Source organism: Cucurbita pepo, chromosome 9, assembly GCF_057944985.1.
Source record: "Cucurbita pepo subsp. pepo isolate OVF chromosome 9, ASM5794498v1, whole genome shotgun sequence".
Taxonomy (NCBI): Eukaryota; Viridiplantae; Streptophyta; class Magnoliopsida; order Cucurbitales; family Cucurbitaceae; genus Cucurbita; species Cucurbita pepo.
This window is the reverse complement of record NC_141806.1, coordinates 12,292,637-12,523,806: the sequence shown is the minus strand read 5'-3', so window position 1 is coordinate 12,523,806 and position 231,170 is coordinate 12,292,637. Positions and strand designations below refer to the sequence as shown.

General features: G+C 36.7%; 32 protein-coding genes, 1 long non-coding RNA gene and 1 pseudogene across 61 annotated transcripts; 20 read left to right on the top strand and 14 right to left on the bottom strand.

Annotated features, from left to right (window-relative positions):
- Positions 1-1,125: 1,125 nt before the first annotated feature.
- LOC111802592 (transcription factor bHLH162) lies at positions 1,126-2,045 on the bottom strand. The gene is made up of 3 exons (XM_023687018.2): positions 1,864-2,045; positions 1,443-1,760; positions 1,126-1,343 (listed from the first exon to the last, which is right to left on the bottom strand). Exons 1-3 carry the CDS (start codon positions 1,975-1,977, stop codon positions 1,248-1,250), a joined length of 528 nt encoding a protein of 175 aa, XP_023542786.1. The 5' UTR covers positions 1,978-2,045; the 3' UTR covers positions 1,126-1,247.
- A 3,510-nt stretch (positions 2,046-5,555) lies between these two features.
- Positions 5,556-7,191, top strand: LOC147791325 (uncharacterized). Its single transcript, XM_087126667.1, has one exon. The coding sequence runs from the start codon at positions 5,560-5,562 to the stop codon at positions 7,189-7,191; it is 1,632 nt and encodes a 543-aa protein (XP_086982793.1). The 5' UTR covers positions 5,556-5,559.
- Positions 7,192-13,447: 6,256 nt separating this feature from the next.
- Positions 13,448-14,236, bottom strand: LOC111802137 (transcription factor bHLH162-like). Its single transcript, XM_087127268.1, has 2 exons — positions 14,049-14,236; positions 13,448-13,984 (listed from the first exon to the last, which is right to left on the bottom strand). The coding sequence occupies exons 1-2, from the start codon at positions 14,220-14,222 to the stop codon at positions 13,643-13,645; spliced, it is 516 nt and encodes a 171-aa protein (XP_086983394.1). The 5' UTR covers positions 14,223-14,236; the 3' UTR covers positions 13,448-13,642.
- Positions 14,237-22,357: 8,121 nt separating this feature from the next.
- Positions 22,358-25,085, bottom strand: LOC111802495 (serine/threonine/tyrosine-protein kinase HT1). Of its 3 annotated transcripts, XM_023686888.2 has the most exons (4): positions 24,838-25,084; positions 23,519-24,673; positions 22,901-23,353; positions 22,358-22,834 (listed from the first exon to the last, which is right to left on the bottom strand). In XM_023686888.2, the coding sequence occupies exons 2-4, from the start codon at positions 24,176-24,178 to the stop codon at positions 22,559-22,561; spliced, it is 1,389 nt and encodes a 462-aa protein (XP_023542656.1). In that variant the 5' UTR covers positions 24,179-24,673; positions 24,838-25,084; the 3' UTR covers positions 22,358-22,558. The 3 variants fall into 3 exon arrangements, with proteins under 3 accessions (XP_023542656.1, XP_023542655.1, XP_086982776.1); XM_023686887.2 differs by having other exon boundaries at positions 22,358-23,353; positions 24,838-25,085; XM_087126650.1 differs by having other exon boundaries at positions 22,358-23,353; positions 23,519-24,243; positions 24,838-25,085.
- A 3,297-nt stretch (positions 25,086-28,382) lies between these two features.
- On the top strand, positions 28,383-29,912 carry LOC111802564 (VQ motif-containing protein 4). 3 transcript variants are annotated; one of them, XM_023686976.2, is made up of 2 exons: positions 28,383-29,128; positions 29,779-29,912. In XM_023686976.2, exons 1-2 carry the CDS (start codon positions 28,399-28,401, stop codon positions 29,781-29,783), a joined length of 735 nt encoding a protein of 244 aa, XP_023542744.1. In that variant the 5' UTR covers positions 28,383-28,398; the 3' UTR covers positions 29,784-29,912. The 3 variants fall into 3 exon arrangements, with proteins under 3 accessions (XP_023542744.1, XP_086982799.1, XP_023542743.2); XM_087126673.1 differs by lacking the exon at positions 29,779-29,912 and adding an exon at positions 29,586-29,768; XM_023686975.2 differs by lacking the exon at positions 29,779-29,912 and having other exon boundaries at positions 28,385-29,390.
- Positions 29,913-34,117: 4,205 nt separating this feature from the next.
- LOC111802443 (nonsense-mediated mRNA decay factor SMG7-like) lies at positions 34,118-41,152 on the top strand. 2 transcript variants are annotated; one of them, XM_087127122.1, is made up of 7 exons: positions 34,118-34,288; positions 34,442-34,553; positions 35,696-35,820; positions 35,881-36,486; positions 37,799-37,921; positions 38,003-38,178; positions 39,177-41,152. In XM_087127122.1, exons 3-7 carry the CDS (start codon positions 35,773-35,775, stop codon positions 40,933-40,935), a joined length of 2,712 nt encoding a protein of 903 aa, XP_086983248.1. In that variant the 5' UTR covers positions 34,118-34,288; positions 34,442-34,553; positions 35,696-35,772; the 3' UTR covers positions 40,936-41,152. The 2 variants fall into 2 exon arrangements, with proteins under 2 accessions (XP_086983248.1, XP_086983247.1); XM_087127121.1 differs by lacking the exon at positions 34,442-34,553.
- A 1,146-nt stretch (positions 41,153-42,298) lies between these two features.
- On the top strand, positions 42,299-44,956 carry LOC111802603 (uncharacterized). Its single transcript, XM_023687038.2, has 3 exons — positions 42,299-42,533; positions 42,629-42,786; positions 44,287-44,956. Exons 1-3 carry the CDS (start codon positions 42,453-42,455, stop codon positions 44,381-44,383), a joined length of 336 nt encoding a protein of 111 aa, XP_023542806.2. The 5' UTR covers positions 42,299-42,452; the 3' UTR covers positions 44,384-44,956.
- Positions 44,957-46,129: 1,173 nt separating this feature from the next.
- LOC111802432 (Late embryogenesis abundant protein (LEA) family protein) lies at positions 46,130-47,142 on the top strand. The gene is made up of 2 exons (XM_023686785.2): positions 46,130-46,378; positions 46,458-47,142. The coding sequence occupies exons 1-2, from the start codon at positions 46,235-46,237 to the stop codon at positions 47,004-47,006; spliced, it is 693 nt and encodes a 230-aa protein (XP_023542553.2). The 5' UTR covers positions 46,130-46,234; the 3' UTR covers positions 47,007-47,142.
- A 15,823-nt stretch (positions 47,143-62,965) lies between these two features.
- Positions 62,966-64,783, bottom strand: LOC111802671 (uncharacterized). Its single transcript, XM_023687116.2, has 2 exons — positions 64,626-64,783; positions 62,966-64,466 (listed from the first exon to the last, which is right to left on the bottom strand). The coding sequence occupies exons 1-2, from the start codon at positions 64,662-64,664 to the stop codon at positions 63,618-63,620; spliced, it is 888 nt and encodes a 295-aa protein (XP_023542884.2). The 5' UTR covers positions 64,665-64,783; the 3' UTR covers positions 62,966-63,617.
- A 12,162-nt stretch (positions 64,784-76,945) lies between these two features.
- On the top strand, positions 76,946-78,878 carry LOC111801379 (squamosa promoter-binding protein 1-like). Of its 3 annotated transcripts, none has more exons than XM_087126712.1 (2): positions 76,946-77,493; positions 78,007-78,489. In XM_087126712.1, exons 1-2 carry the CDS (start codon positions 77,126-77,128, stop codon positions 78,032-78,034), a joined length of 396 nt encoding a protein of 131 aa, XP_086982838.1. In that variant the 5' UTR covers positions 76,946-77,125; the 3' UTR covers positions 78,035-78,489. The 3 variants fall into 3 exon arrangements, with proteins under 3 accessions (XP_086982838.1, XP_086982837.1, XP_023541125.2); XM_087126711.1 differs by lacking the exon at positions 78,007-78,489 and adding an exon at positions 78,533-78,878 and having other exon boundaries at positions 76,948-77,493; XM_023685357.2 differs by lacking the exon at positions 78,007-78,489 and adding an exon at positions 78,497-78,878 and having other exon boundaries at positions 76,958-77,493.
- Positions 78,879-80,825: 1,947 nt separating this feature from the next.
- LOC111802705 (dormancy-associated protein 1-like) lies at positions 80,826-81,607 on the bottom strand. 2 transcript variants are annotated; one of them, XM_023687169.2, is made up of 3 exons: positions 81,448-81,607; positions 81,160-81,361; positions 80,826-81,074 (listed from the first exon to the last, which is right to left on the bottom strand). In XM_023687169.2, the coding sequence occupies exons 1-3, from the start codon at positions 81,536-81,538 to the stop codon at positions 81,038-81,040; spliced, it is 330 nt and encodes a 109-aa protein (XP_023542937.1). In that variant the 5' UTR covers positions 81,539-81,607; the 3' UTR covers positions 80,826-81,037. The 2 variants fall into 2 exon arrangements, with proteins under 2 accessions (XP_023542937.1, XP_086983273.1); XM_087127147.1 differs by having other exon boundaries at positions 81,160-81,355.
- Positions 81,608-88,121: 6,514 nt separating this feature from the next.
- LOC111802309 (receptor-like protein 4) lies at positions 88,122-93,048 on the top strand. 2 transcript variants are annotated; one of them, XR_015422544.1, is made up of 10 exons: positions 88,122-88,382; positions 88,690-89,751; positions 89,831-89,978; positions 90,114-90,185; positions 90,304-90,375; positions 91,326-91,397; positions 91,480-91,557; positions 91,673-91,851; positions 92,139-92,559; positions 92,759-93,048. XR_015422544.1 is itself a non-coding variant. In XM_087127285.1 (9 exons), the coding sequence occupies exons 1-9, from the start codon at positions 88,301-88,303 to the stop codon at positions 92,252-92,254; spliced, it is 1,881 nt and encodes a 626-aa protein (XP_086983411.1). In that variant the 5' UTR covers positions 88,122-88,300; the 3' UTR covers positions 92,255-92,719. The 2 variants fall into 2 exon arrangements, 1 of the variants encoding a protein (XP_086983411.1); XM_087127285.1 differs by lacking the exon at positions 92,759-93,048 and having other exon boundaries at positions 92,139-92,719.
- A 1,104-nt stretch (positions 93,049-94,152) lies between these two features.
- Positions 94,153-95,061, top strand: LOC111802322 (ethylene-responsive transcription factor 12). Its single transcript, XM_023686642.2, has one exon. The coding sequence runs from the start codon at positions 94,320-94,322 to the stop codon at positions 94,800-94,802; it is 483 nt and encodes a 160-aa protein (XP_023542410.2). The 5' UTR covers positions 94,153-94,319; the 3' UTR covers positions 94,803-95,061.
- Positions 95,062-97,549: 2,488 nt separating this feature from the next.
- On the bottom strand, positions 97,550-101,073 carry LOC111802759 (protein yippee-like At5g53940). Of its 4 annotated transcripts, none has more exons than XM_087127280.1 (6): positions 100,824-101,073; positions 100,373-100,416; positions 100,030-100,138; positions 98,438-98,493; positions 98,266-98,370; positions 97,550-97,879 (listed from the first exon to the last, which is right to left on the bottom strand). In XM_087127280.1, coding segments are annotated over exons 1-6 (411 nt in total). In that variant the 5' UTR covers positions 100,920-101,073; the 3' UTR covers positions 97,550-97,878. The 4 variants fall into 4 exon arrangements, with proteins under 4 accessions (XP_086983406.1, XP_023543018.1, XP_086983405.1 ...); XM_023687250.2 differs by having other exon boundaries at positions 98,266-98,343; positions 100,824-101,071; XM_087127279.1 differs by lacking the exon at positions 97,550-97,879 and having other exon boundaries at positions 97,999-98,370; positions 100,824-101,072.
- Positions 101,074-102,277: 1,204 nt separating this feature from the next.
- LOC111802194 (ethylene-responsive transcription factor 11) lies at positions 102,278-103,334 on the bottom strand. Its single transcript, XM_023686466.2, has one exon. The coding sequence runs from the start codon at positions 103,266-103,268 to the stop codon at positions 102,645-102,647; it is 624 nt and encodes a 207-aa protein (XP_023542234.1). The 5' UTR covers positions 103,269-103,334; the 3' UTR covers positions 102,278-102,644.
- A 7,114-nt stretch (positions 103,335-110,448) lies between these two features.
- Positions 110,449-114,681, top strand: NSL1 (MAC/Perforin domain-containing protein). Of its 2 annotated transcripts, XM_023687095.2 has the most exons (7): positions 110,454-111,077; positions 111,218-111,456; positions 112,511-112,709; positions 112,912-112,995; positions 113,082-113,265; positions 113,516-113,682; positions 113,755-114,681. In XM_023687095.2, exons 1-7 carry the CDS (start codon positions 110,808-110,810, stop codon positions 114,442-114,444), a joined length of 1,833 nt encoding a protein of 610 aa, XP_023542863.1. In that variant the 5' UTR covers positions 110,454-110,807; the 3' UTR covers positions 114,445-114,681. The 2 variants fall into 2 exon arrangements, with proteins under 2 accessions (XP_086983259.1, XP_023542863.1); XM_087127133.1 differs by having other exon boundaries at positions 110,449-111,077; positions 113,516-114,681.
- LOC111802657 (uncharacterized) lies at positions 114,180-117,966 on the bottom strand. Of its 4 annotated transcripts, none has more exons than XR_002816284.2 (11): positions 117,770-117,966; positions 117,477-117,604; positions 117,093-117,140; positions 116,869-116,982; positions 115,960-116,028; positions 115,811-115,867; positions 115,455-115,610; positions 115,140-115,220; positions 114,947-115,044; positions 114,335-114,388; positions 114,180-114,265 (listed from the first exon to the last, which is right to left on the bottom strand). XR_002816284.2 is itself a non-coding variant. In XM_023687098.2 (10 exons), the coding sequence occupies exons 1-9, from the start codon at positions 117,918-117,920 to the stop codon at positions 114,976-114,978; spliced, it is 873 nt and encodes a 290-aa protein (XP_023542866.2). In that variant the 5' UTR covers positions 117,921-117,966; the 3' UTR covers positions 114,250-114,388; positions 114,972-114,975. The 4 variants fall into 4 exon arrangements, 2 of the variants coding, with proteins under 2 accessions (XP_023542866.2, XP_023542865.2); XR_002816285.2 differs by having other exon boundaries at positions 114,182-114,265; positions 114,972-115,044; XM_023687098.2 differs by having other exon boundaries at positions 114,250-114,388; positions 114,972-115,044.
- A 1,479-nt stretch (positions 117,967-119,445) lies between these two features.
- On the top strand, positions 119,446-121,687 carry LOC111802135 (uncharacterized; annotated as a pseudogene).
- Positions 121,688-134,024: 12,337 nt separating this feature from the next.
- LOC111801867 (uncharacterized) lies at positions 134,025-138,065 on the top strand. The gene is made up of 2 exons (XM_023686064.2): positions 134,025-136,742; positions 137,448-138,065. Exons 1-2 carry the CDS (start codon positions 134,141-134,143, stop codon positions 137,861-137,863), a joined length of 3,018 nt encoding a protein of 1,005 aa, XP_023541832.2. The 5' UTR covers positions 134,025-134,140; the 3' UTR covers positions 137,864-138,065.
- A 5,706-nt stretch (positions 138,066-143,771) lies between these two features.
- LOC111801974 (NAC domain-containing protein 73) lies at positions 143,772-145,955 on the top strand. Its single transcript, XM_023686226.2, has 3 exons — positions 143,772-144,226; positions 144,306-144,498; positions 145,280-145,955. Exons 1-3 carry the CDS (start codon positions 144,131-144,133, stop codon positions 145,882-145,884), a joined length of 894 nt encoding a protein of 297 aa, XP_023541994.2. The 5' UTR covers positions 143,772-144,130; the 3' UTR covers positions 145,885-145,955.
- A 1,448-nt stretch (positions 145,956-147,403) lies between these two features.
- On the top strand, positions 147,404-152,308 carry LOC111801503 (GDSL esterase/lipase At5g45960). The gene is made up of 4 exons (XM_023685515.2): positions 147,404-147,892; positions 148,686-148,919; positions 151,570-151,843; positions 151,968-152,308. Exons 1-4 carry the CDS (start codon positions 147,497-147,499, stop codon positions 152,165-152,167), a joined length of 1,104 nt encoding a protein of 367 aa, XP_023541283.2. The 5' UTR covers positions 147,404-147,496; the 3' UTR covers positions 152,168-152,308.
- A 1,386-nt stretch (positions 152,309-153,694) lies between these two features.
- LOC111801533 (uncharacterized) lies at positions 153,695-155,175 on the bottom strand. 6 transcript variants are annotated; one of them, XR_002816151.2, is made up of 8 exons: positions 155,034-155,175; positions 154,869-154,960; positions 154,714-154,780; positions 154,521-154,551; positions 154,250-154,390; positions 154,101-154,126; positions 153,901-154,011; positions 153,695-153,794 (listed from the first exon to the last, which is right to left on the bottom strand). XR_002816151.2 is itself a non-coding variant. In XM_023685555.2 (8 exons), exons 1-7 carry the CDS (start codon positions 155,073-155,075, stop codon positions 153,952-153,954), a joined length of 459 nt encoding a protein of 152 aa, XP_023541323.2. In that variant the 5' UTR covers positions 155,076-155,175; the 3' UTR covers positions 153,695-153,864; position 153,951. The 6 variants fall into 6 exon arrangements, 4 of the variants coding, with proteins under 4 accessions (XP_023541323.2, XP_086983060.1, XP_023541324.2 ...); XR_015422462.1 differs by having other exon boundaries at positions 153,901-153,975; XM_023685555.2 differs by having other exon boundaries at positions 153,695-153,864; positions 153,951-154,011.
- A 728-nt stretch (positions 155,176-155,903) lies between these two features.
- On the bottom strand, positions 155,904-158,218 carry LOC111801985 (Peroxidase superfamily protein). Its single transcript, XM_023686239.2, has 3 exons — positions 157,875-158,218; positions 157,546-157,746; positions 155,904-156,634 (listed from the first exon to the last, which is right to left on the bottom strand). Exons 1-3 carry the CDS (start codon positions 158,151-158,153, stop codon positions 156,053-156,055), a joined length of 1,062 nt encoding a protein of 353 aa, XP_023542007.1. The 5' UTR covers positions 158,154-158,218; the 3' UTR covers positions 155,904-156,052.
- On the top strand, positions 156,475-161,793 carry LOC111801986 (uncharacterized). 4 transcript variants are annotated; one of them, XR_015422531.1, is made up of 5 exons: positions 156,475-156,616; positions 157,504-157,790; positions 158,789-158,944; positions 160,398-160,420; positions 161,430-161,793. It is a non-coding gene; the product is annotated as an uncharacterized LOC111801986 (long non-coding RNA). The 4 variants fall into 4 exon arrangements; XR_002816217.2 differs by lacking the exon at positions 160,398-160,420; XR_015422530.1 differs by lacking the exons at positions 160,398-160,420; positions 161,430-161,793 and adding an exon at positions 160,255-160,391.
- A 1,307-nt stretch (positions 161,794-163,100) lies between these two features.
- On the top strand, positions 163,101-173,823 carry LOC111802228 (RNA helicase family protein). 2 transcript variants are annotated; one of them, XM_023686520.2, is made up of 23 exons: positions 163,106-163,334; positions 163,432-163,576; positions 164,205-164,279; positions 165,672-165,761; positions 165,860-165,939; positions 166,235-166,304; positions 166,396-166,481; positions 167,389-167,458; positions 167,633-167,728; positions 168,339-168,441; positions 168,862-168,908; positions 168,996-169,079; positions 169,157-169,210; positions 169,547-169,647; positions 169,925-170,015; positions 170,571-170,735; positions 171,011-171,100; positions 171,710-171,781; positions 171,910-172,008; positions 172,197-172,283; positions 172,458-172,511; positions 173,286-173,365; positions 173,453-173,823. In XM_023686520.2, exons 1-23 carry the CDS (start codon positions 163,234-163,236, stop codon positions 173,598-173,600), a joined length of 2,088 nt encoding a protein of 695 aa, XP_023542288.2. In that variant the 5' UTR covers positions 163,106-163,233; the 3' UTR covers positions 173,601-173,823. The 2 variants fall into 2 exon arrangements, 1 of the variants encoding a protein (XP_023542288.2); XR_002816238.2 differs by lacking the exons at positions 173,286-173,365; positions 173,453-173,823 and having other exon boundaries at positions 163,101-163,334; positions 172,081-172,283; positions 172,458-172,513.
- Positions 173,824-175,368: 1,545 nt separating this feature from the next.
- Positions 175,369-177,247, bottom strand: LOC111802229 (uncharacterized). The gene is made up of 5 exons (XM_023686522.2): positions 176,650-177,247; positions 176,424-176,573; positions 176,193-176,347; positions 176,002-176,092; positions 175,369-175,919 (listed from the first exon to the last, which is right to left on the bottom strand). The coding sequence occupies exons 1-5, from the start codon at positions 177,028-177,030 to the stop codon at positions 175,716-175,718; spliced, it is 981 nt and encodes a 326-aa protein (XP_023542290.2). The 5' UTR covers positions 177,031-177,247; the 3' UTR covers positions 175,369-175,715.
- Positions 177,248-186,792: 9,545 nt separating this feature from the next.
- On the top strand, positions 186,793-188,474 carry LOC111801455 (Tetratricopeptide repeat (TPR)-like superfamily protein). The gene has a single exon (XM_023685457.2). It carries the CDS (start codon positions 186,906-186,908, stop codon positions 188,472-188,474), a length of 1,569 nt encoding a protein of 522 aa, XP_023541225.2. The 5' UTR covers positions 186,793-186,905.
- Positions 188,475-189,386: 912 nt separating this feature from the next.
- On the top strand, positions 189,387-189,785 carry LOC111801456 (signaling peptide TAXIMIN 1-like). The gene is made up of 2 exons (XM_023685459.2): positions 189,387-189,526; positions 189,662-189,785. The coding sequence occupies exons 1-2, from the start codon at positions 189,408-189,410 to the stop codon at positions 189,783-189,785; spliced, it is 243 nt and encodes an 80-aa protein (XP_023541227.1). The 5' UTR covers positions 189,387-189,407.
- A 1,940-nt stretch (positions 189,786-191,725) lies between these two features.
- LOC111802682 (protein trichome birefringence-like 37) lies at positions 191,726-195,692 on the bottom strand. Of its 2 annotated transcripts, none has more exons than XM_023687139.2 (5): positions 195,164-195,692; positions 194,763-194,934; positions 192,649-192,824; positions 192,405-192,563; positions 191,726-192,329 (listed from the first exon to the last, which is right to left on the bottom strand). In XM_023687139.2, exons 1-5 carry the CDS (start codon positions 195,454-195,456, stop codon positions 192,035-192,037), a joined length of 1,095 nt encoding a protein of 364 aa, XP_023542907.2. In that variant the 5' UTR covers positions 195,457-195,692; the 3' UTR covers positions 191,726-192,034. The 2 variants fall into 2 exon arrangements, with proteins under 2 accessions (XP_023542907.2, XP_086983041.1); XM_087126915.1 differs by having other exon boundaries at positions 194,763-195,035; positions 195,164-195,301.
- A 6,362-nt stretch (positions 195,693-202,054) lies between these two features.
- Positions 202,055-204,624, bottom strand: LOC111802170 (U-box domain-containing protein 45). The gene is made up of 2 exons (XM_023686435.2): positions 204,071-204,624; positions 202,055-203,461 (listed from the first exon to the last, which is right to left on the bottom strand). Exons 1-2 carry the CDS (start codon positions 204,460-204,462, stop codon positions 202,585-202,587), a joined length of 1,269 nt encoding a protein of 422 aa, XP_023542203.2. The 5' UTR covers positions 204,463-204,624; the 3' UTR covers positions 202,055-202,584.
- A 2,200-nt stretch (positions 204,625-206,824) lies between these two features.
- On the bottom strand, positions 206,825-209,357 carry LOC111802724 (putative transcription factor bHLH107). Its single transcript, XM_023687193.2, has 2 exons — positions 208,871-209,357; positions 206,825-207,443 (listed from the first exon to the last, which is right to left on the bottom strand). The coding sequence occupies exons 1-2, from the start codon at positions 209,156-209,158 to the stop codon at positions 206,964-206,966; spliced, it is 768 nt and encodes a 255-aa protein (XP_023542961.2). The 5' UTR covers positions 209,159-209,357; the 3' UTR covers positions 206,825-206,963.
- Positions 209,358-214,352: 4,995 nt separating this feature from the next.
- Positions 214,353-217,110, top strand: LOC111802073 (dual specificity protein phosphatase-like protein). The gene is made up of 3 exons (XM_023686318.2): positions 214,353-214,633; positions 216,410-216,671; positions 216,768-217,110. The coding sequence occupies exons 2-3, from the start codon at positions 216,440-216,442 to the stop codon at positions 216,920-216,922; spliced, it is 387 nt and encodes a 128-aa protein (XP_023542086.1). The 5' UTR covers positions 214,353-214,633; positions 216,410-216,439; the 3' UTR covers positions 216,923-217,110.
- Positions 217,111-218,231: 1,121 nt separating this feature from the next.
- Positions 218,232-221,138, top strand: LOC111802674 (POLLEN-EXPRESSED TRANSCRIPTION FACTOR 2). The gene is made up of 2 exons (XM_023687121.2): positions 218,232-220,240; positions 220,322-221,138. The coding sequence occupies exon 1, from the start codon at positions 218,423-218,425 to the stop codon at positions 219,998-220,000; it is 1,578 nt and encodes a 525-aa protein (XP_023542889.2). The 5' UTR covers positions 218,232-218,422; the 3' UTR covers positions 220,001-220,240; positions 220,322-221,138.
- Positions 221,139-221,696: 558 nt separating this feature from the next.
- On the top strand, positions 221,697-230,958 carry LOC111801937 (uncharacterized). 3 transcript variants are annotated; one of them, XM_087126929.1, is made up of 12 exons: positions 221,697-222,062; positions 223,117-223,264; positions 223,561-223,628; positions 224,476-224,571; positions 225,215-225,285; positions 225,402-225,638; positions 229,050-229,213; positions 229,325-229,380; positions 229,482-229,534; positions 230,112-230,280; positions 230,382-230,479; positions 230,564-230,958. In XM_087126929.1, the coding sequence occupies exons 1-12, from the start codon at positions 221,921-221,923 to the stop codon at positions 230,672-230,674; spliced, it is 1,413 nt and encodes a 470-aa protein (XP_086983055.1). In that variant the 5' UTR covers positions 221,697-221,920; the 3' UTR covers positions 230,675-230,958. The 3 variants fall into 3 exon arrangements, with proteins under 3 accessions (XP_086983055.1, XP_023541947.2, XP_023541946.2); XM_023686179.2 differs by lacking the exon at positions 223,561-223,628 and having other exon boundaries at positions 224,492-224,571; XM_023686178.2 differs by lacking the exon at positions 224,476-224,571.
- The last annotated feature ends 212 nt before the right edge of the window (positions 230,959-231,170 follow it).

Below are 231,170 nucleotides of genomic sequence, written 5' to 3'. Positions count from 1 at the left end.
GTAATTTAGTTGGTGTTTCTTTAATGTATTAAGGCCTATTTACATAGTGGCTAACTATGGCTATAAAATATAGTTAATTATGATAATAAAGTAGAAGGTTATAACTTTTTGAAAGCCTCGTGAAAGGTTAAGAGTTTTCATTTTGTGGCTATATAACGCCATGTATGTTATCCTTATCAGACAGACTTGAAAAATGTTGTATATAGTTTAGGTTGCATGTAGAATCATTCAAGCTCGACATGATCAATTTTGCTTTGTGGAGTGATTCGAATCTCAAACAAGTGTTCTTGACTTGAGATATTCGATCAATTTTTATAACGATGAAAGTATGGTAGGATTCAAAGTTAAAACTAGTAAGCCTTTTTTAATATTCGATATCAAATATTTCACTAAAAAATTACTTATTTCAAATTAATTTTTTAAAAAATTGATTGAGCATCACTCCATGAGAATAATGTGCAAACGCACTAATATCAAAAGTGTTTTTAACCCAACCTTTTAAGATTCTTGACCAAACCTATAAAGACAAGGGCTTTAAATCACGTATTGACACGATTGAACTCTAGGAATAAGCTACCAAATGCAAGTAAAAAGTGATGGGTATCGTAGACGATGTGTTTTTGCCGAAGCTTTGTTCAATCGAGTGCACATGGCACGAGACAAGTGTGAGTTTCAGCCTGTAGGTTGTGACCCCCACATATCGACAGATAAGGTGACGACCTTCAAGTGGCGTCCATCCAACTAGGTGAGAGTTAAGACAGACAAGTGTAATGATGCAATCGAATAGGATGATGTATCATCCAACACACCAAGAAGAGTGTGCGTTAATGTCAAACTGAGACATAAACAAGATTAGAGGCAATGAGGCGACATGAGTTTCGACGACAAGCTCGTAAAGGGCCAATTAGGGCCTCGAGCCATAGTCTCAAAAACCGATTAGGACTCTGAAGATGTTAAAGCTCGTTAAATACGAACTCGTTATTTAAGAAACATAAATAATGAACATCTAATGCGAATAATGAGGAAAGTTCATATTTTATTTTAAACAAAACTCAAACTAGTGAGGAAAGTTCATCGTTTAAAGATTATAGATTTGCATTTATACCTGCCCTCCTTCAACCTAAATTAAATGATAATTCTTGATTAAATCAAAATAAAGAGCTAATTTATTGAATAGAGAAAACTAAAAGAGGCTGACATCGAAAATCTTCAAGATCAATCAATATTTTAGACAAACATTAAACGGTCTATTTGCCATTTTTGTACTGTGAAACAAACTTTTTCACAGTCTCACAGATCCTTTCTCCATCAACACCTTCGGAGCTCATCCCTTCTCCCACCATCTAGTTTTCAATTGTCACAAATATTATCAACTTACTTTACTCATTAGATTATATATTGATTCATGTAATTAATCAGTCAAATCAGATGTATTATCTTACCTGAGCTACTATCTTGTGAAAAACTCGATCTATGATCGTTGAGTGATTGATATGGACGATCTGAGTTCCGTTTTCTTGAAGCAGCTGAAGGATTTGACTTAAAACCAAGTGATAATCAGATCCAGTAGTCAAGAGAAACTCCAACGAAGAACCCACTTGATGAGCTTCAACTTGCACCAATAATCTTGCTTTAATTTCACCTTCTCGTGATCCCATTAACTTCTCTCTCTTCTCTTTCAATTTCTCCACGTTCTCCTTCAACTGTTTTATGTAATTTGTAGCGTTTTCTAACTGAACCGGCAGTGTCATTTCACCTTCCTACAAGAAAATCAAAATTTTCTCGGAGTTATTTAAACAAACTTCATCATCTAAACAAGATAAAAATATAGAGAGTAGAAAAAAAAAAAAAAAAAAACGAAACCGCTGAGCTTTGGTTGGGGACAAGAGAATGGAGTGTGGAGAAAAGGGTCTTCATCTCTATGATCTTTCTATCCGTTTTGGTCGATGTTGAATAATGGATGAAGTTGTCCGCCATGGTTGGGAACTTGAGAACCTTAATAAGTTCTGGTTTTTTCAAAGAATAGCTAGTATAATGAAAATAGAGATATAAAAGAAAACAATGTAATATTTAAAAGAAAAAAATGGTTAAATCATATAAATTATTTTCGACACGTTTTTTAATTTGAGGCACATAGGTTCACAAACCAACAAAAAAGTGTTGAGAATCTAGCACAAACATGATAAGGAACATATGGAAGTGCAGGGAAAAGTGAGTATCAATTAAGAACATCCTTGTCCATATTCAAAATGTGGCTTTGTTGGTGCCACCACAACCACAACTTTGGGGATTAGTCTTGATACTCAACTTGCATGACCTTTCCAGGTCATGTTCTTATACATTTGCATAAAACATTGAAAAGTATTTGATGTAAGATAAAATAACACCGAAGAAAATATTAAAAATGATACCCTAGACTAACCTAAGATCTACAAAAGAAAATGCAACTAATCTATCGCAGGTTTCATGGACTTTAACGCGACACCGCCGTCAACCGTACAGAGGGTGTTTTGCCTTTACCAGCACTATAAGAATATAACAAGGCTGAAGTATTTTAAGAAATAATCAGTAAGTGACCCCACTATTGACGTTAGTAAATGCAAACACATGCAATATGAATGAAACCTATCATTTAAAATCATATTCTTCTCCACACACGGTCCACACGTGCGAGTATAGGCCCACCAGGTGAGACTCGCACACCCCCTGAGCCTGTTGGTCGGGCTAGCTCCTCTAGGCTGTAACCGAAGACTTGGAGGTACAGTGATCGTTGTACACCATGCTAACCATGAAGATCATTTCAATCTCACAGGGTATGAATTTGTACTCATCATAAGAGGGAAATATCCCGACGAACGTGACAATAATGCATGAGGTTTCCATATTTTCCATGGTAAATAAGTCATGCTTGACAACCCCATTTCTCACATATTTCACTCGGTAATATGCTTTCATAAATCATTTCGTTCATAACATAACTTTCAAATCATAGTTTTAGGGGTTCTGCATGGTAAAATTCCTCATTTCAATACATATCATAGCATGCCATAACGTGTCATGACCGTATTCATATCATAGTATACCATGACATCTCATAATATAAGATAATTCATCGTAACATAATTTGACGTTTCATTTATATTACAATGTTATTTGGTATGTCTTGATATATCATATAAAAGCACATATCACACATATGACACGTGCAGAGCCACTGGTCACGTGTCATCATACATAAATCAATTTTTCCAACTAACCAACAGTTGAGTCACTTACTTGGTTGCCCTAGGCCAAAGCTACTACGATCCTTTTGATGGTAACTTAACCGTTCTCACTCAAATTTAATTTTACATTCTAATGTGAGAATTCACTCACTACATTTTTCATAAAATAATTTAAATTTACTACTAATCATTTAAATCAACTAAACCTAATTTTTGAGTTTAAACCTAATTTTACATCAAATAATTTAAACTTCATTTCGAAAATTTAAACTAACTAAAAGGTAGTGATTAGACACTTCTAAAAGTTGAAACTAGTAGAAGAGAGTCCACGCATATCAGATCCAAGCCGAATCAGCTGAAATGTCGGCCTGGAGCCAGCAGAAAGTGTGTTCTCTGATTGGTTTCGAACCGTTCAAGTGAGATGAATGGAACTAAGGGACCTCCCTTTTTTACAGTAGAGTTTAACTCCTCACTTTCTCAACATAAGCGATGTGGGACAACTTTCACTTTCCTTTTTTTTTTTTTTTTCTAATTTTCAGTTGTTATATCTTACACGTCTAAAAGGAACTTTCGTTCTTGAAAGTGTCTTAATCTTGGGATTGTTGGCTTTTTGGCCTTGATCTCACTTTAATTAATTTCAATCAATTAATTGATGTTTTGATGATAACAAACCTACTTTTTAATTATTAATTATTTTCAGTATTTTGAACTGTCCACAGTATAAGGTCGGGAATAACAATTTCAACGACTTTTCAATCACTCAAATCAGAGCTAAAACGAAGAAATTACAGTCGAGACAACATACCCGACGTGATGATGTGGCAGCAAAATCAAAATGATGGACAAATCAAAATATATCAAAGTATGACATTTATGATTTTGGGAGAGTAACAAATGGTGGAGTTTTTCTTATTACTATATTTTTAAATAAAGTTATTTTTACAAAATATAAATTTGAATCTAACCGTTACTCACATCGATTTTTATTATTACTATATTATATTATTATATTATTATATTTTAAAATTTTGGTGGTTACTCACATAGTTTTTATTATTATTATATTATTATATTTATAATAAATTTTGAATTTCATTTGACCGTTATTCACATAACTTTTTATTATTATTATATTATATTACTATTATATTAAAATTTTGAAATAAATGAATTTAGAAAAATTTCTTATTTATTTACTTTTAATCTCCACCTTCCATTATTCCTAACACAATCCAGTGGTCAATATTCAATCCTACATTTTGCCACTTTTCTCCTCTATATAAACTCATCTTCCCCACATTTAAAAAAAAACACAACTTACATACATTCTCCAATCCTCATTTGTTCAAAGTCTTCATTGTTTGTTGCTCTCTCCAAGCTTACAAGTTTATTTCTTTTCATCTTATTCTTGAGAGGGATTATTTTTGTATTGTGAGGAAATAGTTGTGAGTATCCCAAATTGTAAATCTACTCTTTGAGAGAGTTGTGGTGTGTTATTATCAAACTCAAATACTTGTATCGGTTTGATCCTGCGCCGTGGAAAGGATTGAGTTTGCTCTTGAACTCGTAAAAAGAGCGGTGTAGCGGTTTGACTCAGATCCGTGGAAAGAGTCGAGAAAGTTCTTTATTCAAATTCCCAAGAGGCGCTTGGGGAGTGGAGTAGGTCGAGTTTGACCGAACCACTATAAAACTACGGTGTCATTTTCTCTGACTCTTTTCTATTTAATTTCAAAATTATTATTGTGATTTATTGCATGTTCTACTTGATTATTGTTTTGACTTGAATTACTTTGTTATAGTAATTATCATCTTTTACTTATTTGTAAAAAGTTTCATCATTAGAAAAATTAATCACGTTTAAACACTTTTATCGTTAAAACCCTATTCACCCCCCCTCTAGGGTTGCCATACCGATCCAACAATTGGTATCAGAGCAGGTTGCTTTATATATTTTTCATATAAGCTTTATTGTTTAAGCATATGGCAAACCTACGTGTTAATAGTTGTTTTAGTGAAGGACAATCAATCTCTAGGCCCCCTTATTTTGATGGAACAAATTATATATATTGGAAAGCTAGGATGAAAATTTATTTGCAACATATTGATTATCAATTGTGGTTAAATGTTAGTAAAGGTCCTTACATACCAATAAAAATTGTTAATAATATTGAGGTGCCTAAAATAGAAGAGGAATTTGATGAGCATGATAAAAAAAAATGTTCTCTTAATGCTAGTGCTATAAATGTTCTCTATTGTGCCCTAAGTAATGATGAGTTTAATAGAATATCTATGTGTTGTTCGGCATATGAAATATGGAAAACTCTTGAAGTAACTCATGAGGGAACAAACCAATCAAGTTAAAGAAACAAAAATTAGCATGTTAGTTCATAATTATGAACTATTTAAAATGGAGGAAAATGAACCTATTGGTGATATGTTTACTAGATTTACTAATATTTTAAATGCTTTGAAAAATCTTGGAAAAGTATATTCTACTTCCGAAAATGTAAGAAAAATTCTTAGGTCTCTACCTAAAAGTTGGGAGGCAAAAGTGACGGCGATTCAAGAAGCAAAGGATCTCACAAAGCTTCCTTTGGATGAACTCGTTGGTTCTCTCATGACACATGAGATTACCATGAACGGCCACATGGAAGAAGAATCCAAAAAGAAGAAAAGTATAGCCCTAAAGTCCATCAAAGTTGACTCTGAAGATGAGGACGTCCTTGATGAAGATGATGTCGCCTACTTCACACGTAAGTATAAAAATTTTATTAAAAGGAAGAAACAATTCAAGAAACATTTCACAAATCAAAAAGAGTCAAAAGGTGAAAAGAGCAAAAACGATGAGGTAATATGTTATGAATGTAAAAAGTCGGGTCATATAAGAACGGATTGTCCTCTCCTCAAATCATCTAAGAAATCCAAGAAGAAAGCAATGAAGGCTACTTGGGATGATAGTGATGAAAGTGCAAGTGGAAGTGATGAAGAAGTAGCAAATATTTGCTTCATGGCTCATAGTGACAAAGATGATGAACAAGAAGATGAACAAGAAGATGAGGTAACTCTTGAATCTCTTTCTTATCATGAATTATTTAAACTTGTTGATGAGATGACAATTGATTTAGAAAAACTTAGTTCAAAGTATGTTGTGCTTAAAAAGAAATATAAGACTTCAATTATTGAAAATAAGTCTTTACTGAATGAAATTTCTTGCTTAAAAGAGAAGGATCATAATATTGTTAAAATTGATGTACCTTGTGAAAAGCATGTATTTGATTGTGATGAGAAAAATGCATTAATTGATAAAGTCAAGTCTCTTGAGCATGATTGTTGTGAAAAAGATAAATCAATTAAATTGCTCAAAGAAAATGAATCAAATAATTTGCAAGAACTTGGTAGGGCTAAGGAGTCTATTAAAATGTTAACGATAGGTGCTCAAAAATTAGATAAAATACTTGAAGGAGGTAAGTCATATGGTGATAAAAGAGGATTAGGCTATATTGATGAATGCTCTACACCTTCAAATTCTAAAACAATATTTGTTAAAGCATCCCCTATCTTGTCTAAATCTAACAGTAAATTTGTATCTAAGTATGATAAATCTAGATTTGTGCCTATATGTCATTATTGTGGTGTTGAAGGTCATATTAGACCTAAGTGCTTTAAATTGAAAAATTCTCAAAACATCCCTTTAGCAAGAAAAGTTTCTCAAAATACAAAATTTAACAATGTTTTAGAAAATAATTTTTCGAATAAAAATAGAATACACAAATTTAGTCTAAGAAATAAATTATTGCATAATGTTGTTTGTTTTTCATGTGGTAAGTTTGGACATAAAGATTATTCTTGTTACTTATCCAAATACAATATCTTTAATATGAATGCAAATATGAAATGGATTCCTAAATTTGTGAACACTAACTTTCTAGGACCCAAACAAGTATGGGTACCAAAATGTCAATTTTGAATATCTTTGTTTTTAGGTTTGTTTGAAAGCCTCCAAGAAAAATAAGTGGTACTTGGATAGTGGTTGCTCAAGACACATGACGGGTAATCCATCCAAGTTTGTGAATTTTTCCAAGAAGGATGGTGGCTTAGTAACTTTTGGTGATAACAAGAAGGGTAAAATAATTGGTAAGGGTACTATAGGTAATGACTCTTGTACTCTCATTGAAAATGTATTATTAGTTGATGGTTTAAAGCATGACTTACTTAGCATTAGTCAATTATGTGATAAAGGTTTTAGAGTTGTATTTGATAAGAATAATTGCATAATTGAAAATGCTAGTGATAGAAAAGTTTTGTTTGTAGGAAATAGAGATGATAACGTGTATACTATTGATTTGAATGATTGTCCTACAAATGATAAATGTCTTTCGGTTTTGCTTGATAACTCTTGGCTATGGCATAGAAGACTAGGACATGCTAGTATGTACTTGATTTCAAATATTTCAAAAAATTCATTAGTTAGAGGTCTTCCTCAACTTAAATTTGAAAAAGATAAAATTTGTGACGCTTGTCAAATGGGTAAGCAAACTAAGTCTTCTTTCAAATCTAAAAATATGATTTCTACTGTTAGACCTCTTCAACTACTCCATATGGACTTATTTGGCCCTTCTAAAATAGCTAGTTATGGAAGGAAATTATTATGCTTTTGTTATAGTGGATGATTTTTCAAGATTTACTTGGGTTTTGATGATAAAACATAAGAATGATGTTTTGAAAAGATTTGCTAGTTTTGTAAAAAGAGTTCAAAATGTAAAAGGATTTTTAATTACTAAAATTAGGAGTGACCATGGAGGAGAATTTGATAGTGTTGCCTTTGAAAAATTTTGTGAAGATAATGGTCTTTCTCATGACTTCTCTTCTCCGAGGACTCCTCAACAAAACGGTGTGGTTGAAAGAAAAAATCGTACTTTACAAGAATTTGCTAGATCAATGTTAAATGAGTATGATTTACCTAAATATTTTTGGGCGGAAGCCGTTAATACCGCTTGTTATATTTTAAATAGAGTTTTAATTAGACCTTCATTAAATAAAACTCCTTATGAACTTTGGCATAACAAAATTCCGAATGTTGGGTATTTCAAAGTTTTTGGTTGTAAATGCTTTATTTTGAACAACAAAGAAAAGCTTGGAAAGTTTGATTCAAAAACGGATATTGGTATTTTTCTTGGCTATTCATCTACTAGTAAAGCTTATAGAATTTTCAATAAGAGAACTCTAGTTATTGAAGAATCTATGCATGTGGTATTTGATGAATCTTGCAATAATATTTCTAATGAGTCTATTTGTAGTGATGATTTAGAAAGAAATTTTGGAGATTTACTCGTTAGTGACAACGGCAAAGAAATGGTTACGAGTAAAGAAGAGGTGAGCTTAAAGGAAGGTTCTTCATCAATGCCAAAAGAATGGAGGTATGCCTTGTCTCATCCCAAAGACTTGATTCTTGGTGATCTCGAACAAGGTGTGAAAACTCGCTCTTCTATTAATTTATTTAATAATCTTGCTTTTGTTTCTCAAATTGAACCAAAAAAGTCTTAAGGATGCCGAAAATGATGAGTTTTGGATTTTAGCCATGCAAGAAGAGCTAAATCAATTTGAAAGAAAAAAAGTTTGGGAATTATTGCCGAGGCCATCTAATACTTCTATTATTGGAACCAAATGGGTTTTTAGAAATAAAATGGATGAAAATGGGAATATCATTAGAAATAAAGCTAGGCTTGTAGCTCAAGGTTATTGTCAAGAGGAAGGCATAGATTATGAAGAAACTTTTGCACCCGTTGCTAGATTAGAAGCTATTAGAATGTTACTTGCTTTTGCTTCTTACAAAAATTTTGTATTATATCAAATGGATGTGAAAAGTGCATTTTTGAATGGTTATATTATGGAGGAAGTTTATGTAGAACAACCTCCCGGATTTGAAAATGTAGAATTTCCTCATCATGTCTATAAGTTGAAAAAGGCTCTTTATGGCTTAAAACAAGCTCCAAGAGCTTGGTATGATAGACTTAGTAATTTTCTTATCGGGAATGATTTTAAAATGGGCAAACTCGACACTACACTCTTTATTAAGATTAAAGAAAATGATATGCTATTAGTGCAAATATATGTGGATGATATCATATTTGGTTCTACTAATCCTTCTTTATGTGAAGAATTTGCTAAATGTATGCATAATGAGTTTGAGATGAGTATGATGGGAGAACTTAGTTTCTTTCTTGGACTTCAAATCAAACAACTCAAGGATGGTATCTTCATCAATCAAGAGAAATACACTAAAGATTTGCTCAAAAGATTCAAGTTCAATGGAGGTAAGATTGCAAGAACTCCCATGAGCACATCCACTAAGCTTGACAAGGATGAAAAAGGTAAAAGTGTGGATATTAAAACTTATCGAGGTATGATTGGATCTTTACTTTACTTGACCGCTAGTAGACCCGATATTATGTTTAGTGTGTGTCTTTGTGCTAGATTTCAATCTTCTCCTAAGGAATCTCATTTACATGCGGTTAAGAGAATATTTAAATATTTGCTTGGAACTATTGATTTAGGATTGTGGTATCCTAGAAATGTTGAATTTAAATTGGTAGGATATTCTGATGCGGATTTTGCCGGAAGCTTACTTGATCGTAAAAGTACTAGTGGAACTTGTCAATTTCTTGGTAGTTCCTTAGTTTCTTGGTTTAGTAAAAAGCAAAATTCGGTTGCCTTATCTACTACCGAAGCGGAATATATTGCGGTTGCTAGTTGTTGTGCTCAAATTCTTTGGATGAAACAAACTCTTTGTGATTTTGGATTAAAGTTTAATAGTGTGCCTATATTTTGTGATAATACAAGTGCTATTAATTTAACTAAAAATCCTATTTATCATTCTAGAACTAAACATATTGACATTAGACATCATTTTATTAGAGAGCATGTGCAAAATGGACATATTATTCTTGATTTTGTAAACTCTAATAATCAACTAGCCGATATTTTCACCAAGCCATTGAATGAAGAAATTTTTTGCAAAAATAGGCTTGAGCTTGGTTTTATTGGTTGTGATATATCTTGAATTTTATAAATTTTTTAATGCATGTTTTTAGGGGGAGCCATTATATCATTCTTAAATGTATTCTCTTTCAATTGTTCTTTTTGATGATTACAAAGGGGGAGAAAATTAAGAAAAATATGCTCTAAGTTTGTTGTTTTATTATTTATGAATCATTTACTTGTTTGATGTTTCATAATTTCTTGAGGCATTAATATAGGGGGAGAATATGCATGTAAAATTTATGATAATATATTAGCATGTATTAGTATTATTACATGGATGGTGTATTACCTTGGTTTTTATGAATTTTTCTTGAAATGGTTTGTCATCATCAAAAAGGGGGAGATTGTTGGCTTTTTGGCCTTGATCTCACTTTAATTAATTTCAATCAATTAATTGATGTTTTGATGATAACAAACCTACTTTTTAATTATTAATTATTTTCAGTATTTTGAACTGTCCACAGTATAAGGTCGGGAATAACAATTTCAACGACTTTTCAATCACTCAAATCAGAGCTAAAACGAAGAAATTACAGTCGAGACAACATACCCGACGTGATGATGTGGCAGCAAAATCAAAATGATGGACAAATCAAAATATATCAAAGTATGACATTTATGATTTTGGGAGAGTAACAAATGGTGGAGTTTTTCTTATTACTATATTTTTAAATAAAGTTATTTTTACAAAATATAAATTTGAATCTAACCGTTACTCACATCGATTTTTATTATTACTATATTATATTATTATATTATTATATTTTAAAATTTTGGTGGTTACTCACATAGTTTTTATTATTATTATATTATTATATTTATAATAAATTTTGAATTTCATTTGACCGTTATTCACATAACTTTTTATTATTATTATATTATATTACTATTATATTAAAATTTTGAAATAAATGAATTTAGAAAAATTTCTTATTTATTTACTTTTAATCTCCACCTTCCATTATTCCTAACACAATCCAGTGGTCAATATTCAATCCTACATTTTGCCACTTTTCTCCTCTATATAAACTCATCTTCCCCACATTTAAAAAAAAACACAACTTACATACATTCTCCAATCCTCATTTGTTCAAAGTCTTCATTGTTTGTTGCTCTCTCCAAGCTTACAAGTTTATTTCTTTTCATCTTATTCTTGAGAGGGATTATTTTTGTATTGTGAGGAAATAGTTGTGAGTATCCCAAATTGTAAATCTACTCTTTGAGAGAGTTGTGGTGTGTTATTATCAAACTCAAATACTTGTATCGGTTTGATCCTGCGCCGTGGAAAGGATTGAGTTTGCTCTTGAACTCGTAAAAAGAGCGGTGTAGCGGTTTGACTCAGATCCGTGGAAAGAGTCGAGAAAGTTCTTTATTCAAATTCCCAAGAGGCGCTTGGGGAGTGGAGTAGGTCGAGTTTGACCGAACCACTATAAAACTACGGTGTCATTTTCTCTGACTCTTTTCTATTTAATTTCAAAATTATTATTGTGATTTATTGCATGTTCTACTTGATTATTGTTTTGACTTGAATTACTTTGTTATAGTAATTATCATCTTTTACTTATTTGTAAAAAGTTTCATCATTAGAAAAATTAATCACGTTTAAACACTTTTATCGTTAAAACCCTATTCACCCCCCCTCTAGGGTTGCCATACCGATCCAACAGGGATTACTCAGGATATTTCTCGCTCATCCCTTCCTTCTGTTCTCACATAGTTTCTTCAACTTCATGGTTCTGTAAATAGTATTTTCCTAGTACAGAAGACCTTCATTTCCTTGGGTAAAATACTTAGTGGTCTTGTCTCGTAACTTAGGCCATCGTCTATCTGTAAGGACTCATAATCTATGATGTGTGTTAGGTCATCCAAGTATTTCTGAAGCACACATACGTGGAATACGGTATGAACCACAAAGAGGGACAGTGATAGGATTAATTTGAATGCCACCAATCCAATCTGATCTATAATGTTGAAGGGTCCGATGAAACATGGGTTCAACTTTCCCTTTCATCCAACCCTTAAGACGTCTTTCATTTCGAATAACTCTATTCATTCACGTGAACATACAATCAGTACAATCTCATTCATTCTTCACCTATTACACCCTGTCACATAAACTTTCATAAATCATTTCATTCTTCACCTATGACGTATCATTAACGTATCAGAATGTTCTTATCGATAGTACAATAATTGTGGTCGGCTGGCTGCAAAAGTGAAGGTAGGGAGAAAGGAAATGATGAAAGAAAATTTTGGTCATTTTTTAAATGATGAAAGTATGGGAGGATTCAAAGTTTAAACACCTTAAAACCCTTTTCTATACTCGATATCAAATATTTCACTAAAAATTTACTTATTTCAAATTAGTTTTTTTTTTTTGTAAATTGATTGAACATCACTCAATTTTGTGAGAATAATGTGCAAACGCACTATTAAATTGGATATGAAAAGTGTTTTTAACCCAACCTTTTCAGATTCTTGACCAAACCAACAAAGACAAGGGCTTTACATCACATCATGACACTGATTTAACTCTAGGAATCAGCTACCAAATGCATGTTAAAAGTGGTGGGGAATCCTAGACGTATGCGCTTTTCCCAAAGCTTTGCACTCTCTAGCCATAATAATAATATACATTATAAGATCTATTAGCTACACAAATCAACGACGTCTAATTTGTGAGGTAAGAACTTTGTGAGAATTCGCTCCGAACGTGGTGTTACAACCTCACTAAGAAGACAGTAGATTGTGACCCCACATGTCGACAGACAAGGTGGTGTCCCTCAAGTGGTGCCCATTTGACTAGGTGAGGGCTGAGATAGATAAGTGTCATGATGTTACCGAAGAGGATGATGTCTCATCCAACACACCAAGAAGAGTGTGCATTAATGTCAAACTGAGACATAAACAAGATGGAGGGAGTGAGGCAACACGAGTTTCGAAGACAAGCTCGAAAAGGATGACTAAAACTTCACATAACTTTTCTCCTCCATCGTATCTTTACATTCACATCGGTGGCATATAAAAAAAATCATTATATTGAGGTCGAGTTAAATCTCGATCTCGATATTTAATCGAAAAACATAAAATAAAATTGTGGCTATAAAACTTTTAAGAATAGTCAAAAGAAAATTTAGTTAATGTTAAACAAAACATTAAACAGTGTATTAGACAATCATTGTTTTAGACAAAACATTAAACAGTGTATTGATCATCTTTGTACTGTGAGACAAACTTCTTCACTGTCTCACAAATCCTTTCACCTTCAGCGCCTTCGGAGGTCGTCCCATCAGTCACAAATATTATCAATTTTTTACTTCTTATAGTTAATTTTTCTAATTAATTATTCATGTAATTAATCACATAAATTTGATTTATTAACTTACCTGAGCTATTATCTTGTGAAAAGCTCGATCTGCGACTGTTGATTGGTTGATATCGACAATCTCAGTTCCATTTTCTTGAAGGAGTTGAATGATTTGTCTTAAAACCAAATGATAAACAGACCCAGTAGTCAAAAGAATTTCCAACGAAGAACCCACTCGATGAGCTTCAACTTGCAAAATTAATCTTGCTTTATTTTCACTAGTAAAGGTACTTTTTTCTCCCAATCCCATTAGTTTCTCTCGCTTCTCTTTCAATTTCTCCACGTTCTCCTTCAATTGTTTTATGTAATTTGTAGCGTTTTCTAGTTGATCCGGCAGTGCCATTTCACCTTCCTACAAACAACTCAAAAAAATTTTCTCCAAGTTATTTAAACAAATTTTCTCATCATTCAAACACTATAAAAATATAGAGAGTAAGAAAAAAGAAATGAAAAGAAACCGTTGAGCTTTGGTTGGGGACGAGAGAATGAAGCTCGGATAAAAGGGCCTTCATCTCTTCTCTTCTATTCCTCTCTATGATCTTTTCGTCGGTTCTTGTCGATGATGGACAATAGATGAAGTTGTCTGCCATTGTTGGAAACTTGAAAACCTTAAAAACTTATGGTTTTATGTCTTCGTTAGCTTAATGAAAATCAACACATAAAAGAAAATATTAATATTTAAAAAGAAAAAAAATGGTTAAATCATATGAATTATTTTCCACACGTGTTTTAACTTGAGGCACATAGGTTCACAAACAAACCAACAAAAAGTATAGAGATTCTAGCACAAACATGATAAGGAAATTATGCAAGTGTAGGGAAAAGTGAGTATCAATGAAGAACATCTTTGTCCATCCTCAAAATGTGGCTTTGTTGTTGTCATCACAACCACAACTTTCAACACGAAAAAGTGAAATCTCATCTCTGAAGAGGGAACAAAACATTCTTTATAACGGTGCAAAAACTTCTCCCTAATAGATGTATTGTAAACCGTGAGGCTGACAGCGATATATAATGAGCCAAAACAGACAATATTTCTTAGCGGTGGGGTAGAGATGTTACAAATGGTATCAGGTCAGACATTGGGCTATGTGCTAGTGAGGACACTGGACCCTCGAGAGGGTGGATTGTGAGATCTCATATTTTTGGAGAGGGAAATGAAATATTTCTTATAAACGGTGTGGAAACCTCTCTCTAGCAGACGCATTGTAAAACCATGAGGCTGACGATGATACTTAACGGGCCAAAACAGACAATATTTGTTAGCAGTGGGGTTGAGATGTTACAAATTGTATCAGAGTCCGATACTAGGTTATGTGCCAGTGAGGACGTTGAGCACTCAAGGGGTGGATTGTGAGATCTCATATCGGTTGAAGAGGGGAACGAAACATCTCCTTGACAGACGTATTGTAAAACCATGAGACTGACTACGATACTTAACGGACCAAAACGGATTTTGATTGTTACACTCGACCACGTTGGTGGTGAAAATTGATAAACAATTAATCAACAATTAATGCACTAAGACGTGGATTTTAACCGATGAACAATTATTAAGCTATCAATTTGAATTCATATGCCAACTAAACCCTAGGGTGCTGACACCGACAATGGGAGTGGTTGCTGCCATGGAAGAAGTAAAGACGATAAGGGCTCTACACCACAGTACGACACGACACTCAGAAACCTATAGAAGTCAGTGAGCATGTACAAGAAGTTTAAAGTGGAGGGGTATCCACTCCACGTGATATGGGGCAAGGGAGAGAGAAGCATATAAATATCAAACCAAATACAATTATTGGGTGGAAGAGAGTGAAACCTCGTAAAAAGACCACGTACCTATGAAACTATTATCTAATAATAATAAAGGTTTAACACTGGTAGATATTGTCTGCTTTGACTCGTTACGTAAAAATGTCAGTTTTACGGTTTTAATACACATCTATTAGGGAGAGTTTTCAACTCCCTTATAAGCAATGTTTCATTCCCCTCTCCAATCGATGTAGGATCTCATGGGAGCCAGCTTCCTCGCTGACACACGGCTCAGTATCTGGCTTACTAACATAGTGTCAGAGTCATGCCCTAAACTTAGTCATGTCAATAGAATTCTCAAATGTCAAACAAAGAATTGTGAGTCTCGAAAGTGTAGTCAAAAGTGACTAAAGTGTCGAACAAATGGTATACTTTGTTCGAAGACTCTAAAGAAGGAGTCAAGCCTCGATTAAGAGGAAGCTGTTTGAGGGTCCTGTAGAGACAAGAACGGCTCTACACTATGACACTGGTAGAACTCTATGAGTTTGCTATCAAATGCAAGAAGTTCATAGTGGTGGGATATTCTAGACGTGAGTGTGTTTGTCGAGGCTTTGTTCAACCCACTTCGCATGGTATGGGGTAGGTGCAAGTTGAAGACACTCTATTTGTTTTAACTAATCATAATAATAATAATTTTCTTATAAGGTAGACATATCTGGTGAGGTTGAGGCTTGGAAAGAATCCATTTTAAATGTAACTGAAAATTTTAGTTTAAGCTACAAATGAAAAAGGGGTGGAGAGAGACTTTTCTTTGTTAGCTAAATGAGGATCGGGATGGAGATTCGGTCTTCGACCTCTGCCTCGTTTTGAGCTCGTCATGCTTCACTTTTATATATAAATATAAATATATGTATATGTAATAATAATAAGAAGTTAATTTTGTTTCTTAGTTTTTATATATATATTTATATTTATTTATTTAGTAAATAAATAAATAAGTGTTGTTTTTTAAATGTTGAAGATGATATTATAGTATTAAAAGTAGAATTTTTAAATGTTAGGTTGAAGTATATTTTTTTCTTCTAAAATATTTTTTAATTTATTATGATGTTTTATATTAGGGTTTAGGGTTTGTGCACGGTACCAATACCAATTAATTCTCTGATTTTTTTACTATGCATGTGAGTCAGGAAAAATTATGCTGAAAGGACTTCGGCTGTTTGTGAGGATAGTTTTCACTAAGCGAGGAGTAAGTAGCATGACCATGTCACAGAGGATAAAGGAAAAGGTCAGAGTCATCAGGTGTTGAATCTAGATTATGCAAATCTCACTTAAGGTCGGACAAAGCTACAAAATTAGGCAAAATATATATATAGGGCTTAAGTTCTCCTTAAGACTTGTCATGAGAGTGTCAAGAACAAGACATTGCACGGTTAAAATGTACAATCGTGATAGTAAGCCACATTTTATGTGTCTAGTTGAACAAGAATGTCAGGAAAAGGGTTGAATGAAGACAACACAAGTGTGTCAAGAGTGTCAGTTTCGACACGGTAGTTGTGTTGTCAAGATTAGATAATGTTGAGCATTGAAGCCAAAACTCCCCCAAGTGCAAGAGTGTCGTGTGGGTTACATCAATGAGGGAGTTTTACCTATAGTGAAACAAGAACCAATCTTATTTGCCAAGGACTTGGGTTTTTGAAATGGACAACAGTAAATTATAAGACAAACCAGGTTGAGTATCTTCCAAATAACCATTCACATTAGAAGAATAGTATCAATGGTTGCAAGTCAAAGAAGCGAGGAGTCATAATACAAATCCTTATGGGGGATGGCGTTGTTGCAGATGAGGCAGCTGTGTTAAATGGGGGAAGCGAATAGGTCACTCATCCCATAGGAGTTTTCCAAGGAACGAGCACATTTGTATTTCGTAAGCCACCACCTTGTCTTAAAATCAAGTGATAATCAGATCTAGTAGTCAAAAGAAACTCCAACGAAGAACCCACTTGATGAGCTTCAACTTGCACCATTGTACTTTCTTCTCCCAATCCCAATAGCTTCTCTTTCTTCTCTTTCAATTTCTCCACGTTCTCTTTGAGTTGTTTTATGTAATTCGTGGCGTTTCCTATCTGATCCGACAACATCGTTTCACCTTCCTGCACCCAACTCGAAATTTTTTTGGAGTTATTTCAACAAACGATAAAAATAGAGTATAAGAAAAAAAAAATCCTTAGGCTTTGGTTTGGGACAAGAGAATGGAGCCTCGAGTAAAGGGCTTTCATTTCCTCTCCTCTATTCTTCTCTATCAGTTTTAGGTCGGATTTCAACGAAGATGGACTATGGATGGAGTTGTTCGCCATCGTTGGGAGCTTGAAAATCTTCGAAAAGTTATGGCTTTTTCTCTTTTGATATATGCAAAGAAAATATGGGGAAGAATAGGAGTAATGAAACCTTGACATGTAATATTTAAAAGGAAAAAAAAGATCATCAAATATGATATATTATTTTGCGCACGTTTTTAACGTAAATTTAGGCACGTGCATAGATACAGAACAAATCGAGATTCGAGCACAAACATGAGGAGGAAATTATGGAAGTATAGTTTAAAGTGAATATCAATTAGGGACATCCTCATCCTTATCCTTATCCTTGTTCAAATGAGGGCTTTGTTGGTGCCACCAAAGTTAGTAGTTTAGTTGTAAGTGTAATCCCAAATGGCCTATGTTGGTTGTGGGCTCATAGGATCATGATCCCAAATGGCCTATGTTGATGATATTCTTGTCTCACGATTATGTTGAGAAAATATCGATACGTTAACGATGGACAAACTCATCAAAGTTATTTTTAAAAGTATACTAATCTCTTATTTTATATACAAGTTTTTATCGTTTTGCTCTATCTTCGAAATTCTTCAAATAATGTCAAATTATTATAAAAGACGCTTATTAAACTTTATAGATTAATAAGTTCAAATTTATTTTGATATCGTCTGATGAACTCATGGAAGATGGGAACGAGTGGTTGCAAGTAAAGGTGTGGAAAGATGGGAGACATCTGAAAAATAAAGTATAAGGGTATTTTAGTCATTTTTATAATAATGAAAAGTCGATTCACATGTAACTCATCCTCACCATGCAACTTGTATGCAGCTCGACAACTCTAAACGTTTTTTTTTTTTTTTTTTTTTATCATTTCAACTCTGGTTCAACCATTTTTAGCTAGTTCGAGGGGTTTTTAGGTGGTTTAGGCCGGTTCAATGAATTTTTTGGCTTTTTGGGTCCATATTTAAGTTGATTTTAGGATAATTTGGTGGGTGTAGTTTTACAAATGAGTTTTAAGATCCATTCTCATATATTAGACTGCGGAAGAATTAGGTTGGATGAATTGTTTGATGCATGAATAACACTTACTATGTTGACTAAAATTATTTGCTAATAATATAATTATGTATATCTTATAGAAAACACCATATTATACATATATATGTTATACGAGATACCATGAATATAATTATGCATATGTTATACGAGAAACCATGAATTAGAAATGTCTAAAAAAAAAAATATGATGGAAAAACCATGATTATAAAGGTGAGATCTCACGTAGGGTGGGAAGAAGAAAAAAGCGTTCTTTATAAGGGTGTGAAAATCTCTCCCTAACATACACGTTTTAAAACCTTAAGGTTGACCGCGATATGTAACAGGCTAAAGCGGACAATAGTTGCTAGCGGTGAGCTTGGCCTGTTACCAATGGTATCAGAACTAGACACAGTGCAGTGTGTTAATCAGTACACTAGGCCTCACATCGGTTGGAAAGGAGAATAATGTGGAAACCTCTCCCTAGCATACGCGTTCTAAAATCGTGAGGCTGATAACAATACATAACGAGATAAAACGGGCAATATCTTATTTTAAATGCATCATAATTTAATTATTGGAATTCGTGTTAGTGTTTGCATATATAAAAGCTATTATAACACTTGGAATGAGTATCCTAGACGATGAAGCTTTGTTAAGTCCACTTCACATGGGATTGAAAAAGGCCAGACCATAAAGAAAAAAGAAAGAAGGGAAAGAGAAAGAAGGGAGAGGAAAAGAAAAGGAGAAAGAATACAGAGGAGCGCAGCTGTGGTAGGTGCGAGACGCTAAAGCTTTGTTTAATACGATGGGGTTGGTGCGAGTTGAAGCACATGGTACGAGGTAGGTGCGAGTTGAAGGCACTCTATTTAGTTAAATAACGGACCTCCACAATGGAATCATATTATTCACTTTGAGTATAAGCTCTCGTAGTTTTGTTTTTGATTTTTTCAAGTGGCATCGTATCAATAGAGATCATGTTTCTTGCTTATAAACCTATGATCTTTCTTTTATCAGCCAATTTGGGGTTACACTTTCCAATAATTCTCAGTAATTCTTTGTTCGAACGAAGTAAATCATAGAGCCTCTCCTTCTCTGAAGCCCTCGAACAGTCTCCCCTTAATTGAGACTAGACTCCTTCTCTAGAGCCCTCCAACAAAGTACACCTTTTGTTTGATATTTGGGTCACTTTAATTACACATTTGAGACTCGCAATTTTTTTGTTCGACATTTGAAAATTCTATTGACATTGATAAGTTAAAAGGTCTGAACACAACTATTTTGTGGGAAATACTCGAGCTTTTATTAAGACCAATCAAGAGAAGATTACAAGAGAGTCTATAAAGGGTACTATACTACTATTTGTTTGAGATTGCTTAGGCTCGAAAAATTAATAGGGTGGAGGCGTATTTATAGTAAGGCTAGACTATTTATTTCTAAAACATATATATATATATATATATCTTTATTCCTAAAATATATAGACAATAGATTCGTACCGTTATTAGGTTTGACCCTATTGGATTAGGGATGATATTTTAACACTCTCCCTCAGCACTAGTTCTCATTTGTCGTACCACATTGAGCTGACAGCAAAAGCCCTCGTATTTACTAGTATTCAGCTCTTTTGTAAACAAGTTCGCCACCTTCGGGATTTTCTCTCTAATAAAATGGTAGTACACCCCCACATGTTTTGTTCTAGCATGAAATATTTAATTTTCTACTAGGAAAACTGCAGATTAGTTGTACCGACTTGTGATACCAATTGTAAATTTCTAGTCCAACTCTTCGGGCAAGAAAGCATTCTTCATATTTATCTGCCATAATTTCTAATTTTTACTTGCCGCAAGCAGTAGTGGGACCGGTATGGTAGTGATTTTCGCCACTGGATTAAGGGTTTTATCATAGTCATACTATATTGTTGAGAAAACCCTCGAGCAACCATCAAGTTTTGTATCTCTTGATTGATTCATTCAGGTGAATTCTCGAGCAACTAACCAATCAAGCCTTGTATTTCTTGATTGATCCATCGGGGCGACGCTTTATTTGTATGCCCGCTTGCAAGAGATGACTAACCAATTAAGCCTTATAACTCTAGTTCCCATATTTGATTTTGCTTCAATGCTATAATTTCTTTCTCCTCTGACAATTCGAACTTTGTGGTGCTTCTTCATACGTCTCTTCAAAAGCACCCATTTGACGAAATGTGTGTAGTTTTGATGATGATCCTCTTCCCACATAGCATACTAAGAATTTCAAGAGATTAAACAATTTACACCAACCTTACTCTAATACCATATTAGGAGAACAGCATGAATTTAAGGCAAATAAGTGACACCATGAACATGAGGTGTGCGACATCTTGACTTTTTAAGGGAGTGAACAAAGGACGGATACTTAGTCATCAATTATAATTTATCATATATATCATATTTGATATTTTATTATATGCAAATCTCTAGATATTTTACTTTCATTAAAGCTTACCATAGCTATTATATTTGCCCTTTTAATTTAGACAAATATTTGTATCAATTTATCATTTATTGTTCTTTTCATATTCTTGTAATTTATTTTATGATTATAAACAGAGAATTTCACCCCAACAACGAGTTGTAGACCGACAATGGAGCCTCCTAAATTGGAGATTGAGCGATGACAAAGCCTCGGGACGATGAAGATAGAGAAACAACAAGACCTCTAGGAAATGGGCCACGATGAAACTCCCAACTTAGAGATGGAGCAACAATGAAGTCTCCAAACTTAGGATTGAGTGACAAAGAAAATGAGACCACAAAATACCATAGTATGTTGATCGCTTATTATTTCGAGACGATCAAAAAGTAAATGTTGAATGTCAGTTTCTCGATGTGGAGATACTTATCCTTTAAAAAACAAAAGTCAAATATTTGCTAAAACAAAAGTCAAATATTTGCTAAAACCATCCCTGGTGAAAGTTGTTTGTTTATAATCATTTAAAAAACTACCGGCAAATATTTGTTATTGATACAACCATCACACATAAATGTTGGTGAAAGTTCTTTGCTTATAATCATTTACAAAATCAAGAGCTGATTCCTACGGTAAACCGTAATAAAAGGCTAAATATCCGTAATCATACAAAATTTTGCCTGTAAACCGTAAATTTATCTCTAATCATACAAGCCGTACTGAGAGGCTAAATATCATCAACCATACAAAATTTTGCCTGTAAACCGTACCGAGAGGCTAAATATCATCAACCATACAAAATTTTGCATGTAATAGAGTGTAACCCTACAAAATTTTGTCTATAATAAAGTATCAAAATATGATATATATGTCAAACCATAATTCACGACTAAATACCTTGGTTTTTACTTCTTCCGATGAATACTTCCTTTCAAACAATAAACTTAATTATCAAATATTTTATGTTCAAACGAAACAAATTTGTAAATTACAAGTCTCATGGATAATTTGACCAACGTACCTCGGTTTTGGTCCATTAGTGCTAAAACTCGAACACTTAGAACCCATCTGGAATGACTAAAGTCCCTAACCAGTTTGGAACATGACTTTTTTTTCAATCTTTTCAAACACAAAATTAAAATTTAGCTTTGTTGACAACATGTCATAGGTGAAGCCGAACTAATAATGGCCATATCAAAATCAAATGGATTAACAGATAAGGACAGAATTCCAAGCATTCAAGCCTTTGATAGTCTTCAATTCAGTCACGAGAATGCTAGAAACAAGAACAAATGAAGAACCAAAAAATCTGCAAAAGTTCTCTTTTAATCTTACATTGAACCTAAAAGGGAAAAAAGGCAGAGAAAGAATCATATGAATTTAGATTTGGAGGATAGAGAAGTGTGGGAATGATGAGTACCAAGCTTTTGTATCCAATGCTTTAAACCTTTCTTGTGAACTTCCCAACTTGGCTTCTGCTCTACATTCATCAATGTCCCATCTCCCCCAACTGAACTCTCAACTTGCTCTAGCACTTTCACCACCTCCCAAAACTCCGGCCGGTTCGCTGGTTGCACCGACAAACATTGCTCGATCAATCCCCGCATCACCGGAGGACACTCGCTCGGGACGACTGGTCGGATATTCTGAAACAAACAACAAGAACAGTGTTTCAGTTGTGAAGAAACAAGATGGTACAAAACAACTATTACCTTGTTAACAACTGCATAAGCTGCTTGGATTGGAGTCATATTCTCATATGGGATTCTTCCTGCCACCAATTCCCACAGGATAAGTCCAAAGCTGTAGAGATCGACCTTCCGTCCGTAATGTTTACGTTTGATCATCTCGGGAGCCATCCAACGGTAAGTTCCGAGATCGTCGGCCAGTGTATCACAATGTGCTTCCTCACAAGCAATGCCGAAATCAGCAATCTTAAGACAAAAGTCTTGATCGATAAGAACATTTTCGGGTTTGAGATCTCGATGAATGATGCGTTGCGAATGAATGTATTCCATTCCACGAGCAATGTCCAATGCAATGGCAATCAGTTTTTGAAGTGGTAGAGATTTGTTTTCAAGTTTGTGTAGATATGCCCTTAACGAACCTTGAGATAGATACTCTGTTATGATCCAATAACCAGGCTTTCTGCAAGCTGCTACCAACTGCAAAACAATGTGAATACAATACTTTCAATCCATAACTGATTATACAGATTCTTTCCTTTGCGACCAGAAACCAGGAACTCGGGAACTCATATCGAACGTTAAAGACAGCCTAAGAACTATAATTCAGATGAACTTGTCATGAACCAGTAGCAAGTAGTTTACCTTAATAACATTGGGATGATGAAGACGAGATAAAAGAATTACTTCCCGACCAAACTGCTTCGTTATGCGACCTGCAAGATCGCCATTTTCGTCGTGTTTTGGTAGATTGATGACCTTAATAGCAACAACTTTGTCGAAGTAAAGTCCGTGGTAAAGGCAACTATGAGCTCCATAAGCAAATTTAAATCCAAAATACAACTTAGACAAGTCAACAGAGAATTCATCAACAGCATCAACAGCAGTGACCTTCCCTCTTTTGTGTTCAAACAATTTGGTCCAAGAACCCTCCTTCATGAACGTGGATCTCTCATTGCCTTTAAATGATGCAAGATGCCTTACAGGGCTTCTTAACTTCTCTTCCTCTGAGGAATTATGCACCTTAGCTTCTTTATTGAATACACTTTTACCCTTCTCTTCTCTCGGCTCTCGTCTACAAGGTTGCGGAGTTGAAAATCGCTTCGAATCATTACGTGCATCCTTAAATGTGCTTAAGAGTGTAGTTTGTGAAGGTGGAGATAGAGACCTCTGCTTGTTAAGGGTAGATTTAGGACGAGAAGGAGATGTGATAGGAAAGGAAGGCAATCGTAAGGACTCTAAACGGTAGCAAATTGTGTGGGAAAATTTGGTTCTTCTTAACCAAGAATTAGGATCTTCCTCCATGGTTTCCCAAACACTGAAAACTTAAGAAACTATTTGCTGTTCTTCTTCTTGTTCTTCTTCTCCAGCTGAGAAGAAGGCTTGAATTGATCAAAAGGGAAGTTTAGAAACAAACTAGTTCGAATCATACAGCTCTCCAGAACCCGAATTCAATAAATCCCATGAATAATTAAGAAAATAGGAAGCAAAACATCCACAGAAACAGAATTTCTTCGTGTTTTTAGCAGCAGAACATTGAAATGGCTAATCAAAGCCATGAAGATCAATCAAGAACAAGATCGTTTCAACCAATAATCTCATATCCATCAGTACCAAAATCCCTTGAAACCCAATATATCCCATCAAACACCAAGAGAAAGTCCAAATCTAGGAGCTCCCAAATCGCAGTTTTCCCCCCCTCTAACCCTCCTCCTTATCTAAAAATCAACAAATTTGACCTGTTCTTCTAAACCCTAAACTTTTACCATCAAAAAGTCAAACGTTCTTAGTCTCCTTCGTCTACAAAATCCAACAGCAGAATTTCAATAAACAAACAAAGAAACGTAACAAAATAAAATAAAATAAAATAAAAGTCACCGCTCAATCGCATTCATACTACAGATAAACCTAGTATCACATTAATCGTTGTTTCACAGAAACAAGAAGAATCAATAGAAGCTGACCAGGAGATGAGCAAAAGGATGGATCCTCCGAGCAGCATTGGAGCCATATTTGAATCAAAAACAGTACAGAATCGCCGGGAAATCGGTGATTTCAGAATCGTTTGTTTCGTTTCCCTCTCCGCTTGTGGATTACAGATATTACAATTTGAAATGGGAAAGAAACGAAGAAATATAGAGAAAAAGAAGGAAGTGTGGGACGCACGCAGACGAGAGGAGGTTGGTTCTCCGGTCATCCCGTGGAGCCTACGATTTTATTAGAAAGGGGTGCTATATTGGGAGGTGGGTCCCAGTGCGGCGCGGCAAAATGGGAGTGGGGCCCAAGGGCTAGCAAAAGTGAAGGAGAAAGTCCACGTGTCATAATCAGAGGGAATTATAAAATATCAAATCCAGCGTGGCACGTTGGTGATTGGTGGGGTCGGCCCCTACCATCTCGCCTACTCAATCAACGCTGCCAACAAGTGGGACCCAACTTGGTTTTTTTTTATATATATATTACGTCATTATTGAATTAATACTACTATCTATTTAACCAAATTCAATTTTAAAAAATTAAATTAGCGGATCCAGAGATATCTATTTAACTCGTTAAACTCCTATCTAAAAGGGATCAGAGATGATAATTATATTTTTCATTTTCCATCTGGAACGACTCCTTTGAATTTCCGTTCCACTATCAAAATTTGAGCCTTTAAAAATTATATTTAACTTTATATTATATTTTTGTTTATGAAATATTATTGAATTTATTATATGATCACATTTTATTTCGTTGGTATTTTAGATCTTTATTTTCTTTTATCGAATGGTATTTTATCGAATGGTATTAATTTGGTTGCAATTATTTATGTCGGGGTCAGTGTGCTTTTGTGGGCCACTGATGAGCTTGTATCACTTGGTCGTGGTTGGGTTAACTAGAGAAGCTTTCTTCTTGGGCTGCACTTTGATGCTCAAGGATGGGCCTTTTTGTTTGACTTGGACATTGGGTGAAAGGCTGAATGTGGACGATGAGCCAAGGGAATGAGTCGGATGGATGGGTCCATACTCGCACGTGTAGACCGTAGGTAGAGAAATTAAGTACACGTCTAATTACCCACTTAGAATAGCGGTAGAAAAATAGATTGCTATGATAGGCCTCACTCTTGTACGGCCGACGACAGCATCGTACTTCGAGATCATGACGCATGTATAGGGTAATTACATTTATTTTCTTAGACTTAGATTAGAATACGATGTATTTAATTTAAATGTTTATTTACTTCATTTAATATTTCGTTGTGTCATTTTAAAGATGTTTTCAAATACGTAAGTCCATGATAATGTTTTAACACAAAGTTTATGTCTTACGTAATAAGAATATTTTTTAATATTAAAAATATTTATATTATTTTTATTTTTATTTTTAAAGTTGAAGTGCATTTTATTTAAGAAAAAATATTTATATAAACTTTTGTGGAAGGATATTTAGCGGGGTGTGAGACGGTGGACTGAAATCCGGGCACTCAAAATAATAATCCTCTACAGATGTCACATTCTTACAACAGTGGTCCTTCTCCATTTTGTTATTACTTTCAACTTCAATTTCAATTTTTCAAACATTGAAAAATGCAAATTAATATTGTTATTATTTGTATTTCGGGCTCGACTATACGAACTCTAAAGTTAAGTGTGTTTGGCTTAGAGTAATCTCGTATTTGGTAAATTCATAATTTTTATAGAAAACATATAGGTAAGGACAAAACGTACTAAAAAAGACACTTGTGAGGACAATTTTTACTTTTATAAGTAATTTACGAAAAGCATATAGTTTCTTGAAAATCCCGAGAGTAAGTACAATACATGTTGGTATGTGGGTATAGCCTATATGTTTATAAGCCGTTTAAGAAAAGTAACTGGTTTTCTAGAAAACATGTCATAGAAGATAAAACATGCTAAAATGACTCGTGCTAATATATACGAATAGCCTTCACTTCTATTAAAAAAAATAATAACAAAACATATTAAAATAACTCGGGCCTGATCGTATCAGCTTTTTTTACTTCTTATTGTCGGCCATAACTTTGGGTAAAAAATACTCAAATATACCCTTATTTATTTTATTTTATTTTATTTTATTTTGTTAAAATTAATGGTAATTTTGGAGATAATTAAGGGGTATTAATAAATGACCTTTGGAGTTGGTGATATTACGGAATCTGCCACGAGACTGGAGAGAAGTCAAAGTCGGGAAAACTCTGCATAGCTGTCTTTCTGATGATACCCAGCCAATTGAATACCGGATACCATTCCCACTCTCATCTCACGCGAGTGTTCTTCACATGCGGCCTTTTGCTTTTTATTTATTTTATTTAAAATAAATTAATAAAAATACTCTTAAATTTTACCTAATAATAAAACTAAAAAAAATATAAATAAATTATTTTGAAAAATGGTTGAAAAATAGTTTTAAAATTTTCATTAATAATTTATTTATTTTTTAAAGTTAATATTGCTACGTTTTGTATATATAGATGAAACGGTTAATATCACATTTTAAAAATATTATTTACTTTCAAAATTAATATTAATCCTCTGAACTTTTAGAAAAAAAATTAAATTTTTAAAAACGATTTATGAGATGTAAATAGACAATTTTCGTTCCTATATTGATCCTAATAATTGTTTTTGAACTTTTATTTATTTATATATATATTTTAAACAAAATACTAATAATTTTTATTCAGAACTAAGTCAAAATTAATATATTATTGAAGTGTTTGAAAATTTAAGGTACCAACTACAAAAAATCATTCAACCGCTCAACTTAAAGAAGGTCGAAGGTAAGAAAAATGAATTTGAGAGTTATGTTCCCGATACCTACACTTAGAAATGTAACCATTTATTTGTCCTAAATTGATAGATTCAAGCTAACTTTATCAATCAATAGTCGACACTAAACCAATAAATGGTAACAAGATTCCTCGAGCTTTTGGAGTCTTAGTTATTTTTTACTATGTTGCCAAGCTCACAAGGATTCTATTGGCATGGCTGAGCTTAGAGGGCATGACTCTAATACCATGTTAGGAATCACAAATCTCCACAATGGTATGATATTGTCCACTTTGAGCATAAGCTCTCGTGGCTTTGCTTTGAGCTTCCCCAGAAACCCCATACCAATGGAGGAGATAGTATTATTTGATTATAAACCACTGATCATTTCTTAAACTAGCAGACGTGTAATTTTCATCTAGTATTATGTTTAAAAAATATTCATAATATTTTAAATATAGCATTAACCCCTCGATTTTTGTAAAAAAACATGTTCAAAAAAGTTTTTACTATCAATATATGAACGAAACAAGTTCATAAATATTTTTAAGATGCACGTATATTATTACTATTTTTTTTAAAAGTTTTTAAAGGATATTGTTCTAAACATTGAGAGATTTAAGGGGAAAGAAAAAAAAAAGTGGATGCTTTGCTTAATGGTTGGTTAATTAGGGAAGGGAGCGTGTTTGGCAGGTGCGATGTTGATGATGAATCTTCAAAAAATTTCAAACTGTACAGTAAAACAAAAAATGACAAATGACCAACAAAATCAATCCAACCCTCCCTCAACCCCACGCCTCTGATTCTCAACACCTTCCCCTGTTATCTCTCTCTCTTCCCATCTCTGTAACCTCTCCACTGATCACAACCCCATCAATGGAAACCTCTTCAATTCACCAACAAAACCCTTCTCCGCCGCCTCCAAAACCCATCACTCGATCCGAATCTGTAAACCCATATCCCACTACCTTCGTCCAAGCCGATTCCTCCTCTTTCAAACAAGTAGTTCAAATGCTCACCGGATCTCCTCAAACTGCTAAGCAAGCTTCTGCTAAGCCGGTTTCTGGTGGTTCCAACGCTGATTCTGTGTCGAAAACGCACATTCCGCCTATTAAATCGTTGCCCAAAAGGCAGCAATCTGGGTTTAAGCTCTATGAGCGGAGAAACTCCTTGAATAAACTTAAAATTAACCCGTTGATTCCGGGGTTTGGTTCGAGTTGTAATTCTGGGTTTTCTCCGAGAAACCCTGAGATTCTTTCTCCTAGCATTTTGGATTTTCCGGCGCTTGCTCTTAGTCCGGTCACGCCGCTTATTCCTGACCCGTTTGATCGATCTGGGTTGGCGAATGCGAAATCGGAAGCTGAGGCGGAAGATAAAGCGATTAAAGAAAAGGGGTTTTACTTACATCCATCACCGACCACTACACCTCGAGAATCTGAGCCTCGGCTGTTGCCTCTGTTCCCATTGACATCGCCTAGAGTTCCAGGTTCTTCTTCCACTTCTTGAATTCCTCTTCTTTTTTTTTTTTTTTTTTTTTTGGATTTTGATTTTATATGTTGCTGCTGAGTGATAATGTTTGTAATGATGTATTTCCCGAGAATGATAGATGATTACTGCTTCAATTGTAAAATTTGGTGTTCTGAATCTGTTCTTCTCATGAAAAAAGAATAAGAACTAGCCTCATTTTCTCCCTTGTTTGTTCCAAGAGCTGAAGATTAATGATTGTTCTATGGATTTTTCTTCAAACCCATTACAGTTTACATACAATTTTCTGTTTCTATAATAGGAGGGATCTTGATTTAGTGCAAATCCTGATAAATCTTTGTTCGTAAATTTGATCTGTCTATCATTATTACTGCTCAGCTCATCTTGTAGTCAACACTCACCACTCAATAAATGTAACATAAATGCGAAGACTAATTCGGTTTTGGGTCATTTTTAAGGCAATTAGTGTTAGTAGAGGTGAATAAAGAAAAAGGAAGGTCTTGTGCGTGTGGAATCTTGACATTTTGTTACCTTTTGTGTTGTATCTTGTAAGCTTTTGTCGTTTCTAGCTTTCTTTCTTTCTTCCTCTTTCCCTTTTCCTTTCCCCTCCTTTCAAAGCCTGAAGTAACTTGTGATCATTTGACATGATAGGATAGAAAATTCACCCTCGAATGTCGGGAGAGAGTCCCACGTCGGCTAATTAAGGAGATGATCATGGGTTTATAAGTAGGAATACATCTCTATTGGTACAAGGCCTTTTGGGTAACCAAAAGCAAAGCCACGAGAGCTCGGCTCAAAGTGGACAATGTCATACTATTGACCCTCCACAATAGTATGATATTGTCCACTTTGAGTATGAACTCTCGTGGCTTTGCTTTTGGTTACCTCAAAAGATCTCGTACAAATAGAGATGGTATTCTTTACTTATAAACCCATGATCATTTGACATGATAGGATAGAAAATTCACCCTCGAATGTCGGGAGAGAGTCCCACGTCGGCTAATTAAGGAGATGATCATGGGTTTATAAGTAAGGGATACATCTCCATTGGTACAAGGTCTTTTGGGGTAATCAAAAGCAAAGCTACGAGAGCTATGCTCAAAGTGGACAATATCATACCATTGTGGGACTCCCTCCTAGCCATCCTCAACAGGTTCGTGATTCCTAACCGTGACCCTATTTGAATCCGGTGGAGTTTATTAGTTGGGCAATACAAATCTTATCATCATAGTGTTGTTGAGGAACCCATCCCCATGGGTCAACCCAAGTCTGATAAGTTACTCTCAAGAACAGGTCATTACAACTGTTTATAAATGAGGAGTTTCCCTGTCAGATAAGGTAGTCAAATGGGGACATTGGACTTAGATGCATAGCTTTGAATTTGAACTTGGGTCCGGTGGATCATTAAATGGGTAGACTTGGTTGGGGCCCTTGAAGGCGAAGGGCCTTGTGGGTGTGCTAAAGTGAAGCGATCATGGGGAAAGGTAGTGGTGCTTTTAATATCTTTTCTGGAGTCTTAACACTTACGCTGGCCTACTTGGCTTGACTCTGAACAGTCCTCTCAAAGTAAATGGGGACACGGGAAAGTGAAGGAAGGAAGGAAGGAGGGAGAGAGAGGTAAGGCAGAAAACATGGGTGTCTTTGTCAGTGCTGTTGGTTTGTTTGTTTCTTTGACTCGTTGTTTTTATATGTTTAGTAGTAGTAGTGGTGTTTCTTGTTGGTCTGCTTTGCTTTTGTAGACTTTTCGACACTCCCATGGTGGGGTGTCATTAATTGCAATCTTGAATCTTTCTTCAAACGCGCTAAAGTTGATTATTAGTGTAAGTTTACCTTTAGTAGATATTGTCTTTTTTAGGTTTTTTCTTTCGGGTATTCTCTTATAGTTTTAAAACGCATCTTACAACCGTGAAGTTGACAGAGATGCGTAACGGGCCAAAAGCGGACAATATCTGCTAGTAGTGGGCTTGAGCTGTTACAAATGGTATCAAAGTCGGTCACTAAATGATGCGAGACATTGGTTGGAGTAGGGCTAGATGCGTCTTAAAACCATGAGGTTGACAAGGATACGTAATGGGCTAAATTGGACAATATCTGGTAGTGGTGGGCTTGAGCTGTTACAAATGGTTTCAAAGCTAGTCACTGGATGGTGCGAGACACTAGTCGGAGTAGGGCTAAACCCTCTCCATCGTGATAGCGATGCGTAACGAGACAAAACGGACAATATCTACTAGTGGTGGGCTTGAGCTGTTACAAATGGTATCAGAGCTAGTCACTGGATGGTGTGAAGCACTGGTCGGAGTTGGGCTAGACCCTCTCCATAATAGACGTGTTTTAAAATTGTGAGGCTAACAATGATACGTAACGGGCCAAAGTGGACAATATCTGCTAGCGGTAACCTTGAGCGATTACAAATATTATCAGAGCTAGTTACCGGATGGTGCGAGACACTAGTCGAAGTAGGGCTAAACCCTCTCCATTGTGACAGCGATGCATAACGAGGCTAAGCGGATAATATCTGCTAGTGGTGTGCTTGAGCTGTTACGAAATTGTATCAGAGCCAGTCACTAGCCGTGCGAGACACATTTTAAAACCGTGAGACTAACAGTGATACGTAATGGGACAAAAGTGGACAATATTTACTAGCGGTTTCCTTTTTATGGTTTCTACCCTTCAACCCCATCATAATTCTTTTCTTTACAAATTTATGCCCAAATATCTGCTGACACCATATATTCTCTCTCTCTCTCTCTCCCCCTGTTTTTGTTTTTTCTTTGATCTTTATTCCCATTTTATGGACTTTTTATCATATAAATGAAAGCAACGGATGCTCGATGATTCAAAAAATCTGATCGTCCCAATTCAGTTCGTACGGTTTGGGTTGAATTATGACTTATTTTGGTTGAATTGAATTCACGTAAATGAAAATTTTATGGATTGAATTGGATTGGTTCACGAATTCTTTTGAAACTAAATTAGGTTTAACGGAGCGACTCGAATTTATTTTTAATTTTAAAATATACATGTAGAGATATTTTATGGATTGGATTGGTCTGATTCATATGTAGAGATATTTTTCATTCGATCTTTGCATTCAATCTTTTCATCGTAATGTTTACAGCGACATATATCATTTTCCTACTAATTGGATTGATTTTTCAAAGGAGTTTGTCTAATAAATATAAAACCTTGGTCTATGTCTTTGTTTAAATTTATTGCTTACTTTGAATGGTCAATAATGTAAGTAGTCATTTTCGGACATGTGGCATCATTCAAAAATGTAATCGGAGTCTTGTATGATAGCAACAGTGACACCTCATTGACTTTTGAATTGCTATCACATTAACTGGTATGAAAATTTAAACGTTCGGTATGAAAAAGAACGAGAGTATATGTCAATTATCACTAATCTATGCTCATTATGACTATCAGTCTCTATACGTAATCTAACGAGCAGATACGTAATTCAAATATCTTGTGCACTTTTTGATACAGTTTAACTGGCTTAGACATACCTATAATCAAGAGGTTAGAGATTCGAATCTTTCTATCTTCACATGATGAATTTGTATTAACACAATAGAATAACTCCGAGTAAAGAATTTTGTTGTGACCTAGTTCTTGTCCAATTAAATTGAATGGAGAAGTCGTCATAGTTCCTGTCCCACTCGTGGACATCTCTAGTGGTCGATATGAGAGACGCCAAACGCATGGCCTGATCCTCATCTACATTTGTAAGATAATTGGGCCCCTGAGAGAAAATGCTATAATAATTCAACTATTGAGTCAACTTGACCAACTGAATTATTTTGACGATTGTAACTGATACAGTGATGTGATGCGTTCTGACTTGTAAATGTTTGATATTTGATTTTTTTTTAAATAATTAAAAAAACAAGCCGACAATTCAATCCTAAAGTTGAGGGTTGGATGAGGTTAGATCGTGAACTATAATCAAATTGTTCGGGTCACTAATCCAACTAACCCTAAATTTTAGATTGATCCAAAATATTTCTCTAACCCAACTCGTGTAAACCTTAATGCATTACAACGTCGTTGTTGAGTGTTTCTCATCTTTTCAACATCGATGATAAGTGGGCCCTCGTGACGGTAATCAGATTTAGACTATCCATAGACCAGAAGAAATTAGGGTTTGAAAATCTACACCTTTCTAGGGTTCAGATTCTTCAACCTTCCATCTTCTGGGCCCCATTTCTGATCAACGGTTAGTAACCTTAACAAAGTGTCATCATGGAATCCAACGGCTGTGAATGTAGAGCTCACCATGAACACTCTTTATCACTCCGTAGACAATTGCAGCCCAATGATCATTGTACCCGTAACCACCTTACCAAATACCATCCATGCGGCGTTTTTATTTTCCTTTTTTTTTAAATAAATGTTGAAAACTTTATAAAACAATATTTAAATTAACAAATAATTACTTTATTATCCTTAAACAAATTATTTAGCATTTAAATAACCATATGAAAATTTCGAACATAAATTCAAAATTATTATAAAAAATTAAATAATTAATAATAATTAATGTCTTATTCACTCAATTACGCTAACAGAGTTAAAATTCTAAAACGTCCACCTTTATTTATTTTAATCTATGTATTATGAAAGCCGAGAAGGGTTAGCTTGGAATACAAGTAATCTTGTGTAACTAGTCAATCAACATGGCTACTACTTATTCTTCATTTTTTTTAGTTTTCTTTTGGAATTTTTCTATGAACAATTAAAAAAATAATCCTACTTGGTATATAAAATTGCTTATAATAATTACATTTTCATAAATTTAGATTTTCGTTTAGGAACCATGGCTTAACACAATTATACTATATATTATCTACTTTAAGCATATATTCTCGTGACTTTGCTTCCCTATTTATGAATGAATGATCAGGTCTCTGCCTTTTTTTTATTTTATGTAAGTTTTGATCTTTTTCTTTTTTTTATCGACACCCTTTTGCTCTATCTGTTTTTTTTTACTGCGTAGAGGTGTCGTGGTCTTCTTACATAGCTTTCGATTCTCGTCTCTGTGTACCCTCCAAGTGTGCGCTTTTGGCTGGAGAATCTGTTTTGGCCTCCTCTGCTTCAAATATGTTTGCTCTGATTCTTTAATGGCGATGATCGATTTTTGCCTAATTTCTACGAGGTTTGTTTATTGCTACTATCCATTTTTTTTACTTTGTTTTTTTGCCCTTTTGCTTTGTGATCTTCTTGGGACGGCTGTTCTTTACTTTACTTCATGTGGGGTTTCGTAAAATCTGTTTCTGGTGTTTGATTCAGTGTTCTTCTTCTTCTACAGAATTCCTGTGAGTTTTTGGGAATACCCTTGAAACGAACCACACCCAGTAGTCATAGTTTGTTGATTTTCATCTGGACTTCAATTTTGGCTTCTGGGAATGGATTTTTTATGTGTAGGGTTCTGTAGTTGGAGTTTAGTTCTTTGTTTTCGGTTGAATTTTGGGATGTTTCTTCATTATGTTCACGAATTGTTCTTTGAGATCTTACTTGCTCACAAACTAAATGAAAATGAGAGGATTGTTTGAATGTTGCTGCGCATCAGAATGCTTCTTCCACTACTTCAAGTATGGTTTGAAGTAATTGAAACTAGGAGTGGAGCTAGAAATTTTTGTAATGAGTGTAGTGTTGACCTTCCTTTGTTTTTGGCTTCACCCTTGCTTGATATGATGTCTTTGTATATGTGAGATCCCACGTTGGTTGGAGAGGGGAATGAAGCATTCCTTATGAGGGTGTGGAAACCTCTCCCTAGTAGACGCGTTTTAAAACCGTTAGCGATGCATAACGGGCTAAAACGGACGATATTTGCTTGCAGTGGGCTTGAGTTGTTAGAAATGGTATTAGAGCTAGAAATTGGGTGGTGTGTCAATGAGGACGTTGGGCCCTCAAATGGGTGGATTGTGAGATCCCACGTTCGTTGGAGAGGGGAATGAAGCATTTTTATAAGAGTGTAGAAACTTCTCCCTAGCAGACATGTTTTAAAATCATGAGGCTGACAGTGATACGTAATGGGCTAAAGTGTACAATATCTGCTAGCGGTGAGCTTGGGTTGTTACAAATGATATCAGAGCCAGACACAAGGCGGTGTGTTAGCAAGGACACTAGTCCCCAAGAGGGGTGGATTATGAGATCCCACATCGCTTGGAGAGGGGAACGAAACATTCTTTATAAGGGCTAGTAGACGCGTTTTAAAGTCGTGAGGCCGACGACGATACATAATGGGCCAAAACGAATAATATCTGTTAGCCATGGGCTTGGGCTGTTACAAATGGTATCAAAGCTAGACATTAGGTGGTGTGCCAGTGAGGATGTTAGGCCCCCAAAGGGGTGGATTGTGAGATCCCACATCGGTTGGAGAGGGGAACGAAGCGTTCCTTATAAGGGTGTAGAAACCTCTCCCTAGCAGACGTGTTTTAAAATCGTGAGGTTGATGACGATACATAATGGGCTAAAGCAGTTATATATGCTAGTAGTGGGCTTGGGTGGTTAGATATCTTTTTCCTTCCTTTCTTTCCTCTCATTGTTTCACTTCTCACAGGTTAACTTACATGAGAATATAATACACTTGATGTTCCAAAGGTAGTGTACCTTGAAATCAGCTGCTCAATTTTAACCATGGCTACCTCTGCAAATCAAAGCAAAAAGGAGAGCTTGCTTAATGAGGTAATTTGTTGCATTACATTTCATGTTGTTATGGTTGCTTCATGATGTGAGTCATTGCAGGTTGTGAGCTTGGAAAAGCAGTTAACAGCATCAATCCTTTCCAAAGGGATATTACATTCAGATGTCAAAGATCTATACTACAAAGTTTGTTCAATTTACGAGAGAATTTTCCTTAATGAACATGAACAATTAGAGCTTCAAGATGTTGAATATTCTCTATGGAAGCTTCATTACAAGCTAATCGACGAGTTTCGGAAGCGGATAAAGAGAAGCTCTGCAAATGTAGAGAGCCCAAAGTTGGGGACAGGACAACATTCTAATGATGCACAGCGAAGTAGTAGCAATCATATTGCAGAATTTAGGTTGTTTCTCATGGAAGCAACAAAGTTCTATCAGAAACTGATATTGAAAATCAGGGAGTATAATGGTGTTCAAAAAGAAGGCTTGTTATATAAGGCTTTTGGTGTCTCTAAAGGCATTGATCCAAAGAGAAAGAAGACATGTCAATTCTTATGTCACCGTCTCTTAGTTTGCCTTGGGGATCTTTCTAGGTACATGGAACAACATGAAAAACCAGATGTCCATTCCCATAAGTGGTTAGCTGCTGCTACTCATTACTTAGAAGCAACAATGGTTTGGCCTGATAGTGGAAACCCCCATAATCAGGTGACCTTTTTTATTACTGCAAAAAGGAAATCTATGTGATCCCATATAAGTTGGAGAAGGGATTGAAGCATTCCTTATAAGGGTGTGGAAACCTTTCACTAGTAGATATGTTTTAAAACTGTGAGGCTGACGGTGATATACAGGGGTGGATTGTGGATCCCACATTGGTTGGAGAGGAGAATGAAGCATTCCTTATAAGGGGTGTGGAAACCTTTCCCTAGTAGATGTGTTTTAAAACCGTGAGGCTGATGGCGATACGTAACGGGCCGAAGTTGACAATATCTACTAGCGGTGGGTTTAGGCTGTTACAAATGGTTTTAGAGCCAGACACCGTGTGGTGTGCCAGAGAGGACGCTAGGTCCCCAAGGGGGGTGGATTGTGAGATCCCACATCGGTTGGAGAGGGGAACAAAGCATTCCTTATAAGGTGTGGAAACCTTTCCCTAGTAGACGCGTTTTAAACCTGTGAGGCTGATGATGATAGTAACGGGCCAAAACGGATAATAACTACTAGTGGTGGGCTTGGGCTGTTACAAATGGTATCAGAGCCAGATACTGGATGGTGTGCCAGCGAGGATGCTGGATCCTCAAGGGGGGTGGATTGTGAGATTCCACGTTGGTTGGAGAGGGGAACGAAGCATTCCTTATAAAGGTGTGGAAACCTTTCCCTAGTAGACATGTTTTAAAACTGTGGGGCTAACGACGTGCATAATGAGCCAAAACGAACAATATCTACTAGCGGTGGGCTTAGGCTGTTACAAATGGTATCAGAGCCAGACACCGGGCGGTGTGCCAACGAAGACGTTAGGCCCCAAGGGGGAGATTCCACGTCGGTTGGAGAGGGGAACGAAGCATTCCTTATAAGGGTGTGAACCTTTCGCATTCCTTATACGGGTGTGAAAACCTTTCCCTAGTAGACATGTTTTAAAACTGTGAGGTTGACGACGATGCATAACGAGCCAAAATGAACAATATCTACTAGTGGTGGGCTTAGGTTGTTACAAATGGTATCAGAGCGAAACATCGGGCGGTGTGTCAGCAAAGACGTTAGGCCCCCAAGGGGGTGGATTGTGAGATCCCACATCAGTTGGAGAGGGGAACAAAACATTCCTTATAAGGGTGTGGAAACCTTTTCCTAGTAGACGCATTTTAGAACCGTGAGGCTGACGACGATACATAACGCGCCAAAGCGGACAATATCTACTAACAGTGAGCTTGGGCTGTTACAGAATCATCTTATGAACTCTTTTTTCCAATCATGATATGAGATAGTATAGTATGTTTTACTCAAACTGTTCATAGTTTCTTTCCAGTTGGCTGTATTGGCAACGTATGTTAATGATCAGTTTCTCGCCATGTACCACTGTGTGAGAAGTTCTGCAGTCAAAGAGCCTTTTCCAGATGCTTGGGACAACCTTTTGTTACTATTTGAAAGAGTAAGACTCATTTAGTTTCTATCTTACCCTCTACACCTTTTCTGGTTGTTTTTACCACATTTTAACTATGTGACCTTACAGAATAGGTCATCTCTTATGCCTTCCCTATCTAGGGACGCCGAGTTCGATTTCTTGAGACCGTCCGAGAAGTGCTGTTTAGAAATCAAATCACAAACCAAAGATGATCGCAAGTCTCTAGAGACCGACTTGTTTTCTCTGCTCATCAGAACATTGGCTTTCTTTTTCATAAATTCGAGGTATTTTAGTCGCTCAACGTTCGGTATATATATACATTCATATTGTTTTTAGTCTAAGAAACTCCTAATTCATGTATACATGACTTTGTGCAACATTTAGGAATGCTTTGCTTATAAAGTTGTTTAGCTTGTTAGAGTCAACTTGAGACCGATGATACTTGTGAGACTGGGTATAGATATATAGTAGATGACTATATCTGGTAAAGTTATATATACTGAAATCATATATATATATATATATATATATTTAGACAGTGCTTTCTGCATTTTCTGTATTCTCTCTTACTTAGTGTACATACCTGAAATCTCTCTCCTGTTCTTTGTGTTCATCTGGATCGAGTGTGTGCGTTGTTGTACGATTCTTACTGTAAAAAAGTGACTAAAGTGTCGAACGAAGGGTGTACTTTGTTCGAGGGCTCCAGAGAAAGGAGTCGAGTCTCGATCAAGGGGAGGCTATTCGAGAGCTCCATAAGCCTCAGGAGAGGCTTATAGTGTACTTTGTTCGAGGGGAGGATTGTTGAGGATTATTGGGAGCGAGTCCCACATTGGTTAATTTAGTGGAAGATCATGGGTTTATAAGTGAGGAATACTATCTTCATTGGTGTGAGGCCTTTTGGGAATCCCAAAGCAAAGCCATGAGAGCTTATGCTCAAAGTAGACGATATCAAACCATTGTGGAGAGTCATGATTCCCAATAGTGTTTATCTAGATCGAGTGTGTGCGTTGTTGTACGATCCTTACTGTAACAGCCCAAGCCCGCCGCTAATAAATATTGACCAATTTAGGCTTTCCCTTTTCGGTTTTCCCTCAAGGTTTTTAAAACGCGTGTGTTGGGGAGAGGTTTCCACACTCTTATAAAGAATGTTTCGTTATCCTCTCCAAGTGATGTAGGATATCATAATTAAGAGTCACTTAACGTTTTCTTTGATTTGCCAATTCCATGTCCACCATTTTTTTCTGAGTTCTAACATTTCTTGATGGATTTCAATACATTACAGTTTGGAGCAATTCACAAGCACATTTTCATCTATGATGAGATCGCTGGATGAACTCTTGTCTCTAGATGATTCTGAATTAAACGTTTCATTAGAGTCGTACGAACTTTTGGATTCAGTGCGAACCGGCCCTTTCCGAGCCATCCAAATTGCTTCCATATTCATCTTCATGGTACAGAATCTTCTCAGTAAAGCTAACCTGAATGATCTGCAGCAACTTGAGCTAACCCACTTGGCATTGGTTGCTACCTTTATTGTCATGGGACGTCTAGTCGAGAGATCGCTGAAGACGAGCCAATGGGAATCATCCCCTCTTTTACCTGCAGTGCTCGTTTTCGTGGAATGGTTACCAAGCGTTCTTGATGAAGTAGTAAGATATGGTTCTGATGCAAAAACTAGAAGCTCCATGTCATACTTTTTTGGTGCTTTTGTTGAGCTTGTACAGAAGCTGAATGTTCATACAGCTGAGGCACATTGTTCTCTTGCTATCCCTCTGTGGGAAGATTATGAGCTAAGAGGCTTCACTCCTTTAGCTTTTGCACATGAACCATTGGATTTCTCATCGCACTGGGAACACATCGACAACTTCGAATGCGGAGCTGAACACCGTGCTTATCGCATAACGGTTGCTGCTACTAAAATTTCGAATATCGCCAAGGATTATCCCGAGTGGATCATTCATGACAAAGTAGAACAAAATGAACTTCCAGATAAGAAAGAACTGGAAGATGAAGAAGTCATTCTTTTCAAGCCCCTCACGAGATACAATTCGGCACCAATCTCTATTGCAGGGAGCGATGAAGCGTCACCGAAAAGCACAGAGGCTCAGACTATATCTTCCGATGAATGTTTGAGGCGTGCCACGTCACTACTTATACAACAGACGCAGGGCCAGACCGATCCCTTTGCTTTTCATAATCTCAGCAGAAACAAGCCATTTGAGCAGCAGCATGATGTTTCAGAAGGCACCATATCAACTGGCCCTCCTTCACTTAGTGCCTGGGTGATCAATAAAGGTTTTACTTTTAACCCTGTTACAGAGAAAGGGCCTGGTTTGCAGCCCATTGATGAGTTAACTCTGGCATTCGTGAACAGTCTTAAACTCGACGATACTGAGAATTCTGCGTCGATTCCGAGCTCGAAATCTGGAAAATCCGACCTTTTTCCACCTCCTCCCTATTCCACCCCAGTACCTTCAGCTCCTTATTTACCTGATGATGCTGTTTGGACTAATGCTACCAATGCTAACATCTCTAGAAACATTGACCAAAATGATACATTTTCAGGAAGTGCTTATTCAAATTGGACTGCCCCTCAAGCTACATATGAACATGGTCCCATGATTGGTGGTCTTACGAATATGTATCCGTCGTCGCATCGAATGAGTTCTTCGGAATGGCTTCGTCAATATCGGGAGAATCAAGTACGGGCACCTCCCTACAATGCTTCTGGAAACGTTATGAACTTGCAAAGAAATGATACTTCAAGGTATGAACATTTGTATCCAACAATGAATATGGAGAGTCCATTGCGTTATCCAGCTTTCCCTGCAGCTTTCCCTGCAGCTTTCCCTGCAGCTTACAGCACGAATGAGAACCAAAAAAACATGTTTTTCCATGGTTATGAAAGGCCAAACCTGTATGGCTGCGGTGTTATTGATTTGAGAAGTGAGCAGCCACCGGTTCTGATGTATCTAAAAGATAAAGAGTGGCAGCTGCAAAAGGATGCTGCTAATAGAAGTGCTGCCTATATGGGGAATTGAGGATTTTCGTAGTTTTGTCTATATTCATCGTTTACTCGAACCGAAAACTCGAAACTGTCTAATGAAAGCGTTTGCGTTTGTATATACGTGTATAGAAAGTCGAAAAAATTATCTCAAGTAAACGTGTATTAAGGAATTGTCTCGCCTCGACATTGTAGAAGATCGTTTCCTTTTCTTAAAGATGTGTGAAAGCGGACCTTCATGTTTGGTGATATAATGTGTCCTTGAGTTTCATTTACGACTGGCCTAAAGTTAAGTCACGTTCAATGAAATCTAGTTTCATTAAAGTTGAACTCGAGTGCAACTCATGCTAGTGGAGTATTGTTTTTTTTTTTTTTTTAAATTTATTTAAGTAAGCATCTCAATTACCGTCACATTATTCTAAGTTACGATCATGAGTTTATAAGTAAGGAACACTATCTCGGTTGGTATGAAGTTTTTTAGGAAAATCAAACGCAAAATCATGAGAGTTTATACTCAAAGTGGACAAATATCATACCATTGTGGAGGGTCGTGGTTTTTAACCAGGTATCAGAGTCATGCCCTTAACTTAGTCATGTCACTAGAATGCTCAGGTGTCGAACAAAAAAGTTGTGAGCCTTGAAGGTGTAGTCCAAGGTGACTCAATATCATACCATTATGGAGTATCGTGGTTTTTAACCTAATATCAGAGCCATGCCCTTAACTTAGTCATATCAATAGAATGCTCAGATGTCGAACAAAGAAGTTGTGAGCCTTGAAGGTGTAATCCAAGGTGACTCAATATCATACCATTATGGAGCATCGTGGTTTTAACCTAATATCAGAGCCATGCCCTTAACTTAGTCATATCAATAGAATGCTCAGGTGTCGAACAAAGAAGTTGTGAGCCTTGAAGGTGTAATTCAAGGTGACTCAATATCATACCATTGTGGAGGGTCCGTAGTTTTAAACCTGGTATCAGAGTCATGCCCTTAACTTAGTCATGTCAATAGAATGCTCAGGTGTCAAAGTTGTGAGCCTTGAAGGTGTAGTCCAAGGTGACTCAAGTGTAAAAAAAAAATGTATACTTTGTTCAAAGGCTACAGAGAAAGAGTCGAGTCTGAATTAAGGGGAGATTGTTCGAGAGCTCCAAAGAAGGAGATATCAGGAGAAGCTCTATCGTGTACTTTGATCAAATGGGAGAATTGTTAAGGATTACTAGACAATATCATATCATTATGGATGGTCTGGTTTCTAATATGTTATTCATGGTCGCATGTTAATTTATAATTTAATATTTTAAATTATTTTTACTTCGAAAATAATTAAAAAAAAATATTATAATTTTTGAAACCATTAGAGGGATAGTGCCCTAATCATGGGCCAGAATGCTGTGTTCTTAGGAGGGAAGGCGGACCAAGTCGATCCACAGAGCCCATTAACACAGAAGGGAAGGGTTCGAAATCGATCCTCGAAGAACAAATCCAGCCTCTGATGAATCTTCCAAAGCAGCCGCAGCCAGTTTGATCTCGTTCTGGCCGTTCCATATTTCCGCAATGGCAGGACACGATTCAGGCGATGGAGAAGTATCTTCAGCCCAAGCAGTTTTGCTCGGAGCCTTAGCCCCTGGGGTCAACGTTAGTTCAATTTCATCTTTTATTTTCCAGTTCCCCTCCCCTTTGCAAATCCATTCTCCAATTGAATTCCTGTTTTCTTTACCTTATGAAATCAGGGTCCTACATGGACTACGCTCAAGTCGGCGTTTCTGATGCTGGGGCTGTGTCTTGTCCTGATGCTTAGCCTTGCATTCTCTGCCAGTGATTCTTGGTTGATTCTTCATGTTACGTTCCTAGTGGTTATAACTGCGACCCTTTTCTTGCTTCTTAACTGGTATGTTCAACTTTTTCATTCTTACTTACATGTCGTTCTGGTTCTTCTTTGACACGTCTCTCTACTGTGCTGTTCGTGCTGATAAATTTGGATGTGGGGTTTGTTTTTATTTAAGTAACTACTCTTACAAGATCTAGTGTCGATACATTCAATTTTATTAGTGCCATTACTTCCATTTTTGTTACAATTAATTTTGTAAATTTCTAACAATTTGATCCAGATATGAAGAACATTGTTAAGATTTAATGAAATTTTGTGGGTATATAGATCTAAAAACTATTAGGGAGCAAAGTAGTTTCCAAACTAAGAATAAGTTCTTACATAACAAGAATCAGATGGAATTGTTCAGGGTAGTTGATAAGGAGTCGGTAAAGATTAAGATTACCTTGTTAGATCAAATATTTCAAGGTAATAACACTTGTTTGAGATTCAAATTACTCCACAAGAAAGATTGATCATATTGAACTTGAATGATTCTAAACATGCAACCTAAACTACATACAATTGTAAAAAAATTTATCCCTAATGATAAAGAATCACTCTAATGAAAAGTAAGATTCAAATTACCTGGTTGATCGAATGTCTCAAGGCATGAACACTTATTTGAGATTCCAATCACTCCACAAGTAAGATTGATCATGTCAAACTTGAATGATTGTAAACATGCAATCTAAACTATATAGAATTACAGAGAAACTTAATCATTTACTGAAGGAAGGCAGAAACGCTCTTTTTATTGCATTTTTCAAGTCTCCTTTACAAATATAACATACATGGTTTTATATAGCCTCAACATGAAAATCCTCAATCTTCCCTAAGATATTAACCTTTTTACTTTATGACTATAATTATCCACTCTGTAAATGTAACCTTAAAGTAAATAAAAGTCTTAAAATACATTAAACAAACATCATAACTCTAGATTATCATCCACCCAAAATTTGTAACCATCCAAGAATAAATGAAGTTTGATTCTTCTTCAACGTAATATGAATTGCAACATCTTGAGATAATTTGAACAATATTTTCTTCACATCTTTCTTGAAGTTTATATTGCATAATTGATGCCTTGGTTCATATCCGTACTCATTAAATGGTTACAAATTTGAACTGTGAGGAGGGAGTGAGTTCTGTGGCATACGCTGTGTTGCACATAGAATGAGAATTAAATCAAGAGATGTGTGGAGCACCAACTTTCTTGAACCACCATACTATTTTAGTCAAGAGCTGGTATTGTACCCGCTGATTCAATGTCTGCATTGAGTTTGGCATTTGGCATAAACGATTATAGTCAAGAGCTGGCATTTTGCATAAACTGTGAGAAGTTTAAATTGAGTTTTGGACCTCAATGGTGGGTTGTTTTGAAGGCTTTGAGTGGTGGGTTTGGCATTTGTAACCTGAAATTATGTAATGAAACATTGTTGGCTTGTGGTGTTTCTTTAGGGATCATAATATTTTTATCATTCAGACGCTTATGAATGAGTTTTGATTTCTATACAGGTTTCTTTCCGAGACTGGCTTGGTTTCAGTAAAGAATCAAATGGAAGAACTACAGATGTCCCCGAAGAGTCGAGATAAAAGCGAAAAGAACGAATGATCATTACGAACTTTATAACACAATAAACCAAGACATCAAATGGGTATGCCTTAGGAGACTCAAACAAACAGATAAAGACAGCAACCACGGTACGTCGTCATGATCGATAGGTATTATAAATCCTCCATTATTCGAAGAGGGGAGAAAACCCCGAACTTATTTTCAGAAGAAACACTTGCAATGGTAACTTCATTCATGCTTTGGTTCATCCTCCTTGTGCTTTCCTTTCTTCTGCTTGATGGAACAGAAGCATGAACAGCATGGTAACTGTAAAAAGAACTTCATTGCTTGTTGTGTTTGATGTGGAAGTTAGGAGAGCAAGACTTGATTTATATATGCAGAGACGTATAGAGCCTTTTCTTTTGGTGTGTTTATTCCTTATTTCTTTGGGGATGCTATTCTTGTTTCTTACAGATAAGAAGATGCTTAGCCTTGCTGAGCCACTTTCCTGAAACTTGTGGAATCTGAGATTATTTTGTTGATGGGTTATTTCCAGGTTTTGTCTCAAAGTTTTGTATTATGTATTCTTAAGGCTGTCACATTTATATTTTAATGAATTCATCTTTATGCCTATTTTTTTTTAAAAAATAATTATTTAGTTGATTTTTCTCGAGTGTTTATATGACCTGATAACTTGAACAACTTGAACGGGATTGGGTTGGGTTGATTTAGAATTTTTTCTTTTAGTTTGGGTTATGTTGTACTTTTTGGAAAATCGAAATTTTGTTTAGTTGACAGGTTGAAACTTTTTTGGTCGGGTGTGAAAATATAGTTCACAATTCAACCCTGTCCTACTTTTAAGATTGTTAGGAAAATTAAGGATGTTTAATGTTTGTAGTAGATGTTAGTAATGTCTGGTTATTGTAGATAAATAGAATATTTTTAAATAATAAAAAAATTAATGATCGACTCAATCCAACTCAAAAATAGAGATATGAGTTGGGTTGAGATGCAAACTTTATTTGGGTCTTTCAGGTTACAACCGGACTAGCCTAAAATTTTGACCGAAAATAAAAATTTGAGTTAAGATGTAAACTTTATTTGGGTCTTTTCCGTCAAACACCGATGCAAAGTCCAAAACCAAGAATTACCCATTCCTTTGAAGCTATTATCACTACCAAAACAAGCTTGCTCTTTACCTGTTCTTCCTCCCGAGTTGAGACCGATCATTCAGATAGATGGGGGTAAACTAATGAGCTCGGATATTAATGAACTCTATAGAAGAGTTATTTATCGGAACAATACTCTTATTGATCTATTAACAACAAGTAGATCTACGCCATGGCGTAGAATTAGTAATGTGTCAGGAGAAATTAGTACAAGAAGTCGTGGATACACTTCTTGATAATGAAATCCGTGGACAACCAATGAGGGACGACCATAGCAAGGTTTACAAGTCGTTTTCCGATGTAATTGAAGGCAAAGAGGGAACCTTTATGGGAGAGAAGAGAAGCAGTGACACCGAGTTCGAGTTCAAAAGAAGAGATGCAATACTTCACTTCTTTTTATTTTGAGAGTAAATTCATTAAATTGAACCTAAAATTTTATGTAAAAAAAAAAAAAAAAAAAAAAAAAAAAAAAAATTAGTTGGTGCAAAAATTGCAATGAATTTTCATCTTATCTTAACGTGTTGACTGTGCAGGCAATTGAACAACGAGGCAAACAAACACATCACCACGTGGCAAAAAACCCCACGTGTCACATGCTAAACTCTGCCACTTCTTCCTATAAACTTCACCTTACAAACCCCTTCAAATCAACACGTTCAGATTCACAATAAAAAACACATTCAGAGAAAGAGAGAACTCCGGTCGGTGTCGGCTGTTGGTGTCGGTGTTTGAAACTGAAACAATGGCAGTAAGCATATCCTTAGCCAAAAATGTCATCTTCAACCTCTGCAAGGCCTTTCCCAATGCCTCTCCTTCTCCAACTCTCAGATATTCCTCCAAGATTTCAAGGGTCTCTTTCACTACTTCCGCCTCTAAGCAACCATGGGTATCATTCCTTACACCAATTTCATGATTTAAATTTGTTATTTTAGTGATTTGTTTCATGGGTTTTGTTCGTCGTATAGAATGGACATGGCGCGGATGCGAACCGAGACCCGAGACTGGATTTGGCGTACGAAGATGCAAAGGAAAGAGCGAAAGGAGGAGCCTATGACATGAAGGAGAAGGCGAAAGACTACGCCGAGGGGACGAAAGACATGGCGAAGGAAGAAACCAACAAGGCTGCGGAGACGGCGCGAGCTGCGAAGGAGAAGGTGAAAGACTACGCCGACGATGCGAGGGAGAAGGCTAAGGAAGGGACGAACCGGGTAGCGGAGACGGCGGAGGATGCGAGCGAGAGAGCGAAGGAAAGTGCAAAGAGAATGAAGGAGAAGACGGAAGATATGGCGAAGGAGGGGACGAAGAAGGCGACGGAGACGGTGCAAAATATTGGGGAGAGGGCGAAGAAAACGGTGGAAGGGGCGTGGGAGGCGGCAAAGGATACAACGCAGAAGATAAAGGAGAGGGTTGTAGGGTCAGATGAAGATGAGGGCGAAGAAGAGAGAGGGGGGAAGGTGATGGATGAAGATGTTGTGGATGTTAGGAGAAAAAGTGGGAGAAAGTTGGATGATTGAAATAATGGGTGGAGTTTCTTTTCGTTGTATCAATGAAATTTCATGTTGTTTTAGGTTTTAATCTAAAGATGTTCAATGTGTTGTGTGGGAACTGTGGAATAAGGTAGATATTTGAAGAAGGAAGTTTGTTTTCTTATCCTCTTTTAAGTGTCTATGTCTATGAATTTAAACACACAAAGGAATTTATTCGACATTTGGGTATATACATTTGGAAATTTCTAATGGGTATATAGCTAATGGATATATAGTTTCGGTTTATCGACGAATATAATCTATCAACATAGATAGATATAAGGTTTCTGGATTCTTTACACCCTCTTTCTTCGTTTTTATTCGTCGAACACATCACCATCTGCGAGTGAAATGGTATCATCTGCGAGTGAAATGGTATCACATATTATGTGGTGTGTTTCGTATCGGTATAAAAAATCTTCTTGTAATGTTTCTTGTCTCATTTTTCTTAATAGTCTATTATTTATACCATCTCCTTTATCACAAAGCAATGCATTTCGGAAGTCTAAACATCCCATTTTCCGCGCTTGTCAGAGTCTAAACATCCCATTTTCCGCGCTTGTCACAAAGCAATGCATTTCTGAAGTCTAAATTCCAAGACTTTCCATCATAGGATTACTACTAACAGTAGTAGTACATACTAGGTTAAAGGTTGACTTGCTCCCACTTGGTTGTATCTTCGAATGGTAGGATAAAATGTTGTATCGTCTAATGGTAAAGTAAAAGGTTGACTTGCTCTAACTTAGTCCTATCCTTTAAAGATAGGATATCAAAGATAGGATATCATTAAGGGTTAGTTTGGTTCCTCCTCACTAATTAGCTTTGGTTAGTTTGGTTCCTCCTCACTAAGTAGCAACAGATGGTGGGAAGAAGAATAGTGGGAAGAAGAATATATATTCTTAGTAGCTTTGGTTAGTTTGGTTCCTCCTCACTAAGTAGCAACAGATGGTGGGAAGAAGAATAGTGGGAAGAAGAATATATATTCTTAGCAAGAGATAGTGTGAAGAAGAATATATATCTAGTGAAGAATATATATCTAGTGATAGTTCTGGATAATTTCTCAATACCAGCTCAGAATATATCAATTTTCTTTTCTTTACTGTAAAGTTCAGGTTAGGTCATATCGGTTCCGGAGCAAACAGACCGAGTTCAATCAAACACCTATTTACCTTGAGAAAGGCAAGATTGAACTTGTAGATCTAGTGAAAGAAGTAGCGCAAAAATCTGAATTCGTACGTGATTTAGCCATCAGCTCCCACAAGGGATGGAAGGCTTCCTATGGTCCAAGTCCTAGGGTCAAACCACGAGGTCTATCGCTCATAGATTGGGAATTCTTAACTACATGGGAGGACTAGCTCCGTTGTGCCAATTCCAGCCGGGCATACTTGATTAATCCCCTTTAGGATAAACCAGATGCAGCTAATTCATTTACTCGACTGTAAACACTCCTTTCCTTATTCCTTCTCCTGATTGAACAAGATAAACTGGCGGATTCTTCTTTCACTGGAGTTGAGGTAAATGGGCTGACTGTATGAAAGGTCATGCCGTATATCAGGCTCTAACCACTGAGTTAAGTAGGTCAATGAGAGTTTCTATTCGATTCATTTCTTTTTTCTTCAATGGATCAGAGCTAGTTCTGGATAATCTTCTCAACATCTGCTCAGGTGTCGCTTCGCTGGTTTCTGGTTTCTCAGCAGCAGTTTCAAGAGTTTCCTGAGTATTTGCTACAACATCACTAGGTGAATCTTTCAACAACTCAACCTTAACTCCCACTTGCTTCGTTGTCTTGGAGCATTTCTTCTCTTTGTCCTTATATAGGACATTTCATCAAAATTCACGTCAAAGTGTCTTAGAACTTTTCGGTTCTTGTCATCCCAAAACTTGTACTCGAACATGTCAAAACCATAGCCTATGAAATAGCACTTCACAAGCTCAGCGTCAAGCTTGTCACTCTTCTCTAAATCAAAACACGATCAAAACACGAACATACGCAGTACAACCAAAAGTTCCCGTGAGAGTACTTGAGTTCTTTTTCTGCCCATACTTCTTATGACAGCTTGAACTCTAAGGGTACTGACAACCCTCTATTGATCAAGTAGACTGCTGTATTTACAGCATCGACCTAGAATTTCTTTGGCAATCCATAATGAATCCTCATGCTCTTTATAAGCTCCTTCATAAGTCCATGACAATGTTTTAAGATGAAGTTTATGTTTTATGTTGAAGTTTTCAAATGATTATTTTCGCACAAATGAGTACGGTACGTATACATTAGCAACTTTAGACTATCAAAAATCTAGGGTCGTTACAGAAGTATTACACATGAGGCATTGTGGCCACATAAATAGTTTGATTGTGAATGAGGTGCTTAAAAAAAAAAATACATGACTCTATTCCTAGTGTTCGTAATGAGGCGAGTTATGTTAGATCATCCCAAAGAGATGGAAAAAATACGTCTCTTTCAAGGTAAATAAAATATTTTAGCAGTAATTTTTATTTTTTGTTATAATTAATTTATTTAAACTAAACATTTTTATTGTTTTTATGTAATAGGAAGGTTCAAGTTTGTGCTCAAGTTTGTAAAGCTTGACTACTTGCCTCTGAAACCTCGTGTTTTTAGGTGTTTTGTTGAATGATTATATATTGTGAAGGTGGATAATTAATTATATGGAGTGCAGTTGAAATTGATTCATTGTATACCTTTTGCATTTGTATAGCTGATAATATCCATACAACCGAGGTTTCGGTACTTTTAAACTAAAAGTTTATAGGTGACAATTCTTTTATGTGATAATTTCACAACTTTTACTCCAAAAGTTTTGAATCCATTACCCAAAACCCTAAATAACCCTAAATCAACCCGAGAATAGAGAGTTGGGTTGGGTTACCAATCCAACAAACCTGAAATTTTGGGTTGGTTCAAAAAATTACTCCAGTCCAACCCAACCCGATCCTTGTATACTCCATAAGGAAAAATAGTCTCACGTCGGTTGGAACGAAAAACTAAGGAGTTTCTCTACTATAAAATATGGTAGCCTGATCGGAATAATTGAGATGTTTTATCTCACTTAGTCAAATCGAATCCGGTCGAAAAATATATTTTTTGACGGCTCAAGCTTGCCTTTAAGATAATCCAGCTTGGGTTTAATATACTCAAACGCTTTCCTACCATTTTCGACTCTTTGGGGCCATTTCTGACATTTTCGGAGGTGTTCGAGCCAATGTAAATAATTTTAAGCTGAATTTAAATTATTTGATACAATTAGATGAGTCAATTTCGAGAGTAGAATTCTAAATTATAATGGTAGGAATATTCCATAGATAGAATTAGATTTCAAATTGCTTGGATGAATTTTTTGAAGTATGAACGTTGCATGCCCTAGGAACCCTACACACATCGTGTTTTGTGATTCTTCGACATGTATTTTGTTATAAGACTGATTGTGCTATATTATGCATCTTGTTATGAACTCAATATAGTATGATGCATGAAACCTCTAAATGTTATGTCATGCACATGTGTTAGCATGTTATTCATGAAAGTTATGTTTACAAAAACCGATGGTATGACTCGTATCATACATATATGTCGTGATATAAACCTATGGAGACCTCATGTATTTTGTGTGTCACGTGCATCAAGATACTTTCCCGTTATGATTAGTACAAATGTATAGACTACGATATTATGTCCACCAAGATATTTTGTGTGCTTCTTTCCGTCCACGACCTTTCCACTAATATACTTGTATGCTAACTAAAGGCTAGGTTTGAGGGTACGTATACGAGTTTGCCTGGAGCACCATGTGCGCGTGCGTGAGCCATGATGTTTTAAGTAAGGATATGCCCCTTCATGATTGCATGTGTTAGTATTTTTAAATATTCAAGCTACGTGCAACTTTCTTTTTCAGGTAAAGGTAAGACACCTTTATACTGATGACGGTGTCACTGTAAAGGCCATAAAAATGAAATTGGGATAGTTACGTTCATATTTGGATTAGTAGCCCTTAACTTGGACAAGGACTATTGTTTTATTTTATTAAAATTCATACTATCTATTCTCCGTTATATGGTTGATTACAATATTGTTTTAAATGAACTTATTATAAACTTTTAAGTGTATAAATTATTATTTTATTATAAAAAATAAAGCCATTAAAGATTATCGCACGTAACCTTTTCTATTTCCACCTTCGGAAATATTTTTTTCCTTTAATTTGTTGAACGTAAACTATACCCAAATTCTTAAATTTATATTTTAAATTAAATATAAAAATCTAATTAAGAAATTTGTTGAATTCATATATGGAAGATGTGTTTGGTTCTTTATTTTAGAATCCAACTTTAGATGAAATCCAATTAAATTGACGAGATACCTCTTCTAAATAAGACTATTCAATTTTTACTCAATTATACAGTATACTCTCCATTTGGACCGTTTTTCAGATTCACTTTGAACCTTTATATATGAGATTTCAAAGTAAGAACTTCATTCAAAGTTAGAAGTTCATATCATATTCAAATGGCTTTTCTTAGGACAATTGTTTGTGTGCTTGTGTTTCTTTTCTATTGTAGTTTCAATGTCTTCGAAGCCACCGAATCTCATGGAAGTCTTGCTCCTACGCCAACTCACCACGACGGCCACCACAAAGCAGCCGCTCCAAGCCCACATCATCGTCATCGTCGTCATCACCACCACCCTCCACTAAGCGAATCCAACTTCAATGTCTTTGAAGCTGTCGAAGACCACAGAAGCCCTGCTACTACACCAACTCACCATGACCATCACCACCACGAAGCCACCCCAAGCCCCCACCACCATCACCATAGCGCTGCCCCAAGACACCATCACCATGCCCATCACAAAGTAGCTGCCCCGAGCCCGAGCCCGAGCCCTCACCACCACCACCACCTCCATAGCCAACACAAAGTAGCTGCTCCAAGCCACTCCCACCATGCCCACCACAAAGTAGCTGCCCCAACCCCTCACCACCACCACCATCATAGCGAACACAAAGTAGCTGCCCCAAGGCACCCCCATCATGCCCACCACAAAGTTGTTGGCCCAAGCCACCACCACCATGCCCACCCAAAAGTAGCTGTCCCAAGCTCTCACCACCCCCTGCCACCATCTCCATAGCCAACACAAAGTAGCTGACTCAAGCCACACACCACAAAGTAGGTGCCACCATATAGTCCATTGGAACCCCCTTCAACATCAATTGTAATGGACTTACTTTTTCATTTAAAATAAACCTATTATTATATGCATGTCATGAATTGTTCAAACGAAAAATATCTAAAGTTCGTGTTAATTTTAAATTTGTCGTGGACTTCATTATTCATAAATAATGCAAATATGGGGAAAACACACTTAAAAATAAGGTTTATACATCTTCTAGCAAAGAAATCAAACATGCAATTTCATCGAATGTGGACAAAAATATTCTCAATCAAAGTAAGAATGCTTCTTGATTCTTATCATTTTCAGACTTGAAACCAAAATCGACCTTCAAGTATGAACAAATTTTGGAAGTAAGCAATCACCTAAAAGTTATAATTTAAACAGAAACACTATCCTTAAATTCATAAATCATACCTTCGGTTCTTTCTCGATTCTCGATTTTGGTAATTCAAAATCTAAACCTATGAAGAATCATGTTTTGAGCCATTTTCGTGAAGGATTCTCGACCAAAAACCGTCCTGAATTCCCGACTTTGAGTTTGAATCTCACATTTCAACTTCCTCTTTCAAAAATCCTAGCCCCTCTTTTCTTTTCCTTTTTCTAGGAAGGCTCATACCTTCAGGGGCTATAGAATGGTTAAATTTGTATTGAGTTATAAATCTATTGCTAATAGGTTTCTTTGGAGTTTTTGTCTCCATATACCAAGTTTGGACATAGGACATCTGCACCTCGGATACCCCGTATGTTGAGATCTTGGAGACTAACATTTTGCCTTCCTTTTTAACATTCTCACCTACTTGTCCCTTTCTTAACTATTGAGAGATGTGGGAACTGACTGGTGGGTTCGTACTCATACGTGTGGATCGTGTACGGTGAAATTAAGTACACATCTAAACTGGTTGTTAGGATAGCCGGTGTAAGAAAATAGACTGTTATGATAGGTCCTTTTAACGAATCGAAAAAAATTTATAAAACTTTCGTGGTCTCCAACGAGATTCGAAAACTCCGACGAACGCAGGAGTTTTCGTTCCAACACCCATGACGCACCCCGCCACTTTCCACAGATTACCAGAGCTAGGTATCATATATATTTTCTTTTCATCTAAATTGTTACTCTTTCCGGTTTAAACTCACAAATATTCCTCAATAATGAAAGGGTTTTGAGTAGTGTGATACCTGAATAAAAGAGAGTACATGAATGAATCATTCGAATGAAAGCAATCGAGAGTATAGATGACAAAGAAAAGCTAAAAAAGAACTGAAAATTACTACCCATATCAACTAGATGCACTTTCTTTTCTCGTAGCTCAACAATAGCAACTCTCAATTCAACTAGAGCAATTTTATGTTGGGTGACCTTTTGAGAATTCTTGTAGCAAACATGTGAGTGAGGACAAAACATGTTAGAAAAACTCATGTTGGTTTGTGCGGATAGTTTTCACTCTTAGAAGCAAGGAGTAAGTAACCTGATCATATCGTCACGGGAATGCTAGGGCCATTGAGTACCAAATTTAGATTTCAAATCTTGGGTATGAGCCGTTACAAGTAAAAACACGAAACCTAAGCAAATTATAACATTAAAAAATTCTAAAATCCCAAAAGATTCCTCCCACTTTTATTGACTTCAAATGTAAGACATCTTAGGTCCATAAAGAAACCCAACAACTCTCTATTGAATTATTACATGTGTAAGCAATCAAACATACCAGGAAGAGAAGAAAAAAGAGAGAAGGTTTTGTGGGAGCAAATTGAGTGATTATTTCATTTTTTCCAATGGTGTATCAATTCAAACTTCTCCACACGAATATCTTTCAAGTATAATCCATCATCAAAAGCTGCCCAAATGCAGTGTTTATTGTCACACCGTGGAGAAAGCCAATACGTGTTCTCGGGCCAAAAAACCTCAAATGAAGCATGTCCATTCAAACTATTAAAATTGCACCAAAATAAAGTCGTACGCCAAAAGTTCATTCTGAATCTCCAGTTGAATTGGGCTTGCTTCTCCAAAACGTGTTCGCCCAAATCGTCATTTTTTGACTTGCAATGAACATTTAAAACTGAGTTTGTTTGATAATTGTAAATACTAACTTGCCATTTGCCCCCTGGTTCTTGTCCTTTACTCCCTATAACGTTTATTTTGGATCCTGCAAAACATGCGTTAATAATAATGCTTGATTCTAAAGCAAATAATAAAATATAACATAAACTAGTTAGAGGCTTCATTTTTTTTAGATACTCGAGGCTCTTTTGTTGATGCTTACCCATTTGAGTTTTGGTTTATTATATAGTAAAAAAAAAAACGTGTTAGAACAAGCTCTTAATCGTGTTTGGAAAGGTAATTTAAAGTTAATATCCATACAAAATATTAAATGCTATGATTGTTTTGAGGTTGGATATCTATATATGTTGCATGGTTATAAATATCAATTCTTTTTAATTTGCTACTTTTTGATTGAGATGGAAAAACACAGCTGTGTTATTTTTAATTAAACAATAAAGGAAAACACAAACCAGACCATTACATTTTCTATATTTTCTTCTTAATTAGCATCAATTATCTCAAGCCAATCGAGACATATTTATAAATGGTTTTCTTAACAATATTTATCATTTTTTCTTTCACATTAAACCAGAACAAAAATATATAAGATTAACAAGAATGTGAAATCAAAATTTAAAATTGTGGTCATAGGTTCAAATCTTCTCTGAAAGTATCACAAAGTTTTGGTGTGTGCATGGAAGATATGAGAAATGATATGAAAAACGATATGATATGTCCGAAACGCTAGTGAAGTTGTATTAAATGATAATGAAATGGAAAAATGTTAGGACCTCATGGATTATTGTGTGTTCATGCATTGGGGGATACCCCTTTTTACGATGGTATAGACACGTGTTACGAGGCAGAAAAACAATGATCATTGTGGTAGTTGTATTAAATGATAATGAAAATGGAAAAATGTTAGAACCTCATGGATTATTGTGTGTATGCATTGGGGGATACCCCTTTTTATGATGGTACAGCACGTGTTACGAGGCAGGAAAACGATCATTATGGATATCATAATGCTGCAACGGCCAGTCGAAAAAATGATCATTGTGGGAGTTGTATTAAATGATAATAAAAATGGAAATATGTTGGGACCTCATGGATTATTGTGTGTTCATGCATTGCGGGATACCCCTTTTTATGGTGGTATGGATGCGTGTTACGAGACAGAAAAACGATCATTATGGATATCATAATGCTGCAATAGCCCGACAAAAAAAGGATCATTGTGTTTATCATAATGTTGCAATAGTAAGGCAGGAAAACGATCATTATGTTTATCCTGATGTTGCGACGGTTGCTATTCCTAAACAGGTGTTAGACATCAACAGCTACTAGAGAATGCTCGCACGACAAAAAAAGGACCTAAGAAGTGAGCGAACCGACTGGTGGATCCATACTCGCACGTGTGGACCGTGTGTAAAACATGAAGGTTGATGAAAAGCACATGACACTATAATTCCAAGGTAGAGTGTCACATTCTTATTCACGTAACTTGAAAGCCTACCATCCCGATATAGATGATATAAGACACAATGAAATGACACGACATCCTGTCATGGTGAACAATACTTTTGAAAAAGAAGTAATAGAGATCATCTCCTAAAGAACATGACAAGCGGATAAGCCATGATGTAACATTCAAGAGCTCTTTGTGGGTAGAAATGGCTCCCTAATGCAAAGATTATCTATGAGTAAGTCGAAGTGGGCAACATTATTATTATCATGCTTACCCAACGCGTGTTGTTCATAGCCGCATGCCTATAACAACCTATTTATTCATATTTTCATTACATGTCTATTGTCGTATGGTTAGTTTATTTCCTTCTTGATTTTATAAGCATACAACATTTTGCCATTTTTGATGTTCAAACTTGTCCGAGACAATTTATTTCGTAATGTACTATAGGGAGATACAAGTAGTCGTCAAATCTTTTTATCCGAATTATATGCTATAAATAGTTGATGCCGTCTTTTTATTACTCACTAGCATATAACATTTGTTTTCGTAGAATTTTCTTCGAAGTATTTTTTAAAAACTTTTTCTACGCGTTCCCTGGATTCTTTCCAATCTTATTTTCTGATCTGCTCCAAAATTGGCTTGGTTCCAAGATATAGAATCGATGTTAAATCACCATTTAGCGGGTCTATTAGGACTTGGGTCTCTTTCTTGGACGAGACATATCCGCTAATTCTTCAACGTTAGGCTACCATGAGACAAACAAAAGATCTCCTCTCTAAAGAGATTCGATTCACAACTATTAGATGTCCAAGGTCCAATATTGAATAATTTCAGAGGCTTTCCTTGACATTGTCCGTGTCAACAAACAATTCGAAACACGGACTAGCTGTACCTACCGTTTCATTTTTAGGGTTCAAGAGGAGGGGTAGTATTGTGTAAGCATAGCATTTTTGGTCGAACCTGCTCAAAATCAACTTATTGACATCCGAAGAGCTAAAAAATTCTTCCAATGTATCATTTCAGGGTCCAATGAAATCCTTGAACCGATAACCATTTTTCGACTAACCCTTTCATTGTAGTCGATCTAGAGACTGTACCAGTGAATAGTGTGAATGTTTTTTATGCATCCACTCGATCATCAGATTCCAGATTCCTTTGTGGCACCAACGATTCGAGTTTCAATTGATTGACGTACGAATGACTACGATTGTGACACACTCCAAACTTCCAAAGTCAACACCTTCCCTTCAAATCTACGCAACACAATAGCTACAATATAATAAAACCCACACACCAAAAAATGAAGAGCTAGATATCATCTGGAAGCTCTCAAAATAATGCAAGGAGCTGCAACACCAAACGAAGAAATGAAACCCACACTAGCTCGCCCACAAAGCACTGAAAAGTGCCCTCGCTGTGAGTCTCTCAACACCAAATTTTGTTATTACAATAACTACAGCCTTTCCCAACCTCGTTACTTTTGTAAGTCTTGCCGGAGGTACTGGACTAAAGGTGGCACTCTACGTAACGTCCCCGTCGGCGGCGGCTGTAGAAAGGCCAAGCGCCAAAAACCAGTGCCCTCTTTTTCTTCTTCTTCCGCCGCCGCCATTCAGTCTTCACCGGAGACCCAAAACGCGCCGCCGTCTTTGGAGGTGGAAACTGTCGGAGTTTTCGAGAATTCTTGTTATTTGGGTGGTGGGTATTTTCCGTCGTCGGAAGCGATTCATCAGTCGGCTATGGATCCGCGGGTTTACTCGTTTGGATTACCGGAGCAAAGTTGGGTTCATCGGAGTTTCAGTGGTGATGATCATAACAAAGAATCAAGCACCCATCCTCCTTGAACGCAGTTAGAAATCACGACTCTTCAATGGTATGATATTGTTCAATTTAAGTAATAGCCCTCGTGGCTTTGCTTTGAGCTTCTCCAAAATGACTTGGATGAATGTAGATGTATTCCTTACCTATAAACCCATAATTATTTCCTAAATTCATAGTCACCCCCGAGGTCTTTGGAGTCCTCAAATAGTCTCCCCTTCATTAAGGCTCGACTCTTAATCTGGAGCCCTTGAACAAAGTACGCCCTTTCTTTGATACTTGAGTCACTTTTAACTACACCGAAGCTCACAACTTCTTTATTCGACGTGGCTAATTAAGGGCATGACTTTAATACCATGTTATGAATACATCTCCATTGGTATGAAGCCTTTTGAGAAAGCACAAAGCAAAACCACGAGAGCCTATGTTCAAAGTAGACAATATCATACTATTATGGAGATCCGTGATTCCTAACAAACGCTTAATCTAACATAATATATGTCAATTATTATAAACTACCTTTTTTTTTTTCGGGTTTGAAAATTTTGTGTTGATCACGTCAAGTCCAATTTCGATCCATTCATATATAATAAATTTATAATGAACCAAATCAACTTTTTGAGTGAGAGAATCTTATCGTTAAAAATCAACTAGTTCATATGAAGTGGGTTTGTGAGTAAGCTAAAAATATTCTTGCTGTGGGTCTGCCACCACCTTGAAAGATCCCTTTCAAAATTGGCTCTTGGTGAATGATCTTTGATCTGTCAATAATTCCCAGTTCAGTCGATTCAAAATGAAATGAAATCAGATTCTTATTGAGAATTGTAATTTATGAAAGAATAAAATTTTAATTTTTGTAGACATATCTTATCACAACTTTGACGAATGTCACGTAAATTTGGAAAATTGTTGATTGGATCACAGTATTTGGATTTGGCCAAACTTCTACTCTAATATGAAATGTTATAATAATCAATCATTTCGAATAAATAAACTTTTATCATATGATTTTTATAATGTCTATTGATTGAGTATATATTAGTGACATCAACCATAGAGATCGAGAAAGATGTTGGGCGTATAACGAACGTTGGACCACTAATATGAAATGATTAATTTCAATACTAATGTTTATCATTATCCTTAAGGAGTATGTGAATTAAATCAGTAATACGAAAAACAAAAGATAAAAAATAAAACGCATGTATAGTTTGTAGCACTGAGATGGTAAACGCGACGCAAGCTAGTGGTTTATATCGATGATTTCAAGTTACAAAGAATCCATCTTAAAATCTACGTAGAATAATAGGTGTTACACCTCCTTATATTTTTTAATGTTAAAATAATTCATGTTGATTTGCAGTAATGATCTTCATGGTTAGAAGTAATTTAAGAGGTAGCATGGTCATGTCGTAAAGATTGTAAAGGAATGTCGAGGTTGTCAGATGTCCAATCTAGTACGTTACATAAACGCAAAAAGGGATGAGAGGTTAGATCACCAAAGGAATGTTGGGGACATCGGGTGCTTGATAATTGCATAAACACAAAGAGTAACCCACCCATGCGAAATTTATTGAGTTAGGATATTTGAACAAAAAGTTCATTCTTTTGAATACCAACTAGGTACCAAAACACCAAACTTTTTGGCTTCCCAGTGGCTACGGGGATTACCCATATACCAGCTCACCAAGCTGGAACGGTGAGCTAGTTCGGGTCTAGTACAAACCATGCTTGTAGCAATAGAGTAAGGAATTTTGTGAGATTTCACATTGGTCAGAGAGGAAAACGAAACATTCTCTATAAAGGGAAAACCTTAAAGGGAAAACCCAAATAGGACAATATCTACTAGCGGTGACTTTGGGCTGTTACAAATAATATCAGAGCCAGACACCAGGTAGTGTGCCAGCGAGAACGCTGGACTTCTTGGTCAGAGAGGGGAACGAGGCATTCCTTATAAGGGTATAGAAACCTCTTTCTAGTAGAAGCATTTTAAAATCTTGAGGGAAAGCTCTAGTAGGAAAAGCCCAAATAAGACAATAACTAGTAGCGGTGGGCTTAGTCTGTTACAAATTTTCTCCATTAAAGAGAGTCTTTTACTGTGAGCTTGAAGTGCTGGAAAGTCATCAAAACATTTAAGTGATTGTTTTGAAGTTGATTCGAGTTAGAAAATCATCCAAACGTTTGTACCAACGTCTACGTGTTTGTTTAAGCCCATATAGAGACTTATTCAATCGAAAAACTAAGCTTCCATTCTTTTTCTTCTGTTCATATCCTTCACATAAAGGCAGTGGTAACTGTTGAGGATTATTGGGAGGGAGTCCCACATTATCTAATTAGGGAATGATCATGAGCTTATAAGTAATACATCTCCATTGGTACGAGATCTTAGGGGGAAACCCAAAGCAAAGCCATGAGAGCTTCCTAACATAATATTAGAGTCGTACTCTTGACTTAGCCATGTCAATAGAATCCTCAAATGTCAAACAAAGAAGTCGTGAGCCTCGAAGATGTAGTCAAAAGTGACTCAAATGTCGAACAAATTGTGTATTTTGTTCAAGGGCTCTATAGGCTTAATCATACTATCGTGGAGAGTCGTGATTCCTAACGTTAACATCCATATGAAAAACAAAAGATCAAACTAGACAACAAATTGCAGCAAAACACGAAAAGGGATGCGAAGGAAGACAACGAATATTGTGGTTCAACAAATTGACCTACATCCACTTTCCAAGGTACCCGGTATTTCATTCAAGTACGAAGAATACACGAACTTTTACGAAGCGTAGATCATCAGTGTTATCATTCTTCTCCTTATGCATATACAATCAAAGATAGAATTTCATCACAAATATTTAACGTCTTATCTAAATATAATGTCACAGTCCTAGAATTTGGATAAGAATTTGAAATTTAGATTCGGCACCAGATGATCCCAACATTTCTCTGCACCCCTACAACATGGTCACGTTATTTATATTTCACTTCTAAGATTCAAGATAATTCCACAAACCATGTAGGTTCTTTCACCGTATTTTGTTTTCACTCATATGTTCCTTAAGAAGACTCTCATAAGGTCACCCAAAGTAGATTACTCTAAGAAAAACACACTTAATTTGAAATTTCTATAATTGATCCTTGTTGATATAGGTGGTAATTTTAAATTCTTTTAAATTTTTCTTAATCATTCTACATTTAAGATTATTCTTATTCAGATGTGGTCTGAGTTTATTCGTATACTCATCCTTTACTCCCATGTTACATTAAACTTCACATGCTCTACAATAATATGATATTGTTCGTACCATAAAAAGAAAAGGGTGGGAATCTAAAAGTGAGGCACTCGTATTAGAATGCTGTAGCTGAAGAACAATAATCCACATCAATATGGTCCATCGATTTGACTTTGATTTGATTGATGTTGTGACTTTTCAATTCTTATAACCACACAAACAAGTGGTCGGCTCCCAATTTCCCTCAAAACACACCAACCCATTTTATTTTACGATCTACCCCTATAATTTGTAGATTATTGCAATTAAGCCCTCAAATCTTTTAATTTGATCGATCAATCTTTTTTTTAGTTTGTTCTTTTCTTTTTCAAACTTATCAATAATATATTTGTTTTTTTCTACTAATGTTGTGATATCCAACGTCAATTTGGAGAAGGAAACAAAACACTTCTTATAAGGGTGTGAAAACATTTCCCTACTAGGCGTGTTTAAATCTGTGAGACTCACAAAGATATGTAGTGGGCCAAAATGGACAATTTCTGCTAGTGGTGGACTTGGGTTGTTACAAGTGATATCAAAGTCAGACACACGCGGTGGTATGTCAGTGAGGACGCTGACCACTAAGATAGGTGGATTGTGAGATCTCACATTGATTGGAGAGGGGATCGAAACATTCTTTATAAGAATGTGAAAACTTCTCCCTAGTTGATGCGTTTTAAAATCATGAGGCTGATGATCATATGTAACCAAAAGTTAACAATATTTGTTAGCGGTAGCACCGGACTATTACAGAGTCCCTCAAGTAAAATTTGATTACCATACTAGACAAGGTTCAAGAGGCTGATTTATAATATAAAAATGATAAGGACATGATGGTAAGAAATACTATAATTCAAATGTGCTTTCTGCAATTTTAAGGAAGTGGGTCCATTTTTTTTACAGTGTATTTATTCATTTTGATACGACATGACATATTATCAGAGGTTCATAACAAGCTATTGAATGAAATCGAAATGAATTGAAATGCATCCATATTTGGACGTAATACTTGTACAAAAAACGACACATTGTGTCTGTCTTTTTGTTTATACGAATGAAGCTAAGGTTGATTCGATTAGGTTAAGATTTAAAATTGTTGTAAAAGATGTCCTAATGTGTAAAAGACAAGGACCCTTCATGCATGCTTGCTTGCGTGCCTTACTCGTTTTGCTGATTAGACAGATTCCATGTGTCCATTGCCTATGTCGGCTGTGCCTGCTCTTATTTATAGTTCTTTTATTTGTTACTTCTATTTGGATTTTTATTTTAATAGTTTTTGAAAGGTTGTTTAAAACTTTCACTAATATTTTTAAAAATAACATTAATCATCTCTGTGATACGACCACGACTCTCCACAATGGTATAATATTGTCATGGTTTTATCTTGGGCTTCCCCAAAATGTCTCGTACCAATGAAGAGAGTATTATTTGATTATGAATCCATGATCATTCTCTAAATTAGTCATCCAACTCTCTCTACGATTTTAAGAGTACTAACGATAAAAATTTGATTAAATTTTTTAAATTTTTTCTTAACGTTAAAGGGTATTTATATTACTTTTGAAAGTTCATGAATATTCTTGAAAGATTGAACTACACTAATGATAGGGATATTTTTGAACGTTTTAAAAATCTAAGGGTATTAATGAAACTTTTAAACGTTCCGGTATTTTTCAAATAAAATTGTAACGATTTCCTTTTGACAATGGCATTTTTTTAACTTTTTAAAATATTTTAAGGGTATTAATGAAAATTTTGAAAGTTATTTTTTGAAACAAACGGCAAAGTTCAAGAGTATTTTTATTAATTTAGCTTGTTTGAAAACTTATTTTTGTTTTCAAAATTTGGCAAGTAAAAACCGTGTGAAACCAAGTACAATTTTCGAAAACAAAAATCGAATTCCAAATCGTTATAAAAGAGACCAACTAAACAATAAACAAAACAAGAAAGTTCACTACAAGAAATAATAGATACACAGCTTACAAAAAAATGTTATCTAACATTTTTATACGTCAAGACAGCCCATGTTATTAAAAGTCCGAGACTGTTTATAGCGTTTTTTTTATAGCTATAATAAATATTATAATATAGTATGAAACTATAGCTTATATACGTTGCTATAAAAACATTTTATAGCGTTTTATTGAAGCTATAATATATTTAATATAGCTAAAATACGATGCTATCATTATGAATTTCATATCAAACCATATGATGAGCTGAATTAAGTGATCAATACAAAGGTTTTCCAAAGACCCAAATCTCCCCTTTCCTCTCTATACCATGACACCATTATACCCAGCCCCACCAAGAACACAAAAGTTGAAAAAAAACACCAAAAAAAGTCAAATTCCTTACTCAGCTGATCTTTGACTGAGGAAGAGCAACATATACCATCCCCCACTAAACCCCACAAACCTGCTCAAAATAGTGTAAAATCAACTACATTTCTCCCCCAATATGTACAATGCAACATAACAATACCCAAACTCACTGAAATTAAACCAAAAATTACAACTTTCTTGACAGCTTCAATTGATCCCTTCCATGGCGGATCATATTCATCATAAAGGGATCCGAGGTTCCTCTCAGCGCAAAACCCATATGGGAAATGGAAATAAAATTGAAAATTTTCAAACTTTTTGCCATTTTGCTGCTGACATGAACACTCCGATCCCCAAATTTGGTCGTTTTTTGGCCTTTTTTTTAAGAACTAAACGAAACCCATTAAATTTCACAAGAGAAAAGAAGGGGAAAATGAAGAAATTCTAAAATCTAGTGAAGAAATCAAGGTGGGGTTTGATTAATTTCTCTTTCTCTAAATGAGAGAAGAAGTAATTGATGAACCAAGATTTGTTGGATCATGCCAAATTTGAGAGCTCCAATTGGCATAAAGACAATTTGGATCATTTGATTGAGCAATAATTTCATCTCTCTGATTTTGCTGATTCCAATCCAATCTCTTCATCTCATCTTTGAGTTGATCTCCACCGTTGGATCCCATCACATGATACTGATCAAACGGTGGAGAATCTAGGTTATCAAAAACACTCGAACCACTCAAACCACTCGAACCAACTCCATTCATGAACTTAGAACTCCAAGATGGGTTACCAAATAAATAACTCGAAAAAACCGAACTTGAATTGAACCCATTAACATGAAGATCCCTATGATCCATATTAGTAGAAGAAAACCCTAATCCAAGAGCATTTAACTGAGGTTGAAGATGATCATACCCGGAAAACGGAACGTTCAGATCCGAGCCATAAAAGATATTATTAGCACAAGAAGTCGAAGACGAAGAAGTGGAATCCGGTGCCGGGGACGATGAAGAATGAGTGGTAGTGGTGGCAGTGGCGGTGGCGGTAGATCGTTTGAGACGCTTGTTTTTCCTGCAGCCGCCGCCGACGGGGACGTTTCTCAAAGTGCCACCACGTGTCCAGTAGCGCTTGCACGCCTTACAAAAGTAACGAGGCTGAGACAAGCTGTAATTGTTGTAATAACAAAATTTGGTATTGGAAGAATCACAACGAGGGCATCTAAGAGGCTCTTGTGGTGGTTGTTGTTGTTTAACCATTGTTGATCTAGAAGAAGATCCCATAAGATTCAAACCCTTTTGATGATGTTCATCATTATGATCTAAATTGGATTGATGATTCTTCATCTATATGGAAAACAAAGAACAAAAACAACACGGATTTGATTAGAAACACAAATTTTATTCCATTCCAAGAGGAAAGGAACAAAAATCAAATGACGAATGGTCAATTTTGGAGCTAATAATTTGAGAGAGAGAGACAAAAAAGGAGGAAACTTTACTTACTTGTGGGTATTGGGTAGCTGATGAAGAGATGAGGGCCATTTTCTTAGAGCTTGTGAGAGGAATTCAAAGGGATTAATTTGATGATTATATAGAATATAATAACAACTTATAATCTCTCTCTCTCTCTCTCTCTCTCTCTTGATGAACAGGGAGAGAATGAAGAGAGAGAAACATTTAGAAATCCAATAAAAAAGAAAGGGAAATAAAGTTGGAAGAATATTACAGATGAGATGCTCTTTTTTATTTTTTTATTTTTTATCTTTCTTACATTTTACTGCGTAACATTTTACTTTATGATGAAGGTAAAACAAAGATATACAGAGGGGAATCCCAAGAGCTCAATGTCCAATGCAAAGCATCTAAACCATAATCCCACCGCTTCACGGCTTCTATGTTCGGTTGTTTTTAGATATTATACTCTTTGAGTTTTTCTTTTTGAGTTTTTAAAACGTGTCTGTTAGAGAGAGGTTTACGCACTGTTATAAAGAATGTTTCGTTTTTCTATCTAATCAAGGTGGGATCCTACGTCTAGTATCTTTGTAAACTAAACTATCTACTTAGGAACCCTTCGAGCATATTAATATATGTTATTTGGACCAACCCGTATGATGTTGAAGTTTCACGTATCGTTCTCGAGGAACCTATTTGATCTCTGAAGTTTATAAGGTATTGTGAGATCCCACGTGGGTTGGAGAGGAGAACTAAGCATACTTTATAAGGGTGTGAAAATCTCTCTTAGAAGAAAGTCTAAGAAAAAGCTTAAAAAGAATCAAATATCCACGAAAATAAATCTAAGGGTTAAAATTCACTCATAGATTAATCAAATAGGATTACGGCTAATAATGAAGAGGAAAACTAAAATAATAATAAAGAAAAATTATTAGGCTTTAAATACAAAATAAAAAAGAAATCATATCAATCAATGAATTCACCTAGACACACGAACATTAAAGTAAATGTGATAAAACTAGACCTAAACAAACTAGATACTGCCGGAAATTAAATATTAAATTGGATTATTGGTATAATTGCTATGTGTTTAGATTTGAGTTAGGGTTAGTGGGTATGGGTATGCATCAAATTTAGAAATTTGTACGCTGAAGCCAATCACCAGCCGATATTGTCTTTTTTAGGCTTTATCGAGAAGTTTCCATACCCATATAAAAATTGTTCCGTTCTCCTCTACAACCAACGTGGGATCTCACATTTTATCCATCTATGTTTCGTCTCCCATTTTAGAAAAATTTTCATTTATTTTTACAGTACTCAGGAAATAACCTACTCCAACTCGAGGGCGAAGAATTGAAGGATGATAATATATATATATGGGGTATGTCTATGTGGGTTTGGTAAGGAATGCACAAGGGGGATGGGCCAATATGCAAAGGAGGGGAGGGGGTTAGTGAGTATTAAATAGTGAATGCATTATTGATGGGTATAATTTAGAAGACTTTTGTGGGCATCTAAAGACCCTATTTTGAATAGGGGAAAAGCAAAAAGGAAATGAATTAAGGGTTGTACAATAACAATTCTATCTCTCTTTCTTTTCTGGTGGGAAGAAACTATTCCTTTTAGACATGAAATTGGTGATAGTTCCAAGAGCTAAGGGACAAAAGAGAGTAACATGTGGGGGTCCCTAGAAGAACAGAAAAGAAAAGAAAAAAAAGACCCTAAAAAAGAAGGGCACAAGGGGTTTGGGGGCCATGTGGAGGGCAGCTCGGCTAGCAAAGGGCAAGGAATTATTGTATAGGGTGAAGAACAAATGGATTTTGTAGTAAACCAAGGGATTTTCTCGTTTCCCCTAACATTCCATCATTATTCCCTCACCACTTTGCTTCCTTCATCTTATGTAGTAATATTAAACTTGTTTTGGGTTTCGGGAAATCATTCGTTTTAATATTTCTTACTGTTAGTAGATATCGTTCGTTTTGACACGTTAAGTATTGTCATTAGTCTCATGGTTTTGAAACGCGTCTACTAAGGAGAGATTTTCACGCACTCGTAAGAAATGGTTTGCTTTCCTCTGTAACAGATATGAGATCTCACAGAAAGAGAAAGTAAGATTCGGATTATCTTGTTGATCAATATCTGAAGACAAGAACACTTGTTTGAGATTTGAATCATTACACAAGCAAGATCAATCATGTCGAGTTTGAATAATTAGTCTCATGGTTTTAAACTTAGTATTTGGCTAAAAAGAAGACAAATGTTCTTCTTTAGTCTACTTTACAAATATAACATACATGTCTATATATAGCTTCAAAATGAAAACACGTAACCTTTCATGGATATTTCAAGAGTTGTAACGTTCGTAGTTTTTTAGAATCGGATCAAACAACAATACATTAAATTTATTTAAAAGGAATAGAAAACTTCAAAATCGGTTTGAGTTTGCAAAACAAAATGACAAAAAGTCCTACGAAACTTTAGAATAAATAATGAAGATGTGCGGAAATACAAATAAAACAGGTTGACAATCTTTCAAGCAACTAGCAATTCCTCTCGTTCTGTCCTTGCACGCCCTTCCTCTTACTTGAATAAGTTACTACCCTCAAAGTCACATCACACAGTCCAAAGTAATTCCCGACCGCACAAATGGACTATAACTATCATTCTCATGCACATAGACAATTGTCCTACGCTCTAATGTAGTTCTCATGCACACAAATAGGTAATTACTACGACTCTCATGTATGCATATAAGGAATTACTACAGCTTTCATGCTCATAGATGGATATTATAGAGAATCGTCTCATGTTTATATACATCCAAAAAAAAAATTGAGGAACCGAAGGATAAATTTAAGAAATTACCAACTGATTCATTGTCAATCACTCTTGGATATGGATGTAGATATGAGATGAACCACCACAATGGTACACCTAATTTTAAACAAAATGTTACAACGATATTCAAATCCTCGGGGATGCTATGAACCTAACTCAATTCTTCAGCCAAATAAGAGAAGGAATAAGAACGGAGTTGATGGAAAGTTGAGACCACGTGATTTTTGGTGATTTTCGGTAACTCGCTGGAAATCTGACAAGTCTACCAACGAGTTGAAGAATGGATCCAACCCGACCTGCCAATTGTTACCTCATGAACTTTTTCAATACTTACGTTTAGTAGGTACCCTATACATTTTTTCTTGAATTGAACGAGAAGGAGTGTGAAAAGATCAAAACCTTCTATTATCGAAAATGTAACTCCATCCTCCACTATTTAAAATGCAAAGTGACTTAGTTGTAAGTTTAAAGATCAAACTTACCATTAAAATGTAGGTACATTTTGAGACATGGGTCCTACAAACCCACCAAATGGCATGGCCTACTACCCAAGAGGGCACTATGAGTTAAGGGTATCTGAGGACAAGAGAATCCAAACTGGCTAATATGAAAGCAACTCAACATGCACGCTTTTGAAGCTAAAGTTCGTGGAATTTTGAAGTTCAATGAAGAAGAAACAGATAAGAGGAGACCTCATACCATCAACTCAACAACTCATCACATATCCCTCGTGTTCAGACAATGATCTTAATCCCATTTTGGTCGGCCGCTTATTTCGACATCCACTTTTCACAAACAAACATGTTGTATTAGTATGCTAACAAACATTTTCATTTAGCATCTGATGCCCCGACATTCTTTTACATCTTTTGCAATATGATCACGTTATCTGTTAGGTTAAAAAGGGTGTTGGAAAAGCTGGGTCAGAATCAAGACAAGTCAACTATTATTCGCTGTGATAGTAGCTCTGCTATCAAGCTTTCAAAAAACCCAGTAATGCACAGTCGGAGTAAACACATAGATGTGCGTTTCCATTTCCTTCGAGAGCTCACAAAAGCTGGCACTGTGGAATTGGTGCATTGTGGCACACCGGAACAGTTAGCTGATATGATAACTAAACCACTAAAATTGGATGCTTTCTTGAAGTTGAGAAAATTATTGAGAATTACGTAGATATAAACGGATTACTATGTTGAATCTGAATCGTTAAATTTGAATTAGATTTGATTTAGTTATTTGAATTACATTGGATTTAGATTTTCTTGTTTTCGGATTTAGTCATTCTCATTCTATCGAGATTTCTCTCAATTCTACTGATTTTTTTAATATTCTCCAGAATTAATCTATGTACTTCTTTTCCTTGCATTCTAAACTCGTGCACCGATATCAAACAAATTCTAAGATATCCATTTCTCAATCTATTTGTCTCATATAATAGATATGTGTATAGATAAATAGATTTATAGATATATATAGTGAGAGGGAATTCATAGTTAAAGGTCTTTGTGGTTTGATGAGAAAGAGAAATGGATGAGTTTCTTTCACAAAGTTTGAAAACTTTGATCAAATTGAACATTAATATAAACACAAGTGGGGAACCCAACATGTCTAGTGGTCATGACAAGACTCATCACTATTCCCTCATTCCTCTTCATTATTTCTGTCTTTTTCTAATCAAAATTATTTTTAAAGTTTGAATTTTGAATTTGTGGATTGAAATGGATACATCGATCTGTGTGCCAGCGAGGGGGCCTGTGAGATCTCACGTTAGTTGAAGAAGAGAACGAAACATTCCTCATAAAGGTATAGAAATCTCTCCCTAACCGATGCGTTTTAAAATCGAAACAATATCTGCTAGCAATAGGCTTAGATTATTATAGCACCCGTCATAATGTAAATCGCGCAAGTGATGCCAGGAAACAGACCGCTACATCATAAGTCCCGAAGTATCATTATTGTACCTTAAACTTTATACTATTATATTGGAATAATTTGTAGAGTATTTTATATTATAAGTATAAAAGTGTGAGGAAGATGGGTGATATTCTCTCCTAAGTTGGCAAGAAAGATATATTAATCTAAGAGAATTTAAAATTGTAAAATATCAAATTGTCATCATTATGTCGATCTTAACAAGGATTTGCTTACGTTAAATTGAAATTCTATGCACTTGTAACCTTGTTGTCGTCCATTATCCACATTGTATTTAATTATTTATCCCTTTAGGATTTGTTTAATCAATTTATTAAATATCTCCTACCTAATTTAGGTGCTCCTCCTCGTCCACCGATGTCGAAAATATTTTTTTTAATATATAACTGTACCATGTCAAAAGTTCATACCAAGATTTGGAATAGAGAATTCTGACAATTTTTATCCCCGAAAGACTAATACGGTCCTTTCAGCCAAAAATTACTCCAAACTAAACATGCTTAAGTTTGAAGCTCGTGAAAAGAAGTAACAACTTAAGCCCACCATTAGCAGATATTGTCTTCGTTGGATTTTCCCTTTCGGGCTTCCCCTCAATATTTTTAAAACGCGTATGATAGGGAGAGGTTTTCACACCCTTATAAAAAATGTTTCGTTTCCCTTTCCAACCGATGTGGGATCTCACAATCCACCCCCTTTAGGACCCATCGTCGTCACTACAGTCGTTCCCATCTCTAATCGATGTAAGATTTCACAATTCACCCCTCTTCGGGCCCAACGTCATCGCTGACACTCGTTTCTTTCTACCATCGATGTGGGATCTCACAAAAGGTGCATAGCATTGGTATAAATAGTAACTATGAAGTCTTTTAAGTATTTCTTAACCATTATATAGATCACTATCATTCAAATGTTGTCTCGGTTCATTGATGTACTATCTCATAACTCGAGCATCACACCACAAAAAAAAAAAAAAAAAAAAAAAAAAAAAAAAAAAAGAACATAACAACAATAATTTAATTAATAAAAGAGATAAGAATTGTTAAATAATAATAATAATAATATAGCCATCATTTTCGTTGTTAATAACTTAGCATAGGAGGCGGTGTAGGGTTTGATTTTCTTAATCACAAGTGAGATTCGTCAACTTCTTTGGATTTACTTAATCTAATCTTGAAATTTTATAACCAATTCTTAAGTTGTCATTATGAGCTTGATTTTAATCTTAAACGTGTTTTATTATAGTTAAAGTTAATTTGTAAATTTAGTTAATAAAAAAATTAAAATTTAGTTCGTTATAAAAAATTATGAAAATTTTATCCAATTATAAAAATTATTTATAAATCATAAACGCACAAATTTACGAGATTTCACGTCAGTTGGAGAGGGGAGGAAAGCATTCTTTGCAAGGACGTGGAAACCTTTTCTTAGTAGACGTGAATTAAAACTGTGAGAGTGACGGTGACATGTAGCGGGCTAAAGTGGACAATATCTACTAGCGGTAGCCTCGAACTATTACAAATGATATCAAAGCCAGATACCGAGTAGTGTATTAGCAAGGACGTTTGGTCCCCACGAGAGGTGGATTGTGAGATCCCATATAAATTGTGAGGCTGATGCGGTGGATTGTGAGATCACATATCAGTTGGAGAGTGGAACGAAGCATTCTTTATATAACAAGGATGTGGAAACCTCTCTCTAGTAAACGCATATTAAAACTGTGAGGCTAACGGCGATACGTAACGAACTAAGCAAACAATATATGTTAGCATTAGCCTCAAATTTTACTGGTTAAGGGCTGGGTTTAAATTTTTTTTGAAAGTATTTTTATTAATTTGAAAATTATAGAAAATTATAGAAAATAAATTAAATAAAGTTCAACCCATTAAAATTAAATTTATAATTTAATCAAAATATAGAGATGTAATTATTTTTTTATTTATGCATTTAATTAAATGAGACCTAATAAAGAAAGATTTTTGTATTTAAATTATGAATATAAATAATAATGATTTAAATATAGCGTTAATTACGAATAATTATTATAAATAAGCATTAATTACTCTCATAAAAAGCCACTCATCATGCCCACTTTACCCCTAATTTTATGGGACCCTGCTTCGTAATTTTACCCCATTATGTGGTCGGCTGAGATTGGTTGTACGGCGGACGCCCACCGCCACCGCCAATCTTTCCTTTCAGCCCCTCCCAATAAAATAATTGCAATTTGGTACATTTTATTTTGCCGACACTTGGATGTGGGCCTGGTTGTGGGCCTTATTGGGCCGTTGCCTAAATGCTGACCTCGAGCTAATGGGCCTGGTCCAACCTAGTTCGACCCAATTCCCCAAGGATAGTACTCGCATACAACTTTTAATAAATAGACATTTTAATTATTTATTATTATTTTTTGTTTACAATAATGGCCCATTAAACAGTTGTATTATAATTTCTATATTTATTAATGTAAAATATTACTTTATTGATAAACTAAAATAATTATTAATCTCGCCGAACTTTTTTATTTTTTATTTTTTTTTTTTTGTAAATATTAGGAGCATGGTTGGGTGTGTGCGTGGGAGTGAGAGTAACGTGTGATTGTGAGAAGCAACGAGCAACGAGCGGGATCGAGAGACATGCGAGATGTGGTGGCTGCAAGCGAGAGTGAGTAGCGTGGTGCATGCGGTTGCAAGGGGCGGTGCAACATGGGCGTGAGAGTGCGATGTGATGGTTGCGACCAAGAATGAGAATGGTGCAAATGCATGGGAGCGCGATGGTGTGGTTAGAAATTGCACATTAGTATAATGCTTACCACACTAGCTTCGACTCGGTGCCCCGAAGTTTAGGGTTTAAGGAAGACTATTCCCTCTTTAGGTTGAATAGGGAATCCTTTGGAGTTTTCTCCTTTTTTGTGTAAATTAGATTAGAAATAAGTCAAACCAGATCGAGCAGAGATCGGATTGGAGAGTGTGTCGTTCACACGTCCACATGTTGGTCGAGGAGGGAACTTGGACCTTGGCCCAATTTCTCTCTTCACCTTTACTTTCTAGCTTGGGTTGAGCCGTGTGAGCTTCTTTATGTTTTAGTACCGTCAAATCGTATAGGACTGACTCTAGGTTTCCATTGTGTCTTGCATTCAAGTAGAACTATAGCCTTTTTTAGGCTTAAGTGCTCCAAGACCAAGTCTCGAGTTATTCTTAAGATCAATTGTCGAACTCCATTAAGACATTTTTAGGTTTTTATAAATTTCGAGATAATTTGGTAACTCACATTCCACTTCTGTGTTTTCCTTGTGGCTTTCAATAAGTTAAGAATGGATGAAAACCTACTCTTAACACACTTGGTAAGCTGAAAAGAGGGGAAGGAGTGTGTCAAGTATATGCCAGACACCAACAGCACGCGCCCACAATGGTGCACATGGCTACTCAAAGATAGCCTCCGCAAAGCAATGTAGAGGCATTCCTGATGCTTCTACCTCCCATGCTAGCTACACAATTGCACACTTGCATCGCCTCGACCTCGACTTCAACACGTCACTTTATTATAAAATTTTATTCTATCATAGTCTTTCTTTGGTTTCGGCTCAACTCGTTTTTAGTTTCGGCTCAACTCGTGTTTAGTACTCTTTGACACAATTTGTATCACAAATTTGAATCAGTCTATTTCATTGTTCATACCATGATTCTCTCGCAACTTTACTATTTGATTTCCACGGAGGATCAACTAGTAAAATGAGGACTCTTCACAATAGTATGATATTGTCCACTTTGAGTATAAGCTCTCATGATTTTGTTTTGGCTTTCCCAAAACACCTCATGCCAATGAAGATAGTATTCCTTAATTATAAACCCTTGATCATTCCCTACATTAGCTGAGGTGAGATTTTCATCATCCAACAGTGAGTACATGACTTGCAAAATAATAAGAAACTACATATTAGTGCGGTGGCACCACCTCTACTGCTTAAGGTAGCTCGGAGGCCATGAGAATTTGGTTGTAGCAAGGTTTGGAGTACGAAGAAATATATATATTTTCATTTTCTTTATAAATTAGGCTAGAAGCGATCCGAACTGAACCCAAAATAATGTACATAAAATTAAGATCGATAATTTTACGATAGAAATAATTTATATTGATTCACTTTAATGAAAAATTAAAATCTCAGCTAATATAATTATTAGTTTTAAGTCTTAAGTAGCACAGCTCGTAAAGTTGAGTAGCATAAATGATTTTTTTTCCTTAAAATTGTTGGATAAAAGTCCCAAATCCGTTAATTTATGGAATAATCATAGGTTTATAATCAACAAATACTATCTCCATCAATACGAAGCCTTCTAGGTAAGCCCAAAGCAAAGCCATGTGAATAGAATTCTCAAGTCAAAAACAAAGGACTCCAAAAGAAAAAAGAGTCAAAGGCTCCTCGAAGGCATAGTAAAAAATGACTAAGCTTTTAATTACGTCTCAACATAAAGATGATTCGTAGAATCATCAGAATTTATGATATCAATATCTTGATCTTCATAGTTTAGATTGTCGGTAAAAATCGACACGTTTGGCTTTTCTTGAACGAATTTGATGATCTTGCGCTGCCTTTTTTTTTTTCTTCTTCGTCTTCTTTTTCTTCTTCTTCTTCTTTCTCCCGGCATTCTAACTCGTCGATTAATTTGTATGACCATCGAGGAACTTCTTTATGGATCTTCTTAGTCCAATCGAGTTAGACTCCAAAAGAAAATGAGTCGAGCCTCGATTAAGGGGAGGCGTACTTTGTTCGAGGGGAGGTGTTGGATGAAAGTCCCACATCGACTAACTTAAGGACATTTCCGAACGAGTTAGACTCCAAAAGAAAAGGAGTCGAGCCTCGATTAAGGCGAGGCGTACTTTGTTCGAGGGGAGGTGTTAGATGAAAGTCCCACATCGACTAACTTAAGGACATTTCCGAACGAGTTAGACTCCAAAAGAAAAGGAGTCGAGCCTCGATTAAGGGGAGGCGTACTTTGTTCGAGGGGAGGTGTTGGATGAAAGTCCCACATCGACTAACTTAAGGACATTTCCGAACGAGTTAGACTCCAAAAGAAAAGGAGTCGAGCCTCGATTAAGGGGAGGCGTACTTTGTTCGAGGGGAGGTGTTGGATGAAAGTCCCACATCGACTAACTTAAGGACATTTCCGAACGAGTTAGACTCCAAAAGAAAAGGAATCGAGCCTCGATTAAGGGGAGGCGTACTTTGTTCGAGGGGAGGTGTTAGATGAAAGTCCCACATCGACTAACTTAAGGACATTTCCGAACGAGTTAGACTCCAAAAGAAAAGGAGTCGAGCCTCGATTAAGGGGAGGCGTACTTTGTTCGAGGGGAGGTGTTGGATGAAAGTCCCACATCGACTAACTTAAGGACATTTCCGAACGAGTTAGACTCCAAAAGAAAAGGAGTCGAGCCTCGATTAAGGTGAGGCGTACTTTGTTCGAGGGGAGGTGTTAGATGAAAGTCCCACATCGACTAACTTAAGGACATTTCCGAACGAGTTAGACTCCAAAAGAAAAGGAGTCGAGCCTCGATTAAGGGGAGGCGTACTTTGTTCGAGGGAATGTGTTGGATGAAAGTCCCACATCGGCTAATTTAAGGACATTTCCGAATTCGCTTCCGACTAGTACTAGCATTAGTATAAGTTCATTAACCACGTAAGATCAATTCATCCCGATGAAGAATTCCCGATTACAAACGAAGAAATATATCGTAACTTAGAAGGGATATTATATATAATAATGGAGATGAGATCGTGATCCAGTACAGTTTGGGTAAGATTTGAGTGAATGAATGCTTCCGAAAATGTAAATAAGTACAGACTCTGAGATGAACTTAAAGCCATTTGGACCCACTCAGCATAAAGCTCTAATGTGCTGCACTGTGAGCTATCCCTCTAGCCAGTACAAATGGGTCCAATTTTATATCTCTTTTTCTTCATTATTGCTGTTCTTAGGGTTTTCATCATACTCTTTTTCATTTTAAATACACATTCAACCCATTATCGTGGTATTATTAACCCATGTTTGATACCTATTTTTATGAACATAACAATATTTTGAATCTATTTGGCTCGTATATGGTTCGGTTAAACCTCGTAAATAGTTTTTAGTATCGTTTTTTTTACTATTATAAACTCGAAAGATTATCTTAGAATTAGAACTAGGGTTCACTCCATAATTGACACAGTACAGAAAATGAACAGAAAGAACCATTCCCTAGAGCAGCTTCATTTTAAATTACTGTCATAAAGAATGATAGATAAAGATAGAGATGGGATGCAAAATGGGTCCAATTCATGCATCTCATTTATATTATATACAATATCTCTACTCCCTCCTCCCTACTCCCACTACTCCCTTACTACGGTAACGGTTCAAGCTCACCGCTAGCAGATATTGTCTTCTCTGAAATTTCCTTTTCGAGCTTTCTTTCAAAGTTTTTAAAACCAGTATGCTAGGGAGAGGTTTCTACACCCTTATAAAAAAAATGTTTTATTCTCCTCTCCAACCGTTGTGGGATCTCACCATCCACCCCCTTCGAGGCCCAGCGTCCTCACTGTCACTCGTTTCTTTCTCCAATCGATGTGGGACTCCCCAATCCACCCCCTTTGGGATTCAGCGTCCTTGTTGATACACCACCTCGTGTCTACCTCCCTTTGGGGCTTAGCCTCCTCGCTGGCACATCGCCCGATGTCTGACTCTGATACCATTTGTAACAGCCCAAGTCCACCGCTAGCAGACATTGTCTTCTCTGGGATTTCCTTTTCGAGCTTTCTCTCAAGGTTTTTAAAACGTGTATGCTAGGGAGAGGTTTTCACACCCTTATAAAAAAGAAAATGTTTCATTCCCCTCTCCAACCGATATGGGATCTCACTATTCATCCCCCCCCCCCCCCTCCTTCGAGGCCCAGTGTCCTCACTGTCACTCCTTTCCTTCTCCAATTAATGTAGGACTCCCCAATCCAGCCCCTTTGGGATCCCAGCGTCCTTGCTAGTACACCACCTCGTGTCCACCTCCCTCCAGGGCTTCGCCTCCTCGCTAGCACATCACTCAATGTCCGACTCTGATACCATTTGCAACAATTCAAGCCCACTGCTAGCAGATATTGTCCTCTTTAGAATTTCCTTTCTAGCTTCATCTCAAGGTTTTTAAAACAACTAGGGAGAGGTTTCCACACTCTTATAAAAAATGTGTCTTTACCCAGTTCCCCTCTTCAACCGAGTTCCCCTCTTCAACCGATGTGGGATCTCACAACTACTCTCCCCTAAATTTTCACCCTAAAAACCACCAAATCCTCAAAAGATTCGAACTTTTGAGTCTTTTAACTAAATGGTAGGTTTAAACTCGTTGAGTTATGTACACGTTAACACACTAAGTTCGAGTTGAACTACTCCAAACATGAGAAGACAAATTTTGCAAAGATTAATAAGTGAGTGGGGGATAGGTCTCTAAGATATATTTTAAAGTAATTGTGTACTCCAACTTGGCTGCTCAAGGTATGTGGAGAACATTATTGGTTCAAAAACCTTATATTATAAAAGAAAAAGGGAAAAAGATGATTTTTTTAGCAACCCCGTTTGCCCTTATTGTTTATATATAAATGTTTATGGCTAAAGATGGGAAAAATGACTCAAAAAATGGAGTTTGTGGTCCTTAGCCTCTGGTAGTAATATTACTACTCCTAATCTCCTCTCTTCTTTTCTTACCAACACCAACCAATTCTTTCTCTTCTTACTCTCTGTGCCTCTGTCTTTCTCTTCTGAAATGGTCACCGGAAAAGCCGATGGAAAACGGAGACTAAATTACTACGACGCGGAGGAGGACGAGGACGAGGAAGAGGAGGACGAGGAGGAAGACGGTGATGGAGAATTAGGGTTTGGTGAGGATTTCAATAAGAAGAAGAAAATTGTGGGTGGTGATGGTTCTTCTAATAAAGGATCAGGATCTGGGTACGGTGGAGCTGCGGCGGCGGTGGTAGCTGTAGCACCGTCGTGTCAAGCGGATAATTGTAATGCCGATCTGTCGGGTTCGAAGCGCTACCATCGCCGCCATAAGGTCTGTGAGTTTCATGCCAAAGCTCCGGCGGTTGTGGTTGCCGGAATCCACCAACGGTTCTGTCAACAATGCAGCAGGTACTTTTGGATCAAAACCCTAATCTTAGATCTGGTTCTAATTCTATGGTTTAAGCTATGTTTTAAGCTAACATGAAATTTAATTAATCATATGAGGAAATAACATGATTAATTTTTTTCATATCTATCATGAAATTGAGGATTTAAGATTAATAGTGTCATATATCTGACAAAGTTCAGGGATAATAATAGATAGTTAGGAATGACGTACGAATAATAGATGGTCGAGAACAATATTTTCACAATGGTATATGATATAGTCTACTTTGGACACAAACCCTCGATTTTTCTTTCAGTTTCATTCAAAAAAGTCCTGATACCAATGGGACGTTGGTTATATACTGTGCTCTTATCTAGCTTAGTTCTTCCTTTAGGGACAGTAAGCATACTGTCTTTCTATCTCCCTACCAATAGTTATATACTGTGAGCCGTTGTTGTTACTTTCTTGCATATATAACACCTCTTTAAATCTCTGCACTCGTTTTCTAAAACCTTTTCTTAAACCGAGACCAGGGCTCGAGCATATATCGCTTGGCCGTAGGCAACGTAAGAACGAATTGGCTTAGCTCACTTGTTGCTGGACAGTGAGTGCTGCACAATCGCAAGTCATCTGTCATTAAAAGTGTGATTGTGACAAGTGGTGTTAGTCTAAGGCATGAGTCAGATACTAATTGACAGGAACAACAAATCCGATGCAACTCTTACTTATACATCTGTGATCATTTTCGTTCCTAATGTAGAGCTCCAGTCGTAGTCTCGACATAGATTGCTTTCCATCTAAGGACTTTGGTTAACCCTCATCATCAATCTCTTTGGGTAATTGAGTATTAGACAAAATTGTATGTAGGATTTGATAAATTTAAGATTTTATGAGGTGCATTTAGGTTTTAATGGTGTTTAAAGCCATATTAGTTGTGAATTGTTCTATAAAAAAGGATAGTATCAAACATTTGATCACGTGATAACTAAAGATACATCATTTGTGTTCCTCTATGAAATGGAGATTTCATGGGCTTATGGAGTTTGATCTAACAAAAAGGAGTTGTCGAAAGCGGTTGGCGGGACATAACCAGCGGCGGAGGAAGAGCTCATCCGACGTCCATGGCGAAAGCTGAAGCTAGGTAGCAATGACCAGAATGATGAACATTGATGTAGTTTATAGGGTCTTCCTTCCCCCAAGCAATTTTTTGTTGGTTTTGTTGTTGGTCAATGCTTACATTATTTTCACCTCTGCTTGCTCTCTCTCTTCTGTCAATCCCCAGCTTTTGCCTTTGTACTGGAAGACCAATTTATTGCTTTTGTAGGGAAGGCAGTCTTATTATTTTCTTCAACAATTGCATTCATAACCATTTGGAATAATTATGAGCTGCACCTTTGTTTTGTTACTATTCTCCCCCTTTTGTTTTCCATATATATCACAGTAGTAGTTATTCGTGTTGGCATCTAAGATGATAGCAGTTCTTCGTGTGTTGGCATCTAAGATGATAGCAGTTCTTCGTGTTCATAAGACGAGGCGTCTAAAATGATAACAATTCTTCGTGTTCATAAGACGAGGCGTCTAAGATGATAGCAATTTTTCGTGTTCATAAGACGAGGCGTCTAAGATGATAGCAATTTTTCGTGTTCATAAGACGAGGCGTCTAAGATGATAGCAATTTTTCGTGTTCATAAGACGAGGCGTCTAAGATGATAGCAGTTCTTCGTGTTCAAGACATGATAGCAATTCAAAATACCAATTCCCATGTCCATTAGGTTGCCGGAATATTTGAAGTAGTGTGCAATCATGAAGGCATGTAATAGCAAACGTGTCATTTCTTAATTATGCTAATATGGTCATTAAGCAAAATACCAACCAGAAATGATTGAATAGCTCACCGCTAGCAGATATTGTACTCTTTGGGTAATCAGGCTTCCCCTCAAGATTTCCACACCGATGCTTCGTTTTCGCTGGTATAACACCCAGTGTCTAGCTCTTAAACCATTTGTAACACGTTTCCCTCTCTAATTGAGGTGGGATCTCACAATCCACCCCCCTTGGAGGGAGGCCCAGGGTCTTCGCTGGCACACTACCCAATGTCTAACTCTAATACTATTTGTAACACATTCTTCTCTCTAATTGATGTAGGATCTCCACTCCCCTTGAGGCCCAACGTCCTTATAAGAATACCATTTGTAATAGAACAAACATTTTTTATAAGAATAATGTTTACATACCGCCCGGTGTTTAGCTTTGTTACCATTTGTAACCGCCGCCCGGTGTTTAGCTTTGTTACCATTTGTAACCGCTTAAACTCACCGCGATTGGAGAGGGGAATGAAACATTTCTTATAAGGGCGTGAAATCTTCTCCCTAGTAGAAGGGCAATGTTACAAGATTGAGGTTTGCACACCGCCCAATGCAGCACTCTGTTACCATTTATAACAGCAACAAACCAAGCTCAAGCCCACCGCTATTGGGAGAGGTTTCAGTAGGGTGGTAAAAGCAATATTGAAGCAATGCTTGCAACATACGAGGAATCAAAGAGCATTACAAAAAAAGCCAACAGGACACCACTTTTCAAGGATATCCAGGTAGACGTAGTTGGACGATGAAGATGACAAGCATTCAATTCACAACATCTATTTCAAGCATGATATATGGTAATTATTGCTCCACAAAACATTAATACTCAGCAGCTATAACTATTGTTCATTTCAGTCCGTAGGATTAACCTTCAACTCGAAGTAATTGAGGTTACCTTCATGCTGTCAAAAGGGTGGCCGGGTTTCCATGGGTCTTCGATGGAGACACTTTCACATTTTCTTAACCAGAAATGGCAAATGGCTCTGAAGAGGAAAGGTTCTTTTTTTTAGAGTACCCTTCATAAAAGATCCAGTGGAGACAGGGTGGACTCAGTAGCTCAGAGGATTAGAGCATGTGAGGGTGGACTCGGTAGCTCAGAGGATTAGAGCATGTGACTACGAACCACGGTGTTAGGGGTTCGAATCCCTCACTAACTAACTAATGGTATAGCTTCCTTACACCAAAGGATGCAGAATCGGAAGTTTTTTAAATCAGATACACGTAAAATTGATCATCATTAAAACCATCATACTTACCATAAAATTGATCATCATTAAAACCATCATACTTACCAACTATCTATGAACGGATCGACGAGAGTTATAAACTAAATAAACCAAATAAATGTCACTACATGCATAAGAGTTGCATGAGGCAGAAAGAGCTTGACTTGCCTCCAAGACCCATCAGTCCAACAGGGACTAAAATCGGCCTTAGTGATTCGACGGTGCTAAGCGAAAGGGTTGTCGCTCAACGGATAAAAGATTAGGTAGTTTGAATGAGCTATGTTATTAATAAAAAAAATACCAAAATTTTGTGATTATGAGGAAATGCCACCATGAATGAGTTAACATGGCAAAGGCAAAACTTGCATAAGGAGAGTTTGGGGCAACTCACTCTCTCACACAGAAAGGGTTGCTACAAATCATAAAACAGAACATAAATTTCAGCCGGAAAGGTGGCGACGACAGTCGCCGGAGCTTCAACGGTGCTGGCTCCTGGTACCTTTACTATAAAGCCTGTAAAAAAAAAAAATGAACCCCATTTCATTTCGGATAATCGGGGTGAAAAGAACGATGAACATTGATTGATTGATTGATTTACCAGTCATAAACGGTGGGGGAGTTGGGCTGAGGCTTGTCGAACACATCGGAGCCGATGGACTTGGTGGCCAGATTGCTACCTGGGTTGAACACACTCCTCCACACATTGTCCGACGCCCGCGGCGACGCCGGCGACATCGGCGTCTCTGGACTCGCCGGCATCGACAGCGATCTCTGATACTTTCGCCCTTCTCCCTCTGTATCTACACCGCAAAAACAGAGCATCAAAATTGAAATCAAGTAGTCCCCTGTTTTTCCTCTGTTTTTAGTGATAATCAGAAAAAGTTACCGGTGATGCTGGTGGCGATTCTCCTTAGCCTTCCAAGGCCGCGATCGGGCTGAGGGCCAGCCAAGACATCATCCCAAAGCTTCTCGAGCATATTTATCTGTTTTTGTTTTAGAAGATTTTGATTCTTGAAGTGTTTCAGCTTCCCCTGTTTTTGGTTATATTTATATATATATATATCTCTTCCTTACAGGCAGGCGAGGAGGAAGACTCGGTCTAACAGGCTTTCAGAGATGCAATACGAAATGGGCTTTGTCCGATTCTTCGGATTACACTACATTTTCCTAAAATATCTTTACCTTATTTTACCAAGAATGAACCTGACAACTATCCAATCCAAAATATAGGGTTGGATTGAAATAGATAGCATTTAAATATAAAAAAATTGTCCAAAATCACGGATTTTCTTTGGGCTTCTACAAAATGGAGATAGTATTACTCACTCCCAATAATCCTTAGCAAGGCCAGCATACTCACTCGCAATCTCACTCGCAATCGATATAGGATCTTACGATCCTTAATTTTTCACTCGAGACTGCAAAATGAACCCTCAACTTTCCGCTTCATTTTTCCAATGGTGTTCCAATGATTCCAATGCCATTTTCGCACGATTCTAATACAGTTCATGCACTCCTCATTTTTACAACAACTTCATAGTACTCCTATGCTCCTAAATTCCAAACATAATGGTTGGAATCTCGAATTTCCATGGACAAATTCTTTTAGTTTCTTTCTCAAATCACTCTCTCAATTGGGTATGTAAACTACAAAATGGAAAGACTGTATACCAGGCGGTGTGTCAGCGAGAACGCTGGGCCTCAAGGGGGTGGATTGTGAAATCTCCCGCTGGGCCTCAAGGAGAGGGGGTGGATTGTGCAATCTCGAGCTGGGCCTCAAAGGGGGGTGGATTGTGCAATCCCGAGCTGGGCCTCAAAGGGGGGTGGATTGTGCAATCCCGAGCTGGGCCTCAAAGGGGGGGTGGATTGTGAAATCCCGAGCTAGGCCTCGGGGGGGTGGATTGTGAAATCCCGAGCTAGGCCTCAAAGGGGGTGGATTGTGAAATCCCGACCTAGGCCTCAAAGGGGGTGGATTGTGAGATCCCACCTCGATTGGAGAGGGAAACGAAGCATTCTTTATAAGTGTTGGATTGTGAGATCCCACCTCGATTGGAGAGGGAAACGAAGCATTTTTATAAGTGTTGGATTGTGAGATCCCACCTCGATTGGACGATTGGAGAGGGAAACGAAGCATTCTTTATGAGTGTTGGATTGTGAGATCCCACCTCGATTGGAGAGGGAAACGAAGCATTCTTTGTAAGTGTTGGATTGTGAGATCCCACCTCGTTTGGAGAGGGAAACGAAGCATTCTTTGTAAGTGTTGGATTGTGAGATCCCACCTCGATTGGAGAGGGAAACGAAGCATTCTTTGTAAGTGTTGGATTGTGAGATCCCACCTCGATTGGAGAGGGAAACGAAGCATTCTTTGTAAGTGTTGGATTGTGAGATCCCACCTCGATTGGAGAGGGAAACGAAGCATTCTTTGTAAGTGTTGATTGTGAGATCTCACCTCGATTGGAGAGGGAAACAAAGCATTCTTTGTAAGTGTTGGATTGTGAGATCCCACCTCGATTGGAGAGGGAAACGAAGCATTCTTTGTAAGTGTTGATTGTGAGATCCCACCTCGATTGGAGAGGGAAACGAAGCATTCTTTGTAAGTGTTGATTGTGAGATCTCACCTCGATTGGAGAGGGAAACAAAGCATTCTTTGTAAGTGTTGGATTGTGAGATCCCACCTCGATTGGAGAGGGAAACGAAGCATTCTTTGTAAGTGTTGATTGTGAGATCTCACCTCGATTGGAGAGGGAAACAAAGCATTCTTTGTAAGTGTTGGATTGTGAGATCCCACCTCGATTGGAGAGGGAAACGAAGCATTCTTTGTAAGTGTTGATTGTGAGATCTCACCTCGATTGGAGAGGGAAACAAAGCATTCTTTGTAAGTGTTGGATTGTGAGATCCCACCTCGATTGGAGAGGGAAACGAAGCATTCTTTGTAAGTGTTGGATTGTGAGATCCCACCTCGATTGGAGAGGGAAACGAAGCATTCTTTGTAAGTGTTGATTGTGAGATCTCACCTCGATTGGAGAGGGAAACAAAGCATTCTTTGTAAGTGTTGGATTGTGAGATCCCACCTCGATTGGAGAGGGAAACGAAGCATTCTTTGTAAGTGTTGATTGTGAGATCCCACCTCGATTGGAGAGGGAAACGAAGCATTCTTTGTAAGTGTTGGATTGTGAGATCCCACCTCGATTGGAGAGGGAAACGAAGCATTCTTTATAAGTGTTGGATTGTGAGATCCCACCTCGATTGGACGATTGGAGAGGGAAACGAAGCATTCTTTATAAGTGTTGGATTGTGAGATCCCACCTCGATTGGAGAGGGAAACGAAGCATTCTTTGTAAGTGTTGGATTGTGAGATCCCACCTCGATTGGAGAGGGAAACGAAGCATTCTTTGTAAGTGTTGGATTGTGAGATCCCACCTCGATTGGAGAGGGAAACGAAGCATTCTTTGTAAGTGTTGATTGTGAGATCTCACCTCGATTGGAGAGGGAAACAAAGCATTCTTTGTAAGTGTTGGATTGTGAGATCCCACCTCGATTGGAGAGGGAAACGAAGCATTCTTTGTAAGTGTTGATTGTGAGATCCCACCTCGATTGGAGAGGGAAACGAAGCATTCTTTGTAAGTGTTGGATTGTGAGATCCCACCTCGATTGGAGAGGGAAACGAAGCATTCTTTATAAGTGTTGGATTGTGAGATCCCACCTCGATTGGACGATTGGAGAGGGAAACGAAGCATTCTTTATAAGTGTTGGATTGTGAGATCCCACCTCGATTGGAGAGGGAAACGAAGCATTCTTTGTAAGTGTTGGATTGTGAGATCCCACCTCGTTTGGAGAGGGAAACGAAGCATTCTTTGTAAGTGTTGGATTGTGAGATCCCACCTCGATTGGAGAGGGAAACGAAGCATTCTTTGTAAGTGTTGGATTGTGAGATCCCACCTCGATTGGAGAGGGAAACGAAGCATTCTTTGTAAGTGTTGGATTGTGAGATCCCACCTCGATTGGAGAGGGAAACGAAGCATTCTTTGTAAGTGTTGATTGTGAGATCTCACCTCGATTGGAGAGGGAAACAAAGCATTCTTTGTAAGTGTTGGATTGTGAGATCCCACCTCGATTGGAGAGGGAAACGAAGCATTCTTTGTAAGTGTTGATTGTGAGATCTCACCTCGATTGGAGAGGGAAACAAAGCATTCTTTGTAAGTGTTGGATTGTGAGATCCCACCTCGATTGGAGAGGGAAACGAAGCATTCTTTGTAAGTGTTGGATTGTGAGATCCCACCTCGATTGGAGAGGGAAACGAAGCATTCTTTGTAAGTGTTGATTGTGAGATCTCACCTCGATTGGAGAGGGAAACAAAGCATTCTTTGTAAGTGTTGGATTGTGAGATCCCACCTCGATTGGAGAGGGAAACGAAGCATTTTTTGTAAGTGTTGGATTGTGAGATCCCACCTCGATTGGAGAAGGAAACGAAGCATTCTTTGTAAGTGTTGATTGTGAGATCTCACCTCGATTGGAGAGGGAAACAAAGCATTCTTTGTAAGTGTTGGATTGTGAGATCCCACCTCGATTGGAGAGGGAAACGAAGCATTCTTTGTAAGTGTTGATTGTGAGATCCCACCTCGATTGGAGAGGGAAACGAAGCATTCTTTGTAAGTGTTGGATTGTGAGATCCCACCTCGATTGGAGAGGGAAACGAAGCATTCTTTGTAAGTGTTGATTGTGAGATCTCACCTCGATTGGAATGGGAAACAAAGCATTCTTTGTAAGTGTTGATTATGAGATCTCACCTCGATTGGAGAGGGAAACAAAGCATTCTTTAAAAGCAGCGAAGCGCAATAGTAAAAGCAGCGAAGCGCAATAGTAAAAGCAGCGCAATAGTAAAAGCAGCGAAGCGCAATAGTAAAAGCAGCGATCCATGTAACACGAGTATATACATGTGATTTCTTCCTTAAATAGCTTATATTAATATCATATTATATAGTTTTGAGTGAAGAAAGACGGCATTTGCAGTCCCAGTACAGCATACAGCGACTTCAAATACCAAACCCATCCAATTAGATTAAACCAACATTAATTAATATTACCCTAAACTCTTTGATATTTCCACCATCAACAATATGATATAAACTAAACATCTATTGCAAATAAGAACACAACAACCAAGAAACTATTTTTAAGGCTTAGTTTCAGACACTCAGATCTTCAACTCACCCATGGCAGTCCACTCAAAGCCCAACCCCGATATCAGCAGCAGCAGTACCAGCTCCAATTATTCACTCTCCTTTTCCGGGTTCATAACTTCTAAACATCACCAACCCGACAAGATGATCAGAACACCAGACCAAGGCTTCGAGTTCGGTTCGAGTGTAGCTAACCATTATGGTGGCCAGAGAATTGTTTTGCCTAGGCCGAGGCCAGAACAAGCCCACCAGGTTGAGAATATTGACTAAAACTACTCTGAAATTCTCTATTTATAATCATTAGATAAAAATTTTTAAAAAATAATAAATGAATACAAAATATTTGTCTTTAATAAAATGTAAATATACTTAACAGGTTTCTTGTAAGCGGCAACCCGAGAGGAATGGACTGATGGTGAGAAACCACAGTATTAGATGAGGTGGGCGAAGGATAAGGGAGGAGGAAGAGGAGTCGACGTGGTCGGGGTGGAGTGTTTTCCGGTCGTTTGTTTCGCCGTGCAGGGAGTGCCGAGCTAGCAAGCCTGCTGTCGTTGAAGCTCGCCCGGTTCAAAGGGCTTGATCTTCATCTTCATCTCATGGTCTTGTTCAAAGGACATTAATTTTTTGAGCAAAAATGTGTTTGGGCAATGTATTTTGTTTATTAATGGGATGTGAATTTAATTTATTTAAAAATATTCTTAAACTTTATAATTTATTTTTAAAATTTTAAAATTTTTAATAATATTCTTAAATTTTTATAATAGTTATAAAAAAAGATATTTATAATTTGGAGAGAAACCATGAGTATTTATTTCAAAATCACTCTTAAATTTTTAATAATCATTCAAAAATACCCTTATTTTAAAAAAATTTAATTAGTATCTTTAATATTTTTAAGGTTAAAAAATACACTTACATGAAATTTTAAGAGTAGCATTAATACCATTTATCTTTATAAGAGAAAAAAAATCTTACTGACGATACTGACGAAAGCAATCTATTGACACCTCATAAATTTATCTCTAAACTTTCTAATATTACTTTTGAAATCTTGTGAGTATTTTTGAAACGTACTACTAACGAGAAGGGAATTTTGAAGTTTTTTTTAAAAAAATTTAAGAGTATTAATGAAACTTTTGAAAACTCAAAAATATTTTTTAACCACAAAGATAAAAAGGGTAACTTTTACACAATTTTGAAAGTTCAGTGTTATTTTGGACACAAATTATTAACGTTTCCATCCAAAATTAACAGTAAAAGTATTTTTTAAACTTATTTTAAAAATTAAAAATATTTTTTTTAGACTTTTTCAAAACTTTAGACATTATTAAAACTTTTGAAAGTTTATATATATATTTTATTACGCACATCAAGAATATTTTTATTAATTTAATCAAATATTCACTGAATATATTCTTTCCTTAAAAAAAAATAGCTTCTAAATTTGGGATGAAGCAAAGTATAGGAATTAAATCTACCCGATGATTATGCGGTAATTGGGGGTCAAAAGCTAAAGTCAAACCCAACTAGCATTCTCCACCGTCCGATCAAAGACTGCGACTCAGATCAATTCCAGGGCATTTTGGTCATTTTGTATTTGCCCACCACACTACTAAGTTATCTGCCTCGCCTTCTCCGCGTCTCTTGGCCTTTGGTTTCTTCCAATCGAAGGAATATATCTACGTGGAATTACAAATATCCAGTTTCTGTCCGGGATTCACTCCTCTGCGGCGCTGCACACTGTAGTTCCCATGATCACGCCATCTATTGCACATCACCACCGTACGTTACCCATACATTTGAACTCGATCATCTGTTTGGACGGTGAGATGATATATAAAATAATGTTAAAAAACACGTTTGACTTTTCAATTTAGTTTCTATTTGATTTTTAAATTTTAAAATATTACATTTTTACAGTTGAGTTTTGAGTTTAGTTTTCATTTAGTTCCTACTATTTACAGCTAGTGGAGACATTTCTTTCATCCCTAAAAAAAAAAACGTGGGCTGGGTGAAACTCGAGAGAGTTCGAGAATAGGTAACTTCAAATCATTCTCTTTAAGCTCGTCTTCTTCATTAGAAATGATCCGTTTGCCTTAAAATGACCTAACCCAATAAGGAAATATGTCTATAACTACTATAAGCTCGAGAAACAAAGAGAAAAATGTATACGAACCATATATAACTATATTTCCTAACCTTCTTTCTCAACCTAAGTATAAAAAGTAAAATTTAAAGGTAAATGTGAAAAATAAATAAATAAATAATTAAATGAAAGTCAAAGTCAAAGTCAAAGTCAAAATAAGCATTGGGATAGTGAAGCTGCATGAGCGGTGATAAGGTCGAGCAGCAATTATTAGAGCCTCAGTTCACGGGTCAACCAACACAAATGCATAATCAATTCTCACCTGCAAAGCTAAGCTGCGTACGTCCCAGAACACTCTCTCCTCAAAGCTAAGGAAGAACACAAGAACACGAGAACAAGAACAAGAACTGTAGATCGGAATGTGAAGTGAGGATTTCATTTGGCTGAGTTAATTCGATCATAACTATTCATTGATGCTACTAAAGATGCTCAGATTTCTACTCCTCTGGCTTCTGATTAACTGCTTCCATGTCTCTCTTTCCTCCGCTCGCCCTCGTAAGCTTCCGCTACTCTTTTTCATTGCTAGTTTCTTGTTTGAATCTGCTTTTTCTTGTTTCTGTAGTGAATTAGGATTGAATCACTCTCTTTCTCACTAGTTCTCGTTAGCGTTATGTTAATTCAATTGCTGGAACGATTTGGACTGGATTCATCGGCGGATATTGTACTTAGGTTTTGTTGATTTCCGTGCGGTTTAGTTGAATGTTGATTGAAATAGCGTCTTGAATTTCTTGATTTAGTTACTTTTTGGCCTCTGGTAAGGCGATGTGATGATATGCTCATTGTTTGATTGATATTATTGAAGAACCATTTGCTATGCGCATAAGTTGTGGAGCTCGCAATGACGTTCACACATCTCCAACGAATACGCGATGGCACAAGGACTTTGCATATACAGGAGGGATACCGGCGAATGCCACGCTTCCGAGTTACATTTCTCCTCCGCTGAAAACCCTACGCTATTTCCCGATGTATACGGGTCCGGAAAATTGCTACATCATCAACAGAGTGCCGAAAGGACACTACTCTGTGAGGATCTTCTTTGGGCTTGTTAACCAAACTAATTTTGACCATGACACTGAACCTCTATTCGACGTCTCTGTTGAAGGCACACAAATCTGTTCTCTTAAATCAGGGTGGACTAACCTTGATGAACAAACATTTGCTGAAGCCCTTGTGTTTTTAATGGATGGCTCTGCCTCTCTCTGCTTCCATAGCACAGGTCATGGAGATCCTGCTATCCTTGCAATTGAAATCCTTCAAATTGATGAGAAAGCGTATTATTTCGGTCCTGATTGGGGTCAAGGAGTGATCCTTCGGACGGCGAGAAGAGTTAGCTGTGGTGCTGGGAAGCCCAAGTTTGATGCAGATTTTAATGGGAACAACTGGGGTGGGGATAGATTTTGGAGTCCCATTAAAACTTTTGGTCAGCAGTCTGATCATATCATCTCTGTTGAAACCAGCATAAAACAGGCTTCGATTTTGCCTAACTTTTATCCAGAAGCTCTATATCGGTCTGCGCTTGTAAGCACTGATAGTCAACCTGATTTGACATATTTAATGGATGTGGATCCCAATAGAAACTACTCAATATGGTTTCACTTTGCTGAGATTGATGCTTCAATCAAAAATGTTGGACAAAGAATTTTTAACATCTTGATAAATGGCAACGTTGAATTCGAAGATGTGGATATTTTGAAACTTAGTGGTGGTCACTATACTGCTCTTGTGCTTAACACTACTGTTGCTGTCAATGGGAGGACTTTGACAATCACCTTTCAGCCTAGAGAAGGTAGTCATGCCATAATCAATGCCATTGAGGTGTTTGAAATTGTTTCAGCTGAAGTAAAAACATCCCCAGATGAAGGTAGGCGTAGATCATACTGCATTTCAGTCTTTAAATTCTGGAGACGTATTTCTGACTGATTTTTGTCACATTATTGTAGTTAGAGCTTTGCGGAGCTTGAAGAAGGCATTAGCACTTCCTGTTCGTTTCGGGTGGAATGGTGATCCATGTGTTCCTCAACAACATCCTTGGAGTGGAGCAGACTGCCAATATGATAGAGCTGGAAACAAATGGGTCATCGATGGACTGTACTTTCCTTATCTTCTTCTTCCTTCTTAAGAATATGAAAACTTTATAGTTATCTGAGATGATATCATGCAATCTTATGGCATTGTGTTCAATCAATTTGTTTACAAGCATTAACTTCTACTTTGCATGGCCAGGGGTCTGGACAACCAAGGTCTGATGGGATTCTTGCCAAATGAAACATCTCACCTGCGTCATCTACAGAGCATGTAAGTTATTGTTTGAAGCACTTTCACCTTTGGAGTAAATAGTGAGAAAATTTTGTATTGGTTTTTTGATTGATTTTGATTGCTTCATACACTAATCCATTCATATATGTTTTTCCAGAAATTTAAGTGGAAACAGCATTCACGGGCCCATTCCAGCCTCACTCGGATCAATAACCAAGTTAGAAGTTTTGTGAGTGTTGCCTATAAACTTCTCTTGAATTTTTTTTTTTTTTTTTTGTAGATTTCCAACTTTTGTAGTCTAATCTACATTCTTGATACGTTTTTCAAAGAAATGTCATTAAATTGAACTAGTGCAATTTTAGAATTACAGCTTGGTATGATGACTTAGATGATTAGCTAGAATCCATGACATTTGAGTTCCTTAAGTCACATAATGTGAGTTTTTATCTCAAACTGTGAGATCCCACGTCGGTTGAGGAGGAGAACAAAATATTCTTTATAAGGGTGTGGAAACCTCTCTCTAGCAGATGCGTTTTAAAAACCTTGAGGGGAAGCCTAGAAAGGAAAGCCCAAAGAGGACACTATTTGCTAGCGGTGGACTTGGGCCGTTACAAATGGTATCAGAGTGAGACACCTGGTGAGGTGCCAGCGAGAAGGTTGAGCCCCGAAGGGGGTGGACATGAGGCGGTGTGCCAGCAAGGACGCTGGGCCCCAAAGGGGGGTAGATTGAGGGGGTCCCACATTGATCGGAGAAAGGAACGAGTGCCAACAAGGATGCTAGACTCCAAAGGGGGATGGATTGTGAGATCCCACATCGGTTGGGGAGGAGAATGAGACACCCTTTATAAAGGTGTGGAAACCTCTCCCTAGCAGACGTGTTTTAAAAACCTTGAAGGAAAGCCCGGAAGAAAAAACCCAAAAAAGACAATATCTGCTAGCCGTGGGCTTAGGCTCTAACTGTGTTTTTGAGAGAGTGGGTGACTGCATGTATCAAGTTGTGTGAGAAATACTGAGAACAATATCACAACACGAGATCTAATGGTTGGTTTGGAGCCACACCTCATCAAGTGCAACAGTTGCAATAGATTTGGATGGATGTTTCATTTTATATTTGGATTGATGTCTCTTAATCTACACAACTTTGGTAGTGCAATGCTTGAAATATGTTTCCTCTAATAGGGATCTCTCCTACAATTTCTTCAATGGATCAATTCCTGAAAGTCTTGGACAGTTGACATCACTACGAACACTGTAAGATTCTTCTGACTATCTCCAAAACAATTAAACTTAATGATCATCAAATCAAGACTTTGTCTTATCCCTTGATTCACAGGAATCTCAATGGGAATTCTTTGTCCGGAAGAGTGCCTGCTGGTTTAGGTGCAAGGCTATTGCACAGGGCTAGCTTCAAGTAAGTACTTACTTTATTATTGATTACATATGGCAGATGAACATAGTACAGTTCATATTCTTTTTTTTTTTTTTTTTTGTAAAACAACTTAATATGCTATCCATGGATGGTACAGTTTTACTGAGAATGCCGGTCTCTGTGGTATACCTGGGCTACCTGCATGTGAGCCACACCTTTCTCCTGGTGCTAAAATTGGGATTGCATTTGGAACTTTAATCATATTCTTGTTCATAATTACTTTTGCGGTTTGTTGCTGGAAAAGGCGGCAGAATATCCTCCGAGCACAGAATGCTGGTAAGAGCATTGTTGATGAACTTGTAGTTCTAAAAGTAACACCACGGCTTTACGTATCTTCCTTTAAGAGAGAGGGATAATGTGAGATCCCACATCGGTTGGGGAGGAGAACGAAGCATTCTTTATAAGGGTGTGGAAACCTCCCCTAGCAGACGCGTTTTAAAAACCTTGAGGGAAAGCCCGAAACGGAAAGCCCAAGGAGGACAATATCTGCTAGCGATAAGCTTGAGCTAGCTAACCTCTTGGTATCATAGGATCCCTAATACATTAATGGATGTCTGTTGCAGCAAGAGATGCTCCATATGCAAAAGCTAGGATTCCTTCATCCCGTGATATCCAGATGTCAAAACACAATCAAGGCCATACAAGGACTCCCACTGAAAACGGACGCTTGATTCCATGATTAAACAATCAAAACTGTATCATTGAGCTAGCTCCTTGGTATGGCTGCTTCAAATTTGATCGAAGATCGAGTAATGGATCCAAGTGCTTCGACAACGGTACAGATCGTTGCACCGTTCGTGAGAAAAGCCAATTCTTGTACATTGGTACCATTCTATACTCCTTATTACTTGAACCAGGAGATGGGAAGAATTTTGCAGAACAATAGAGAGAAGTGGTAGCATACAGAAATGATGAATATAGTTATTAAAGGTTTCTGTAGGATTCAGTGGCGGACTACTCTCAGACCCACCACCAAAGGTTGAGGTAGAGAACCCATTTTCTTTATATTCCCCTGTCCCTAATTGTAACTTCATCCCATTTTTTTGCATTTTACATGCTGAATCTATACAATTGCATACCTTTCTGGCTTATATGAATACAAGAATGTGTATCTAAATAATTACATTAGAAAGGTTTCTGGTTATCTTTGTTTGACTGGTAGCTTCTATAACTACTAAAGCAGGTAAATGGAAGGGTGGGAAGGCACATGGAGTGGACAAAACATTTTACCATTTAACCTCCATGTAAGTTCATTTCATTTACTGAACAACAAAGGCCTTAAAAAGGGCATCCAGACGTCAGTAAGTGCTGAAATGGCCTTACTTCCTTGTCTTGAAAGACATAAAAGCTACCAAAAAAAAACAGTACAGTGAACCCCCATGGGGAGTAACTACATTATTAAAAAAGTTTCGTATTATGGAGATAGTATTTCTTACTTATAAATCTATGAGAGCCTTTCTTGAGGTCTTGGAGCTCTCAAGCAACCTCCACTTAATCGAGGCATAACTCTTTTTTGGAGCCTTCAAACAATGTACACCTCACATTTGAAAATTCTATTGGCAAGACTGTGATATCACAGTAGTAACCACAACCTCCAATAATAGTATTGATATTTGTTAGTAGTAATCATAACCTCCTATAATAGTACTGATATTTGTTAGGTTATGGAGACACAACCTCCGATAATAGTATTGATATTTGTTAGTAGTAACCACAACCTCCTATAATAGTACTGATATTTGTTAGGTTATGGAGACTGAGACCGCATATATTTATTATTAGTAACCACAACCTCCTATGTATTAATATTTGTTAGGTTATAGAGCCTGCTACTTATTTATAGCTTAGTTTGAGGTTATAAAGTAAAGTTATATTTGGTAAATGACATATAAATTAAATTGTGTAAATATGTATGTATAGTAAAAAGCTATATATATATATATATATATATATGATAGATAGTTATATCTGGTAAAGCTATATATAGTAAGCTAAACTATATATATATATATATATCCCAACTTTGAAGATGTACTCTCGTCTTTTTTATATTTTGTTACTGTATATACCTGAAGTCATTAATACAAAACCTTTAGCCAGAGTTTTCCTGCATTTACTACCTGAAGTCATCAAATACAAAACCTTTAGCTAGAGTTCTCACTGCATTTTCTACCTAAAGTCATTAATACAGAACTTTTAGCTAGAATTCTCCTTGCATTTTCTCTATCCTGTTCTTTTTGTTCATCTAGATCGAGTGTGTGCTAATAATATTATCCACTTTGAGCATAAACTTTCGTAACTTTTCACTTGATTTCTAGAGAATGGAGATAGTGTTAGTTACTTATGGAAGATAAATATAAATAGGGGTAAAAATGTAAGAAAGAAAGAAGGCCCAGTCCGGCCCAATTAGAAGGTGTCCCCTACGACTGAGACACCAGTTTAAAAAGGGTCCACGTGTGGCGATTTGTCTGACAGTTCAGACCCCCAGTTTCCCACATAGTTTGTCAGGCGCCGCTCAGCCCCCCATTCGTAGGGCTTACGTCATCCTCCTTCACGTCTAATCACCCGGCGGCTCCCCTCCTTATCAAATCTCTCTCATCCGACGGCTCACATTTCACACGCTTCTAATTCCCAATATTTCTGCGTATTTATCCCGTCGTCTACCCGCCGATCACGGGTGACTTCCTGCCTCCTCCTTCTTTTTACCCTCTAAATTCCGTTTCCTCGTCGATTCCTCCTCCGCCATGGCTTCCGCTCGCGACGGCCACTACAGAGGCGTCCGGAAGCGCCCATGGGGTCGCTACGCCGCCGAGATACGCGACCCATGGAAAAAGACCCGTGTCTGGTTGGGTACTTTCGACACCCCTGAAGAAGCCGCCCTTGCTTACGACGGCGCTGCTCGCTCCCTCCGTGGTTCCAAGGCTAAAACTAACTTTCCTCTGCCTCTCTCCGCCGCCGGCCTCTGTTTCGACCTCAACGTTTCTCGACCCACTGCTTCACCCTCCTCCACCTCCTCCTCCTCCTCCTCCTCTGCTCGTCTTCTCCTCGGCGATTTCCTCCGCCATAACGCTCCTCGCCACGAGATGTGTAATGTGGATGTCGAGGTGTCTCCGGTGCTTGTCGATTCCAGTGCTCCGACGCCGCCGTCCAATACGGCGTCGTTTATTGGGCATGTGCGGCGTGTTCTACCCTTTGATCTCAATGAGCCTCCGCCGGTGTGGCTGTGATTCATTGAACGGAATATCTTCCACGGCGTCCACCGGCGTTTTTTACGGACTTCTCGCTGGTCTTTTTTACCGGTCCTCTGTATCCATTTTCACCGCTACATTTCAAGAAAAAAAAAAAACCCCATTAAACCAAAAACTAAGATTTGTAAATACAAGTTCTAGGTGGACATTGATTCATTGTCTCCATGTAATAGATAAATTAGAAATGTCTATTTAATCTATTAAATCCCAGAATCATAGAGATGCTACGTTGATTGCACTTTTTCGTTTTCTTGTAATTAGAGGATTTTATTGACATGGTCTGGTCAAGTTTAAGCACGACTCAAATACTATGTTTAGAATCACGATCCTTCATAATATATAAGCATTCATAGCTTTGCTTTGTCCCCTTTGAACATAACCTCTCATGGCTTTACTTTGTACTTATTCATAAGGGCTTGTATGGCTTTGCTTTGGGCTTATCCAAAAGGGCTCGTACGGCTTTGCTTTGAGCTTATCCAAAGGGACTCGTACCAATGGATTTGTTTTGAGATTATCGAAAGGGGCTTGTGGCAATGGAGATAGTAATCCTCACTAACCATGATCTTCTACTAAATTTAGAACCATGATCTCCTGGTAAATTAATCAATGTGAAATTTACTCTCAATAATCTTCCACGTAGAGACAAAAATGGAATTCCTTCTTCTTTTATAATAAAATAATATAATAACACTAAATAATATGAAATATCTAATAGAATATGGATGTTTTCAGTAGAAATGTTTATTTAATCTGTAGCGATTTTATTGGATAAGAAATAGAGAGAATTTTCTCTATTAACTAAAAAGAAACACGTTCCTATAAATTCATATAAAAAAAATTATTTCAATTTTATAAAAAATAATTTGTACATTTCTAAGAAATAGAGAATGAAAAAGGGAGCAGATAAGATTGAATTATATTTTTTTTAGTATAATTACAAACTTATTCTGAATAATCATTTGGTATTTTATTTAATTTACCCTCTCTCCCCCCCCCCCCACGCGCTCCCCATCGCGCGTGTAACCCACTTCTCTTAATTTAATCAGCTCACTAAATTTTTAATTTTCTCCCATATATTTCTTATTAATTAAGTTTAGGCCAATTAACTAATTCCTTACTTAAATATGTTTTGGTGTATTGTTTTTAATTATTTTCTATATTTAATTCAATATTAATGTGTAATTAAATTTTTTAATAAAAATAAATTATTTATTTATCAAAATGTAATTAAAATTTTCGAATAATGGGCCCACTGGATATGATTAGACAAGAAAATGAAGGCAATTTTCATGAAAAAAACGAGACCAAAATGAAAATTCATTAAATATATATTTTTAAATAATAATAATAATAATAAGTCAACAAAATTTGCAATGGGCAGTTGGACGGCGGCTTTAAACATTTATTATTATTATTATTTATTTATTTATTTATTTTAAATATGGATAAACGTTGTTCACGTTCATTAAATAATGAACCGGGGGGAGAAGGTGAATAATGAAAGGAGTTGGGGGGAATGTAGAAATAGGAAGAAGTTAGAGGACTGAAATGAAAATTAGAAAAATAAAAAAATGGCGTCATCATAAATACTGCGACCACCGCACCACCTGCACTTTGCCCAGCCGTCATTTCAACCGGGGCCCAGTAGGGGAACAGGTTGGTCCCATGCCTACTCACCACGGAGCCTGTCGGTAGCAGTGAGGTCACGGCGGCGTAAGCGTGGCCAAACAACCAAACACGGCGTCGCCGCCGTAAGTGGCAAGATTTGTTTTTGTTTATGGGACAGTTCCGGCTTAAACTCCGTCGTCTTGTCGCCAATTCCAATTCTATTTCTTTATATTTTATTTTCCCTTAAAATATGTTTGTTTTCGATATAATAACAATAGGGTCTGTGTTCCAGGTTTGACTAAACCATAAACTCGATCCATCAGTGCGTAGTGTCACAATCTCACTCTTGCAGCAATGGAATAACGATAGTACGACACTTGTTCTAACCCAACAAACAAGTCAACAGTGTAACGATAGTACGACACTTGTTCTAACCCAACAAACAAGTCAACAGTGAGAATTTCAGACTTCGCGTCAACAGTGTAACGATAGTACGACACTTGTTCTAACCCAACAAACAAGTCAACAGTGAGAATTTCAGACTTCGCAGACAACGTCAACACATGCTCGAGTCTCAAGTCACATTCACAAAAAATGTTTTTAGAAAATGTGATTCTAAAAGGAAGCAATGTTATAAGCCAAAAGTGATTAGACAACAGCTTTGATAGTATATAACCCAGGTAGAAAGAAGTGACAACTAGTCATATCTTCTATAGTATATTTTGGTGGAGCATTTCAACCATGGCAGGTGTAGACGTGATTTTGGTGATCGATTATACACTGTATTGACACAACATAAAATAGTAAAGGCCTTATCCAAAATGAAAGCAGGTAAAAAGGGGTTTGGAACAAGAGTGTGGTCATGGATAACATGTTCTAGACAACCATGATTAGGACATCCAACATGCGACCATAAACAACATGCCTTGAACAAGCATAACCGTGACAGAAAAGGGGAGTACTCAGTGACTCCTCAAGGCTAGGCCATGGTTTTAATGGCTAAAGCCGACCCTTTTATTAAACCATTGACATTCTTGGCTACAACAAGTTAAAGCCCATGTCATTTCACTTTGAAGTGGTCTAACATAATTAAGAACTTGCTTTTGACACAGTCAAAGTAAACAACAACATCATTCATTCATTCATATCATAATTCATATTTGATCATTCATTCCCCCTTTTACTGATTCATAACATTTTAAATGAGCTCGCCGCAGTCTCACTCGTCGTGTACGGCGGGGTTAGCCGAGCAGCAGCAGCAGCAACAGCAGCAAGCAATACGCCTCAATGAGGCCCCTTTGCTGCTTTGCTTTATCCTCTATTAGTCAATACGGTGGGCCATCTCCTGTCCTTCCAAAAAGCTAATCACGAGCTTCTACTGCACTGCAAACAACTTACTTCCCTGCCTTTTCCTTTTCCAGTGGCTGCTTTGGTTTCCCACTGGTCCTCTAACCACCACATAATCAACAAAGTATTATAACCAAACCCAAATCATTCATTTTTTTTCCTTTTCTTCCCATCAACTTCACAGAAGACATGAATAAGTTCAGACCGAATTAATACAGAGTTCACATAAAACTGTTACGAACGAGATTGTGAAACTCGTTTCTCAGCATAGACGATACCTTTTAATAAACTTGCAATTCAACTTTACAAATATATCAGAACCAGAAGGCTTTTACCATGTAAAAAGAGGTTAAAAGAGGGGAGAATCGAGCATTCAAGACACCACGACTCCACATAAAAAGCTTATGATATCATAGATTATGGTCATACAACACTTTGACATGTATGCTTCAATTTCCTTATTCTGAGAAATATGGCAGAAACTCACTAAGGATTATCCATATCGCTTGAACTAGGATAAGCCTCTCCATTTAAGTCTTCCATCATCTCCTCAACTATTCTCCATCTGTCAAAGGAATGAATAAACCCAGGACTAATACCACATTTATAGCAAACCTTATGTTATTTGGAAAGTTGAAAGAATGAAAATGTCCGACTACCTCTCAAGAACAAACTTCCCTTCCTTGTACTTTTGATATTTGTCGTGTGTAGTTACCTAAGTGCAGCAACATCAGTTAAACAAATCTAAGACTGCAAATCAACAAAATTTAAGAGAAAAACTTTTCATATAAACACACAAACCATCAAATGATTTTAGACACAATACATAAATTACACTATTATCAACTCTAGTTTAATGTAGTTTCAGGATTTCAAGCATATTTTTTATTGTACGTGAGTGTCCAAACTAGCTTGCGCACCTCAGCTATTTTCACAAGATAACCACTTCACCCTACTACATTTAGCTATCTTTCTTATGGTTAAAATTAAACTCGGTTCTATTCCTATATTGTAATAGCTCGAGCCCACTGCTAGTAGATATTGTCCTTATGGGCTTTCCCTTCCGGGTTTACCCTCAAGGTTTTAAAACGCGTCTACAAGGGAGAGGTTTTCACACACTTATAAGGCATGCTTTGTTCCCTCTCCAAGCAATGTGGGATCTCACAATCCACTCCCCTTAGGGGCCAGTGTCTTTGCTGGCACACCGCTCGGTGTCTGGCTGTGATACCATTTGTAACAGTAAAGTAAACCGCTGGCAGATATTGCGCCATGCCCCCTTGGCTACCTTGCCCTGATCCAGAGATACTATGTTCTCATCCTAGCGTCCCCTGTGAGGGCAATCAACCTTCCTGTGATCACTCTTGTCGTAGTGGAAGCATGCGTCAGTGCCTGTAAAGTGGGGCAAATAGGTCTCTCTGCGCTGGGGGCCTCAATTCTAACGCCCTAATGTCTCTCTGTTGGAGGTGGCCTATGCGATCAACTTTTACTCCCGTACCGCGATGATCTGTCTGACCACTCATTCCATTCTCTCTTACCCTGGAAATTCCTCTGATCCCCAGATTTTCTAGATGCTTTCTGCCATTGAGCATCCATCATGGTGGCTGCATGGAGAGCTGCTGCAAAAGTGGCAGGTGCAATAGCCCCCACGGTGCCCTATATCTCAAGTCTGAGCCCTAATATGAACTTTTGAACCATCTTCTCCTCTGTGTCCACGTACTCTGGGCAAAAACGTGACAATCATGGAAGAAGACCCATGTCTGGTTGGGTACTTTAAATTCCCACCACAACATGACCCATGTCTGAAGACCCGTGTCATGAAAAATTGTAGGTCACAGGCTAACAACTCAAAACATAACATAACCCACTCGAAACACAAAAACTATTTAAATTCCCACGACAACTAACTGCTGGACCTGTGAGTTACTTTCTTTGCCCCTTCTAACATATGTATGCAATATTGAGGGTCTCATAGAATCCATGTCCACTCTTAATAGATCATTACTACTGATGATACATTTGATACTTGAGGGCATCAAACGAACGTTTTCTCACCTAAACTAGTTTCAGGAGATTATCTTCATATTATAAGTTCGAAAGTTGAAATATGCAAAGGATAGGTAGCTGATAACAGAACCACACGCTGAAATATACAAGTTATAACTAGCTCCTTTGACCGTTCAGCCAGTTCATCATGATTCCTATTGAACAGTTTTCAGTTCTATTGCATAGATAGTCAGAGAAGAAAGCTTACATATTTCCATCCAAGAAGTTCCCCGCAACAGCAACAAAAGATATCCTCCACGGTGTGCATACCAGAAAGCATCAACCTCTCCTCCTTGGGTCCAGATGTTACATTCACTCTGGAAAAAGGTAAAAGTATTTCAATTCATGTAAAATCTAGATGCGAGATCAGAAACAGATCAAAATAAGGTCATTTCATCTCAATGTGTAGAACAGAAATGCCAATGAGGAGGAATAAGAAAAAATTGAGGATAACTAACAATTGTACAATGCAAATTTAAAATAACAACAATCTAAACATTTGGATTTGAAGCTCGAAACGAAAATTTTAAAATAACAACAATGCCACTTACACACTGTTGAAAAGGAACGCCCTCCCTTGGCTGCAATTGAAAGTCTGGGACAATAATAGAACAATAAAAATTCATCAAAATTGAACAATATTAACTTCATGGCCGATTAAACAAAAAAGAGCGAAATACATGCACAATATTATGATAATAATCAACACAATGATTAACCGGTATATAATAACTTCGAAAATAGATATCACTGGAGCAATTAAACCAGCAACCTATTATACAAAAAGAAAGCACAACGATTATACAAGCCAAAACAATCCATCGTCATGCAAAACTACAATTCAAGGACTAAATAAACTCCCGATTTCACTCCAATTTGTTCAGAAATCCAATTCCACAATCTCAACTAGCATAGCAGGGCGAAATTAATCGCTGAGGAATCAGAAACAAGATCGAGGATTCGGAGAGCAAATAAAAGGGATTAGATATAGAGTGAAAGTACCCGAGAGAGGATGTCATCGGCAAGAGCAACGTTGTTATTGCAGTAGCGGCAGCTATAAGACCTGCCTTCCAATTCAACGAGAAAAACCCTACCCATTTAAACCCTAAAATCCCAAATTCAAGACCTAACCTCTCACAATCTCATACTCGATTATTCCTTCCCCCTTTCATCCACCGAAAATCCAAGTTTCGAACTCCAAAACATCGCCCTGCCTGCTCGGTTTGCCAAATGTCAGTAGCCGTTTCCTTCCAACTACGGGAACCGGTTAATACCGGTTCCTCCTTTCTTCTCCTTCTGTGTCTAATTATGGGCTTGAGCCCAGTAACCTCTCAGCCCACTGAAAATCGGCCCAAACTCTTCCTCTTATTTTATTTATTTTTTTTTTTTTTCAGAATTTGTGATTAAAATCTTAATTTATGTGTATTTCTTTCAAATTTATTATTTATTATCATCGTAAAAATTAATGGTTCAATCTTGCTCTCGTGTCTTAAACAAATGTGTACAGTTTGCTTCCCTATCTTCTGTAGAAAAATTTCATCAATGTTGTCTATGAATCCAAGTCCAGTAATGCTTCTTTGTCTAAGGATCACCCTGCTTCCATTACACCACTTTAATAGTCAATCATATGATTTAAGCATCCTGAATCAATAATACAGTCATCCTCGTAGTCAGTATACTTTCTCATCATCGCCATGATCGCTAGCTCATCTTCGAGACATTGTTGTATAAATGTTAGAACTCTTAAAATATTTTAAGCTATATAAAGTCATGTAGTTGTCATTGTCTGATATCACTTGTCAAAATCGCACTTTTGATGACAACAAACTTGCGATTGTGCGACACTCACTTCCCAACAACAAGTGAGTTAAGTCAATTCGTTCTTGCATCATCTACGCCCAAGTGACATATGCTTGAGTCTCTGGCCCCAGTTCAGGAAAAAAAATTTAGAGAACAATGGCATAGAGATTTTGAAAAAGAGTTTTGAAAGATTGAACACTCACTTCCCAACAACAAAGTGAGTTAAGTCAATTCGTTCTTACATCGTCTTCGGCCAAGTGACGTATGCTCGAGTCTCTGGCCCCAGTTCAAGGAGAAAAATTTAGAGAACAGTGGCATAAATATTTCGAAAGAGAGTTTTGAAAGATTGAAATTGGTGTTATATGTGATGCAAGCAAAAAAACAACAACAACAGCTTACAGCATATAACTATCGGACTATCGGGGCACGGGATAGGAAACATAGAAAAATAGAGTAAAAAAACATTTTTGCTTTTTTCAACTCACATACCGAGTTTCTTTACAATTCTGTGTAATTTAGGTTCATACTTAAAATCACTCAAATTTCATGCTCGTAAACTAAATCAAATCTCAAACAAATTTTCATGTCTTCAGATATTTCATCAATAAGATAATCTTTAATCCCGAACATGAGCACACACAAATGAAACTAGAAAACAGTAAAATCAAAATCGTTTGGCATTGGCTATCCATATAAACATAAATCCGCCATTTCCGAAGCTGTGAGTGAAGAAGAACAGAACACAGAGATCGGAAAGAACAGAGTACTACGTTAAACCACACCCCAAATTCGTGTTTTTCTCCTCTTCCCCACCATTTCACTAGATCCCACCACTCCCCTCCGCCGTGTCCTTTTTCCGGCGCCGGCGATCTGGGCTGCCTGAGCTTTTCTCGACCAATTACGGGGAAAGCAATGAGACATTTTCAAATTAAGAACCTATATTATATTCCTCTGCTACACGTGTATTAATTTACATGGAGATTAAAAAAAGGCCGTTCCGATAATTCATCGCCGTCGTAAAGCCTAAGCGGATTCCGGTGGTGGGAAATTGAGATCGAGATCTAGAACTACCGGTCTTGATTTGTGGTGGTCGTTTTGGTTCAGATCAATAACAGAGGATGAATCAGAGTCACTCTGAACTCCGCCACTCGCCACTACCTTCTGCCGGTGGCGATCAAAAACCACACCCGATTGATGATTTTGAATACTAAAAATGGGATGATCAAAGAACAGGAGATGATTCGGCGGCGGAAAAATCCCACCTCCAAATTGAGGATGATTGAACGGAAACGCCGGTCTAGATCCAACAGCGTCATGATTCAGGTCAAGAATTGGGTCACGGCTAGAGGATTCAACGGTACTACTCCGGCTAGGACTGAGATTAAGATCATTAACAGCAACGGGAAAGGGGAAATTAGTTTTAGCCTTAGCGCCACGGAATTGACGAGCGGCGGCGTCGTAAGCCCTCGCCGCCTCCTCCGCCGTGTCGAATGTGCCTAACCAAACACGGGTTTTTTTTGCTGGATCTCTAATTTCTGCGGCGTATCTTCCCCACGGCCTCTTCCTGACGCCTCTAAAATGCACCTCCTTGTCCTTGCCGCCGGCAACCACCACCGCAGCCGCCTTAAGCTTGTCCCTTGGCGCCATAGATTACGTAGTTGATGGAGAAAATGGCGATGGGATTGATTTGCTTTGTTGAAAGATGAAATTGGGAAGGGAAGGATTTGGGTATTTATAGAAGCGGAAATCGGAGTGATGGATTGGAGAGAGTGAAAAGGGAAAAGGAGAGATTTTGACTGCTGGGAATGGTGTCCACATGCTACGTGGCATGTAGTAAGCCGACCACGTCATTCAGATCAAACATCATCTGGTTTATTTTGTCGCGTTATCCAACGGTTGAGATTCAACAGCGGAATCCCATGCAAACCATGGAGGCGATGGGAGGGGTAATTTGGGGATTAAGATGAAAAACGTAGGACGAAATTGTAAATATGACACGTTTTTTTTTTATTTTTTTGTATTAAAAAAATAATTTATGTAAAAGGAAGTGGCGTTTTGTTTCGTTGCGTTGTAATTGAGGCCCCCGCGTTTTGGATGGAATTTGAGGCGCTTGGTGGGTCCCACACAAGGGAGTTACCGACCAAGCATTGACGCGTGTTTCTGTTTCCTTATTCGTCGCTAATGGACATCCTCGTAACCTCACGCCACATCACCCTACCCTGGGTTCTGCTACTCTCACCCCATCACTCTACCATCCACCTTCTACATCACCGCACCCTTCCCACTCTTTAACAAAAACATCTCAATTTCTCCTCAATTATGTCCACATAAATAAATATCACGAGTATATAAGTAAGAGATACTATCTCCATCGGTACATGTAATGTCCCATATTAGTTGGGGAGGAGAACAAATCACCATTTATAAGCGTGTGAAAATTTTTCCCTAGCAGACGCGTTTTAAAACCTTGAGGGCAAGCCCAAAGAGGACAATATCTGCTAGCGGTGGGCCTGAGTTGTTACAAATGGTATCAGAGCCAGACATCGAACGATGTTCCAGGCTTCTCGCTGTTCCCCGAAGGGAGGTAGACACGAGGCAGTGTGCCAGTAAGGATGTTGGGCCCCAAAGGGGAATGGATTTGGGGGCGGTCCCACATCGATTGGAGGAAGGAAAGAGTGCCAACGAGGACGCTGGCCCCGAAGGGGGGTGGATTGTGATGTCCCACATTGGTTGCGGAGGAGAACAAACCACCATTTATAAGAATGTGGAGAGGAGACAAACTACCATTTATAAGGGTGTGGAAGCCTTCCCCTAATAGACCCGTTTTAAAGCCTTGAGGGAAAGCCTAAAAGTGAAAGCCCAAAGAGGACAATATCTGTTAGCAGTGGGCCTGGGTCGTTACAGCATATATGTATATATATATTCACTTATCTTATATTCACTTAGTAATGTCAATAGAATCCTCAAATGTCAAACAAATAAGTAGTGAGTTTCGAAAGTGTAGTCACAGTGAAGATTAATGGTGCTACGGAGAAGAGGAGTCGTCTAAATAGTGCTAGACAGATGAATCGTTGATATACAGTCTTTTGGAAACCCAAAAGTAAAGCCAGGAGAGCTCATACTCAAAGAAGACAATATCATACCATTGCAGAGGTTTTTAGTCATGATCTTATCTTAATTTAATCATGTCAATAGAATCCTCAACTGTCAAACAAATAAGTACTAAGCCTCTAAAGCGCATATGGTCTCTAAAGATTAGAAATGAAATATAATTTTAGTAAAAAATAAAATAAATTAAGGTAGAAAAAAGAATAATCCAATTTTAGGAATAAAAAGTAGGGACAAGACGTTAATTAATCAAATTGATTATTATATTAATTATTGTTAAACACGTTTATGGGTTTAGGCGTCAATAATTGAGTGGCGGCAACCATTAAATTATTGGTAACTAAATTCTTTAGACAGTCAATCACAAGATTTTCGTGATTTCAGTTATATTTTTGTTATTATAAAATGTATTATTCTCTGTCTTATTTGGATTTTATGATTATTTTTAATACTTACTATTTGTGAAATTAGTTATAAATAAATTGCTTTACGAAATCAATTAACAATATTATTTTATTTACTTCAATTCCTTAAATTATACTTTTTATATTCTTATAAGAAAACAAAAAACAAAAAATAGATATGAAAATAACAATATTAATTAACTAACTTTAATACTAGAATTGTAAAATTGTTCCTGTTTTATTATATATATATATATATATATATATAATATTTTGAATTTTCACACGTTTTCATGCCCAGCTTTTGTTTAGATTATCTTGTCACTTTCTCATAATATTTTGTTTTTTACTATATATATATATACACATATATATATACACACATATATATATATATACACGAGAGAGTGTAAGTTAAAACATTTTTTTTACGATCCAATTTTTTTATTGGATATTTTTTCAATTCAAACAATTATTATTAAATAATTAATTCAATCTAATTTAAGCGTGGATTAATTGAAAATATTATTTTTAAATTTTAATATGAAAGCATTTATTGAGATATAAAAAATAGGAGGGACCACGCGAGGACCTTTGATGGGTCTTCAATTTTTGTCGTGTTTACATAGTAAAGAAGGCACCATGAACCATTGTCGTATTAAAACAATGTTACCGTATAGTCTATGTGCCTAATTCACGATTTTAACAAGTTTGTGGTTACTGAATTTAAAGCTTTTTTTTTTTTTTTTTTTTTTTTTAATGATATTAAAGATATGATAATTAAGAAATACTTAAATGAAAGCTATTATCTATACTAATAAGGAGCACATTTCTTTTTCTGTCGGTGAGTAGTGTTAGATGAACACGACTCTCCACGATGGTATAATATTGTCACTTTGAACATAAGCTCTCATGGCTTCAAAATGTCTCACACCAATAGAGGGAGTATTTTTTGTTTAATAACTCATGATCATTCCTTAAATTAGCCGATGTGGGACTTTCATTATCCAACAAGTAGCACAGTGGAACGACGTAAGCCACAGCGAGACTTACCGTTTTGTGTGCTCGGGATAGTTTACGATTTTATTATTATTATTATTATAAAATAAAATAAAAATGAGAAAAGGCGTATTAATAAGAAAAAGGTGTGTCGGAGGAAGATGCATAATGGCCACACGTTTAGAAAATGGAAACAAAGCAGCCAGACAGAGCCGCCCCATTAATGTCTCACATTTCAGTTTTCACACGTACCAATTTATTTATTTATTATTATTATTTTTTAATTTATCTTTTTAAAACCTTGAAATAACCCTTCATGTCCTTTGTACTTCATTATTATTTTGGTTTTATTTTTCAATTATCAATTTTTAATTTATAATAATTCTACTAAAATACTCGTAATTGTTCGTGAGAATAATTTTCATTCTTAAAAATAAGAAGTAAATAACGTAACCATATCACAAGAGATGTTAAAAATGTCGAGAATATCAAGTCTAAAATCTAGATTACGATCATATAATTTTAATAATGAATTAAAAAATAATAATAATAATTTTAACGTGGGTTAATTAAATTTAAAAAATTAAAATTGAATATTTAAAAATAATATTTTTATAATATTGGCTGTTGACGGCGACATTGACTTTTATGCAACCTAAAACCTTTAATCATACACGCTTCATATTTCCTAATCATCGCTCTATCTTTTATTATTATTAATTTTCTCTTTAAAATTTTTAATTCATAACATTTTTTTCTTAATATTAATTTTGATATCTATTGGTTTTTTTAATACTTCAAATCTAATTTAAATTTATTTTCTAACCAATAAAAATATTTAACACGTATAATTCAATAAATAAGATGCGAATTAATTAAAATTATCGTCTAAAGAACATTGGTTTTAAAATATAATTTTTTAAACTTAAATGAGATTAAATATTTATAATTTTATTAAAAGGATAATTATTAAGATTTATTACCAAATAAATTAAAAAAATCTAAAATTTAAGTTACATGAATAAAAATTAAATTAAAATAGAATTATGAGTAAAATTATTTTCTGGTAATATCTATAAAGACATTTGATTTTTAAATATTATTTCTTTAGATAATTTTTTTTATTTAAATTGTGATAAAAGGGTTTGAATCTCTAAATTAGGAAAGGAAGCTTAATTTTTTTTTTTTTTGTCCATTTAATAATTTTATTGTATTTTTTTCGGCGGCCGCAAGTACAGATATTTGGAGACAAAAAAAAACAAAATAATTTTAAATTATATTTTATATTCTGAAATGAAAATAAAATTAATTGGGCGTTCACATTTGCATGAGAGCAAATAGTCAAACACGTGAAAGAGGCCGTTGACTACCAGAAAATTAGACATAAAAAAAAAAGAAAGCGAGTGAAATAAATAAATAAATAGACCAAATTAATTAATTAATTTAAATTTATGAAACAACCAAGAAAGACATAATATTGTGTGTGAAACTTTGAATAAAATCTTTTTTTTCTTTTTTAATTATAATAAATAATTAATTCTTTGATGTGACTAAAAATAATAATTTTTGTAAATATTAATTTCTATTTTATTACGAGGGTGTTAAAAAAAAAAAAAACCTAATCAATCTAACCCAACCCATATCGTTTGAGTTGGATTGGATTGGTTCGGTTCATAAGTTCATCTGAAAGTAAATTGGGTTAACCGAACAATGCGAATTTATTTTAAAAATTTTAATTTATATATATATATATATATATTTGCTTGCAATACAAATTTATATACATATATTTATTTTATATTTATTTAATTTTATAATTATTTTTTTATTACTTATTCTCTAATATTCTTAAAAATAATTTTTAACTATTTTGAAGCTAATTTTAAAAAATATTTATTGAAATTTAGTGTAAATCTTAATTAAATATTTAAAAAATAACTAAATGGATGTTTTAAGAACTAATAGAAAAAAAAAAACAAAATTTTGAATAAATTACCGGACATGGACTAACCATTTGAGTTTTGTGTGGGCCTTTTTGATGGGTTATTGTGGCTAGCCCAATGGGGCCTCTTTTGATTGTGATGCACCATCACTCGGATCACTCGGCTCATCTCAGTTTATCTTGTCGGTACTAGGTATTCATATGGTCACTTGCTCATCCTGTCGGTTGGTTTACAACTTAGGGGGTTTGTTGGAGAACCTCTTGTTTGTTTTCATGCTCGATGCTTGCATAATCAGATCTAGTCAAGTTCTATTCTCGAGATACTACCATGTCGAGAGCAACCTAGGTCAAATTCTCAGTGCACGTGAGAATCCTATCAATCAAGACAAATTAGATTCACTACTAGGATTAGTTAGTTACCCCTAATAGTCCTCATCATGCATCGACAAGGATAGAGAAGTGACACCAAATCTTATCATGTTTGGAAAATCATATTAGATGACTTGGTTTGACTCAAACATGCTCGAAATTCAATTACGTCCCATCGAGTTATATCAACCAAACAAAGTTCATGCATCATGTTTCAAAGTTCATTGTATCGAACTACCTGAGTTTTGTAGTCGAGGTATGGTCATGGCGTTGTCTTCATCTCTCGTCAAGAATCCTTGGATCTGACTCTACCAATTTTGCTTGTCACACTTTAGTTGACCTCCGATTTTCTATTAGGCCAAAGAGCTAGTCTTCCTCACTGTTTATTATTTTATCATGGGGTTCTTTTAGTTCGAGCTATCTTGCAGCTAATTTAGCTTGGTTGGCCTCGAAAAACACGTATTGGTCAACCTCGACCAATAGGTGTTAGGTGGGTTCAAATCCGTCTAAGAAAGAGTTTACCGTCTTAGATTTAAAGAAGAGTAGTATATAACCATTTTAGGGTTTCGTTGACTCTTTTTTGGAACTACATTCAAAAGGGGCCCAACCCGAGATCGTATAGGATCATATAACATATAATATAACCTAAGATTCTTAAATTAATGTTTTTGTCACATCAAATTTTATGTTTCTCAAAATGAATTTTAAATTAGAGGACACTTAGATTCCTTTGCGTGCACTCTTCCTTTGATAATTTCCACCTAATTCTTATTTATTTTAAATTATTAAATTAATTTTGTTGTCATTAATATAGGTCAAAGACTATGATATATATATCTATAGTGCCCATTCCACCAAGCTATACTAATTTTTTTTTTTTTTTAAAAAAATTAATTTTAATTTTAAGGTTTCTTAAAAAGAAATTAAAAATAATAAGGATAAATTTGTTCCAAACATTATAATAAAAATTAAAACGTTAACTATTTACGAAAGAAATATTCTCAAAAGAGAACCCGACTAGGATTTAGTCCTCTCTCTTTGGGTTTTCCCTCAGTTTCCACACTTTTATAAATGGTGTTTCCTTCTCCTCCCGAATCAACGTGGGATTGTGGGATCTCACAATCCACCCCCTCCACCCCGTTCAAGGCCCAACGTCCTCACTAGCACTTGTTTCTTTCTCAAATCGATGTGGGACCCCACTAAATCCACCCTCATCCGGGGCCCAGTGTCCTTACTAGCACACCACCTCAGTTTTTTAAAACGCGTCTGCTAGAGAAAGGTTTCCACACCCTTATAAAGGGTGTTTCGTTCTCCTCTCCAACTAATGTGAAATTGTAGAATCTCACAATCCATCCCCTTCTGGACCCAACATTCTCGCTAGAACTCGTTCCTTTCTCTAATCGATGTGGGACCCCACCAAATCCACCCCCTTCTGGGCCAACGTCCTTACTGGCACACCACCTCCGGGGGAACAACATCCTCGATAGCACATCGCTCGACGTCTGGCTCTGATACCATTTATAACGGCCCAAGCCCCGCCACTAGTAGATATTGTCCTCTTTGGGCTTCCTCTTTTGAGTTTTCCTTCAAGGTTTTTAAAACATGTCTGCCAGGGGAAAAATTTACACACTCTTATAAACGTGCTTCGTTTTCACACCCTTATAAAGGTGTTCCGTTCTCCTCTTAATCCAACTTGAGATTGTGGGATCTAACATAAACAAGCTCGACAAATTGTCCCCTCAATATAAACAAATTTACTTGGTCGGAAAAAGATTTCTCCCCTCAACAAAAATGATAAACTTATTCTAATTTGTTGACCGTTACTTAGAAAATGAAAGATGAAATGCAGCACACCGAAGATGAACAATGAACAACCATCTAAGTTTCAAGATCAGATATGAAGTGGGATTGGTAAAGATTTCCCGATTTTTACCGATTTTTTACCGATTTTTGCCGATTTATCGGATTGGGGTTTGACTTGTAAATGGTGAAGAAATTTACAGAGAAGCCGAACAGTCAAAGTCCTTCGAAAACATGGTGGAGGCCGTACGCGTATTGACAGCAACCGCCGCCATGTTCAGCCACCCACTCTGTTTCTTCCTCTGTCCCAATAATTACTGTCGGAAGTCAATGTTTGGTTATAACTCAGACTTCTTCTTCTTCTTCTTCTTCTTCTTCCAATTAAACAATTCATTAGTGCCTCTCCCACCGCTTCTCTTTCTTTTCTTTTCTAATTTTTCGGTCAAAACTTGGAATTCTAAACTCTGCAAAAGCCTTTGAAAACATCAACCCCCAAAACCCACCAAACATTTTCAGTTTTTCTCCGTCGGACCCTTTTGGATCGCCTTCTTCTTCATCGGAGCAATGTCTTTCAACGTCAACCGGTTCGATCCTCAGTCGGCGGCGGAGAAAGCGGTTTCCGTCATCGGATTTGGGTTCGATCTCTGTAACGACTTGCGATTATCGTCTTGCAAGCCGGGTCCATCCGGGTCGAAATTGATCGACATCGATTTGACACGAACCAAAGACCTCGTACTCCCTGCCGGTGTTGTCGTCCCTAATGTCTCGAATTCGATCAAGTGCGATAAAGGCGAGCGTACTAGATTCCGGTCGGATGTCATCTCCTTCAATCAGGTCAAGTTCAAAACCGATTTTTAGCGTTTTTAGCTCAGAATTCTCGATTTTTTTTCATCTGGGTCAGTTTAATTTCAGTTAAATTTGCTATCTTGGCTTGATAATCGAACTGGGTTTATGTTTTTTTGGGTGGAAAACAGATGTCGGAGCTGTTTAATCAGCAATTGTCCTTGTCGGGGAAAATTCCGTCGGCGTTTTTCAACAGTATGTTTGGATTAAAGGGTTGCTGGCAGAACGATGCAGGTTCCTCCAAAAGTCTTGGATTTGATGGCTGTTTCATTACTCTGTATAACATTGAATTGGAAAGATCTCATATAACTCTCTCTGAGCAAGTCAAACGGGAGGTGCCTTCTTCATGGGACCCTGCTGCGCTTGCTAAGTATGTTCCTTTTTTGGTTTTTTTTTTCTTTGTTTGTTTGTCTGAAGTGGAATATCTGCACTGATTTTTTTCTGAAGTTCTTTGTGGTAATCTTTTGTCGTTGATAGAGTGATAATTGTTGATACCTCAGAATGATTTAAGGACAAAATGATCACGTTTGGGACACCATTTCAAAAATATACTTCTTAGGGAGAATCAACTTTGACATATTTGAGTAATGATATGATCTTGTTAGTTAGGCATAAGGTGTGAGATCTTACATCGGTTGGAGAGGAGAACGAAACATTTCTTATAATGGTGTGGAAACCTTTTCCTAGTAGAAGTGTTTTAAAGCCGTGAGGTTGAGGGCGATACGTAACGGGCCTAAGCGGATAATATCGGTTAGCGGTGGGCTTGGACCGTCACTAATGGTATGAGAGTCAAACACTGGGGGGTGTGTACCCTCAAGGGGGTTGGATTGTGAGATCTCACGTCAGTTGGAGAGGGGAACAAAACACTTCTTATAAGGGTGTGGAAACCTCTCCCTAGCAAACGCGTTTTAAAAACCGTAAGGCTGACGATGATACGTAAACGGCCAAAGTGGACAGTATCTGCTAGCAGTGAGCTTGAACCGTTAGAAATGGTATCAAAGACAAACACAGGGCGGTGTGCCAGTGAGGACGCTGGGTCCCCAAGGGGGTGAATTGTAAGATCCCACTTTAGTTGGGGAGGGGAACGAAACATTCCTTATAAGGGTGTGGAAACCTCTCCCTAGCAAACGTGTTTTAAAAATCGTGAGGCTGACAACGATACATAATGAGCCAAAGCGGAGGTTATCTGCTAGCAATGCACCACTTGAGCTGTTACATAAGCCTTTGTGGTTTTGCTTTTGGTTCCCCAGAAAAGATTTCATAGCAATGGGGAAGGTTGATCACGCTTATGTACCCTTGATCTTCCCCTTGTTTAGCCCGTGCGAGACTTAGTTTGTATTTCCAACGTCATTAGACAAACGTTAGCGCATTTGACACGTTACATCTGATTTTGTTTCTGCCAACTGATACTAACTTGATTTTAGGTTCATTGAGAACTATGGTACTCATGTGGTTGTGGGTGTAAAAATGGGAGGAAAAGATGTCATTTTTATGAGGCAATTACGAGAATCCCACATAGAACAAGCTGAAGTGCAGAAGAAGTTGAAGCAATTAGCAGATGAAAGATTTTCTGAAGATGCAAATGGAGGCTTCATGTCAAATTCTGCTGCTGCAAAAATTAAGGTACATACTCAACAACATTAATCGCTATCACCATTCCGTAGATTCGTGTTCTTTCCTTGAAACTTGTTATATTTTGTTCGTATCGGCAAGGTTTGAGGTTAGTGATGCAAATCTCCAGTTTGTTACGAGATATACCAATTGTCTTTGAACATGTTTGGAAGTATTTATATCGATAATTAGGATCTTACGTTTCAATTTTCAGGATGAATATTCTATGCCATGGCAGCTTCGTCATGCATTTGCTGCCTCTATCAAACCGCCAATTATCACTCACTCAAAGGGTGATGTAAGTGTCTCGAGATCTAGTTATTCATCGTTCTGAGTAGAATACTACCTAATAGAGAACTGACTTATTTAATCGAATGGATGCAGGAGTTGATGACAATTTATGTTAGGAGGGGAGGCGTTGATGTTGGTCAAAGTCATAATCAATGGCTCTCGACCGTATCTCAATCGCCTAATGTTATTTCGATGTCGTTCGTGCCCATAACATCGCTCCTGAATGGCGTCCGAGGCAATGGATTTCTAAGCCATGCAGTAAACCTGTACCTAAGATGCAAGTATCCCAGTCTTGCTGTTAACTTTTGTCTATCTATGGCCAGTGGCCTATTTTTCAATGGTGTTGGGTAATTTTTGTCCTAAAAACTTTGCCTGTACCTGTAATAAGAAACTGAAATATGGAGATCAGCATTGCCTTAGTACATGAGAAGCCATTAAAATATTGACACCAGATTCAAGCCTGCAAGTTCTAATTCACATTGAATTTACCATTAGTGATAGATTTTGATCATTGAAAATTTGTGCAGATAAACCTCCAATTGAGGAGCTTCAGCAGTTTCTGGAATTTCAGCTGCCTCGACAATGGGCACCGGTGTACGCCGATCTTCCTCTCGCTACTCGGCATAGGAAACAAGCCTCTCCATCTCTGAAGTTCACTTTGATGGGCCCCAAGCTGTATGTAAATACTACTAAGGTAATCTTCCGACTTGAAGACGGGTTTGTCAAAATGACGATGCCGAGATTGAACACGATTTTGCAACTGCAGGTTGATTCGAACAGTCGTCCAGTAACGGGAGTTCGGTTGTTTCTGGAAGGAAAGAAAAGTGACCATCTTGCAATTCATCTTCAGCATCTATCAACTCTTCCCAAGACTATCCAACTCTCAGATGATCTGAGTTATGGACCCATTGACGAGCCAGAGGAGAAGGGCTACTTCCAACCAGTTAAATGGAGCATATTTTCACACGTCTGCACTGCTCCAGTGCAGTACAATGGTTCACTAATTGATGACGACACTGCTTCTATCGTCACAAAGGCTTGGTTTGAAGTTAAGGTTATTGGAATGAGAAAGGTATTGTTCCTGAGGCTTGGGTTTTCGACGGTGGCATCAGCAATGATTCGTCGATCAGAATGGGAAGGACCTTCAACGTCATCCCGAAAATCTGGACTCATATCCACCTTTATCAGCACAAGGTTTAGTACAGGGCTGCAGCAGCCAGAAGCGCAACCAAAAATTGAATTGAACTCGGCTGTTTATCCCGATGGTCCGCCTTTGACTGTGAGAGCAATGAAAATGTTGAACGTCATCGATACGAAAGAAATGGTGCGTGGCCCTGAGAACTCACCTGGATACTGGGTGGTCACTGGAGCCAAGCTTTGTGTTGAAGGTGCCCGGATCTCTATCAAAGTGAAATACTCATTGTTAACCATATTGACGGAGGATTCTATGATCTGATAAAGAGAAAACTAGGCAGTGAGTAGATACAACTATTTTTCTGCTGTAAATGTGTTTTGTATATTATTCCTATATAGTCAGCCACAAAACACCATTCTTATTTCATAGTGAAACAAACAGTATTTTTAGAATGTAAATCTCTGCTGTATTAAGCATGTTTTGGAACAATTTTTTGGGAGTGAGAATTTCTGGTGCCACAACTATATAGTCAACCAAAAAAAAGTTACATTTACCCCATTGTAAATCGTATGCATTTTGTGGAATTTATACTCATCAGTTTTGTAATCCAGCATTTTCTTTTTCATGTAAATTTATATGAAGTGTAATGCAACAAAAAAACATGACCTTTAACACAAACTATGAATATTTCATTTGAATGCTAAAAGTTGCTACTATATATAGACTTGTTCATGAAGGAATTCACATCTAATATTGGAAAATTGATCTCCAGGCTAAGCAAAACTATCAGGATAGTCATGAAAAAAAGGTTCTCGAGTATAACCTAGCCCTCTTTTCTCACGGATTACCCTTTCACCTGGAAAACCATGAAGAGAGGAACATCCAAGCACCAAAAATTGGGAAGGTAACTATAGCAGACGCCTAAAAATCCATAAAAAAACATGATTAGATTATGCAAGTACGCAGAAAAACAGGCAAGAGATTCAAGATGAAGCATCGAGATTTTTGCAGCTTACCAGAAAGAAAATAACTTCCCTGTTTACAAGATATGCTGCATAGTCCCTTCTTTCCATTTCTTGTTTAATCAGTCTTTGTAACTGCAGATATCAATATTCAAACTTTATAGTCATTACGATGAAGGGATATAGCTGAGATTGGCAATGCATATTCAGCTGAAACAATTATATTCCCGTATGATATACAAATGTCAAAGATCAAGGGATGGAGGTAGAAAATTCTAAAAGAATTATACGGTGGGCCATTGGTTTCGTTCCCATGTCTTTGCAGAAGTTATTAGATTGACTTTAATCTTTCCGTTCACAAACACATACCTCATGGTGATACTTTTTGGCTTCTTCATAGACTCCTTGGAAGTATTGGATGACTCCTGTAACCATGGAACTCAAGGTAGGCACTTTGCTGAACAGATGATAGTTCAATGTCTGTAGGGCCTTCTGAAGTTGATTGATAAAACGTGTGTTGACCAACTATAAACAAAATTAAACATTTGATAAAGCTTACAAGTGAAATTATTTGAAAAAAATCTGAAATGGTTAACGTTATTTGATTCTAACATTGGCTATAACTTGTAGTGCAGCACTCAATGAAGGTGCGGCCAACAAATAATGCACGGGTGAGCCAGAGTGAATGACAAGAAAATGTTGGACCAGGCTTGTCAAAAAATTACCTTTAAAAAGGTGCATCTGGTTAGGGCAACTTGCTGGCGGACCTTCAAAGCATTTATCTAGTCACACGCCAATAAAGTTAGTTTATACATCAGCACAACAGCTCAACAATAAAATTTTCAATCATTGATCCCACTGCCGTAACACATACTTTTGTTATTTCAAGGGCCTGCTCTAGATGCCGAATATGAATCCACTGTTCAGATACTATGTTAGACATCTGGAAAATAAAATGGTCACAAAGTAAGAACACTAACAAAGGAATGTTTGCATAAAGAGACATTTTATCCATGGATAAAGTTGGTTGAGGAGAAGATATGTTAATGATAAAGAGAAATGAACTCATTCTCAATCAGAGTCCAGAACATGAACAAGTGCATCCCCCGCATTTCTTCCGATAGGTAAATCATGAACAATAAATGGAAGGAAAACATGAAAAACTTCAAAAATGTAGGATGTCGAAGGATTTCTCATTTCTTATTGAGAAGCATGCATACAAATTGGCACGTTATTTTTTAAAAATTTAGCACACGGACATGGCAAGGACAAATCATTTCTACACAAGGAAATTCAAAGTCCACAAATTTATATGCTGAAAAATATGAGTTTGATGTATTTCACTCTCAAACTAAATAGTATAGTTAACCAGAGTCTGATACGTGTCTAATAAATGTTGACCTATATTGGCTTTGTATAACTAGTGTCTAATACATCTTTTGTGCTAATAAGTGTCTAAGATGTATCCAAAAAAGTGTTGGAGTGTCCAAGTGCCAACTCGTATCAGACAAGGACACGCTAGCCAAACGAAAGTGTCTGGCTAAATCTATAATTATCATTACATGACAGAGAACTACTAGATACCACAGTGTACAGGCCAAAAAAAAAAAAAAAACGATATACATTGTGTCACATAAACATGAAAAGCAATAATAAAATATTCGTCTTAGTTTTATACATTTTCCATAACAAATATGTGAGCATGTTGCACGAAACATTCAAACGATGTCTGCTATGAAAATTAAAAAAACCCCTAGTCTTTTATCAAGTCAGAAATTTATACCTTCTCAACTTGTGAGGTAACCTCTTCAAGTTTTTCCTCAGCTTCATGTGCCTTGACTTTCAAAAGATGAATATCAAAGTTGTTCTTTCTTAATACAGCCCAGAGAAGTCGTACCTAACATGCCCAAGCCAACTATACGGATCAATCGACTGTTTCCTGGACCAGAAAATCTACCGATGCAACTATTCAAATAAAAAATTAAACAGGAAAAAGTAGACAGAAACCTCATCCTCCAGAGCAGCAATCCTTTCATCATGACTTAATGTCTTCCTCTGCCAATCAACTAAACTAATATCAGTTTCAATACTAAATTTCGACATTTCCTCAAAGAATTAAAGCATTCAGGTGATGTCCGACTGTAAATTTTCTCCCTATTGACAAGCAATTATTGAAATAGAAAACTTAACCTATAATCAGACAATATTTTGCAATCATTCAGTAAATTCGGACGTATGAATGGCTAATAGCCCACTCCAAAGTCTGTAAATGAACACATCAATCATATTCTGATGTACGAAAAATATCAAAAAGCAAGAGACGGAATGAATCTCTGAAAATGCACACAAAGGTGAAGCAACATGTTCTTGATTATAATACACGAATCAAACCTTCATATCAAATAGAGCAGACTCCAAGTATTGAATCTTATGAGACATAGCCTCAATTAACCTTTCCTGCGCCACAATTTCATTGCCTTTCTCGGTTAAATTTTGCTTGCTTCCCTCCAGAACGGATTCTGCATTCGATTTTATTAAGTACAAGATAGCGACACCACAGAAAACTTACGTAATAAATGCAACGCCTGAAGTCTAGATTGACAGACACTAGAATTAGCTAAATCATATGAAGAATTAAAAACCTCTCAATGTCATGTGAAATGAAAACAGTAAACAATATGCACCTAAGCGAGAGATCCTGAGCTTGATTTCCAGCAAATCATCGATCAACCCATCGTTACTTGAACGAGCGAACGAAGCGATTTCGCAAACGGCGAAGAGAGGTAAGAATAAGGCGGGAAAGAGATACAAGATCTTAATGGGATGAGCCGCCATTTTTGCAGAGCTTTCACACAAAAACTCTTCTGCAACGTCGAGCCACCCTGCAGATCATTTCCTCTATAAATAATAATAATAATAATAATAATCAATAATAATTATTTTTTTTAATATAAATGTTATTAAAATTATAATTTCTTATGTAATATTATTTTGAAAATTTGATGTTTTTTTTTAATAATCTTTGTTTAATAAAATTATTGATAAATAAAGTTTAATAAAATTTTATTTTATTTTTATAAAAATATGTGATTAATTAAAAATTATGAAATTTAAATTATAAAAATATTAAATTTTATTAAATGTTGCCTTTTGGGATTATTGAATGTACCTCTGTTGTTGGATGATGAAAGTCACACATCCGCTAATTTAGGGAATGATCATGTGTGTATAATCAAATAATACTTTCTCCATTCATATGAGGCCCAAAGCAAAGCCATGAGAGCTTATACTCAAAGTGGACAATATCATATCGTTGTGGAGAGTAGTGATTTCTAACATGGTATTAGAGGCATGCTCTAAACTTAGCCATGCCAATAGATTGGTAAATCCTCAAATGTCGAACAAGGAATTCAAAAGAGAAAGAAGTCGAGCCTCGATTAAGGGAAGTCCCATATCGGCTAATTTAGAGAATGATTATGGGTGTATAAGAGGCTTTTTAGAAAGCCGAAAGTTACGAGAGCTTAGCTCAAAGTAAACAATATCATACCAATGTGCCTGAACCTATCAATCTCTCACTTCACTTGAACCAAACTCCGTTCAAGGGTTCAAATCCGTGCCGGCCTCGTCTGCGTCGACAGGTACGCCCCATTCTTTATTGGAAATTGGTATATGGAATGTACAAAGTAGTAGATGAAATCTGGGGGAGGATTCTTTTTCAGATTGTTCACTAGGTACTGTGGATGAAGAAAATAGATTCTGATTCTAGTTTCTGTGTGGCCGATTTGGACCATTCCTTTCTCCGATTGTTATGTGGGGCTTATGCTGTAATGGGAAAGTGTGCGAGGATTGAACAATACATTAAACTAAGTTGTCAAAATCTTGCAGAATACTGTTAAGAATATATGTAATTATCTACCTGGCTTAAGTTTTCTGTGTAGAATAGTGGTTGATGACCAATAGAATAGCTAAGCAAAGCCAGAAGCAAACAACCCTAGGGCAAAATACATCAGTTGAGGCCAAGGACAAAAGTAGAGGCATGTGATTGTATTTGAAGGTATTAATCCTCCCAAGTGCAGCAAATCAAGAAAAGAACCAATTTGCGCGGGTTGAAAGTGTAACAACCCGATCCCACCGCTAGAAGATATTGTCCTCTTTTAGCTTTCCCTTCTAGGCTTCCTCTCAAGAACGCATAAACTAGGGAGAGGTTTCCACATCCTTATAAGAAATGCTTCGTTCTTGCAGGATCTCACAATCCACCCCCTTCGGGCCCAGCATCCTCGCTGGCCCACCACCTGGTGTTTGGCTCTACTACTATTTGTAACAGCCCAATCTCACTGCTAGCCGAAAGACTTCTAATGCTTGGAGAAAAATGGGGAGATGGAAATTGGGACAAAATCAATTGAGGCTTACCTGAGAAAATACTAGAAGGCTGAAATGCTTCACTTAGACCATTGCTATGCCAAGATAAAGTCCGACCCTTTGAATTATGTAAAGAAGTGAAGCTAACATATCAATGTATGTATTAGAAAACGTTCTTTAGAAGTGAAAAACCAAAACAGGTAGACTCACTCCACAGTGAAATGATCGGTTAGTCTTTGGCAGGCTAATATGACTCCTGAGATATTGGCTGTAGAAAGACACTCCTGTGGTTTTTAATTCAATAGAACATTCATATCTAGTGTCAAAAAGTGCGAGTTTCCATCCAGTTACTCTGAGAACTAAAGAAATTTATCCCTATTATGTTTAACTATTTATAATCTTTTCCCATTTATTTTAGTGCTTTTAGTAGCAAATGTTTTCTTCATTAATTGTCTAGAAACTTGATCTGTTGTGAAATGCTAATGAACCATCTACGATTCTTCAGTGTTGTAACAATGCATGTTGTTTTCTCTAAGACACTACGAGGGCGGTGATATGAATCGTTGGTTTGTTGTATTTGTTGGTATCTTTTATTGAATTTCAAACTTTCCAAGCGTTCTTATGCTCTATGATTATATTTTTTTTCATATGATTGAAAAATATTGATTAAAAATTCATATGCTTTAGGTTCAATAGGAAGTTAGAAAGTCTGATGCTTGAAGGAAGAGAGGAAGAATGGTCTGTAAAGCTTATGTTTAAATGGGCAAAAACAGTCACACCTTCTCATGGTGAACAGCTAATAAGAGTGGAACGAGACATAAACAAGGCGCTTCTCATATTTGACTCGGCAACAGCCGAGTATACAAATGGTTTTAAGCACAATCTCAATACTTTTAGGTTCGTGATTAGTAAGATGGTTTCTACCAACCAGTTCAGGTTAGCAGACACACTTCTTGACAGGATGAAGGAAGATAATTTTGATGTCATTGAGGATATATTTCTCTCTATTTGTCGGGCTTATGGTTGTATCCATAAGCCATTGGATTCCACTAGAGTTTTCCACAAAATGCAGGATTTCCATTGCAAGCGTGTTTGCCATTCTTGTTGAAGAAAATCAATTAAAATTGGCTTTTCGATTTTATAGGTATATGAGAAAAATGGGCATTTCCTACACTGTAAGCCTCTATTAATGTTCTAATCAAAGCCCTTTGCAAGAATAGTGGAACCATGGATAGCGCAATGTACATATTTCATGAAAGGTCTAATCATGGGTGTGAATCTGATTCATATACATATGGAACTCTGATCAATGGGTTATGTTGATTGGGAAACATTGTTAAAGCAAAGGAATTATTGCGAGAGACGGAGACTAAAGGTTTCTCACCTTCTGTTGTTACCTATACATCAATGATACATGGTTTGTGTCGGTGGAACGGATGAAGCGATGCAAGTACTTAAAGATATGATGGTCAAGGGTATTGCACCTAATGTATTTACTTACAGTACCCTAATGGATGGATTTTGCAAGGCTGGCCATTCTTTGCAAGCTAGAGACCTCTTGGAGCTGATGGTACAAAAACTCTTGACGCCCACATGATCAGTTATATGTGAAAGTAATGAGTGGCCTCTGTGATATTAGTAGATTTCAAGAAGCTGCAAACTTCTTGGATGAGATGGTCATTTGTGGAATCACACCTAATAGAGTAACATGAAGCTTTCATGTCAGGACTCATAACAGAGTAATTCATGGTCTTTGCACTATCAACGATTCGCATCGAGCATTTCAGCTGTATCTTAGTGTCCAGACACGTGGTATTAATGTCACTGTTTATACTTCTTATTCTTTATTCAAATGCTTCTGTAACAAAAGAGATCTTCATAAAACTTCTAGATTTCTGGATAGTACCATGGCTGATTGCTTTTTACTGCTTGAAAATATCATTAGCCATCTCAACAACATTATCAGTCTTCTTAATGGTAGTTTCTGTATAATCATGGTGTCTATGGGAAGCGAAACAGAACATTGGCATACCAATTGGGATGATTTGCCTTGCTCATATCCTTACACCCAGACATTTTTGTAGGTAGCTTTTGGAGTAAAGCCATGCGAATTGCCACTTGCATGGTACGTATTATTAGCCTTGTTTTGAACTATTCTCGTTGCCTTTACATCTTTCTTATGCACGTCTTGAGTTGTTTGTAACTTTGTAGTAGTAGTAGAAACATTACGTGACAGATAATGCAAGAGCTTATCATTTGATTTCTATTTACTTTTTTCATGGTTTTGAAGAGCTTTGTTCATGTAATGGAACTTTTATGCTTTCATATTCTCTTTTAGCGTAGATGGGCTGACTTTGCATGCATACATAAATGCTCATTAGAATGATTGATGTGCTATACTTTCTAGAAGTGGCTAACATTAGAATGATTGATGCTACTCTAGATTTGGTCTTTAATCAGTTGGCTTTGCACAAAACAAAGACAACCTATTCATATAGAAATCTATTGCTAGCCCTTCATAGATGAGTTTTGTGAACTCTGAATATGAATCCCATCCATGAAATCTTCCCACTCGAGTTTTTTGGTTCTACAATTGTGTTTCTGAGTTCTGATTAGCATCTTCCAAAAGAAGTAATGGTTCAGTTTTTTTTTTTATAGAATAAGCTTTCATTATGTCACCACCACATGATTAAATTTCTGTGTGATCTATGAACTCCTCTGCATTCTGATCCATACCAAATGAGATATAGTGCTCAAGGAGAAAGAAGTTAAAGCCGTACTGGATAATTGTGAGCTTTTTGAGCTAGATATGTGCCTTTTCACTAACTCTATTAGCAATAGGACCATATTTTGAATATTTTAGCCTATGCTTATTATGATTTGAACCTATAACGTGTACCAGGATCATAAAACTATTAAGATGATTAATCTGCTCTCTTTTTAGTAGGGGTCGGAGGGGGGGGGGGGGGGGGGGGGGAGGGGGGTCGGGGGTGTTGTGTTGGGGTTGGGGAATAATTAATGACAAGCACATTAAGGAACTTGGTCCCAATGGTTAGGTAGCTCTAATTTATCCATTCTAGGAGGAAGAAGTTATGGGCCATCTATCTGTTTGTCAAATTATTACCCAAATGGAATAATTGATATCTAAAACATGAGGCGTGGATTTAATTGGCCATTCTTATAACATGCTTTAAACCTTACCAAGTTGACCACCACAAGCTAGCCATTAGTGTTTGGTGGTTGCAACAGGGACTCAATGGTAGTGGGAGTTGGAGGCCCTCATTATGCAGTCATGTGCCTCTCCCTCCCTTACAAGGAACTCTAAGGACTCTCAAGATCTTTGTAACGGCCCAAGCCTACCTCTAGCAAATATTATTATTTTAGGGCTTTCTCTTTCGGATTTCCCTTCAAGGTTTTGAAAACGTGTCTACTAAGGAGAGGTTTTCACACTCTTATAAAGGGTGTTTCATTCTCCTCAACCAACGTGGGATCTCACAATCCACCCTCTTTCAGGGTCTAGCGTCCTTGCTGGCACTCGTTCCTCTCTCCAATCGCTATGGGATCTCACAATCTTTCTAAAAGGGTGTTTCGTTCTCCTCCTCAACCGATGTGGGATCTCACAATCCACCCTCCTTCAGGGCTCAACGTCCTCAATCGCACTCGTTCCTCTCTCCAACCGTTATAGAATCTCTTTTGTTCTTTTTTTTTTTTTCCTCCCCTTTTTTGATGAAGATTTTGACAATATTACCACTTGCAATTATTAACTGTGTTGGTTGGTTTGTGGCTTTCCTGTTTTGAGTGATTATGTACAAAGCTTTCAACTCACAACATCCTTATAGATATCTGGTGTGAGAAATGTGATGATGAGTTGTCTCAATTGCATCTGGAATGTGACCATCCTTTTTTTGGCACACACAAAAGCATGTTGAAATATTCATCTGGACAATTCTTCCTTTTTCTCTCTTTCTCTCTCTTTGAATGCTAATAATTGATAGCCTCCAAACTTTATTTTGATGTCAGGTTGCCCTTTCTGATTTAGGCTTCATTAGCAATGAGTTTGTTTGTTGCATTTAGCACTTTTCCCTCAATTTAAGGACTAGTTGGCAAGCTCAAAAGTGGTCATCATCACCTACTCTTTATATGCTTTCATTTTCATACAATCATGTGTTAGATCCCTCATCCGTAGGAGAAGTGAACGACGCTAGTACTGAAGGAGAGTGAATTATGAGATTCTACATCGGTCGGAGAGTGGAACGAAACATTCTTTGTAATAGTGTGGAAACCTCTTTAAAAACTTTAAGCAAAAGTCCAAAAGAGAAAGCACAAAAAGAACAATATCTGCCAGCGATGAAAAGAGAGGATACTACTTGATTCTCGTGCTTCTCGTGCTGTCGTAGTAGAGCCATCCATCAGTCAGTCACTTACCCATCAGCGTTTTTGGATTCTTTTAAGGCTCAAAATCTTTCGTTTTTTTCTTTGGTCAAAATTACTTTTTTTTTTTTTTTTGTACCCAATTTTTGAATTGCCCTTTGATTTTGACACTTCATTAGTATCAATAAAACATATGGTTAAGGCTAACCAAATCTCATATTTTGTCACTTCTTTAGTACTTTTCATAATTTATTTGCCCATTTATATGATTTTAATCTAACTTATCTAATTTATTCAAATTTTAATTTTTTTTTAAAAGTTTTTGATGTGGGTCCCACATATTTATAAACAATAAAGTGTATTTAATCATGAATATTAAAATAATTTTAGTATAAGATATGGAACATTTAATAAAATGGAGGAATTAAAATGGTACAACAACATCCCATGTTTAATAATAACATTACCTCAATATCCAATATTCATATCATAGTATGATGATTACTTTTGAAAAATTTAAATAAATAAATGTACAATTCACATGTGCTTTTTAAAAGATAAATTTAATTTAAAAAAAAAAATATTTATATAAAAAATTATAACTCACCTTTTTTGTATTAAAAAGAGAGAAAAAATCTCTTGGAATCTCCTAGGTCTATCCTCAATAATAATATATGATAGTAGGAGAGATGAGAGGATAAACCCTTTATCGAGTTTATTTTAATTTTTCAATTTAAAATTTTTTACGACATTGAATTTAAGGTAGCAAAAGCAGTAACAAACTGTAACGGCCCAGATCTACTACTAGCATATATTGTCCTCTTCGGGTTTCCCCTCAAGAGATCTACTGCGAGAGGATATTGTCCTCTCTGGGCTTTCTCTTTCGGGCTTCCCCTCAAGGCTTTAAAACAAGGTATCCTTATAAATGGTGGTTTGTTCTCCTACGTCACAATCCACTCTCCTTCGGGGCCCAGCGTCCTTGCTGGCACTCTTTTCTTCCTCCAATCAATGTGGGACCGCCCCCAAATCCACCCTCTTTGGGGCCAGCGTCCTTACTGGCACACTGCCTCGTGTCTTCGGGGCCTAGCGTCCTTGCTGGCACTCTTTCCTTCCTCCAATCGATATGGGACCGCCCCCAAATCCACCCCTTTTGGGGCCCAGCGTTCTTACTGGCACACCACCTCGTGTCTACCTCCCTTCCGGGAACAGCGAGAAGGCTGGCACATCGTCCGGTGTCTGGTGTTGATACCATTTGTGACGGCCCAGATCCACCGCTAGCAGATATTATCCTCTTTGGGCTTTCCCTTTCGAGCTTCCCCTCAAGTCTTTAAAACGCGTCTTCTGAAGGAAGGTTTCCACACCCTTATAAATGGTGGTTTGTTCTTCTCTCCACCAACGTGGGACATCACACAAACACTTCTTTAAACTACTTCTTAACATTCCTATTCTCAAGATCATTTGACCCATAATAATAAAATACCAATACGAACAGACATTCCTATAAAACAAAAAACACGAAAATTTATGATTAAAATTACTTTTTTCCCGTCCCCTCCTGTAAGTACGTAACGGAGCCAAGACGCAGCTTATCGAGCTAAAACATTATACGATAATTGTGGGAAGGAACAGGGTGAAATGGGTTGGAGCCACCATTGGCTAACACTGTTCCCTTTTTCAAAATAATCAAAGTTATTATAATGAAATTTGGTCCCATTTTTGTGCCTCAAAGTTTGAAAACATAAACTCCCCATTGGCATTGGCCCCACACATTTTCATGCCTCTAAGATCTAACAAAAATTTAAATTCCCTTTTATTTTTTATTTTTGTCGCATATTTAAATAATATAAAGTACTTCGATGCACATCATTAAAGAAATTAAAAGAAGTCCTTCGAGTTACCCTTTCTTTCTGTTTGGACCACTCTTAGTCACATCTATATCACAAATTAATATAAATCGACTTTTTTTTTTATTTTTTTATAAAAAAATATAAATATAACTTTTCCGTTAATGGGTTAGTGTAAATTTAATTATATCAACATTTTAACGATCGATCTTTAAAAAGTAAATAAAGAGTTTTGAAGGGGTAAAAAGGTAAATAAAGAGTTTTGAAGGGTGGAAATGACAAGATTTGAATCTAAGTTGTACAAACAAATCCAATGTCCATGTCTCATGTTTGGTAGCCTATCAAAATCAAGTTTACATAATTTACTTAAATGCCCCTACATTTGTCTATATTGTTTTTTTTTTTCTTTTCATTAATGGTCACAAAACACTAAATCGTCTCCACTTAAGCCCATGCACACGTTCGAGTGATCGTGAGTTAGAGTTTGCACGATAAATTGGTTTATAAAGTTGTGATTGATGGGACTTGTTATAAAGCGTATGCTCGTTTTAAATAGTTAGGTATGTTGATTGGAGAATTTATTTAATGTCTAGTGAAAAATAAATTTTTTAATTTCTCTCATGTATTCGATAGTGTATAATTGTTAGTTACGTTTACCAGCCTCCTTAAATTATTGCTCTGTTGTTTGCTGTATTTTAGAAAGATCGTCCTTCAAATAAGTCATCACCAAAAAGTTTTTTTTTTTTCTAGAAAGATCCAAACCTCGAGGCCAATCGAACGAACTAAATTCTAGAACCATAGCTTTGGAACGAAAACTACATCATCACTCGTACATTAGCAACCTAGCTTGATTGGTGCATGGTCTAGTAACTTGTAGCTCAGTCGCCTAGCCTAGAGTGTAAGCCTACACATTCGGCTGCAACTGACCCGCTTACACACCCTCTAGCCTCGACTTGCTTGTGACTCTCTTTAACCGCCTCCCTCAAGCCAACCACCAGTCGTTTCCTGCACAACTACTAGCCGAATTTTAACCCCAGTTCAGCTTATTCAGCTTAAACGCCTCGATTTAAAATTATAGACACCCTAAACCATTTTAGATCATCTTAGAGCCCTTTTTGACATATCTGGAAGTCTTTGAGGTCAATAAAGCCACTGTTTAACTAATTTAACATACTCAGAGCCTTTTTGGATCAATTACGAGATTTTAGAAAGTTAATTCTTGAATATGCTCTAATTGTGATATCATGGAACATCATAGATGGAACCAGACCTAAACGAGCAGGATCAAACTAACAATAACTCAAGAAATTTAGTGATTTTTGCTGAAGAGTAGATCACACCATGAACCATACAACCATGTTGCACGTAATTGCATTACCTATCTACTAAAGATAACTGATTGAATGATTGAGAGACCATTAAAGGCAAAGAAAGAAAGAAAGCATGGATTACACAGAATTACATGAAGAAAGTGACAAAGAATGATATGAATGGTTGGGGCGTTGAGGGAAGAAGCAAGGCAAGGGCATGCCTTTTGGCATTGTATTGCATGAGGATCATCACTACACATGGCTGAAAAGGCCAACACATTGCTCATCATGCCCTATGTAGATATCAATTGAACCCTCCTCCGCCTGCCTTCACGCTGCTCACTCTCTTTACTTTCCCTCACCTTTTCTCTTTTAAACCCTACCTTTTTCTAATTTCGATAATCCCGCTCACTTATTGGCTTGAAAGTTTAGCATAAGATCCAACGACTCGTTGTCAATATTATTAAAATTGTAACCGTTCAAACCCACCGTTAGTAGATATTGTTTGCTTTAGCTAGTTACGTGTCACCGTCAGCCTCACGGTTTAGAGGTTTCCACACCCTTATAAGTAATGTTTCGTTCCCCTCTCCAACTAATGTGGGATCTCACAATCCACCCTTTTAGTGGTCTCCAACGTCCTCGCTGGCACATCGCCTCGTGTCTAACTCTGATACCATTTGTAACAACTCAAGCTCACCGTTAATAGATATTTTTCGCTTTATCCCATTAGGTATCGTCATTAGCCTTATGGTTTTAAAATGCGTTTAGGTTTCAACACCATTATAAGGAATACTTCTTTCCCCTACTTACTAATGTGGGATCTCATAATCCACTCCCCTTGGGGACCCAACGTCCTCGCTGGCACACCACTTGGTGTGATCCTGATACCATTTGTAGCCGCTCAAGTCTACCGCTAGTAGATATTGTCCGCTTTGGCCCGTTACATATGACTATCAGCCCCATAGTTTTAAAACATGTCTATTAGGGAGAGATTTCCGCACCCTTATAAGAAATGTTTCGTTTTCATCTCTAACCAACGTGAGATCTCACAAAAATGTTTAAAACCTAAATTGAAACCTTTTAGACTGTTGGAATAAAATTGAAAAAATACCCACAACATTAGAGACTCAAACATATCATTATGGTCATATACTTCGATACTTGTTTTATTTCAGTCATTATACTTTCAAGTATTCAAATTCAGTCCTCGTAATTTTTTAAAATCTTAAAATTAGTCTTTTCTATTAGTTTAATAGATAAAAACTAACTTCAAATTAGCAATAGTAATTATTAATTAAACTAAATTTGGTGAGCTAACATAAAATACGGAACGTAAGGTATCATAGATCAAAACGATACGTTAAGCGACGCATATTTAACTTTTAATAAATCAAAGTATTCCAAAATGCTTTTTGAAAAAAAAAAAAAAAAAAAAAGAAACAATGGTTCTAAACTCATTAGAAATGACATGGTCAACATTTAAACATTAAAAAATAATAAAATAATAAAATAATAAAAATAGCGGATATATATTTAAATTATAAATATGGTCGAGAAAAGTTAGAATTTAGTCTCTATAAATTTAAAATTTAGAATTCTGTCCTTATGATCTGATAAAATTTCATTCTGTCCCTACTTAACTGAATTTTAGTAAATTCTAAAGACTCGTTCTAACGTTAAAAAAATTATAGGGACTAATTTGTAACGACTCAGATCCACTACTAGCAGATATTGTCCTCTATGGGCTTTTCCTTTCGGGCTTCCCCTCAGCGCGTTTAAATGGTATCAGAGCAGACAATATCTGCTAGCGGTAGGCCTAGGTCGTTACAAATAGTAACAGAGCCAGACACCAGACGATGTGCCAGCCTTCTCACTATTCCCCAAAGGTGGGTAGACACGAGGCGGTGTGCCAGTAAGAACGCTGGCCCCCAAAAAGGGTGGATTTGGTGGTGGTTCCACATCGATTGGAGAAATAAACGAATGCCAGCGAGGACGTTGGGCCCCGAAGGGAGTGGATTGTGATGTCCCACATCAATTGGGGAGGAGAACAAAACACCCTTTATAAAAAAGGGTGTGGATACCTTCCCGTAACAGACACGTTTTAAAGTCTTGAAGGAAAGCCTAAAGAAGACAATATCAGCTAGCGGTGGATCTGGGTAGTTACAAAATTCTAAATTTCTTCCAACGACAAGGACCAATTTACGATATAACCTCTCTATACATATATAATTATAAAAACTATGGGTTAGGTTGAGATTCTTGAAAAGCAACATCATCCCATTGGCATCAAATCTCTCAACTTCAATCTTTTCATTAGCATTTAGGATGCTTACATATCCTTTAAACTCAAACATCTTGAAGTAATATGGAATCATTATATGATAAATACTACTTGTTCTTCCCTATGAGTATCAAAAATCTTGGGTTATATGTGAACGTTTCTTCCTCTTGTGGGTCTCGCTCGTTCGAGTTTCTAAAAAACAACAATCTCACATGGGTTTGTTTCTTTAATTAATGTGAATTTTATTTTAGTAATTGACGTATCATAGTTGAACGATGCAAGAACAGAAAAGTCTTCTCCTCATCTGTTCTTGTCAAATATTCATCTCACAAAATTTTCTTTTATTTTTGTGGGAATTTCTCAAAGGAATTTATTTTTGTCTTATTTAATGAAAAATTATAAATTCTTCTACTTAAAAAATAATATTATATAAGTAAAAACATAGATACGATGTTACACACGGTCTCTAGTAACTTATTGTCGTCGTTATAGTAGTAATAATTAGAGTGGGGATAGAGATGAAAAACGTAATCCCGTCTCTATCCTCACTTAGCCAACAATGAGAAAACTATGACGCATCAGTAAATGAGGAATACATGAACGAACTGAAATCAGATTTAAATAACTAAGAAATGCTTTAAAACAATTAAAAATTATTATCTATAACAACAAGGTGCACTTTACTTCTCGGTGGCTCAATCGTAATAATTACCAATAGGGAGTCAATTTGGTAATTTTATTAAATTATTTATTTCAAAACATTTTCTCTTTGGAAAATGTGTCCAAAATAATAATAATAATAATATATATAATATATTTTTCTCCATCCTATTTTTCCGTAGCTTCTCCAAATCTTTTCTCTCAGATTCTTTTCTGATTTTCTATATTTATCCCAAATAGGTAATATTCTTCTCCTCTAAAAAAAATAATTAAATTTTAATTTATATTAAATTATTAACTTGAATTAAAATAAGTTTTTTTTTATATATTTTTTTTCCATGAATCATAGAATATAAACTTTAATATAAATGAATGATTCCTTATAAGGGTGTCGTAGCTTTTATGGCAGAGAGGATAGTATCTAGATGAGTACCAGTTTCGCTGCTTAATGCTAAAAGACGCATTACAAAATGATATCAGATCTAGTCAGGGGACAGTGTGAAGTACTGGTTAGAGTAGGGCTAAACCTTCTTCAGTAGACGTGCTTTAAAAGCTTGAGGGGAATTCTAGAAGAGAAAGTCCAAAAATGACAATATCAGTTAGAGGCTGAGTTCTTACAAAAAAAAAGGTGCATTCTTTTAAATTTTCATCAAAATCATTATGTTTGAACGTGGTATCTGTTCATTCATGTACCTCTCTTTTACTTTGGTGTCACACAACTAATATGTACAATTAATTTTTTTTTTCTTTAAGCATTAAATAAATTTAAATTTAGAAATTACATTATTTAAGGAAATTGAAGTTGAATTAGATAAAATTTGAAAATTCCCAATAAATTACATTTTCTTAACTTTTTTTTTTCTTCAAAATTATTCTCTGAAATTAGTAGAAAAAAAAAACATTTATTTGGTTTTAAAATAAAATGAATCCATATGTCTGGTGACGACAATTAGACAAACATTATATTAATTTTATGTTTTATTATTTTTTTATGTTTTGAAATTGATGATAATGTTTTATGTTCCCTTTTGTCTTTATATTAATTTTAAATAATTTTAAATAATCCCACAAACTCACATTCCAAGGGACCAACATCATATTACTATTAATATTATAATTACTAAAATGTATACTTTTTTTTTTTATTCAAAATTCAAATTTCGCTAGCAGATATTATCTGTTTTAGTCCGTTACGTATCCTCGTCAGCCTCACGATTCTAAAACGCGTTCGGGAGAGGTTTCCACACCTTTATAACGAGTATTTCATTCCCCTCTCCAACTGATGTGGGATCTCACGATACCGACTGAGGGACTGAGTATTTCTTGTTTTCTTGATTTGATTAAACGAACTTTAATGAATTTGATCGGTGGACTATTCCTACGAACCAACTCAAATTCTTTTAGCATTTTTATTTTTACTTACATGTCTCACAATTTCAAACACGCTTAACTTTGGAGTTTCTATGATTAAGTCATCAAAGAAAAAAATACGTTTAGTTTTTATATGTAGAAACTATCAATTTTTAAAAAAAATATTTTCTAGTCATTATATGTTCAGATTCACTTTCGTTGAGATTTGGTCTCGATCATTCATGTACTCCTCTTTTACTCGAGTGACGCATGTTCGCTTTTAATTATAAAGTTCCTATAATTCAGTCACGGAAAAGAAATATAATCACGTTCATTTGGGTGTGGTCTCAATTCATTCATACTCGAACCATTATTACTAACAGTAAAACTATTACAATGACGATAAAAAATATTTATCGGAAGAGTAAAGATAAAGACGTTGAAAAAGGTAGTTATTCATCATGAAATTTACCAATATAATGAGTAATTATGTGTTTTTTTTTTTTCTCTTCTTCAAAATAGCTTTAACTCCAAGCATGCTTATGACATAAAAGAAAATAAAATTTCATTAATGTTTGTACAATATGGTCATAATGGAAATACAACCATCGTCTCTCACCTAACCCTAAAATCTATCCCGACTCTAATTTTCACTTAAAAAAATGACGATTCGAGTCAAATATACCAAAAGTACTGATCAATGGCTTTTTGACCCTCTTAATACCGCTTGCTGAATACGACAGATAATATTTTTACTTAGGGTTAGAAATTTTTGATCGGGCATCTTCAAAAGTTTGAAGCAGACAGAATGTTCTTCCTTCAATTTGAACACGATCAGATAGAGTTAAAAATAAAGTGAGAGTTCGAGAATTTTCGCTCGCCCTAAATTTCAATAATTAGAAAAATATTTATTTAGTTAGCTAAATTATTTAATAAATGGATTTTTTTTTTCTTTTAATAAAAGAAATGAAACATATAAAAGACAATATTAAAGATTTAAAAAGGAAAAAAAGTAGAGAGGAAAAGGACGCATGGGAAGGGAGAATAAATAGAGGGACGGATAGACTTTAATCGGTCAAAATATTAATTGAGTGCAATATCAGCCGTCCGATCATTACCGAGCACCCTCATGATCCTACGGTCAGATTTAATTATTTCCTGATGTGAACGACATCCACGCGCTGGTCTCCTTTCCACATCCTACGTGTCCCACCTCTTTCATTCCCCTTTTAATACACAAATTTATAAACATTTAATTTTTTGTTTTTTAAATTTCATTTTTTTCTTTACAAATATATATTTAATTTTTAGTCAATTTTAAAATTTTAAAATTTATAGTACTTTTTCTTTAATTACAAGTAAATAAAAAAATATGAGTAATATATATATATATATATATATATATATATATATATATATAATATTTTTATAACATAATAGTTGAAAGACACGTGGGATGCACATTGTGTTAAAATATTTTAAAATATAAAATTTGATGGTAAAATTTAAATGGTAAATGATTTTTATGATATCACAGGTGGATGGTAAAGTGAAAGGAAACATTTTTTTTTTTTTTTTTTTTGTAAGGGTGGAGAAATTTCTCCTGAGAAGACGTGTTTTAAAATTTTGAGAGTAATTAGCTTTGTCTACGAACAAGGAAGCTATAAGTAATGCAACTATGAATCTCATGAAGAGTTCGATCCTGGCTCAGGATGAACGCTAGCGGCATGCTTAACACATGCAAGTCGGACGGGAAGTGGTGTTTCCAGTGGCGGACGGGTGAGTAACACGTAAGAACCTGCCCTTGGGAGGGGAACAACAGTTGGAAACGACTGCTAATACCCTGTACGCTGAAGAGCAAAAGGAGGAATCCGTCTGAGGAGGGGCTCGCGTCTGATTAGCTAATTGGTGAGGCAATAGATTACCAAGGCAATGATCAGTAGCTGGTCCGAGAGAATGATCAGCAACACTGGGACTGAGACATGACCCAAACTCCTACGGGAGGCAGCAGTGGGGAATGAAAGATCGGTTTTAAAACACGTCTGTTAGCAGTGGGCTTGGATTGTTAGAAATGATATCAGATATAGACACCAAGCCGTGTGCCAGTGAGGACGGCAGGCGCCGAAGGAGGTGGACATCAGGTAGTGTGCCAGCGAGAACGTTGGGCCCCAAAAAGGGTGGATTGTGAGATCCCACATCGATTGGAGACTAGAACAAATGACTGAGACTTGTTTGCTGGGATCTGAAGGAGGTGGATACCGAGCGGTGTGCCAGCGAAGACACTAGCCCCTGAAAGGGATAGATAGTAAGTTGAACACGAGTAGAGTGCCAGTAAAGATGCTCGACCTGTTACATTTTTTATTTAGTTCAAAATAATAAATACTTAACTAACAGCTATAAATATTTCTTTTATTTTAGGTTAATTTATAACAATATGAAATGTATTAGGCGTGAAGTCGAATTTTTTTCAAATATATTCTTTTTATGGTGAAATATAAATATTAAATAAATATACTTTTCGTTAAATTTAAAATTATAAATATTGGACCATAAATTTAAAAATAACGAAACAATTAATATATAAAAAAATATTTTAAATTTAAATATATATATCTTTTTTTACTGTGTACTTTCTTTTTTTATCTTTTTTTTTTTTAACTAAATTTTTGTCACTTTTCAAATTTACCCATTAAAAAATAATAATTAAACTTTTAATTTTTAATTTTTTTTCTTTTCTGGGAAGGTCCTTAAAATTAAATTGTTCTTCTTGAAGCTCTCTTCCATGGCAGCTGTCTCTGTGTCTGAGCAGGAGGCGCTCTGAATCTCTGCAACTCTGCTACAACACGCCCATTTCACACACCCACCGGAGAACCTCCGACCATGCTTCTCCTTGTCTTCCTCTCCGCCTTCCTCTCAAACCCTTCTCTCCTCTCCCTCTCCCTCTCCCAAGAAGGCCTCTATCTCCACACCGTCAAGCTCTCCCTCGACGACCCTGATTCCGCCCTCCGCTCATGGAACGACCGCGACGACACTCCCTGCTCCTGGTTCGGCGTTTCTTGCGACCCCATAACCAACTCCGTCCACTCCCTCGACCTCTCCAACACCAACATCGCCGGCCCATTTCCTTCGCTTCTTTGCCGTCTCCAGAATCTCTCTTCCATTTCTCTCTACAATAATTCCATCAATATGACACTTCCCTCTACTATTTCCGAGTGTTCTAGTCTCCAGCATCTCGACCTCTCTCAGAATCTCCTCACCGGCGAGCTACCCACTTCCATTTCTGATCTCCCCAACCTCCGGTATTTGGATTTAACTGGGAATAACTTCTCTGGTGACATTCCGGCGAGTTTTGCTCTGTTTCGAAAGTTGGAGGTTCTGTCTCTGGTTTATAATCTTCTCGATGGGCCGATGCCGGCGTTTCTCGGTAACATTACAACGTTGAAGATGTTGAATCTGTCGTACAACCCATTTGCGCCGAGCAGGATCCCGCCGGAGTTTGGGAATTTGACGAATCTTGAAGTGCTTTGGCTGACTCAATGTCATTTAATTGGGGAAATTCCGTCGTCTCTTGGTCGGTTGAAACGGCTGACCGATTTGGACTTGGCGATGAATAATCTTTATGGTCCGATTCCAAAATCGTTGACGGAGTTGAGTAGTGTGGTTCAGATTGAGCTGTATAACAACTCGTTAACAGGGGAATTGCCTTCTGGGTTTTCGAATCTGACCTCATTACGGCTGTTTGATGCATCGATGAACGGTTTAAATGGAGTGATTCCGGATGAGTTGTGTCGGTTGCCGCTTGAGAGTCTCAATCTCTATGAGAATAAGTTCGAGGGTACGTTACCGGAAAGCATTGCGAACTCGCCGGGCTTGTATGAACTCAGACTGTTCAGTAACCGGCTCACCGGCGAGTTACCGCGAAATCTTGGGAAGAACTCGCCGTTGAGATGGATTGATGTTTCCGACAACCAGTTTTCCGGGGAACTCCCAGGGGATTTGTGTGAGAAAGGCGAGTTAGAGGAGCTTCTAATGATCAACAACAACTTTTCCGGGGAGCTTCCGGCGAGTTTAGGTGGATGCGAGAGTTTAACAAGGATCCGATTGGGTTACAATCGGTTTTCCGGCGAGGTTCCGCCGCGATTTTGGGGGCTCCCACATGTTTATCTATTCGAACTAGTGAGCAACTCGTTTTCCGGGGGAATTTCCGATGACATTGCTACTGCAAAGAACCTTTCGATTTTCATTATCTCGAAGAACAACTTCACCGGCACGATTCCGGCGGAGATTGGGGAGCTGGAGAATCTTGTGAAATTGTTAGCGACTGATAACAAACTCAATGGATCTTTACCAGAAAATCTTGCGAATCTCAGGAAGCTTTCGAGTTTGGATCTTCAAAATAATGATCTCTCTGGAGAACTTCCCAATGGAATCAAATCCTTGAGGAATCTCAACGAACTCAATTTAGCAAACAATGAATTTTCCGGCGAAATCCCTGAAGAAATCGGCGGTTTGCTGGTTCTTAATTACCTCGATCTATCTGGGAATCAATTTTCCGGCAACATCCCAAATGGGTTACAGAATTTGAATCTAAATCTCCTGAATCTTTCAAACAATCAGTTGTCCGGTGAGCTTCCGCCGTTCTTAGCCAAAGGAAACTACGGAAACAGCTTTCTGGGGAACCCAGATCTGTGTGGACATTTGGAAAGATTATGCAATAACAAAGATGAATCGAAGAGCGAAGGCTATCTCTGGTTGCTGCGTTCGATCTTCTTCCTCGCGAGTATCGTGTTCGTCGTCGGTGTCGTCTGGTTTTACCTTAGATACCGAAAGTTCAAGCTGGCTAAGAGAGAAATGGAGAAGGGGAAATGGACATTGATGTCGTTTCACAAGCTGGATTTCAGTGAATATGAGATATTAGATTGTCTTGATGAAGATAACATTATAGGTAGTGGCTCTTCTGGTAAAGTTTATAAGGTTGTGCTCAACAATGGCGAGGCAGTCGCCGTGAAGAAACTGTTCGGAGGGATGAAGAAAGAAGGCGGCGGTGGCGGTGGCGACGTCGAGAAGGGTCAAGTTCAAGACAATGGTTTCGAAGCCGAAATCGAAACGTTGGGGAAGATAAGGCATAAGAACATTGTGAAGTTATGGTGTTGTTGCATTACTAGAGATTACAAGCTTTTGATCTATGAGTATATGGTTAATGGAAGCTTGGGAGATTTGCTTCATAGTAGTAAAAAGGGATTGTTGGATTGGCCTACTAGGTTTAAGATTGCTTTGGATGCTGCTGAAGGGCTTTCTTATCTTCACCACGATTGCGTCCCTCCGATCGTACATCGAGACGTTAAGTCTAACAATATCTTGTTGGATGGTGATTTCGGAGCTAGGTTGGCGGATTTCGGTGTAGCTAAGGTCATTGATTCAACTCCGATGGGACCGAAATCCATGTCGGTCATCGCGGGATCTTGCGGTTACATTGCACCAGGTTAGTTCAAAGCTTTAAATTGTCCATAGTTAGTTTGAGATCCCATGTCGGTTGGAGATGGAAACCTCTCCTTAACAGAAACATTTTAAAATCGTGAGGCCGACGGCAATACGTAACAAATGGTATCAGAGCCAGACACTGGGCGGCATGCCAGCGAGAACGTTGGGCCCTAAGGAGGGTGGGTTATGATATCCCAGCATTCCTTGCAAGGGTGTAGAAACCTCTCTCTAATAGATGTGTTTTAAAATCGTGAGGCCAACAGGACAATATCGGCTAGTTGTGAGCTTAGGTTGTTACAAATGGTATCATAGATACTCGGTAGTATGCTAGGGAGGGCGATGTACACATCGGTTGGAGAGGGAAACAAAGCATTCCTTATAAGGGTGTGGAAATCTCTCTCTGATAGATGCGTTTTAATATCGTGAGGCCGTCGGGACAATAGGGCTATATCTACTAGTTGTGGATTTGAGTTGTTATAAATGATATCAAAACTAGACACCGGGCGGTATGCTAGCGAGGGCAATGTACACATCGGTTGGAGAGGAAAACAAAACATTCTTTATAAGGGTGTGGAAACCTCTCTCTAACAAAAGCGTTTTAAAACCGCAAGGCCGATGGTGATAAGTAACAGACCGAAACGGACAATATTTGTTATTACATTTAGACATCATATATTCTAAATGTGGTATGTTAATATTGTTGCAGAGTACGCATATACACTCCGAGTGAACGAGAAGAGCGACATATACAGTTTCGGTGTAGTGATCCTAGAGCTGGTAACGGGGAGGCTCCCGATCGATCCAGAGTTCGGGGAGAAGGATTTAGTGAAATGGGTATGTTTCAAATTAGACCAAGAAGGGATTGAGGAAGTAATGGACGCCAAACTAGAGAGTTGTTTCAAGGAAGAGATATGCAGAGTGCTAAACATAGGGCTGCTGTGCACCAGCCCTCTGCCCATCAACCGCCCATCAATGAGGAAAGTGGTGAAAATGCTGCAAGAAGTAGGCGCGGCGGACAACCAAATGAAAGGCAGCAACAACAACAAGGATGGGAAATTAACGCCATATTATTACGAAGAAGATGCTTCAGATCAGGGAAGTGTAGCAGCAGCAGCATCATAGAAAGAACACGAGTTGAAATTCACTGTGGTTTGAATGTAAATGTGTTTGCTTTGCTGAATCTGTGGGAAGAACAGCATGATGGTAGTGAAAATGGTGTTTTTTTAATTGGAAAATTACAGTTTTACAGCACAAAAGTTTGGATTTTTATGAACTATTTATGAAGGAAGAGAGATTCTGAAGAGAATCTGTGGCAATTAATTTCCATGTGACTGTTTTTTCTCTTGTGGGGCTGTTTTGATGACATTAAAAATATCAAAATCATGGATTCCTTATGGTTCCGACAAAGGTAGATAACTTAATTTAATCCCAATTGAACTCAAACCATAATATGTAACGACCCATGCTCTAAGTTCACTGTCAGTAGATGTTGTCCTCTTTAAGCGAAAATTGTGGGTCCTCTTTAAGCGAAAATTGTGGGTCCTCTTTAAGCGAAAATTGTGGGTCCTACATTGGTTGGGAAGCGAACAAGTGTCAGTGAGGACATTGGACCTTGAAGGGATGGATGGTGAGATTTCACATCGATTGAAGAGATGAGCGAGTGCTAGCGAGGACGCTGGACCCAAAGGAGGGTAGATTGGGTGTCCCACATTGGTTAGAGAGGGGAATGAGTACCAATTAGGACGTTAGGCCCTAAAGGGGGGTAGATTGTGGATCTCACATCGATTGGAGATGGGAACGAGTACCAGCGAGGACGTTACGCCCGAAGAGGGGTACATTGGGGGGGTCCCACATCGATTGGAGAGGAGAACAAGTGACAGCAAGAACGCAAGTCCCGAAGGAGGGTGGATTGTGAGATCCCACATCTGTAATCTTCTTTATAAGAGTGTGAAAATCTCCCTTTACCACAAGTGTTTTAAAACTTTGAGAGAAAGCCGAGGAGGGAAAGTCCAAAAAGGACAATATTTGTTCGTGGTCGGCTTGTGGTGTTACACTAATGATCCCGGTATTCTCCTGCGATATTGACACGTACGTCTTACTTCTAAGAGTAGTAAAAAATTCCTAGAGATCATCTAACAAAGAATTGTTTCAAACAAAAACACGTTTAACAATCAAGTACTTGATATCAAACAAGACTAACTTGAACGATGATGGTAAACTCCTCCGAAAAATAAAAATAAATACCATTTTTGTTCTTTTAAGTTTGGAATATATTCTTTCATTAATATTATATTTTTTTAAAGATAAATAAAAACTAAATATTAAAAAAAAAAAAAGAATTAAAAGTACAAATAAATTATTATATATATTTATTTTGGTGGGGCAGTTAGTTATGGTTGTGGGCAGAATTTAAAGTTATTAAAAATTAAAATTTATATTTTAAAAATAAAATAGTAATATTTTTTATTTTTTTAAAATTTAAAGTTGTTATTGAAATTTTTAATTTTTAATTTTTTTTAATAGATATTTTGTTGGATAAAATAAAAAGTTAATGGATAATTTTATTTAATTTATGTAATATTTATTATTTAAAAACATTTATGAATATTTAAAGAGAGAAAATTAGAAATCTATAAGTGGTGAGGATTTAAGCTGAGGGTGAGGGTGCAATCCAACCGTACAACACCGCCGCCTGCACCGTCTGCCATTGCGCCGCTGTCCGCCTGCTGCTCTATTAATGCCCCCGTTTTTTTTTATTTTTCTTTTTTAATTTTAATTTTATATATGAAATTTCAATTTATTTATTTTATTTTCATTAATATTTTTTTACCGTCCAAGCTCATCACTAGAAGATATTGTCTGTTTTGACTCGATAATTTCATAGTTTTAGAACACGTCTACTAGGAAGATGTTTATCCTATCATATATATTATTCGAATTTTTCAAATTTTAAATCACTTTAAAATTTAAAAATGTATATTTATTTATTTATTTTACAGTTTGGTATTTTTAAGAATAAAAAATGAAAAAAAAAAAAAAACAAAAATACCATTTTTCATTCATGTGTCACTTTCCATAATTTAATTTACTGAGAAAGGAATTATATGTCTTTATTTTAAAATATGGGACCATACCCTTATTTAATATAATATTATACTTCCATCCAATTCATTTATGGGAATTTAATTTTTTTTTTTTTCAAAATTTGAATTACCCTATTTTATCTTCTATCTTCATTTTTTTAAAAAACAAAAATAAAAATTGGAATAATCATATGGCAGAAGAAATTAATTCATAGTATGAAAGCACTTTTTTTAATTAAATTAATAAACATTTTAATATATATATATATATATATATATATATATATATATGTGTATGTATATATATACACACACTTACATATCGTATTATAGGTGCTTTTGGCGTGATCTCGTCATAGTTTTATTCCATATTTCTCATCATATCGTTGAGGACATTCTCTAGTATGGCTTAGTCGGCATCTCTCTAGTATGCCTTATAAGGTCGATATCATTAAAGAGACAGTGACTCTCGTATCTCCCAACGCTCGTCTACCTATGTCATCAGTTGCCCTAACCTAAACAACATCACAACTAAGGAATAGTTAGAGATCCTTTAATCACAACCACAAGTCACTCAGGCTGAACCCTATAAATCATATCGGCACGATGCAAACCCCTACTAATCCGGACAAATTCACTATTAGAGATTGACTGACGATTGTACCATCATAGTAAGATGCGACTCCAAAGTCAATATTGGCTACTAAAATACTATGCTGATCCACGTCAATCGAGTCGAGTTCATGAGTTTATACAAATAAAATAAATGGGTCAACTTCCATAAGTTGACTAAAGTCACCCTCTACCGTCACAATCAAGAAATTTTGGCTACAATTTCAAATTAAATTTCTTTTTTCACACACATATATATATATACACACCATCTAGATATTTCTCTTTTGAGATGAGTACGAACGCGTGCACTATGAGATTGAAATGACCATCATACTTGACATGATGCATGATGGTCGTTGTAGCTCTAGGCGTCCGGCTACAGCCCAGAGGAGCTAGCCCAACTAGTAGGTCTAGGGGGTGTACAAGCCCGCCTGTAGGGCCCATGCTCATACATGTAAATCATGGGTAGAGAAGTACTACACATCCAACTTGTCTCAATTAGTAGGCCACCTAGGACAATAAGCTTTTAAATGATAGGTCTCATTCGTGTTGCATGTGTTTGCATTCCCTAACCCCAACAGTAGAGCCACTTACTAAATATTTCTTAAAATACACCAGCCTTATGTTATTCCGTAAAGTCAAGAGACCCATGTACGTTTGACAGCAGCGTCGCATTAAAATCATGAAACCTACCTTAGGGTAGTTGCATTTTATTTTGTAGATTTTAGTTTAGTCTAAAGTATCGTTTTAATCATTTTCTTTGGTTTTATTTTATTTTACATTAAATATTTCTCGTTATTTTAGGTTAAGATTGATTTCAGTAGAAAATCAAAGGTCGTTCATTTTAGAATATATTTTTTATATTATGTAATGCATAATTTATTACTAAATATCCTTAACACCCCACCGCAGGTTGAGCGTCGGATTTGAACGAACGTGAATTTTGGATCTGAAAAATTCAAAGAAGTTGAGAAACACTTTTCGTGAAGATGTCAACAACCTCGTTCAGAGGAGGCGTACAGAAACACTTTCTTGGCCATCGAAAACTGCAGAGGGATTGTCGCTCAGCGGCAATGCTGCCTTGGCTTCGGCGAGAATATGTCTAACCCATGAAAAGTGATTGTCGCTTAGCGACGATGCTGCCTTGGCTCTAGTGAGAATATGTCTAACCCCAAGAAATAGAAGGGGAAACCAAGAGCAAGGGACAACGACAATGTTAAAGCTAGAAGAGTCACCACAGTGGGCGAAGGAGCCAATTTTGGCAAGAAGGGTGGCGGCAACTTGGTTGGCGAAGAGGCTAGTGTGGCGCCCAAATTCTAAAGGTAAATCTTTGCATAAGATCGATGGGCTTATTGAGATTCTGTATATTTCCGAAGAGAATGCTAACGAAGATCCTAAGATTAGGGTTTCTATGAAGAATAAAGGATAAAGGAAAAATTGGAAAGAAAATGAAAGAGGAAAAGGTGAGGTTGTATGTACAGAGTATGGCGAAGGATGATTTGGAGGTCAAAAGGGTGGAGTCGAACAGTAATCAATCGGCTTTGCATGTGGCAGCCATGACGACTGCCCCTGCGGCGTCAAAGACAGCAATGGTGGTGGAGAAGAACAGTAGAAGATTTCAAAAGCCATTGAAAAGAAAGGATCCCGATTGCTAAATCAAAATGGCTCTGATAACATGTGAATGTTTGATTAATCCACCACCTCTAAATGGTGTGAAAGTTATCTCATTTATAATCAAATAAATTACAAGGATATAGAAATAGTAATAAATGGAAATAAGGAAAGATACCTATGGTAATAAGACAAATATCTAAATATTAGATATTTGTCTTATAATAAAATATCAAATATAATATATATGGTAAACTATAATTTATTACTAAATATACTTAACAATTATATTGAATATATTAAAAAAAGTAGCATATGGAAAATAAAAATAATGATTCATTATTTATTTAATTTATGTATTATAATAAATAATTGAGGTTAATTAGTTAAAATTAGCTCAATAAAAACAATTTATATCCATATTTGAACTAATTAAGCTAAATTCTAGAATCATCGTCATAAGAAACTCAATTTCAAAGATTAATTAAGCCTTCAATTAAAAGCTCCATAATGTTTCTAAATTATTAAGTCAACCGTCTTTTATATCATCCAACCTTTATTCAAGACGATGACGAACTCAATTTAATTTATAATTAAAATTAATTTTGAACCGATCCGAACATTCAATTTAATTTTTTTTTCTTTTTTAGATTAAAAAACGTGTTAGAATAAAATATATATGTTTTTACTGATTGAACTATATTTAAATTCTCAAATAGATTTCGAAATTATATTAAATAATATTGTGGAATATAAATAAATAATAAAATTTATTAAAAAAAGAAAATAATTATTGGAAACTTTCTTTATTTTAATTTAGATGAAAATTAAAAAAGAAATTAAATCTCTAAATTTGAATAACCTATAATTAGGTTTAAGTTGACATTAAAATACGGAAAAAAGAAAATAAATAAATAAATAAATAATAATAATAATAATATTTTGTAAATTTCGTGAAGCTTAATACCTAAGCTTCTGGTTGCTTTGGCTTGTCGAAGAAGATTACGGACGTTGACGGCCAGGGTAAATTTTCACATACGGCCAAGTCCACGGTAGTATCGGTTTTAGCAATTTCATCTACTCCTTACATTCAGTTGACTCGCCAAATTCCACATTTGACTTTGACCCAGTCTTCCACATTTTCTAGATCTTGTAGTTTTATTTTTTTAAGTTTTAAAATGTTTATTTAAAAAATTCAAAAGAAATTTTCACTTCTCAATATAATTCTTATTAAAAAAATATTAACATATCATAATAAATTCAATAATATTTCTAAACGACCCCATTAAAGTTTCCAAATAAAGATTTGCGTTCCAACCCTGTAACGGCACAAACCCAGCAGATATTATCCTCTCTCGGTTTTCTCTTTCAAGCATCTCGGGTAAAATAATACTTCAGGGTCTAGCGTACTCGTGAGCACTACATCCATTGTCCACTCCTTTCAGGGCTTAGAATCTTCACTGACACACCGTCCAGTATCGAGATGTGATATCTTGTAAACGGCTCAAGCCCACCTCAAGATTTTGAAAACCCATCTACTAAAAAGATGATTTTTCATAATACGATTGTCGGGTATTTGAGTATTGACGGGAAAAGAGGAAGAGGTGCATGTAAGCAAGAGCACATAGAGCAAAATCCCAAAGAGATAAGATATATGTATATATATGCCAAAATCTCACCAATCGTGTAGGTTAAGCTAAGGCAATAGTTTAGGCATCTTATTAATCATAATAATAACAATACCCTCTTCTTCCTTCTCTCTCTCTCTCTCCCTGCAACATTCTTATGATTACTCCATTTTTAAGACCTCCATGAAAAAAGAAGGATTCCTTGCTTGAGCTGAGAAGTAGAGTCAAAGGAAGGGTTTTTAAGTTGGAATATACAAATTTCAATCTTCTATACCTTTAATCTCACTCCAACTTTGACGCTCGAGCTACCCGAACAACAAGAACAAGAACAAGAACAAGAACGAGAACAGATTCAAACTTGACGTCCAAGCAAGCTTTTTTATGTGATCTTTTCTCCAATCATAACCTCCTTTTTGTTGTTATGTCCGAGTGTTCCCAAGCTGGTCCCAATAATGACTTGGTGTAGTGGCTCCGATGATGATGAGTCCTCTACTGCCCCGGCCCTGCGCTGCCCCTCATGTGGCCTTCATATTGAGTTACAAGACCAGGTTAGTGTTCTAATGATTATGGCTTCTATTGTGTTGTGTTGGATTGGTTCATGGATGATTGGTGTTGGAATTTATGAAGGCTGGGATTCATGATCTGCCTGGACTACCTGCTGGGGTGAAGTTTGACCCCACGGATCAGGAAATTCTTGAGCATTTGCAGGCTAAGGCGGCTGTGTCTGATGCTCATAAGCTTCATCCTCTTATTGATGAGTTCATTCCTACTCTTGAAGGCGAGAACGGGATTTGTTATACTCATCCCCAAAAGCTTCCGGGTAATCGTTTCATAAATGTTTCAAAACTTTTTTGAAATCGAAAATTGTGTCTTGGGAATTTGATTTGGATGGTGTGTTTTATGTTCGATAGAAATGTCTATTTAATCGGTAAGATATAGATCTTGAGAGGATTCATTTTGTAACAGCTCAAATCTACCGTTAGTAGATATTGTCTTTTTTGGGTTTCCCTTGCACACTCTTCCTACAAGTTTGGTTCCTCCCTCCAACCGATGTTGGATCTCACAATTATCCCCTTTGGGCCCAGTGTCCACCCGTTACGTAGCTCAGCATCCTCTCATTAGCACACTGTCTGGTGTAGTGTGAGATCTCAAATCGGTTGAAGAGGAGAACGAAACATTTTTTTATAAATGTGTGGAAATCTCTCTCTAACAGCCTCATTTGGTAAGTAGACTCGAAAGGGAAAACCCGAAAAAAACAATGTTTGTTAGCGGTAGACTTTGCTGTGAAATGGGAGAGGGAACATAGAGTTGTTCTTGATAGCTAAACGGAGTAGAGACCGGGAATTATGCTCCTTGTTCTCGTCCCCGCTTCTTATATATATCAAAATTGAGACGTAAAACCAAATATGTTGTTGAGGATTATTGGGAGTGAGTCCCATATTCGTTAATTTAGTAGAAGATCATGGGTTTATAATTGAGGAATACTATTGGGTTGAGGCCTTTTGGGAAGCCCGAAGCAATGCCATAAGAGCTTATACTCAAAGTGAACAATGTCGTACTATTGTGCAGAATCGTGATTTCTAACACTTATTTGATGGCAGGAGTGAGCAAAGACGGGCAAATCCGGCACTTCTTCCACCGACCGTCAAAGGCCTACACGACCGGGACAAGAAAACGCCGCAAAGTCCACACCGACGAGGAAGGCAACGAAACCCGTTGGCACAAAACCGGCAAAACCCGACCCGTATTCGTCGGAGGCGTAGTCAAAGGCTTCAAGAAAATCCTCGTCCTCTACACAAACTACGGCCGGCAAAGAAAGCCGGAAAAAACCAACTGGGTCATGCACCAATACCACCTCGGCACCAACGAGGAAGAGAAAGACGGCGAACTAGTCGTCTCTAAAGTTTTCTACCAAACTCAGCCCCGACAGTGCAACTCCACCGCCACCGCCGCCGCCAACGCCGCCGCAGCCCTTCTCCAATCAGAAATAAAATACAAAAACGCCGCCGCCGCCGCCGCCAACCACCACTCCGATTCCACTACCCATGTGGATTATTACAACGCTTCCAATTTCATTAGCTTCGACCACAACTCCGACAACCCACCTCAGTTATTGCCGAATTTAGTGCTTTCCGGCGACGCGTCGTCCTTCATCCGGTTCCCGCCGGCCGACACTACCAAAAGAAAGCTCGACATGAAACTCTGACATGTCCGTATAACAAATTTCACACAAAACAGATATTTTCTGAGCTCCAAGATTTGGTGGTTTGTTCTTTTCTTCCCATTTTTTTTTCTTTTGGGTAATAATTATACTAATAATAATAATAATAATTATTATTATTATTATATAACAATGGAATAAGTTATTAGATACATGTAGATTTGATGAAGAAAAAGAAAAGAACAATAAATAAATAAGCAATAATATAAAAGGTGGTTTACATTAATTTTCCATGAAAAAAGGGAAAATAAAAAAAGGATTAATTTTTTATTATTATTCATATTCTAATTTTGCTCTATTTTTATTTTTTTTATTTACTTGCAATTTTAAATATTTGAGAATAAACAAATTAAATTATTTAAAAAATAAATAAATCTGATGTTTTGATTAAGTTTATACCTAAATAAGTTTTTTTTATCCATTTAAAAATGATTTTAATAATTAACATAATAGTATTTAAAAATATTAGGTTAAATTGTAATTTCTTTTTACAATATTTAAGGGTTTAATTATACTTTATATATATATTTATTGGATCAAATTATATTATTGTGAAAATGATGAAAGAAAAAATTAAAAATAATTTGGTCATGTGAACTTTAATAATAATAATAATAATAATTATTATTATTATTATTTATTGTTATTATTATTGAAAGGAATAATTTATATGGGTTTTTTATAAAAATTAATCATTCAATTAAAGACCCATAAGTTACTTAAAATAATGTAAAAAGTGGACCGAAAACGTAGGAATAGCTTACTGGCAGACAGCCTTTTACAATGGGTTCATATCAATTTTAATTAATAAATACCTGAAAAATACTGTTTCATCTCCAATATTATTTTATTTAAATCCCTCTTAAATAAATCAGCTTTTTAATTTTTTTTTTTTATATTAAATGAAGTTCGGCAGATAATATAATCTCGTCCTCTATCTTATTTATGTAACGGGTAAAAAATATTTTTTTACTCTGTTCCCAGATAGAGGGGAATCCTCCAAACCCTCCCTACGGATAAAATAGATATTTTGAAATTTAAAAGGTATAGTCGGATTAAGTGATGAAACATGTCAAAATTGATCTGACATGTGACTTCAAATGATTTTCATGTAGGATAGTGACTCAAAATGTTGTTCGAGACTCACAAGATCTTATATTTATTTATACGGCAAAATCATAACATTTTTTGTTTTCAATTATGTCATTTTTGTATTTTTTTTTTCTTTTTTTCTAAAGCTAAAAAAAACACAATTTTTCATCCAAAATTGGAGTTTTAAAATTTAAAGATATTATTAAAATTAAAATTATATATTAAAATTAAAATTTAATATATATTATTATTACAAATCTCGTATAAAGAAAACCCAAGTCGAAGGGAAAGGTTATTTACATTTATACCCTCCATAACTCCAACCAACAGGATTCTCAACCACTTTCAATAAAAGCAGCCCACAAGGGCAATTTCGTCATCTAAATATCCCATTAGCGATAAAAACTGCCAGTCCAGTTCCTGATTCGGCCGCGCTTGATTCCTCCATTTCCGCCGCTTCCGCCGTCGCCCTCCGCCAATTCAATTCCGCCCACCCTGAACTGACATGAATCAGCGCAACCCATACCCTCCTATTTCCCATTTTGCCCTCATCTTCCTCCTCCACCTCCCCCTCTCCTTCTCCAAATCGCCGCCGATCAACTCGTCGGTGTCGGCGCTTTTAGTGTTCGGCGACTCCACCGTCGACCCCGGCAACAATAACTTCGTCCCCACCATTTTCCGAAGCAACTTCCCTCCCTACGGCAGAGACTTCCCCTTCCATATCCCCACCGGAAGATTCTCCAATGGCCGCCTTAGCACAGATTTCATCGCTTCTTACTTCGGTGTCAAGGATTATGTTCCGCCGTATCTTGACCCGTCGCTTACCGTCGACGATTTAATCACCGGCGTCAGTTTTGCCTCCGCCGGCTCCGGCTTCGACCCGCTCACTCCCAAAGTTGGGGTACGTACTACCCATATTTAGTACTCTTAAAAATTACTACTCTCTACAATGGTATAATATTGTCCAAACATAAGCTCTTCCGCCTTTGTTTTGGGCTCCCTAAAATGGCTCGTACCAATGCAAATGACTCTTGACAATAGTATGATATTGTCCACATTTGAGCATAAACTCTTGTAATTTTGCTTTGGGCTCGACCCTTCGTAATGGTTTGATATGCTCCACTTTGAGCATAAGTTCTCCTGACTTTGTTGTGGGCTTCCCCAAAAGGCTCGTACTAATAGAAATGGATGGGTTCCCCTCCCAACAATTTTCCCCTGGAACAAAGCATACGGTAAGGCCCCTATGGAGCTCTCGAACCGCCTTCCTTAAATCGAGGCTCGACTCCTTTCTTTAGAGCCCTCGAACAAAGTACATCCTTTGTTCAACAGTGCCCATGAGCTCCCTACCTTCCCTAATTTAGGGAATGAAATAAACATAGGTTTATAAATAAGGAATACATCTCCTGATCTGAGGTTTTTTTGAGAAGTCCAAAACAAAGTCACGAGAGCTTATACTGAAAGTGGAACATATCATACTATTAACACGTACTCCACCAATTTGTTGTGATGTCCCACATTAGTTGGGGAGGAGAACAAACCACCATTTATAACGGTGTGGAAACTTCCCCTAGTAGACGCGTTTTAAAGCTTTGAGGGGAAACTCGAATAGGAAAGCCCAAAGAGGACAATATTTACTAGTGATGGATCTGGGTCGTTACATTTGTGTTCGATAATAATGAATTGTTTTTGTTCAGAACGTGGTGCCGATCGAAGCTCAAGTGGAGTATTTCAGAGAATATAAAGAGAGATTGGAGGGAGTAATGGGGAAGCAAAGAACAAAAAAGCATATAAAGAATACAGTGTTTTTTATCAGTGCAGGAACCAATGATTTCGTTATCACTTACTTCAATTTACCACTTCGAAGAAAGACATTCACTCTCTCAGCTTACCAACACTTCATCATTCAACAAATCTCCCAATTTTTCCAGGTTCTTCTTCTTCTTCTCTTCTCATTTATATCTCTCTTTTTCGTCGTTCTTATTGTTCTTGCTCGTGTCGAGGAACTAGAGATGTATATAAATTGGGTTGGGTTGTTCTTGCTCGTGTTGAGGAACTAGAGATGTATATGAGTTAGGTTGGGTTTGGGTTGGAAAAATCTTTTGGATTAAAGTGAAATTTCGAAGGGTTGAATTGATAACACGGGTAACTGGAATAACGTTCACAATTCAACCCAACCCAACTCCAATTTGGTGACCCGAGTAACCCGGGTTGTTAGATGAACACGACTCTCCACAATGGTATGATATTGTCCACTTTGAGCATAACCTCTCATGGGTTTGCTTTATGCTTCTCCAAAAGGCCTCTACCAATGGAGATACTATTCCTTGATTATAAATCTATGATCATTCTCTAACTTAGCTGATGTGGGACTTTCATCCAACATGGGTAACTCGAATAATGTTCACAATCTAACCTAACCCAACCCAACCCTAACTTGGTGATCCTTTATTCACAACTCAACCCAATCCAATGCTCAACCGAGTTTACAGAATAGGTTCGAGAATAAATAGGTTTAGGATGAGTTGACAATCCAACCCAACCCGACCCGAAAAAAAAAAAAAAATTAGATGTGCTTGCATAAATCTCAAATGTCAACATCACTAAATCTGTTATAAACGTCAAATATTCTTAATCTTTGTAATAATTTTAAAGTGTTGATTGGATTGACCAAACCAAAAAAAAGTCAACTTACAAACCGACCCGAAATTTTTAACCTCTACAAATTATGAAATCGTATGAATTAAAATGAAATTTAATAGGAAAACTTTATAAAATAATAATAACAACAATAATTTTCAAGAAGTAATAGAGTAATAATAGTGTGGTCATGAGAGGGTAAAGTAAAGGGTCCTTTTTGTTGTCCACTTTAACATGAAATATTGATAATTTTAAACCAATAAATAGTATATAATAATGAAAAAGGGACAAAATAAATAAAAAGGTCGGTTAAATTAATGTATCCGAGTCATATGAATAGATCTGAACGACCAAATTGTTATATACTAAAATTTAGGGACTAAATCGTCATTTTCATATAAGTTCAAAGGTCGAGAGTGTTTCTTGCTCATATTTTTCATTAAATTGTGATAGTACTACATGAGTTGTCTTATACACTGATTTGAAATTAATCACGTGAATTAGGTCGTCACGAAAATTTATTACAGGATTACCATTCCGAGTATTTCCTTGGAATATAGGGAATATTAAGTAGTCTATTTTGTTCTTGGACATTGAATATGATCTTCGTCCTCGTCCTCGATCCATGTTAGGAATCACGAGCCTCCACAATGATATGATATTGTCCACTTTGAGTATAAACTCTCATGAGTTTACTTTTGGCTCGATGTATTCTTTGTTTATTAACACACGATCAACCCCTTAATTAGTCGATGTAGGACTCCTCTTCAAACAATCCTCAACATTCCACCCTATTCAAGGTGAGTCCTCGGGAATTTAAGTAAACGTTTTTACTAATGAGCTGAATTGTTATAAAGGAGGTAGTTGGAGTAAGTCATTATCAATAGAATCTCCGTCTTTGACCTCGTTTAGCTAATAGGGAGATATCTCGTACCACTTCTTGTTCTATTCTCTGTTTGAACGAGAATTTGCCACTATGGTCAAAATGGAACCTTACGGACTCGATTTTATAAGTTAAATAGATATTTGTAGCAACCGAGCCGCTCGAGTAGGTATGCATAAATGTTAGGGTGGATGAAAATTTGAATATGATTGACCAACCAATACCAAGCCACTTTCAATTCGACCTGCTGGCTCGAACCACAATAACTACACCTTCCCTCTTTCTCATTTATTACCATTTATTATTGACATTAAATTGTAGGGTCCAGTCTTTTACATATTTAATATAAGGGTACTTCTGTAAATAACCCAGCATCTAAATTTACCTTTTACCTTCTCCATCACTTTTACCCATTCCATATTTAACCATTATAGTTAAATTTTGGCTGAATTAATAAAATCTATTCATAAATTTTGTACCTTTTTTTTCTCAAAATATTATATATATATATATATATATATATATAAACTCTAAACTTTTAAATGCTTGAATGGTATTTTAAATTAAAAAAAAAATTATCATTAATTTTAAAGGAAAATTATTAATATTTTATTTAAAAAATATCCTCAAAAATTTTAAAAATATCATTAATATTTTTTTACTTTTTTAAAAAAAATTAGATATTTAGTATCATCCGTAATTAATAAATTATTTTCAAAATTTTAACCATGTTTATTTTCGGATACTAACGGTTTCGCCTATATACTAACAAAAAGAATTTTGTGTACATTTTTACAATACTAACGGTTTGAGTATTTAACTTTTTAAAAACATTAAAGATGTTCTTAAAGTTTTTATTTTTTATTTTTATAAATTTAAATATATTTTAAAGTTTAAAAATATTTTAAAAATGTATATAAGTTAAAAAGGGTATTTTTGAAACTTTTAAATGTAAGATTATTATTTTTTTTAAAATTTTTTAAAATTTTTTAATTTTTTTAATTGAAGAATATTATTTTTTTAAGTTAAATGTTTTTTTTTTTTTAATGTTTTCTTAGGCCTTGTGGGCCGAAGGAGCAAGAAGATTCGTGATGCCGGGGTTAGCGCCGCTGGGTTGCTTGCCGGTGGTGATAACACTATACTCCAGCAACGCCTTCCTCCATCGCGGCTGCATCGACCGCTACTCCGCCGCCGCCAGAGACTTCAACGCTCTTCTCCAAGCCGAACTCCTCTCTTTACAGACTCATCTCTCTAAGAAATCCCCCACTTTCATCGGCTACATCAACACCTACGATTTCGTCGTCGACATTATCCAAAACGTCGGAAAATCAGGTCAGCCTTCTTCCTTTACACATACATCTCTTCTCTTCATAAAATTGAACCGATAGATCAACCAGTAAATGCGACGGAGTTCTGAAGGTCGATTGAAATCGATGCGGCGGTTTTTGATTTCTAGGGTTTGAAAAAGTGGACGTCGGGTGCTGCGGGAGTGGGTTACTGGAGATGTCGCTGTTTTGTAATTACAAATCGCCGGTGTGCCTCGACGCCAGTCGGTACCTGTTTTTTGACGCGATTCATCCGACGGAGAAGGCGTATTACAACCTCTTCCGGGCCGGCATCCCGGTGTTTGATTATATCACCAGAGACTTGCGTTGAATTTTCTTATAGTATTTACCATTCTATATATTTTTTTTTTTTTTTTTTTATATTATAAAAAACATATTATATTACAGATAACTAATAGAAAATCAATAAATGAATAATTGACTTATATATAACATTTATTCATTTAAGAGTTTAATTAATTAATTTTATTATTTGTAGCTCAATAAATAATCAATTTTGAACATTTTGGGTATCATATATATATATTAAATCGAGCGAAAACAAAGCCAATTGTTCTGTTCGATTGAATTGATTAAGTTGTCTAAGTGATCGGATATGGTAAAGGGAGTGAATCACCATACAACCCCAGAGCCAATGCTCAAAATCCACCATCCAGTATTGAGGATATAAGCATCTCCGCAGCTTGTAAGCCGAACTGACAGCCAGATCTTAAATTGTCCAACAAAAAAGAATGGCTCACTCAATGGAATCTATCTCCACGGTTGTTGTCTATCACCACTGTCTTTCATGAGCCCGAGCCCACGTCCAAAGCTAGTAGATGTTGTACTCTTTAGACTTTTACTTTCAAGTTTCTTCGTAAGGTTTTTAGGTTTTTAAAGTACCTTGTAAAGAGAGTTTTTCCCACCCTTATAAAAAAGAAGGTTTCATTTCATTCCCTATTTGGGGCCTTTGTAAAGCTCCTCTCCAATTGATGTGAGATCTCATAATCCACTCCCTTCAAGGCCCAGCGTTCTCACTGACACTCGTTCCTCTATCCAAATCGATATGGGATCTTCGGGGTCCAGCGTCCTCGCTGGCACTCGTTCCTCTCTTCAATCGATGTGGGATCTCACAATCCACCCCCATCAAGGTCCAACGTTCTCACTGGCACTCGTTCCTCAATCCAATCGATGTGGGATCTTTGGGGCCTAGCGTCCTCGCTGGCACTCGTTCCTCTCTTCAATCGATGTGGGATCTCACAATCCACCCCCTTCAGGGTCAGCATCCTCGCTGGCACTCGTTCCTCTCTTCAATCGATATGGGATCTCACAATTCACCCCCCTTTGAGGCCTAGCGTCCTCACTGACACTCGTTCCTCTCTTCAATTGATGTGGGATCTCACAATCCACCCCCCTTCGGGGCTTAGCGTCCCCACTGACACACTACCCGGTGTTTGGCTCTGATATCATTTGTAACAGCCCAAGTCCACCGCTAGCAGATATTGTCCTCTTGGAGATTTCCTTTTGGGGCTTCCTCTCCAAGTTTTTAAAATGTGTCTGTTAGGGAGATGTTTCCGCACCCTTCTAAAGAATGCTTCGTCCCCCTGTTTGGTGGGGAGAGGTTGTTACGGAGATGTTTCCACACCCTTCTAAAGAATGCTTCGTTCCCCTGTTTAGTGGGGGAGAGGTTTTCACATCTTTATAAAAAAATATTTTGTTCCCCTCTCCAACCGACGTAGAATCTCACAAAGCATCTATGGAGAAATGTATAAGAGCATTTTGCCTTGGCAAGAAAGGAATAGAATAGTTTCAAAGGAATACTCTAGTAGTTTTTTTTTTATGCTAACATGGATGTAACTTGGTGTAAATGTTCATCTTTATTCATCACTATAGCTTAACCTCCCTCCTTTTCCTTTTCAAATGGAGAGCTCTTTTGCAATCCCCCTACAGCCCTCCGCCTAATATCATACATCAATCAAATTGTTTCTTATGAAATGCTAATTCATCATGAGTCTTCTAGAGCTTCAACTGTATTCCAGAAATGAAAGTTAATGAAAATCATACCTCCCTAACACCCTGCAGCAGGCAAGAGAGCTCCTAAGTTAGTTGATTACCTTACTTGGACGGTTTGGAGTCAATCTGCATTGTGACTGGCCCATCATTCACCAAATTGACCTTCTCAAGCATCAGTGACAAAAATATAAGAACTGATTAATCTAATAACTATCATAATCACTTGGGAATACTGAGCATATTGAGATTACCTTCATCTTTGCTCCAAACACTCCATCTGCCCACAAGAAAAGGGAACAAAGACAAGATTCAGTATACTCATTGTTCTATTCATTGAACCCATTCCAATTCTGAAGAGAAATCAAAGCTGGAAGTAGGGAAAGAATGAAGCATAGATTACCTTTAATGGCATCTGGTTTATAGGATTTTCCAAACCTCTCAACTACAGAAGCATAGAAGGGCTTAGCAGTTTGTGGAGGCATTGCCACATGAAAGTCCGGCTTATTGCCCTTTAATATTCCATAGAGTGTAAACTGACTAACTGGTTTCAATCCACCAAGAGCAATTTCATTAGTGGATTGAATCTAATTCACTTTCTAGCTACAATTTATCAGCAGAAAACTAAACCACTAAACTTCTCTGTAATTCAAGGGGAACTCCCCTGCTCTTACCTAGTAGAACCTCGTAGTTCTTCTGCATTACCTGCAAAAATTTATCATGGAAAATGGTAAAACCTAATCCCAAAAGCCGTATTCTTACAATTTCTTTAAAGATTCAAACAATCAAACGAAACAACAGTGGTAGATCACTCCTAGTCAGTATTAATCGGATTGAAATGGAAGAAAAGAGAGTATATATGATCACATTCAAGTCCCAAGCCTTGGAGGTACTCTCATTTGGGAACAATCTCATATTCAGGACCTTACGGCATCTGAAACCAAATTAAAAAAGAAGTAGGTTCGTGATAAGAACAAGTTTTAATTGAGCATAGAATGAGTATTATAGGCACAGAAGAGTACATGTATTCGGCGTCGGAATCGGTGTCGGAGTCATGAACGCCGACGAGCACGAGAAGTCCCGGCCCAATCTCCGAAACGATGCGCCCATCGACCTGCGAAAAGCAGTATCTCACGCTGGCGATTTAGACAATCAACGAGAGATAGAGAGAGAAGGAGAAGGTTGACCTCGACGCTTGCAGAGGCGACTCTCTGAACCACAGCTCTCATGGATCTGAGCGGCTGCGTTCTGGTGCTGCTGAACTGTGTGGTTCGCTTGGCGACTACGCCGGCTGCGAACAATAGCTGGTTCGCTACGCTTTTTTATTTATTTATTTATTTATTTTATTTATTATAATTTATTTATTTATATTATTCTTTTTTTTTTCTTCGAAATTTTGTTAAATAGTTAAAAATATAGTAAATTAATAAAAAAAAAATATCCATAAAATTACATTTAAATTTGTTAATAAATAAATCTAAATATTTAAAATTTCAATAATATCAAAATTGAATTTTAAACGAAACTGTCATTAATATCCTTCAAATATCTAAAAAATTAAAAAATACTCTTATTATTATTTTTAAAAATATCTACGTAGCAAAAACTCTTAATTTTTTTTAAAAAATTATTAAATTTTTTTTTATTTGAAACCGTCTATTTACACCTCATAAATTATCTTCAAACTTTTCAAATTTTTAATTTTTTTTTGCTCATTTAAAATAATTTAAAATAATTTTTTTGTAAAGTATTTTTTTTTTTCAAATATCTTTTAAAAATTAAAAGTGTATTCTTCAAATAAAATATTAACCTATTTATTTATTAGTGTAAGAGTATTTTAAAACATTTTTTAATTTTTTTTAAACAATGTATTATTAGAGGAATTATTGAGATTAATAATTATTTTATATTAATTTAGTATTTAAAATATTATTTTAGCTCCATTTTTTTCGAATATTATGTGAATATATTTAAATTTTATATAGGAAAAAGTCTAAATAATTTCATTGAAAATTTTAAATTATGGCTAATAAAATAGATTTTTTTTAAAGTTGAAATGAGCTGAAAATTAATTTCTGAAAATTACTATAAAGCTGAGCTGGAAAACAGAAATTTCTCCCATGTATTGCTAAAATTAAAATAATAATTAAAAAAAAAAACCAATAAAAAGGGATTATTTTCAAAGATGCCATCGTCAAGTCGTCAATCAACTCTGATGAACGCTACAATCCGTCCTTCGCTCTCCATGTCGTCGCCCCCTCTTCACTCCGATCGACCCCATTTTCTCCATCGCCGCCGCGAAAGCTTGAAAAAACTTCTGCTTATCTTTCGCCAAGCTCTGCACCATCGTCTTCATCCTCGCATCCGACACCAGAGCTTGATCTGTAGCCAACAGCCCTAGTTTACTTTCCAAATTCCCGTAGTACGCGTGATCGAACACAAACGGTGTTGTGACATCGAACGGCGCCACTATATCCGTATTTCCACCGTACCTAGGGCACGACATTTTAAGCTCCTTGAGTAGTCTCCCGTCGATCGCCGGATCCGGTTTTTTCGTGCCTCTGTAGTCGTAGAGACGGTTTGTGAAATGCTCGCAGTGCGCAAATCCGATCGTGTGCGCACCGGAGAGCACAACGAGGTCATCGCTTGATAGACCTTTGGAGTTGAAGAGTTTGAGAAGCTGATCAACGGTGGAGTTTGCTTGCGGCAGATTGGAACCTACTCTGGCCGCCATTGATATCTTCCCGTCCCATCGTCCCTTCTTCACCTGGTAATACGGTCCTCCTGCCTGCAATTTTCAATAATTCAGAAATTATTTTATTACATGAAAATGTTAGGACTGAAATTACTTTTTCACCCCTAGGCAACAGATGCTGACAGGCCTCATAAATGGAGATAAATTAACAGAAACTAATTTAAATTCGTTCATGCTGTCTTCCATGTACAACGCAAACACATCGATGATTATTAACTAAAGCATCATAGAAAAGAGGAATACAAGATTAAATAATGGAGGTTAGCAAAGGACAAATTAGTAGTAAACCGATATTGTAGATGAAAATTTAAAAAGTTAATCACATGGAACTTTGATCCATTGCTTTGGTTTTTGCTTATTTTGATTTGGATCTATTGTTCGCCAATTTCCATAACAGTAGCCAATTTTATTTCTATTGATGTTCTATTGAATATAATTATATAACCATCTGAGTTTTGATTTTATGTATGATTTTCATAAACTGGGGCTGTGTCAGAATCTGACTATAGAGAAATGGATTTCATATGAGCTGGAAAATGGGGAAGCTGAAAAGACAAACTTTTATCTACATTTTGAGGCTGTGGACAAGTATTGGATCCCCATTAATAAACATTTACAGGCCAATAATAAACAGAAGCATCTCCTTGTCATTTTGGATTCTTCTATGCCCAGGTTTTCTAATCAAACAATGGAGAAAATGGCAAAAGTGGAAGGAAAATTTTCTAGGATTTTGGGAATTCATTATGATACTGTTGAATATGTATTTTCTTTTCCCTTGATGTAACCCATCTTTCACTTTTTTTAAGCAGAATGGTTACAATGCAAATCCAATGTCAAATTATTGTTCCAACTTTCAAACACCATTTATTGGCTTTTGCTTAAAATTTTCTATGTTTATGCAGAAAAATGACCAGATTTCTTTGAATCAAGAGAAGGGCTCTAACCAAATGGACAAAATCTCTGGCTGCAATTGCGAGGATGTCAGCACAAGACACAACGCCAGGGCACTTGCTCTCAACCAACGCCTTGGCCTTCTTGATGCTTTCAAACCCCTCCGGTCTCAGCCCCTTGTTGTCCGCTGCATCCTTCTCCGCTGCCACTTTGCTGCCAGGCTTCGTCGATATCAGAATCGACCCATCACAGCCCTGCCATTTTCAAGAGCTTTTCAACATTTTTCAAACACAACCAGGTAATTGAAATTGATTGCAGAATGCATGCAGTATAAAAGTGTATGATTCTATATGTGGGGTAATGGGGTTCCAATTTTTCTTACTTCTACAAAGCAATCGTGAAAGAACAGGCGGAGTGTTGCTGGAGCTGAGACTGGTGCGTCTCTGAACTGTTGGGTGGTGATTGAGGAGACGAGTTGCTCGAGGTGAGGGCATGTTTTGGTGTAGTAGTCGACAGAGAGGAGGCGGTGGCGGCGGGCGGGGGCCTTTTTAGGTGCTGGTGTTGCAGCACATTCTGATGGTGTGATGAAAATGAGAAGCAGAGTGAGAAAACAGAGGGGAGAGAGAGGGGAAGAAGAAGAAGATAAAGAAGAGACAGGCATGACTGAGTGTGAGAGTGAAGGAAGGGGCACCTTAGGACAAAGAAGGAATAGTGGAAAGAAGAATATAAAAGGGGAAGACCCCAGGAGTTGAAGTTGTTGGAGGACAGATTGCTGTGAAGAAAAAAGGGGAGAATCAAGACCCGTGAAACCCAATTCTTATGGCAAAAAGCTAGAGAGAGAAACGACCAACAGGCCAATAAAAAAGCTGGTGAGAGAGAGAGAGAAAAAAAAAATATTTTAATATAATTATATGATATTATATTGTTTCTTGGTACTGGGGAGTACTGGTACCAAAAATTATATTTTGTGTTTGATTATGATATTGTAGGTGGGTCTGGGGGTCAAATGAAGACCATTCAGTAGCATCTAGAGGGCACCAATTTGGTACCAAAATCTCATTTTCACCTCTCATTTATAGGCATAAAATATATAGCAAATAATCAATTATAGGAACAAGAACAGGGGATTGGCTTATTGTCTAATTTAATAGAAGGAAATTGCTAAATCTTGCCAATATTTATCCTTATTTCATTACTGCAGTTACTACCTGTTCTGTGTTTGTAATTTTTTTCTGATGAATACCTTTTATTACTAAAATCTGTATGTACTTTAAATCGTTGCATTTATCTTTGCAGTTTGGTATAAAATTTGGCAGCCACTGAAAACAATGAAATAAATTGAAGGCTGATAAAAGCTGATAGAGAGAGAGCGTGGTGGACAGAAGGGCGTGTAATAAGCCAAGCCAAGCATGAGTAATGAACTTCATAAATGCAAGGCATGTGCTACCACAGGTGCCTCACTCACTTCTCTTTACCCCATTTTTCCTACTCATATCAATGTCACCCACCATTTTTCATCCCCCACTTTAGTGTCAAATTGAAACAACCGTCCATCATATTTCTATGCTGATACGGTCATATTTACTTTATTCCATGTGCATAAAGATGACATTTCTATTTGTATATTCAGTATTTTCTCTACTTTTAACTGACTTGAGGCCATACCTGATATGAACTAAGTATGAAGTGAAGGAGACGCAAATATATTTCGATGTTGGTTAGAATGTGGAGTAAATATTGGGTGAAAACAATATGTTTATTGGTTTCATTGAGACTTTCTTAAGTGGAGATCGAGTTTGAGTTCAGCCCTAAAATTAACAACTAATTCATCGGTCTAAGAACTTGTGAGATCTATCGATTAAAGAGAGTAACAAGTGTCGGCAAGGATGATGGGCCCCAAAGAGGGGTGGATTGTGAGATCCCACATTAGTTGGGAGGAGAACGAAGCATTCTTTATGAGGGTGTAGAAACCTCTTCCTAGTAGATACATTTTAAAAACTTTGAGGGGAAGTCCGAAAGGAAAAGCTCAATTGGATCGAAATAAATCACTTTGAGGGAAGGACAATATCTACTAACGATGAGCTTGAGCCGTTATAGAACTCCTTAATAACCTTATGATGTTGGTGCTAACTCGATAAGTGTAGAAGGAGAAAAATTACTTGAAATTCACTGGCATCCATTCAATTGGATTGAAATAGATCACTACAGATAATCGCAGCCTGGTGGGTGGAGAATATTTTTTCTTGTTTTACATTTGTGGAAAAGGCTGAAGAGGTGATGCTAGTGAAACTTAATAGCTGAAAGGACCATTTGTCTCTCTCACTCCCTCATTCCTCGTGGCCTTTTGAATTGGTACCACAAAATTTATGGATCTGTAAAAGCAGTAATGAAAGCAACCCAGAACAAAAGGTCAGTGTTTTTTCCCAGTGGCAAAGCACTTGATATAATAATGTTACAATAAATAACCTTTTGGATTATTAATTGGTTGATGAGGGGCCACTATGGCTTGGCTTGCCAGTCATCACTAAACATCGAGTCCCTGGAAACATATCAGAACCATCAGTACAATCTAATAATTATTTCATACCTAACAAAATTCGAACTTTTAAAACTAATTTTAACTTCTTTTGCATTTTATATTTCTAAGTTTTAAATTCCGTGTATTTTTTATTTATTTTCAACCATTAAGTTTATTGACAATTTATTTTGTGACTCATTCGTTCGATTGAGCATTTTTTCAGACTTTGATCAATTTATTATAGGTACTCTCTAGTTGTAACGCATTCCTTCGGTTGAGCATTTTTTCAGACTTTGATCAATTTATTATAGGAACTCTCTAGTTGTAATGCAGGGAAAAATTAGCTTCTGGAGGATTGTATTAACTTGCCACCGGTGACTTTCTCAGGACTCCATATGAGAAGAAAGAAGGTATTGGGAAATTTTCTAATGAGGCGAAATCCCTCGTTGTCCGTCCCCTTCTTCATTCGTCCATTTAGGTTCTTCATATCTTGGTATAACTGTAACGACCCAGATCTACTGCTAGTTGATATTGTCTTCTTTGGACTTTTCCTTTCGGACTTCCCCTCAAGACTTTAAAACGCATATGCTAGTGGAAGGTTTCCACATAAATGATGTTTTGTTCTCATCCCCAACTAACGTGGGACATCACAATCCACCCCCCTTTTGGGGCCAGAGTTCTCGCGGGCACTCTTTCCTTTCTCCAATTGATGTGGGACCCCGCCAAATCCACTCCCCTTTGGGGCCAGCGTCCTTATTGGCACACCGCCTCGTGTCTACTCCCCTTTGGGGAACAGCGAGAAGGCTGACACATCATCCGGTGTCTGGCTCTGATACCATTTGTAACGGCCCAGATCTACCGCTAGCAGATCAGCCCTCTTTGGGCTTTCCCTTAAGGCTTTAAAACGCGTCTGCTAGGGGAAGGTTTCCACACACTTATAAATGGTGTTTTGTTATCTTCCCCAACCAATCTGGGACATCACAATAACTATCCCAACAAAGTAATCTTACGTAGTATCAGCAAGAGCCCTTCGACTCGGCTTCTGCATTGGAACAAACAAATAATGTCTCTCTTTTTAAGAGACATCGAAAAAAAGCAAAAGCCAATAGTAAAGCACCTTCATCGATATTAGTTGGATACTAATTATCATTTCAAGAGTTAATGGTCCAATATTAGGTAGGATGATTTAGGGAGAAAATAGTTTGAATAGGAAATGGTAGCATTTGTGAGTGGCAGACATATTCAGCCTCAGCTTTCCATAGTGACAACAGAATTGAGGACAAAATGTGAAACAAAGAATCCAGTACTTGCAGAAGGGATAAATCCAACATTTGCATATTTCAGAAAAGGATTTAATTACATTATACTATGATTATTCATTAAACAACATTAAATTCTGCTGTTATGTTTTTTTGTCAGTCTCTGTGTTTTTAGCCTGCAGTCATTCCACTGAAAACCGTTCGAGTACTTTGATGCTTCAAAAGTCAGAATTGCTTAGTTTCAAAGATTTGAAGTTTGGAAGAACATGGTGAAGAGTGGCACAGCCGTTCATGAGATTCCCCACCCCAATTAAAATATTTCCCCTCAAAGTTAGAGGACTCAGCTTCATCTACTTCAATGTAAAGCTACAAAGTAAAGTAAAAAAGTTTGTAGGGTTGGTTTTTCTTAAAGAAGTTTATTGAGGATAATAATTAATAGTTGTAATTATCATAGTTCATCGGTTTGAAACTATGACTTTTTTTTTATCAACAATATATATTTAGTTAAGCTCATTTTCACATAACATTAATGGTTTAAATCCACGTTTAAATGTTATTAAATATGAAATAAATTTCAATTCCTCTCCTTTGTGAAAAAAATCTAGTTATTAATTCCAGGACTCGAATTTTGCACCTTTTATTGATCTAAGAGATTTGTTAAAATACCTATTTATGGATTAGATCCTGGAGTGATATGTGTAGTTGCATATTTAAGTCGTTTCACAATTTTTTTTTGTACAAAATCAACCAAACATGACACTACTCTTTTGACATCAAAATATGAGCAAAAACTTATTTTTTTTAGTCAAATTTACTCGAAAACCACAAAAAAAAAAAAAAAAAAAAAAAAAAAAAAAAAAAAAAAAACGTTTTCTAAATAATAAGTTTAGTTTTTTTATGAACATTATTACCACTCTAAATTCAATTCATTACTTTGTTATTGATCTCGAGTAAAAACAAGAAGGAAATAAATAGTAAAAGGCTCTCCCATAAAAGATACTTTTTGAAAATAAGGTTATAAAAGGTTTCATACTCTTGGTACTTTAAACATCTTTGAAAGTTTCTCCCATAAAACCTTTACTCTTATTTTTCTACACGAACTATTCTCATTTAAACTCTCCTATTATTGAGGACGGATCTTATCGAACCCATTAAGACCCCAAATGCTTGAGTAAGCAAGTAGTATGTCTTTCTACGAAGTTTCTTTGACTACAGAACTATGCCTGTTTCTTGAAACGAATAGGATGATCGGGTCAAGGACAGCGATTTCATTTGTCTAACAAACTAAGCTTAACCCCCTTTTTTAAACTTGTACAAATACAATTTCTTCCAAACTTGTTCAACGCTATGCTACACCCTTTTTTCTTGAAAAAGTGTGACACCCGAATATAAGAGGAATATATAAATAAAATGATACTAAATTTGAATAAAAATACTTTAAAAATTTGAAAGTTGCTATGTATACCAACAATATGCATATTCTTTTTCGATAGCTCAATCGTAAGAGCTCTATGTTAGGTCGTGGAACCTAATATTTTCGTATAGAATTTTATATATTCTCATCCTATTTAGTTTTTAAAATAGAATTTTATATATTTTCTACATTTATTTCTTCTTGTATCTTCTCTCTTTTATCTCTATGTTCTTCGTCTAGATCGAGTATGTGAGTTGTATGATCCTGACACTTTAAACTTAAACCGTTTAACTTAGAGTAACCCATCTTCCGAATTTTTCTAGAAAACGTGAGAATAAATAAATAAATAAATAAATAAATAAATAAATAAAATCCTAATATCGGGGAGCCCATTCCATGACCCAAAACCGCCGAAGTTGCTCGATTCGGTTCTCGATGGGCTTTTCTCCATCAGATTCAACCGCCCATTTGAGTCCAACTGCTCAAGCATTCAGTTCAACTTCCGTAGTTTGGACGGAGAGGCTGTACTGAGCACCGGCAAGCGAAAAGAATGGCGCAATTCTGGAAACCGGGCGCCGAGAAGCCCCGTCTGCTCGACGACGGAGAGGGCGGCGTTCTGTTCTTTTCTTCTTCTTACTCTTCTTCATCTGGGTATGTTCATGTTCTTCTTTCTCTTTCAGTGACAATAGCTTAAGCATCAGATTTCTATTCATTTCCCCTTTTACAAGTTTTTGACTCCGTGGAATAGATTTGGGTTTTCGAGCATTGAAAAGCAGCGGCAGAGGCTTCCTGTTTATAAATATCGCTCCGCCATTCTGTATTTAGTGGAAACTCATGCCACTACTATCATTGTTGGCGAGACGGGTAGCGGCAAAACCACTCAAATTCCTCAGGTGAGCTCTATATCCCTTCATGTTTTGAGGAAAAGATCGCTAGGAATCATAGATCTCCATATACAATATTGTCTACTTTGAGCACGAACTCGGATGACTTTGCTTTTGATTTTCTCAAATGGCCTCGTATTAATGGAGATGTATTGCGATCATTCCCTAAATTAGCCCATGTAGGACTCCCTCCTAACAATCCTTCCCTCGAACAAAGTACACCATAGAGCTTTCTCTGGAGCTCTCGAACAAAGTACACCCTTTGTTCGACACATAAGTCGCTTTTGACTGCATCTTCGAGGTTAGCAATGTCTTTGTTCGACACTTGAGGATTCTATTGACATGGCTAAATTAAGGGTACGACTCTGATACCACGTTAGGAATCATGACTCTCCACAATGATATGATTTTGTCTATTTTGAGTATAAGCTCTCGTGGCTTTGCTTTTGGATTCTCCAAAAGGCCTTATACCAATAAAGATGTATTTCTTACTTGTAAACCTACGATCAATCCCTTAATTAGCCAATAGCCAATGTGGGACTCTCTCCCAACAAATATTTCAGGGTTCAATTGAATTTTGGAATCTTCACTGTTTATTTTGTTAATTTTGTTATATAACGTTTTGTGCGAGGAACAGTACCTCAAAGAAGCAGGTTGGGCTGATGGTGGTCGAGTAATTGCCTGCACCCAACCAAGACGACTGGCTGTTCAGGTGCATTACTAGCTTTCCTATGCAATTTTTGCTCTATATTGCTAACAGTTGCAATAATGTTGTTCTTGTGGTTGCTATAGCTCGTAGCTTACTGCAATCGTCTTTGGTCGAGGAAAATCTTGGTCGTCTTGTTTTTAAGCATATTATAAACTTGTGGTGTGAATTATGACAAGGTTCATTTTGATGGACTAGGCTTCTTGTGCTATTGATGTAGTTTCTGACAAAATATTTAATATGGAGAGTATATTGTATGATCCATGTGGATCATGGAATGCTTGGTATGAGTTTACCCTTTAAGTTCACGCAAGAATGTCATTTGAAAATATAAAATGTTTTTATTCATTTCATGACAGGGAATAGGAGTCACTAGAGATGTTACGTAAATTAATTGGATTGCTTCTAATATTTTCCACTTTTGAATTTTTTTTTTCCATCTCATTTTCTTCTTGGATTGTAATCTTCATAACCAATGAATAACATTAAATGTAACATTCTGAGGATGTATCGTGTTATAATTTGCCCCTTTGGTGGAGAAGAATCAAATATAACAAGCTAACCAATTTAAAGTTTGATATGAATTTTGTCCTTTCTACTATAATTATACTCGAACATGCTACTGTTTTCTTGGGGTTGCAGTTTTTCGTTTTATACAAGTGTGCTTAAAAGGACATTGATCATGTATTATGGAGTACCGGAGTTGTTATTTTGTGTACTCGAATTAGGATAGTTTTTGTTTGTAGCTGTACCTACACTTTTGGGACAAGTGAGGGAACCTTTGACGTGCAATTATCTTTTGTTATCTTTTGGAACATTTGACTTGAGAGACATGTGAGAATTTTTAGAGGGCTAATTTCGCATGTGAGAGGTTATTTCTTGATTTCGTCCACTCATTAATAACTTGATTATTTTGAATCCGCTGCTTTGATTTTGGTACCAACAATTAAGAATTGCTATAATTGGACGTGAAAGACATCTAGTGTTCAAAACAAATTGTCAGGCCAGGCTCTTCGCTTTGCATCGAATTAAACCACATGCTTCATCGCTTGTGTGGGCCTTTGAGTTTCATTCTTGTGAACATACTCCCCAGACTTGGGCTATGGCTATGTTCCATTCCTTTTTGGGGGTTGGATTTTAGAACTTTTTGTTGTTCACTTTGTTTTTTATTCTCATCAACTGAACCTCTGTTTGTAATTTATTGGTTGTTTCCTGTACAATCTCCTTCTTGTAGTATGTATTTTTATATAACTCATTTTTGCTTTCTCATCTATCTTAATGAAATCAAGATTTCATTATACGCGTGCGCGCGCACACACACACACACACATATATATATATATATATATATATATATAACAGATGATCATTGAGCTTTTTTTTTTCTTAATTGCACAGGCAGTTGCTTCTAGGGTGGCTGAAGAGATGGGTGTTAAGCTTGGTGAAGAAGTTGGTTATACAATTCGATTTGAAGATCTTACAAACCCAGTGAGGCCTTTTCTTCTTTACAGCACAATCTCTCTAATCTTATCTTCTCAATGCAAAATAAATATTTGCAGATGTAATTTTCTATTTTGGCAGCACAGGATGTGACGAGGGTGAAATTTCTGACAGATGGTGTGTTACTCAGAGAGATGATGGACGATCCACTTTTGACTAAGTATAGGTATTGAATGTTGAAACTTTTATAGTATAGTCTCACTGTTGAATATATTTTTTTTAATATCTCGTTTCTCTAATATATTATTTTATTGGTTTCTCTAGCTTCCAATTACAATTGGATAGTCTTTTTTCCATGTCTGTTAAATATTTCTCTTGGTCATTCACATGAATTTTTAAGTTTGCAAAAGAGAGGTTGTTGTTGATCTGTTTTTTTTTGTGGGAGCAGTTCGTATCATATCATGCTATGCTTGCAATTTTTAATAAAAAAAAATTAAAATAATTTCATTTGACCATTTTAGTGTAATAATGGTGGATGAAGCACACGAAAGGTCTATCTCGACTGACATGTTACTTGGTCTCTTGAAAAAGGTACAAAAATCCTTGATCCGGACCAAGTATGTCCTTTCAATAACTTGACAGCTTATGCATTCTCTAATGTGGCTGATTGGTTGAAATTCAGATCCAACGTCGGCGACCAGATCTACGATTAATTATCTCTTCTGCTACAATTGAGGCTAAAACGATGTCAACTTTCTTCCAAACCAGGTTTTACTTGGTTGTTTTAACATTTGAATCTCGTAGCTGCTCATTGTTGTTTCAGTTAGGCCTTTTCCTTCTAAGGCCTAGTGTCATGTATCAACTATTGTGTTATTACATTAACTGGATGGAACCTGAGTACCTTTAATTCTTTGGCAAAATGGATGGAGCTTGAATAACTGAATACCATGAATACCTTTAATGGCAGTCTTTTGAATTTTTCATTGTAATGATACATGTAATCCACAATCATCTAAATCACATATTTCACCTTCTTCAGGCTGGAGTGTTGCATCCTCCAAACATGAATGTCTAGTTTGTTTCTTTTTGGGATATAGATTGTTTGACAATTTAAATTCCACTTCGTATAATCCTTGGAGGTTTCTTGGTTTTAATCACATTATTTTTTGTGGTTTTCCTTTGAAATAGCTTAAAACTTTGTTGCTCAATGCTACGTAGTGTTGTTAGGAATAGGAAGATCTCAAGGTGTCAATTGAAGTTTGAATAAGTGATGGTACTTCAGATTTTTTAGCCTTTTCATGGAGCTGTTGGTCAAAAGAAGTTCTGTCTTTTGTGTTCCCCGCTTTTGATCGATCATCCCCCTTTTGTGGGTTGTTTTTTGTTATTTCATTTATCTTAATGAAATCTATTTTTTCATTATGTTTTTAAATGTTTACTCTTGCTCTTACAGTACCTTTGATTGGAGAGCTTTTCTAATTCATTCGTAGTGGGATGGCGGATTTGCTTTCTTGTTTGTATAGCATCTAACCAAACGAAATGTTGTTTAATTGTTTCTTGTAAATAAAACTTAAACTAGAAGTGGAAGACACCTTATGCACTTTTTTGAACTACCAGTCAATGAGATGGCTACTGAAGCCAATATTGATTCAGATATCTTCTATTTTTTATAAATTAGCAAAAGACGTCGAGGACTTGAAGGTGAGGCGCTTGAGCCAAAGGTGGAACCTGCTATCCTATCAGTCGAGGTATAAAAATTGGCAAAGATTTCATAATGTCAGGCCATCTTTCTCTACTTTAGAAATTGGGAGATGCACGTTCTCCTTTCCATTTTTTTCTGATGTTATGTTGTCAGGAATTTGTTGACGTTCGTATCAAATGGAAATTCTAACCGAAGCATGTTATATCTTGTCGACTATTAGGGAAGAGGGTTTAATGTACAAATCTTTTACCTTGAGGAGCCTGTTTCAAACTATGTCCAGTCTGCCGTTTCAACTGTATTGTCAATTCATGAACAGGTGACCTCTTAGATTGTGTATATCATTAGTGACTTGCCAGTTGCTACATATTTACATGTGGTACAAGAACTAATTGGTACATTTATAGCTGATGCATACATTTTTGAATTTGATGCATTTAATTTTGAAGATGAAGTTCAAAAAGTAGTATCAAAAGAGTAGTGGACGATTACAACTTAACCATCAAACTTCATTACTATTAATTGGTGCTTTGCTCAGCACATGAAGGACCTATTCAAGCAGGCATATAAAGGTTTTTGCACGAGCAAGTAGATATAGACAATGTACACGTGGACTCATTTGTCTACAATTTAGTCAAAAGCTGAATTGATTTTCAAGAAACGACTTTGAATGGAGAGAGGTGACTGGTGAGAGTGGAGTTCAATATTTTTAGAACGTCTGTTCTAGTATATGAACCATGCAATTGCATTAACTACCTCAAACCATTATTGTGGCTGATTTGTAAAATATGGTTTTTAAGAAGCTAAATTGGCCTTTCTTTGAAGCTTCTTCAGATAGGCTGGAAATTGTGTTCCTTAACCATAGCATACCATAATGTAATGTTTCTCACTAAACAATATTTTTGTTAAATTTTATGTTTGTTCCTTAGGAACCTCCAGGTGATATACTTGTATTTCTCACTGGCCAAGATGATATTGATACTGCTGTTCAATTGCTTACAGAAAATGACCGAAATGATAGAAAAAAGTCAGGTCTGTTCATGCAAACTTCTATTTAAATTTGAGTTATGGACACTTGTTGATCATGCAACATCTAGAACTTGAAATAGTGTGAGAGGTTTGATATGTACTTGTAAGCATTGGATGGGCCCGATCGATTCTGTTTCAGGGTTCATCATCCCTATAAATTGTTTTTTGTTAATTTTGAAAAAATAAAAACTTTGCATTTTCTTTCTTATGAATTTCTTTTCCTAGAACCCCAAGAATCTAAGCTTGTACCAGAGAGTCATAGACTAATTTCTTATAGTTTGCTTATTTTGTTTGGTTGTTGGCCCAAAAATAAATCATGAAAACACTTTGTGCTCTGCCAAACTACTCATAACGTCACATCGAGTTGATGCATATGTTGCAGATTTTGGTTCATCAGGACTAATTTACATGCTTCTTTTCCAGAATTGATCGTCTTGCCTCTGTACTCTGGGCTTTCACGTGCAGAGCAGGTTAGTGACAAGTTATCTTGTACCTTAGTCGGACAATTTGGAGTACTCATTTTATTTGGCTATACACATTCTGCATAAATACTGTAGGAGCTCATCTTCTCACCGACACCCAGGGGGAAGAGGAAAGTAGTGATTTCCACAAATATAGCAGAGACCTCATTAACTCTAGAGGTTAGATTTGTGTTTTATAAGAAGATTTTCCTACTGATTGGCATTCCTTTCACTCTTAATTCTTCTGTTCTGTGTAGGGCATCGTCTATGTTGTTGACAGTGGGTTCTCCAAGCAGCGGTTCTACAATCCAGTAATTTCATTTTTCTTTTAATAATGAGTATAAAGATTCACTGTTTGTTTCTTCTGCAAATATTGAGCTTCCTACCATTTCTTTGATTGTTTTTTTTTTTTTTTTTTTTTTTTTTGTAACCGGAATCAATCCATTTTTCTATTGACTGATAAAGTATTTTGGTCATTACTAATGCTGTATATTCTTTATGTGTTTTAACACTTGTGTCATGTGTGTTGAAGACTTGGATAGTAAAGACTATCTTAACCATTTTATTTGTGAAGTTTCTTTGCTGTGGATCATATAGGTGACGATGATCTAGAAATGTATTGTTAACTTACCTCTTCTTTTTTTTAGATATCAGATATTGAAAACCTTATTATTACACCAATATCTAAGGCCTCAGCTAGACAAAGGACTGGTCGGGCTGGAAGAATTCGGCCAGGGAAGTGTTACAGGTCTTCATCTTTACATTTACTTATCTTCTAAAAATGTTCAAATAGAAAGTGGCACGTCGAATTGTTTCAACTGATCTTTATGCCTTTCATTATTTTTTTTTTCAATTTCCCGTCTTTACTTAAATTTGTTACTGACAGAGTTGAACACATTATGGTTGTAATCCTTTTGATCAAGTTTTTTATGCCCAATGCATGAAATAGATTATTATAGTACTTTCTTTCGCATACTTGTCTTGTCGTTACAACTTATTCATTCAACTTTCCCGGCTTCATGCAGACTGTATACAGAAGAGTATTTCATCAATGAAATGCCTGCTGAGGGTATTCCTGAAATGCAAAGATCAAATCTTGTTACCTGTGTCATTCAGGTAATTGTTTTTGTTATTGTACCTATTGCTGTAACGACATATGGTGTTTCTTCTTGCTAAAAGATGAAGATATATATGCAGCTATTCATCACAAGAAAAATGATAAATATCAGAAATTATAAAATGATATGAATGTTGTTAATGGTTGCTAAATAAACCTCTAATTGGAATGAGTAACTAGAATACAACATGTTTGCATCCTTGCCAAAAAGTTCTCCATCCATCATCTTATATTTGTGCATTTCAGGCTCTAATTTCAATAATGTCATTTTTCCTATAAGATTTCCATCCATCATTTAGTTATTATCTAATTTTCACGATCTGTTCGGTTTTCTGTTGTAGTTACTAACTAATCTTGTTGTTAGTTCAAGGTAGTGTGGATAGTTCACATTATTTTTGTTTGGTTACAATGTACTAATTGCGAACATGCTCTGTTTATACCTGATGTTACTGTACATAAAGCTCATACAAATGCAGAGATTTTTTTCCACTTAGTTCTACTTAAATATTGTTTTTCTGCTCTGTTAAGATGCTAATCTTGAATTATTATTACAGTTGAAAGCCTTGGGAATTGATAATATTCTAGGCTTTGATTGGCCATCACCTCCATCTCCTGAAGTAATGATTCGGTCATTAGAAGTTCTTTATTCACTTGGAGTCTTGGATGATGATGCAAAGCTTACTTCGCCAGTTGGGTTTCAAGTTGCTGAAATTCCACTTGTACGTTGCTGCAGTCATGTACATTAATAATATAGCTCGAAATTTCAATCATTAATGGCAATCTATTACGTATTTTTTATGGTTCTTTTGTCTGCTCATGTGTTCATTAAAGTTCGTTAAAGTATGTTTGTATGTATCTATTTATCTATTTATCTATCTATCTGTTGATATTGCTAAGAAAACCATTTTCATTAAGAGGGATGAAATTATTAAATGTGATAGTACGGGTATACTATATTATTTAATATATGTTCCCATTTCAAAACAAATTTCAGGAGCCAATGATCTCAAAAATGATCTTAGCTTCTGGTGACCTTGGGTGCTCGGAGGAGATCATTACAATTGCTGCTGTTCTGTCAATCCAGGCAAGTCCTTATATCTTAGCATGCCCCAAAAATGATCTTCAAGCTCATGCCGAGAAATTAGGCAATAAAGGTGTTTAGCTGTTAAGGGCCTCAAAATTTATCATTTCTTGAAGCTCACCTAATATAAAATGTAACCACATAATCAGTGATTGATTCTGGTTCTGCTTGATATTTTATGTTTGTTGGAATAAATGGTTTGCGACTCTTCCGTGAGTTGCATCCTTTCATAACCATGGGTTGCGATCCTTCATCAAAGTGATAGCCAATATGTAGAAGAGTCATGGCTATTCGAATGGAAAGATGCCTTTTCTCACATAAAACTTTTCGTTGAAGTTTTGTTTGGTCTATAAAGTAATGTTCACTCGAACTTGTGGAATGAAGTGTTGAATCCCTAAGAAGATAATCTGATCTATCTTGGGACAGAATCACTCATTAAACTCGGGCACTAGAGAGAGTAGAATCGTAAAATTGTTTTAAGGAGACAACACGAATTCGTCGGGTTCAGATTTTTCTCTTGCTTACCATTTATTGTTTGCATTACTATTTTTCTGTTTTATGTGATGTTCTTATGGCATAGCGTTGTTTTACAATTAAAATGTCATTTGGCAGTCTATTTGGGCTTCTAGTAGGGGAGCGCAGAAGGAACTTGATGAAGCAAGGTTGCAATTTGCTGCAGCTGAGGTACTCGTCTAAGTCTACCCTGATCATGATGTATTCATCAATTCATATCAGCTAGATTAGCATTTCATAGACCAGTCCTAGCTTGAAAAGTGAGTCGATGTCGTGTTTAATTATCTTGATGTATGCAGGGCGATCATGTGACCTTTCTTAATGTGTACAAAGGATTTCTTCAGTCTAATAAATCTTCACAGTGGTGTCACAAGAATTTTATCAATTACCAAGCTATGGTATGCATTTAAATTCATACGTGTAAGCATACAAAATATTTCCTTTTGCATATCATCGTCTTCAATGTGCAGTGTATTCCCCGGCTATCCCCAACCCAAAATAGAGGGAGCGTGAGATCTATAGTTCGACACGTACGTATTGCCACAAATATTTGTCATAGTAGTTATAAACTTCAATTTGTATGCAGAAAAAAGTAATGGAAGTTAGAGAACAACTGAGAAGAATAGCACAGAGATTAGGCATCGTCTTGAAATCATGTGAAAGAGATACTACGGTAAATCTTTGGCCTACATTTATCATCCCCTTTATATTGATTTGTTCATTTTGGAAGGTATTAGCTCAAGCTCATCTGTTGAGCATGTTGCTCCCCAATCCTGTCTTTTGTACTTAAAATTCCATCAGAACTCCTAATTTCTGTTTGAAATATACCCTTTTTTCCTTCCAACAGGTTATACGCAAGGCAGTTACTGCTGGATTTTTCGCCAATGCGTGTCAATTAGAGGTTAGCAATTTCCCGTTCTAATTTGCTACTCATTTATAGAGTTCATGTTGGGTTATGGAGCCGGCAACTTATTTATAACTTATTTAATTGTTATAATCAGTAAAACTATATATATATATATATGGGGTAGATAGTGAGATATACTAGGTGGTTATATCTAGTAAAACTATATATACTAAACTGAAACCATATATATACTTCTTCGGCCGTGCTTTGAAAGATGCTCTCTGTACATACCTGAAAGTTGTACTTTCTGCCTTCTATGTATTTTCTCTGCACATACCTGAGCATTCTCTGTATTTTCTCTGCACATACTCGAAAGATGTATTTTCTGCCTTCCCTGTAGTCTCTTTGTACATACTTGAAAGATGTACTTTCCTGTACATACCCGAAAGATATATTTGATGTACTTTCCTGCACATACCCGAAAGATGTATTGTGATGTCCCATATTGGTTGGGGAGGAGAACAAACCACCATTTATAAGGGTGTGGAAACCTTCTCCTAGCAGACGCGTTTTAAAGCCTTGAGGGGAAGTCCGAAAGGGAAAGCCCAAAGAGGACAGTATCTACTAGCGGTGAATCTGGGGCGTTACATGTATTTTCTACATTCTCTGTATTTCTCTTTGTATATACCTAAAAGATGTACTGTTTGCATTCTCTGTACATACATGAAGTTATCAATATAAACCTTTAGCCAATCTTTCTCTTGAATTTTCTCTCTCCGATTCTTTGTGTTCATCAATATAAAAGCTGATAAATTTGGTGGTGTGTAGGCATACAGTCACAATGGTATGTACAAGAGTATCAGAGGTTCTCAAGAAGTTTATATTCATCCCTCTTCAGTGTTATTCAGGTTAGTTTGAACAAAGTCTAAGCGTAGGCTGTTAGGCTTGAGGGGTATATATTATTGATCGAAGAACTCGTGTTGGTTGTGTTGCAGAGTTAATCCAAAGTGGGTGATATATCATTCGCTTGTGTCGACTGACCGACAATATATGCGTAATATCATCACCATTGATCCGGGATGGTTAACCGAGGCTGCTCCCCATTTTTACCAGTACAGGCAGCTCACTCATATGCCTCACTGATCCTGTATTTATCTTCTACACTTACTACAAGAGGATGGCAATGTCAACAGCCACCAATATTTTGGCAGATTTGAAGTCTTCTAAGAGTAGTCATCAAAAATTTTAAAACAAATTTTGATTAAATTGCAAATTGGTCCCTATAGTTTTAAGAAAATTAGAATCTAGTTTCTAGAATATTCTCTATTGTAGTTTTTATAAATTCGAATGAAATTTTAATTTTTAAAATTATAAGAATTAAATTCTAATTTTTTTTAGTGATACAATTCTAATATAACCTAATAATAAATAAATAAATTTTACTAATTGACATTTTAATACTAGAGATGTTTAAGGGGTGGTACAGAGAAGTCTTTCTTTTATACTTGGTCTTGAAGTAGAAAACGTTCCATCGGTTCTTGAATAGTTTCTTTCAAAAGGGTTTCTGCTTCAGGGAGCTATTATTTCTTGGTGGAAGATATTATTTCTTGAAACTCAGGTTTATTCATTTTTACGAAAGTACGTAGCTCGACAAGAAATTTTCTTACTTGTTCAATTTCTAATGTATGCATTGCACGATGAATGTGAAGAAGTAGATCATTATCTCGGCAATAATGACCCAAGCTAGTATTTGCAGCGAATCCACTTGTTAAGTAGTTATGCATTATGATAGGAACTCCCAATTCTCAAGTAATGTCCCTTGATTTCACCTGTTTCAGCCTGTAATTTATAAATGGCTTCCGCACAAAATAGGCAAAATTTTTGTGGAATTACCGGGGAGATTTTTCTTGAAGAATTTGTGGGGAGTTTCCTACTGTGTTTATTATTTAAAAAAATAGATATTTTAAATTTTTTTATTTTTCAATATAATATTTAATAAATAATTGTAAAAAGTCCTAAAAAAAACCCATATATTTCAAAAGCAAATATAATGTCTACAAGTATAATTTTATAAATTCAAATTTTAATATTAGAATAAGTTTTTAATGTTTATAGAATAAATTTAGTTTAAATATTAATTAGAGTCTCAAAATTAAATAATTTATTTTTTATTTTTATTAATGGAGTGAAATATATATATATTAATATTAATTTTTAAACTGTCCTCATTTGTCGGTACATGATAGGCTAAAATTAGAGAATTTGTTAGTTTCAAGAAAATTAAAGAATTAAAATTAATTTTTAACCCTAATAAAATTTTACAAAATTATTAGTAAAAAATGTAAATATATAGTAAAAATTATAACATAAATCAATGGATAATATTATATTGTAAGATAATTTTAGTTTAATTAGTTATTCAATAATTACAAAATAAAAATAATTAAATAAAAGATATTGGAATAATTACATCGAATTGAATTGTTGATTGTGCAAATTAATTATTAAAGAGGATCATAAATGACTTTTTTTTTTTTTAAATTTATATTCGTAAATATCTTTTTTTTTTTTAAAAAAATTACTTTTACAAAAATAAATATTTTTAAAATAGTTTCAAATTTATATTTTTGGTCGAATTATTAGTAGTAATTTAATACAAATTTTAATTTATGTGAATTTTCTTTCTCTTTATTTTTATATTTATATATATATATATATATATATATATATATATATATATATATAAAAGAAAAGATTGAACCATTGACTTTAAAAATTGTAACGGATCTTTTAATTTAATGTCGGTAATGTAATTTTAATTTAAAATATTATCCGAACTTACCTACTTACTTAAAGTAATACGGAACAATTCTTTGAATGGAGTTCTCCAAAGCTAAAAGTAAAACGGAAATTGAGTACTGAACAACTTTCTATCTGTGCATATTCTTCGTTACAAAAAGCTTGACAACTAGAGCTCAAAATCAGGGCCGATGTCAACTCATGCATCCTCATTTTCGGGTTCAGGTTTTGGATTTACCTTGGGAGCCAATTACAATTACTACAAGAACAACTTTCTATGTGTGCATACTTTTTCGTTACAAAAAACGTGACGAGTAGAGCTTCAAATCAAGGTAGATGTCAGCTCATTCGTCCGCATTTTCGGGTTCAGGTTTTGGATTTACCTTGGGAGCCAATCGCAGTTACTACTAGAACAACTTGCTATGTGTGCATATTTTTTTTTCACGAAAAACGTGACGACTAGAGCTTCAAATCCAGGTCGATATCATCTCTTTCGTCCTCATTTTCAGGTTCAGGTTTGGGCTCAGCTCGGGAACCAATCACATTTACTTCTTTGCCCTTTGACTTTGACTTCATCTTCGATCCATTGGAGGTGTCAAATGTAATTTTGTTGTAATTTGATGCACTTCCTCCATCTCTATGCATTGAAGCCTCCATAGTTTCCTTCAAAAAAACATGAACAAAAACATGAACATTATCATTTTTCTTAAACAAAAAAACATGAACATGGTCGGATCATTCTTACTTGGAAATGAAATGGTGCAAATTGATTTGGAGTTGATGAACTTCTCAATGCCAATAAACTGCTGCTATCTTCACCCAATTGATAGCTTCCACTGAAATTCATTTCATTTAAAACATTTCAAAAACTAAAAAATTATGAACAACAAGAACACATTAAAAAAAAAAAATAAAAAAAAATAATAATAATGGAACCTCAAATTTGAATCCAAAAACATTGCAGAGCGATTCATTTCGGACGACGACGACGATGACGACGACGAACAACCCTTTTTCTTTGCAATATTGAACAGATTTGGATCCCAATGGGCTTCATCAAGAAAGGGTCTCGTCCTTTTCCCACTTACAATCTGTCAAGATTATGAATTTTTAATATTATTATTCAATTTTGCATGCATATATATATATGAACGGAGAAGAAATTGCCTGTTCTTGTTCCTCCGGCGTCGTCCATGGGTGGTTTAAATCAGGAGATTTTTGGCTTGAAGGTTGCTCTATTTGATTAAAGCAATTGGGCGGCGGTGGCGTTGCCGGCGGACAGGATGAGGATGAGGCGGAGGCAGGAGTGAAATTTTCCTGAAAATTTTTAATATATTTACACTAATTTTTTGAAGAAAAAATTAAAAGGGTTTGGAGTTTAATATTGTCTTACCATTGGGTTGTTGTAAAATTGGCGATTGAGTGATGGAGGTGAGAATTGGAAATTGGGTAAAAACTGCGGCGGAATATTCATTTGGGTGTCGGATTTTGGTGGCGGAGGGCGGGGACGGAGAGTAGTGAACGGCGAGAGATTTGGCCGAGAAGGGAACTCACGGGGTGGTAGGAATGGAATTGGGGTTAAGGGTAGCGGTGGTGATGGAGATAGGAATTGCTGTGACGGCGGGGGAGGTGGCGGCGGCGGTGGCGGCGGGGACATGGGTGGGAATTGGGTGTTGGAGTCTTGGGCTTGTTGCTCCTTGAGAATCTTCTCGAGCTCCGCCACGCCTGGTCCTCTCCGGGGAGTACGCTGTCGTTTGGCCGGAGTTTTCTTCATCTCAGGGGGGTTTGTATGTTTTGGTGGTCGGGAACTTAGTGGTGTATGGGGTTTATATAAAGAAAGGTTTAAAAGGAAAGGGAATTAGGAGGCTGAGGAGGGGGCGGAGGAGGAGGAGGAGGAAGAGGAGGCATCAGTTTCTTGGCGAGTGAGGGGGTTCGAATCTGAGAAAATCTTTGCCATTTTTATTATGGACAGCTTTTTGTACTGTTTCAATGCCTGTTTTCTGCATGGAATAGTCAAGGAATAGGTCTCTTGGTCCCCTTTTGCCATATAAATATGTTCATCTATTACCTGCCCATTACACTATTTTCATTGCTCTTCCTTATATATTTCCCCATTTCATTCATAAATATTGTCTTCTTTGGACTTAGTTCTATTCCTCGAGATCTCACAATTCATCCCTTCCTTTTAGGGCCCACGGTCTTCCTCCCCAACTTATGTGAGATCTCACAGTTCACCCCCTTCAGGTCCAACGTCTTCACTGACATTCGTTCCCTTCTCCAATCTATGTGGGACCCACCAATCCATTCATGACTGATGTGTCACAATTCACTCCCTTCAAGGCCTAGCGTCCTCATTGACATTCGTTCTCTTTCCCAATCTATGTGGGACCCACCAATCCGTCCCTAACTGATGTGTCACAATTCACCCACTTCAAGGCCTAGCGTCCTCACTAACATTTGTTCCTTTCTCCAATTTATGTGGGACCCACCAATCCATTCGTAACGGGTGTGTCACAATTCACTCCCTTCAGACTCAGGGTCCTCACTAGCATTTGTTTCCTTCTCCAATCTATGTGGGACCCACCAATCCATCTCTAATTGATGTGTCAAAATTCACTCCTTCTGTGCCAGTGTTCTCACTAACATTCGTTCCCTTCTCCAATCTATGTGGGACCCACCAATCCATCCGGTGAGATCTCACAATTCACTTCTTTGGCCCAACGTACACGGGTTCCCTTCTCCAATCTATATAGGACCCACTAATCCATTCTGAACTGATGTGAGATCTCACAATTCACCTCTTCAAGGTCCAGCTTCCTCACTCTATTCGTTCCCTTCTCCAATCTATGTGGGACCCACCAATCCATCCCTAACTGATGTGTCACAATTCACCCCTTTGGGGCCCAGCGTCCTCACTGACATTCGTTCTCTTCTCCATTCTATGTGGGACCCACCAATCCATCATGTGAGATCTCACAATTCACCCCTTCAGGGCCCAACATCCTCACTCACTGACATTGGTTCCCTTCTCTAATCTAGTGGGACCCACTCATCCATCCCTAAGTGAGATCTCACAATTCACCCCTTCGGGGCCTAGCGACATTTGTTCCTTTCTCCAATCTATGTGGGACCCACCAATCCATCTCTTTTAGGGCCAGCATCCTTGTTCGCATACCACCTCATGTCCACCCCCTTTGAGGCTTAGCTAACAAATATTGTCATCTTTGAGTTTTCCCCTTTAAGCTCCCTCTCAAGATTTTTAAAACACGTGGAAGATATTTCGACGCAATGTTTCATTGTGGGATTTCACAATAGTTCAATAGGTTAAAATCATCGAAATTCTATTCAATCTGTCGATTTTTTTTTAAAAAAAAAATCAAAAGTCGAAATGTCCATTTAACTCGAGTACCCAAGCCCTGAATGGAGCAAGGAATCCCATCTTTAGATGGAGGAGAGAGTTGGGAAATATTTTTGCTCTTAGCTCAGTAGAACTAGGGATGTGGATAATATTCATCGTCCCTACCTACCCCCAACTATACCCTAATTTTTTTAAAAATTATGTTCAATATTATATTACCATAATGGAATACAAAATTGATCCATTAATTTTTTAAAATAAATATATTTTTATAGAAAATTCTCGAATTTTGCAAGAATGAAAATTGAAATAAGAGGCGGGAATTCTCTGTCCCCACATTCCGGCATGGATAGAACTGATTTTTTAAATTAATTATTATATTTAAACTCATAATTTTTGCAATAAAATATTAAATTTGAAAAATAAAAAATGTTTTTATATATGGAAGTATTTTGTTTTTTTGAGAAAAAGTATAAGGAAGTTATGAGCAGGTAGCTTGGCCAGCTCAAAAATTGAGAGAGTCAGTAATGGTTGTTTCATATATAGACAAATAAAATATTCTTAACATAAATTCATATTATTACAAATTAAATTAATTTTATAATAATTAAAATATAGTTCTCCTTTAAATTATATTTTAATTAATTAAAAAACAATAACAAACAAAAACATTCTTAAATAACCGACAAAAATACATATTTTTAACACATTTTGTCTGTGTTCCATCCACAATTTGACAAATAAAACAATTCATATAAATAATATTTTTTTAATAATAATAATAATAATAACCAAAAACTAAAAAAAAAAATTCAATTTAGTCTCAAAATTTCTACCATTTTTTATTAAAAAAAAATTATAACTCGACCGGGGAATAGATTCAAGCATCTGGTCTAGTAAATCTCGAGCAAATACGCAAGACTTTGTTGTTTTGGCAACGGGTTTTAATCCAAATGTTGATCTGACATACTTATTGATTATAGTCGTCCTCACGTTCAAAATTTCATTATCGAGTGCATCCCGAGAACTTTCTTGATTGGATAGAACGTGACGAGAGAGTCAAAAATGAAATTTCTGAGTTGGGAAAGTTGTGGGAGGTATGGATCGGTTTCAGGTTGGAATATTGTTGTTATAGTGGTACCTCTAGGGTTAGTAACTCTCGACCCCTAATAAGAGCTAAACATGCTCTTCTAATTGGTATCTTAATGACAAACAACTCAATCTACCCTTGTTCTGGTTCTATATCAAATAAGATCTCTTATTGTAAGTAATGAAGAGTCATCGACTATTTGTATATTTGATGTGCTCATGTCAGATACCGTGAGATCTGGAACGAAACATTTCTTACAAGGGTGTGGAAACTTCTCCTTAGCAAATGTGTTTTAAAATCGTGAGACTGACGACGATACGTAACGGGTCAAAACGAACAATATTTACTAGTGATCGGTCTCGATCATAGACGCATTTTAAAGGTGTGAGTATATACTAGCGGTGGACGAGTAAGGGAAGCAAACTTCATAAGGCAACCAATCTACAAGTTGAAATCCTTCCAAAGAAGAAAGAGATTGGAAGAAATTCAAAGCTTCATACCCTTTCTCTAACACCAAATCTTTCTATAAAAATCAATGTCAGATTCTTTAGGTGTGAGTAGGTGGGGCTTACCAATTAGCAACAAAATGCCTTCACATGGCCTTCCCACAACTCATGCAATCTTATCTAATCATCAACGCAATCACAAACTCAACCAAAACCAAACCTATGTTCTTTTTTTTTTTGTTGACCCGATTCAAATCTTCGTCTCGAAAGTTTTAAGATTGTGTTTTTTGAACGTTTATAAAGACGGGTTATGTAGCAACAAGAATGTAACAGTTCAAGTTCACTACTAGTAGATATGGTCTGCTTTGATTCGTTACGTATTGTCATTAGTTTCATGATTTTAAAACGCGTTTACTAAGGAGAGGTTTCTATACCCTTATAAGGAATGTTTCGCCCTTCTCAAACTGATGTGGGATCTCACAATCCACCCCCTTAGAGGCCCAACGAGCGTCTACTAAGGAGAGGTTTCCACACCCTTATAAGTAGTGTTCGTCCTTCTCCAACTGATGTGGGATCTCACAATCCACCCCCTTGGAGGCGCCCAACGAGCGTCTACTAGGGAGATGTTTTCACATTCTTATAAGAAATTATTCGCCCCTCCAACCAACGTGAGTTCTCATAATCTACCTCCTTTAGAGGCCCAACGTCCTTCCTAGCGTACCAATTCTACACCCTTGTAAGGAATGTTTCGCCTCTCTTCAACTGATGTGGGATCTCACAATCCACCTCCTCCCTCCCTTGGAGGCCCAACGTTCTTGCTAACACACCGACCAGTGTCTTGCTCTGATACTATATATAATAGTCCAAGCCCACTGGTAGTAGATATTGCATGTTTTAGCCCGTTACATATCGTCATCAATCTCACAATTTTCAAATGCATCTATTGGGGAGAGGTTTCTACACCCTTATAAGGAATGTCTCATTCCCTTCTCCAATCGATATAAGATCTCACAAAAGATGTCTTTTTTAATCCACCAACCTCAAGACCTGCAACATAGTCCTATCGCCTTAAAGGAGAGAATCCAACTTACTAGTTAACAAGTGAGGAAAAATAGGAGTCTAAGATGGAAAGGTTTAGCAAGTTAGCTCAGAAATCCCACATCCGCTCGAGAGGAAATATTTCCTCAATCGACCCGTTTTAAAATCTTAAGGGGAAAGTCCAAAGAAGACAATATCCACGGGCCGTGAGCTTGAGCTGTTACAAGTGTTACATTCGTGTAAAAACTTGTCCTTAGTAGACACGTTTTAAAACTTTTAAGCTTAGACTGACACTAAAATTAAAATTAAAATTTTTTTTTAATGATATGATACAATTTCAATAAAGACAAGATTTTAATATTTTACTTAAAAAAGTTTGATTAAATCATAATCTTTAAGTTTTCATAACAAAATTAAATTCATGTTATGAAACCACAGCTGTTTGCAGTCTAAATTTGGATTATTTTATGGTTTTTTTTTTGTTATAGAGAATCATAGAAAATCAAAATTCTATATTAATTCTCAACCGATTTTCTTAAATTTACTTCAAATTAAAAGATTTTATTAGATTCAGAGATTTAATACAACTGGTTTGTGACGAGTTTGATTACACCCGATAACTTGAATAACTCGACCAACCTAGCCCAACACGTACAATTTGGGTTGGGTTATCAATTTATTTATGTGAGGTTAGGTTCAAGTAAATAAAAACCTACGGATTGGGCTGATCCAGTATTTTATAGTTGAGTGAGTGAATACCTGACTCGACCAATTTAGTAGGATATAGAAGATATCTAACTCGACCCAGTGAATACCCTTTATTAGTCAACTCATTAAAATTATGGAGACCGGAAAAAAAAAATATTAATAGCTTAAACGTCGTGATTTTTTTTACTATATTTTATAGAATTTAGTTTATTTTTAAATGGGAAAATTAATATATTTAGAATTAACAAAATATAGACATGCCTTTTTAATTTAATTAAAAACTTCATTGTTAGTCATTAGCCTTATAAAAGAAATTATATTGGAAAATTATTTTCTTATTATTTTCTACCTATTTTTCCCCTGTTCTTCACAGCAATTGGTATAATAATATCTAAATATGGAAATATATTCCATTATTTGCTATTATGAAACTTTATTTTTTTTTTAAATTATATATAAATAAAAAGCTTTAGAAAGTGACTTGTAATTTTTATTTTATAGCACATTTTTTTCTTCAATAAATGTTTATTTTTATTTTCGTCAAATTAATAAACTTTTTGAAAATTTTTATATTATTTTTGGGTGAATTAAAATAATTTAAAATAAAAATTCACTAATTATTACTCTTATTAAATAAAATAATTAACCCAGTCTAATCCAACTCAACCATAAATTTTACTGCGTACGGCATGACTCTGATACCAGGTTAGAAATTTTTTGTTCATTCCCTAAATTAGGGAATGTGACTTAGGGCATGACTCTGATACCATGTTAAGAATTTATTTGTTCGGACATTTGAGTTGAATCATTCCTTAAATTAGAAATTCGTTATTTATTGGAATTCAACTCGATCCAAATAAATTTATTTATAATCCAATATGGGTGTAACGACCCAGATCCACCGCTAGTCGATATTGTCCTCTTTGGGCTTCCTCTCAGGGCTTTAAAACGAGTGTGCTAGAGAAAGGTTTCCACACCCGTGTTTTGTTCTCCTTCCCAACCAATGTGGGACATCACAATGACTTTAGTGGGTCGCTCACAGCCAAGCTGCTCGATGGTTGGAGCTTGAACGGTGTCTCCGGTCAAGCTCGGACGAAATCTCATGATCCACATCATTAAGGGGAAGGGTTTTGAGAACCCATTCTGAATCTCTGTGGCTTAGCGGATTGTTCCAAAAATGGCAATTGTAATGAAGATTTGGGGTTTTTTGTTGGAGTTGAATTGAATAAAGATGGTATTAACTATCAGTGTCCAACAGTCTCTGCATTGATCAGAACAGAAACAAATGACCTCCATTATTGGCCTGCTCTTTTCACCTTCATTATTCATTATTATTCTTATTCGACGTAATTTTGATTTGTTCATCTACTATCCGTTTTGGTCCGTTACGTATCACCGTCAGTCTCATAATTTTAAAATACGTCTACTAGGGAGATGTTTCCACACCCTACTGATATCGATGTGAGATCTCACAAGGGGGCTAGCATCCTTGCTTGCACATCACTTAGTGTCTGGCTTTGATACCATTTGTAACAACATAAACCCACCATTATCGGTCTCACGGTTTTAAAAAGGTGTTGGATGATGAAAGTCTCACATCGGCTAATTTAGAGAATGATCATGAGTTTATAAACAAAAAATACTCTCTCCAATGGTATGAGGCCTTTTGGGAAACCCAAAGCAAAGCCATGAGAGGTTATGCTCAAAGTGGGCAATATCATACCATTGTGAAGAGTCGTGTTCGTCTAACTTGGTATTAGAGTCATGCCCTAAACTTAGTCGTGCCAATAGATTGGTAAATCCTCAAATATTGAACAAAGTACTCCAAAAGAAAATGAGTCAAGCCTCTTCAAAGGCAGTAAAAAAGGACTAAGACTCCAAAGGAATCGAGTCTCGATTAAGGGGAGGTGTTGGATGATGAAAGTCCCACATCGGCTAATTTAGGGAATGATCATGGGTTTATAATCAAGGAATACTCTCTCCATTGGTATGAGACCTTTTGAAGAAGCCTAAGCAAAACCATGAGAGCTTATGCTCGCAATATCATATCATTGTGGAGAGTCGTGTTCGTCTAACATACCTCTATTAGGGAGAGGTTTCCACACACTTATGAAGAACGTTCTTCTCTCCAACCGATATGAGATTTACACATGAAAGGGCCTCACTTCCTCTAATTTCGAACCATGAAAACAAGACGTTACAAGTTGGATGCATACAAGACGACTTCACTCCCTCCAACCTCAAGCTTTGTTCACCTCAAATTTAGTTCGTCCCGTTGAATTTTGTTTGCTTCAAGTTCGAGTTCGAGTTTTGCTCGTTCCAAGTTCGGATAGTGCATTAGCTATTTCAAGTTCTAAGTTTAATCAGCCAACAAAACCACCATTCATGCAATTCAGCACTTTCACAAGGACATTCCGCCGCCTTCACAAAGGACAGCCGCCGCCGCCGCCGCCACGATATTCATTTATCTCACATTTATCTTCACAAAAAGGCAACAACATCTTATCATGACTCAAATTTAAACTTGAAACTAAAGTACAATTCTTTCCAACTTTACTACCAAACTAAAACGTGCTTTACTCTTAATTCAACCTTTAATATTTTATCTAATCTTAATCTATTCATGTTTTTCTTTGTCCATTAAATTAAGACTAATGCATCTCTCTTTATCTATTAACAGTGTAATTGTTTAAGTCCACCGCTATCAAATATTGTTCACCCCTTCGAAATCTAGCGTCCTTGTTGGCAAAACGTTCGGTGTCTGTCTCTGGTACAATTTGTAACAACTCAAACCCAAGCCCACCGCTAGCCGATATTGTTCTCTTTAGACTTTCCTATACCCCCTTCGGAACCCATCATCTTAGTTGGCACAACGCTCGGTGTTTGGATCTAATACAATTTGTAACAACTCAAGCCCACCATTAGCAGATATTGTCCTCTCTCAGCTTTCCCTTACCCCCTTCGGGACCTAGCATCTTCGCTAGCACAACACCCGGTGTCTGGCTCTGATACAATTTGTAACTGCTCATGTTCACCGCTAGTAGATATTGTCTTTTTTGGGCTTTCTCTTACCTCTTTTGGGACCCAACGTCCTCCCTAGTACAAGACCCGATGTCTGGCTCTGATACAATTTGTAACAACCCAAGCCCACCACGACTTAGATATTGTCGTGTTTGGGCTTTCCTTCTTGAACTTCCCCTCAATATTTTTAAAATGCTTCTTATAAATATAATCATTCTTTGTCTATTAAAAGTGTAGCAACTCAAGCCCACGGCCAGCAAATATTGTCCACTCCTTCAAGGCCCAGCATCCTCGTTGACACATCTCGGTGTCTGGCTTTGATACCATTTGTAACCACCTAAGCCCACTGCAAATAGATATTGTTCTTTTTGGGTTTTCTCTTTGATGTTTACCTTCAAAGTTTTTAAAACGCATTTGCTCGGTAGAGGTTTCCAAACCATTGTAAACAATGTTTCGTTTCCTTTCTAACCCGGCGTGGGATCTTACAAAAAGCTCGTTGCTTTATATATACAACGAATCCAAACCAAAATTTGCAGACAACAGAAAACACATGGCTAATCTTTGGTTCTATGTGGTGATTATCCTCGTACTTGTTTCATTTTCTTCAACCCCGACGAAGCTAAACCCAGAAATGACCCGAATTGCGACCGAAATAGCTCGACAGGCGAATGAATACGCTAAGAACTTTGCTTACAAGCCCACCCGGCTCAGCCCCGGAGGACCTGACCCGCGGCACCATCAGGATGTGGGTTGTTGTTGGATGCTAATGGATAGCCATTGCCGAAGCTTGGCTATCCACTAACCTTTACAAACTTCCCACTCATATAGTTTCAATAAGGCATCCTTAATTATATGTATACCAATGGTATATTTATGTGCATATGATGCTATGCTTATTACTAGAGATGTCATCGAGTAAAAACGTGGTCCATTGTAATCTATTTTGGTTCGTGTTAACTAAATGGGGACGCATCCCCACCCCACTCGTTCCAATTGTATACATATATACATATATATTTTGTGAGATCTCACATCAATTGAAGAGATAAATAAACATTATTTTATAGTAAAGACATTTTAAAATTGTGAGACTGACGACGATAAGTAACGAGCTAAAACAGATAATATTTGCTAGCGGTGAGCTTGAACTGTTACAAATGATATCAAAGCGGAATATCGAGTTGTGTGTCAGCTTTCACATCAGTTGGAGAAGGAAACAAATGTTGGGTTACATAGACTACTGCCTATCTAGGGTAAGAAGCTCGTACACATGTATAATAGATAGTTATATATAGTAGATGATTATATTAAAGATAAACTAAACCATATATACTATTAGTGAAAACTCGTAGTTTCTTTGTATTTTGTTGGTGTACATATTTGAAGTTATTAATATAAACCTTTCTCCAATATTTTCTATTGTGGAAAGTCGTGTTCGTCTTAACATGGTATCAGAGTTATGCCCTAAACTTAGTCATGCCAATAGATTGGTAAATCTTCAAATGTCGAACAAAGGACTCTAGAAGAAAAAGAGTCAATCCTCCTCTAAGGCATAGTAAAAAATGACTAAACTCCAAAAAGAAAAAGAAGTCGAGCCTCGATTAAGGGGAGACGTATTTTGTTCGAGGGGAGATGTTGGATGATGAAATTCCCACATCGACTAATTTAGGGAATGATTATAGGTTTATAAGTGAGCCCTTTTGAGGAAGCTCATAGCAAAGTCGTTGTTATGCTACAAAACATATTTTATAAATATATAGAAACCTCGAGCATTATTTTAGGCTCTACACATATTATGAAGTGTTAAATTATATTTATAATTTTGAAAGTATTAAAAGGTTAGGGTTTTTTTTAGTGATAATTTAGCCTTTTTATCCTTTTTATTATAACATATCATATAAACCGAGTTCCTCTTAGATTAGCCATCCCGAATTTCCTCGGCAAATCCAAGACCATAACCAAATAATTCAATCGGCTGCCATGAGAAGATGAAAAATGGCAGATTTCAAGCTATTACGCGCCGGATTTTCTCATCACTCAGCGATTCTCTTCCCTCCGCCGCCGCAACCCAAACTTCGAACCAAACATCCACCATTTTAGCATCAGCCCTGCAACATTACATCAATTCCGACGACCCTTCTCCCGGTCAGAAGCTCCATTCCCATATTCTCAAATCCGGGTTCATACCCAATACAAGTATCTCCATTAAACTACTCATACTCCACCTGAAATGTAACTCATTGAAGTATGCACGCCAGGTGTTCGACGAATTGCCTCAAAAGACACTTTCTGCATACAATTATATGATAAGTGGGTATATAAAGGTGGGAAAAGTTGCTGAATCGTTTTCTTTGGTTCGTGAGCTCATAATTTCCGGTGAAAGGCTCGATGGGTATACATTTTCAATGATTTTAAAAGCGTCTACTTGTGCACGTAATGACTCTGTTCTGCGTTGTTTAGGAAGGGTGGTTCATGCCCAGATATTGAAGTCGGATGTATCACCAGATGATGTGCTTTACACTGCGCTTATTGACTCGTACGTTAAAAATGGCGACGTTTATTTTGCTAGGATTGTGTTTGATATGATGTTGCAAAATAATGTGATATGTTCGACATCGATGATTTCGGGATATATGAATCAGGGGTTGGTTCAAGATGCTGAAGAGATTTTTATGAAGACTGTTGAAAAGGATATAGTTGTATTCAATGTAATGATTGAAGGTTATAGTAAAACGCTTGAACATGCCAAGAAATCGCTCGAGGTTTACATTGACATGCAACGTTTGTGTTTTTCACCGAATATTTCGACGTTTTCGAGTGTGATCGGTGCTTGTTCGGTGTTGGCAGCATTTGAAGCAGGCCAACAAATTCAATGTCAACTTATGAAGACTAAATTCTTCACAGATATCAGAATGGGAAGTGCTCTTATAGACATGCACTCCAAATGTGGAAGAACGGAGGACGCTCGTCGAGTTTTCGACCAAATGCCGGAGAGAAATGTCTTCTCATGGACGTCTATGATAGATGGATATGGAAAAAATGGATATCCAAATGAAGCACTAGAGCTCTTTTGCATTATGCAAGAGAAACACCAGATTCAGCCAAACTTCGTTACCTTTCTGAGCGCTCTCTCGGCTTGTGCACACGGAGGGCTAGTAGAGAAGGGGCAGGAGATTTTTGAAAGCATGGAGAGAGACTACTCATTGAAACCAAAATTGGAGCATTATGCATGTATGGTTGATCTACTGGGACGTGCAGGAAGTTTGCATCAAGCATGGGAATTCATTATGCAAATGCCTGAGCCTCCTAATTCTGATGTATGGGCAGCTCTACTGAGCTCAGCTAAGCTTCATGGCAACATTGAAATGGCCTGCATAGCTGCTAATGAACTATTTAAGCTGAATGCTGACAGTCGGCCAGGAGCTTATGTTGCCTTGTCTAATACCTTTGCAGAAGCTGGGAAATGGGACAATGTTAGTGAACTGAGAGAGGTTATGAAGATGAGAAGAGTTAAATGCAAAGGCAGCAGTTGGGTGGGGGCTGATGGCAGCTTATAAGTGTTGGCATTCAACCGATAACGCGGGATTGCTTGTTCGGTCAGAGAAGTGTTTATGCCTAATATAAATTGCTGAATCTTGATGTTGGAATGCTCTTCAAAAATAACTTTTTGTGTTTCTGTCGCACTCCATATCACTCCAACAGTTACCAAGAGGGCGGTTTTGGTGCTTCTAAGTTGATGTTATCATTTTACAGTTTGGGATTTTGTAATCACAGAGCTCTTATATATATCACCAAAACAACATAAGGGCTTGCTGAGAACACTGTCCATGAACATTTCTAATGCTGATGCTCATCAACGACATAGTAGGCACTACATCACGGAAGTAAACATGGTGAAATTTGCAGACTGCTGCGGCTGCTGTAATTTAATGGATCGCTCGTTGTAACTCCGGCGTCTGCAGTTAAATTTTCTGTGATTGCATATCATTCGAGTGATCGGAACTAAAATTTGGATGAATTATTCATCAGAGGGACAGAAATGCCACAAGTTAACTTATCTTTGCTTCATGGACTTCTTTCAGCTATGGCCAGCAAGATTTGACAATGCCAATATCTATCCATTCATGTTTGAACTTGTCATTCTTAGTTTAGATCTCTAGAAGTTTTCAAAATGATCGAATGTCATAGTATTATATTGTTGAATTTTGTACTGTCTTTTAATGATCCAATTGACCTGAACAAAAAGGATTCAACTCTTTCAATGCAAAAGGGCCGGCACAGATTCATTGAGGAAACAATGTGGGATCATGTTTGTAGCTGTCTATAATGGCGTTCATTCCAATGGAAAGCATTAGAATAGCTAGCTATGGTATAGTTATAAGTAACAGGTAATAACATTAGGCATCGCAGTCTGCAGGCTGCATCTGAATTCTTCTTTGTCAACCTCCCAGGTACAGTCTGAAAGAAGAGTAACAAATTAGAACATAACCATGTGCTGCTGCTGTTGTGAGGACTGTAACTGCAGGCCTCTCGGCTTTCTTCTCGGCCTGCCATTCGCCTTCCTCGCCCTCTTTGTTGGATTTGTCGGTATTATTATTTGGATCTTTGGGTTCGTGGCATACAATATGTTCATCGAGCATCTCTTTCTCTCGTTTTATAACTGTTTTGTTTCTAGTCTTAAAAGCTTTTGCCAAATCTTCTAAGAATAGTCCTTTCTCAAGCCTGTTTTAATTTGGTTTTGCAGATCGGTGCTCAGTTGCATATGTCCTTGCTGCTTGTGTGTGACTGTGGCAGTTGAATTTGCATTGGCTTTGATCAATGTTCCAATTCTTGTCATGAAATGGTTCACCTCCAAAATCCCATGTTAGGATGCCTTGCTTGAAGATTATACAAGAAATATTTATCAAATCTGTATCAGATATTAATAACTTGATTGGCCAACTAGCATGTTCAGTCAATCAAGGTATTACTAGCCTTCTTTGTTGGTTGATATGTTTTAGTTCTCATATTGCAATGCTTCAAATCTAAGAAACAATAATAGAAACATATCTAGTTCTGGATAATTGGTTGATTTTTCCTTTCCTAAGTTCAACTATTCTAGATTTGGGAGATTAAACTATCGACATTTGAGATCAAATCTAATCAGTCATTTGAAGGAGAAAGACGAGTGCATAAATATTGTCAAGAACGAAAAAGATCAAGAACTTAAGGACCGGATTACTCGGTGTGCAATCTACTATACGACCGTTCTATGAATCCGAAATCCCTGAAAATACAACAGTTCACTTGGTTGATCACTTCTAAACTCCAATCGTCCCCTGCTCCACTGCCAGAAGTTCAGCTGAAGCCTGTATTGCAGCTTCCTCCTCCTCCTCTGCTGTCTAAGTCAGTTCTGCCACCGCTGCCATCCAAAGAAAAGAGGTTGATCTGGCCGAGAGTTGGCGGAATTCTACCACTCTTTGAGGCGGAGAGACTCCCGGTAAGACTGCAGCTCCGCCACGATCGTGACACGATCAGGTAGATTGAAACATTTGTTTGCTCCATTCATGTTTTATTTAAACGATTAGTTACCATTTAGTTTAGTTATAATTAATCTGTCATTGTGGTGTGTCTTCTAGTGGTCAAATCCAGTAAGATATAATAGTACAGATGGGTTAAGATGATTCTCTCTAGTCTATCCATATTCTGATTTTTCTGCTCTTGATGAATTGAGAACATCAAATTGTATGTTGAAGATCATCTATGCAAACTCTGTGTTCAGAGATTAATATGGTGATAGAACTTGCAGATAAAAATGGACGCAGAAACCAAAGGAGATTACATAAAGCATCTGATCAAAGAAGTTGGGCATGCAGAATTTACTGAGGATGCTGCGACTTCTGTTATATGGCTGGATGATGAGCTATCTTACCTGGTATCATTGTACCTTTCTTTCTTCTTCATTACTGTCCCCAACTCACCATATGTATATTGTTGTTAGGAGTGGAAACAAAATTCCACATTGGCTAGGGAAGAAACCGATCACGGATATAGAATGAAGACAATTATTTCCATCTATATGAGACCTTTGGGAGAAACCAAAATAAAAGTCACGAGGACTTCTATGAAAAATGGAGTTAGAAAGGCTCTTAAGTTCAGGAATATATTGTAAGATCCCACGTCGTTTGGAGAGGGGAACGAAGCATTCTTATAAAGGTGTGGAAACCTCTTCCCAGCAGATGTGTTTTAAAACTGTGAGGTTGACGGCAATACGTAACAGGCCAAAGCAAACAATATCTGCTAGCGGTAGGCTTGAACTGTTACAAATGGTATTAGAGATAGACACCGGGTGGTGTGCCAGCGAGGATGTTGAGTTCCCAAGGGTGGTGGGTTGGGAGAACTCACATCGGTTGGAGAGGGGAACAAAACATTTCTTATAAGGGTGTGGAAACCTCTCCCCAGTTGATGCGTTTTAAAACCTTGATGCTGATGACAATATAACATGCCAAAACAGACAATATCTGCTAGTGGTGGGCTTATGCTATTACAAATGGTATCAGAGCTAGACACTAAGCGGTGTGCCAACGAGGACGTTAGGCCCTCAAGGGGAGGTGGATCGTGAGATCCCACATCGGTTAGAGAGAGGAACGATTCTTTCCTTATAAGGGTGTGGAAACCTCTCCCCAGTAGACACGTTTTGAAATCGTGAGGCAGACGGCAATACATGACGGACCAAAGCCAACAATATCTACTAGCGGTGGGCCTGACCTGTTTCATATATCTTGTGAATCCAAGTAAATGCAAGTCAACGTGGAAGACTACAACAAAATAATCCAAACGAGACAGCTGATTTCTGTGATAAATTTAAGAAAACCATTACATTGACAAGTTTCATCACTGTGAAAAGATTAGAAAACTCAGGTGTAAAGCTCAATGGTACAAGAATACAAGATAAACTGAACAAACCAGAAGTTCATTCCTAGTCCTGTAAGATTTCATCCTCTTTTACAGTATCTTATCCATTCTGCTCCTATTCTCTTTACCTGTCTTATGAATACTATACTTTTGTTACCTGTTCCTTATTAGAGTTGTCTCCAAATTCTTGGCGGAGATCTCATAATATTAACCTTATTGATCTTCACATGGTTAGGATAGCAGCATACATGAGCTGGTTCCATGTATCTGGCAATCCCGGAAGGCACCAATGGCTGCAGTCTGTGCCTGCATGCTCACCACTATAACCAGCCGGATGGGCATCTTTCCTCAGTTGAGAGAGCGTTGTGATGTCCAGCAAGTAAACAGGTACTTTTATCTTACTCAACACTCTATTTACAACATCTGCAGACGGTGGTGCGCCGGCTGGATACGTTGATCCGGTTAATGGCTCACTCTGTCCAACGCAGTTATTTTTGGGCTGATTCCATTCCTTCCCCCTGGTTCATTGCAGTTCAATTCTTAGTGTTAAATTCCCTGAAATTGTTTGAAAGGTTGTTAAGTTGTACACTTACAAATAGTGGGTAGGCGAAATTCCCTGGAAGAACACTTTTGTTTTTGTAGGGTCGACATTGTGGTCGACCCATGTGGCCCATGTCGTCAATCCTGTGAAAAATGCTGTCAACCGGTCCATGTCTTTCAACCGTGTCGTGCCATTCTGTATGAAATCCCACCTGCAAATTACACACACTCTTGTTCATTCCTCCAAGCTCAAAGAAACCATCAAGGTCCCTAAGAATGTTTGATGTTTGAACTTACGGCTGAGATTTTCCTGTGTGGACCCACCAATGCCAGGAGTTGAAAATCAAGACGTCCATTCCTAGCCATGCTTTTCCAGTCTCGATGGAATCTAGTTTTAGCACTCGCCCAACATCCTCTCGCACTATGTCCACTAGGTACGGCGTCCGATATAGAAGTAATGTTACTCCATAATCCTGTCCACATATGAACTCTTAGTGTCCTGATATCACTTTCTTCACAAAATTCTTAATAATGATGTTGTTTGGAGCATTAGAGTAAGTAAGGGAAGTAAGAAAATTTCCATTCAATTGTCCGCTAACAGATATTGTCTACTAGGGTGGTGTGCTAGCAGAAAATCTCATAAGGAATGTTTCATTCCCCTTTCCAACCGATGTGGGATCTCACAATCCACCCCCTTAGGAGCCAGCGTCCTCGCTGGCACACTGCCTAGTGTCTAGCTTTGATGTCATTTGTAACAGTTCAAGCCCACCACTAGTAGATATTGTCTGTTTTGGCGCATTACGTATTGTCATCAGCCTCACGGTTTTAAAACGTCTCTATTGGGGAGAGGTTTCCACACTCTTACAAGGAACGATTCGTTCTCCTCTCCAACCAATGTGGGATTTCACAATCCACCCCCTTGGGGGCCAGCGTCCTCACTAGCACACCGCCCGATGTCTGGCTCTACTACCATTGTAACAACACAAACTCACCACTAGTAGATACTATCTGCTTTGGCCCGTTACGTATAACCGTCAACGTCATCGTTTTAAAATGCGTTTATTAGGGAAAGGTTTCCACACGGTCATAGGGAATGCTTCTTTTACCCTCTCCAATCAATATAGGATATCACAATCCACTCTCCTTGAATCCCAACGTCCTCGCTGACACGTCACCTGGTGTCTGGCTTTGTTACCATTGTAACAACTCAAATCCACTACTAACAGATATTGTCCATTTTAGCCCGTTGCGTATAGTCGTCAACCTCATGGTTTTAAAACGCGTCTATTAGGAAGAGGTATCCACACCCTCGTAAGGAATGTTTTGTTCCCCTCTCCAACCGAGATAGGATCTCACAATCCACCCCCTTTAGGGATCCAGCGTCTTCACTGGCACACCGCCCCTGCTACCATTGTAATAACTCAAACCCACCGGAGCCTGAGGAGTCAAATAATTTTGATGGGTAAGAAGAAAAAGTTTCAGATTTTAATTCTTAAGTACTTTTTTATGATTGGAAACAGATTCCGAATCTCACCAAATCTTATCTACCAGAAAATTTAGTATCTTGGATAGTGAAATTTATTATCATTCTATTTCTTATTTACAAAACTATTATATTTCTAATTATTTCTATTTTTATTACTATTTTTAGCTACAATTTATGAATTTTAAAAAATAAGGCTATAAAGGATAGTTTTTTTTTTTTTTTTTTTTTTTTTTTTTTTTACTTTATTTGTGTTATTTCTTAATTAAGACAAAAGAAAAATGCCCAAACCTTTGAGAGCTTTTTAGAAAGTAAGATCAAAATAAAGAAAATCATTACTTTTGATAATAAAAACCCAATTTTTTTTTTTTTAAATGGTTATACAAAGAACTTTAATTTTTTTATTTTTATTATCATACAATACATTTGAAGAATTTAATAATATTTTATTACTCTTCTTTAGACTTTTTTTTTTCTTTATTAAATTAGAAAATTCCCATAGTTTTTAATATTTATAAAAAACTTCTAAAATTTTTCAATTGATATAAATGGAAATCATTTATTTACCTTTCATAAATCATATTTCTATTGGATTATAAATAAAAAAATCTAAAAGTTTTAAAAGTATTATTATTACTCAGATAAGTTTATTGGTATTTTTGAGATGTGGTACTCATGATTTCATTCGTGTATTTTTTAATTTTTAAAAATATTTTAAAATATTTTTGTGTGAGATTCTTAGTTACAAAGGGGAGCGAACCCTTCTTTATAGGAGACACATTTTAAAACCGTGAGGCTGACAACGATACATTAGGGGTCAAAGTGGACATTATCTGCTAACGGGAACTCGAGCCGTTACATTTTAAGTTTAAAAAAATGTTTGAGAGAGAGAGAGAGGGAGAGAGAGAGAGAAAAGTAGAAGCAAAACCTGGAAGACGACAGAGGAGATAGAGTCCCTCCTGGTGAAGGTAGTTTTGACATTCGGCACCGACGCATGTAGCATACAAGACAACGATTCCCACATGTTCAAACTCAGTGAGTCGCCCACAAACATTATCTTCTTCCCACTCCATCTCTTCAGAAGATCCACCCCATCAAATCTGAAATCCCCATTACCAAATTCATCAACTTTGAAGAACACCAAGAAAGTTATGGAGAGAATCATGAGCAAGCGAGCTGCAGAGCACTGCCCGAAGGAGGCCTGCAGCTCCTCGTTAAAAAGATAGACAAAGAGGTGTTAAGAACGAAGCTCTGGTACCATGTTAAGAATTAGAAATGTCTAGTTTTAATTCATGTTCCTTTACGGCTATATAAAATATATTCCAATACCTTGAAAGGCTACATGAGTCGGGATGCCAAGAGTATTTGAGGTAAACAGAGTCGGGTCTGCCATATTTTTGGCAATCGAACTCGGCGTCTATGAAAGGACAACCAGAAGAATTGTAGAGAGGGAAAGAAGGGTCAATAACCCATTTTCCCTGGAACAAATTGCACCCATTGGCTTGCTTTCTTCCTTTCAATGCCCCTTTTTTGTTGGTTCCTGCTGCGTTTGCTTGTTGCAGGAACAGCAACCAAGATGCTTGAAGAAGAAGGGCTAGAACCACTCTGACTTGATAACCCATTTTGGATTTCTTGGGCTCCTAAATACTAAACAATGAGTTTGATTGAGCTATGAATGTGAAGATTCTTGCATCCCCTGGTGAGTTTATATACGGAAGTGGGAAAAAAAGTCACATGATTTGGTAAGATGGGTTGGGACAAAAGTGATTGAAGGTTATAAAACAGTGTGTAAAAATAGGGTGCATGTCACGGGGTGTATTGCCCTGCTCACCAATGCAAGTGGACACATGATTTTGAGGATGGCGCAAGGGAAGTAAACAAAAAGGAGAGGAATAGTGTGAAAGGAATGGTCAGAAGAAGCAGAGAAGAGCGGCTGGGTGTGAGCCATTGGAGTGAGTGATTGGGGCCCTCTTCATTGGAAAACATTCTAGCAGAGAGGAGTGGGCAACACAGAAACATTCTTTTTATATGGGTGTTGAAACCTTTCCTTAAGATACGTGTTTTAAAATTATGAGGGGAAGCTCAAAGATGATAATATCTGTTAGCGGTGAGTTTGAGTCGTTACAAATGGTATCAGAGCCAGACATTGGATGATGTGCCAGCGAGGAGGCTAAACCCCGAAGAGTGGTGGACATGAGGCGGTATGCTAGTAAGGATGCTGGCCGCAAAAAGGGGTGGTGTGGGGGTCCCACATCAATTGGAGAAGGGAACAAATGCAACGAGGATGTTGGGCGCCGAAGGGGTGGATTGTGAGATCCCACATTGGTTGGGGAGGAAAATGAAACGTTTTTTTATAAGGGTGTGGAATGGAAACCTCTCTGAGGACGCTAGGCCCTGAAGGGGGTGGATTGTGAGATCCCACATTGGTTGGGGAGGAGAACGAAACGTTTTCTTTTATAAGGGTGTGAAATGGAAACCTCTCTAAGGACGCGAGGCCCTGAAGGGGGTGGATTGTAAGATCTCACATCAGTTAAGGAGGAGAACGAAACATTCTTTATAAAGGTGTGGAAATCTCTCCCTAGAAAACACGTTTTAAAACCTCGAGGGAACCTCGAAAAGGAAAATCCAAAGAAGACAATATTTGCTAGCGGTGATCATGTCAAGGTGGGGTTTGAGTTTGCCTTCAAAAACGTCTTTCATTCACCAAACACATGAGCTGTTTGTTTCCATTTTTGTTTTCTTTTCTTTCAAGTTTCAATTCCCATCATTTCTCTAAAAATAATTGGAAAGAAAGGGAAAGTATAGCTTTTGGGGTTTGTTAAAGAAAATAATTCATGTAATAATGATTTAGGTTGCAAATTGTGTAGAAAAGGGACCCAATTTGGCTAAACATTGAACCTTTTTGAATGATTATACTATAATTTGTTCGATGTTGTTATGAATGGCTGAAACAAAGTGGAAAGGGATGTTTACTTTGGAATTTAATATATCTAAACTAAATTCTTCTGTTATCTATGTTTGGATTGTTTACGGTGTGCTCGAGCTTGAGCTCGAGCTGTTACTAAAATTAGTCATCGACCCGTACATAACGAATATACCTTTTAAGACAACCCTTTGTAACTATGTCTCGACTAGCATTGATTCTATCACAAGATCTTGAGTTTTTGGTTCGTTCGTCACTTTTTCTACCATCAATCTAAAATTTATCTATAATCTTATTTACACTTTAATGGTTTCTAGCCATGTAGCCACCAAAATATTAGAAAATTAAATAAATAAAAAGTTGTCCCACATCGAGTTAGACTCTCGTATAAAAAAGGTCTTTTTGGCTTACTAAATCAGAACAATTGCTCCATTTCATCTCACTTGGGTTGATAGGAGCCAGTCAGAGAATACACTTTTTTATTGTTCCCGCTCGACTTTTTGGCTGATCTGCCTTAAGCTAGAGGGAGCATAGTGCCTCTTGGCTTAGCCCAAGTTAGAGGGAGCATAGTGACTTTTGCTCAGCCAACTAGATAAGTGACTTTAGGCCAACTAAGTGACTTGATTACTATATCTTGCCCAATGGCCCCTGTACATGTCGTGATTTTATGATGGTTCGACATATGTAATGCTATGATGTCAAATATAATGTAATACAAGTTATGCTAGGTTATCAAGTATGTCATGAAATGATTATGATATATTATCGATTATACAGTCATGACATGCAAGCTATGTAATACGTTCACTCATTCCAATGAGACACTAGAAAGCCATGAACTTTAATTACGGAAGAAGTATGCATGTCTCATAGAACACTACATCATAAAAATAATAGAGGTATGACTTGCATAATACATATATGTCATGAATTGATACTATGGGACCTTATGCATATTGTATGTCATATGCATCAAAATAGTTCCCCGTTACAATGAGTGCAAATGCATACATTACGATATCTATGTTTTATCATGATATTACGTGGGTTCCTTTCCCTATGTGGTTTCAACAGCATGGACGTGCGATAGCTGAAAGGTAGGTTCAGGGGTACATATACACCTGTCAGGTGGGTTCATGCGCGTGTGTGCGTGTTGTCGTATGTAGAGGAGTACTATACATCCACCATAGAAACTTAAGAACGAGTCACATCAATACCTACTCTTAGGTTATGGCTAAGATGTCACATAGCATTACAAATGTATAATAGTCCTATACACCATCATACATACCATTTTGAAAAAGCATAAAGAAAGTGGAGTATTGAAGAAATGTCAACCTTCCCAACAAGGAGCACTAGGGTTAGAAATGGTGGAGGCTCACTAACCAAACATGGACCACTTTTTAATGTTGTTTTTATCATCATTTGGATTCTTCCCTTCAAATTTGGCTTCTCATGTGGGTCGCCTTAATAGGAGACCCCTTCATTTTCAGTGCTAGCTTTTTCTTTTTGTTTGGGAGCAAATTGGTGAACAGATTCATTGGTTTTTGTTTGGATTATCAGATTGTGGGTATGAACATCAACAGATATTCACATTGTACTCGTTTCTTATTCAAGAAATTGATTCTTTAGGCTTTTCGGATGAGTTAAATTTGGGTTATCGGAGGAAAAATGTGATATTTTATGTTACAGGGGTGTAGAAATCTCTTTAGAGGCGTTTAAAAATAGTGAGGCTGACTACTATACGTAATGGGCGAAGCTTTATAAGGGTGTAGAAACTTCTATTCTCCCTAGAGGCTGAAGGCGTAACAGGTCTAACAATATTTGCTAGCGGTGGGTTTGGGTTCTTACAACGTAACGGGCCTGACAATATTTGCTAGCAGTTGGCTTGCACTCGTACAATGTAATGGGCCTGACAATATCTACTAGCAGTTGGTTTGGGCTCTTACAGTATAACGGGCCTGACAATATCTGCTAGTAGTGGGCTTGGACTCTTACCGCATAACGGGCTCGACAATATCTACTAGCGGTGGGCTTGGACTCTTACAGCATAACGGCCCCGACAATATCTACTAGCAGTGGGCTTGGGCTCTTGCAACGGGTCTAACAATATCTGCTAGCAGTAGGTTTAGGCTCTTACAACGTAACGGGCCTGAGGCTTGAGCTCTTATATCGTAACGGACCTGACAATATATGCTAGCAGTGGACTTGGGCTCTTACTAGCAAATAATCTAGGCTCTTATAGTGTAACGAGTTTGACAATACAGTGAGTTTGGACTCGCAGTGATGGTGGGTTTAGGCTCTAAGAGACAAAGGTAAGAAGGAGGAAACAGGCATTCAGATTTTTTTCTGAACAATCTGTGGCTATTAAATAAGCCTTTTGCATAACAAACAAAAATGACAGAGACTGAATTGGCCACTAAAAGGGCCTATTGTCATGGGATTCTTTTTTCTAATAACAGCAAAATCTGAATGCCACTAAGCTGTATAAATCTTGAACTCAGCTGCTTGTATCAACGTCAAATGGATGTAATGCCCATAACTTAGTTAAAATAAAGGGGAGACTAAATTGGGAGCAATTCATGCAACTTGGAATGGAACGTTGAAGCCGACTCAAATAGAGAAGAGGAACTTGTTAAGAATCGACTCTACACTATGGTATGATATGCTCTACTTTGAGCATAAAGCTACTCTACACTATGGTATGATATGCTCTACTTTGAGCATAAAGCTTTCATGGCTTTACGACTTCCTATAGGGCCTCAGCTCAAAGGAGATAGTGTTCCTCCCTAAGACCCAAAGGAATAGGGTCTCATATCTCCCTAAGACCCAAAGGAATAGGGTCTCATATCAATGGAGATAGTGTTCCCGGCTATAAACTCATGACCATCCCCTTAAGGTGGAACTCCCTCCCAACAATCCTCAACAGGAGACCACCGGTGGCTGGTCGGAGAGATTATCTGATAAGATAAGGAATCAGTACAAGGGGAGTAAGATTCGGATTACCTTGTTGATCAAATATCTCAACGCAAGAACACTTGATTGAGATTCGAATCACTCCACAAGCAAGATTGATCATGTCGAGCTTGAATGATTCTACATGCAACCTAAACTACATAGAATTGCAAAGAAAGTTAGTCATTGGCTAAAGAAGAGCACAAATGCTTCTTTTACTTTACTATATTTTCCAAGTCTGCTTACAAATACAACATACAAGTCTGCTTACAAATACAACATACAAGTCTGCTTACAAATACAACATACAAGTCTGCTTACAAATACAACATACAAGTCTGCTTACAAATACAACATACAAGTCTGCTTACAAATACAACATACAAGTCTGCTTACAAATACAACATACAAGTCTGCTTACAAATACAACATACAAGTCTGCTTACAAATACAACATACAAGTCTGCTTACAAATACAACATACAAGTCTGCTTACAAATACAACATACAAGTCTGCTTACAAATACAACATACAAGTCTGCTTACAAATACAACATACAAGTCTGCTTACAAATACAACATACAAGTCTGCTTACAAATACAACATACAAGTCTGCTTACAAATACAACATACAAGTCTGCTTACAAATACAACATACAAGTCTGCTTACAAATACAACATACAAGTCTGCTTACAAATACAACATACAAGTCTGCTTACAAATACAACATACAAGTCTGCTTACAAATACAACATACAAGTCTGCTTACAAATACAACATACAAGTCTGCTTACAAATACAACATACAAGTCTGCTTACAAATACAACATACAAGTCTTTTATATAGACTCAAAAATGAAACTGCTTACAAATACAACATACAAGTCTTTTATATAGACTCAAAAATGAAACTATTAAAGGCCTTCCAAGAGTTGTAACATTCATACTTTATGACCATAATTAGCCATGAGGTAAATGTAACCGAAATTAAATAAAAAGTCTTAAAATGCAATAACTCTAAATTACTCTAAATTGTAACCCACCCAAAATATTTTTTTCACATCTTCATTGAAGCATATTGTATAATTGATGTCTCTTGGTTCATATCATTACCTCCCAACAATCCTCAACAGGAGACCACGGGTGGCTGGTTGGAGAGATTATCTCCCAACAATCCTCAACAGGAGACCACGGGTGGCTGGTTGGAGAGATTATCTCCCAACAATCCTCAACAGGAGACCATTGGTGGCTGGTCGAAGAGATTATCTCCCAACAATCCTCAACAGGAGACCACTGGTGGCTGGTCGGAGAGATTTATCTCCCAACAATCCTCAACAGGAGACCACTGGTGGCTGGTCGGAGAGATTTATCTCCCAACAATCCTCAACAGGAGACCACTGGTGGCTGGTCGGAGAGATTATCTCCCAACAATCCTCAACAGGAGATCACTGGTGGCTGGTCGGAGAGATTATCAGTAGGTTTGAGCTATAAACTCATGACCATCCCCTTAACGTGGAACTCCCTCCCAACAAGCCCATCCCCTTAATGTGGAACTCCCTCCCAACAATCCTCAACAGGAGACCACTGGTGGCAGGTCGGAGAGATTATCAGTAGGTTGGCCGATTATCAGTAGGTTTGAAACGTGTGTCTGTGGATCGTGCTTTTGCTGAGAAATGAGAAGAAGCATTACTGTGATCTTGCTGGAAAGCCCTTTTTCAATGAAGGGATTCAGTGCTCTGAGGCTCTTGGAAGGCCCTGTTAGCTGCCAGAACACCCTTCAATCATCCTATCCAGTCTGGCCCTTCGGTTTTGTTTGGACGATTCTATGTTTAAATCAATGGCTGGCTACGAGCAAAAATAGTAATAAGAACTGTTAGCAACTAAAGGAGGCTATGATCATGGGATTTCATTTGACTAATAACAGTTAAAACAGTAGAACATCTCAATATTAATCTTCATCTTTTCGCATCATTACGATCACATGTTCATGGCTTCAACTATATTAAACTTAACAATGGACGATAATTCCAGCAACCAATAATGTTATATATCAAAATCTAAAACATTGCCATTGTCATTGGATAATTGTAATAAAGATACGAGTTCAAACCTGAAGCAATAAGGGGCTTGATTGTAGCTGTTCGGTCCCATGTGAGTGAATCCTGTATGAAGTCAATTGAAGCCTTTCTATGATATGTGAATCTTATATATCTTACATTACATTGCATGTGTAACAATCTATATCTAGGTTTCGAACTAACTATATCTAGGATTCGGACCAAAATTTGAAACCCGAATTGGGTGAAAATTATCTCCACAAACCAACATGAATCCTTCCAATACTTTTAAAGGTGAAGATTATCTCCCCAAACCAACATGAACCCTTCCAATTATCTCCACAAACCAACATAAATCCTTCTAACATGTTTTGTCCTCACTCACGTGCATTTTAGGAAAATTTCCAAATGGTCACTCAACTTAGTACCAAAGCAAAGCACGTTTATCTATAGAGTTCCTACGATTGAGCCACGGTTTATATATGGAGTTCCTACGAAAGGAAGAAGCACATTGTTGGTATAGGGAGTAACTTTCATTTTCACTCTCATACGGATATGGTATCAATTCATTCGTGTATCTCTCCTTTATTCAGTGCCACAGTAGCTCGTGCTTTATTTAGTTTAGCATTACTTGCTTTCTTAGCTCTGTTCATCAGGGCCAAAAAAAATACTTCGGCAATGGACAAAGTGGTTTAAGCCCTCAATGCAGTTTCAACTGTGAGGTTCAGTTTTTCCATTTTCTGGATTTGGTGACCTGCAGAAGATGACAATAAATTACAGACCGGGCAGATAATACTTCATAAATGTATTTCTTCAAAAGGGCAAACTCTTGGAACTATTGCTGGAAACCAAGGTTCTCCTAATGGTTGGACTGGAACATTCCCCACCATTGGCTCGTCGAGTTATTATCTCCATATTCTTATCCAGACTCTGTTTCACCAGGCTTCTCATCATTCTCTTCCCTTTCTCAATCTCTTTTTTATTAAATGCTGAGCCTGCTGCAACTCTTCCTGTCTGAGGCCCTGAATGCGGCCCCACTCTCGCCTGTCTCTCGTCTTTAAACCATTGCAGCAATTTCAAAGCTCGCTTTTGAGCCAATGGGGTCCCTAAAAGGGCTAATTCTAGCAGTGCAGGGACGATCCTAGACTTGGCCAATCTCTCTCTTAACGCCCAGCTTTGATGGGCAAGAATCATTATGATGTAAGCTGAGAGTTCTTGGCATTTGGGCTTCTCTTCCCATGTCATGACCTCTATCAAAATCTCTGGGAACGTTGAGTTGCTTTCCAGAGCTTGCTTTCCTCTTGAGCTCACTGCCAAGTTTGCTAGTGTTGGTAGGGCTTTCTCGGAATGTTCTTTGAGAGAAGAGAATCTGAGTAGCGTTGGAATAACACCATTGGAGATTAAGGTTTCTGCATTCTCTAGGACGGTGGAAATGTTGAATAAAGCTGCCAAACAAAATGTTTTGGTTTTGGGGCTGGGGTTCGTGTTTGGGTTGGATTCTGAATTGAGTATGGTTAAGAGATATAAAATAGCTGGTTCTGTTGAAGCAATGAACACCCGAGTGTTGGCCAGAGAAGAAAGTGAACATAAAAGTTCTGCGAATTCATGGCTGGTTGAGTCCATTGCTGCAAATTTGGCGTTCTTTGGTAGCTTTGATAAGATCCCTTCCTCCACCATTATTGTCCTGTGCCTGAAGAAATGCAGAGATAGAAAGAAAATCATAACCAATCAATCACAGAATTGGTCAAACGGAACAGAGTGAGTAAAGTCAAGATTCCAAGACTTGGTTAGCTACTTGTGAACAACTTCCTGGCTAATAATTCAGAGTTGTTAGATCGGAGCAACTGTTCTAAATCTTGCAAGCAATAATTGGAGTTGATTTTTCAGCACAAATATAATATCACTTTAATAGTGAAGGCTGCTGGTTCGTCTTCTACCTCTTTTCAACTCTCTTCACCAGACAATTTCAAATTTCAAATTGAATTTCATCGGTACCAAATGTATCGATTCAATAATTGATGGTAATTTCCTCCATAATTTTCATAATCATCTTAAACAGCAACTATTATACGAACAAATTTGATTTATTTGAAACATGTCTTTCATCATTCAAAATTGATTTACTATTTGATTCTACAGTTCTAAACACAATTTTCCTTCTCTAAAATTTAATTTAAATGACGAAAAACTCAGACTCGTCGCGCGCAAAGGAGAATGAATGAATAGCAAGTTAACCTTGTAGAACAGAAAATCAAATTAGAAGAACCAAAAGTTCGGATGAGAGATCAAATAAACTTACACGAAACTACCATTAGCAAGCTCAATCAACGCTCTAACCGCCAACTGATCAGAATCCGCCATCGCCACCAAAGCAGGTACGACTCCAAGATCCACCATCAGCTTTCTAATCTTCACGCTCTCTTTAATCAACCTCTCAATTTCCTTCGCTGCTCTCTCTTTCTCCTCTCCGTCGCCGAAGTGGAGACTCTTCACTGTCCTCTGCAACACGGAGGCGCGATCATACTCCCGGATAAAACTCTCATCTCTTTGCCTAACTCCGGGACTCGAAACATCCGATGGATCAGACGACGTACGGAATCGCTTTCGCGATGATTTTGAGCGCAGGAATCGCCGAACGCGACGGACGAACCGTACCTTCACGTACGAATAAAGCGGGAGAGAAAGAGGCATGTATGGATGATGGATCGAGCGGAAATGAATGAAAACGAGAGCAAGAGCAAACACCGGTGTGTGCTTTCCGTGGGAGTACGGAGCATGAATGTTGACACGAGAGTGAATAGCAGAGAAGAGCTGTCACTTTAATTTCATTAGCTTCACGACACCCGAGCCGTGGAGGTTAATCATATTCTTGGCAGGACGTTGTCTTGACATGTTGAACCTAACCGTCATAGATAATAAACTAAAAGAGATAATATCAATTTGCTGTAGACTTAAACAGTTAAAAATGGTATCAGAGCTTGATATTAAGTGGTGTGCCAACAAAGAAGTTGTGCCGCCAAGGAGGTGAATTATGAGATCTTACGACTAGTAGCGATACGTAATGAGCTAAAACAGACAATATTTCCTAACGGTAGACTTGAATTAGTTTATTATTGAAGTCTCACGTGGAGGTTAGTCATATTCTTGGCAGGACGTTGTCTTGACATTTTGAGGCTGACTGGCATAGGTAACGAACCGAAGGGGACAATATCGATTAGTTGTGGACTTGGACGGTTAGAAATAGTATCAGAGGCAGACACTGAGTAGTGTTCCAATAAATAAGTTGTGCCGCCGAAGAGGTGGATTATGAGATCTCACATCGATGTTTTAAAGTTGTTAGGCTGACAGGGATAGGTTAGAACAGACAATATTTACTAGTGATGGGCTTGAATTATTACATTCGTGAAGTCCCACGGGGAGGTTAATCATATTCTTGGCAGGACGTTGTCTTGACATGTTGAGGCTGACCGCCATAGGTAACGGACCAAATGGGACAATATGGATTAGTCGTGTGTTTGGACGGTTAACTTGTACCCCTAAGAGGGTGGATTATGAGATCCCACATTGGTGTTTAAAATGGTGAAGCTGACGGCGATACACAACATGATAAAGTCGACTCCTTAATCACAATAATTTAACAATATTTTATCAAATATTTGTGAATAATAATTTTAAAAACAATGTCACAACAATTTAGTATTATTTTACTAATTACAATAAAAAAAATCAAATTCAAATTAAAATTACAATAATTGGACAGTAGCAATTTTCATTAATATTTTTTTAAATAATTAATAATATTTTTAGGACAAAATATTTTATTTAGATGACTTTGAATTTCTTTTAATTGACATCAAGGAAAAATAGTTATAAATTGGTCTAAAATTAGTTCTCCTATTTTCAATTGATATAATTATTAATTAAAGTTTTAATAATATAAATTAATTTTTGTTATTTATTAATTTTTTAGTTAATAATGAGAATGGATTTTAATATAATCGATAATATATTAAGCGAATTAGGGTAATTTTAGCCCTTACAAAATTTTAAATTATTCAACAGCACTATATAAGCATAGGCGACATTATTTTAAAAATAAAAAAATAAAAAAAATAAAAAACGTGATATTATCTTCAACTACAAAATAAAGTGCGCATGACATTATTTTAAAAATAAAAAAATAAAAAACGTGATATTATCTTCAACTACAAAATGAAGTGGCATGCGCACCAAAAAAAAATAGTGTCATTTAATTGAATAAACGGAAGAGATTTAAAAAAATAGTGTCATTTAATTGAATAAACGGGAGAGGTTTAGTTGAATTGCATCATAGTCCACATTTTATATATTTACGTATATAAAAGAACCAAAACCACATCGGAATGAAAGCGATGAATAAAAGTGTTATGTTAGTCATTTTTTATTGCTAAAATTCATAATAAATATCTACAAATAAATGTAATATATAGTTTGTATTTAGTATCAATTTTTTTATTATATATTACATTTTTAATATAAAATTTCAAAGAACAAAAAAATAATGATAATAATAATAATTTAGCAAATAAATTATTATCTCGTCCCACGACACTAAAAAAAATCGGTTTTAGTTAGTAAAGCTTGAATGTGGCAGTGACATATTGGAAGTTTAAATTTATGTAAGAATAGTATTTCTCTTTTAATCGATCTATGAAAATTCTTATATTGATGACCACTAAAAGTTTGAAACTTCTATATTTTTAAAACTGTAGACCCTCTGTAGCTATGCAAAGGAAAACACGAGTATGTAATAGTCCAAACTTACTGCTAGCAGATATTGTTCTCTTTCGATTCTCCCTTTCGAGATTTCCCTCAAGGTTTCTAAAACGCGTCGGTTAGGAGGAGGTTTTCACACCCTAATAAAGAATGTTTCATTATCCTCTCCCACAGAGATCTCACAATCCACCCCCTTCGAAGTCCAACGTCCTTGCTAACACTCGTTCCACAAAGTAATTGATTATACAATAACTAAAAAAAAAAAAAAAAAAAACCGAATACAATATATGCCCAATCATAGTCGAAAAGCATTCCAACTTCTTAAGCTGATTGAGCCAAACATACAGAGTAAGACATGCTTATCACAGCTGAATATATCACACAACTGCAAGTTTGAGATGAAAATGAGTGGTATTACCTGTTGACACAAACAGAATTTATGATCCAGAGGAGGAGCTTGATGTATAGGAGCTACACAGCCTTTGCCTTTTCGTTGGGAGTGTCGTTCTAGGCGAATATTCTTGGGATGAAGCTTTCTCGAGTACAAAGCTTATTGCCTGATGAACCGATGACACGAGACGTCGGGAAGCCTCGGAAGGCTCACCGTTCTCTGCAATGGAACTGGTGAAAAAGAAAACGTTCTTCACCCGGTTTCCCAAAGTTGATATTTCTGCCTTTGCCAACTTCAGGTGAAGGGCATCAAGAGCTTGTTTAAGATCAGATAGAAGCTCGGGTCGGTATTCGCAACAAAGGGTTGCCTTGAAGGTCATGTATGCATTCGCTTCGATTCCACAAGGTTCGACTTTGACTTCGTCGGTATCCATTGGAACAAAAACACCATTGATGGCTTCTGCAGCCTTCTTCTTCAATTCTTTCACTTGGCTAACAACTTCAGCTAGCAGTGTGGCTTTGTCCCTCTGGTTACAGTAATTCATCACAATGTTATTACAGGAAAAGATCAATAAAAGTTCTTCAGGAACGTCAAACAATCGCCACTAGACTACCAAGAAAAGTGAACGATTAGTGATATATCAACTTAGAACCAAGCTCATTATCCATGAATCCAAACCAGTGGATTTCGGAACGTTATGACGCATGTTTCTGCACGAGATCGAGAATTAACAAACAACTTATAGATTTCAAAATCTTTTAGGAGTAAATTATGTTTCTTGTGAGATCCCACGTTGGTTGGAGAGGGGAACGAAGTGTTCTTTATAAGGATGTTTGGAGAGGGGAACAAAGTATTCTTCATAAGGGTGTGGAAACCTTTCTCTAACACGTTTTAAAATCGTGAGGCTGACGGCAATATGTAACGGGCCAAAGTGGACAATATTTGTTAGCAATGGGCTTGGGCTGTTACAAATGGTATTAGAGTAAGACATCGGGTGGTGTGCTAGCAAGGATGCTGGCCCCCAAGGAGGGTGAATTGTGAGATCCCACGTTAGTTGGAGAGGGGAACGAAACATTCTTTATATACGTGTGTGGAAACTTCTCCCTACCAGACGCATTTTAAAACCATGAGACTAACGGCGATACATAACGGGCCAAAACGAACAATATCTATTAGCAATAGGCTTGGGTATTACAAATGGTATCAGAGCCGAATACCGGGCGGTGTGCTAGCGAGAACGCTCGGCCACCAAGGAGGGCGGAGAGGGGAACGAAACATTTTTTACAAGGGTGTGAAAACCTCTCCCTAACAGACACATTTTAAATCCGTGAACGGTGTGTGTGAACGGTGTGTGTGAACGGTAGACTTGGGTTATTACAAATGGTATCAGAGCGAGACACAGTGCCAGCAAGGATACTGGACCCCCAAGGAGAGTGGATTGTGAGATCCCACCTTGGTGGAGAGGGGAACGAATCATTCTTTATAAGGGTGTGGAAACCTCTCCCTAACAGACGTGTTCTAAAACTGTGAGGCTGACGGCGAAAACAGACAATATTTGTTAGCGGGGCCTGTTACATTTCTAGTCATGATAAACCATCAAAAAAAAGCTCTAAATTTTTCTAGATTGTCAAGACAGACAAAAGCCACCAGCTGTTTCAAAATTCTAATACCACAAGGAAAATGAAAGGAGACATGATTCAATAGTTGTCTTCAACATAACACAGAACAACAATAAGAACCACACCATCAGCTGCTCAATCCCATATTAAAAAGCTTCAGTTTCCATCACATAAAACTAGCTAGACAATCCAATTAGACTCTTGAAATGATGATATTAAACAAATTGTACCGTTGGATAATCATTCAACCAAATACTTTCAATTCTCTCAGAAAACTCATCCAATCACATATCAAAACTGAGTATCAATTCCAACAAATTAACATGAAACTAACCTTTGCAGGGCAAGGAACAAGGCCACGCAGAGTCGAGAGATGTGAATTGATTCTCTCCCTCCTCCGCCTCTCCGCCTCGCTATGATTCTTCAACGCCGCAAGTACTTTCTCTTCCGACCCCCTTTTCTTCGCCGGCAGAATTGGGGCTTTTGCAACCCCTCCCTTCTCACCATTCAACACTAAAGACTGAGATAATATTGATCCACCACGTACAAATCCACAATTAAAATTCTCTAAACTATGTAAAAACGAGTCGATTGAAGCAGTCGCATCGTATGAATACGCCATAGATTGCAAAATCCAAAAACCCCAATAGAGAAATCGTTACTAGGAAATCACTTACGAACCGAAAGTCGAAGACAATAGTCCAGGAGGGCGATTCGTTGGGGCAAACCAAAAGGAGAGTTTATGGAGAGGGAAGCTTTGTTGTACAAAGACTCTGTTGCTGAAAATCTTGCTGGTAACTCTTCTCGCGATGATCGTGACTTTGATTGATCGTTTCTTCCTACCTTCCATAACGATTTCTGCAAATAGATGGTTAACCGGGGAGAATCACAGAGAGAAAATCCACATCTTCTTCTTGATCGTCTTGAATTTGAGCATTTCCAAGTCTGGAAGTGAAATCAAGACTGTATTTCTAAGAATTTGATGCTTGGAAATCGGAAAGAATTCGAGAATACAATGAACTCAGGTGGATTTTCCGATCAATTCACGGATGAAACTGAACAACGAGTGATTTGGAGGTATAGGATCGAGCAGAGTGCCGCCGAAAATGAGAGAATTGAAGAGAGGCGATTCCAGTTTGTTGACTGAAGCTTCGTAATATAGCTTAGTGGAAGTCCATTTTAAGAAGGATTTCCTAATCATGCGAGTGAAAAGACTAAATTAGCCCTTAAATTTATTGGATATTTTATTAAATTTTAGTTAATAATTATAAATTTAAATAGATTTACTCGACAATGTAATCCAACTCAACTCGATAGATTGCTTCTAGAGTTATTTTAATTTTTTAATAACAAAAAAAATTTAGTTCGTAAAATATACATTTATTTATTTATTTTTAAATATTTATTAAAATTTTCGACTTATTTTTAATATATATTATAGTTATAATCTATTTTAAAGATTACTAATAAATAATTTATGAAATTATATATATATATATATATATTAAAGTTGTCTACAAAATGCATATTAAAAACTAATAATAAAATCAAATTATTTTAAATTTGCCCATTTTTAATTCATTAAAATTATTGAAAATAAGAATTTATTAAATTTGACTTTGATAATAGTCCAAATTCATTGAAACTTTAACAACTTTCAACTAATCTTATCGTTGAAAATGTGAGATACAACAAAATAATTGAATTTTTTTTAATCAAATTAATATATTTTAAGACACAATTTTTCTAAAAAAAGCAATAGATAATATATTATACTACGTTACTACTAAAAGAAATATTTTTGACAATAACCTTACAATAATAAATAAATATATATATATATATATATAATATGACGTCGAGGACTTCATTTGAAAAATGAAAAATTAATTTAAAAGAGTGACTAAGCTAATTTTATTTATTATAATAATAAGACAATTCGGTAGGTGTGCACGTGGTTACGTTCTTTATTTTCATATTAGGTTCGGTTGTCGGTTTTTTTTTTTTACTATTTAAAAAATCATATTTATTTATAATACATGTTAAATAACTAAAATCTTATAAAGTTAAATTATTAAGCATTCACACATATGATAACTATCAGTTATAAATGTTAAATATTCTTAATCTTGACTAATCTTAGAAGTAGGGTAGGGTTGGATTAGTCAGGTTGACTCGACCAAAAAATGTCAACTCGCAATACGACCTAGCTCAATTAATTTAAGTATGCAGAAATAAAATTTATTTGATAGAATCAGAGTTAAAATTATTATATTTAAATATTTGTGTGGTTATTCATACCCTTTTTATTTGTTATGTTTTTTTAATTAAAAAAGAAATATAAATTTTATCTGTTATTTAACTCAATTATTTAGATATATTGTTTAAAAAATTACTAAGGCATTTTTTTGGTATACTTTTTTCTTAAATTATTATTGTTATATTTCTCATTCATATTTAACAAATGTTTTTTTATTTTATTTTAAAGAAAGTGTAATTAGTTATAGTTTCCGTGTTTGATTTGTTCTTCTTAAATTTTAATTAATAATAATAATAATATATAAAGTTCTTATGTGATTTTTAGTCTATTGTAGATGCGTTTTAAAATCATGAGGCTGACGACGATATGTAATCGACCAAAACAGACAATATCTAAAATATAGACTTAGGTTGTTACAAATGGTATTAGAGACAAACACCAATCGTTGTGCCAACGAGGATGCTAAATTTTTCCCTAAAAAACACATTTTCTATCGACGGTGGACTTGAGTTGTTATATTTTTAATTTCAGTATATAATTTTCAAAATGTTATCAAGCATGACCCTTTCTTAAATTTTGAAAAAAAAATACAGATTACGTTGTGAGCCACGTGTACAACATTTTTATAATTAATTAATTTGGTAACGACTCTACCGTCATAATGAAAAAATATATATATATATATACTTATATTGACGTTTTTATATTTTATTTATAAAATAAATTTACATAAATAATGATCGAGAATTCAAATTTACTCTGAACCACATAAATAATATTTTTTAATATAAAGTCTTCGAATAAGTTACTAAATTTGGGTGATGTTACAAATTTATAATATATAGCCTTTGATATTATTAAATGTGCAAATAGGAAATTATAAATAATTGGGAATATTTTTTAATTAATTTCATTTGGTTTATCTGACACGTCAACAAATGTAGAGTTTTTATTTATTTATTTCATTATTTGTGGAAAAGACAGGTGGAATTAAATACATTAAAAAAAAATAAATCTTTTTGGTTTTCGACACCAAGAAAGGGGAATTTAAAGGCACAAAATAAAATGATTAAAATTATTTTTGTAATGTTTAAAATTGATTCAATATATTTTATATTTCAAACTATGATTTCTATATAATAAAAATTAATTTTGAATAATTAAAAACTTATTTTTGGAGAAATTTTAAATAAGACAAAACATGTTTTTTTTTTTTTTTTTTTTTTTTTTTTTTTTTCATTCAAACTTTAATTTAATAGTAGTGTTTGTTTGGTTCTTTCCTTTCTCTTTATTGGACTTCTTGAACTCAGTTTTTCTTGTCTCTTTCTCGTAAAGATTTGCTTCTATTCAATTAGTCTCGAATTCGAGATTTCTGATTATCTGATTGAACAAGGTAAAGCTATTTGAAGAATCCTTACAAGATAACTTCGGAATCGTGTTGAGGATCCACCTTTGCACCTTCATCTTCTTTACAGTCGAGCTACTTCGCTCCTCTCCCTATCGGTCGAGTGACTTTGTCCCTTCACCTAATTACGAGGATAGTGAAAATGTTTGCTTAATCCACCATACCTAAATGGTGTGAAAATTATCTATTTATAATCAAATAAATTACAAGGATATGTAAAGAGTAATAAATGGAAATAATGATAAATGAAAAGATACCTATAGTCAGAAGGCAAATATCTAGATATTTTGTCTTATAATAAAATATCAAATATGATATATATGATAAACTACAATTTGGTACTAAATATCCTTAACACCCCCGCAAGCTAAGCGTCAGATTTGAACGAACGCGAAGCTTGAATCTGAAAAATTCAAAGAGAGGTCGAAAAACACTTTTCGTGAAGATGCCAATAACCTGGTTCAGAGCGCGTAGAGAAACACTTTCTTGCCCATCGAAAACTGTAGAGGGATCGTCGCTTAGCAACAATGCTACCTTGGCTTCGACGAGAATATGTCTAACCCATGAAGAGGGATCGTCGTTTAACGACGATGCTGCCTTGACTCCGACGAGAATATGTCTAACCCAAGAAGTAGGGAAACCTAGAGCAAGAGACAAAGACAATGTTGAAGTCGGAAGAGTCGCCACAGTGGGTGAAGGAGCCAATTTTGGCGAAAGGGCGGCGACAACTTGGTTGGCGAAGAGGCTAGTGCGGCGCTCATATTCCAAAGGTAAATATTTGCAGAAGGTCGATGGGCTTATCGAGATTCTGTATATTTCTGAAGAGAACGCTGATGAGGATCCTGAGATTAGGGTTTCTGTGAAGGAAGAAGAGTTGATTGGGAAGAAAATGAGAGAGGCTAAACGTTGTTCCTTGACAGATACCCTTAACAGATATTTGCCTTATAATAAAATATCAAATATGATATATATGGTAAACTATAATTTAATACTAAATATCCTTAACAGATATCATGTCGGGTAGTAGAGTCAGAAGGAATGATGATTCATCCAACTTCGTACATTCGACTCTAAACTGCTACAGTGCTTATTTGGTCTATCTTCTCCTTAACAAAACGATAATAATTCTTGCACGTGACCATTTCATATCTAAACCATACATGATTCACGCTTACGTTAATAATCTTGAGTTTTTCATACGATAGACAATGTTATATTTCAAATAAAATAATAAAAATAACTCTTAATGTTTAAACATAAATTATTAATTACGAGACTTTAGGGTGTAAGTCCTAATAATACAGTATTTTACAACCATCGTAAAATGCGATGCTCATTACGATGACATAAACTCTTAGCATTTGCGATCTAAATAATCATCATAGTATATGATAATAAGATGGTCAATACGAAGATATCGGTTTGCGATCCTATTAACCATTGTTATATATGATCATGCGATGGTCACTACTATAGCATCATTCCATAAGGTTTGTGATAGTAAAGCTTACTGTACTATTGCACGACGATACCTTAGGGTAATAGCATAAATGCGATCGAGTCAAATTTTAAGCACACAAGATAGTTTGGAGAAGTCGCAAATACAAACAAGAATGCAGCGGTTTAATCGAACATTCAACTACTTTATTGTGGTTATAAAAAAAAATGTGATTTCAAGAATGAAGAATATAAAAAATGGTGAAATGAGAAACTATTGCTAGAACTTTGAGTGCCTAGATGGGTTGGAGAGAGGAACGAAACATTTATTATAATGGTGTGGAAACCTCTCCGTAGTAGACGCATTTTAAAACCGTGAGTCTGAAGACGATACGTAATGTGCCAAAGCGGACAATATCTATTAGTAGTGGGCTTGAGCTGTTATACATGGTATCAGAGCCAAACACCGTGCAATGTGTCAGCTAGGATGTTAGGCTCCAAGGGGTGAATTGTGAGGTCCCACATCGATTATGACGTTTTAAAACCGTGAAGCTACAACAATACCTAACAGGCCAAAGCAGATAATATCTGTTAGCACTGAGCTTGAACTGTCACAAAAACGTCCACAGTGAATGTTGGAAAAATGTTAGATTGTTTTATAATTTCCTTTTTTAAAAATCAAATAATTTTTTAGAGTTCTTTTTCTTTTTCAAATTAATTAGGCAATTTCCCTATCTACAAAGGGCAAGCAATAGGCAGGGCACCGTAGTAGCTTGGGCGCTTCGCCGTGCAGTGGTCGGCTATTCATCGGACCAGAGATCCGCTTCAGTTCGGTCTCCGATTCCCGACAACTCCGCAAAGTTTATAACACACAGTCTCCGCCTTCCATACCGATTTGTTTTCTTGTTTCGACATTTTCCTTCTTCTTCTCCTCCTCGTTGCCGGCAGTAGGGCGAAGATTTGATTGTAACGGCGACGCAGCAAACTTTTCTCAGGTGTGTCAAGTTTCTAAAGCTAGCTAACATGTAATTTCATTCTCGTGTTTTATCGTAACCGGAGTTGTTTCAATCCCACTACTTAAAACGAATGGATGGTTCGAATTTCGGCCCGGAAATATTTTTCTCCGTCCCGTCATTTGTGAATTTGAATGTAGCGTAGTGAATGTTGACATTGTTTGGGTGTTTTGTGGTTGTGATTCTAGAAATTCATTGAAGAATCGAATAAGGGGAGGAGTAGTTCAAATGATTTAATGTAGGAATTAGGAAGCCGAGACTCTCTTTTAACCTATAATATTTCAACCTGGAAGAGGAATATACTGTGGCTGTTCTTTATCATTAGGAGCTTATTTAATCTGCATTGTGGTAGAATTGGAGGAGGAATTGTTTGGGTCTTTTGTGGTTGTGGTTCTCGAAATTCACCGAAGAATCGAAAATGGGGAGGAGTAGATCAAATGGTTTTATGTAGGAATTAAGCCTATGAGAAAGGAATCTAACTGTATAAAATCATTCTTTTCCTGGATTTGATGGATTGGGATTGGCGGATTGCACAATTGAATGAGCATAACGATTAAGATTCATGAATCAAAATGGAGCGTTACTCTGTCTAAAGGAGGCAGTACAGACCATATCTTGTATCATGCCAATTTGTTCTTAGCATTTCTTGATATGGGGCATTTGTTTGAAGATTACTTCCTTTTGCCAAACCTTGAATTTTATTATATTGATAATTCTTACCTGTTTTTTGGGACAAGGGGACGTGGGCATGGCTGGTTTTCTTTGAAGTTGTATTTGCTGTGGGTGCTTAATACTGATAGGTATTTAGATTTTTGGAGGGCAGTAGCACTTGTAGATGATAAAATGAATAAAAATTAGCTATCAACATCCGAAAATTTACTTCATTTTCCAACCTCAATTTCATCGTCAAAAGTTTCAACAAGCTTGAATTCATGTTTTCACATCTTGTGCTCCATGAATGTTTTGAGGGTGGAGGACAATCTTTTATATGGTCCATGATTATGAGAATGTTTTGCAATTACGACGTTATTGTGAGGTCCTATATTGATTGGGGAGGAGAACGAAACATTCTTTATAAGGGTGCGGAAACCTCTCCCTAGCAAACGGGTTTTAAAAACCTTGAAGGGAAGCCCGAAAGGGAAAGCCCAAAGAGGACAATATCTGCTGAATCAGAGCCAGACACTGGGGGGTGTGCCAGCGAAGACGCTGGACCTCGAAGGGGGTGGATTGTGAGATCCCACATCGATTGGAGATGGGAACAAGTGCCAGCAAGGACTTGGGCCCTGAAGGGGGGTGGATTGTGAGATGCCACATCGGTTGGGGAGGAGAACGAAACATTCTTTAGAAGGGTGTGGAAACCTCTCCCTAGCAAACGCGTTTCAAAAACCTTCAGGGAAACCCAAAATGAAAAGTCCAAAGAGGACAATATAAGCTAGCGGTGGGCTTGAGCTGTTACACTTACGATTCTAACGATTCTAAATGATTGGATGACATTACTTTTGCAGTCATTTGGGGGGATGTCTCTCCCCAGCCTCTAGACTGCCTTGTTCTCTCTTTTTGTTCAATCCGCTTCTTATAGAAAAACAGAAAAGAAGAAAGAGGGACAGACAACTTAATACTGTCCCAGTTTCAATCTTTCTTGTTGGAGTGCTCTTTAATCTGTTGTCTGGCCAAGTTGCTGAAGTTTCTTCCCCTATGTTGCCTTATTTTCCTTTTTTTTTTTGTCTGTTCATTTAACAAAATCCAATTATTTCCCAGTGTATCAGGCAACGTTGTAAAGATACATAAATGGCTGAAGCAAATAACTCAAGTTCAGAGTCCTTCAATTCTCAAGTTGTATATCGTTGTAAGAAGTGTCGTAGAATTGTTGCTACACAAGAGAGTATAGTGACCCATGAAAGAGGTAAAGGTGAACTAAGCTTCAAGTGGAGTAAGAGAAGTAGTAATCAACTCGGACTGGAGAACAAACCAGCTGATTGCACCTCTATATTTGTTGAACCAATGAAATGGATGGAAACCTGTAAGATTAAGCAAAACAAACCCCATTCTCCCTCTGTTTCGACTCACTCGTATGCAAAATCGACTAACTTTTTCGTTTTTGTTCTTGATCGAACAGTACAAGACGGCCACGTGGAAGAGAAACTCGTGTGTATTGGCTGCAAAGCTCGCTTGGGTTCCTTCAACTGGGCTGGCATGCAGTGCAGCTGCGGAGCTTGGGTTAATCCTGCTTTTCAACTTCACAAAAGCAGATTAGACGAATGCCTGATGTGAATATATTAGCAAGAAACTAAAGGTCAGTTTCTATCAGTTTATCAAGCATGGCTATAGGTTTTCTTTTCATAGAACTAGAAATCTAGCAAACTTGTTGGTTTAGCAGAGTATTGGAAACTTCAATCTTTGGATACTGATTATGGGAAAGGAAATTTTGAATACAATATAGAGTTCTATGTTCTGAACAATTACTACCTCCATTGTCGTCTACTTTTTCTGTACATTCCTTTTTTCTATCTCTTGTTGATGATCGTCATACTATCTCTATACCTTAACTTAAAGTCTCATATCATTGGATTTGAAGAAAATGTTGAGGGGATACAACCCTTTTGAATCCATGAATTCGGCGAGCAATTCGATTAGGGGGAAGGTCGAGCAATTCGATTAGGGGGGAAGGTCGAGAAATGGTATAATATATTGGCTAAATTAATAAAAATACCTCTGAACTTTACGTTTTAACTCAAAAGATACCTCTAAACTTTCAAAAGTTTCAATAATATTTTTAACCTTAAAAAACAAAAAATCTAAAAAAATACCCTAAACTTTCTAAAGAGTTTAAAAGTATTATCAGGATGGAAACGGAATCTTTAACGGTTTCAAAAATACTTTGAACTTCCAAAATGGTTGGAAAATACCTTTTCTATTTAATTTTCAAAAGTTTCATTAATACCAAAAACACCCTTCAAACTTTTATTTTTAAAATACCAAAAACACCCTTTAAACTTTTTTTTTTTAATTAAGAATTAAAAAGTACTTGTAAACTTTCCAAAATAACATTAAAACGTTTGTAAATAATTTATAAGGTAGTTTGTAAATAATTTATAAGGTATAGATAGATGGTTTTCGTCCATATATTGACGGTAAAAAAAATTTTAAATTTTGTGAGTATTTTTTTTTTTTTTTTTTTTTTTTTTTTTTGACATAGTACCGACGGTAAATGCCTTTTTTAAATTTTAAATTTTTTAAGAATTTGCAATATATTATTATTGAATATTTCTAAATATTTTGAAATACTTTAAAATTTTAAGATTATTTTTTAAACATAATAGATTTCCATCCAAAAATAGTATGTGTTTTATAAATTTCTTTAAAAATTTAAAGAATATTATTTAAAGATGAAATTTCAAAAATATTTTTATTAGTTTAGCCTACGTGGCAGTCATCGGCGGCCTTTTATATTCAACAAGCCCAATAAAGTCACTAGAAGGCCCAATATGGCTTTGTTTGGGCCCACGTGCAGTTCAGTTGAGACATGCGGCCCATTTTCGAAATTCAGCTCTTTCCCGCTGATCTTCCGCATAGTCACACGACACTCCCCAACTCCGTAATGCCGCTGGAAGAGGGATGTTTCTTAGGGTTCGCACTTCGCTCAAATCGCTGAAATTTTCTTCACCACCGTATCGTTCTTCGGTGAAATCACCGCAGCGGTTTATAATTTTCATCTTCAGGAAACGCTCAAGCTGATGCATTGAATTTATTGCCTCCAACCTTGTCTCTCCGATGTCGGGCTCCTGCAAGAATTGCAGCGGCAGGTCGCTCTTCCGCGACGATGTTTCCGGCAATCTGATTTGCTCCTCCTGCGGTATTGTTCAGGAATTTGACAACTACGATGCCCAGCTTGGCGGTCTCAATGGTCCGCAAGGCACATTCGTCCGCGTTGGAACCTCAGGTTCGGGCAGTGTTTTGAATTATAAGGATAAGAAAATCTATGAGGCTCAAAAAATTATTGAAGATATTACGTTTAGGTTAGGGTTTTCTGCTTCCAAATCCAACGATGTTAGGATTTTAGTATCGACGATTACAGAGGGTGAGTATGGACAAGGCGATTGGTTCTCAATTCTCGTTGGTGCCTGTTCTTACGTTTCTATGCGCAAGGATAATCGTCCATTGCCAATGTCGGAGGTTGCATCGACCATTGAGTGTGATCTACATGAACTTGGCCGAATGGTTCTCAGAGTTGTTGATTTTTTGGATTTGAAAGGGCCTGCGTTTCCGGGTTTTGATATTGTGGGGTCATTGGAGCGGGCGGCAAGGAATTCACCGTCGTTCTCAAAGGTAGAAGCGGATACACTGGACATAATAGTTAAGCAAGGAATCTTTTTGTTACAGTGTGCTATGAAATGGTTTCTGACGACTGGGCGGCAACCTCTACCCATGGTGGCTGCCGTCTTGGTTCTGGTGTCAGGATTGAATGAGGTTAATGTTAGTATTGATGATGTAGCCATGGAGGTTCATGCCAAGGTTTCTACATGTAAGAAGAGGTACAGAGAACTTTTGGGGGCACTTGTGGAAGTTGGCAAGAAGTTGCCTTGGGGAAAAGATATCACAAAAAGGAATATTGTGAAGAATGCTCCTTTCGTGATCCAATATATGGAGTTGAAATCAATGTCACATACCCGTGGTCGGGGGAAGAATTTCGAGGACGTAGGGATCGATTTGCAGGCTGCAGTGAGTGAGTGTTTAAGAAAAGAGCTACAGTATGAAAGTGAGGTTAATAATTTAGAAGATGATTCACAGTATTTTGAGTTAATAGGCAATAGTTGGCGTGATGAATCGAGTTGTGATGATCGCAACAAACTCAACATTTCCCATGAATGTTTATCCTTGATTTATACTAAGTTTTTGGATGAAATGGCTCATCTCAGGTCATCTGGCGGGATTAATGAAATCTATGGAAGAAAGCTGGGAAGAAAAGCTGGTTTTCAGTCAAGTACCGAGTGGTGGGAGGGAAAATCACAATTAAGCAAAAAGCTTCTATTGCATCAATTATTGGAGACTGATGTAGGATTGAATGGTATGCCGCCTTCATTTGTAAGTAGTTGCAATGCATACAAAAGGAGGAAGGAGAAAATAAATGCTGCTAAGAATCGAATCCAGAGGATCATGCTTCCTTCAAACGCTGCGATTGGCGATGTAAATGCTGAGAAGGAAAGAAAACGTAAGAGAGCTATCGATATCGAATGGGAAGATATAATAATCGAAACCCTTCTTCTTCATGATGTGAAAGAGGAGGAAATTGAGAAGGGTCATTACAATGCATTGCTGGACTTGCACGTATTCGGTTCTTGGAGGTCTTAGAGCTTTCGGCATGTAGACAATGTTAAAAATGTATAAGAATGTATAGACAGGAGACGGAATTGAAGTGTACAGTATCCAGCACGAGTCCTATTCTAATACTTTGTCCATTAACAGCAAGAGGAGGAGTTGTTTCTCGTTTGATTTGTTGATTGATAAAGTTTTGAGGTATATATATCTATGAATGCAAACTATGTAGCCATTGCTTGGAATTCTGGTTGGCAATACAGATGATGTGTTCGGGTAGAAAGCCACTCCTATTTGTTTCTAAATGTTTGTTCTCTTGCCACTCCCTGAGGCTCACTCTTTCTAAAAAATTTGCAGGAACTACATTACAATGACGTATGACGAGTAGCGCTTCGCTTTCGGGGATTCAGAAGAATACACTTCTCCCTTCTTCATTGATTTGAGGGAAAAGGAACCGTCTCGTCCTTTCTCGAAAATAGTCTCCACCTCAATAGATCTCCGACAACTCAACCTCAACTCCTGAATGGTGGCTTAAGGAAGCAAGGAGGCTCGCGAAACACAATAAGATAATGTGATAGATAGCTAGACATGCAACAGGAAAACTAAACTAAGAAGATGGATAGACGGTTGAGAGAGAGATCACTACTTTACGCTCTTTTTTCTGGGAACATGGTCAACCAGAAATTATTATGTTTGCGATTCGTCATCAATTCCTGGTGGCAAAGTGGGCGGGGCAATCATATGCTCGGCGAGGAAAGTGCTTGGGGAGATATAAAGACCGTAGGGAGTTCAGAGCTCAACACAACATAGGGATTGACATGCTCTCGAGAAGAACATGGAATAATTGAACATCGAGTACTCCATGAAAGATGGGTTGCTAAGTGTTCATGAGGGAGGCAGTGGCTACTGAAAAAGAGGATGATTCTTCATTTTGGAAATTCAATTTGATTGGTTGAAAAATATGAGAAAGTACATCTTATAATAACCTCTTCTTACGTAATTACAATGATTTGTCCCTAGTCTAACTTTACGGTATTTAAAAGATTTGAAATGTTTAGACGATGCTCTTGACAGTAGCGTTCAACTTTTAGCCTGACTTGGTCACGTATAGAACTATAATTGAACCTACTATTAAAGAGAAAATCATATAGACTAAATTGATCAGTTAAGCTCATGGTTCATCGTTTATGTGACATCCGAGTAAATGAGAGGTATATGAATAAACTATATATTAAAGAATCGATCTCTTGCAAATAACCTATAACTAACAATTTTTCGTCTCATATATATATATATTTTCCATTGCTTCAAGAATATCTTTTTATCCACTTTCTATTTTAAGTTACGTCATTATTATTTAAAAATTATTATAAGTAAGTCATTATTATTTAAAAATTATTACAAGTAAGTCATTATTATTTAAAATTATGACAAGTAAGTCATTATTATTTAAAATTATGATAAGTAAGACGTCATTATAAAAATTAAGGAAAGAATATGATTTATAAGGAGTCATTTTTAAAATTTTTATGATAAGTTATTTTAAATATAATAAAACATTGACTATATTCTTTAAAAAGAATTTTTTAAAAAGTTTATTAGTATTTTTTTTTTTTTTTTTTGAAGATAATATATTTTTTAATTTAAATTTATGAATATTATTAAATGTTTTGAAATTTGATAAATATTTTTATTACAAAAAATTAGTCATTTTTATTAACTCAGCATTTTGTTTCCATTATTGACACCATAATCAATGGCGGTTCTCCCCAGAATAGGCGACTGATTCGGCGGCGATTTTAGGGCCTTCTCTCTCTCTCTCTCTTTCTCTCCGCCGCTCCTTTTTGGGTTGGAGGGCATCAGCTTTCGCCTGAATCATCGAAGAAGAGGATAACGAACGTTGTGGCTTCTTGTTGACTCCACTTGGACAACGATTTCACTCCTCTCTATAAATATATGGCATTGGCGCCTTTTATTCACGCCCGCTCTTGCTACAACCACATTTTTGGCCGTCCAAGAACCGGTTCTTCTCATGAACCTTTAGGGACCTCGTCGTTTTCTTCTTCCTCTTCCTCCTATCCCTCCTGTTCTTCGTCTGGTACTTCTCGCCCTCTCCTTCTTGGCTACGTTTCTTATTTGCGCTAATGTTGTTGTTGTTGTTGTTGTTGTTGTTGTTGTTTATCAATTACAATTTAAATGAAGAATTTGAGTTCTTGTTGTTGAATTGAAAGTGAATGAAGGAATTGGGTTTTATTTTGTTTTTTTGTTTTCCTTACCGCATTGATCTAAACGTGAAGATGACGACGATCGGAGTGGGTTATCTCGTTTTTCTATAGCTGGATGAACAAATCATCCGAATATCACGTATCGTTTTAAATTCGCAAATTCTTCGCTTGAGATTTTCAGTCTCCTGTATGTAATTGTGGTTTTTTGTTACAAAACTGTACTGTACTAAGGTAGTGTAAAATATGGTTCTCGATGGCATGGAGATGTAATGCAAACCTACCGTTGGTGGATGAGGATAAATGCCTCCATCCTTCCACGGGAACGCAAGTGTTCGTACTATGAGCTATGAAATTAGCCATGCAATCGATGGATTATAGCTCAAATGTAACCTTCCTAATGGTTAAACTCATGGGTTTTTTTTTTTTTTTTTCTTCTTATATTTCATTTTCATTGATGAGAAGTGAAGGTTATATTTCTATAAAAAAAACTCTTTAGCAGGTAATATGAATGCACTGCTGTGACTTTCATTCTCATATAGGCTTATTTCCTCTTGCTAATCGTTCCTTTTCCCTATTTTATCATTGTGGGAGCACATTTCCATCCAATGCTACACCACACTACAACTTCTTTAGAAAGGCCCTGCTTAATCATGAATACATGTTCATAAATCTTTTTCTTGTTTTGGATGTATTTGCTTTTAGAACCAATTTCAATACTTTCTCCTGACTCCAATGAACTTGATGTTTGTAACATACATCAGTTTGATTTTTTTTTTTCCTGAAATTTATCTGTGCTTAATTATTTGTTTTGGATTCTAGATTTTTTTTCTTCCGTTATTTATTTATTGATTTATTTTATTTAAGCTGGTTACAAGTTTTCTCTTTTACATGCCATTGATGGACATCAGCAAAATTTATGCATTGCAGACTTGAATCTCAGTTGGAGAGTATTTGGTCTTGGACCTCAAGGTATGAGTAATTCAACCCAGGGAACATTCTTATCATCAAGCAGCTTTGGAAATGTACGAAACGAGCCAGATCACCTTCTTGTCCTTGTTCATGGCATCATGGCTAGGTATCCTTTGATTATACATTATGATTGCTTGTTACCAGATTACATAATAAGTAAAACAAGATTAAAAGGGAATCATATTTCTTACTTCTTATGAAACATGCATATATTTGGCTGAATATCTGTGGTTTTTGGGGATTATTAGAGTTCAAATGTAGTAGTAGATCTATAAACTGATTCTCACATAAAGTTTTTGTTTAGCCAATTCAAACATATTTAGATAGCTATCAGAAAATCTCTCTTTCTCTCCCAGCCCGCCTTCCCCCCTCTCTCTTTTGATTACTGCATTTATTATGTAGCCCAAGTGATTGGACTTACTTTGAAGCAGAGTTAAAAAGGCGTCTTGGAAGAAACTTTGTAATATATGGTATGTTCTTCTTCATGTGAGAATATGTCACCATCCATGCTTAATGGAATATCAAACATTGCAATATAAGCGTGTACATGTTACAATATTTCTAAAATGCAGGAAGCATCAACATGAGTGTAATATTTACGACTTTTGCATTATTGTTTGAAAGTAAAAGGTGAATCTCTGAGGTTGTTCTTGAGATTTGTATAATATTGGTTCTGTTACTTCCATGTGGAGCTCTGGCTTTAAGTTCTTTTTAAACTATTCTCCTTTTGTTACCTTCTATTCCTAAACATCGTATTCTCATGCAGCTCAAACAAAACTCCAACCAAACAACCTCTATAAGTAATTTGGAGAAAGGCCACCTTATGGTCAATTGGAATTTTTGAGTTCAAAGCACGCTGATGTGCCGTGCAGAAAATGGATATGTGGCTGCATTTCTTGAGCCAATGTAGTGTCTAGTGTTTGTTTGATTGATAAAAGTCTAGAGTTGAAGCTCTTTGAAGGATTTATGAGGGTAGATAAGAATCACTTTCTTAGCTCCATAATCGCTTCAATCTTCCTCGAGTCCTTTCGTATTTGAGACTCCTGGGGCTTAAAGTCAACATGTCTAAAGCATTGTTGGTGGGCTTAAATATTAAATCTGAGGTGCTTGACTAGATATAGGTGTGCTGAAAGATTTTTGCTTCTCTACCTTGGATTTCCCATGGTGGTCCCTCTTTGCTCAATTTTGGAAATTACCGAATTGATTTGGGAACCACTAAAATGTAACAGGCTCTTAATTCTGAGGGCAAGAGATTAATTCTGTGGCAGGTTCTTCCCAATGTTCATACATATTACTTGTCTCTTATCAATATCTTAGTTAAATGTGTTTGTAGGCTTGAGAAAGTGCATGCATGCGTTCCTTCCACTGTGAAGGTGTTGGTTATGATGGATGGTGCTACCTCGTGCATTGCGAGTCAGTTTTCATTACCTTTTGTTTCCAAGGGCTCTGTTTTGGTAATCCTAGGAGTAAAAAACCTGATCCGTCTCTGTAAGTGTGAGGTCCTCTAGGAACTTGGTTCTCTGTTGCAAAATAACAGCTTGAAAATATGGTTTGGAGGAGCTTGAGTTGACTGCATTTTGTTCTTTAAATGCTAGTAGGAAGGTCCCTAGCTACCAATTTGCTAAGTGTAAGCCACATATCAATGGTTGCTACTCTCTTACTAATGCTACTGTTTTTCTGTAAAATTTTATCATTACCAAGTCTGACGTATGTACAACGAATTAGGCTTTTAAGTATGCCCATCATCAAGTAACCAGTTAGACAACAGTTATCTCCACTTGGAACCAAAAAAAAAAAAAAAAAAAAAAAAAACAAGTTCAAAGTAAAAGCCTAAAAATACATTCACAGCCATCATCACTCCTCCTATACCCCCCCCCCCCCCCCCCCCCCCCCCAGAAAAATAAATATATAATATATATAGAGATAGATATAGATTCTTAATGACTCATGACACGACCATTTTCAAGATGGAACTTCTATATTTTCTATCTATCTTCTACATTTCTCCTTAGTATGATACTCATCTTATATTTTAGTCATCTTCTTATATTTGTAGCAAGTTCCTCAAATGCTTTTACTAAATCTTTCACTGGAATTGATGGAGCGGGAAAGAGATTAGCTGATGAGGTAAGTCTTGATCCATTAAGATACTATATTTCTTAAGACAGTTTTTCGGATTTGGATTATATGTATTCTAGCTCATTGAAAGGTACATGTAATTTCATGATCTGTACGACAAGCAGGTCGTGCAAGTTGTAAAGAAAACAGAGAGCTTAAAAAGGATTTCTTTTTTGGCTCATTCACTTGGTGGTTTGATAGCGAGATATGCTATTGCTGTTCTTTACAATAACTCAAATACCTTAAGTAGCACACTAAATGGTCCTTGCAATTCTTCAAAAAGAGGTGTGGTTGCAGGACTAGAGCCAATCAGTTTCATTACCTTGGCAACGCCTCATTTGGGAGTGAGAGGTAACAAGCAGGTTTGTCTTTGACAGTCTTACTTCTCTACATCTCACTGAATGAAAAATTTGGTAATTCTTAATGTAAATTCTACCTGAAGATTTCATGTTCTTGCTATGGTTAGGCTTGCGAGTTTTAAACTTGTTGGATAACTATATAGATTTTGTTAAACTTACTATTGGCCTGGGTTTAAATTATGTTGACCACCTATTCTATCTAGGATATTAAATATTCTTGGAGTTTCCTTATGTCAAAATGTTATAGAGTTGGCCAATTATTTCTCGGGATTGATCAAGTATGCAAAAATGAATTCAGACACCTAAGTTTATAAAAAAGGAACAGTTTCTTTAGGCTAAGATATTTGGGAGTTTTGTATGCTCTATATTGGTTGGTCCATGAACAATTTTCTATTTCATTATAAGAAATTGTTAAAAAGAGAAATTAATTTCAGAACTTGAATGGATGAAATTAAAATTTTAAGATTTTGTCTTGTGAGCTAAAGTGTAACAATTGCACTTTTCTTGGTAGCAGATTTTGCGATTGTGTGACACTCATTCCGAACATCGAGTGAGTCAAGCCAATTTGGATTTGTGTCGCCTACGGCCAGGCAACGTATGCTCAAGCCTTTGGCCTCATTTTGAGAAGAAGGTCTTAGGCAGAGAGATTTTTGAAACCAAGTTTGGAAATAAGAATGAAAGGAGATTTGAAAGCAATGTTGTATAACTATAAGCAAAAGGCAACACAACGGCTTAAATAACATATAACTTTTCGGGTAGGGAGAATTTGACAACTAGTTGCATCCCTTATAGTACATTTGAGGCGATTCAGGTCTCGCAGGCCTAGATGTGATTTCGCCCAACGGTCCTACAAAATCATTGTCAACTCCTCCCGATAGTACATATAGTACATTTTGAGGTGATTTAGGTCTCGCGTGTCCTACAAACAAAAGATATAGTAGTAAGGTAATACAACATGAAATTAAATAAAGTGTTCGATGTGGCATGGGCATGCGGCCACAGGCAACACGCTCTGGACGAGCATGATCGTGACATCCTCCCCCACCTAATTGGTTGACGTTCTTGTCAACCGATTATTTATGAACTCGGTGATATGGATTGCGCCGGAGTCCAGATTTTCGGCGCGTGCGTTCCCAACTTGTTTCTTCCATAGGGAGGTTCTTCCATTTGACCAGGAACTCTCGAATCCTCCCTCGAGTCTTCACACTTTCCTAACTCTGTCGGCTAGGATTGCTTCTATTTCTTTGGTGTTCTTCTAGTTTAGATCGATGCTTGGTCTAGTGTGATATTTCGCTAATTGTCACTTGGATGGAGGTGGTTAGGTTTTAGGTTACTCATATGAATTACTGGTTGAATTTTCATCTATGTGATAACACGACTCTGTAAGATGTAGGCTCAATCTTTTTGAGAACTTCGACTGGTTCTTCGTATTTCCGCGCTAGTCTTTGGTTTTTTCGACTGCGAAATCTAATTTGTTCAGGCATAAGTCGGAAAGACTAAAGAATTGTGTGGAAATACGGAGGACTAGTCGAAGTTATCAAAAAGATTGTGGCTACATCTTACATTATCGTGTTACCCATGGATGAAAATTCACCCAGTAATTCATGTGAGTAACCTAAAACCTTACCACCTCGATCCAAGTGACAATCAATGAAATGTCACCACTAGATCTGGTATCGATCTAAAATAGAAGGACACCAAAGAAATAGAAGCAATCCTAGCCTATAGAGTTGGAAAGTGGGAAGACCCGTACGGAGGATTCGAGAATTCTTGGTCAGATGGAAGAACCTCCCTACGGAAGAAACAAGTTGGGAACGCGTCGAAGATCTGGACTCCGCTGCAATCCACATCACTGAGTTCGAAAATAGTTGGTTGACAGGAACGTTAACCAATTAGGTGGGAGAGGATGTCACGGTCATGCTCGTCCAGGGCGTGTTGTTCGTGACCGCATGCCCATGCCACGTCGAACCTTTTATTTAATTTCATGTTGTATTGCCTTACTATTGTATTTTCTGTTTGTATGACTACTCGGTGAAATCATGTCTAGGTTTGCCAGCCCTGAATCGCCTCGAATGTACTATAGGGGGTGTGACTAGTTGTCAACTCCTCCCCCTACTTTTGTATGACCGTTCGGCGAAATCATGTCTAGGCTTGCCAAACTTGAATCGCCTCAAAATGTACTATAGGGGGATGCGACTAGTTGTCAAATTCTCCCTACCCCGAAAGTTATAGGCTATTTAAGCTGTTATGTTGCCTTTTGCTTATAGTTATATAACGTTGCTCTCAAATCTCCTTTCATTCTTTTACTTTCAAACTCGCTTTCGAAAATCTCTCTGCCCCCGTTTTCTAAAATATTCTTCTCGAAACAGGGTCAGAGGCTTGAGCATACGTTGCCCGGTCGTAGGCGACGTGAATCCAAATTGGCTTGACTCATTTGGTGTTGGAAGTGAGTGCAGCACAATCACAAAGTCTGCTGCCAAGAAAAGTGCAATTGTGACACTTAACACACAAGTCAAAATCTTAGAATTTTAATTTCATCCGACCACCTTACAAACTTGAGTAAGTTGTGAAATTAATTATTTCTTTTCGTAACACTTTCTTAAAATGAAATAGAAAATTGTTCGTGGACCAACCAATTAAACATACAAAACTCAGAAATATCTTAGCCTAAAGAAACTGCAAATATTCAACAAATATGATTTTTTTTTTGGTTGATGGGCTCTTATTTTATTTCACTCCAATGTCGTCGAAAATATTGTCCATGCTTCTTTAAAACAATGTACACTAAAACGGTACTGTTTGAAATAAATTTTATCACTATTGGCACTACAATTCCAATTTCAAGTTATTTGTTTATGGATCCTCATACACTAGATGAAATCGGATATGTTTTTATTGCAAATGTAAATTATTTGAATGGTGTATGTGACATGAACAATGGCAACTATACCATCATGATTACAAAGTGAAAGCATAATACCTGTTGAGTTTAGTGAAAAGGGGAATGAGAGAGTTATTCTAATGTTGGGTTGATGATAGGATTACTAGACTTCCAATGACTTAACTATCCAGTAATAAAACCACAGTCTGATTTATTATGTGCACGCTTCATGTTAGTAATGGAATTTTCTTTTCATTGATGGATCCTGTGGTTATGTAATTCCACCATAGAATGAAACGCTACCCTGTGTGTAACATCTCTACCTCCGTTGGTAATACCCAAACCATAAACTTATTTCTAAATGTAATGTTTTAGCTGTAAAATCAAATTTTTGGCTTACAATATGCTTTCTCTTGTTCATGCACGCAATATGGGAAATAAATTGTCATGGCAGACGTTTTAATAATAGTAATTGGATTTATATTCTGATACTTGGAATGGTCCCTAAACTAGTTAACATTTTCTTTTCTCAGCTTCCTTTTCTTCTGGGACTTCCATTCCTAGAGAAACTGGCTCTACCAATAGCCCCTATTGTCGTGGGTCTAACGGGTAGTCAGCTGTTCCTTACAGATGCAAAACCCGATAAACCGCCACTTCTCTTAAGAATGGCATCTGACTGTGAAGAAGGGAAATTCATGTAAGTTTGAATCTTTGTTCAGTTTGTGGAAAGGCCCCTCAGCCCCTGTTTGTTGTGGATGCTGTCACACAATGGTCACTATGATGTCTTTTTTTGTTTTTTTCCTTGCAGATCTGCCCTTTGTGCTTTTCAATCGTGCATCCTTTATGCCAATGTAGCTTATGACCGTATCCACTGAATGCCTTGTACCCTTTTCTTTTTTCTGTTATTTTGTTGATCCTTTTTTATTTGCCTTATTAACCGTATTTTCGTTTTGAACTTCAAATAGATATGGTTGGTTGGCGCACATCATCTATAAGGAGAGAAAATGAAGTTATGCAGGTAATGATTTATTTCATATGTTTCCATTTTATCATGATGGTAAGAAATTCTAACAAGAACATAGTGGGATGATAATCTTGAAGGATATTGGGTCGGGAATGGATATTGTTAACACTAGGTAATTACAAGGTCTATATCTTTTAGTTGACTAAAGTTTGGTTTAGCCTCTTTTTATTTGATTCTTTATTGATTGTCTATCCATGAGTAAATGGGCTAGCTTGCATGCCACTATTCTCATGGAACAATTAACCTACTATATTTGGTTGCCAAAATGACTCTAGGATATTAAAATAGCGGTCTCCATGGCTTGAACTCACTCCCTCTAGGCCCTTTATTATTTATATGACTCTTCTTGACCACTAGGAGTACCCATAGCGATTTGATTTAGTTTTTGAAAATTGTGCTTGTTTTCTCCCGAACTCTTCACAATAGTTGTCTTTATTCCTAAGGAAACATTTGAGTTCTTAGCCATATTCAGAAACAAAATTGTTGTTCGGAAGGTGTAGGAGTATACGAATGTTGCAAGTATGTGAGTAGTATACATTATCATTCTGACATCTTCTATAACTCTTGGAAGCCCCCTCGCCGATGTTTGGATGGTTACATGCATGTTGTAGACGCAGACTATTATCCTCCTGTTCCCTCTGCGGGTGCCAATTTCCCCCCAGAAGCAGCTCAAAGAAAGGAGGCGGCACAAAAATCACCCATTGCGCACGACACGGTGGATTATTATGAAATCATGGAAGGTACAAAGCCAACTCCAGCAGGAAGTTAAACGTGATTATTAGGTGATTGTTTCCTCGCTCGATATCATTGGTGTAATGATGGCCCCTCATTTTCTTTCCAGAGGAGATGATCCGAGGCTTGCAACAGGTGGCATGGAAAAAAGTTGATGTCAGCTTTCACTCCTCATTCTGGCCATTCTTCGCGCATAACAACATCCATGTTCGTTTCCGATTGCTCTCTCTTCTTTTCCCCGTTTCAAGCCATTTCTTCTCGGTTGCTAATACTTATGTATCATGGATTCAGGTGAAAAATGAATGGCTTTACAATGCTGGTGCTGGTGTGGTAGCTCATGTCGCAGACACCCTCAAGCAACAAGAATCATTTTGGTTGGCAGCCCCCACAGGTAGCTCATAGCGGTGAGTAATATCTGCCTGTGTAGTAGTGTTCAATCATGTTGAAGGATCAGCAGGTTACAAGGATGAGAGAATACCACAGATTATTTGCATTGTCACAGTTTAGTATAGTGTAGCTTGGATGTAAGTAGCTTTGTATATGAGTTTCTCTGCCCATGTAAAAGCTTACTACAGATTAAGGGTAGTTCTACATCTGTTTCTACAGTAATGATGTTGAAGAAGAAACAACATTGATATACTGGTATCTTAAACCAACTTGATAATTAGAAGCTTTTACTTCATTTCTTCTTCCATGTCGCTTTGACTTGTTCCAATTATTGATATTTGTTCCTAATGGAGTTGGGTAGCTATCTCAATTCTTGCTCTGTCAGTCGACTTGGTTTGAGTCGTTTGGGTCTTCATGCATCAGTAAAAAAGCTGTGAGATTAGATGTTGGTTGAAAAGAGAATGAAACATTTCTTATTAAGGGTGTGGAAACTTCTCTTTGACAAACACGT

What these genes read in the sequence shown, in the direction of transcription:
- LOC111801456 (XM_023685459.2), top strand. Translation starts at nt 189,408, where the DNA reads ATGTGCTGCTGCTGTTGTGAGGACTGTAACTGCAGGCCTCTCGGCTTT. An exon ending in ATTATTATTTGGATCTTTGG is followed by an intron (nt 189,527 to 189,661) that starts GTTCGTGGCATA and finishes TTGGTTTTGCAG; the next exon opens with ATCGGTGCTCAGTTGCATAT.
- LOC111802309 (XM_087127285.1), top strand. Translation starts at nt 88,301, where the DNA reads ATGCTACTAAAGATGCTCAGATTTCTACTCCTCTGGCTTCTGATTAAC. An exon ending in ATAACCAAGTTAGAAGTTTT is followed by an intron (nt 90,376 to 91,325) that starts GTGAGTGTTGCC and finishes TTCCTCTAATAG; the next exon opens with GGATCTCTCCTACAATTTCT. An exon ending in TTGACATCACTACGAACACT is followed by an intron (nt 91,398 to 91,479) that starts GTAAGATTCTTC and finishes CTTGATTCACAG; the next exon opens with GAATCTCAATGGGAATTCTT.
- LOC111802229 (XM_023686522.2), bottom strand. Translation starts at nt 177,030, where the DNA reads ATGAAGAAAACTCCGGCCAAACGACAGCGTACTCCCCGGAGAGGACCA. An exon ending in AATTTTACAACAACCCAATG is followed by an intron (nt 176,574 to 176,649) that starts GTAAGACAATAT and finishes AAAAATTTTCAG; the next exon opens with GAAAATTTCACTCCTGCCTC. An exon ending in TTTTTGGATTCAAATTTGAG is followed by an intron (nt 176,093 to 176,192) that starts GTTCCATTATTA and finishes AATGAATTTCAG; the next exon opens with TGGAAGCTATCAATTGGGTG.
- LOC147791325 (XM_087126667.1), top strand. Translation starts at nt 5,560, where the DNA reads ATGAGGGAACAAACCAATCAAGTTAAAGAAACAAAAATTAGCATGTTA.
- LOC111802724 (XM_023687193.2), bottom strand. Translation starts at nt 209,158, where the DNA reads ATGGCGTATTCATACGATGCGACTGCTTCAATCGACTCGTTTTTACAT. An exon ending in TTGTTCCTTGCCCTGCAAAG is followed by an intron (nt 207,444 to 208,870) that starts GTTAGTTTCATG and finishes TACTGTAACCAG; the next exon opens with AGGGACAAAGCCACACTGCT.
- LOC111801455 (XM_023685457.2), top strand. Translation starts at nt 186,906, where the DNA reads ATGAAAAATGGCAGATTTCAAGCTATTACGCGCCGGATTTTCTCATCA.
- LOC111802759 (XM_087127280.1), bottom strand. Translation starts at nt 100,919, where the DNA reads ATGGGTAGGGTTTTTCTCGTTGAATTGGAAGGCAGGTCTTATAGCTGC. An exon ending in CCGATGACATCCTCTCTCGG is followed by an intron (nt 100,417 to 100,823) that starts GTACTTTCACTC and finishes TTATTGTCCCAG; the next exon opens with ACTTTCAATTGCAGCCAAGG. An exon ending in AACTTCTTGGATGGAAATAT is followed by an intron (nt 98,494 to 100,029) that starts GTAAGCTTTCTT and finishes TGCTGCACTTAG; the next exon opens with GTAACTACACACGACAAATA.
- LOC111802137 (XM_087127268.1), bottom strand. Translation starts at nt 14,222, where the DNA reads ATGGCAGACAACTTCATCTATTGTCCATCATCGACAAGAACCGACGAA. An exon ending in TTACTCTCTATATTTTTATA is followed by an intron (nt 13,985 to 14,048) that starts GTGTTTGAATGA and finishes AGTTGTTTGTAG; the next exon opens with GAAGGTGAAATGGCACTGCC.
- LOC111802322 (XM_023686642.2), top strand. Translation starts at nt 94,320, where the DNA reads ATGGCTTCCGCTCGCGACGGCCACTACAGAGGCGTCCGGAAGCGCCCA.
- LOC111802170 (XM_023686435.2), bottom strand. Translation starts at nt 204,462, where the DNA reads ATGCCTCTTTCTCTCCCGCTTTATTCGTACGTGAAGGTACGGTTCGTC. An exon ending in CTTGCTAATGGTAGTTTCGT is followed by an intron (nt 203,462 to 204,070) that starts GTAAGTTTATTT and finishes GCATTTCTTCAG; the next exon opens with GCACAGGACAATAATGGTGG.
- LOC111802564 (XM_023686975.2), top strand. Translation starts at nt 28,399, where the DNA reads ATGACCAACAAAATCAATCCAACCCTCCCTCAACCCCACGCCTCTGAT.
- LOC111802674 (XM_023687121.2), top strand. Translation starts at nt 218,423, where the DNA reads ATGTCGGGCTCCTGCAAGAATTGCAGCGGCAGGTCGCTCTTCCGCGAC.
- LOC111802228 (XM_023686520.2), top strand. Translation starts at nt 163,234, where the DNA reads ATGGCGCAATTCTGGAAACCGGGCGCCGAGAAGCCCCGTCTGCTCGAC. An exon ending in TACTTGGTCTCTTGAAAAAG is followed by an intron (nt 166,305 to 166,395) that starts GTACAAAAATCC and finishes GTTGAAATTCAG; the next exon opens with ATCCAACGTCGGCGACCAGA. An exon ending in CATGTGAAAGAGATACTACG is followed by an intron (nt 172,284 to 172,457) that starts GTAAATCTTTGG and finishes TCCTTCCAACAG; the next exon opens with GTTATACGCAAGGCAGTTAC.
- LOC111802194 (XM_023686466.2), bottom strand. Translation starts at nt 103,268, where the DNA reads ATGGCGCCAAGGGACAAGCTTAAGGCGGCTGCGGTGGTGGTTGCCGGC.
- LOC111801379 (XM_023685357.2), top strand. Translation starts at nt 77,126, where the DNA reads ATGGTCACCGGAAAAGCCGATGGAAAACGGAGACTAAATTACTACGAC. An exon ending in TTCTGTCAACAATGCAGCAG is followed by an intron (nt 77,494 to 78,496) that starts GTACTTTTGGAT and finishes TATGAAATGGAG; the next exon opens with ATTTCATGGGCTTATGGAGT.
- LOC111802443 (XM_087127121.1), top strand. Translation starts at nt 35,773, where the DNA reads ATGGCTACCTCTGCAAATCAAAGCAAAAAGGAGAGCTTGCTTAATGAG. An exon ending in AGGAGAGCTTGCTTAATGAG is followed by an intron (nt 35,821 to 35,880) that starts GTAATTTGTTGC and finishes GAGTCATTGCAG; the next exon opens with GTTGTGAGCTTGGAAAAGCA. An exon ending in TTTTGTTACTATTTGAAAGA is followed by an intron (nt 37,922 to 38,002) that starts GTAAGACTCATT and finishes GTGACCTTACAG; the next exon opens with AATAGGTCATCTCTTATGCC.
- LOC111802495 (XM_023686887.2), bottom strand. Translation starts at nt 24,178, where the DNA reads ATGGAGGAAGATCCTAATTCTTGGTTAAGAAGAACCAAATTTTCCCAC. An exon ending in ATCATCCCAATGTTATTAAG is followed by an intron (nt 23,354 to 23,518) that starts GTAAACTACTTG and finishes ATTGTTTTGCAG; the next exon opens with TTGGTAGCAGCTTGCAGAAA.
- LOC111801503 (XM_023685515.2), top strand. Translation starts at nt 147,497, where the DNA reads ATGAATCAGCGCAACCCATACCCTCCTATTTCCCATTTTGCCCTCATC. An exon ending in CGCTCACTCCCAAAGTTGGG is followed by an intron (nt 147,893 to 148,685) that starts GTACGTACTACC and finishes GTTTTTGTTCAG; the next exon opens with AACGTGGTGCCGATCGAAGC. An exon ending in AAATCTCCCAATTTTTCCAG is followed by an intron (nt 148,920 to 151,569) that starts GTTCTTCTTCTT and finishes ATGTTTTCTTAG; the next exon opens with GCCTTGTGGGCCGAAGGAGC.
- LOC111802671 (XM_023687116.2), bottom strand. Translation starts at nt 64,664, where the DNA reads ATGGCCCTCATCTCTTCATCAGCTACCCAATACCCACAA. An exon ending in CAGCTACCCAATACCCACAA is followed by an intron (nt 64,467 to 64,625) that starts GTAAGTAAAGTT and finishes TTTTCCATATAG; the next exon opens with ATGAAGAATCATCAATCCAA.
- LOC111802657 (XM_023687098.2), bottom strand. Translation starts at nt 117,920, where the DNA reads ATGGCGGCTCATCCCATTAAGATCTTGTATCTCTTTCCCGCCTTATTC. An exon ending in TTACCTCACAAGTTGAGAAG is followed by an intron (nt 116,029 to 116,868) that starts GTATAAATTTCT and finishes TTTATTTTCCAG; the next exon opens with ATGTCTAACATAGTATCTGA. An exon ending in CCAGATGCACCTTTTTAAAG is followed by an intron (nt 115,611 to 115,810) that starts GTAATTTTTTGA and finishes TTTTGTTTATAG; the next exon opens with TTGGTCAACACACGTTTTAT.
- LOC111801937 (XM_087126929.1), top strand. Translation starts at nt 221,921, where the DNA reads ATGGCATTGGCGCCTTTTATTCACGCCCGCTCTTGCTACAACCACATT. An exon ending in TGCCAATGTAGCTTATGACC is followed by an intron (nt 229,381 to 229,481) that starts GTATCCACTGAA and finishes AACTTCAAATAG; the next exon opens with ATATGGTTGGTTGGCGCACA. An exon ending in TTATTATGAAATCATGGAAG is followed by an intron (nt 230,281 to 230,381) that starts GTACAAAGCCAA and finishes TTTTCTTTCCAG; the next exon opens with AGGAGATGATCCGAGGCTTG.
- LOC111801533 (XM_023685556.2), bottom strand. Translation starts at nt 155,075, where the DNA reads ATGAGAGCTGTGGTTCAGAGAGTCGCCTCTGCAAGCGTCGAG. An exon ending in GATTCCGACGCCGAATACAT is followed by an intron (nt 154,781 to 154,868) that starts GTACTCTTCTGT and finishes ATTTGGTTTCAG; the next exon opens with ATGCCGTAAGGTCCTGAATA. An exon ending in GAACTACGAGGTTCTACTAG is followed by an intron (nt 154,391 to 154,520) that starts GTAAGAGCAGGG and finishes GATTGAAACCAG; the next exon opens with TTAGTCAGTTTACACTCTAT.
- LOC111802682 (XM_023687139.2), bottom strand. Translation starts at nt 195,456, where the DNA reads ATGGGTTATCAAGTCAGAGTGGTTCTAGCCCTTCTTCTTCAAGCATCT. An exon ending in TCTCCTCTGTCGTCTTCCAG is followed by an intron (nt 192,825 to 194,762) that starts GTTTTGCTTCTA and finishes ATATGTGGACAG; the next exon opens with GATTATGGAGTAACATTACT. An exon ending in CACACAGGAAAATCTCAGCC is followed by an intron (nt 192,564 to 192,648) that starts GTAAGTTCAAAC and finishes TGTAATTTGCAG; the next exon opens with GTGGGATTTCATACAGAATG.
- LOC111802705 (XM_023687169.2), bottom strand. Translation starts at nt 81,538, where the DNA reads ATGCTCGAGAAGCTTTGGGATGATGTCTTGGCTGGCCCTCAGCCCGAT. An exon ending in AATCGCCACCAGCATCACCG is followed by an intron (nt 81,362 to 81,447) that starts GTAACTTTTTCT and finishes TTTGCGGTGTAG; the next exon opens with ATACAGAGGGAGAAGGGCGA. An exon ending in TCCCCCACCGTTTATGACTG is followed by an intron (nt 81,075 to 81,159) that starts GTAAATCAATCA and finishes TTTTTTTTACAG; the next exon opens with GCTTTATAGTAAAGGTACCA.
- LOC111801867 (XM_023686064.2), top strand. Translation starts at nt 134,141, where the DNA reads ATGCTTCTCCTTGTCTTCCTCTCCGCCTTCCTCTCAAACCCTTCTCTC. An exon ending in TTGCGGTTACATTGCACCAG is followed by an intron (nt 136,743 to 137,447) that starts GTTAGTTCAAAG and finishes ATATTGTTGCAG; the next exon opens with AGTACGCATATACACTCCGA.
- LOC111801985 (XM_023686239.2), bottom strand. Translation starts at nt 158,153, where the DNA reads ATGCCTGTCTCTTCTTTATCTTCTTCTTCTTCCCCTCTCTCTCCCCTC. An exon ending in TTCACGATTGCTTTGTAGAA is followed by an intron (nt 157,747 to 157,874) that starts GTAAGAAAAATT and finishes TGAAAATGGCAG; the next exon opens with GGCTGTGATGGGTCGATTCT. An exon ending in CCAGAGATTTTGTCCATTTG is followed by an intron (nt 156,635 to 157,545) that starts GTTAGAGCCCTT and finishes TGAAAATTGCAG; the next exon opens with GCAGGAGGACCGTATTACCA.
- LOC111802592 (XM_023687018.2), bottom strand. Translation starts at nt 1,977, where the DNA reads ATGGCGGACAACTTCATCCATTATTCAACATCGACCAAAACGGATAGA. An exon ending in TCCCCAACCAAAGCTCAGCG is followed by an intron (nt 1,761 to 1,863) that starts GTTTCGTTTTTT and finishes ATTTTCTTGTAG; the next exon opens with GAAGGTGAAATGACACTGCC. An exon ending in TTCACAAGATAGTAGCTCAG is followed by an intron (nt 1,344 to 1,442) that starts GTAAGATAATAC and finishes ATTGAAAACTAG; the next exon opens with ATGGTGGGAGAAGGGATGAG.
- LOC111802432 (XM_023686785.2), top strand. Translation starts at nt 46,235, where the DNA reads ATGGCAGTAAGCATATCCTTAGCCAAAAATGTCATCTTCAACCTCTGC. An exon ending in CCGCCTCTAAGCAACCATGG is followed by an intron (nt 46,379 to 46,457) that starts GTATCATTCCTT and finishes TTCGTCGTATAG; the next exon opens with AATGGACATGGCGCGGATGC.
- LOC111802073 (XM_023686318.2), top strand. Translation starts at nt 216,440, where the DNA reads ATGGCTGAAGCAAATAACTCAAGTTCAGAGTCCTTCAATTCTCAAGTT. An exon ending in AATGAAATGGATGGAAACCT is followed by an intron (nt 216,672 to 216,767) that starts GTAAGATTAAGC and finishes TTGATCGAACAG; the next exon opens with TACAAGACGGCCACGTGGAA.
- LOC111801974 (XM_023686226.2), top strand. Translation starts at nt 144,131, where the DNA reads ATGACTTGGTGTAGTGGCTCCGATGATGATGAGTCCTCTACTGCCCCG. An exon ending in ATATTGAGTTACAAGACCAG is followed by an intron (nt 144,227 to 144,305) that starts GTTAGTGTTCTA and finishes GAATTTATGAAG; the next exon opens with GCTGGGATTCATGATCTGCC. An exon ending in TCATCCCCAAAAGCTTCCGG is followed by an intron (nt 144,499 to 145,279) that starts GTAATCGTTTCA and finishes ATTTGATGGCAG; the next exon opens with GAGTGAGCAAAGACGGGCAA.
- LOC111802603 (XM_023687038.2), top strand. Translation starts at nt 42,453, where the DNA reads ATGGCAGGACACGATTCAGGCGATGGAGAAGTATCTTCAGCCCAAGCA. An exon ending in CCTTAGCCCCTGGGGTCAAC is followed by an intron (nt 42,534 to 42,628) that starts GTTAGTTCAATT and finishes TTATGAAATCAG; the next exon opens with GGTCCTACATGGACTACGCT. An exon ending in CTTTTCTTGCTTCTTAACTG is followed by an intron (nt 42,787 to 44,286) that starts GTATGTTCAACT and finishes ATTTCTATACAG; the next exon opens with GTTTCTTTCCGAGACTGGCT.
- NSL1 (XM_087127133.1), top strand. Translation starts at nt 110,808, where the DNA reads ATGTCTTTCAACGTCAACCGGTTCGATCCTCAGTCGGCGGCGGAGAAA. An exon ending in ATGTCATCTCCTTCAATCAG is followed by an intron (nt 111,078 to 111,217) that starts GTCAAGTTCAAA and finishes GGTGGAAAACAG; the next exon opens with ATGTCGGAGCTGTTTAATCA. An exon ending in GACCCTGCTGCGCTTGCTAA is followed by an intron (nt 111,457 to 112,510) that starts GTATGTTCCTTT and finishes ACTTGATTTTAG; the next exon opens with GTTCATTGAGAACTATGGTA.